The sequence below is a fragment of the Telopea speciosissima genome, chromosome 11 (assembly GCF_018873765.1).
Source record: "Telopea speciosissima isolate NSW1024214 ecotype Mountain lineage chromosome 11, Tspe_v1, whole genome shotgun sequence".
Lineage (NCBI taxonomy): Eukaryota > Viridiplantae > Streptophyta > Magnoliopsida > Proteales > Proteaceae > Telopea > Telopea speciosissima.
In genome coordinates this window covers 12,423,909-12,709,483 of record NC_057926.1, presented here as the reverse complement: position 1 = coordinate 12,709,483, position 285,575 = coordinate 12,423,909, and the positions used below count along the sequence as shown (strand labels likewise).

The 285,575-nt window shown below is 40.2% G+C and overlaps 4 protein-coding genes across 4 annotated transcripts; 1 reads left to right on the top strand and 3 right to left on the bottom strand.

Moving 5' to 3' along the window:
• Positions 1–43,944: 43,944 nt before the first annotated feature.
• Positions 43,945–46,984, bottom strand: LOC122646700 (CBL-interacting serine/threonine-protein kinase 21). The gene is made up of 14 exons (XM_043840300.1): positions 46,758–46,984; positions 46,508–46,570; positions 46,191–46,262; positions 45,997–46,104; positions 45,796–45,867; positions 45,648–45,701; positions 45,393–45,518; positions 45,231–45,320; positions 45,032–45,151; positions 44,847–44,951; positions 44,626–44,745; positions 44,486–44,551; positions 44,324–44,398; positions 43,945–44,235 (listed from the first exon to the last, which is right to left on the bottom strand). The coding sequence occupies exons 1-14, from the start codon at positions 46,917–46,919 to the stop codon at positions 44,074–44,076; spliced, it is 1,395 nt and encodes a 464-aa protein (XP_043696235.1). The 5' UTR covers positions 46,920–46,984; the 3' UTR covers positions 43,945–44,073.
• Positions 46,985–50,732: 3,748 nt separating this feature from the next.
• On the bottom strand, positions 50,733–205,299 carry LOC122646699 (CHD3-type chromatin-remodeling factor PICKLE). The gene is made up of 31 exons (XM_043840299.1): positions 205,236–205,299; positions 189,712–189,861; positions 179,844–179,981; positions 179,580–179,734; positions 178,844–179,005; positions 176,525–176,772; positions 176,306–176,401; positions 176,081–176,217; positions 175,769–175,984; positions 175,578–175,685; positions 174,067–174,117; positions 173,860–173,959; positions 151,738–151,880; positions 151,490–151,593; positions 150,729–150,867; positions 150,458–150,627; positions 150,300–150,366; positions 150,062–150,184; positions 144,840–144,949; positions 144,666–144,747; positions 123,353–123,550; positions 114,732–114,882; positions 114,523–114,628; positions 113,950–114,024; positions 93,189–93,250; positions 93,013–93,089; positions 71,026–71,156; positions 62,162–62,537; positions 57,883–58,012; positions 51,448–51,521; positions 50,733–51,282 (listed from the first exon to the last, which is right to left on the bottom strand). The coding sequence occupies exons 2-31, from the start codon at positions 189,856–189,858 to the stop codon at positions 50,770–50,772; spliced, it is 4,389 nt and encodes a 1,462-aa protein (XP_043696234.1). The 5' UTR covers positions 189,859–189,861; positions 205,236–205,299; the 3' UTR covers positions 50,733–50,769.
• A 24,128-nt stretch (positions 205,300–229,427) lies between these two features.
• LOC122645853 (FIP1[V]-like protein) lies at positions 229,428–270,446 on the top strand. The gene is made up of 9 exons (XM_043839246.1): positions 229,428–230,512; positions 237,532–237,785; positions 258,687–258,813; positions 258,892–258,960; positions 259,087–259,227; positions 259,549–259,650; positions 259,756–260,108; positions 261,673–263,392; positions 269,460–270,446. Exons 1-9 carry the CDS (start codon positions 229,472–229,474, stop codon positions 270,126–270,128), a joined length of 4,476 nt encoding a protein of 1,491 aa, XP_043695181.1. The 5' UTR covers positions 229,428–229,471; the 3' UTR covers positions 270,129–270,446.
• A 3,323-nt stretch (positions 270,447–273,769) lies between these two features.
• Positions 273,770–276,542, bottom strand: LOC122646828 (aquaporin NIP6-1). Its single transcript, XM_043840436.1, has 5 exons — positions 276,146–276,542; positions 275,819–276,043; positions 275,546–275,740; positions 275,292–275,353; positions 273,770–274,010 (listed from the first exon to the last, which is right to left on the bottom strand). Exons 1-5 carry the CDS (start codon positions 276,374–276,376, stop codon positions 273,812–273,814), a joined length of 912 nt encoding a protein of 303 aa, XP_043696371.1. The 5' UTR covers positions 276,377–276,542; the 3' UTR covers positions 273,770–273,811.
• Positions 276,543–285,575: the final 9,033 nt, after the last annotated feature.

Genomic DNA, 285,575 nt, shown 5'->3' with positions numbered 1-285,575 from the left:
GTGTTGATCGTTTATGAAATTTAATGTTGATAAAAGATGAAGAGTAGCCTGGCTTAGTGATTAATATGGATTTCAAACCCTAGATTTGCATTCCATGTTGCTGAAGCCCATAGGAACTCTACCACCAATTGATTACCTTTTGCTGGGGAAAGGTTCACTAGGTCGGTGAGTGAAGTATGAGGTTAAACAGGATTGATTTGACGGAAAAATGGCTAGTTGGAGGTTGATGAAAATAGTGCTTCAGCGTATGGAAACACAAAATGGAACAGAGCCGAGTGATTGGACGATGGGGCTCTGGATGCTTGATTTCCAAGAACTGAAATTGAAGTAGCAGCATTTGAAGAGCAGTAACAATGGAGGAAGTGGAAGATCTATTGAAAAGATTCTAGTAAATCTGTGTCCGAGATCTTCAGAAGAGGAAATGCACCCTTTTAAGATTAAAATTTCTTAAATTATTACTTAGGCTTTGCCATATTTTACGCTTGTGATATATTGGTAAATAAAAACAAAAGCACAAACACGACACACACACACACACAAAGTGTTCTAGCAATGTCCTTTCCATAATGGTTCTGAATTTTGGCAGTTTTTCTTGCTAGTGACATTAATGTTTTGATTTAGTGTCTTGAAATTGGAATGAACCATGGTAATCTTCTGAAGCAAAGAGGAATGATTTGGTACTACTAAATCATAACTTAAGTAATGGGTAGTTTTCTTTTTCCAATTAATCAAAACATTTTAAATATGTGGACCCATCTGGGAGTGAGGACCAAGGAACATGCCACCCTTGAGGGAGTGTTTGAAGTCTTGTTGAACAGGGTAGCAGTATAAGGCTCTATAAACTTTTTTTGGTGAAGAAAATGTAAGTTCATTCATTAAACATGATACATATATTAACAGTAAGGTCATATGAGGAGAAGCTGTTAAGTCTAGCATACCTGGATAGTCTATCAACAGGAGTAATATAAGATCTAGGTTGTTTTATAATTTTTACAGACCTTAGGGAAGAAATAAGGTGGGAGATATCAAATAACCAAGTGTAAAGATGGTACAGTTAGGGGTGCGCCACTGGTTTCTCAATCCAATCTGCCACCTCCTGGGAGTTAGTCCACACAATCACTTCTTCGCAGTCCAATGGAAGTGTCCTTTGGAGCCCTGCTTTGAGTCCCTGTAGCTCGGCCTCTTGGGCTGACCCTACACGACCATAATGCACAGAAGAAGCCCAAAATTTGCTGTTATGAATAACCAAAAAACCCCACCCCCTAGCATTGGTCATGGGACTGAAGCTACCATCAGAAATAATAATAGATGCAGTCTGTGTTCCTAGCCTCAAAAAGTCAGCTTCGGAGATATGTTGCGGGTTGGGGGAATGTGGGATGGATTGAGTGTGGGGAAAAATCATGTGTATCAGGGGGATAGAGGTGCAGGTCATTAGCCCAGCGTATAATATTATTCATGATGTTGTGTGGGTTAAGAGTTTTGGTGCCGAAGATAATTTGATTCCTATGGGTCCAGATAAAGTACAAAGTGATACAGATAATGCTTAAGGTGGGGGAGTTGTTAATGGTCATTGATATGCAACTATGGAACAAATTATGAAGTGCATCGATGGGGGTAGAGCCAGTAAATCCTTCTGTGCGTAGCCCTAAGGGACCCGCAGCCCAGATCCTTTTAGTTATGTCACACGAAAAGAAAAGATGCCAGGTTGTTTCTGGAGCAGCCAAGCAAAAAGGGCATCGATTGGTAGACTGATCGGCCTAGAAAAGCTTAGATCGTGTGGGGATACCATCAAGAAGTAGCTTCCAGGTAAAAAGGATAAATTTCGGGGGGATCTGTAGCTTCCACAACTTCCTCCAAAATGTATTAGGCAACGCAGCAGAGGCAATATGAGAGTGGTGAGATAAAAAAGCGGCAATTCTCTTTGTTGTTAGTTTCCCCGATTTGGACAATTGAGAGTGTAAGAAATCAGTGAAAGGATTGGTGGAGAGTTGGATGGAGAGGATAGATGAGCAAATTGGGAGGGGGGGAACAGGGAGGCAACCAGAGGTATGTTCCATTCCCTACCAATAAGGAGTTCATGCACAGTCTTAAAAAGGGGGTTAGGTGGGATAACCTGATTAGTGAAGTGAAATCATTAGTAGGAACCCAAGTGTCTTCCCAAAGAAGGATAGAGGACCCAGTACCAATTTTCCAACGGATCATTTTCCTCAATCGAGGGATTATGGCTTGAATACTGTTCCGAGTCCAAGACCCCCATTTGAAAGTGATTAAAGGGTCAAGCAGCGACTGATTAGCAAAGTATTTACTTTTGAGGACCTGAGCCCATAGTGAATTGGGCTCAATAAGGAGCTGCCAGCCAAGTTTTATAATCAAAGCCCGATTATGGTTCCAATGAGTACGTAGACCTAGCCCACCAGACTCTTTGGGTTTACAAATTGAGTCCCAAGCAATGAGGGATAAATGCTTTTTAGCGGGTGACCCGGTATACCAAAAATTGGAACAAATAGAGTCAAGTTTGGTACAAAGGGATTTCGGGAAAAGAAAACAAGACATATGGTACGTGGGGATGGAATGGAGCATTGCCTTAATGAGTGTCAGTCTCCCTGCTTGTGAAAGGAACTTTGCCTTCCATGACGATAGTTTGGAATGGATTCTCAAAAGAACAGGAGAAAGTGTCGAAGTTTTGGAGCGGGCAGGGAATAAGGTGGTGCCCAAGTATTTGGAATTTAAGCCCATCTCCTTCATATCAAGGGCTTCACAGATTTCCCTTTTGACCCCTGCCGGTGTGTTTTTGCTGAACATGATACTGCTCTTAGAGAGGTTAAGCTGTTGTCCAGAAAGGGTTTCAAAAAGGTTTAAAACAGCTTTAATGGTGTGAATATCAGACAAGGTTGCCCGACAAAAACGGAAGGTGTCGTCCATAAAAAATAGGTGAGTGATTTCTGGGCCATGCCTCAGAGAGTTTGATTCCCTTAAACAAGTTCATCTGCCTGTAAGTGTGCAGTACCCTGGAAAGACATTCCATGGTGAGGAGGAATAGATAAGGGCTTAGAGGACAACCCTGTCATAGACCACGAGTGGGTTCAAAGAAGTCAAAGGCACTTCCCTGTAGTTTGATGGAAAATGTGCATTGTAGGAGGGCAGAGATAAGTCTAAGCCAAGTGGGGCTGAAACCCAAAAATTTAAATAATGCCAGGAGAAATCCCCATTCAACCCTATCATAGGCCTTGGACATGTCAAGCTTTAAAGCAAGGAAGCCTGTTTTCCCCTTCCTTTTTTCCCTAAGATAGTGAAAGATTTCCTGGGCAATTATGGTATTATTAGTGATTTGTCGCCCTCAGACAAAGGCAGACTGGGTTGGGGAAATGAATAGGGGAAGAAGACTGCGTAACCTTGCAGCGAGAATCTTAGTAATGATCTTATATGAGACATTACACAGGCTGATTGGCCTATAATCCTCCACGTGAATAGAGGAAGAGGTTTTGGGGACTAAAGCTATAAGGGTATGATTGATGCCTTGTGGAAGAGTAGCCTCTATAAAGAAGGATTGAACAAAGTGGAGTCGGTCATAGTGGATCAAGTCCCAACAGGAGTGGTAGAATCCTGCAGATAACCCATCAAACCCTGGTGCTTTAAGAGCTCCTATACTAAACACTGCATTCTTGACTTCATCAAGAGAAGGTATGGAGGTTAGAGAGGTAAGGATTGGTGAGGGAGGCAAGGGTTCAAATAAGCATTCAACAAAAGATGGATCAAGGGGATTGGAGGTGGTCATAATAGATTGAAAATGGGAAGCAAAAAGCCGGGCCATTTCTGGGGGGTGGGAGATTATCTAGCCTTCTTGATCTTTTAGGTTGACAATTCGATTAGTCCTGAGATTTTGGTTTGCCATTACATGGTAGAATCTAGTGTTTCTATCACCATCAATTATGTATTTTTCCCTGGATTTTTTAAGCCAAAAAATTTCCTCAGCTTTAAGAATTCTGGTTAAATGAGAATAAGCATCATGGAGCTGTTTAGAGATATCTTGAGTGGGAGGGAGGTTTTCAAGATCAGAGATTCTGGAAGTGATATCAGATTTGAGGTTGTCAAGTCAACCAAATACTTCAGAGTTCCATTGTTTCATTAAGTGTGTCAAAGCATTTAGTTTTACCATAAAATTAGAAGAGTGACTGGTGCTCCATGCAGATGTGACAAAGCGAGTGAAATCAGGGTGAGAAATCCAAGCTGCTTGGAAATGAAAAAGTTTCTTAAAGGAGCGAAAGGGTGGAGTTGTATCTAAGAGGAGAGGGTTGTGGTCTGATCCCAAAGCAGGTAAAAGTTGAAGAGAAGCGAGGGGGAAGGAGGAGGTCCATGAAGGGTGCATCAGGCAGCGGTCCAGGTGCTCCAAGACACAGTTGGGTGGTTTGTGATTATTTCTCCAGGTGAACCATCTAGACAATGGTCTCAGTTCATCGAGGCAATGATAACAAATAAGAGAGGAAAGCTTGTCAGGAGAGGGGGAGGGTGCAGAAAAATTGGTTCCACCGAATTTATCCTCTTGAGAGAGGATCTCATTGAAATCTCCAATCAGGATAAAAGGGCAAGAAAGGGTGGCAATGAAAGAACTTAACAATGACTAGAAATTTTTGCGAAGTTGAGGTTGGGGAGGGGCATATAAACACACCACACACCAGGAAGTTGCAGTTAGCACATCAGAAACAAAAACAGCAGTGAATCTATCAAAGGAGAGGGTTTGAGTTACTATCACTGCACTAGAGGCCAGCACCCAAGGCCCTCCCCCAAAACCCCAAGATCCACAACCCCCCTGAAAGGTCAAAGTTTTGAAATTTTGAAGGGCCCTAGGAAGGACCCCTTCATCAAACTCTGCCATCTTAGTCTCACAAAGAAAGACAATATCCGGTCTATGTTTACCAACAAAATGTTTTAGATATGTACGGGTCGATTTAGATCTTAACCCCCGCACATTCCAACTACAAATTCTCATATTGAACAACCTTAAGGATTAAACTACTGAAGGAACAAGCAACAATACAATAAAATTGCAGTAAAGACACATAAAAAAGAGTTGAGAGCCTTATAGGGATTATAAGAAATTGCCGAAGTAGAAGGAGTGTTGGGATCTCCACGGGGCTGGCTATGGACTGTCTGGTTGCCATCTTTAGTCTCTGTAATTTGAATAGATCTCTTCTTCTGTGAAGAAACATGGAACTCCTTATCTGTTTTAAGTTCATAGAGCCAAGACCTCAGTTTTGTGGAAAGTTCCTTAGGAGAATCCACCAGCTTAACAATGTCAGAGGAAAAACTCTTAAGGATATCCAGCTCAGCCTGGTCCTCCAAACCAAGGCAATCAAAATCACCCTCCTGTCTCTTCCTTTTACCACAAGAATGTTCCCCCGAAATGGGTCTCTTTCCCTTTGCCTTGGATTTACTTCTTTTGCAACGACTGCGGCCTGAGCTAGAGGAGCTAGAGGTGGAGGTAGGCATGGAGGGAGAAGAAGAAATCTGGCCTTGTTCTTTGGGGGAATGAGAAGACACAGGTGAATAGGATCCTTTAGGTTCAGGGGTGGTGGTAGAAATCTTTTCAGGAGTTGGGTTGAGGACCACCGAAACAGAAGGTCGTTTATGCCATGTAGCCCGGTGTTTCTTGCAACAACTATGGCAGCATTTAAAAATCTTTATGACAATTGGCCGGTTGGAGGGAGGGTAGGGTTTGCAGTTGGTACAGGGATCTACTGGTTGAAAAAGGAAGGGGAACCGAGAGGGCTAGAGGCTGGAATGGAGGGGGTCAGAAGTGGAGAGCTTAGAGTACGCAGGTGGTTATGGGTGTGGTAGAGGAGATTTGTGAAGGAGAAGGGATTGGAAAGAAGGTTAGGGTTTCCAGAAAGGTTCGAAGGGAAAGGAGGAATATGTAGAGAAGTGGAGGGTGGAAGGGTCTCAGTAAAGGAGCTGAGATCAGAGGAGTTGGGTGGTTCATTATAAGGTGAAAAGTAGAAGTTGTTGGGCTAGTGGTGAAGAGATCCGAGAACACAGGGGGGGATAATTCAGTAATTAGAGAGGAGAGAGAGTTAGGGGATGAAGTGTCAAGCAGCGGGTCCACGACAGATGAGGCATCCCCTTCCAAGTGGCAAAAAGCAAAGAGCCAATGTGGTGCCAAAGTGTCAACATGCAAAGGGGAAGAAGGATTTGGAAAAGAGCAGGGCAGGGGTGGAAGATCAGCATAAACATCCACCGAAGAGGAGGGAGGAAGAGAAACATGTATGGGTGGTGGGTTGCTTCTATCAATTGCAAGTTCCGAGATGGCAGGGCCAGGAATGGAGGGTGGGGGAGGGTGGGGTGTTGCAGGCTCAGCCGATAAAGTGGGTGGGGAAGGGGAGGTTGGGTCAAACTCGGGTTTGGGCACAATGGCAGGCTTTGGGGGACTAATCAGATTGACATTAAGGGGAGGGGTCAAAATACTAGGTATTTCAGTAGCTGGATTTGCCAGAAAAAGTTCTAACAGCCGGCGGTCCTCCTTAGAGGGTGGGATGTTCTTGGAAGCTTTCCTTCCATAACAGTTCTTTGTTTTGTGCATCAGACGGCCGCACCATGAGCAGAGGAAAAAGACTTCAAAGGATAGATTCACCAAAAATGATTTACCAGATGGGTCCAGAACAAGTACCTCGTGAATGACTGGTTGGCGCTTAGGGAAGGAGACCTTGACTCTGGCCGTGAAGGGGGAAAGCTGGTTGGATTCCCATCCGAAATCAAAATCCAAAATGGGTCTAAGAGGTGAGATTGCAGTCTTGATGAGTTCTTCAGTGAAACAGGGTGGGGGAACCTTGAGAACTTGAACCCAGATCACTAAGTGCTCAAATTGATTTAAAAAAAGGGTAGACTTGAATTTAACCGTGAGCAGGTGAAGAACATGGCCTTCAAACCACTAGGGAGAAGCAGCATAAGTGCGATCGCGGGCAGCAATAGATTCAAACTCAACAGTAAAATGGCCTTGATCCTCTGTCCAGACGACAGACGCACCAGCAATGCCCCACGTATCGACCAAGAACTGCCCTAAAGAGTCTTCAGAAGGCCTGAAATTGCCGAGAACACTGCCATAAATTGGCGCGATGAGGTTACTTGAAGGCTTCTTCCTCTCAAATTTCAGGGTCTTTGGCGCTTGTGATGGGGTGCTTGAAGGCCCAGCGAGTAAAGACAAGTCCTTAACGTCTTCAGCTTTAATTGCACGAAGGCGATGTCTTGAGGAGGAAGGGGACCCAGGTACTGTCTCCCCCGAAACCAACTTCTTTCCTTTAAAACTCATAGCAGTGTAACTACCAATGAAAAGGTTGGAAACGCGAGAAAAGGGGAAGAAAGGTAGTCAAGAGGGGACAAAAGTAGCAATCTCACAAGTACCAACTCAAAAGGAAGAGAGAGTGATAGGAAATAAGTAATGGAAAGGCGGTTAAAAGGAAAGTGGAATAAAAAAAAGAATAAAGGAGGGGAGTTCCACAAATGGGCACACTTTGTAAATGTAGAAGCCACTCAATGAAAATCATAGCGGACTAGAAGACATGAGACCATCCAGCAAGGAAGAGGCACACCATCCAGCCACAGCCAGAGCCCGGGGATTAAAAGAAGAAAGGGAGGAGGGGTTGGAAGGGGGGGGGAGGAGAAAGTAAGACACTCTACATTTTGGCTCTTCGTTGAGAGTTTAGAATGCTCAAAATCAAGGTGTCGGTAACTATATATCATCACTCTTATTGAAGGTTGTTGTTACATTTTGGGTCTCACGCAACTTGGTTCTAAGGACGAATAATTATCACCTCCAATTCACAGGCTATAAACACTTATGATCACAAGATTTGATGGCTTAAGGGTCGACCATTGATTGCTAGGTTTTTTGTCTTGTTGAGCAGGGTAGCAGTAGAAGGCTCTAAACACACATGGATTCACATGATTTCTGAATTACAAGGCTCCTATATTATTATGATATTTTCTTCTGAATTAGTGTTGTTTTCTTCATGTTCCAATTAGTTTTTGTTGAATTTAGTTTGTTCTCTTCAACTTACATTGTCAAATTAGAACTTATTTGTTGAAATCGGAGAATATCTTCATTGTTAAAATACAATTTATCTTAATTTAGTTTTGTTTTCCTCATGTTTGTACACATATTAGGACTCTTGCAGGATTATACAATATTGTGTTGAAATGAACTTGAATGAAGTAGAGGATACATACAATGATTTTATAGATGTGGAAAATTGTGAGCCAGATAGAAATGAAGCAGGGTCAAGTGATGTCCCAAATGCTGAGAGTGATAGTGACAGTGACAATACATTGAATGGTGTTGGTCATGATGGTCATGATGTTAGAAGTTCAGAGGATGAAGATTGGGTTAATTCTAAAAGTGCAGATAGTGATGATAACAACACATTTTCTGACAGTGATTCAATTGATGAGTCTGACCAAGAAGAAGCAGCTGATTTGAGCTTTGATGGGGATGAGAGTATGCCAGTCATGAGTACCAATGTTAATGACTTGGAACCCACTATTGGCATGGTATTTCAGACTGAGGATGAGGCATATGAACATTATAACAATTATGCCAAAAAGATGGGGTTTTCAGTTAGGAAATACAGGGTTGATCGCTCAAAGTTAGATAAACACGTAGTATCAAGATACTATGTGTGTTCAAATCAAGGTGAGAAAATATTTGATAAACGGAGAAAGGTGGATTACTAGCCTCGTGTGACAAAGAAAACTAATTGTGGGGCTGTAATGAAGATTAAGAGTAACAACGGATTGTGGGTGGTGGATAAATTTGAAAAGGAACACAACCATATATTGGTGGACGGGAATGAATCTTTCAGACTTAGATCACATCAGAAAAAGCATAGAGGTACAGTTGACCTTGTAGAACGACTCCATAAGTGTGGGATACCAACTTCACTAATAATGAGAGTTGTAAAAGATTTTGCTGGTGGTGAGCAGTTTGCTGGTATAAGTGATGCATTTTGTTTGAATCTATTAAGGTCAAAGCGAAGGAAATGCATATGGTTAGATTGTGAAGAAACAATTAACTATTTGGAAAGTAAAAGGGCATCAGATCCAGGGTTTTTTTTATGATATCCGTGTCAATGTAGAGCAACAATTTACTGGGATTTTTTGGGTGGATAGAAGAGCACGGGAACAATACAAGATATTTGGTGATGTTATTGTCTTTAACACCACTTATAAAAAAAAATAAGTATAAGTTCCCATTTGCTCCTTTTACTGGTGTTAATCACCATATGCAGTCTACACTTTTGGGTTGTGGCCTAATAGCTGATGAGACAAAGGAATCATTTATATGGCTATTTAGGACATGGCTTCAAGCAATGCAAAATATACAGCCAAAAGCAATGTTTACTAATCAAGACCCTAGTATAATGAGAGCAATTAAGCATGTGTTTCCATTAACAGTCCATCGGCTATGTGGATGGCATTTAGAGAAATATAGGTTACAACACATGAGACCACTGTACAAGAAATTTCCTGATTTGACGCCAGTTTATAGGAGTTGTATTTATGGTTCTAATACAACACTTGAATTTGAGGAGAATTGGCAGAGCATGCTATAGAGGTTTAATTTAGAAGATCATTTATGGTTAAAGAAGCAGTTCAGGATACGTCAACACTGGGTGCCTTGTTACTATCGTGATACCTTTTTTGTTGGTATGAGTATGACAAAGAGGGGAGAGTCAATGAATAAGTATTTTAAGGGCTTCTTCACATCTGCAACACCTCTAAATGAATTTGTTGCTCAATATGAAGAGGCTGTCAAGAAAAGGACAGGAAAAGAAGCCAAGGAAGATACTATCTGCATCACCTCAGCCTCTACTTGTGCTACAACTCACAGAATCGAGCACCAAGCCGCTACTGTTTATACGGCAAAGGTGTTCAAGGTGTTTTCGGATGAGTGGTACGCATGTTTTGGTATGGAAGCAAATCAATGTGATGATGAAATTATAAAGAAGAGGTACAAGGTATTTAGGAGAGATGGGAATCGAGAGAATGATGTGCAATATGTGTTGGATAATCATGAAACTGATATCACAATTTGTGGATGCAACTTGTTCAATATCAAAGGTATATTGTGCAGACATATACTTAAGATATACATGATAACAGATAGATCACAGATTCCCTCGAGGTATATCATGCATAGGTGGACCAAAGCTGCTCGATTTAATAACATCTCATCTATATCTGCGTCCGGATCATCTCAAGGACAACCACAATAACCAGTATGGCTTTTACAAGACCTTGCTAATAAATTTGCCATAGAAGGAAGTCTTTCCCAAGAGATATTAGAAGTTGCTTTAAAAATAATGAATGAAGGTTTATTACAGGTCCAAAGATTGCAACCAACTATGCCTCCTACATATTCTATTGTGGGACCTTCAACCGTAGTCCGACCAAGAATAAATGATCCATTACGTACCTCGTTAACAAGGGGGAGACCGAGATTACGCCGATTACGTGGTGGCTTGGAAAACAACTGTTCAGAGAAGGGGTTACCATTGTTCTGCTTGTGGTGGTATAGGTCACAACACTCAGAATTGTCCTGTGGTAATGATTTCCTTGTTGTATGCAGACGTATATTGCTTTGAACTTTATATTTAAATAGTCAATAATATTATCCAAACTTTATATGTTTTTTATACAATGTATTTTTAGGTTACTATGCGAACCTTAGGGGATAATACACAAGACAGCAACATGACTTCACAAATAGATACATTGGGGGATAATACACAAGGAAGCAACCAAACTTTGCAAATAGAGACCAGAATGGATAATACACAAGGAAGGAACCGATCCGTGCAAATAGAAACCCAAGGGGATAATACACAATGAAGCAACCAATCATTGCAAATAGATTTGAATGGTAAAACATTTATGTTAGATATAATCTTGTTTTTTGTTATTTTGTTATTTTATTTTTTTTTGTTGAAACAACCTGGCTCCTTATTGACTAAACCTTTGATTGTCATGCAGAACCTACTATTGTTGAGTGATAGCTCAGGTATTGCATACCATATGTTCTTCCCAGACCTCCACAGCTCAGGTATTGCTTTATTAGTTTAATGATGTGCTGAGTTAGGGTATTAATTTTGAGACAGTCTTATCTGTGTTTAATTGCTTCATGAGCAGGCTCATGTTAATCTATTTCCCTCCAAGTCTTCCTCTCGTTATGCACCTGCTGCTTCAAACAGTGGACTTATTTCCAAGTCCAAAACCATTCTTGCAGACTGAAAGCACATCTCCAAATGTTGATCTGAGATAGGGTCATAAAATGGTTAGAATTGTTTAAATTGTGGTTCTGTTGGTAGATTTTAATATTGAACCGTGGAATGATGCTTGTGTGTTCATGTTTTTTGACTAATATTAAAATATGGTAGATTTTAATATTGAACTGTAGAATGATGATTTCTTGGTTGTCATGAATGATCCTGGTGCATCAGCTAAGTGAAACTAGATTTTGAGAAATTTACATTGGAAATGAGAAGAATGTGTAGCTAGAAATTTTATTTTTTTTCAATTGAAAAGAGTTGTAATACGTGGATGCTGGCTATGTAATGTACTCAAGAGCAGGTATATCCAAAATATTGGTACTATCCTGTGCAACTGTAGTAGGCTACCTTATGCCTTTGTTGTACTGCATTCCTAAGTGCTTTTGTACATATATTAAGACTCTTGCAAGATTTAAAACGAGAAATCCTGTTCCAGCAATTATTATATAATCAGATTTAGATATCAATGTAGAATGAGTCTTATTAGGTAGATAGAGTTCTTTTTAACAAGATTTAAAAGGAGAAATCCAGTTTTGCTTGCTTCTCAATGTTGAATCCTCTTTATTCTTCTTTCGCAGGATTTTTTCAAAATGGAAACTTTGAAGAAGGGCCAAACACTACGAACTTGAACAAAACAGTCATCAAGGAGAAACACTCAGTACCCATCATGGGAAATCAGTGGCCTTGTTGAGGTCCAAGGTTTCCTTTTTGGTAAAAGGTTGTTTTGATCTGTTTAGACAATATAATTATACTTGAATTTGACACCTAGATGTGCCCCCATTGAAGGGTGATGTGGGAATTCAGATGTATGAATATATTTGAGATGAACCCCCATTGAAGGGTGATGTGCAATTTCTATTTTCTTTCTTCTAGTGAGCTAATATTAGTGTTATAAGGAGAACCGATACATTTCCATGATATTTTAATTTTTTTTATAAAAACCCTTTGCTTCGTCTCCATATCTAACCAAAGCTGCAGGCTCTCACGCCAGGAAATTGCAATTCCCAGTGGCTCTTCATCACTTCTTCTGTTGTGGACTCAAACCATTGAGCCATTCTGGCCGCCCAAGGCATGGGCAAAGGACGATACTTCAAACGTTTATCAAGGAGAAGGTAATTTGAAAAATAATGGCTGCAACAACAAAACCTCTACACAACGAGCCTTCCTCGATGTTTACATTGACGAAGAAGTTGTGGGACGCATTGTAATTGAAATTTATGGGGCTGATGTACCACTAGGCACCACCGGGTTTTCCATACTTATAGGTGGAGCTGCAGGCACCATCAGGTTTTCCAAACTGGTAATTAAATCCCATCTACAAGCAAACCCTGAACTTTGTGTAAAAAAAAGTGCTATTGAGCCCTATGAATTCCTTTTAGAGATCGATGGAAAGAATCTAATCTTATTATATTTAACAACCTTCAATGATTTCACAATGTATACATGAACCCATTTACAAGAATTGTGTACTTGCATAAGCATGAACACACCATTCTCTTATTGGGTAACATAAGTTATAGAGATGTAACAGATATTAATGTAAATGTAAACATGTGAGGACTTTCTTTTTTCTTTCCTTTTTTTTTTTAACCTTTGTTGATAGGTAAATAAAATTAAGAATTTGTAAAAGCTGCTGCCATTAGGGCTGACAAACTATAGGATTTTGCTTCAAATCTGATCCGATAAGGGCTTTACCATTAAGGGATTCAGAACCACTAGTTGCTAGTTCAGTTTGATACTAAGAACAGTTAATGAATTAACTAAGAAAAGTCTGCTTCAAGTTCAATAAACACAACTATTTACAAATGTTCATTACATCAGACTTTGTGACCATAACCCAGAAACTTGGTGAATAAACAAGCTATTACTAACTCCATCCAGAAATGCATAATGATTTTAACTCATGTGTCCATTTGGCTTGTTCCACTCAAGCCACAAACTATGTACAATAAACAAAAACCATACCCAATACCTGATACATGAGTCCATATCATTATGCTTTAAGCTAACCCAAAATGTCCAAAATAAACAAACTGTTCAAAAAATCAAAGTGGATACCCAATACCAAACAATAAATCCTTCATCTGATTCTTCAGAAGTCAAAATAATGCAATCTGGTAAAATAATGTTGTCTACCATTATCGGATCATCAAAAGAAACACCAGTACCATTGGCAGCAACCACTGGTGGAGCCATTGGAGCTGCTGCATCGGGTGGAGCTGGTGGAGCAGGTACAGTTGGGGGGAGCCATTGGAGCTGGTGGAGTAGGTATAGTTGCTTGAGCTGCCAAAGCAATAATCTGCATTTGCTTATGAATACGCCATCTCTTGATAGCTGTAATAAGCACTAGATTAGGAAATTTACGCTTTCTCACCCTAACTTGAGGTGGCCTATTTTCTCTTCTCACGATTCTAGACCTTAATCTTGCCATTTTTGCACTGTAATCAACAACCTGTTTCTTAGACAAGATACAGGAACAATATAGATAGGTGCAACCATATTTACTAACAAATTGAATATTAGATTCAAACCATACTGCTACAAAGCCATATAATCAGAATCCTCCAAATCGAAATCCCAGCAATAGAAAACAAAGTTAATGAAGAGTTAAAGTACAGGAACAAGAATAAATTCAGGTACAACATAGTTAAAGTACCAGAACAAGAACAAATTCAGGTACAACATAGTTAAAGTACAATAACAAGATCAAATTCAGGTACAGCATGAACCTAACCGAAAGCATACGATTGGAGTAAGGAATCTCAAACCTGAAAAACAAAAAAAAAATAAAAAACAGCAAAGAATCAAAAAAGAAAAAAAAATCATAAATTATAAGTTGAAGGGTTAAATTCCAGATCTGATTTGGATTTAGTTTTCAGTTATTTGGTCTCTTTAGGACAACCAAACATGTTCTGCATACAGAGGAAGTCTTCTTTTTTCAGTTTGGGTCTATCTCCCATACAACAGAGAAGAAGATCTCATTAAAAAAAATTTTCACATGGGGACCATGACAAGGACAGGGGGTTTTAGTGATAAGAAGATCTCATCAAAAAAAAAAATCACATTACCGAAAGCAGCCATCATACCAACAGAGAAGAAGATCTCATTAAAAACTTAAAAAAAGAAGAGATGAAATAGATCACAATAATCCATGGAATGAGATTAAGTAACCCAAAAAACCCTAATCGATTGAGCATCCATTGAGATTAAGTAACAACATGAAGAGTTAAAGTACAAGAACAAGAACAAATACATACCAAATCACCATCGTTAACAAGCCAAAATAACCCTAACTGAAATCAGCCATCATACCAACAGAGAATAAGATCTCATCAAAAAAAAAAAAGAGATGAAATAGATTGCAATAATCCATGGAATGAGATTAAGTAACCCAATAACCAAGAACAAGAACAAATTCATACCAAATGCCCACAGCAATGGAATAACCCACAGCAATCGAAATAACCCTAAACTAACCGTAACCGACATCAGCCTCCTCCAAATTGAAATAACAGAAATAGAACCCACATCAATAGAAACCATAGTGACTCCTCCAAAATAACCCTAACCCTAATCAACCATCACACCAACAGAGAACAGAAAAGAAGACATCATCAAAAAAAAAAAAAAAAAAAAAAAACACAGAGAAGAGATGAAATATATCGCAATAATCTGTGAAATGAAACTGTGATCCATTATAACCAACAGTTACAGATTATGAAAGGCATATAAGTAATGCATGAAATAGACATTAAGGTTATATGAGTAACAAAGTGGAATTTTACCTTGATGTATGGACTCAGAACAAACAAAAAACGGAAATGGAAACCAGGTATATATATGAAGAGAACGAAGATGGCAGGAAAGAAGAGTATTGATTTTTCGATTCCCGCCTTTCCACAGATCTACAAGGGATTTTACCATTTGGTTCCATAAGGACGAGATAGAACCAGCTGTCATTTCAAAAAATCGATATCTCATTCCTTCGCCCAACAGAGAAGAAGATTTTCATGCCCTTTCTCACTGACTCTGTTTATCGCTCACTCTCTCTGTCTCTCTATCCCATTTGGAAATGGGATTTTCATACCCTGTGACAATCGTTGTGAACCCATTCTTCATTAAGCCACTATTTGGGCATCCGAATGACTGACGAGTGCCTCGCACATGACGTACACCGATTCATACCAGATCAAAGTCGTCTTCCTTCCACAGTTTTAGGGTTTCGAAAACCCAAACCCATAACCCTCTTCATCGCCGCCTCCTCCTGTACGAACAATTGCAGATAGACAGATAGGTGGTATGATAGTCCACTTGGTTTTAGGGTTTGAAAAAAGTGCATTAGGGTATAGGAAACCAAATGAAAATGGTTACTAAATCTCAGCCGTTAAGCACTAGAATCCTAATACCTTCCAACCTTAAGATTTGGTGGAGTTTCCTTAGTTGTTGAGAGTAAATCTCAACCGTTAAACCCAATAACCCTAATCTTAGCTTAAACCTTTCAGATCTGATCCGTTGATATTAAACCTCTTATTACAGCCATTGATTTAGGATTAAACCTCTTATTACAAGATTAGCTAGGAGTTGGACATTTTTGTCCCTAACATCGCACCTCTCTCTCTCTCTCTCTCTCTTTATTGGCGATCCCTTCCCTTCAAATTGGACATTTTTGTTCCTAACATCGCTACAAATAATTTTATAACCATAAAACCATAGTACCCAAAAATCCAAAATTCAAAATTACCCAAAACCTTTAGACCATACTACCCGAAACTCCCTAAATCCAAAATTCCAATTAACCCAATGTCCTAATACCCCAAAACCCAAAAAACCCAAAAACCCTTAATTCCAATTAACCCAACACCCTAATACTCAAAACCCCCTAAACCCCACATTCCAATTAACCCAAAACCTAATATGGGATCTTATACTTATATTTTTTTTATTAAAAAAAATCCTAATAAATAGAATTACTCAATTTTTATTTAAATATATTTAATTATTATTAATATTAATTAATTAAATAATATTAATAAAATAATTCAAAAAAACTTCTTTCTATTTCATTTTTCATTTGATTACATTTCAATTTATATTCTATTTAGATTTATATTTAATATTCTAATACTAATACAATATTTGAATTATTAGAATATAGGGTTTTTTTTTTCGAGTGCGTAGTCACAGCGCTAAGGGGCTATTTCTTTAACTCACCATTAAACACAACACGTTAATCTGAGCCGTTTATTTTTTGATCTTTTAATCGTAGCCGTTGAATAAAAAAAGCCTTCAACCTACTCACCGAGACAGCAGGTTTCTTCTTTCTCCTCTCTACAGCAGGTCTCGCCGCAGTCATCGTCTTTGGAAAGAGGGAGAGGGAGAGCAGGGCTTCTATCTTCTAACTCCAATCCTCCAAAATCAGAGCAGATTCCTCTACCTACCTCCAAAAACACCTGCCAGCTTCAAGGTTATCGCACCACACCTCCCATAATTAGGCCTATAAACGGAGCGGATTCGGCTCGGATACGGATCGGATGTAATCAGATTCAGATATTTCTTGGTCACATACGGATACCTCTAAACGGATTCAGATGGATTCGGATGCGGATCGAATTCGGATTTTCAACCATTCGTTTACACCTCTGCCTTGTGTAATCCGAACCTTCCTCCCCGTAGTGGATACGGATGCGGATCGAATTTGGATTTTCGGTTATCCATTTACAGCCCTACCCGTAATTTGAATATCCCCTTTCGGTGGAATAGGAAACCCTGAAATCAAAAGCCTTATCTTTTCTTCATCCTCTATATCTCTGTAATTCCAATTTCATATCTTGTACCCAACAACTAGGATACCTGAAATGGAATCTCTTCTCTTTAAATCTCTAAAACCTCCATGATCAAAGCAAATTAAAGAAAGAAAAACAAAAAACAAAAACGAAACAAATAGAAAACGAAACTAACTCATTGAAAGGGTTTATGACGAATCAAAACAATTCTATGGTCGATGGAATGAATCGTGAAAGCCGGAAAAATTCTTCAGATCTAGTCATACCATTACACATTATATTGAATATTGAAAAATTCCAATAAACTATTCATACCCCCCAAAACCCAAAAAACCCCCAAAACCCTTACACCCTAATACCCAATAACTACCATAAAACCCAAATAACCCCAAAACCCTAAAACCCTTAATAAATAACTATTATTTTATCTATAAAACTTGGGTTTATTAATTAATAAAACCCAAAGTCCAAAAACCCTTAAACCCTAATACCCAAAACCCCCTAAACCCCAAATCCCAATTAACCCAAAACCCAAATTCCAGTTAACCCAAAACCCCCTAAACCCCAAATTCCAATTAACCCAAAACCCTAATGCCCCAAAACCTAAGTTCCAATTAACCCAAAACCCTAGTACCCAAAAACCCAAAAAACCCCTAAAAACCCTTAAACCCTAACACCCAATAACCCTAATAACCCAAAACCTAATACCCAATAACTACCATATAACCCCAATACCCTAAAACCCTAAATTCCAAATAACCCAAAACCCTAAAACCCCATAAACCATATAACCCCAAAAAACCTTAAAACCCTAATTCCCAAAAACCCAAATAACCCTAATAACCCAAAACCATCATACCCAATAACCCAATACCCTAATTCCCAAAAACCACAAAATCTGTCCAACCCCAAAAATCATAAAACCCTAATACCCAATATCCCAATAACCCAAAACCCTATATACTCAATAACCCTTAAACCCTAAACCCTAGTACCCAAGAAAGTGTTTTAGAGACTTCTAATTGTTGAATTACCCAATTTCAGCGTCTCATTACCAATCTTTGCATTCGGAATTGACATTTATTTGGCCAAATTCAATCAGGTTCTCCAGAACAAATATTGAATAATCATATCCACAGTTCCCTGAGTCAATCGGATTATTATAGGCAAATACATGCAGCTGTCCATGTTCTATCATTATGAATGCTATGATTCACAAACTTCAGGTACCCATGAGCACATTAAGAACTTCTTCACCTATTTGCATATTAATTTTTGTTTTTTTAGAATGGGGACTCATTAGGAGTGTTATACACTCATTCCAGCCAATGAATTTCTCAGCACCAATTAGCTTCTAAGTTTTTTTTAATCGGTCATAGCAATTCATATTAAATTGGTTTAAACAATTGCATTTCAAAACCAAAATATTGATCAGACCCAAACCAACCAGTTTACTTCCAAACTGACAGCATTTCGACACATACAAGACAATATTGCATACCTGTAAATAACACAATAGTGATCTTAAAAAACAAAACAATAGAATGGAAATATCTAGAATCCAACTTGTATTTCTTTCCTCAATTCATCCATCATTAAAGAGCATCCTAGATCCAATGATCACCTAGACAACCTAGTTTACATCATCATCTCAAGATACAATAGTTTATGTTCCCAACTCATTAAAATGCCAATACATTATACAACAAATTAAAAAAAATGTCAAGTAATCAGTTCCAGGCCACCATCTCATTCTTCTGAAAATATATAACAGCACCATCTTCACTTGTTCTTATCTACTACTCATTTATGTTTTCCTCCTTGCGTTCAATTCCATCTCACTGAATGTATCAACTACTTCTTGTAACAATCTTGTTTGATTCTCTGAGCCTTTCAATACCCCTTTCAAATATCCTTTCATAAACACAGATTCAATCGAAGCAGCTTCTTCAGTTGTGGAGGTTTCTGCGCCCTCAAATGAAGTTGGGGTATGTTGGGTAGATGAGCACGATCTCTCATCTTCAATCCATTTGAACATTTCACACCCATTATGTTCAACCTGTTTTTCAATTCAAAAAACATTAGTCAAACCAAAACAATTAATTCCAACAATATTTGTTATAAAGAACATAACAATATGAAGGTTGGTATAGAAGTCATACCGAAGTTGATTTTGGGCAGCACCAGAATTTCCGATCTTTGTTCTTTTCAGTTTTTGAAGTTCTCACCTTACATTGTCCATTTCCACAGGCACATAATCTTAATTGGTCTACCCACAAGAAGAATGGACATCCACTAGGACAATTGTAGTATTCCCTACCATTATTTCTAGCTGACTTAGAAATATGTTTCTTACACGTCATTTTACATAGTTTGCAAGTAGCAACGGTAACCATTTTCTTAGAAGAAGACATCTGCTCAATTATACATAACAAAAAAAAAAAAAAAGAGTACAATAATATCAAGTAATCATGAGATGCTGCATACATACAAGCCTGAGTTCATCCTCGGAAATTAAAACATTCAGGTTAGTTGATTTCAAAAAAAACCAAATGTGTACCAAATCTTGTTTGTAATGCTATGCATTGTTTGGGAATCAATTTCCAAACACTGCCATACAATGTGTAGGAAATCTTGTTTGTAATTCATATGTTCAAGCAATGTTGTAGTATATTTAACATTAAAAATTGAATGGAATGATTAAGGGATCTACAATAACCTACTGGAAGTATAAACTCCCAACCTTCTGAATCAGAGATTGCATGGTCAGACATTGTTATGCAGCAGCCAATAAGTTTTAAACAAAAATAGGTAAGTAAGGTTAGCAATGTGAAGGTATCTACTGCTAACCTTCGCACACCATCCAAGGGCTTCTACAAAAATAGAATTTATACTATTTTCAGAGTCCTCTAATTAGGAGACCTTGATTTATCTCAAGGTTTTTTTCCATAGCCCAATTTTCATATATTATATATATATATAATACTGTAGTTCTAGTGACATGGTTTTTACTCTCCATATTTAACTACTTCATAATGGAAAATAGATGGAAGGATTGGATTTTCCGACATTCTACTCTTACTCATTGAGAGGTTGAAAGGAGAACTAGAATGGTTTAGATGGGGATTTGGTATCTCCATCTTTAGTTCCTCAATAATGGAAAATAGAAGAAGCTTGCAGCTTCCAACTTTGGTATTCTATTCTTCTGACTCATTGAGGGCCTGAAATGGGGATTTAGAATGGGCTCAATGGGGATATTTCCCATATCATTCTTTTAAGTTTTCACATTCTGGGACTATCTAAAAAGTAAAAAGTTGTCTGAGAGATCGACCAATTTAGTGTGCTGTTAAATGGATTACATCTCCGTCTCTAGATTGTTTACTTAGGTGATTTTGTACAAGGGCAGAACTTTTTCTTTTTAAAAGGCTGGAAGATCATTTTGTAAAAATAAAGGGCGTATCCAATGCACGAAGCTACAACCACTGCGGGGTCTGGGAAGGGTCATAATGTACGCAGCCTTACCCCTGCTTTCACAGAGAGGCTGTTTCTAGGCTCGAACCCGTAACCAGTGGTCACAAGCTAGAAGATCATTTTGTGATTTTGTAATATATATATATATATATATGTGTGTGTGTGTGTGTATATATATATGTGTGTGTGTGTGACCACACCAAGAAGCAGCCATCTGAACAAAATCAACCAAGGCATATGTGTGTGTGTGAAGCAGCCGTCTGAACAAAATCAACCAAGGCATATGTGTGTGTGTGTGTCTATTAAGCTTGTGAACTGATTTATCGGACCAGTCCAAGAAGCAGCTGTCTGAACAAAATCAACCAAGGCTTTCAATTTGAGGCCAATGAAGCAGAGTATAGAGTCCTTAGCTTTACCACCGTTGTCCCATTGAAGAGCCTCTATACTCTTTCCCCTGCTTCATTGGCTGGAGTAGATTTAGTCTTTAGTTTCTCTCTTCTGTTTAATCAAAGAGCTTGTATCCTCTTTCCACATGCTTCACATAATGACAAATGGGAAGAAATGCATAGCAACAACATATCAGATACCTTTCTTTCAAAAGAGGTGGCTGCTTTAAAAATTCAAATTGTTGTTTATTTAGTATGTATTTATTTGTTTGATTTCTCGTTTTTGTGTACCATAGGTATATTGACAATTCTATGTCACATTCTGGTCAAGTTAGTGTTTTATGTTCTGTTTGGCTTATATTTTATTTAAAAATATATGTCTGTGGACAGGTCCTGGGTTCGACTTCCCAAAGTAAGAATTAGTTTCTAAGTAGATGTAATTGGTTCCATTGAAGCTGTTTATTATCTTTCCTGTAGTCTCTCTCTCTCTCTCTCTCTCTCTCTCTAAATAGATCAACAAATAAACATATTCAACTGTTCAACTTGAGATTTAAAAATCTAAAATTGAGAAACTGGAAAAAATAAACAGAGAATAACACTTCAAAAGAGGAAACAAAGAAACTAAGAACAGAACTTCATATACCCAGATTTTACCGATGGAATATGGACGGAGGATCGTCGGAAAAACAGTACCGTTATACCACCAAAACCCTAAATTGCAAACTTCGTTCCACGATTCCAAAACCAGAGATCGCACCAAGCTTCATTCCACGATTCCAAAACTAGAGATGGCACCAACCTTCGTTCCATGATTCAACCAACCCTCTCATCCAGAACTTCGTTCAACGATTCCAAAATCAGAGATCTCCCCAGCCTTCGTTCAACGATTCAACTTTTCTTTTTTTCCCCAAAATGTCGATTTCACCGGTATAGGGTCTTTTTTGTCAAATAATAATTTTTCTATTCGGTAAATGGAACTTTATTTAGCCGGTTAACATTTCATTGATCTCAACGGTTAAGATTGAGTGGTTAAATCTCAACGGTTGAGATTTAACCGTTGCGCTTTAACGGTGAGTTTAACCTACTTTCCCACTCGTGCTGTGACTTTTTTCTCTTCATATATTTACCCTTGTCTTAAAGCTCTAGGCCTCTGATCATTTTATGCACCCATATTGCCCTGATGGCCTACCTGTGTGGAGAGTATAAACACCACATTTTTTCACCTTGGAAGCTTCCCGTTACGATGATAAGCATCCTCCAAGACATAGAGTCAATGTATTTGTAGATGTAGCGCAAGTGTGCACTGCCAGAATCAGTCCATAGATCGTTCAAACCACTACTGAATCCAAAACCAAAACGCCAACCTAAATAGCCCAAAACCTTTCTATCGACACCCAGACTAAGGCCGACATTGAAAGGTCCCAAGTCGGCATCAATCATACCTTCCATCGATATCGACCCACCCCCTTAAATGTCGAGCATACCCTTTCCATTGTCTATTTCACATCAACATTTTGAATATTAATGCCGACACCTGACGCATTTTTCACTGATGTCAACAGCTGTTCAACAACAGTAGCTCGATGTCTATCTACTCCCTTCTCAATGTCGACTCGACTCTAGTTTACTGTCGACCTTGTGCAAATCCGAGAGACCCAAACTTGTCATGTTTAGCTCCAATTTCACTTTCTTCATGCTCAAGCTTATATTTAGCAACTTGGATGCGAATTTTGGATCTCTTAGGCCCCAAGTAACTATTCCTTTGGAAATAAACCACTTGCCCACACCCCCATTGACTATTACATTGACCAAAGACCCACCGTCGATGCAAAGATACCCATGCTGATGCTTCACTAAAGATCCAGATCAAACCTAGCATCCTAGCATGAATTTTGGGGTGCACACACATCTTTACATCTATAAATACAATCCTTCTCACGAATTTTGGAGTGCACGAATGTTGGGATCTAGAACTGTACGTTTTCAGGTTTGGAGATGTGAAGATAACCCCCATAGATGAAGAATTTTGAGCTTGCATGCTCTCACTGCCGTCAGGAAGGCTTTTTCGTCCCTCTCTATGCAATAGCTATGAAGAAGTTCTGCAAGATTTCTTCGGATGGCCTAAGAGGGAAGTCAAGAAGGTCATGGAATATGGCAGAGTTGACATCATGAAAATAACAAGAATCTTTTCCAAGCAAGAAAATGTCGAAAAGACTCGACAAGAGAATAGGAGGAGAGCATATTTGTATTGCATGATTAGGAGATACTTGTTGCGCACCCCGAGGAAAGGTGTTCTCCTTGTAATGGCCGACGTTGTTCAGCAGCTTCTTGAAGGATGTGATATTACCCCTATAGTGCTAGCTGAGACTTTCAAAGGTCTGGACGACATGAGTGCTTCCCAAAAATATGGCACAGATTATTGTGCAAGATCCCCTGCAATTTTACAAATGTGGTTGCTGGAAAAGCTACAATTAGTCCAACCAATACCTGACGCCAAGCTACACTTGAAGCATTTCCGAATCCGAAGAGAAATGATAGAGTTTCATGCGATCAAGGATTGGAGGAAATATTTGGATGAGAAGATTCAGTGGAACTACCATTGGTGGAATACAGAAGCCCTGATCATCAAAATTTAGAATGGTGATTATGTGTGGTTGATGGGACTAAGTCATACCACCCTCTACCTGCCTCATCTCGTATCCATGCGATGTCATTTGGCCCCGAAAGAAGCAACGGTGAAAGTTCGACTACCAGAAGAACTAACACCGAAGAGCTACTCTGTACATAACACAAAATAAGAAATAAAAAAAATAATATACAACATCCAAACAACACTCTAAAATCTACACTCTAAGAATCCATACAAAAAAGAGTATGTTCAATAACTGGGGGGGGGGGGGGGGAGAAGACTAATTCTTGCTGCCAAAGGATGCGGCCTTGCTATCGGCCTCCGGGATGTGCTCATCGTCACCATCGTCATCATCATTGTCATCATCATCCTCATTGGCATCACCCTATACCGGGGATAGAAACCGAAAGAGTCCTGCACACACGAGCTCCCTCCAAAGGCACCTGTTCTCCTCAGCATACCGTCGGTTCCCCTCAGAACTCCGTCGATAGCGATGCTCGAAGTGGTCCGAAGATTCCCTCATCTCGTGGAGCTGATCACTTTGAAAGAGAAAAGGATTGAGATTACTTCACGGAAATGGAAGAGATTCCATAAGAAGGGAAAGCATCAAAAGATACAGAAGAGGAATTACTCACCAACCGCTGGATGTCACGTATCCTCTCCTAGAACTCGGCATCCACACTCGCCTGCATCCAGCGCATATCGGCGCATCTCTCAGCATTGATCTGTTATGATGACACCAAGCAAAAGTCAGCAAAGGTCAAGGAATTAATCATAAAGTAAATAGAAAGAGAAGGGACAACTTACCCCAGCAAAGGGAATCGGGAGCCCTAAGTCGTGATCGAGAGCCCCACAGGCAGGGAGGACGATCTGGAGACTGATATCAAACTTGGAAGGGATGGTCCATCCCCTGTACCCTGCGATGGGATCGCCCATCTGTGCAATAGGCAAGTCAGTGCCGGCGGCAAGGGAAGGGCGAGAGCTCACACTGCAGCCGCAAGAGGGAGGCAATCCGTACTCCCTAGGAATCAGGCGATAAAAAAATGAGAGACAAAAAAAATGTCGTCAAAATGAGATAAAGTTCAAGAGAATACCATAGGACCCTCCCGAGTCAAGCACACACAGACAGTCTCCCGATGAAAGAACTCCTGGTAATCCTGGTTTGCCACAACCAGCTCTACAGCTGCAATCCCAACCCTCAAGGCCTCGATGTCAGAGGATAAGAGAGGAGCACGTATATGAGCAGGGGGAGGCCGAGGAACTATCTGAGTAGGATGCCATTGGCGGGTCACCCTCTCCCCAAGATACTACTCCACCCCAGAAGGACCCTCAAAGGCTATACGCTTCTGGATAAGCCCACAAGCAAACTGGTACTCCTCCAACTCGTCGGGATACAAAATCTCCTCCTCATCGTAGGACTGCCAGCGGATCTGTTGACAGAATCGTTTCAGTTAAACAAGCAAAGAGGAATCAGTTCAGGAAGAACAAAAAGACTCAGAGAAGTTTCTTTGATCATTACCCGAGTAGCTGCCAAATCATTGAGCTAAAGATGTACTTGCAGCTCATCGATAGGAGAACACCTAGCCTTCCCCCAGTGAGTCACTGAGGGGATATAAGGAGCCGACTCGTTAGGGAGGACAGGGGCATGGATCCCTAGAACCTCAAAGCACCAGACCTGTCAAGGAAATAAGAGAGTAATATCAACAAACAAACAAAAATTGAAGGCTAAAAGGAAAAGAAAAGGGAGACCAGGGATCAAAACATACCCAAGGAACGTAGGCGCAATCGGTTAAGCCAGGAGCGCCGAAGGCAAGACAATCCAACATCCTCAGAAAGTGAGCATAAGCAGACCTGCCCTAGTCGAAGGACGCTGCCTCATAGAAATCCTCAAAGAAACAAGTAAGAATAGTGTCTGTGCGGCCTCGCCTATCACAGAAAAGAACATTAGAGATAAGATAAAGGAAAAATCTCCTAGCAGCCTGGTCCAATAACTCCCTGGGGGAATTGTCATCAATGACGTGGTCGTCCCACTCCTTCTTCAGGGAGGATAAGAAAATGACACGAGAGGTCACTGTGAAACCTAGGAGATCCCCAATATCCTTAAGGGACCTCGTCTCAAGGAAATGAGTCACAGAAATAGGTTTCCTAGTGAAGGGGATCCCTGTGATCATAAAGAAGTCTAGAGGAGTGATGGTTACCTCCCCAATAGGCATGTCAAATGTATGAGTCGACGGTCACCAGCGGTCAGCCAAAGTATGGACTACGGGAGTGTCTAGCTTGGGCAAAACTACCTGAGCAGTACGCCCCAAGCCAGTCAAGTCCACCCTCTCCCTCATAGCAGGATGAAGGCGCGAGTACCATGACAAGACATCATTGGTACTACAGTACTTCTTATAACCAAGGGAGTAAAGCTCCTACAACATATTGGGCGGAAATTAAATATTGAACAAGAATATGCATGGCATAAAAAGAGAAGGAAAGGCAAGCACCACTTACCTTCTTGAGAGCCTGACCCCAGATGGTGCAACATTTGTGGAGTGCGGTGTCCACCAAAATATTGCTTGTGTACCACTCCGCCTTCAGGTCGTTGGACACCTTGGAGGAAGAAGATGACAGCCTACCTCATTTGGATGAAGACATAGCGAATGGCTCACAAGAGAGATGGAAAAACAAAGAAGAAAGAGAAAAATGAGAAAAAACAAGAGAGAGAGGGGAGAGCCCAAGAAGGGAAGGAACTAGCCAAGGGAGAGGGGGAGGTGAGAAATGAGGTTCATCCCCCCCCCCCCCATTTTATAAAAATTTGGACTTGACGGTCCTGCAGGCTGTGGGTGAGCGCTTGGCGGCGTCGTAACCAAGGCTGTGGCCCCGTGTGGCACCATCGTGCAGGCCCACAGCCTCGTGTGGCACCATCGTGCCGGCCCGCGACCCTTCATAGCAACGCTGCACAATACTGGCAGTGCTGCGACCAAATTTTTTTTTTTTTTTTGGATTGTAAGCCCACCTCACCATACACTTTGAAAAACCGGTTGCGATGCCATCTTGTCGTATGTTTTCTAAGAATTGATCATGATGCCATCTCATCGTGCGTTTTCCAAAAATTGGTCGCGATGCCATCTCATCGTACGTTTTCTGAAAATGGGTCACGATGCCAACTCATCATATGTTTTTCCCCAGTGGTCATGATGCCATCTCATCGTATGTTTTCTAAAAATTGGTCATGATGCCACCTCATCGTACATTTTTTCCCAAGTGGGTCGTGATGCCATCTCATCGTATGTTTTCTAAAAATTGGTCGCAATTCGTACATTTTTTCCCAAATTGATTGCGATGCCACCTCATCGTACATTTTTTCCCAAGTGGGTCACGATGCCACCTCATCATATGTTTTCTAAAAAGTGGTCGCGATGCCATCTCATCGTACTTTTTTCTAGGTTGGACGCGATGCCATCTCATCATACTTCTTTTCCCCAGTCGATTGCGATGTCGTCTCATCGTTCACATTTCAAATTTTGGTCGCGATGCCGTCTCATCGTTACACATTTCAAAATTCGATTACGATGTCGTTTAATTGTTGCACATTTCAAAATTCGATCACGATGCTGTCTCATCGTCACAGATTTCAAAATTCGGTCGCGATGCCGTCTCATTGTTGCATATTTCAAAATTAAGTCACGATGCCGTCTCATCGTTACACCTTTCAAAATTCGGTCGCGATGTCGTCTCATTATTACACCTTTCAAAATTCGATTGCGATGCCATCTCATCGTTACACATTTCAAAATTTAGTCGCAATGCCGTCTCATCGTTACACCTTTCAAAAGTTGGTCACGATGCCATCTCATTGTTGCACATTTCAAAATCCGATCGCGATGCCGTCTCATTGTTACACATTTCAAAATTCGGTCGCGATGCCGTCTCATCATTGCACATTTCAAAATCCAGTCACGACGCTGTCTCACCGTTTGGTCACGATGCCATCTCATCGTTCGGTCACGATGCCATCTCATCGTTTGGTCACAATGCCATCTCACCCTTTGGTCAGGATGCCATCTCATCATTCGATCACGATGCCATCTCATCGTCAAGTCACAATGCCACCTCATCATACATTTTTCCCCAGTGGTCACGATGCCATCTCATCGTATTTTTCTAAAAATTGGTCATAATGCCACCTCATCCTACACTTTTTTCCCAAGTGGATCGCGATGCCATCTCATCGCATGTTTTCTAAAAATTGGTTGCGATGCCACCTCATCGTACAATTTTTCCCAAGTGGGTCGCGATGCCATCTCATTGTATGGTTTTCAAAGGTGGTCGCGATGCCATCTCATCGTACTTCTTTTCCCCAGTCGGTCGCGATTCCGTTCATCGTCACATTTTAAATTTTGGTCGTGATGCCGTCTCATTGTTACACATTTCAAAATCCGATCGTGATGCCTTCTCATCGTTGCACAGTTCAAAATTCGGTCGTGATGCCATCTCATCGTCACACATTTCAAAATTCGGTCTTGATGCCGTCTCATCGTCACACATTTTAAAATTCGGTCACGATGCTGTCTTATTTGAGTTAAAATAATATCGCAAGCGTACGGGTCAATCGTAGCTACGGGTCGAACACGAGGAGATATATGCCACTCTATTTAACTAACTTAGAAGTAATGCAAAGTGAACCAAATTAAAGTGTTAAATTAAACTAATTAAATTAATAAAAATTAATGCATCCTAACTCATAAGCATCTAACAAAATTAAGGGATTAAATTGGCATCCTAACACATGAGCATCTAACCTATCAAACTAAAGCGAATTGAAAGGAATAACAAAAACGCAGCCACACTTCATAATCACATAAAAAGAAATAAGGGAATAAAAGTGCATCCACATACCACAACCATATAAAAAAAATAAAAGAAATAGAGGGAGAAGAAGAAGAAGAAGATAGAGAGAGATAGAGGAAAGGGAGAATGAGATACCTTGATGTGCTTGAATACTTGAATAAACTCACCATGGCTTCCTCTTCTAAATCTCCATGTCTTGTCATCAACATAGGAACTTAGACTAGGAAGCTTTAAACTAAAACTATTACAACCATTAAACTAGACTTATGAAATCAAAACTAAGAACTTGAAATCAAAACTAAGAACTTAAGCCAAAAATAGGAAAAGAAGAGAAAATTTCACTAAGTGAATGAAATAAAAATTACACTAAAAAACTGAATTAAAATTGAACTAGAAACTAACTAAAAACTGAACTAAAAAACTAACTTCCTACAACCCAAAGGGCAAGGGGTATTTATAGGGGAAGAGAGGAGAAGAGAGAAGGGGGAAGTGTAGGAGAAATATTCCCTAAGAAAAGAGAATATTCTCTTCTCCTTCCTCTTTTACAATGCCTTGAATCCTAAGAAAAAAAGAAAAAAAATAGAAAGAAGATGAAGAGAAGATTATTTACATAGACCTTCTATTTTTAGAAAAGTAAATTTCTAATTCTAACTTGTGCTTCCTTTTTTTTGTAGATATCTTCTCCAAGCAATAAAATCAAAGCATCTTTGATTTTTCAACCTTCCATAGATGAGAAAATATCTTTCAAAATAAATCTATCCCAAGTAGAGTTCCAGAAGTGCCCTTGAGAAGTTGGAGGAGAGAGAGAGTAAGGGTGATGACTAGGATTCCTTCAAGAATAAATAAAATACCCATTCTGTCCTACAAAAAACGTGGAGCATGGGGTGCTTATATAGGCCTCACCATTGTGTTCCTTGTGAAAAATCACCCAAAATAGACCCAAATTTCGTCCAATTTGAAGTTCGGGAGCCCAAGATATCTCAAGTTGAAGTTGGACTGTCCAGAGCCCTCCAAATGAAATCTTTTGGGTACAGGAAATATAACTTCTGGTTATTGCATTAAGACCCCTGGAATTCGAACTTTCGCTTTACTTTGTCCCTGACCGGCTGTCAATAATTATAAATAAACTCCTGTAGACCATTTTCGTGCTTCGTTACGGAAACGGCCGTAACTTCTTCGATTCAACTTGGAATCATGTGCCGTTCAAACCGTTGCGAAGCTGACTCGATGGGCTACGCATCCAAGCCATTAACACCTCTAAACTACTTAAAAACATTTTCTTAGCATCATCTCCTCCATTTTCACAAGAAATCATCTACAACCTGAAAAGCACAAGAAAGCAGCGAGTAACTCTGTCCAATGTGGTAAAATATATGTTTTATGCCCTAAGATTTCACACATAAATGTGCTCATCAGATTCCCCCACACTTGAACTTTACTTGTCCTCAAGTAAAGCAAAAGATAAACTAACCTAGAATGCAAAAAAAATCCTAACTCACTTTCGTAGGAATCACGGTTGCACTTAGCATGTGCAACAAGCCTTTCAACCCCTAGGTTACCCCTAGTGGACGAGTTGTGTCTCGTGGGTGTTTGCAGTGAATATACACCCAAAATTCAATAAATCAAAAAGAATGATGTAAATTTTTCTCATGGCATAAGTAAGATAAGGCACACAATCTCAAAGAAATACTCAACTAAAGATTAAGGAGTCAAAGGTTCCCCCACACTTGAATTTTATCACCCCACATTAATTCAAGTAATAAGCATGTATCAAGATTAAGGGTTCTCCTCATATTTTCTGAACACTACTCACCTTCAAGTAAACCACTCATAATATCAATGAAACCAAAGACTTAGGCTTTGAGTATTTTTGACCATACTTTCTTTTTCAGGCATTAAGGCAAAAACTTTTTTTTCTTTCTCAACAACAAACTCATTTTCTACTCCATTACTGTTCCCTGAATGACATGGTGGAGCATACACCAGACACCCAAATACTTGGTAGCTTCGCTTTTTGCATATATCCATAAGACAATGAGAAATTGATGCAAGAGTTTTTTTTTTTTTTTTTGAGTTTCCTTCCAAGGAATTTCGATCAAGTCACCCTGCTTCATGAGGCACAGTGCCCTGTCTAGTCCCAAGGAATTCCACTTTCTTTTCTGTTCCTTGTTTTTTTTTTTCTTTTTTTTTTTCAAATTCACTTCCACTTTCATGCTTTGCCTTGCCACAAACAAATTGGTCTCAACTACTAGCCAAAAGATCAAAGGGTCCATAAAACACATAGAGGAATCTAGCCATCAAATGAAATAACGCTCATATTTTCCAATTCAATCATTCTCACCGGATATAAACCAATTACTGTCATTGAAAAGGGATTTTTTATTATTTTGCATGCTAGGACACCTAATTCCCTCTTTCTCTCGCTTTGCAATCAAAGAGACATATGCACAAAACCAAACTATTGTCACAATCAAAATTCACCAATTAAGCCCAACATCCCCCCCACACTTAATTCATGCAGTGTCCTCAATGCATGCATAAAAGAAAAAATAAGGACAAAGGAGGAGATGAAGGGGCTTACCGGATATAATCAACAAAGAGGATCATGAAGAATCATGAGCTCTACAAAAAGTGCTAGGAGCAGCAACAGAAATCTCAATCCATGGCCAATAAATGGAGAAATAGCTTCAGACCCAGAAAACACTCGACCATGAATTTTAGTAAAGCGAGAAATAATATGGAAGTTAAGCACAACTGAGAAATATCCAATAGAAAAATCTATCCTCATAGGACAGTGGAAAATGAAGGCATTAAAACTCAGGCCATAAATCCGTCCCTCCTCTCCCCTCCTCTCCCGTTTGCAATGTAGAACACCTATCATTCTTTGAAAAACCAATAAAAAACGGATCACAATAAGCATAAAAAGGATTATGAATAACCTCATCTAAATAATCATAAAAAATTGGAGGTTAACTCAAATCAATCCTAGCAATACAACTATCCGCTCTTTGCATAACTTGGTTTGCCAAATAAGGATCATGGAAATATGCTTGAAAGGCATTATGACTGACATTGTCCTCCTCAATAAAATCGTCAAACCTAGGAGGTTTGGACAAATCAACATGTGAGACAATGAAATCCTCAAAATGACAATTATCTAAATTTTCCAAAGAGAGAGGGGGAGATCGAATTTCCTGGCTTTCTATGTTATCATGAAAATCTGATTCTAAATCAATAAATTCACTAGGCTCACTAAAATCAGAAATTTCAGGCAAAAGGTGGACTTCCCCAGGTAGCTCATCAAACCTCGCTTCACTAACATCTTTAGGAGACTCAATCTCAACAAATAAATTGTCATGAAAAGCATCTTGTTGGGAGTGACTCTCATTAACCTCAAATTGGGGTGGTGGACTTTCAATATCATTAAATTGGGGATGGAGTGGTTCATTCTGAATAGGAATCTGGTAACATAGACTAGGTTTAGGCTGACTAGGTAATGTACCCATTTTCTCCTCCTGCACCATGGTGATCAGTTGAGAGAGTTGCTTCTCCATGGTATTTTGGCTTGTTGTGAGAAGATCTATGTATTTCTCAAGTTCATTCAGTCTGGCCTCCTCACCCATGTTCTGAAATTCAGGGGGTTGGTGGTATGGTTCAAGGAGAGGTGGCCCACTGAGATTCAATGGAGGGTTGGGCATTGGAGGACCATACTGACCATGATATTGGAAATTGGGTGGTCCAGCTTGGTTATTCCATTGATCCCACGAGAAATAAGGATGATCACTCCACTCGTGATTGTAAGTGCCAAAAGAATTATATTGAAATTGAGGACTCACATTCTCATCACCATTGCTACCCCCATAAAGATTAGGGCATCCTTCCATAACATGGATAGTTTGGGGATGTGACCCATCAAAATTTTCCGAAAGCCCATAGTTGGGTTGGGGAGCAAAATTGTACTGGGGTGGTGCAAAATTGTTCTCTATCTCACTACTTTTGGCTTCCCTAACCTGTTTAAACATTTCCTCCAAAATCATGGTTGCCTTAGCATAGGTCCATCTTTCTCCCAAAGTCTTATAAGGAAGTGTATCTCCCATTATTCTAAATTAACCACCTATCCCAAATTGAGGTCTCCCATAAAAAAAAAGTTTAAAGAAAAATAAAAGACTAGAAAAAAAAAAATACTAAAAACAAGAGGGAGCCCAAGATAGATAGTGCATCTATCCCTCAGAAATCGAAACAATGGTTCCAAAGCTGTAAGGTTGCCATATAGGTTGACAACAAGGGAACCCGTATAGTCTTCACGAGCCACCTACGGGCGACTCCAAATGGATTCTGATGTAGGGTGGCGGACTACTATACGTTTATGTTTCCAACGCTCTCACTATGTCGCTTTCCTATTATCAAGAGTGGTCACCTCCAAAGATAAGTCACATGCTAATCCAAACCACCCAACGAATCAAGGGGCACCAAGATTGACTGGGTTTGGGCATATGAAGGACTTTAGATTGGACACACACTATTTGAAATAGAAGAGAAACAAGAAGAGGTTTTCAAAAACTTGTTTTTTTTTTTTTTTAAAAGAAAGAGGAGAAAGAGAAGAAACTAAAGCACTTCGAATTACTTAAAAATAAAAAAAAATAAAGTGGTCAATAATCTCCCCAGCAACGGCGCCAAAAACTTGTTTGAGTTAAAATAATACCGCAAGCGTACGGGTCAATCGTAGCTACGGGTCGAACACGAGGAGATATATGCCACTCTATTTAACTAACTTAGAAGTAATGCAAAGTGAACCAAATTAAAGTGTTAAATTAAACTAATTAAATTAATGAAAATTAATGCATCCTAACTCATAAGCATCTAACAAAATTAAGGGATTAAATTGGCGTCCTAACACATGAGCATCTAACCTATCAAACTAAAGCGAATTGAAAGGAATAACAAAAACGCAGCCACACTTCATAATCACATAAAAAGAAATAAGAGAATAAAAGTGCATCCACATACCACAACCATATAAAAAAAATAAAAGAAATAGAGGGAGAAGAAGAAGAAGAAGATAGAGAGAGATAGAGGAAAGGGAGAATGAGATTAAGGGTTTAGAGAATGAGATACCTTGATGTGCTTGAATACTTGAATAAACTCACCATGGCTTCCTCTTCTAAATCTCCATGTCTTGTCATCAACATAGGAACTTAGACTAGGAAGCTTTAAACTAAAACTATTACAACCATTAAACTAGACTTATGAAATCAAAACTAAGAACTTGAAATCAAAACTAAGAACTTAAGCCAAAAATAGGAAAAGAAGAGAAAATTTCACTAAGTGAATGAAATAAAAATTACACTAAAAAATTGAATTAAAATTGAACTATAAACTAACTAAAAACTGAACTAAAAAACTAACTTCCTACAACCCAAAGGGCAAGGGGTATTTATAGGGGAAGAGAGGAGAAGAGAGAAGGGGGAAGTGTAGGAGAAATATTCCCTAAGAAAAGAGAATATTCTCTTCTCCTTCCTCTTTTACAATGCCTTGAATCCTAAGAAAAAAAGAAAAAAATAGAAAGAAGAAGAAGAGAAGATTATTTACATAGACCTTCTATTTTTAGAAAAGTAAATTTCTAATTCTAACTTGTGCTTCCTTTTCTTTGTAGATATCTTCTCCAAGCAATAAAATCAAAGCATCTTTGATTTTTCAACCTTCCATAGATGAGAAAATATCTTTCAAAATAAATCTATCCCAAGTAGAGTTCCAGACGTGCCCTTGAGAAGTTGGAGGAGAGAGCGAGTAAGGGTGATGACTAGGATTCCTTCAAGAATAAATAAAATACCCATTCTGTCCTGCAAAAAACGTGGAGCATGGGGTGCTTATATAGGCCTCACCATTGTGTTCCTTGCGAAAAATCACCCAAAATAGACCCAAATTTCGTCCAATTTGGAGTTCGGGAGCCCAAGATATCTCAAGTTGAAGTTGGACTGTCCAGAGCCCTCCAAATGAAATCTTTCGGGTACAGGAAATATAACTTCTGGTTATTGCATTAAGGCCCCTGGAATCCGAACTTTCGCTTTACTTTGTCCCCGACCGACTGTCAATAATTATAAATAAACCCCTGTAGACCATTTTCGTGCTTCGTTACGGAAACGGCCGTAACTTCTTCGTTTCAACTTGGAATCATGTGCCGTTCAAACCGTTGCGAAGCTGACTCGATGGGCTACGCATCCAAGCCATTAACACCTCTAAACTACTTAAAAACATTTTCTTAGTATCATCTCCTCCATTTTCACAAGAAATCATCTATAACCTGAAAAGCACAAGAAAGCAGCGAGTAACTCTGTCCAATGTGGTAAAATGTATGCTTTATGCCCTAAGATTTCACACATAAATGTGCTCATCATGTCTCATCGTTGCACATTTCAAAATTCGGTCACGATGCCGTCTCATCGTTACACCTTTAAAAATTCGGTAGCGATGCTGTCTCATCGTTGCACATTTCAAAATCCGATTGCAATGCCGTCTCATTGTTATACATTTTAAAATTCGGTCGCTATGCCGTCTCATTGTTGCACATTTCAAAATTTGGTCGCGATGCCATCTCATTGTTACATCTTTCAAAATTCGGTTACGATGTCATCTCATCGTTACACCTTTCAAAATTCGATCGCGATGTCGTCTCATCGTTATACATTTCAAAATTCGATCGCGATGCCGTCTCATCGTTACACCTTTCAAAATTCGATCGCGATGTCGTCTCATTGTTGCACATTTCAAAATCCGATCGCAATGCCGTCTCATCATTACACATTTTAAAATTCGATCGGGATGACGTCTCATCGTTGCACATTTCAAAATCCAGTCGCGATACCATCTCATCGTGTGGTCACGATGCCATCTCATCATTCGATCATGATGCCATCTCATCGTTCGGTAATGATGCCACCTCATCATTTGGTCACGATGCCATCCCATCGTTTCACGATGCCATTTCATTGTTTGGTCACGATACCATCTCATCGTTCGGTTACTTGGCCATCTCATCGTTAGGTCACGATGCCATCTCATCCTTCGATCACGATGCCACCTCATCGTTTGGTCCGATGCCATCTCATTGTTTGGTCACGATACCATCTCATCATTTGGTCACGATGCCATCTCATCGTACGTCCCCAAGGAAAAATTTGGTCAGTATGCCTTTCAAATCGAGCATCACTCAAAGCCATTATCCTTTTTGATCTTTTGATCACCCATTTACCGAGATAGGTTTTGGTGTTTGGAACTACAAAAAGAAATTTCATCGAATGGTTTGCCGAGATAGGTTTTATCATTCATCGATCGATTTGCCGAGTTAGGTTTTATTGTTCAAAACACCATCACCTATGAACAAAGTGACGATTGTAGTTGCTCAAAAGATTTGTCGAATGGTTTACCGAGACGCGGTTTTATCGTTCAACTCTGCCATCTATGAGCAAAGTGGCGGTTATGCATGCTCTTAGTGACAAAATCAAGCGGTCTTTTGTCTTTGCCCTTCGGCTGTTGGCACAGGTCTCGGCCAGAAAGGGGCAAACTGTACATACTGAATTTTGCCACCCTCCCAGCGATGACGACAATCGGACGCGAAAGACTGGCAATGCCCTTTAAATACTCCTTTCCTTCGGGGTAGCTCGGACACCCCTTGTTCCATTTCGTTTTCACCCATGGTCCCCCTGCATTCCCGGAATGACCCCACACAACTCCCTCACTTGAAACCTTGACCCAGTTGCATTGTGCACGATCGCGACACTGCACAGCAGCATTGTACTCGGCTGCGGCACTGCCCGGTAGTGCCGCGCTTGGCCACGGTGCTACTTGGCAGTGGCGCCGCACGGTAGCGCCGCGCTCAGCCGCGGCAACACCGCAGCCAAGAATTTTCCCCCTCCGAGGCACCGCCAGGGTACCAAAAAAGAAAATTTTTTTTGTCCGGCGGTGCCACCAAATTTCCCGCGGCGCCGCTAGACAGATTTTTACCTATAAATAGCCCCCACCCATCATTTCAACAAGGTCTCAAGTTGAGGAAAGGAGGGACCCCTAGAGCTCCAATTTTCAGTTTTTCCTTTTTCCCTAGTTTCGGGGCCTTGCCTCTGTCCGATTTCGAGCCTAGTCCCTCTATCTAGAATCGGGTCCTCCACACCCGCCTTTCCTAACCCGATTTTATCCAAAACCCCGAAGCCTCCCATGGCCTAGTCACCTTGCCCGATGTCCTAATCCCTAGTTTTCAAAGTGTTTTTCAACGCCGTTATTCTGTCCAAGGTCATAGTATTCGATGCCCGTGCGCCATTACTCTGGCCGATATTTGAAGAAGCCTAGCTTTCGAAGCTCTTTGACGTCGTTGTTCTGTTTGAGGTCTCAGCACCTAACACCCGTACGTCGTTACGCTGCCTGACATTCGGGTAAGTACTCCCCAAATATTTTTTCGATGCCGTTATTCTGCCTAATATCCAGGTAACTACTTTTCGACCCAGTTACTCTATCCGGCGAAGGACAAAGCCAGTCTTTTGCCTCCACTTGAGCTGCGGGACGCGATTCGTCCCGTATAACTGTATTGGTTTAAACGCATACATGTATTTAATTCTTTCATCGCATTTTAATTCTGCAGCAATGTAGACTTTTAAATTATGATTGTGTAGTGCACAATAGTTAGTTTAATTAAGCAGTTTGTGCATCATTTTAACTGTTTATGTGGAAATAGGATATTATGAAGGAAGATTATTCAAAAACTAGCATCTAGTAGAAAGACCGATTTTACCGGGAGAGGTGGGTGCCTAACACCTTCCCACTCTCGTAACCTAACCACTTACCCTGAATCTCTGACCAGACCAAATGAAGTCCTGTAGCCCTTCACAGGGTTGCACCAATGGGTCCTAGGCCCAAATCCTAGGTGGCGACTCCATTTCATTTAATTGTATGACCCCCATCCCCTGATAAATCATAACCATTTGAAAAGACGCATTCCTTCTCTCGCTCCAACCAAGGACCATAAACCCCAAATCCTCCAAACATCTGCGGGAAAAACACTGCGCTGTTTCGGAAAGGAACGGATCCTCACAATAGCTTCCTTGAAGAACCAAAGAGAGGAGCTGTAACCTTCCTACATATGACAAAAATCTAGCTTTCCAACCTTCCAGCCTTCATTTCACCATGTCCAGAATTGGATTGCACTCCATCATAGATAATCTTCCTAAAATAAGATGAACACCAAGGTACCTAATAGGTAACTTAGTTTCCGTAAACCCCATCAATTCAAAAAGTTACAATTTGATAACTTGAGTAAGGCCCCCTAAAATAATAGAGGACTTAGCTCTATTGAGATGCAACACAGAGTAGGTAGCAAACTCAGTCAAAGCTCCCAAGCTAGCCATTACAAATTCACTAATGGCCTTCACAAAGATCATTAGGTCATTCGCAAAAAATAAGGTGGGATAAATGGAATGTTTTGCATCAAGGCAGCAACCGGATCTGGCCCTCAACTTCCAATCTTCTCATAATACCCGAGAAAGCTTCTATCGCTAGCGTGAACAAGTAGGGAGACAGGGGAATCCCCTTGTCTTATCCCTCTACCTCCTGTGAAATAACCTACTGGATTTTCATTGATGAGAATAGAAAACATAGGCGAGGAGACATAAGCCTTTACCCAACCAAGGAATTTAGCAGGGAATCCCATTCTCTCCATCACTTCAAAAAGGAATTTCCTACTCAGGAAATCATACGCCTTATGCAAATCAATCTTAAGGATAGCAAAGGGAGCAGCAGCCTTTTGATCAATACCCTTTACAACATCCTGACATACAAGAATATTATCCATAATCATACGCCCTTTGATGAAGGCCGATTGGTTTTGACTAACCACACACCCAATCACCTGTTAAATCCTATTGGAAATGATCTTTGTGATAATCTTGTACAGCAAATTACACAAAGCAATGGGCCTATAACCCACAAAAGTAGAAACATCTCCACTCTTTGGAATAAGACTCATAAATGTTGCATTTACTGATCTAGGCATTACTGAATTACCAAAAAACCAGATAACAGCCTTGGTCAATCCTCCCCAATAATATCCCACGACTGCTTATAAAACTTTGCCCCGAAACCATCCGGCCGTGGAGCTTTGGATTCCTTCATAGCAAAAACCACATCTTTAACTTCCTCTACAGACACCTTCTTCTCCAACTCAAGCTATTGATTTGCATTAAGAACATCTTGCAAAGGAATGGAACTAGGACAAAACCCGTTATCATATGCCCCAAAAAGACTTTTATAAAAATTAATAGCCTCCTCTTTGATTAATTTGGGATCATCTACAATGCTTCCATCTTGCCTTTGTATTTCCAGAATATGGGGTCCTTTATATCGACAATTCATAGCCTTATGAAAGAAGCTATTATTCCCATCCCCCAATTGAAGCCACTTCACCCTTGACTTTTCCTTCAAGAAGTTCTCCTCCATACTCAAAGCAGCCCACAACTTCCCCTTGGCTTCCTTCTCCAAAGAAACCAGATTCTGATCAAAGGGAGAAATAGCTAGTTCATGCTGGATATGCTGCAACTCCGACTCAGCTATTTTGACCGTTTGAAAAACATACCCAAACACCTCCTTATTCCAGCATTTGAATTCTTTTTTAACATTCTTCAGTTTGGAAGCAAAGTCCAAAAGAGGATTAGAACTATCATGGATCGGTTGGCTCCATCCCTTCATAACAACTTCATTATAATCCTTATGCAATGTCCAAGCCTCAAAGACTTAAATAGTTTGGGTCCAGAATTGTTATTCATCAAAATCTTCAACAAAATCGGACTGTGGTCTGACACCCCAGGACATAAAAACTTAGCCTCTGAATACTTCATTTTATCAATCCATTTATTGTTCACTAACACCCTGTCCAGTTTACAACAAATTCTATTGGCCCCACTCTGATTATTGTTCTAGGGATAGAGTTCCCCTTTCCATTATAAGTCCATTAGCCCCACATTAAAAATACAAGCATTAAACTCATCTAACACAGCCAGTCACACTGCATCCCCACCAATCTTCTCATTCTAATGACTAACAAAATTAAAATCTCCAACTAAGGTCCAAGGCTCATCAATACTAGTCGCAAGATGTGAGATATCCCTCCACAGTTCACTACGCCCCTCCAAAGAGTTAAAAGCATACACTACCCAACACAAAAACCTCAAGGATGCCGCAAGAATATCCACGTTCGTATGAATGAGCTACGGAGACACCTTAAGCAAATCCACCTTTAAACAGGATGGGTCCCATCCAATCCAAATTCTAGTAGAAAAAGTTTTATCACAGTTATGAATAAATTTCCACCCCAATCTAAAGCCCCGAAAAACTCGATCCAAATTCTCCTCCTTCACTTTTGTTTCCAGTAACATAGCCATCTTTACATTATTGTTAGCTAGCAACCTTTTAACACTCCTCTGTTTTTCAGGGGCATTTAATCCCCTCACATTCCAGCAGAGACAACACAACACTTTTAGAATGGGAACCACCTAGCTTCTTACCTCCAAGAGCCACCTCACCAGCCTCAAACAACTTCTTTTTTAAGTTAGAATTAACCTCAACTCTTTGGGGTTTAAAAGACGAAAAAACCCTCCTCTTACTCAAATCATGGCCAACAATTGCCTCACTACTAGAAAAAGGTTGTTTATTATTTTCCATGCTATTTAATTTTCCAAGAGAGTGAGACATACCTTTACTGGCCGTTCCCAAACAAGTCTGTTGAGAAGAGTCCCCCAAGACCACAACTCTCTCCAAATCCGTTCTCCCTATCTGGATTTGTCTCTCCAAAGAGTCCTGAGCACTTTGGAGTCCTTCCACCAAATCTGGCCGAAGAATATCCTCCTTGCTAGGCAAAGTCAACTTCTCACAAACTACCTTCTCCACCTTATCCAACTCTCCAATAATGTGAACACTTCTGGAGTTGCAAACCGTGAATTATCCTTATCCACCTTATGGACGCGGCTCCTGTCAATCCGGGTAGCATGCAGCACTGTGCAGCGCCAGAGGTGAGGCGGCGTGCATTTACCGCCTTACCTCTGCCCAAGCGCCTTGCCCAACCAGGGGTAAGGTGATCAATGTGCACCGCCTCATCTCTGCCGCTGCACATGCAGCACTGCTGCCCGGATTGAGGCTTCCCCGCATCGAGATGTTCCTCCCTGATCATGCACTAAAGAGCCCTCCTCACAATCAACCACCGAAAGAATATTGATATAAGAAAATTTTAAATCAGGGACACCTCCTTTAGCCGCATTTGAATTCAAATCCTCAATTGAACGCTCCTCATTTTCCTGAACACCTTCCACCATCTGCTCCTCCAACGTAGCAAGGACTCTAAAAGAGTTTCCTAAAGCAATAGCTTTCCCTTTCCCCTTTAAATGGGAATTCAAATTTTGAACATTCCCCTGCCATCTTCCTCCTCCAGCCAGCTTCTCACGCAAGGTTCCATCTCCGACCAGCTTCCCAGGCACAACTACCTGTTGTAAAGAACTTCTACCCACCTGCATCCCCTTAACTCTCCATTCCTTCCTCTGACTGCTGTCCCTCCCAGCCTTTGCTGTATGCCCATCTCCACACAGATTTGAAGAGTGCCCAAACACTATGCAATGTTGACATCAAGGAGGTTTCTATTCATAAACAACCCTTTGGAAAAAAGCTAAACCATTCTCATCATGAATTGAAATAGAAGAAGGAAACTCACAGGCAACATCCACTTCCACATAAACCCAAGCATAAGACAGGCACTTCTATGATTTTGTCATTTTATACATTATAATAGGTTTCTCAATAACACTACCAATCGAACTCAAAGCCTCTGCAAACCAATAATGAAAATGAAGATTAGGCAAACAAACCCAAACTGGAACTGAGAATAGATCAATCTTTTCAAGTTTCATATTTGGACTCCATGGGGTAAGAGGCCTCTTCTGCACAGTCCAAGGCCCTCCTTCTAGGACTTTCACTTTATCCTCCTCTAAACTGAATCTAAAAACAAAAATACCACTCTCCAACAGATTTACATCCACGTGCCCAACAACTTTCCATTGTTTTAATAGTAAATCCTTCATGAATTTGAAGCTTGGTCTCCTCCCAATAAAATGTCCCATTAAAGTATTCTTCCATTTAAGTAACTCCCCCTGTAACACTGCATTAGAGCATTGAGCAACGCATTTTCCATCAACCACTGAAGGCTTAATAAAATTTAACTCAAGACCTTCCCCATTAAAGGAAGGTGACCGGGTAGAAAACAGTGAAACCCAAGAACACTCCTTTCCCTCGCTTAACACCTGCAGCCTCTATGGATGCAGAACCATCCAAAGCCGAACCAGCAGCAATAGCACTTCCCTCTCCATTGACACCTTCAACTCTAGCCAAGCAAGCACCTCCTAAAACCATATCAGCATCACCCCATCCAATAGAACCAGAACTATCTCCTACATCACCCAAACCAACACCTTCATCCCCTCCAGCCGATGAGGATGAAGGCCTACTGGCCATACCCGAAGCTCTCCCTCCCTCCTCCATCATTGTATCCTCACCATCCCTCAAGATCAAAAGCCTATCTTTTTTCATTGAGTTTTGGTGTCATCTTGTTGATCTTATTGTGGGGATGAAATTAGAAGATGGGTGATGGCTTAGTAGTTTTTAGATGACCGTTAGGATGGTCTTTAATGGGTGGAAATCTCGCATCTTGGTCGGGGAAGAAAACCCCCTTCGAACCCTACCGGAATGCGAGCTGAAAATCAGCTCGAATCTGTTTTCTGGGCCCTACCAGCGAGTCCGATATTTCTACTGGCGAGTCGTTTGGCATAGCAGTGGTCACCATTAGCCTCTAGGACTTTAAAATCTGCAAAATAAAAACTTACAGTGACTAATGGATTGCATAGCGGTGAGTCCGTTAGCCCTACCGGCGTTCCGTTAGACGCCTGGGTTGGTGTGGTCTGGTCCTATGGCCTAGCGGCGAGTCCGATAGGCTACCAGCGAGTCTATTTGGCCCTTGAACGCCTTATAGCTTGTTCTTCCCTGGCCAAAATGATGAGGGATGTCATGGGAGACACCCATGGAGAATCTACACATTTCATTCTCCTTCTATGAACAAATGATCACAACGCAGATGGTGCATCGAGAACTATGTGAGTAGACCCTACCCTAAGATCCACTTTCTAATTGTGAGCGTATGTACTATATTTCTTTTTTTGGTAAACAGCGTATGTACTATATAACTACTATGAAATGAGTTGCCTAGAGTCATTTTCTTGTGATGCAAGTTTATATACGCCATCAATACGATGGCTGTCTTATGTTGAACTGAAACAAATATGTAATTGGAGTATGATGAATGATATGGATGATGTGTCTCTGTTTGCGAGTCCATCTCAATCGGAAAGTGAGTTTGGTTACATTGAAAATGCACACGATACGAGATATGGGATACCTCATCCAGTGGAGGAAGTTATGGGATGAGATGCTAATACGGGATATCTCATCCAGTGCGAGAAGTTACGGGACGAGATGATGTCCATGGTGTGCCTCATCCAGCGGGGGAAGTTATGAGATGGTGGGTACAATGGACTGAGGTCGCGTGATGGTCGGTAGGATTGGTGAAGGCCGTGATAGAGGTTATTGATGTACCTCACGGAGTTGAGGTTACTAATGTGTGTAGCCATGTGAGAATGGCAAGTGACATACTGTTGAATATTGTATGAGATTGAACTTAATGTAACTATTCTCCACCATGAATGTGTGGTGATGGAGCAATGTTTGTGTATCTTGGATTTGAAAAGGGTTTTAATTGTGTGAGTAAATTTAGCATGTGACCACCCCACCATGAGTGTGCAGTTTATTTAAGAAAGATAAAAATTTTTTTCGAAAGAAAAGGTTTTCCATGTGACAGTGATATTTCAAATGGTGGATTGAAGGAAAAGACAATATGGATTATTATCAATCATTCGGTATTTTTGGTTGCTGCTTGTGATTGGAAAGTGAGTCTTAGAGTAGGCCTTGCTCACTAGGCTATTTTGCTTACCTCTCAGGGATATATTTTTAGTATTTTACAGGACTACTTTGAGGATCTGCTGTAAGAGTATTTATGTAGTATCCCTTCATATGTTCTAATATAATTCTACTTGTATTAATACTCAGGCTGTGAGGGGCAATCTAGTAATTAACCCATCTGACTTAAATCCTAATTTTCCTATAAATACTAGCTGGAGGCAGTAGTCTGAATATTCCAAACTAGATACTCAGGGTGTAATGCTTTAAGCAACCTTGTGCTTAAACCCTAAACCCTAACATCTGCTATTGTGGGACTTTTGGGAGCACCAACTGTTAAGGCCAATATTATGGTTGTATAACGAGGTTTTATTTTATTTTTGCTAAATGTCAGCAAAAGATTAAACTATAAAATGGAGGATGCACAAAAGTTTAACGTCTAGGTATGCCTAGACGGGGAAATAAAATACATGATTGTCTTTGATGCTTTGATCTCTCTCTCGTTGCTCCAATGCTCTTATTTCAAGAATGGGTTGTTCCGCAATTCACTATACATCTCTGTTTTCCATGAACAATCCGGAATCACAAACAGCAAGGATTTTTTAAAAAGCGAGACTGGTTTGTCAGAAGGTATTGTAGCCACAAAGTTCTTTATCCGTTTTGCTCTCTTCCCTTTCGGAACTGCATTGGTTCTCTCTACCATCAACACTGACTGTACTGGGCCTATCTGATTCTGATCTAACATTGGGGTTCTCCATCAGCAGACTTGATAAGCTTTTGCAGAACTAGTGATTTTGGTCCAATTAACAGTTAGTGCAATATTACCACAAATTGGATCCACAAAACAGTCAGCTAGTGGAAGGGGCTTGTTACCTCATTGTACACTCCGAGCTCCCCTGCAGATTTTGATATTTCTATCACACAATGTGTGGGTGTCACTTCGATCACCTAATTTAACAATATTGTGTATCAGATCTTATAGTAGTGATACTCAACTGTTCTATGTTGCAGGAACAATATAAGGAATTTATTTACCTCAGCTGATAGGTTGAAATATGATCTAGAACACCTTGTCAGCTTTTGTTTCTGATGAATTTTCACCTGATATTCAAAGAACACAATGGCTTAAATATGAAAAAATCCTGTTCAATAAAGGGGAAAAGTGTGTACATTACCTTTGACATGTTCATCCTTTCAACTGAGAGACTTGCATCTTTTGCAGCAACTTCAATTTTCTCTATGGTCTCATTGATTGAATGTTTGGAACCAAGCCTTGTTCTCTGTTTGTCTTCAACCTTGAAGAGAGAAAATGCTCACAAAAAATTAGGAATTGAAGCATAATGTGTCTGTGTGGGGTTGTGAAGATTTTTTAGGTCTATCAGATTTTGGAAGTTACCTGCTCTTCAAAGAGACCTGACAAATCAAGGTCACTAGACATTGCTATAAGCTGGAAAGCATTGATGAAACTTGAGGATTTGGGCATCCCTGTCTCATTTTTTTCCTGCATTAAATTTGTGTCTGAATCAGATAATGAGTCTATATCATGTTGGATGGAACACAAAGAGATTCCAGTGCCCTTACCCCGATCCCATCAAATGCTGCATTAACATCATCCAAGTTGATTTCACATTCAATTCCTGCAGAAGGCTCATAACCTGTTTGGAACCATTCATCTTCTAGAATCTCTGCTATTGTCATCCGCTATATTAAAGAGGAAGTCATTTGCATGGTTCATGGCAACTGAACATGTTTTTTTATGCAGAAGGGTTCATTGATTTACCCTATTAGGCATTGGCTCAAGTATTCTGAAAAGTAGTTTCCTTTGGCTTGCTGTAAACCACTCTGGACATGTGTACTCTGCTCTGGATATCTTTGCACCAATAGATATATCAGCATTGTGGACATTTGCATACAAAGAAATTGAATCTCTTCAGACATTTACCTTTCGGTACAAATTCATCAGGTTACGGTCATCAAAGGGTAGATAACCAGCAAGTAATTCGAATAAGATTACTCCACATGACCAGATATCTATAGTTGCTCCATTGTACTTCTTGTTGGCAATTACCTTTCAAGAACAAAGTGAACACCAGTCTTAGAGTTGGGGGGAAAAAATTAGGATTTGACCTGCTTCTTCTGTGAACAGATTCTTCTTAAGAAAATTAATGATATTCTCAAGGCTGATATCTCTGCTTACCTCTGGAGCTACATAGCATGGAGAGCCACAAGCCGTTGATAGCAAATCGCCAGGCTGTTCAATTGGAATTGTTCAGTTCTTGCAAGTTTATGTCTTGAGTATTACTCTCATTATAAGATTATATGAAACTACAAATTTGTTCTCTCACCTTCCGCAATGCACTGAGTCCAAAGTCTGAGACTTTCAGATTTCCTTGTCCATCCAATAGCAGGTTTTCAGGCTGTTTAGATCATGCAAATATGAAACAATACTCAGGTTAGTTTTCATTATTTTCCTGATGAGTTTCAGAGACTTGCAGAGAATCATTGAAATATAGAGCAGATTCTGTAGTAGAGTTGAGATTTCTGACCTTCAGATCTCTGTGATATACACCCCTACTATGACAATAGTCCACTGCATCGATCAATTGCTGGAAGTATTGCCTAGCTTCCTTTTCACTGATTTTTTTGAGATATGACTGGCAGTGAAGTTAATGCAAACAGATCATTGACATGAAACCTAAAATGCAGTTATAAGATTTCAGAGGCTGAGGAAGGAACATACCAACTTGTCTGAGAGTTGGCCTCCCGAAACATATTCCATTATTATGAAGATCTTGGTCTTGGTGGCAGTAACCTGTAAATGAGAAATTTAAAAAAGATTATGAGAATATCCCTTGCCTTGCCTTGCCTTGGCTGTCCCTGTATTCAAAATTTCAACAACTCTTAAGGCAAACCTAGGTTTGATTTGCATTGTCTTGATACTGGGCTGGCATGTCAAGACCCACACTAAGAGTCTCATTAATGTTATGCATATATTTCGTGAACAATTGAGACCAGTTACTTGATGTACGTGTTTCAATTCAAAAACTCTAAACGAACCTCATAAATTCGGACAATGTTGGGGTGATGCAGCAGTTTCATTGTACTAATCTCTCTCTTTACCTGAAAGTGCCCAAGCTAGATTTGTCAGGACTGAGGATGACACCAAGAAATATGGGGAATCTAATAGTAATTATTCTCCAATTCCATTGATAGTTGAAGCTGGCCCATAGAAGCCAGATCCCAGGTGCTAGAAAGCCAAAACTTAGTGAAAGAGAGAACAAGATGGAGTAGTTAACTGGGAATTCACCTGTTCCATTAGCTTGTTATCCATGACCATCTGCTTATCAATGATCTTGACTGCAACATGCTGCTTGGTAACTGTGTCCAGAGCCAGCTTAACCTTAGCAAAGGTACCTTCACCAATGGTTCTTCCAAGCTGATATTTCCCAATAGTAGCTGTGAAACCCATCAACAGATTTCACTGCACAATCTACTTTCTTCTGCGCCCGCACCCCCTCTAATTCCTTTGCCTGTTCTTCCTTTTATTTTCTGCTTAATCCTGTAGAAAGCAGAACCGGGTTCTTCTTTTTATGTAGTGATATAGATTTGAGATTGATTTTGGTCCTTGCCTTTATCCTTCTTATTTAGTGGTATAGTTTTGACTTTTGAGATTGATTTTGGTCCTTGCCTTCGACCTTCATGTAAATATATGTTTCTCACCTCTGAAAACCAATTTTGATTTTGACTTCTCAAAATACATGTGACTAAAATTTTAGGTTTAGATTGAGCAATTCGATTCCTCTACTTCCGCCTGCCCCTATTGCCGTGTGCACCCCATACACGAGCAAGGCGGAATATATCGCTTTACCCCTGCCCGAGTGCCTTGCCCAAGCAGGGGTAAGGCAATACTTTCCGCCACGCTTGTGTGTGGGGGCGCACGGCAATACCGGGCAGACGGAAGTAGAATAGTCAGATCCTAGATTGAGTGGGCTTGTTTGATTATTCTTCACGAGGAGAGGAAGCATGAGTGCATGACAGTTAGTTGAGAAGAGAGGGAATGTGTTTTGAATGGAAGGTTTCACGAAACAGCTCCAACTCCCCACACCCCACCCTACCATTTTCCTTTGCCTCTCACGTGTTAAATGTGCATTTTGTGAAGTTTTCTAGTATACAACGGATTATCATATAAAAAAGAAGAAAAGGAATATTCTATATGGGTAGTTAAGAATTAAGACAATGTTTCCCAACCGTGAATACAAAAAAAGTATTTGATTAATGTAGCTCACGATCTCTTTATCCAATGATCGGAATGAATATATCATTTTTTTCATGTCTTGTGACATTTAGAAAAATAACAAACTTTTAATAAAATAATTCGTCAAATAAAAAATCCAAATGAGATCCTTGAGGCAAATCCCAATTAGGGAAGACCTTGGCAACATACAATATCTACTGATACAAAACAAATTTTGCTACTACCCAGGTGTGGATCAGGATCGACTACGGCCTACTGCCAGTAGCAGCCATAGCCACACATTAATGAGGCGCGGCGCAATGACCACCTTACCCCTGCTCGGGCAAGGTGCTCGAGCAGGGGTAAGGCGGTCATTGCACCGCGCCTCATTAGGGCACTGCTATGGTTGCTACGGTCAGGCACGCCGTAAATGATCCAAATTCCCCAGGTGCTACCCAGACTTGTAGTCAATGAAATGGAATAATTGACTTCCCCTTTGGATTCACAAATGCACTCCTAGCAGGTTTTAGTATTTTTTCAAATGCATTTTTAGATTTTTATACATAAAAAACCCTTTTAGATTCCGTTTCTCTGGCCTACAAATACCAATCTTTTCCTATATCTCACAAATGGAAATTAACCCATTTATATCATAAGATAAGTATTGCAGTGGATGAGTTGACCCAAAAGTCCAAAACAGTGAAAATGTCGGCCGATTGGACGATTCCCCTGTAATTTGAGGTTATGCATAAACAATGTTATGGCGTAAAATGTATAAAAAATAGATAAGTTGACTAAAAAGGTTAAATCACAGTATCATAATTCATAAACCCTCTGGAGAGAATCGACAAAATTAATTAGAAATTCGAAAGAAGCCCGCGTGACACATAGAATGATGTATAGGAGAGAATAAAAAGATAACTTAAATATTGTTATTGAAAATATAAGATGCACATTTTTTTTTTTGGTAAGAATAAAATATAATATGCACGTGTAGCTGGCCGGAAGTCGTTGGGATAAAGCTTCTGAATTGATTTATTTTTTCGAAAATCATTTATTCTAAAATAAAAGATAGAATAAGAGAGAGAGAAAAAAGAAAAAGAACTCAATAGTACGTAAATATCAAACATCTAATGATGAAAAATTAGTAACAATTTAAATGAACAAAGATAAGAAAAATTCACAACTCACTCGCAGTGGATTGTTATCCTCTCAGGGCAACTCACTCGCAGTGGATTGTATCCTCTCAAGTACAGCCCAGTGCATCTACATGGCGCATCGAGCGTTGCACAACATTTGAGAGGATAAGAATCCATCACTCTCCTTGTGTAGCGCACCATCCGATGCGCCATGGAGGTGCACTGCACTTGAGAGGATAGAAATTCCACTCATAGTACGCAATCAAAATTTTGAAATGTATTATAAACAAAAAAAAACAAAAAACTTAATCTGTTTTTCTAAAACTTCTTTATGCATGTTACGCTTTTAGGACAAGATTGTAAACAAAATATGAATCCCATGGATACAATTCGGGTAAGGCTGTTAATTGGGTACAGAACCGGGTATTTAGTTTGGATCTGGTTCGGTTCCAAACAGTGACAGTGGGATCTAGATTCAGACCAAGTCCCGGAACGGTTTTGGAATTGAATATTCTATCCGTTCCTGGACGGTTCCTGGTTCGGATCTGGTTACAATCCTATTCTTGCATTTGGTTCTTATCTGGTTATTACATCTGGTTACTATGTCCAATTTAAATTAGGTTATCCACTCAATTGACACCCTTAGTTTGCGGCAGATCCTTTGTTTGCAGTTTGCTTACCCCAGGGAAGATGAAGTGGTAAAGACTAAAGAGGAAGAAGTGAGAATTGAAGGGTTAAGTTAACCATGTAACCGTCAATTAGAGTCTTTTAAACCTAGCCCCATAACTTTGGGAGAAGGGGTGCCTACTCACAAAAGGGGTCACAGTGACCAGGCCTAACCATCCAATAGCTATTCCATCCCCATTGTCCATTGATCCCGCTCTGAATAATCCCCCTTTTCCTGGTTTATTGCCGATGTAATCATAGACGGCTTATTTTTTGTGAATTTTAGACCAAGCTTCTGATAAACTTTGGTTTTCGGCCAAGAAAGAATTACTTCTACCCAAGAAGGATCCATAACTTCTATTCTAGCAGTTTATGTACCTCCAGATGATTTGAAAGTCTACGATCAACGGCTTTCGCGCAAGTCGCTCAAGCGAAGAAAGCTTCAAGGGTGATCGAAGACCAGCTCAACCACAGGGTAGTCGTAGAGCAGCTAACGCGCTCATGGAGTTCATTCTTGGATAATCCTGGCTGCTTCTAAAATAAGGGGAAGGTGGTGGTGTTTTTTCTTTGCCAAGCCCAGCTAAGAGACTTTCAAAGCATGGTTAGGGCTAGCGAGCCTTGAGTAATTGCTGTCCAGACAACCCCCAGAGTACCCAATTCAATTCTCATTTAAGAATTGAAGGATTTTTTATTGGGAGAGTTTAAAGAAAAAGAAGGAATTTTAAATTTATCGTATTGTTTCATTTTTCCCTTATCTTATATTAATAACTCAATCAAAACACAATTATTTCCAAGAACGAAATGCTTGTTATGCTTAAATCTCATGGAAAAATGTACTAGCACTCATCATCTCCTCTTGATAATCTGATAAAGGCAATAGCTGCCTTTCCACCCTTGGCTTGGTAGTAAGGTCTCAGCCAACAGTAGATAGTAAAGACCAGGGATCAAGTCCTGGCTCATGTGTGGCTTGTCGTATAGGGGAAATTTTCATTGTACCTTAAAAAAAAAGTGATGCTCAAATTGAATAAATGCTACCACATTTTTACCTTTAATTTGTTTTACGAACTTGATGTAATATTACTAGACTGCCATGAAAAATGAGACAAATGAAAATCACTAATACGTGAAATGCTCATGCTGCTGCACTCACTGAAACAGCAGTAAATCAAATTACAACAATGGCAACAAAAATCTTAAGCTTTGGATCATTTACACAAATTTTCTTTCGGGGGTGAGTGTAACATTATGATCATTATCAGTACTGCTAATCCTGTATATACTCAGTCGTCCAAAATAATAACCCCATCAGATTTTCCATTTAGTTTTACATCAGCATCCTTTCTCACTGCCATTTCCACATCCCCTGTACCCTTTGGTGGACAAGTAGATTCCATTGGAGGTGTCAATATATCTCCAGATAAGGGAATTGTGTGTGGTGAAATATTGCTTTCTCTTTCTGAATTTATATGTGCACGAGACTCTGATTCTACTACAGAATCCTTAGGCTGTGGTTCCAAGATAGTAGCAGGTTTGCAATCATGTCCTTCCTTCATTGATGATGCATTGGATTTTGCAACATTGCTTTGAACTTCAGGCTGTACAGAGAGATTTGAATTTTCATTGAATTTTTCTGACGTAATGGGGTTTTGGTGCCAAGGAGCAAGAATTCGGTGTACGTCCTCATAAAGGGCTTCAAGTGGAAGTAGGTTCTTTCTCAATCTATAGCCTGCAGTTTTATCTCCAATGTACGCCTGGATGGACTCATTGACGTTATCTGAAAGTGCTCTGCATATCTGCTCAGAGAAATGGAGAGAAAGAAGTTAATTCCCATTGTGAGGCATAACGTAAATATTCATCTATAGAAGCACTGGATTTAATCCATGAGCCTGCATTGCCAAAACAAAACACTAACAAGTATAGTTGTTGAGTTCAATGCCCAAGTATTTCATTGGACATACCTCATTATAAAGGCGAGCCATATCCAAACGATCAGGTTTGTCATCACAAGCTGCTGCTGAGACCTCCTCTGGAGCTGCAATATAGATTCTGTGTAAGCTCACAAGTCGACAAAGTGAATCACTCATCTTACAAAGTAGCAACTTTTATTTCTCTGAGTGGGCAAGCATCTAATTGATTCATTTCTATAGGAATTAATCTATGTGAAGTAAACTTAAATATAGAGGTGTCAAATACAAAGAAGTGGAAAAACATATCCCCAAAAAAATGGTTAAAGAAAAGGTGGAAAGCAAAACCAATTCCATGCAGCATCTCATGCAACCAAGCAAAGCAATTAATTCTATATTTACAGAGTTTACATTCTTTTTTTTCCCCCATTCTTGGGGCAATCGCAAACAAAGGTGTCACAGAGACAGGGTGACCCTAAGTAGTGCCTGCGCCTACGCGACTAGGCATCACATATAAAATGGGGTTTTTCATTTAGTTTTACTTTCAAAGAGGGCCTCATGTGTGAAATACGAAATTTGATATTTTCCTTATAGCTACGAGTGTAAAACAGGAAAATACAACTTATAAAAAAAAAAAAAAAAAAAAACACTACAATAATAAAAGAAGACTGCAAATCCGTCTTCTTCATCCCACTTCCAGTCATCTTGATATCAGATAGACTCTTTGCATTTGGCCAGGCAGAGAATGGTCCTAGACAAATCGGGAGGCAACGGCTACTCCAGGTAGGTTCCCTTTTTCTTCTATTGTGATGGCACTTCTACTATGATGATGGTGAATTTTGGTTTCCATTCTCTTTCTGGTTTTTCTCTCCAAATAATCTATTTCCCTTCCTGTCCCCCCACCCCAAATTCCTTCCACATTTCCTCTTTCTTTCCTCCCTATTTTCTGTCTGGATACCTTGAACAATATGGCGACCAGTTGCCTAGGGGTACCTCCTTGTCACCCAACTATGATAAAAAAAATTTGTTCTTGCACTATTACTGCTCAACTCTTCATTCTAGTTCCTACTGTCTTCTTACTTATAATCTATGTAAGAACAGTAGGTCTAATTTATTAGTTTGAATGAAACTTGACCTCTTTAGTTCTTACCAATAATTTCAGAGAATCAAATTAGTGGGCGAGCCTTGGCACAACAATTAAGTTGAGCTATTGCAACTGTTCGTTGCAGGTTAAAAACTTGGAAACAGCCTCTCCTGCGAAACAGGGGGTAAGTCTGCATACATTTGCACCTCCCAGAATCCTGCAGTAGTGGGAACTTCGTGTACTGGAACGAAAGGCTCTCAACTCAACTCAGCCTTATCCCAACTAATTGGGGTAGGTTACATGGATCAATTGTCTCCAATCAGCTATATTCAAATCCATACTCATTACAAGTCCAAAGCTATGCATGTTTTTCCTCACAACTTCTCCTAGTCATTTTAGGCCTACCCTTGGCTCATTTAGCTCCTTCGATCTGGATCAAATCACCCCTGTACTGGAGCATAGCAGCAAAGGCTACATACAGAATTGTATACAAATAAAAGCTAGCATACATAAGCTTCACAATAGGATAGATCCATGTACATAACATTTAAGATTCCCCATCCACCCAACCCCCACACCTGATGCAGCCAATTCATCAGCCCAATAATTGGCAGATCTTGTATTACATTGGATGAAGATATTCCCGGATACAGAAAGAGATCCGATACAACTAATAAAGTGCAAACATCTCCATAGTGCTTCTGCTTGAGAACCAATTCATCTCATGGTCCAGGCCACATCTCCCTCTACAGTTAACTATGAATAACCCAAGGATCCAAAAATCTCAAGCAAGGTTTTAATCCTACCATATCGACTGATATGTATCGTATCTTCAAGTATCGATATGATACGGTACCGATTATAAAAAAAAGGGTGTACCCCCCCGTGCACGAGGCTCCCACCACTGCGGGGGCCTGAGGAGGGTCACAAGGTAAGCAGTCTTACCCCTAAACCGATGACCACTTGGTCACAATGGAGCAACCTTACCGTTGCACCAAGGCCTATAAAAAATTGGTATTGGCACATGTAAGAAATCTCATCCTTTACATATAATCAATTGAATGCACTTCTCTCGTCATACTTTTTTCTTTCAATACATGATATTTGCATATTCTAAGCACGTCCATATGTTTCTTGACAACTTCCATATGTATCTTTAGCATATCTTGCATCTCTCTGCGACGATGTGAACGTCTCTTAAAATCATCCTTCCAATACTGATACTTTAAACCTTGATCTCAAGGTTCTTAATGACAGAAGGTCACTCATATTTTAAACCTCAAATCACAAAAGAATCTCTAGAGACCTGATTTTGAGTCTCCAAAAAATCTCGTTTTTCAATAATAGAAATAAGAATTCCACCAACATCACAGCTCCATTGAAATCCCCATTCTTTGGGCTGCATGAGGATTTAGGTTTCGGCGGCCTCTTTGCTCCTGGTAGTTCCAGATCTAGGTTGATGCTGCATCAGGCTATCAGCTGCTGTTGCAGAAAGAGAGAAACTGGGGTTGTACTGGTTTGGGGTGCTTCCGCATCTATCAGCTTTGTGCCTAGATTTCTGGTTAGGGAAAACAACAAATTGGGAGCACAACAAAAGGGTAAGAAAGAGAAAAGACTGATGCAGTTCCATTAACATGGCTGGACCAGAATAACCCACTTTGGAGACCCAAGCTGAGACACAACCAGCCCAACCTGTTTTTTTGGTCCAAAGGGGCAGGCAGTTGACATAAAATATAATCTTTATATTGTTTTATCTTATTTGAGAGGGTAGATTATGTAGGGTTCTTTTGGCAGCTTCTTTATTTGAGACGTTGCCTAGTTTGTTTAGTTTCCATTTTAGCAGGTTTCTATGAATATGTTAGGTAGTTTTCTTTATATTTATGTAATATGATGGAGAATGGAGAATGGAGGATGAATGAAAATTTAAGTTGAATTAATTGGAGAGTGGCAGGGTTGCTGTACCATGTTTACGTAAGCTACTTGCACCATGTTTACGTGAGCTACTGTTGGCATATGATTTCTCTGTCTTCTATTCCTGGTTCTTCTTCTCATTGTACTTCATCCTTTATTCTTATTCAAACCCTCTTCTTTCCCCCATCTTTTAAGCACCGTGACCTACAGTCAGTCCTTACATAGACGGAAAAACTGGCTACGTCCATTGGGTTCCCATACCTTAACTTCCCTGTTATGAGTTGATTGCTGTCATCAAGCTCACTTTTCTTCTTCTGCCAGTGACCACTGTTCAGGTTTTTGTTTTATTGTTTGACACGGGCAGGTTTGTTGTTGCTTGAGATTCAAACAGCCATTGGTTGGGGTTCAAACCCATACCACATCCTGACATCTCCCTCACAGAAAAACCGAAACTGCAAAAACCCCATTTCTATGTTGCCAGCGGAAGTGTTAAGAACTTGGAAATGAAGGCGAGGTTGATGGAAGATTGTGAGTACCTGACTTCAAATTCGTAGTTGCAGCTCAAGTCCCCAACTCTCTGCTCGATTGTATTGCGGTGCTGGGGCCCCTGCTACTTGTTCAATATCTGAGGTAGAAGATGACATGCCTTTCTTTAACCCCCCCCCCCCTTCGATATGTTTGTTCATTATGTGTCATTGACCATAATACTCCCCCTAGTTCCCATCGAATTCTAGTCTTCCCATCTTAAAATAATTACTTTATTTCTTTAGTACTGAAATTGCCCTTCCATTTATTTCAAATTCCTCCAAGTTTATCCCTTGTCTTTATTTACTAATTACCAGTGTATCCCTTCCCCTATTTAACTACCAATGACACTTAAAGATTCTGTTTAATTATAATTCTGCCACTGCTTATAATTGGATTTATTTATTCGGGTGGGCCCATAAGTGATCCAAACCAGGTGTATTAGAACCTGGATCGTGGCAGACTGAAGATTCAAACTTAGAGGGATATCCTTTTTCCTCAATGGTTTCGAGCCTTCCAGAACTCTGTGGTATTGACATTGAGTTGGAGGAACGGTTTAACACTTGTACACTTGTACTTGTAACACTTTGACATTGTGTAATACTAAATAGTTTTTCTTCATTCCTAATGCATATTTTAGTTGTTTTCATTGAATTTTGTGTGTTCTAATACTAAATTATGAGTAGAATAGGTTATATTTAAGAAGTATACAGCAGCGTACGGCGTACACTACCAACCTAGCGTACGAAACTAAACTACCATTTTGGCTGTGTTTTTTTACAATCTAACGAATATATCAGTCTAATATATTTAGAGATGCTTAATTAGAGTTTACCTGAAGTTTCGGGCCTAAACATCGAAATGGCCGACTGAAACATGCAGTGTTTAAGTCGAATTTCGATCGAGACCGAAATCTCAACCTAGGAGACTGGAAAGCTGATGGAAATGTAGAGGTCAAGAATGGAGAAAATTGGGAAGACAAAAAACCTTATTCTTTCAGGACAATTTCAGTATCTTTTCACTCCTGAATACGAATGGTGTATTGAGCATGCAATTTAGTAACCACTATGTCGGAAATGGGAATCAAATCCATTCATTAATGTCTCTTAGCCTCCTAACCTTTGGCATGCAGTTCATATTTTCAAGTTCCTCATAAATTATAGATAAAAAAGGGCATACCCAGTGCACAGTCTGGAGAGTGTCATTATGTACGCAGCCTTACCCCCGCTTCACGGAGAGGCTGTTTCCCGACTCGAACCTGCGTCCACTAGGTTGCAATGGAGCAACCTTACCATTGCACCGAGGTCCGCCCTCTCAATAAAATTAGAGATAAATTATATAAATAGCCTGATCATTTGCTGCTTTGTTCCCAGTGATTAATAAGAAAGAGGTATGGGTTTTTTCCTCCCAGGATATGTAAGTAGTACTAAGTGATGCAGTTTTGTCACCAAACTGGGCTTGCTGTCTTAGGAATAAGTCTAGGGTTGGGTTATATACATGTTGGGCCTTTGATCCCATGGGTTTTCTATGTAATAGGTCACTTTTATGGGCTTGGGATTAGCTATTTTAATTCCTTAGTTTTATTTTTATGTAATTAGTGGTCATGTGATCACTTAAGTGGTCATGTGATCACTTAAGTGATCATGTGACTTAATTAAGTGGTCATGTGACTTGGTTAAGTGGTCATGTGATGTAAATGTTGGGTTGGATTAAGATTCTACAAGTCCAGCCATGTTTTGAGTCTATTTCTTTTGTTATTTCACTTTCCTAGTCAGTTTAGGTAACTTAATAGGTTAAGGATTGGGTTAGGCCTTTCCTTTTTAAGTGCAGGAGTCTATTTTTGACTGTTTTATATAAGGTTGTAAAGGGGGCAAGTATGATAGACGAATTTTAATATTAATGAAAACCTTTTTTCTGCTCTTCTTCTCCATTGAAGATTTTGTCTTGTGTGTGATCAAGATTAGTGGGATTGGTGTTTGATCCAATCGACACCTTGCGGTGTGAAGCCCGGGTGGTTCTATTGAAGCTACTTTCAAGTACTAATGCAAGATCTGATTTTTAATCAAGTTTCCATCTTTAAACAAGCTGCTGCCAAGGATTTTCTACAACAGTAAGTTTGAAGCATTCCCCTCCCCTACAATTCTTCTTCTAATCCTCTCACAGCCCAACCCTAAGTTTCCCCCTTTTTTGTTTTCAATTCTCAAAAACCCTATTTTCTGTCCAGACCATTCTAGCCATTAGAAACCCACCAAAATCTGACCGAATTCTCCATTCCCCTAGGAGAACTCGATCAAGGATTGGTCCCATTCTGACCACTCAAACCCTAGAAATCCCACTCATACCCCATTCAAAAAACCCAAACCCTAAACTACATACTTGCCTCCAATTCAAGTTTACATACCTAACTCCATTAAAACTTAACGAGACCTTCACTGATAGACTCCCCTGCATCAACTTGACCTAACCTTACCATTAAACCCTAGGTCCCATCAAACCCTAACCCTAATTTCAATATTTTCACCTATTTCGACCTAGCCGAATTACCCAGTTCATAGCAGATCCTGGTTATTGGCTTCTAGTTGGTCTCCTACCAATCTAGAACTACATTACTAAGAAGACCTAGCAAAGATTTGGAATTAAATCAATAGAGAAAACCCATTGAAAATTTTATTGTACGTAAGTCTTAAAATTTAATTTTTGTAGCCTTAAAAGTAACTATGCAGTTTCAGTTAGGACTGGCACCATCTAATGGGTACATGTATGAGGAAACAAACCAAAGTATGAGGGACCCTAGCATGACCAAGAAACTCGTGTACAGAAATAATTTTGCTTCAAACAACTATGGAGTCTGGAAAAACCGACTGACGAAGGTTATAAGAATAGGTAACTTTGTATCAGGATGTCCAGTAAAGGCTGAAAGAAAATGTGTTTAGCAAAGAAAACAACTTAAGTGGTATAAATTAACTTACCAATTGGTTCTATTGGAGGCAATTGCTCAACCATTTGGATGTCAACCTCTGTGGAGCCTGGACTTGGTATGTCTAGCTTTGATTCAATATCAGGCTCTTCATTAGAAGCATCACTCGGTTTGAGATCACCCTGAAATAACCAAGCATATTCTCAAACTGTGCAAGTGTCATTATGCAGAATAAGTAAAATATGGTCTTAATTTCTGACAATTGTCCTATGAAGTATCCCACCAATCATTATAACACTTCAAAGTTTTGCTAACATGTTGAGACCAAAACAGTATGCAGAATCTGAACCGGGAACTCATCATTAGATGAGACATGCCAAGAAACTTGCTAACAAAGAATGAGAGGATTCCAAAAAACAAAGACAGAAGAAGAAACTAGATAATGGTTCCCAAGGCCAAATGTCCATCAAAGCCCACAAAAGATACAGAAGGTCACCCATACCCAGTGGTGGCAGGAGGCAACCAAGGTACTAAAACTCAGGTCTCGGTACCAACTTGGCCCTTGGAAAAACCGAGTTGAGTCGAGATCTCACCGAGTTGGTGCATTTTTTTTTCGACTCGAAGCCTCAACTCGGTGGGTTTTAGACCTAGTTTGAGTCTGAAACTTGGTATTCAGCCTATTTTAGGCCATTTAAACACAAGTCCAAATATGAGTTTCAATTCGGACCATAGGTTGGTTGGCGATGACGTACTAAAATACCCTACACTACACATAATTTAGTAATAGAAAGCAAGCAAAACATTCAATTAATAGCTAAACAACTTAAATAAGAATTAGAAATGTTAAAGTGATACATCAAACTGTTTAACAGTGTTACAACTATCATCACATAAATGACTTTGAATCAAGTATTCAGTCCTCGCTAGTGTCACATAGTCTTCCCATGACATAGTGTTGCTGTAATGTTGCATATAGTGCTCCACAGCAAGCATATAAGAGTTATGTCGAGTTAGGTAAGTAAATACATAATAGATAGGTGATTTCCATGGGTCATCCCGAGATCTCGACCCGAGATCCGAGATCTTGCCGAGATATGTTGAGTTCTGTCGAGTTAAGTAAATACATAATAGAAGGGTCATTTCCATGGGTCAACCCGAGATCCGAGATCTCGCTGAGATATTGCACTTTTATGTACTATATGCCATCTCGTCTCGGTTTCTCAAAAAACCGAGAAACTCACCGAGATCTCGCCAAGTCGAGACGAGTTTTAGAACAATGGAGGCAACTGCTCCAAGATTCCCTATATGTGATTAATGAATGTAGTAAATAAAGCTATTGATTGGTAATTATTACTACCTACTTCCATCATATGGATAGTCTGTCACTAAAGGAACATAATAATTATCTACAGGTAGTGCAAACGATCACACACAAACACAGGTGCAGAGAGAGTGAGCAAGAGAAAGAGAACTACTTTCTATGCCTATTCTTGGTGGATTGGATATAAAAAGAGACATCAAGATGCTTTTTGCCAATTCGGGAATAGTGGATGTTGGGTAAATGGTGGTTTGCTTTGGAAATGAACACACTTTTCATACTATGGGGTGTTCAGAAAGGAAGAAATAGAAGAATCTTAGAAAACAAAGATAAGTTTCCAGAATCATTGCACATGGTGGATCTTATATATTGAAGATCTATGCTGCTCAGGAGTTCAGAGGGATACAAGTAATGAAGCAAGAAAAAGATGGAGGAAAACCATATTGGAAGACTGAAAATCCACTTTGCTCTACAAAACTCCTTTGGTATGTAGTGTGTTTTTTTTTAATCCGTACTGTGGTATGTAGTGTTAATGAATGTAAATCTGAAAATGGACCACATTGAAACAAAATTATTTCTATGGCAAATGCACCTTTAGTTTTCTTTTGTATGTGTTCTACATGGATATTTAAGGTCAGCAGCCGGCATATAAAGAACCTTTAATCCGACCTTTTATCATTTTGGGAGTGTTGGTTGTCTGAAAAAGGCAGATCATTATCTGCTCCATTTCCCCAAGTCCCTCTAATGGGGGGGGGGGGGGGGGGACGGAGATGACCACCCTACCCCTGCCCGGGTGGGGTCCCCCCCCCTATTAGAGGGACTTGGGGAACTGGACCGGGCAGGAAATGGAGCAGATAATTTTCCGAAAAAGGCTGCTACAAAGAAGGGCTGTCACAATATAGCTTTTATCTCATGGCTTGTTTGGGGCTTTTTCTCAAGGATAGACGTTGGAAGTGGAAGGGGAAGAAAAAGGGTGATGGGGGGGGGTCATTTCGTAGGAACTCTGATTTAGAAGGTTTGAGCAGCTTCTTTAAAGTTTAAATTGGGCGGTTCCGGAATCATGAAAGGAAGGCCACAATGAGTCAGATTTATGTCATCCAATTCGACTGATCTGATAACTGAGGTAGCTACTTTCTTGGATGTTGATGGAAGATTGAAGCCAGGAGGCATGGGCAGATTTATATTCAGGGGGTAAGTATTGAAGCAGCATAAAGGTGTTAAGATCTTCAGATGTGGAATTTAGGAGAGAACCAGAAGCCAGATACCAGCAGATTTGCTTGTTTTCCCCTCTCAAGTTTCTCTTGCTCTAATTCCTTCTCCCCTCATGTTGTTTTTGCCCAACGACCAATATCCTGGTCAGATTCAATGGGAGCTACTAATCTGATTAGACTACTTCAATCAATCTCTCTCTCTCAGGTAACATTTCGGTAGTTTAGATGGATTTCTTTGTTTCCTTTTGCTCCTAAGACAAAAATACCATGTTCGGGAGTTAGTGACTAAGAGAGGCTTTCATGAATGTATGTTTTAGATATGTTTAGCTCATGCAAACAGCCTCGTTTTGGCCGTCTTCTTCTTTCCTTTCTCATTAAATAACAAATGATCAGCTTCATTTAAAATAAATGGACAAGGGGAAGGCCAAAAATGAGCTCGTTTGGAGAAATGCCCAAGTGCTCAACTGCTCATACGACCATAGAAAATTCAGATTCAGGAATAAATTGGAATGCAAAGAAGTAGGTTTAATTTGGTTTGCAAATTTGAGGGACTTGACATAAGGTGGCTTGCAATAGGGTGTAGGCCAAAGCAGTTAACAGCCCGGGCCTGTTCCCAATTTGGTTTATATACAGTAGGACCATTATTGGGTAAGAGTTGGGTATGGTATCTCAAAAGCCTCAGGGTAGCTGCCCTGATCTGCCCCAGCCCCACCTTATCTTGTAAAATTAGTGAGTACCATGCATGTTTTGTGGGTTACATCAGTTTACATAAATTTTGCAATATTTAAAAAGAATCAGTGATGCAAATTCATCACCAAATAGGGCTTGTTCGCTTAGGAATAAGTCTAGGATTGGGTTATATACATGTTGGGTCTTTGATCCCATGGGATTTCTATGTAATAGGTAAATTTTATGGGTAATTAGGTTGCATATGGGATTAGTTGCTTTAGTTCCATACTTAGTTTTATTTTGGTACTTTTGTTCATAAATTAAACTGGTTCAACCAATGGTTCAATTTAAGTGATTTTAGTAGTTTTATTTTAAGTGTTTAGTGGGGCTGGATTAGGACTCTACTTTGAGTATATTTGAGTTTCCTAGTCAGTTACCTAATAGGTTAAGGATTGGGTTAAGCCTTTCCTTTTTATTGTAGGAGTATAATTTTGAGTCTTTTATATAAGGTTGTAAGGGGAGGAGCAAGTATTGAACATGAATTTTGATATCAATGAAAAGCGCAAGTATTGAACATGAATTTTGATATCAATGAAAAGCTTTTTCTGCTCTTCTTCTCCATTGAAGATTTTTGTCTTGTGTTTGATCAAGGCTGGTGGAATTGGTGTTTGATCCGATTGACACCTTGCGGTGGGAAGCCCGGGTGGTTCGTTGGTGGGATTGTTGTCTGATCCAATTGACTCATTGCAGTGTGAAGCCCGGCGGTCATTTCATGCACCCGTGTGTCTGGGCGCAGGGGCAGCGCACCGCACACGCCCAGGTTGCATTCTCTTTCCCCTCAAAAAAATACCAATGACCAAGAGCCATGTGAAGGAGAAAACTGAAAGGAAAAAATTGAAATCCAGAGAATAACAATCCCCCCCCTCCCCGGTAACCTATAGTCCGGCCGACAAGCAATAAAACAAAATATAAACAATATGCTACATGAAAATGGAAATTAGTCAGCCGCCAAGGAAAGATAAGATACATTTGATGAGGTGAGAAAAACGAAAGTAATGTAAAGTACACTACTAGAATAAAAGCCAGTAGCCAATATGTTACTTATATATCAGAATTATATGTATATAACTTACGAAGTACTCTTTCTGGTATTCTGCATTCAGTGCTTTCTCCAAGAGAAGCACCCTTTTCTTAATAAATTCAACCTGTCTTCTCTGCATCTCTCTGAAATGGTATACAATGGAAGAGGAATCCTGATATACTTGGGGCCGGGTTGCAGTTTCGGCAGAACCCTGTGCAGCATCAGATCCAGAATCACTTCCACCCACAGTACTGCTTAAATTCCCAGCAGATGTTCCATCAGATTGCGCAATATGTGCACTTTCATTCATTTGAACTCCTCCTGTGGCTGAGATGTTTATAAAGGGGAGACTCTGCTCCTGACAAATTACCTCCTGGAACTGCAGATCCCTATCATCAACAATTGCTTGCCATCTTCCATAACCGTGCCTTCGAATTCAACAAACATGCAAATAAGAAATCCAACTAAAACCATTGACAGAAAAGCATCTCAGCATATCAAAATCATAAATAACAAATGAGATGGCAGTAACTCCCAGTCTACATAAATAATTTAGACTTCATGATTGAAAAAATAGTTTATCATAGGGCCTCTTTGGTATCACTTTTCATTTTGTTTATGATCTATTTAAAAAAAATTCATTTATGAAAAGGCATTTTATAAAAAAATGAAAACTGTTTGGTAACTATTAGACACAAGAGAATAGAATGAAAAATCATTTGGGAAAACAATAATGTGTAAACAATTTTTAGTGGAGGTGAAGAACTTCCCCCATCACCCATCATCTTTTTCAAGTCTGAAACAGTGAAATGCATAGAGCAGACTTCTGTCCCACACCCCTTTGCAACCAACTCCACCCCACCCATGAAACCCTTCTGCTCGATCACCAAACCCTTCTCCCTCATGCGACTCCAATCCACGACCGGCGGAAACTCCCGCGACTCCACTGATCGATGGAGATTCCTGCGACACCACCGATTCCACAGGAAAGTTCTTCTCCTCCTCCTCTTTCCTTCTTCCCTTCTCTGTTTCCCTGTTTCGGTTTGTAAATGTCTTTTTTTCCCTTCTATTTTTCTTCTCCTCTTCCCCCCCCCTTTCTTTTCGTTCTATAATTCTGTATTTTTTTCTTCTATTTCTTCTTCTTCTTCTCCTCAAACCCTTCCCCCTCCTACAACTCCAATCCACGACAGGCCGCAACTCCCGCGACTCCACAGACCGACGGAGATTCCTGCGACACCACCGATTCCACAGGTAAGTTTTCTTCTTCTCCTCTTTCCTTCTTCTCTTCTCTGTTTCCCTGTTTCGGTTTTTAAAAATCTGTCTTTTTTTCCTTTTTTTTCCCAAACAGATGCTGACTTGTAGATAGGCCTGGCCAGACTAAATAAGGAATTTATGCAACTTGGCAGTGGCGAAATCATAGAACGGTGGAAAGGGGGGCACCGAATACATAGACGAGGTGGTCCCGAGAATGAAAGCCCATTCCCTCGTGCTCTGGAACTCCTTTACTTCAGTGGAACAAAAAAGGTTCCATCTTGTGAAACCATAGCGTAGGCGAAACCTGGCAGCCCGCCCAGAGTTTGACCTTCTCCTGTCCTGGAAGCAGCTATCTGCTCCCTTCCCCCAGCGAAGCCAAAAAACGTGAGCGCCTAGCCCAGCAAGAAAAGGCCTACCGCTATATAAAGACGATCTGTATCTCAACCTAAAGAAGCAAGGGCCCGACTATATACAATGGCTAGCGCGCCAGAACAAGGCGAGCCAAAGGCTCGCTTTCGCCCCGCAGAGAGTCAGGCGCGCGCCAGAACCAAGCTGAAAAACTACAGAGCGCGCGTTAGCGCAACGGTGCTCGTAGATCCGCTTTACTCCGCCCAAGTGCTTGCTGGAGGTTTTGGAAGAGTCGCCAAGGCCATTCACCAGTCTGGTGGACATAGTAAGCAACAAATCCGCCTCTGGCATGGAAGAACGGAAATCTGGAATTGGCCGTGTATTGCAGATCTGCAATGGATTTGTAGGACCAATAAATGTGCCACCTTGATGAGAAATACTGCATGTTTCGGATCCAGAGCAAGCGCTAGATGTTGATTTTTCTGAAAGGGTTTCAAAACGTTGATCATCTTCTTGCAAGGTAGAAGATCACACAGCAACAGGAGGTGCAACCTCGGATGAGACCACGGGGGTGGGCTTATTCCCAATACTTGAGTTGAAAAGCTTTGCGGCAGCTGTGGTTGTCACAGAGCTGACGCCAATGTTGTTGGTGGACTGCTAAAAACTTTGATTCGACGAAACTGATACAGGCGTTGTCCTGTCAACATTACGCACCATAAGAGGTGAAGGAGGAGGCCGGTGGGGTTGCAGTAGGAAGAAGAAGAAGAAGAAGAAGCAGAATAGGAGAGGAAGGTTGAGAGTCGATTTTCTAATTAAAGAATGAAATGACGCTTCTACCCTCGACTTTGGGGACTTATGAGCACATGCTCATTAAAATCCTGAAAAAATGACAAAACAATTTTTGGCCAAAATCCATAATGGACTCTTGAGTCCATTATTATTTTGCGGGTATTTTCTATTATTTTGATGTTTTGTAAATAGAAATAGGGTCCATAAATTGTACCAAACACTTGTAAAAACATTTTTGTGTCAGAAAATGAAAATGAAAAGTGATACCAAAGAGGCCCATAATGAGTAGAGAGTTCCTATTGCCATAATTACTACATTTCCTTTTAGAGTCAGGATCATATATTAGAAAGATATTTCAGTGAAGATTACATAAAAGAGGAATTAAGTTCAGATAATCTATGTTTAGAAGATTCATTTAAGGATAGAAGTAATAAAATATTACATCTATTTATAGAGCGTAATTATTGAAGTACTGAGTCAATGGTGAAAAAGACGGGCAACTAGCCCAGGGAAAGCACAAGGACAGAGTTCAGGGTATATAGTTTTGAAATTCACACCAAAAAAAAAAAAAAAAAAAAAATTTACAAAGACCATCCACTAAACACTAGTCATGGAGAACTAATAAGAACCATAATCAGCATATTTGCAATCCTTGCACTCTCCACTATTTGGCGCCCATAACCTAATCTTTGTACTTCAAAACTAGCTATATATGTGAGCCTGAGACTTGAGTCCTCAAATATTTTTGAGTTATCTTTCACTCCAAATCTTCCCAAGGCACCACAGCCAGGCAAATCCACCTGGTGCAACCTAGGGTTATGGGCCCACCAAAGTGAATAAAAACTCAAATTAAGCAATAGTGGTAACTCTCTAATTTTTTGGAAATTTCAGGAATCTTTTAAGGGTAAGAAAACAGAATATGGGGCCTAACAATAAAAAAATTTGAAGGCAAGGACCAATCTAGATTAAAAATTAGAATGGGGATAAATTAGAAACAGAAATCAGAAAGGAGAACCTACTGATAAATTAGGAAGAAACTGTTCTGATGTGTAAATATAAAAAATTGGTCTCCATGCGATGAAACGGGTTCTGTGATAGACCAGAATCTGTATCGATTGAGAGAACTCACTCATAAGAACTCCGATCAACATGAAATCTTAGGGTGTGATTCCCAACTCATAATCCTATTGAATGCAGCTAACGACCACCCAAAAGAACCATTGAGAATTATTATTATTAAACTCCTGAAGTTGTATCCGGCGGAAGACAAGGAACCAGATCTGAGTTTTGACTTGAAACTCTCAGTCATGGTTCAAGGTCTCGGTTTCAGACCTGGTTTCGGCCATAGTACTAAATCTCGTTTCGTTTCGGTGTTTCGGTCTAACCTAAATTTCCGAGATACCGAAATTTCGTCGAAATATGGTATTTTTCTGTGGGTGTAAAATGCCAAAAATGACCGAGATTTCCGAAATTTTCGAAACGAGATGACCGAAATTACCGAGATTTCTGAAATTTCCGAAACGAGTGATTGAAATTTCCGAAATTTCACCGAAATTTCCGAAATATTCGAAATATTGCATATTTTCATATCGGACTTGCGTTTCGTTTCGGGTAGGTTGAGATACTCGAAATATTCGATATCTCGACCGATATTTCGCGAGTTTTAGTACTATGGTTTCGGCCAGGCAGAAAACCGAGTAGGGCCGAGATCTCTGCAAGTCGGCGAGTTGGTGCATTTTTTTTTTTTTTAACTTGAAGCTAGGCTTTGTTGGGTTTTCGACCTAGTTAGGTCATGAAACTTGGTATACAACCTATTTTGGGCCATTTAAACAGAATGATACTATCAGATTTTGTAATTTCAAAGTCCAAATAGGAGTTTAACTTCGGACCCTAGGTTGGTAGGCTACGACGTACTAATAGGCCCTATTCTACACATAATTTAGTAGTAGAAAACATACAATTAATGTAAAATACCGAGATCTTGAGTCGTGGCTGTTTCCTTAAGTCGTCCTCTGTGTAGTTTTGGACCTTCAAAAAACCGAGATATCTTGGAGATCTCGGCGAGGCCTTGTTCCATGCTCTCAGTTCAGGCAGTCTGACGGTTCCAAACTTTGTAAACAGAGCTGTTTCAAGCAGAGAGACTATTTCCTAAAAATTGGAACTGATCAGTGGAGAATTCAAGGAGTCTGAACTCGAGACTTAAGGGTTCAAATACTTCCACAAACAGAGAAGAACCCAAACAGCAAGGAACTCCACGATAGAAGAGAAATACAATGGAAAGATGAACAAAAACAAAGGAAGAGGAAGATGCAAGAAGAAAATATATAGAGTTATGACGATCAGACCTGAGAAGAGAACAGTTCTAGGATTGAACAGAGGGGAAGAGGAAGAACCCAATTACGCAACCGCAACACACACCAACATATGTAATTTAAATAAGTTCACTCAATCCATCCCAATCTGATCTAGGGTTACATCTATAACAGACTCAAAAACTAACTATTCCTAAACGTAATCTATAGCTGAACACAGAATGCAAAATTAGTTTTGACTCTTACCTATCGATAGGTTAACTCTTAATTTACAAGAATAACCCCAAACAAATAAAAAATGCTCTAATTACCTTATTGGACAAGAAACAAGTTTAGTCCTGGACTCTTGGGCTTCCGACTGGTCCAAATTGGTGGAACCATGAAAGTGCACTGCATCACCAAAACAAAAATCCACTAATGCAGATTCATCACCAAATAGGGCTTGTTTCATTGGGAATAAGTCTAGGGTTGGGTTACATACATGTTGGGCCTTTGATCCCATGGGTTTCTAATGTAATAGGCCACTTTTATGGGTCTAAAATATGGGTATATAGGTTGCATAAGGGATTAGCCCAATACTTAGTTTATTTTTATGTTTTTCAATTGAACCGGTTCAAATTGTTTGCATCCAATTGGTTCAATTTAAGTGATCATGTGACTTTGTTAAGTGGTCATGTGACAACTTAAGTGGTCATGTGATGTAAGTTGGGCTGGATTAGGACTTTATAAGTCCAGCCATGTTTTGAGTCTATTTCTTTTAGTATTTTAGTTTCCTAGTTAGTTTAAGTTGCCTAATAGGTTAAGGATTGGGTTAGGCCATTCCTTTTTAGTGTCTAAGTCTATTTTTGAGTCTTTTATATAAGGTTGTAAGGGGGCCAAGTATGGAATACGAATTTGATTAATAAAAATTAGCTTTATGCTTGCTGCCATTGCTGCTGCTCTTTGTGAGTGTATATCCTTGTGGATCTCAAGGTGGAAGGGATTGGTGGATCTCCAATTGACTCCTTGCATCATGAAGATCGGGAGGGCTGCTACTTATCTCCTTGCATCGTGAAGATCGAGAGATCCCATTGTTCATCTTCAAAGCTGCTGCCATTGAAGACCTGCAACAAGTAAGAAATTCTGCAACTATTCTTCTTCCTTCTAGAAGGTCACATACAAGGTGATTTTCGTGAGAATTCTGCCCAGCCAAATCTAACCATTAGAACCTGCTAAAAATTTAATCGAGTCTTCCTCAAACCCTAAGAGAGACTCGATTCAAATTTCAGCACCATCCACCCAGCCGATTGTCTGAAATTACAGTTTTACCCCTCTCTCCTACTTCTACTAGGAAACCTCCATAACTTCGAATCCGTCCATCAGTTTCAAACCAAACTTTCAGCATACATCCCTTACATCATTGTTGACACTCTTTCCAAGTTTCAGCCCCAAACTCCCACTCTAACCCCTTCATCTCCTTGCTCCATTAAAACCCAAACCCAAAACCCTAAAATTCAATTCTGCCCAAAATTGCAGAATTTCAAAACTCATCCAAACCTTAACCTTTTTATACCATATTGACCCCCTAGACCCGCCCATTAATACCCTATAAACCCCTTTCCACAATATCCAACCCAAACCCTAGGAATTGACCTAAATCCTAGTGCTGTCCATTCGAACCAGCAGCCCCTTCTGTTATTTGATCCTGTTGTTTGGCTCCTAGTAGGTTTCCTACCTATCTAGGACTACATTATCCACACTCCTATTGAGTCCACAGCTGCTCCGAAAAACAAGCAACAAGGGCATTTCTCTTTGGACAAGCCCACTGCTAAACCTAAAAAGTACAGAGTCCAATCTGCCCAAACCAAAAAGCAAGCCAGGAATAATTGCATAACAATCAATGTCCCCACCTAAGCTACAACAGTTGAGACTTTGCCACCCTCTTGCATTAGATGATCAATGAGAAGGGTATTGTCGGGAGTTTAGTCCCACATCGACTAATAACTAGCCTTCAGCCCCCCTTATATACATGGGAGTCCCTCCACCTACTAGTTCGAACTCTTGGGATGGAGATTTTACATGGTATCAGAGCGGGTTTTTACCATATCCACGTGTCCGCAGTACGTACTGCCACACGTGTGGGGGAGTGTTGGGAGTTTAGTCCCCTTATACACATGGGAGTCCCTCCACCTACAAGTTGAAATTTTTGGGATGGAAACTTTACAGGTAGTCATTCCAATTACATTCTATAAGACTTTGCCTTACTATGTTTCTGACATGTGTATAGGCTAATTATTCTTACCTGGTTCCTACGAACCAACCAATTATTTTACTGACCACATTTACTAGTGACTGGGCCAACATCTTGGACTGGGGCTGTAAATTGGATAAAATCAACTAGGCAGCCCAAACTAATCATAGTCTTGGGCTGGAATATTAGGAGCTATAGGGTTGTCAGGACGTTGATCATTTAATCACTGTCGGATTGTATGCAGATCCACCCCAATATGAGAAATGAGAAAAATAAGGTATACAGGTAAATATATTTCTTTTTGAATTCTTTCTATTTGTACCATTTGAATTTCAATATACTTCGGTTAAACCTCAATCATCCTAGCCTACAGAACCTTAAGCCTCGTTTCCTTTTTCCATATGTCGTCTACCATGCTCATTTTGTACTTCAGCCCTATAAATCCTAATTCCCTATGCTTTTATTCAACATTTTAACCTCTCCCCCCCCCCTCCCCTTTTATTTCAATTATCTGCATCCAGATAAACCATAGTAGTCACGGCATCTAGGTGAACCAAGGCGACGTCTTTTACAAAAACTTCTGATTTCTATTGTTCAAGCCCCTTCCCCTTTTCCCAAGTCCCAACTGGTCAGGTGTTGGGTAGAGAAACACCTAAAATCAGACACGGACCTGAACCAGGAACCAACATATATAATAAGATCAGATTACCCAACCCAACCTGCATACACATATAATGGTTCCTTCAGTCCTGAGATATGGATCAGAATAATTGATATTAAGAGATACCTCATGGACCTGAAGCCAAACAATTAAAAACCAATATGATGCATTGAACTACTTTCCAAGATTTATTGCTATGAGTGCTTCCCTTTAATATTTAGATGAGATTCAGAAGGTTGATTCCTTTGTTGCTACATATTTGTCAGTGTAATACAAGAAATATCTAGGAAAGGGTACTGTTGCATTAAATCTTCAGCAAGGCTACTTTCCAAATATGTAGTTTATGATCTTAACAGAGATGACTTCTAAAGTTCTAATGCACTTTGTTCATTTAAAAGTATGTTTTAGCATTTCCAACAATAATCTGTAGGCTGGATTTTTTAACACTAAGATAGTAGCAGTTTAGCCATCCCAGTATACTCGTTGGAATCTGGTGGTAGAAAGAATACAGCTAAGACTAGTGAAATGACCCAGGTGACTATTATCCTTGGGGGGAAAGGATTATATTAATAGAAAGTACCTAAGTGAGTGTCCTGGACCTCTTTGGGTTTCATTTCGGCCAGGCTTGAAACCGAGACAACTAGGAGATTTCGATCAGTTTTGGCCGAGATTTAGTTCCATGTATAGTGCTGAGACCCAAAGGTCTTTTTAAGGAACTTGTATATGGAAGGGATTATTAAGTCACAGCATAATTATTTTTCTTTTTAAGAAATCAGAGATTTTATTGATGAAGAAAAGAAGGCCAAATGTACTCTACAGCTCATGCAGAGATCCTATGTACTGAACAGGCATGTATATCAAAGCTATGGTTTTGCAATATCCTGTTTTCTATACAACTACAAAGGTTTTTTGCATTATTTTATCTAACTCGTCTTTTTTAATTTCCTTCAATGACGTCTCTAATACACATCGGATAAAATTATCATATGAATACCAGAACTGGGTTCAATATCTGTCAATTAGTTTTGCCACACCACATACTGTTTCCATGTTTAGAATACCAAATTATACCTCTAAGCAAATAACAAGCATAACAGTACCAAGCAGAATGGGAACGCGTCGAGTCATATCAACTCATCTCAAATCAACAAAGCTTTTTTCCCATCTAAATGGAACATGATGAGCCATGTCAATGAAAGAATCATGTGTACCAATTGTTAAGAATGAAAATCTAGCATACATAAAGATAGAGCCTAACAAGAGAACAGAAAGAAAAAGCAAAGGCTCAAGAAATCAATATTTCAACAACTACAGGAGCATACTTTAAAACAGCACGCAATAACGCTAAATCATGTTCTTCCTTCCATGATTTCCCACTCCTCAATCCAGGGAAACGTGATGCAATGTCATCTGCAAAAAGAGGCGTACCAGGTTTTTCTGACAGAAGCTTAACCTATCATTCCAAAGGAGAAAAAATATGTAATCGTTGATTTACATCATGATACAAGTGTAGATTTAAAAATGAATCTGAGAATTAACATGAAAAATGTTACACATTAAGGAAGTCTGGATCACCAAAAAATGCATTATTTGTAAACATTGAATGTAAATTAGGATGGTGAAAATGAAAACTTTGGGCAACTGCCAAAAATGAAACCTAGATAGTTTGTTGGGTTTGCTGAGGAATTTCTCCAAGTAATTGTAAAATTCAAATACACTTGGTCCTCTTAAACCCAATCGTACTATTTTGGGCTCTGAACCTTGAGTCAGAATGAGTCCCAATATGCCTTGGCTGTTATGTTATTTCTTGCTCTTTTATTCTTTACATGGTATCAGAGCAAGATTCTTAGTTACTGCTACACATTCACAAATGATTTAATGTTCATCTCTTTTCTTCGATAATCAATATTTGATTGAATCAGTATATTAAGGTTTGTGCTTCTTCAGGTTTTCAGTTTGAAGGGGTGAAGCACCCTGATGCTACTATTTGGTTGCTTGTAGAGACTAGTTCATGATCAAACGTAAGAACTAGGTCTCTCTTTTGGTGGTTGTAGATTTTGTATCGGTTCAGGTCTCTTTGAGTGCACTTTTCAGAATCGAGTGTATTGATTTTTTGTGGTTGTGGTATTTTCTTCCTCAATCAATTTAGTAAGAGTTTAATAATCATTTTGTGGGATCCCTTTTCAGTTGGGATTGATTTCCTTTGAGATATCCCTTTTTTTATGGATAGTTTTCTTTGGGATACCCTTTTCAGTTTGGGATCAATTTTCTATGGGATCCCTTTTTCAGTTGGGATCGATTTTCTTTGGTTTGATGGCTGATTCAAGAACACTGTGACTGAGGTGGTGTCTTCGTCTTCTCAAAGGATCACTGAGAAGAAATTAGGAGCTACTAATTTTCAGCAATGGAAGAATGGAGAACCAGATTGTTGATCTGACAACACACATCAACATTGTGAAGGAGTTGTCCGAGTATTTGAATGTTTTGTATTATGGACAAAACAATTTATCTCGGATTTATGAGTTGTCTCAGGAGTTCTATCGGGTTGATAAAAATGATCGTCCTTTGACCCAATATTTTGCTGATTTTAAGAGGATGTATGAAGAGTTGAATTCACTACTTCCTATTTGTTCTGATGTGACTCAGATGTAGAACCAGTGGGAGCAACTCGCAGTTATGGGTTTATTGGGTAGTCTTGGTAAGGAATATCACTCTGTTCGTTCCAGTATTCTTGGTGGAGATAAGGTAGCTTCTTTTGTAAACACTTTCTCACGGGTTCTTCGGGTAGCCCGTGAAAACTCTCACGATTCTACACCAGTTGATAGTTCAGCTCTTGCAACTTATACTCCTAATCATGGGAATGGCAATGGAAGTAGTAATGGTGGTACTCGTAGTCATGAGCATGGTAGTGGTTCTGGTAAAAATTTCAAACCTGATGCACATGCTACTTCAGATAGTTCGAGTTCTGTGAAGACATGTCACCATTGTGACCAACCGGGTCATATCCAACGAATTTGTTGAAAACTTCATGGCAAACCATCTCAGCAACAATTTTCCAATTCAGCTGCTAGTATTGAACCTGCTGCTCCACTATCTTCACAGTCTGAAGGTAGGATGGTAAAAATGTATGATGAAAAATTATGTAAGGTATACTAAGTTTCAGATCTCTTAGCTTTCCCAACCCTCCACTGCTATTTTTTCCAGGCAGATAATGCCACTGCATGTTTCTCCTCTTCTTCTCGTCCCTGGATCATTGATTCAGGTGCATCTGATCATATGTCAGGGATTTTAGGTAACTTTTCTTCTTTTCACACTTCCAATTCCAGTGTTACATTAGCCAATGGTTCTTTAGCAAAGGTTACTGGCACTAGAACTGTTCATCCCTGCTCTTCTTTTTCATTATCTTCTATTCTTCATTTACCTGATTTTCCCTTTAATCTCTTGTCTATCAGTAAACTTTACTAAGGCATATAACTGTTCGGTAACCTTATATCTTGATTCGTGTCTGTTTCAGGATCTTACGACGAAGAAGATGATTGGTAGAAGCGTGAAAAAGGGGGGCTGTATCTACTTGAGGACTCTTCTTCTGTTGCATGCTCAAGTGTTTTGTATCCGCATCAAATTCACTGTCGTTTGGATCATCTGTCTTTACAAAGTCTAAAGAAATTTGATTCTTATTTTAGTTCTCTTTCTAGTTTAGAATATGAGTCATGTCCGTTAGGGAAGCCCCATCGATGTTGTTTTGAAGGCACTTAAAATTTTTTGGGCCGATGCTGTTTTGACTGCATGCTATCTTGTTTCCGTCAGTACCACTATTTGTTCTACCACCACGTATTTTTGGTTTTGTGTTTTATTTGTGATCATCGTCCAGGTTTATCAAAATTGGATCCTAAAGCTATCAAGTGTATTTTTCTAGGATATTCACGTACCCAAAAAGGCTATCGATGTTTCTCTCTCGCATTACAAAAATATTTTGTCACAACTGATGCCTTTTTCTTTGAGTCCATGTCTTATCCAGATGAGTCCTTTGTTTTATCTAAATAGGATGATGATCTTCCTATATCTATTGTTTAACACTCTTTCACAGATTCACTTGGTTATTGCACCATCTCCTCCACCAGCACCACCGCCTCCGCCACCTATTTGGGTTATCTATTCGCTGTCCTCGGGTTGATGCTGCACCCCCGGTTTCTTTGCCACCACCTTCATCGACTTCCTCTGCATATCTTGGTCCCGAGCCAAGTATTTCACCATCTGATCTTGATGTTCCCACTGTTCATTGTAAGGGTGTTCGGAGCTGTACCCAACATCCCTTGTTCAATTTTGTGTCTCATTCTCGTTTGTCTTCCTCATTTCATCGATTCTTTTCTGCTAATATCATTTCTCAGTAATCTACATCAAGTGGTGGAGGGGTAAATCTCATCTTAGGACGAGACCCCGGAACATTACTACTCTTAATGAGGCAGATCTGCCAACCATCTCTTTCTGAGCCCACCATTGTTAGTCTGATGAGGAGTTATGGAGGGGCATTCGAACGACATGAACCGCTTAGTTTCCCGGTGTCTTTGACACGGGGAGGCCTTCCTTGCATCCCAACATTTCACCGGCAAGGAGTTCGTGCGAAGATCTGCCAAGATATCGGCGGCATCGCTCACACGTTCCTCTATAGAAATAGGAGGACCCGGGGTAGCTTGCTACCATGATATCCTCCATCACCTGATTGGTGATGAATTGAATTAGATCAGGAAATGGGGTTAGCCCCTCTTGCAAACAGATAGATAACACCTCCAGGGAGATGGAGGTCTTTATAGACAAAAACAACGCATTTATAAGATGAATTAAATATTCCATAATTCACAAATTGGATATTTTCAAGGGCTTTACTAACTGACAAAGAAAAGCAAAATCCCAGTGTCGGGGGGGGGGGGGGGGAATTGGGGCCGGTGCCTTTCTTTTACAACCTAAACTCCTATTTGTCAGCCGTGGGGAACTACTGCTCGGTCGGGAGGAGGAGAAAGGCTTGGGCCTACCTCGCGTAGTTTGTTACGTCAACTCCAAAAGGATAAGTTGCATTGGAATCGAGAAAGTTCTGTGGAGTTCATAATTGCATAAAAGGAGTCAAAGTAGTGGCTGCGGCGCGTCGAGGCACTTCTTCGACGGTCCCAGTCTGCCCGCCTGCCGGCCCATGAATTCTTCAGAGCGGGCCGGCAGGCGGGCGAGATAGAATGGGCGGGCACTACTAACCAAGCCACAAGTCTTTCTACTGTTGGCTGTCATCCTATTCCTATGTCTATTACAGAGCCATTGTCTAGTCCTGGCTAGAGGACAGCTATGCAGGAAGAATTGTTGGCTTTGGAGGAAAATCACATGTGAGATCTTGTGCCCTTACCAGTGGGTAAGTCTGCTATTAGTTGTCGTTGGGTCTATGTTGTTAAAGTAAACCCAGATGGTTCTCTTGCCCGTTTAAAGGCTCGGTTGGTGGCTAAGGGGTATATGCTCAGGCTTATGGAGTTGATTATCTGGATAATTTTTCCCCTCTTGCAGCTTCTCATCATTGTTGTTGTACCAATTGAATGTTAAAAACGCTTTCCTTCATGGTGATCTCCATGAGGAAGTCTATATGGAGCAACCACCATGTTTTGTTGCTTAGGGGGAGTCTGGTCTGGTGTGCAAGCTCAAGAAATTCTTATTTGGTTTGAAGCAGTCTCCTAGGGTATGGTTTGGAAGATTTAATGATGTTGTTCTTGAGTTTGGACTGTTACTATGTAAAAATGATCGCTTGGTGTTTTATTAACAGTCCAGTGCAGGGAGGATATTCCTAGTTGTATATGTAGACGATATTGTGATCATGGTACAAAAACTCGTTAAAACTCGATTGAGATTTCAAGAGTATCGAGTATCTCGGTCTGACTGAAATGAAACACCACTTCGAAATGAAAAAATACAATAACTCGGTCGAGATTTCGGACATTTCATGAAATTTCGGTACTTTGTAACATCTTGCCGATATTACCCAAGTTATAAAATGTCAAAATCTCGTGAGTCTCAGTCGAAATTTCAACCGAGAGCACACAAGGCTTGCTTTTTTCATTGTCTTCCACTCATTTCTTCCTCCTTCACTTCTCTTTGGTGATTTTTGAACCAGCCTTCGAATCTTCGCCGCATCTACGCCAGAAGCACTTGGAGAACACAGGATCGAACCTTCGCTCAAGGCTCCATCGAACTATGAGTGGGGTTTAACTTGGATGGCGGAGTAATTATTATTAGTAGACATTTGAGTCACTTGATGACTACTTGACTTATATTGGGAATTTGGGATATTGATGTTATTGACTTAGTGTACTTAATATTATGACTTATAAGTCATTGAATTTATGTTTCTAAGTGGATTTACTTGTTTAAATTGCTTATTAGTTATTATGTCCTCTAGTACTTAAAGTCTTAAACAATGTGTATGTGTAATGTAAGTGTAATTAACTAAGTTATACATTAGGATTCGACTGTATACTGCCAATCAATGGTGCAAATCCAAAACACAATTTTGGGTTACTATTTTTGCAATTTGAACATTTACATGTGTTTATATAGCCTAAAATAGGGGTTCCATGAAGTTTCAGGCCTTAACTTGGCCTAAAACCCACCGAAATGACCTGCCAAAACCTTGTAGAAAAAAACACAATATTTCGACCAAAATATTCGAAATTTTGGATATTTCGGTCTGACAGAAATACCAAAACGAAATGAGATTTTAAACATTGATTGTGATTACTGGAGATGATGTTAAGGGTATTAAGCACTTGAAGGTTCACTTATAGCAGAAATTTCAATCAAAGGATTTGGGAAGGTTAAAATATTTTTTGGGTGTTGAAGTGGCCCAGTCTAGAAGAGGTATCTCGCTTTCCCAGTGAAAGTAATGTAGTCTTAGATAGGTAGGAGACCTACTAGGAGCCAAACAACAGGATCAAATAACAAAAGGGGCTGCAGGTTCGAGTGGGCAGATTTGGGTATTTTATATCAAATCTAGGTTAAAAATAGGGTGAAGGGTGAATGTAATATATGAAAATAATAGGCAAGTCTAAAGGAAACTAATGGTATGGGTTTTAAATAGGTTTAAACAGAAAATTAAAATTCTGAAATTCCAGGGTTGGGGTTTGGGTTTTGGGTTTTAGAATGTAGGTTGAAATTAGGGTTTAGGATTGGATTTTTGGAGCGAGCTTTGGGTCGAGTATAGGGGACAGTAGGAGGGAGGTTCGACCAGGTTTTAGGCTGATTCTGATGGTTGAATTGGACTTTGCGGAATTTAGGGTTTTTTGGGTTTTGTGGGAGATGACAGAATTTAGGGTTTTGATGGATGGAAGGGACTCAAAGCTGGATCGAGTGGAAGGATTTGTTCAGTGGATCTGTGGTTAAAATTTGAAAGAAAACTGATCAGGGAATTGGGCAGAATAGGGTTAAGGGTGATTAGGGTTTATGGGATTCAAACCAAAATTAAAGGGGGATTAATTGGGGGGAAGGATTAGAGGATTAGAAGAAGAATTTAGGTGTCAAACTTACTGGAGATTCCACTGGCAGCAAGCTTCGACTGGATGAAGGATAGAACCACCTTCAAATGAGGACCCTCCCGGCCGTCACGGCGCAAGGAGTCAATTGGATTCCACCAATCCCTTCTTCCTTGATAGAACCATGGTACTAAATCTCGTTTCGTTTCGGTGTTTCGGTCTGACCGAAATTTCAGAGATACCGAAATTTCGTCGAAATCTTGGTCGAAATATGGTATTTTTCTGTGGGTGTAAAATGCCAAAAATGTCCGAGATTTCCGAAATTTTCGAAACGAGATGACCGAAATTACCAAGATTTTCGAAATTTCCGAAACGAGATGACCGAAATTTCCGAAATTTCATCGAAATTTCATCGAAATTTCCGAACTTTCCGAACTTTCCGAAATATTGCATTTTTTCATTTCGGACTTGCATTTCGTTTCGGACAGGTCGAGATACTCGAAATATTCGATATCTCGACCGAAATTTCGCGAGTTTTAGTACTATGGATAGAACCACAAGGCAACACTCCAAAGGAGCAGCAGCAGCAGCAATCGGCAGCCAACAAATCTGGTTTTATTTTTCAAATATTCTGTGGGGAGCCTCCACGATTTATTTTATTTATGATAGAAGAAAGCAAAAGGCCAATTCCTTATACAACTTAAACACCTGCTCACTTAAAATCGTGGAAAGGAACCTAATTAAACAACTTAAAAATTTAAAAGAGTTTAAAGACATATTTACCCCTAAAACTTAAAATAAAAGAATCTAACTTAAAACAACTGATATAAAGAAAATTCCCTACTAGCCAATAGGATTTAAGAACCTATTAGCCAATAGGAGCACTTCACTTAAATTAGACCAATTGAACCAATTAGATGCAACCAATTTAAACCTAACCTATGGCTCCCTAATTAAATCCTAAGTTCAGGACTTCTTCTTCTTCTTCTTCTTCCTACTTGGTGTTGCATCAGAAAGTATGTTCTAGATTTGCTTACAGAGACAGGAATGTTAGGGTCAAAACCTCTGGATACTCCCATGGACCCCAATGCGAAGCTTACAGCTGATAAAGGTGATATTCTAGATGACCTTGAGAAGTATCGGAGACTTGTTGGAAAATTAAACTATTTGACTGTCACACGATCTCATATTGCCTTCCCAGTCAGTGTTGTGAGTCAGTTTCTATCCTCTCCTAGGACACCTAATTGGGATGTTGTTATTCGTATCTTAAGAAGGTTCCAGGCCGTGGTCTATTGTCAGGTATTTACAGCGGGCACTCGCAGCTCCAACTTTACGATTTCCTCTTCCTCCTCAATGTAAATACAAAGTTACAATATCTTAAACTTCCACTAATTAGAAGTTTGTTAATATTTCTAATTGATTAATTGTTTTAACATTATATATTATGCAAGTATTACATAGTGGCATTTGGTTATCCATCTGCAACTAGTTTTTTTACTCTACTTAAGGGGGGAAAGCTATCATCTACAAGATTATAGGGGCAAGGGCAGACAAGCAAGGACTGTTGTGGAACTATTCAACCATAGACACTCATCGATAACAAATGTTAAAAAACAGAGTTTTGGGGCGTTGAAAAGAATTGTTTTCCTTTATTGAGAAAACACTGCCTTGTTTTCCACTAAGGACTCAAAGTTACATCGTCATTGCTTGTTGTGCCCTTTACAACTACAATCGGGAGGAATAACATCACGCGAAAATTGCACATTATGGACAACAAGACTTGGTAGAGGAATTGAGTGATGAGAATGAGGAGGATACCCCAGCAAATGCAATAGTAGATAGTAGCAGCAAACAAGATAGGGAAAGAGAGATGGATAGTATTAGGAAGAACATTGCAAACCAGCTGGCTAGGCATTGAAAATGGAGGAAATTTGATTCTTGTTCTGTAATATTAATTTAAAGTTTAAGAACTTTCTTTGGATATGATAATTGTATGTTGACATTTTGACATGTTTTTTATTCGTTCAAAAACTCAATTTATATTGTAGAAAAATGACTGACATATGTCACATGTGTACCTATGGTCAAGGCCCAATGGTCTTGAAAATGGTGTATACGAAAAGAACTATGGATGTTGGTTTTATAAATCTACTAGTAATGATGATCATCCAAACTCAATTTATATTGTAAAATGACTGACATATGTCATATGTGTACCTATGGTCAAGGCCCAATGGTCTTGAAAATGGTGTATATGAAAAGAACTATGGACGTTGGTTTTATAAATCTACTAGCAATGATGATCAGCCAAACTCATTCATACGGGTTGATGAACACAATCCCGATGGATTTATCTTATATTTGATTGCACAACATTCACACTGATATGGCTTCTAATCTTATCTGTCGCTGTTATTTACCTATTTTTAGTAGGGTAATTTGATGTTGAAGAACTTTTTCCTTTTGGTGAATTTGAAATTTAAGAACTTGATTTGTATTAGAACAACAGAACTCAACTTCGATGGACTTTTATGTAGTTTAGAATATGAGTCATGTCAGTTTGGGGGTATTAGTGCTCCACACTTAACCACAATTGCAATTCGAGTGTTATCCCTAACGGCATCCTCTGGTGGCAGCAAACGTAACTGGTGTACATTTGGGTTGATACATACCAAACCCCACAATCGTCTCAGTTATTCAAAGTTGGAGAAGCTAGTGTATGTCTCTTACAACATGAAGCTGAAGCTTAAATATTTAGAGTTGGAAAGAGAAGGGGATGAAGTAGATGTCAACCCAATCGACATCAACCACCTACTAGATGATGAAGATCCAGTTAGAGCATGGATAGAAGACACCAATAAGGTATTGGTAATGGACCAGTTAAGTGAGGATCGCCAGACAACCAAACCTAATCCAATCATAGAGAACATCATTCGACAGATTGATGATGATGAAACACGGGCACCATCAGAAGATCTTTATCCTAATGTTGAAGAGGATTACAGTAGTCCTGAAGAAGGTTTAATTAGGAGGACGAGGTCAGGTCATCCGTATGGAGGAACTCAACAAGATGTTGATGATGATGATGATGAAGGCGACGATGGTGATGGTGATGGTGGTGGTGGTGCTGCTGCTGCTGATGATGATGATGGTAGTGATGGCCATGGTAGTAGTAGTGGTGTTGGTGGTAGTGGTGGTGGTACTGGAGGTAGTGGTGGTGTTGGTGGTAGTGGCTGTGGTGGTGGTGGCCATGGGGCTTCACAACATTATGCTAGGATGCAGTTCACATGTGAGGCAAGATACACACTTGCTACCCAAGATACTCCTCTTGGTGGTTGCCATCAGACTTACAATCGGAAGGGCAAGGCTGGCAAGCATTCCCACAAAGGCCACAATCCATATGATAGTGATGTGCTTATGAGTGGCATGGAGTCACTTAGCATTAGTTCTTATCATGCTGTTGCTTCATCAGGCCATGGGCATTATGCATCAGGTTCTTCTTCGAGCTATGGGCATGGGGCTTCTGTAGGGTATGGAAGTTATGGATATGGAGAGGCACAACCACAAACTAGTGCTTTCACAATATTAGCCACTGTGTAGCAGTACACACGATTCTACTATAAGTGGGAGAGTCACTACCATCATTATTTCGACTGGGCTCAGTATTGTGCTTATGTTCAGTCAGTACACAACATCATCCTAGTCGCTCCTAATCTTGAAGACCCTTACAGACATGACTTTGATCCACCCTGACATTCTTCATGGCAATAGAGTGACTCTACATGTAAGAAATCTGATCTTTTAATCTTTTATAACAATTTCAAAGTGCCGCACTAGTTATACATTATTCATAATTCTTAGTGTATATGCATGATATATGACATAAATTGCTTGTTTGTATTGCTTTTGTGCCCAAAAGTGTATTTCCATGTGTATTTTGATCGTGCGTTTCTGCACCGATCGATACGTATCTCCAATATGATATGATACGATACGTCTCTTAAAATCACCTAATCGATACGATACCCGATACCGATAGTTTAAACCTTGAACAGAAGACAATAATCCCAAGATGAAACCCTGAAACTCTCAGTTGTAACAGAGAACCAGAACTGAAATTCATAGTTGTCAAGGCGCCCCGCCTAGGCGTCCAAGCGGATTTCTAGGTGCTTAGGCAGCTGTCGCCTTATTGTAGGACGCCTTGCATTGGGGTAATTGGCATGGAAGCAGGTTTTGGCACTTATTTATGCCTAATACCATTTAAGTAAATGTTTTTATATTTGATATTTCATTTACTTTAGATATTATTTATAAATAATCAAATACCCCCTATTTGAATCCAATAAAAATAGTTAAAAAATTAAATTCCAAAAGGATAAAATGTCAACCCCCCAGTTCAAGAACAAAAATTGGACTTTTGGCGATAGGTGAAATTTTCAACTTTGTAATGGTCGAGTTTTTCTCAAATCTAAAAATTCCATAAATCTTAATATGGAAAAACATTGCTAAAAACCAAAAGTGTGGTAAAATATTCATTTGTTTTGATATCTAAAAAATATTTTCATGTAAAGCGATTTTGACAACATTCATGCACACCAAATAAGGTTTGACTTGAACATAACTCCTTCAATACAAATCAAATTTAAACAATCTTGGATTTGTTGGAAAGTTGGTTTTGTGTTCTACCTAATACAAAAAGTCCCATGTAAAAATAAAATCATTTGACTTAGATTCTAGGTTTAGGAAATAAGAAGGGAGAAGAAAGAAGTTGGAGGAGGAAGAAGATAGCAAGAGAAGAGAGAAGAGAATATTAGGCTGTAATCGACTGTGTTGGAGAGGCTTCTCCATACGCCATATATTCATTCAATCATAACTAATAGAGAATTACATCCACCTCCCTAGGGAGGTATAAGGGAAATAAAGAAGAAAAACAGAATTACATAATAAGGCAACTAGTAATAGAACTAGTTCCTAAACTACCCCTATTACATGACTCCTAACAATTTGATCAATCAAATTTCTTAGAGAACAAGAACATTTATCTAAATCGAGAGCAAGTTAATTACTTATTGATAACATCATATTTTCTAAGAACAATATAAGCCAAATGTGAGACTAAGTATACTTGAAAATGACCAATTTCAAGAACAAATAAACCAAATGTGTGTCTTGATTGTTTCACACATATAACTGATATATTAAGAAAATAATATTGGAACGCGATTTAGGCCGCCTAGGAACCGCTTAGGCGTCGCCTAAGCGCTTAGGGAGGACCTCAAACGCATTGGATCGCCTAGCGCCTTGACAACTATGCTGAAATTACAAGCTAAATCCCAAAATATTAAGTAAAGGAGAAACGGCAGGAATAGCCCAAAACCACCACAGATGGGAAAGTTCCGTCGAGGGTAGGTGATGGGGATACCTTTACTACTTCAAAAACTTAGCCATAGTTTATGGCTAGATTAAAAGTAATGGCTATGAAACAAAATTAGAAACTCAACACAGATTTCGTTAGTTACTAACACGGGTTTCTAACCATTAGATGAACCTGAAACCACAGTCGAAGGGATGGAGGGTAATGGTCAACAAACATACTAGAAACAGGCCTTCGATTGATGGTTGGATGAAGGAATACATCAACTCAAAGTTTCTGCAAGAATCTCTAGATCCAAAAGATGCCACAAGTTGTATGTGAATCTTCTAAACAAGTTTCTGTTGGAATCAATGGAGCAGCCTCTTATGGATAACACAGCAACAGTAGCAGTGCCAAAGGAGTCTCAGTTCCTCTCAGTAGATCACTGGTTGCAGGTTTGATGAAAATAGAAACAAAGAGAGAGAGGATATGATTAAGGCCTCTCACCTATGGCCTTGGTTAGTCTCTCACTAACCTTGGTCTCACACCATAGCTGAATCACAAAGCACAAGCACAAGCTTTTTTTTTTCTTTTTCAAATCTCTAATCGTGGGGGCTGTAGACATGGTTCGAGGTCTCATGAGATCCCGACTAGATCTTGGCAATTGCCTCGTTTTCGAAAAGAGTCGAGTCGAGACAAGGTGTGAAATGAGAATACATTTTGTCGGCGAAATTTCTGTATCTCGCCGAAGTGTCACAAAGTCCGTTATATAAATACCATGTTTCGACTTTTCTCGGTTAAAATTTGGACCTATTCTCAATAAACTTGATTGGTTTCGCCAGTTTGTAAAGAAAACAACTGCTAATCACTTATTTGCTCCAAATCATAGCCAATAAAAAAACTTAAAACACTTGGATTTGATGCTCAAGAAAAACATTTGAAGGAGATTTGCTGCCCAACAACCTTCCTTGGAGGAGATTTGAACTTGAAGGCCCAGCAATCGTTCAATATTAGGATGAGCATATAGGGCTACAGGTGACTTGGTACTTGGTAGCTTGTATTGTTAAATCTTGACTCAAAATATATTTGATTCTATTTAACAAACAATATTAATATATGATTTAAGAAATAGTTTATAATTTGATGCCTTTTCATTCCTATTGCTTATTTAAATTGTTCTACTTGATATATATATATATATATATATATATATATATATACACACACACACACGCACTGTGTCCTAAGTCAAACAACCAAAAACTAAGGGTTCCACCATGTTTACAGGGCCTAAAATAGGCAGTCGTGCAAGTTCCATGACCTAATTAGGTCATATGGCCACCGAAACCTAGGGCCAAAATATGACATAAAAAATGCACCAACTCAACCACGATCTCGCCGAGATACCGAGACCTTGCACCTTGGCCATAGAGCAGCCCCTATTTTATTGACAATCCAAAGTAAAACCTCCCTTGCGTGGAGGAAAAGATCCTTTACAAAATACAATCAATAAAAATAGAAACTACCCAAGCTTGCTTCCAAATTTCTGGTCACACCAAAATAGAAACAATTGTAAAAATATCTTCTTGAAGCCTCCCACGTAAGCCACTTAAAAGGTCCCTTCATGGGCCCAACTGGCCCATTAGTTGGGCCTTAAAACTCAAAACCCCAAGACCCATTAATGCTGGCCACACTGGCGGCTGGTCCCATGGCTGGCCCATATGTGGACCAAAATTGCGCTGGCTCGATAGGAGCAGGATTTGGCTGTTGTGGCCTCTCATCAAGCCCCATCGTACTGAGTCACATTGTATGAGCTTCAGCATGTTTGGAGGGAGCAAAACCAACCAGCAGATAACATTGCATTATTGGTACTGGTTCCATTGAAATCATCATTTACCCTCAGGTTTTTTTCTGAGGAGCTATGTAATTTTGTAAAGGATGATTCGGACATGTGTATTAACTACAGATTAGCATTGCTTGCTCTGATACCAACTGTCAGAGACAAATATTTAGTGGAATCAATCTGCCTGTGTGGGGCCTTAGCAAATGGAAAGGCGTACCCAGTGCACGAGGCTCCTGCCACTGTGGGGTCTGGGGAGGGTCATAATGTACGCAGCCTTAGCCAATGCTTGACTAATACAAGCCTAAGGCCATTCAAGCCATCTTTTTATTTTTTTGGATGAAAAAGTAATTTATAAACAAAGAAAGAAAAAACAGGGACTCCCAAGAAAGGGGAAAACAAAAAGAAAAAGAAAGGAGAAAAAACCCTCACCCTAAAGGAGGGAGGGAGGGGGAATACAAAGAAATGGGGATTGCCCAGGAAGCTACAATTAGCTTATTTATTAGTAATCAATAGATAGTGAAGGCTCGAGTGCATCAAATCGGTTCTCCAATCTTCCTACATCTATTGGTCTGGCATTTTCGGCCTCCCTAAAGTCACCATCAAGGCTATGGAAACCATCTTCTGTGCCTTCCTCTGGAAAGGAAAAGAAACCACCAAATTCCTTCACCCCATCAGCTGGAAATCAATCTGCCTTCCCAAGTCTAAAGGCGGGCTTGGCATCCGCCATATCCGCGACTCTAATACAGCGGGTATTCTCAAGCTCATTTGGAAGATCTCTTCCAAACATGACTCCATTTGGGTTCAGTGGGTTTACTCCCATCTTCTCAAATCTGACTCCATCTGAACTGCCCCCACCCCCTCGGACTATTCTTGGGTCTGGTGCAAAATCCTCTCTCTTCGGCCCTTAGCCCTCAGCGCCACTGCTTCATCTATTACTGATGGCTCTTCCATCTCCCTTTGGCTTGACCCCTGGCACCCCATGGGAGTCCTCTATAACTCCTTTGGGCCTCGCTCTATTTACTCTTCTGGTATTCCCAAGTCTGCCCCCCTCTCTTCCATCATCTCTTTGGGTTCTTGGTCCCCTCCCTCGCCCCTCCCCCCAATCCTCAACCTGATCTGGCATTCCCTTCCCCCCTTCCCCTCTCCTTCGCCTCCTGCTGACAGGATCATTTGGCTCCCCTCTTCGAATGGCCTTTTTAGCTTTAAATCTTCCTGGAATCTAGTAAGGCCTCACGCCCCTACTGCTATCTGGCATCAGCTTGTCTAGTTCAAAGGCCATATCCTTGCCATAGCTTACTAGCCTGGAGAGCCCTGAACCTTTGCCTACCGACCCAAGCTTTTCTCCTGCACCGGAGAATCCATGTCCCTACCTCTTGCATCTTTTGCTGGAATGGATCCGAAGACATTGATCACCTTTTCTTTGATTGCCCCTTCACCTCTACCATCTGGAAAAAATCCCTCTCTTCCATCTGGCCTCGCAGCAAAACCCCCCTCCCCTTTGCCAGAGAGTGACTCTGGATGGTCATGACCTTCTCAAGAAGCTCTATCTGTGACACTATAGGGAAACTTGTGTTTGGTGCTACCCTCTATCACATCTGGATGGAGAGGAACTTCAGGAGATGGACCTCCAAATCTAGATCTTTCAATCTGATTTGGAAAGCCATCTCTTCGGATGTCTCCTCTAAAATCCAGCTGCTCCCTCACAAGAGGTTTTTGGACTCCCCAAGGAACAGGCATATTGTAAATTCCTGGGGTTTAGATAGTGCTCTTTTGCTGCCCCCTTCCCCCTCCTAGTTGGGCTCGGGGTTTTTCCCTCTCCCCCTCTCCCCCTCCCCCCTTTTTCCCCCTTGTATATTCCCCTCTTTCTTTCTTGCCCTCCTTGGGCTTTGGTAATATAATTTTTTATTCACCAAAAAAAAAAATAGATAGTGAAGGGGTAATGCAGGAAATTTGGGGGCTGCTCCTACTAGCCCAATTAGATACTCCAAGGGATGCCATCTCAGGCCCAAGCCCAAGCCCAAGCTCTACCAGCCCTGCATTTAGTATATTTATGTTTTTTAGAGTTTTTAGGGAATGATTATGATGCTCCGCATTTGTGTATCATTTAATATTATTATTTGTTGTTGTGCTGGCAGTTTTATGCTAGGCAATGAAAGGGATTCTCGACGAATATCGATGTATTGATGCTTATATGTGATTTACATTGATGTTATGATGCTAATTATGATTTATTAAAATTTTAATTGTATTTTATTGGGATTTAATTGAGGTTTATTAGAAGGTTTTGGTTTAATGGGAATTGATTTGTTTTTGTCCAATTGGTGTTGGTTTGTTGGTTTGGTTATGGGTTTAACCCATGGTTTGAGTTAAAGAAGGATTGCTTGAGGTCTTATTTAATTACAAGAGTGCCATTTGAATTTATACCTAAGGCTAAGTGTTGAATTTAATTTGAGAACTTCATTTCTTTGCAAGAAAACTAGTTCTCTAAACTGATTCTATAAGCCTAATCAAACTAACCCATAAGCCTTCATATATATAGATGTAAAATCACTTTAAAATCTCAGTTCTACAACTACCCTGCTACTGAATTCATTCCTTAAGAGAGGAGAAGAGGAACTGAGATAGAATGAAGAGAAATTGAAGAAGGGTTGGAGAAGAAGGAGAATTGAAGAGGAGAAGAAGAAGAGTTGGAGAAAAGGAAGGGAACGATACCTGTAACCTTGTTGTCAAGTTGGGATGCAAAAATCACCCAATTCTGGGCATTTTCGGGCACTGTTACCAGGGCCGGAAGGTCAGGACTGGTCATCTGGGTCCCTAGAATCTTTATCATCCGGCAGGTCTTCCAGGCCTTGGATTTCCCCTATTTTGCTTGCACTTTAATCCAAAACCCTATGATTGGTTTAATTAACACTTAGTACAACTAAACTGAGTAATTTTTCCCCCTAATTGTATATCTTTGCATGTTAGATATGGAGTTTATTTATGGTCCCGTTTGCTGTGTAGGACCCTTAGAAGGTTTACTTTGATCGGTCGATCGAAACGCGAAAGAGTTGGTAAGGAAACATTGCTAATTGATGGATAACACTAGATATGATAATATGAAAATAATTGCTTTTGTAATAATGTTATATGATGTAGAACTTATAACCATACATTGAGATATTTCTATATGCTCGAATAATATATGTTTATCATCATGCATTTGTGAACGATTATGATATTGTTAAATGCTTTATATGAATAATGATTGTGAATGAATAAAAAAGATTGAAATGGAAATTAAAGACATGTGTCGATGGGCACAGCCAACATATGACCTGGCACTAACGTGTGCCCATGTAATGTAGCTCTAAATAGGAGAAGGATCCTATTAGAGGCCAAGCAACAGAACCTCAAAGGGGGCTGCTGGTTCGAATGGGCAGAATTAGGGTTTTTAGGCCAATTTCTAGGGTTAGGCTTGGGGGAATAGGGTAATTCTTATATTGTTTTAATGGGCAGGTTTTAAGGAGTCTAATAATGTAGGTTTGGATGATGTTTAACTAAAAAATTGAATTTCAGAAAATTAGGGTTAGGGTTTCGGGTTTGGGGTTTTAGAATCTAGGTCAAAATCAGGGTTTTTTAATGGGAGTTTAGGGCTAGGGTTGGGATCGAATTTTCCAGGTAGAGAGGGGAAGGTTCGATCCAAATATGGGAGGTTTTTTATGGCTGGAAGTACTGATTCTGGAATTTTGGGTTTTTTTGGGTATCACAGAGACGAGGCAAACTAGGGTTGGAGTGGGAGGATGGGGCTGCAAGTTGGATCGAGTGGAGGGGATGTGGTACGGAGGCTGTGGTTTGAATTTGAAATAATTCTGAAGGTCAAATATGGCTGGGCAGCAAGATCTAGGGTTTAATGGAATTAGGTTTAATGAAATTCAAACACAAAAATAAAGGGGATCGATTGGGGGGGGGGAATTAGTGGATTAGAAGAAGAAATTGGTGAACAAGTTGCAGCAGAAATCCACTGGCAGCAGCTTGAACAGGATTGAAGGATAGAACCACCTTCAGAGAAGAACCTCCCAGCCGTCACAGCGTAAATAGTCACAAGAGATCCACCTATCCTTCTTCCTTGATAGAACCACAAGGCAAACACTCCAAAGAGCAATAGCAGCAACAATCGGCAGCCAACTATTCTGTTTTTTTTCAAATATTCAACTGTGGGAGCCTCCCACGATTTAATCTTTTATAATAAAAGGCCATAGGCCAAATCCTAAAGCTATTACAACTTTACAACTCTTCCCTCTTCATAAATCGTGGAGAGGTATAATTATACTTAAAACAATTTAAAACACTTAAACTAAGAAAATTCCTAAGTGACCAATAAGATATAAGACTCTATCAGCCAATAGGAACATTTCACTTAAATTGGACCAGTGGTTCAACCGGTTCAATTTAAAACATGAAAATTAAACTAAGTATTGGGCTAATCCCATATGCAACCTATGTATCCCTAGTTTAGGCTCATTAAAGTGGCCTATTACATAAAAAACCCTTGGAAACAAAGCCCAACATGTATATATATATATATCCCAACTCTAGACTTATTTCTAAAGAAATAAGCCCATTTCAATGATGAATCTACATCACCATGAGGACAGGCGTTGAGGCTTTCGACTGGAAAGTGATAAGGCTGAATTGTCTAGGCTAATAAGCAAACCAGCAAGATATACCAGGCCTCGTGCCTACGGATTGAAGCCACTTCGATGGTATTGACTAAAGCTATATTGAGCGTAAGGAATGCTGAAGCTTAAAACTAAGACTGAAATGAAATGATTTCGATTGTATGGTTGATATATGTGACTCATGTGAGCATGATTGACAATGTTATTCCTTACTGGGCGTTTAGCTCATTCCTCGAATGAACATCTTTTTACAGATGAAACAGACAAGGGCAAGGGCACAGCCATTGTTGAAAGAAGTGAAGACTGAGGATCTTTGACAGCTTTTGGAGTCTTATACTTTAGGGCATATGAAACTCTCTTTTATTGTATATATTCATTTTGAGAAGGAGGGTCTTGTACCCAATATAATGTAAATATTCTAATGTTCTGTCACTCTCTTAGGAGAGCATGAATTTATAGATTAGCGCCATCAATACCCTATATTAAGATTTAGATTGTTGTCTTCCTCTTAATGTTTCTCTTTTATTTTTACACTTTGATTTTACTGATTGTTTAATCAAATGGTTTCCTGTGAGGTCCCGGTTGGACTCTGGTGTCGTGGGCCCCACTAGGTCCTCAGATCGGGGTCGTTACAGTTATTGCTGCAGAAGTAGATATTAGGGGGTAGTTATTACTGGAAAAGTAGTTGTTAGGGAGTTATTTTCTTCTTTTTTTTTCTTTGATCTTGAATTTTAAAAAACAGTATTTTGACAAGGAAGACAATGAATGAATGAATAAGGAACAGAATTGAAGAATGAATTGAAGCCTAAGGCTGTGTGCGTGCGCACTCCTTCCCCCCCCCCCCCCCTCTTCTTCTTCTTCTACTGTTCCTTCTCATGGTTTCTTCTCTTCCCCCCCCCCCCCCGCTGCAATTCTGATTTCTTCCTCCCCACCCTCTCTCTCTCTCTCTCGGATTCTTCTCCCTTTCAGTCTCTCTTCCCCTTCTCTTATCTTTCTTCTCCTATCTAACTTCTCTTATCTTGTTCCCTTCCCTGTTCTGGAGGCCAGAACTCCAAAATACCCATATACAACTACCTTATCCTCTTTACCGTAACATCCATTGAACCCCTTTACCCCCATGATTGCAACAACCAATTGTTCCATCTTATCCCAAGTTGGAATGACGAACAACACCGGAGATGCTGCAACAGTAATGGTGTATGACTTCAACATTCCACTCAACTTTATTGAGAGGAGGACGTTCGGTTTCAAGATTTTATTCCCTCTTCTTGTGAATTACCGGAGCTTTTGAATAGAATGGATGGGCATCACATGGACTGGTTTCCCGGATTTATCCAAACTTGAGGTCGAGTTTTTTTTTAAAGCAAGGGAGAGTTGATGCAGGAAATTTGGGGGCTGCTCCTACTAGCCCAATTAGATACTCCAAGGGATACCATCTCAGGCCCAAGCCCAAGCTCTACCAGCCCTGCATTTAGTATATTTATGCTTTATCTTTTATTTTTTTTTAGAGTTTTTAGGGAGTTATTGCTGTAGAAGTAGTTACTAGGGGGTAGTTATAGCTGGAAAAGTAGTTGTTATGGAGTTATTTTCTTCTTTCTTTCTTTTTTTTATCTTGAATTTTAAAAGACTGTATTTTGACAAGGAAGACAATGAATGAATGAATGAGGAACAGAATTGAAGCCTAAGGCTGTGTGCGTGCGCACTCCTTTCCTCCCCCACTCTCTCTTATTCTTCTACAGTTCCTCTCATGGTTTCTTCTCTTCCTCCCCCCTCCCCCTGCAATTCTGATTTCTTCCTGGATTCTCTTTCTTCCTTTCTCCTCCCCCATCAAGGGGCAGATGATATTTTGCATCAACATTCAAGCCATCTTGACATTCACCCAAACTGATCTCACAACAATCGATGGGACAACGCTTACACAGAAGCCAATAATGCTATGTTGAGGCTTGCTCGACCTAGCCCACACAGATGCTTTACTGCTAACCCAACAGACCCTCGTTGTTGTAGCCCTTCATTAGTGCCACTCAACTCAAGGCTACCACCAAGCCGACCATCATCCCGTGCCCAAGGTGTAGTAAATTAGTAATAGCCCCACTCGTATGTCACAATGCATATCGAAAGCTTGCAAGACCTACGACATACTCACCCATGTTCATAGTCACTATCGCACATAGTAACCAACACCAACACAAACACGTCCAAGGCACGCCAACCTCAAAGCAATGCCCAAGATAGGCACACCTGCACATGAGGCACAGAATAGCCCACTCGCTCAAGCTTGTGTGCCACTGACGCCCGATTCTTGCAATTGCAGTCAGTCTCACTACCTCTTTAGTTGTCGCCCCTATCTCTAATGCCTTTTTTTGAGAAAAGGTTCCATACGGAGAAGAATAACCAACTTCCTTCTAGTGGAGAGAGGCTCGGGACACCCTTTACAGAGTCCTGAGCCGAACGCTTTGTAGTTCTTACCACCGGAGGGAAGTCCTCTAACTAATCCCCTGAAGGGGAAGCCCCTGAGGGAACTACTTTCTTATAGCTGCTACAACACTTCTTGTTTGCACTTTACTCTTCAGTGGATTCAAGTAGCTTATGGAAAAAAAGGTCTTTCCCTCGAAGCTTTTGTGGCTAAGGGTGGGGGTGGAGTGTGGTGGAGCGATTAGTATAGTTGGTGCTAGTTGCATCACAATACCAAGCCTCTGTCTCCCTGTTAGCACACCATGCTAGCACTATCCGCTGAACAAGATCCCTGTAAGTAACCAAACCTACAGAGGAAACACTCGTCGCCCACTTCGACTCTAAGTGGCAGCCCATGGAATATTTGTGGTCTGATGCATTGCGGCCAGGCCAACCCCATACACAATGCCTTGCCTGTGACAACTATTATGCCCACCAAGCCTTTCTTGTAGCATGCCATGATGCCTTGACCAATGCAATGGCACCAAGGAGGTTGAGGCACACCACCCTTCCTTCAGGTAGCTCTTATGGCTTTAGCACTTTTCCAGAAGTAGACATGGATTCCCTCAAATTTCATGTTGTATTTTGGAATGTCACTAGGCAATGGCATCTCCTCTATGCACTCACATGCCCTACTTTGTGCCCCACTAACAGTCATAATCAAGAAACCTTGCACACACACGCGTGCCTCCTATGCCATGGCCATGACAATAGTCTACCTGATTCAAAATTTGAGATTTAGACCATCATCTCCCCCACCACTTTTCAATGCTTACTCAAAACCATTTACCAACTAAGCAATGGTACTCCAGCTTACTTTAATAAGCTCAAAGACTCTTACCCCTCTATTACATTGAGATAAGGCTATTCATCAGCAGGATAAGTCTAGGAAAGTTATAGCCTGGAGCTACTACCTTTCTAATCTTTATGATGGGAAGTTTAATAGCAAATACCCTCGGCATCACCCTTGATAATGTGAGTCCTCTCCCCCACCCCCCAAAAAAAAAAACCACTCATCATTCACAATACCGCCCTTGATTTCTATTCACCCTCCCAGGAAAAAAGGTATTTAGAAGACCAAGATATGTGTTAAATATACGCTACAGATGGATAGACAGACAACAAACAGAAAGAGAGAGAGATTGTATAAACCAAATTCACCTATTTCTAGTCCAATGACATCTCGTCAACCACTTAAAAAGAAAAAATAACATGTCATAAAGAGAGGGAGAGTTAATCATCTCGCTAGAGTATGAGAATTCTATATCAACAAGAATGTTCATTTTTTCGTTGCACAACTTGCACTTTTTGATTGTTACCAATTAGGCAATTACAAGTAGCAATTTGCCAACAGCATTATGGTTACACTCAGAATCGGATGATATTCCAATTAGCAAGATATAAAAGACAAGCTTGAGAATACTTGTTACAGAACTCAATAAAGAAATGAGTAATCTCAATGATTAATGACTATCTTGGTCATAGTGTACCCAACATACCTTGTCCCTTATTAAGGTCAGCACTGCAATCCTAACAAGTACATCTTGTATCCTCAGTCCCTCTTTCGGAACACCATCTAAGCAAGAAATCATCAAATTAGTGAGATTACTAGATTGTATATCAAGAAACAACGATAGAGAAGATCAAGGAACAAAAATGTGCAACGAACAATTACCCGAAAAGGTTGGTGAATTAGTTATATCTTCAGCAATGTGAGACAAGAAAAGAGTTCCATATCTGAATAAGGATGAACAAAAATCAGTAGACCAAGACCAACTTAACTACTGTCTGAATGACACAGGTCCTACTAACAATCTAACAGCTAAAATCTAAGTTGTTAAACGAAGCATAAAATTTGGTACAACAATGGAAGAATATTAAACCTGAAGAATAGCCAGTTCGTACATAAATAGATTAGTTCAAAATGCAGCCAAATATGAACTAAACCAAGAATGACGAAATAAAATTTCAGTAAAATTTGACAACTTTTGCACAATTGCTCATTTTATGTAGTCACGAAATATTCAAACACCCAGCACTTCTTTTGGAAGGACAAATAAACCCATACATCCCTGGTGATTCCTGTGCTTTCAAAATTTTACTTCTCTTAACACTTCTTTCTTCTCAAAATCACTCCCCCACCCCCACCCCCCAAAAGGAAAAAACTAAAAAAAAAAAAAAAAAAAAACTCTGATAACAGTTGATAGTCATACCATCTAAGGAAGGCCTTGCAATTAACTCCAAAATGTACAAATTACTGTAGAAATCCCTGAAACCTTCCTCAATACCAAACAGCTCTCGAATTGATTATTTAACACCCTAAACTCCATGCAGCTATTAGATATCTTGTGCAGAAGAAGGATGCTAAGGCCCGTCTCATTCAGTGAGTCTTGTTGCTTCAGGAGTTTGATCTCCAGATGGGAGATAAGAAAGGCACTAAAAATTTAGCTGCAGATCATTTATCCCGGCTGCCCAATTCTTTGATTGTTGATTCCCGAGTCAATGAGAGCTTCCCTGATGAACAAATGTTGGCGGTCTCTAGTGAACCGTGGTTCGCTGGTATTGTCAATTTTTTATTTTTTTTGGGTGAATAAAAAATCCATTACCAAAGGAAGAAAAAAGAAAGAACAGGAGGCCCCAAGAGGGGAAAAGAAAGAAAAAAGGACGCCCAACCCCAGCTTAGCTGGAGTGGTCCAAAGCAACAAAAGAAACATTATGAAGGCCCCAGGAATCAACAATAAGCCTGTTCCCAGGGGTATCTAAGCACCGGGAAGAAGCCACAGAGGATATCTTTGCAGAGATCTCGAAGGAGATGAAATCCCAAATCTGCCTGTAAGATCTAGAAGTGGAGGTCCATTTCCTGACATTGTGCTCCATCCAAATGTGGTCTAGGGTTGCACAAAAAGCCAATCTGCCCACACAATCACATAGGGAAGAGACTGCAAAGTACTTGGCAATCCATTGCCATTCTCTGGGAAAGGGCCGGATACGTCTCTGAGTAGGCCAGCACTTGAAGAGGATGCCTTTCCAGATAGCTTTGGTGGTGGGGCACTCAAAGAAAAGGTGATTCAGATCTTTATCATTGTTCCAACAAAGACAACAAGTAGGAGACACAAGGATCTGCCGGCTGCGAAGAACAGCCTGAGTTGGGAGGCAATTGTTGAAGATTCTCCAGGCAGTGAAGCTGTGCCGAGGGATGTGGTGTTTGAACCAAATGAGCTTGTACCAGGGGACCACCGGGGCTTTTAAGCGAATGTAGTTCCAGGCCACTTTGGAAGAAAACACACATGGCTTGTCTGTTGACCAAGTAACGCAATCTCCCCTTGTCCTCTGCCTTCTGGAAATAGATGGGAGATCATTCCAAAAAGTGGCAAAAGCAGGGGTAGGGGGGGGAGTCCAGCCGTCTAAATCAAGGATGCCTGCCACCAAGGAGAGCCTATGGAGACCTGAGGCATAGATGGTTCTCGGGGTGACCAAGTGAAGAAGAATTCCCCTCGAGTGCCAATTGTCCAGCCAAAGAAAAGTAGAGCCTCCATCTCCAATCTGGGAGCGAATGGCCTTGTGAACCAGCTGGCGGCAGGAGAGGATTTTGCGCCAGACCCAAGAGGCTTCAGAAGAAAGAGTGGCAATCCAAATGGAGTTCTGGCGCAAAGGCCCGGAGTAGATCCAATCCACCCAAATGCTTTTCTTCTTTGAGGCAACCTTCCAGAGAAGCTTAATGATGCCGGCTGTATTAACTTCTTTGATCCTTCTAATGCCTAACCCTCCTTCTTTCTTTAGAAGGCACATTGCCGCCCAGCTGAGAGGATGAAGGTACCGAGAGGAATCTGAACCCTTCCAGAGAACAGAAGCCATGAGAGCTTCTAAGGACTTGATAATGGACTGGGGAAGGGCAAAGGAGCTCGACCAGTAGATGTGTGAAGCCTCCAGAACTGATCTATAAGAACCAATCTTCCTGCATAGGAGAGAAGCTTGCCTTTCCAAAGCTGAAGTCTTTTCCGGATCAGATCTAGCATGGGGCTGCAGTGATGGGCAGTGAGCCTAGCTGGAATGAGGGGGAGCCCTAAGTAATTGACCGGCAGCCTGCCTTCAGAGAAGCCAGCTTGATTAAGGAAGGCAGCTTTCCTAGACTTAGGAATCCCAGCAAAAAAGATCAGAGACTTAGCGGGGTTGATGCGGAGACCTGAGAGCTCTTTGAAGTGCTGCAGACATAATAGGATAGACTCCAGGGAGGAGATGGAAGCCTTTGAAAAAATCATCAGGTCATTAGAAAAGGCCAGATGAGTAAACTTGAGGGCTTTACACTTGGGCATAAGGGCAATATAAGCTACCGATCAGTACTAATTGAATTTCTCTGGAGAAGATTTCCAAGGCTAAAGTGAACAAGTATGGGGAGAGAGGGCAGTCTTGTCTGATCCCCTCAGAAGCTCCAAAAAATCCGGTTGGGCTGCCATTCACCAAAACTAAGAATTTTGGAGAGGAGATACAGGCATAAATCCAGTTAGTGACGATCGTAGGAAACCCCATCTTAGTCATGACCTGAGAGATGAAGTCCCACCTCAAAGAATCAAAAGCCTTGTGGATGTCAATCTTCAGAAGGAGAGAGCGAGAGTGATTTTTCCTGTCAAATCCTCGAACAATGTCATGACAAAGAAGAATGTTGTCGGCATAGTTATCATGGCGACGCCATGGCGTCCTGGCGCTGGAGAGGGTTGCATGGCGACCCTCTTTGATTTCTTCTTCCTACCTCTCTTTCCCTCTTCGATTTCTTCTTCCTGTCTTCGATTTCTTCTTCCCTCTTCGATTTCTTCTTTCCCTCTTCAATTTCTTTCGATTTCTTCTTTCCCTCTTCGATTTCTTCTTCGATTTCTTCTTCCTGTCTTCTTTCCCTCTTCGATTTCTTTCGATTTCTTCTTTCCCTCTTCGATTTCTTCTTCGATTTCTGAATTTTCTTCTTAAAACTTGAGAAACAATAGAGAAAAAATAAAACATGGCTTGAGTATACATCTATTAACACATTAAAAATAGAGAAAATAAAAAATAAACCATGGTCGACATGCTCGCCATGGCAACGCCATGGCGGGCGACATGTCGATATATCGACGTGACACCCCTCCACCGACTTGGATCGCCGTGACGCCGTGACAACTATGGTTGTCGGAGATGTTCCTGCCAGGGATGAACGCAGTTTGGTTGTCACTAACCAGAAGATCAACAACATTTTTGAGCCTACTAGCAAGGATCTTGGCAATAAACTTGTAGAGCAGGTTGCACAGAGCGATAGGCCTGAAGTCAGACATGGCAGTAGCACCTTCCTTTTTCAGGATGAGACATAAAAAGGTGTGATTTGCTCCTTTGATTTGAGCAGGATTGAAGAAAAAGCTTCTAATGGCTGCAATGAGATCGTGCTTGATAATATCCCAGGCAGTAGTGAAGAAACCCATGCTAAACCCGTCTGGGCCCGGAGCTCCATTGGCTTTGAGGGAATGAATAGCTCCGACAATTTCCCCTTCATTGGGGACGGAACTCAAGGAAGCATTGCAGGCTGGGTCAATGAACTTGTTTATCAGGTGGTTTGGAATGAGCTCAGAGACCCCTTGAGTTTCGGAGAAGATGGCTTTGAAGTGCTGAACAGCCAGGTCTTTAATGTCTTTGACAGTGTTGACAGCAGAGCCATCCGGATGGGTCAGCTGCACAATGGAATTATCATTGACTCTAGCTTTCACCGACCTGTGGAAGTAGGCTGTATTAGAGTCCCCCAAATCAAGCCACTTGATTCTAGATTTTTGTTTGAGGAAGCTTTCTTCTCTAGCCAGTAAAGAGGACAGCTGCCCAGAAACCTCTTTCTCTTCAAAAGCAAGTAACTCATTTAGAGAATCAGATTGCAGCCGAGTCTGAATTGAAGCAAGTTGTTCTTTACACTCAGCTTGGATAGAAATGTTGCCGAAGGTGTTGTTGTTCCAAACTTTGAGAGCAGCTTTAACATTCTTAAGCTTCTTGGAGAAGGCTAGGAGGGGGGTGGAGAATGAAAAAACAGGCTTATTCCAAGCCTCTTGGATTAAAGGCAAAAAGGTTTCATGAGTGGACCACATATCAAAATACTTGAAGGGTTTGGGACCAAAGGAGGTGAAGGGCTGAATCTCAATAGAGATGGGGGAGTGATCAGAGATGCCCGGATTATCAAAAGTAGCATGGGAGGTGGGGAAGGAGGATAACCATTCTTCATTGGCGAGAACTCTATCCAGTTTGCAAGCTATACGGTTAGGACCTGCCCTTTTATTGCTCCAAGTAAGGGGGAAGCCAGACCACCTGAGATCATTGACACCTATATCTTCCAGACAATCATTAAAAGAGTTCAAAGCTTCCAAGTCCGGCTGCTCACCTCCCTGCTTCTCATGACTGTACCTAATGCAGTTGAAGTCGCCACCAAGCCCCCATGGATGGGAACCAACTTGAGAGGCCAAGGACCTGAGTTCAGTCCAAAGAGAATGCCTTTGAAGGGGACAATTCAGAGCATAAACCACAGTGAAATGGAAAGAGAAATGTCCCAGACTGTCCGAGAAACTAGTGTGCATAAACTGAGAAGAGCAAGAAGAGAGAGGAATAGAAATTTTTTTCGGGTCCCAAAGGATCCAAATGCGAGCATTGGAGTGGAGGTAGTTGGAAAGGAAAGACCAGCCCGGAGCAATGGAGGAACTAACCTTTAGAGAGTTGGGCTCTTTGATATGGGTTTCCAACAGGCAGCAAAAATTGGCATGAGAAGAGCGAATGCGAGAGCGCACAGCAGACTGCTTCGCGGGAGCATTAAGCCCACGGGTGTTTCAAATAAATCCACAAATCATTTGGGGAGGGGGAGAAGAGGCAGAGAAGACTCAAGGTATCGAGTCAGGGCAGCTTGGGATCGAGTTTCACTATGGTGGCGGCGCTTGTAGGAGCTACCCAAAGGGGGAGCAGGCGAAACAAGGGAAGAAAGTTTGCGGGGGGGCTGAGAGTTGGAAAGAACAGAATTGCCGGGCAAAGAAGGAGACGGGTCAAGCTGGATGTTGGGGAGCACTGTCAGGTGTGGGAGACCCGACCCAATATCACTGCCCTTTAAAGTAGCAAAAGGGCCAGGGCCAGGTCCAGTCAAGCTAGGACCAGAAGAGGACAGGTTCAAAAGCGGCTCGTTAATTACGCCCAAAAGAGATTTTGAAGGGGAGGGACCCACTAGGATAGATGCCTCAGCAACAGGGGGACTACTAAAAGTCGACAACGAAGAGTTTAACGCAGTGTCGAGAGAGGGGGAAGAAGCGGGGTGCAGAGCGAAGGAAACTGAGGGGAAAGCTGCAGCCTCACCCAGACTTCTCAGATCCGTCTTCGCCAGAGCATTGGGAGCATCGCCAGAGCTGGGAATGGAAAGATCTGCTGAGGGGGAAGCCGACATGCGAGATCTACTGCGAGGGAGAACATCGAACTGGAGAGTCTCAGGGCAGGTGGGCATGTCAGAGTCCTCTTCAGTTGACAGGGGACTGAACCTGTTTTGCCCATCGGTCCAAGCAGGGAGTTTCGTCAGAGACTGGTCCTTACGGGGCACCTGCAATTTCTTCCACTCTCTCTGGTTCCGGCGCCGAGTCCTGGTATGGGATCTCCCACGAGACGAAGGTCTGCCGTCGAGAGGAATCTCCCAGCCGGAGCTTATAGGAGGCAAGGCATCTCCAACCACAATCGTACCAGTGGGCTGACAATGAACTCTAGTTTCGCCGATATCCTGATTCTCAACCGCAGAGGGCTGAGCCTTCAAAGCACAAAGATGGGAGTCGTGGCTAAACACTTTGCAGACCAGGCAGTGCGGAGGTTTCCAATCGTAGTGAACCTCCTGCTCAAACGAGTAATCCTCTCCCCCGCTCACGATAATGAAGGAAGGCAGAGTATCTTCAACGGAAACCTCGACACAAATCCTTGCGTAGGCCAGCCGATCCTTGCGCAAAGTGCGTACATCAGAGAACAACGGCTTTCCCAAGACAGATCTGATAGAACAGAGGCCATCCGAGCACCAATAGTGTAAAGGCAAACCAGGGAGAGTAATGCACAGGGGAATCGAGGAGAGGTCCACCCGATGGAGCTGGAGCTTCGTGTGCCATTGGCGGAGAAAGATCGGCTTCTTTCCCACCATCCAAGGACCACCCTCAAGGGCACAGGTCTTGTCAAGAGGGGAGGAGAACTTAAAGATGAAGAATCCATTGTCCATCAAGAAGGTATCCAAGGAGCCCTGAAGACGCCATTGTTTGGAGAGAGATTGCTTGACAATGTGGAAAGGGGGTCTGGGACCCAGGAAATTGCCAACAAGGCAGTCTTCCCACAGCTTAGCTTCAAATTCCAGGAGGTCAGCAGGACACACAGCAATCTTGGAGGAGCCAACAGTTGAAGGGGGAACAAAGTGCAGAGGCAAGCCATCAGCTCGAGGGGCAGTACCAGCAACAAGCTGTGAGCTCCAGGAATCAGGACGTGAATCAGCAGGAGGGGTAGAGGAGGGGAGGGGGGAAGGTAAAGGGGCAGGAGAGGAAGGAAGCGGAGCAAGGGGTGGGGGGGACGACATTTCCTCTTTCAATTTCCTTCTAACTTTAATTTCACTAATCTAGTAGTTTATTGGCATGCGGTGCATCAAAAAAGATGTTGGGTCTATTGTCAATTATTTAGCTACAGGTGTGACACCTGATAATTGGTCCACCCAGGACAAGTATAGGTTCCATTCCCAAGTCAAGCATTTTTTCTGGGATGACCCTTACTTATTTAAGACATGTCTGGATCAGATTTTCCAGCGTTGTGTTCCTGATCATGAGCACCTTTCTATCTTATCTTTTTACCATGATCAGGCATGTGGAGGCCACTTCGGTCCACAAAAAACCGCCACGAAAGTTCTATTCAATGTGGTTTCTATTGGCCGACTCTTTTTCAAGATGCCTTTACTTATTGTAAGGATTGTATAGCATGTCAGTCTTTAGGTCGTGTGACCAAGAGGAACATGATGCCCCTCAACCCAATTTTGGTAGTTGAAATTTTCGATGAGTGGGGCATCGACTTCATGGGACCATTCCCTAATTCTTTTGGGAATTTGTATATCCTGTTGGTCGTTGATTATGTGTCTAAATGGATAGAGGCCATAGCTTGAAAATCCAATGACCACAAAGTAGTGGTCAAGTTTCTTAAAGAGCATATCTTCTCCCGCTTTGGTACACCACGTGCTTTAATTAGTGATAGGGGTAAACATTTTTGCAGTAGACCCTCCGAAGCCCTCATGAAGAAATATGGGATCACCCATAAGTTGGCTACCCCTTATCACCCCCAAACTAGTGGCCAAGTGGAAGTATCTAATAGGCAAATTAAGCAGATCTTAGAGAAAACCGTCAACCCCAACCACAAGGATTGGTCTAACCAATTGGTAGATGCCTTGTGGGCCCATTGGACCGCTTACAAGACCGATCTTGGTCAATCTCCCTACCGTCTAGTGTATGGGAAAGCGTGTCATCTACCGGTTGAATTGGAACACCAAGCATTTTGGGTCATCCAAAAAATGAATTTTGATCTGTCTGATGCAGGTATACATCGTAGACTCCAACTATCTGAGTTGGAGGAACTTAGAAATGATGCCTATGACAATGCTTGGATTTACGAGGCGAAGACTAAAGCCTACCATGACAAACATATTCTCCGAAAATCACTTCAAGTAGGTGATAAAGTCTTGCTTTACAATTCCCGATTACACCTTTTCCCTGGTAAGTTAAGATCCCGTTGAGATGGTCCTTATGTTGTACATAACGTTTTCTCCCATGGTGCAGTAGAAATTTTGAATCCAGGGAATGGTGACATTTTCAAGGTCAACGGTCAACGCCTAGAGCTATTCATTGAGTTGCCTACTACAACAATGGAAGAGGTAATGGATCTCCATGAGGACACTGCATAGTTTTAGTATGGGGGGGGGGGGGAGATAGGTTCTTGAGCTGAATTATGTTGTGATCCTGACTTAGGCGTAGGTGAGTTTATAGCCATCTTAAAATTTTTTGGAACGATTTTATTTTCTTTTTATTTTTCATTGAGAGAGAGATGACTTTGGTAACCTATGTTTTTAAGTAATAAAGCTCTGGTTTCCAGAAGTGGAATTGATATATATCTCAAGGTAGGGGCCAAATCAGAAGCATAACACTATTTTTTCTGAAAATGTCGATCTTATGAGTTTTTCTTGTCTACTTGAGTTTTAGTTAGGAGCTGAGACAGAGATTTGACATTAAAGTGTTATTATTCCTGAAAGAAGTTCTTGGAGAAAAAAATTAAAAATTTAATTAAAAAAATTCTGGTTTATTGGTTGTATTAGACTGGGTGCTCCGCCTCATGAAGCGAGATTCCTAGGCTCGAAATACCTTTCAGCCATGGATTAAAAGAAGAAAGTGATTGAAGTTTGAATTCAGACTGCATCAATGTCTAAGTCACATATGTATGCAACAAGAGAATTCTGACATTGCTTAGTAACTTGGGTGTTTGGTGCAAGCCCTGCATGTCATTCAAGCCAACTGTAGTAAAGGGATAATTGAGTTCAATTCTAAAGAAAGAAAGAAGAACATTTGAATTTATGCCTTTGTCTCAGTTCTCTGTTTAAGCTCCGAGCTGATTCTTTTGTATCCTTGAGGGCATACTTTGATTTGATCCCTAGGGTTGATAGTGTGAAAAATATGAGGACCACCTCAATTTAGATGTGTGATAGTTCCATGGATTGGAGTGGATAATAAAGTTCAAGTATGGGGGTCCCTTAGGAATCTCAATCTCATAAGTTTTTATCATCGCTTTTCTTTTTCCAATTTTAAGTGGAGATGGACTTCTCCTTTGCCCTTGTCAGGATTACAACTATTTCATGGTTTTGAATTTTGTGTATACATTCACTACAAACACTCACGAGACACAACTCATCAACTAGGTTAACCTAGGGGTTTAAAGGCTTGTTGCACATGCTAATTGTAACCGTGATTCCTACGAAAGTGAGTTAGGGTTTTCTTTTCATTTCTCTTTCTTTTCATTAGGTTAGTTTTCTTTTTGTTTGCTAGAGGACTAGCAAAGTTCAAGTAGGGGGTATTTGATGAACATACTTATATGTGAATTTAAGCCTTTATATTCATGTATTTTCATGCTTGAACAAAACTACTCGAGGAGTTTTTATGTGTTTTCAGGTTTTAGGTCCATGCTTGCAAGAGAAGCCCAAATTATGCTAAAAAGCCTTTGGGGAGCTGAAATGCAAGGAATCAAGTTTTAATGAAGCCCATGTCCATAGCCCCAAGAATCAATTTCATATATGAGTTGGACCATTGGGCCATGAAGACCCAAGCAAGCAAATTCAAAAATTGCAAGGGGTATTTTTGTCCAAGTGTATTATTGCTGACATCTAGCATTTTCAGTTTTGGAGTAGAACCCAAGTCAAAGCAAGCTACTCAAATATTGGAAGATTGGAAAGATGATCTTGGTGATTTTATTGAGATCTTCAATGTTTGGAGAATTGTGGATCCAATCTCCACCTCCCTCTCTATTTTTGGAACAAAACCTCAATCTTTGTCTCCCTTTCTTCTTTAAAAAATAAAAATTAAAAAAAAATCAAATATTGACCAAGGGAATCTCTCCCTTGGCTGGCCGAATTTGGCAAGAGGGATTGGGGGTTGTGGTTATAAATAGGGGGGTCTTCTCCCCCTTGGGAGGCATCCATTCTCTCTTGAGTCTTTTGTTTTAGCATTCTTTCTCTTGTTTTTCCCTTTCTAGTTTCTTTGTCTAAGCTTAGAAATTTGATGCAATTTTGTCTTTTTCATTCCTAGAACTACTGTAATTTAGGACTTTTAATCCCCATCCCTTTCTTACATTGGTGTAATTCAAAGTGTTGATTCAAGTTTAAGACTGGAAATTCATCTTCAATGGTTCAAGTTCAAGTTCTACACAAGCTAAGTTCTTTAATCTTTTGATTTTATTTTTATAGTTTAGTTTTAATGTTCTCTTCATCAATCCCCTCTCCTTCCATCGATTTTCCCATGGCCAACTAAACCCTCAACTCTTGGGGTAGGATGAAGCCATGAGGGAAGGATGAGTTGATGATTTCATGCTTATGTATAAATGGACATGTTCATTGTTTGGGCTTACAATTGTTGACCGCCGCATTGTGCACGTCATCCTAATGGACTATATGCAATATTGCCGCCGTAGCCATTGTGACACCATTCATGTTCATGATTTTTAAGATCCAATTGTGTATTGAATGTGTACTACTCATAGGATATGTTAGCCCTTTTCGCCGCATCTCCTATAGACCTAGACCATGATATATGCAATGCTTTGATGTGTTGGTCATTGACTTCCCCTAACCTTATGGTGGATTCTTGCCCCAAGAGCCCATCTCAATTTCAATCTACCCATCTCATTCTCTTACTTTTTATGTTAATTCTGTTTACCCTAGTTTAGCCTAGTTTCTTAATTTGATAATTGATCTTGGTATTTTTCTTAGTTTAAGTTTAAAGATATAAATTGCTTGTTGAGTACACTTTGCCTATATTGAGAGTAAAGATTTAAGCAACCCGACCTCCCTGAGTTCGACCCGTAGCTACAGCTGATACTGTGCGCTTGCGGTTATTTTTCTTATCAAACAGTGGGAATTGTAGCAACTAGATGTGACGAATGCCTTCCTCCATGGAGAGCTTGAAGAGGAAATACATATGGATATTCCACCTGGTTTCTCATGTGATAAGACCAGCGGCAAGCTATGTAAATTGAAGCGTGCTTTATACGGGTTGAAGCAGTCACCCCGTGCATGGTTTGGAAGGCTCCACAAGGCTATGGTTTATGTAGGATATAAGAGCAGAGTAATGCTGACCACACTCTGTTTATAAAAAGGACTGGTGAAAAAATAACCATTCTCTTAGTCTATATGGATGACATTGTTGTAACCGGAAATGATAGTGATGAGATCAGCAAGTTGAAGACTTACCTTGGTCATGAATTTGAAATAAAAGATCTAGGGAAGTTAAAGTATTTTCTAGGGATAGAAGTTACTCGATCCTCTGGAGGCATCTTTCTCTCTCAAAGAAAATATATCCTAGATTTATTGTTTGAGACTAGGATGTTAGGGTGTCATCCTTCTGATATACCTATGGAAGCTATTACACGGCTCAAGGTAAAGGAAGGTGAAACGATTGACAAAGCTCATTATCAAAGGCTAGTGGGAAAACTTATTTAGCTATTATCTCATACACGGCCAGACATAGCCATTGCCGTGAGTATGGTAAGCTAGTTCATGCATGATCCTTATTCCTCTCACATGGATGTTGTTCTTTGAATTCTCCGGTGCTTGAAGTCAGCCCCAGGAAAAGGAATTCTCTTGTCACCTCATGGCCATCTTCGAGTTGAAGCTTATACTGATGCCGATTGGGCTGGATCCTCTGATAGAAAGTCCATCTCTGGCTATTGCTCATTTATTGGTGGGAATCTTGTCACATGGCGTAGTAAAAAGCAGAACGTAGTGGCAAGGTCTAATGCTAAAGCAGAATTTTGTGCCATGGCACAGGGTATCTGCGAATTGTTGTGGCTTAAAGGTTTATTGCAAGATCTTGGTGCTCTTGTCCATCTTCCCATGATGTTGTATTGTGACAATAAGACTGCCATTAGCATTGCTCACAATCCTATTCAACATGATCGTACCAAACATGTGGATGTTGATAGGCACTTTATCAAAGAATAGCTGGAAGAAGGGCTAGTTTGTGTTCCTTTTGTGAAGTCAGCTGACAAATTAGCCGATGTGTTCACTAAGGGGTTAAGTGGGAAAGTCTTTCATCCTATTTTAGTCAAGTTGGGCATGTTTAATATTTATGCTCCAACTTGAGGGGGAGTGTTAAAATAATGTATGTTTTAAAGCTCTACACGATAGGGGTAGTTTTGACCTTTTTCCCCCTTTCCCCCTCCTAGCCAGTTCCTAGTTAGGATTACTAATTAGAATCAGCTAGGGCAGTTCTCCTAGTTCAAGTCTGATTAGTTGTAACTTGATTCATAGTTCAAGTTTGATTAGATGTAACTCTCATTAATATAAATAAAAGGGCTTGGTGATCTCTGGAATCACTCAAGCATTCAGTTCTCAAGGCTGTTTACAATTACCAAAGGAAAGAAAAAGAGGAGGGGGGGGAGGAGAGGGAGCGTACAACGGCACAAAGCCACAAACAAATTACAAGGCCCTACCTAAGAGAAGGCTAGCCCAATAAAAATCAAAAGCCCACATGGACATAAACACAGAGAAGGAAGCCCAAGAAAATACAAAAGCCCATAGAGCAACGAAGCCCAATATAAAGAGAAGGGCAGCCAAGTCAATTCCAGGTAGGGAACCACAAACCCTAAATAAACTATCTTAGCAGCACATTGACCAGCCACCAAGACAAGAATCAGAGCATCACGGGCAAACAAACAGCCGTAGCAGAGGGGCGCTGGGAGCAGGCCAAGCAGAGGTGGCAGCCACATCGAAGAGGCACCGGCCTTGTAGAGGGCACCGACGAAGCGGCTGCTGGCCGAGCATAGCTTGCAGAGGGTAGACTTTGCAGCTGGCAGTAACACAGCGTTAGCCGAGTGAGCTAGGTGGATCAGATAGAAAACTGACCAAGAGGGGTTTGCGGCCAAGCAGCTGCAGTCCAAACAGGCTGGCGACGAAGCGACAACTGAGAGCGCCGGCGATGCAAGACGACTAACAAGGGAGAAGGTGAACGAGACTGGCGGCAAAGTGACGGGCCAGAAAGCCAAGCGAGGAAGGCAGCCAACGATGGAGGCGACCCAGCAAAGTGAGCGGTTGTCAGAGATGAAAGCCAATCAAAGCATTGTGACTAGGCAGGAGAGTCCCCAATGAGCCTGGATACAGACCTAGCAGGAGGGCGACTTGCGAGGCAGCAAACCAGGCAAGGCAGACGACCACGAAAATGACAAACCAGGAGGGCTGTCAACAAGCATGACTACAGACTAAGCAAGGATGATGGCCACTAGCACGCACTACACTGGTCCAAACAAGAAGACCAACCTCCAAATCCCGAAGAAGAAGAGGAGAAAGAGGAGGAAGAGAGGGATGGAGAGAAGTAGAAGGAGCAGGGGGAAGAAGGAGCCAGACATCACTGCCAGACCCCAAAACTTGATGAACAAGAAGAAAAAGAAAAAAGAGGAGGAAGAAAGGTAGGGCGAGAGGGGGGAGAATGAGAGAAGGAGAAGGGAGGAAGAAGGGGGAGAGGAGCAGCCTGGCCGTGAGGCCGGGCTGCTCCTCAGCGGCAACGTTGGGTTTTGCTTTCTGTCACTAGGGTTTTTCTTCTCTGGCACTGGGTTTTTTTTATATGAGAATGCTTTTCTTCTTAATCATTCGTAATTTAGGGATGATAAGGATCAAACAGCCATTAAGTTAAGAAAGATAACTTTAAGACATGGCAATGGACTAAGGATGTAGAGGATCTAAAAAGGTATAAATTGGACAAAACTGAAGCTAAGTTGATTGTGGGAAAAGCAAAGGCGAAAAAATAATGATGATCTTTATAACAATCTAAGCATAAAGGAAAGGAGAAAACCAATCTACAAGATAGCTAAAATGAGGGAACGGAAGAGTAGATTTCGACCACGTCAGATGAATTAAAAGTAAAGATGGTATTGTACCAATAGAGGGCAGGCCTTGGTGCAATGGTAAAGTTGCTCCATTGCGATCTAGTGGTTGTGGGTTCGAGTCTGGAAACAGCTTCTCTGCGAAGCGGGGGCAAGGCTGCGTACATTAAGACCCTCCCCAGACCTTGCAGTGGTGGGAGCCTTGTGCGGGTACACCCTTTATGGTAATGTACCAATAAGGAATGAGGACATTAAGGAAAGGTGGAAATATTATTTCTATAGCCTACTAAATGAATTCATTTCAAGTAATAGTATCCTAGAAGGCTGCATTACCCATCATGACACCAATTGTTGTAGATATATGTTAACAAAACCAGAATGCTGAGAATGCTTGAATGATCGATAGTGACCAGTCAAGCCCTTTATATATATGAAGGTAAATAATGAAAAATGACAACAATACCCCTGCCATAGTCGACATAACTAGGCAGCAAGTAAAACAGCTTAAAACATAAAATAAATAGACCCAAAAGACCAGAATACCCCCACGGTATTCTGGTTTACATTATTCAACACTCCCCCTCAAGTTGGAGCAAGGATGTCGATCATGCCCAACTTGACTAGATTAGGATGAAAAGTCTTTCCAGGCAGGCCCTTGGTAAAGATGTCAGCAAGCTGATCAGACGAAGTCACAAAGGGAATACAAATCTACCCATCTTCTAACTTCTCCTTGATAAAATGCCTATCCACTTCAACATGCTTGGTACAGTCATGCTGTATCAGGTTGTGTGCTATGCTGATTGCCGCCTTGTTATCACAGTATAGTAGCATAGGAAGTCGAATAGGAATACCCAGGTCTTGTAGCAGCCCTTTAAGCCAAAGTAACTCACAAATCCCTTGTGCCATAGCTCAAAACTCAGCATCGGCACTAGAACGAGCAACTACATTTTGCTTCTTGCTACGCTAGGTGACAAGATTTCCACCTACAAAGGAGCAATACCCAGAAATAGATTTCCGATCTGCTGAACCAGCCCAATCAGCATCAGTGTATGCTTCTATCCGTAGGTGACCATGTGAAGACAAAAGAATGCCTTTTTCAGGGGCTGACTTCAAATAGTGAAGAATGCAAAGCACAGCCTCCATATGAGAGGTGTAGGGATCATGCATAAACTGACTTACAGCACTCACAGCAACAGCAATGTTTGGACGAGTGTGTGAAAGGTAAATCAGCTTCCCAACAAGTCTTTGGTACCGGCCTTTATCAATAGGCTCACCCACTTTTTCCTTGAGTTGAACCGTGGGATCCATAGGAGTATCTGAAGGGTGGCAACCTAGCAAACCAGTTTCGGCCAACAAGTCTAGGACACACTTCCTTTGGGAGAGAAATATTCCCTTCGAAGATCTGGCCACTTCAATCCTAAGAAAATAACTCAGTTTCCCTAGATCCTTAATCTCAAATTCTTGGCCAAGAAAGGTCTTCAACCATCTGATCTCATCACCATCATTACCCGTAACCACTATGTCATCAACATAGACTATAAGAACAGTGAGTTTTTCACCAACTCTCTTGATAAAGAGAGTGTGATCAGCATTACTCTGCTTATAGCCCACAGAAATCATGGCCTTATGGAATCAACCAAACCACGCCCTGGGTGACTGTTTCAGCCCATACAGTGCCCGCTTCAGCTTGCACACTTTTCCTTTATTTCTGTCACAAGAGAACCCTGGTGGGATGTCCATATATACCTCTTCCTCCAATGCTTCATTTAGGAAGGCATTTTTTACATCTAGCTGCTGCAGATCCCAACCAAGGTTGACTGCACATGATAACAACACACGAACTGTATTCAACTTTGCAACAGGTGCAAATGTCTCTTGATAATCAATGTCATATGTCTGAGTAAAGCCCTTGGCCACTAGTCGTGCCTTATACCTATCCATAGTGCCATCCACCTTCTGTTTCACCACAAACACCCATTTACATCCAACGGTTTTCTTCCCAGGTGGAAGGACCACAAGCTCCCATGTGTCATTTTTCTTTAAAGCTTCCATTTCTTCCATCATGGCTGCCTTCCACTTTCCATCTGATAGAGTTTCCTGCCAATTGTTAGGGACATCGACAGAAGAAAGGGAAGAAATAAAAGCACCAAATGATGGGGAAAGGGAGTCATATGAAACAACATGAGATATGGGATGCTGAGTACAAGACCTGACACCTTTGCGAAGGGCAATAGGTAACTCAGGAGAAGGAACATTACCAGTTGGAGAGGCAAGTTCTAGATCCAGGTTCGGCAATTGGATGGGCATGGGAGCAACAGTTGATTGAACCTGCTTATGTTTCCTTACATAGGTCTTTGTATTACTTGCATCAATCCACCTCTGAAATTCACTAATGGTTCTCTGGACAGGAGTCTGGGCTGGAGTAGTTTGCTCCCCCTGAATGGAGTTGTCTCCCCTTGCACAGGAACCTCTCCCCCGGACTCAGGGGGAGGACAAGGAGTAGGCTGAGGAGGAGGAAGAGAAGTAGGTTGTACAGGTTCAGATTCATTATAAACATACTGGAGAGGAGGAGGAGAGTCCATAGTCAACACATCTTCACTAACACTCTCCCCTTGAAGAGGTGGGGACACATAGTAGGATACACTCTCATGAAACACAACATCCATGCTGACAAAAGTCCTGCGGGATGGAGGGTGATAGCACTTGTACCCCTTCTGAGTAGCAGAGTACCCTAAGAAAATGCATCGAAGGCTGCGTGGGTCACGTTCCATAGCAAACGCAGCCAAAAACCTTAGGGGGAACAACAAAGGAGGAAGAGCCAAGTAACAGCTCAGCAGGGGGCCTGGAATTAAGGACCCAACTGGGTAGCCTATTAATCAAATAGGCTGCAGTAAGGACAGCATCCCCCCAATAAGTGGAAGGGACATGATGGGCAAAAAAAGGGCCCGAGCAACCTCCAAGAGGTGGCTGTTCTTCCTCTCAGCCACACCATTTTGGGCTGGAGTATCAACACAGCTGGTCTGATGGAAGATACCATGGGCAGCCAAGTATTGTTGGAACTGACCTTCCAAATATTCTCGCCCATTATCACTCCGTAAGATCTGAACAGTGGCATTATATTGAGTCTTAACCAGCTGGTGGAAGTGCTGAAAGCACGAAAAAACTTCACTTTTGGTGTGCATAAGGTAGACCCAAGTGAACCTAGAGTAGCAATCAATAAAGGTAACATACCACCGATGACCCGAACTAGACACTTTTCTACTAGGACCCCACACATCAGAATGAACAACATGAAATAAAGAAGAAGATCTTTTATTAGAAACTGGATAATTTGAACGTGTCTGTTTGGCCAAGACACAAGGCTTACGAAAGAAATCTCCTTTATTACAAGTAGTACTTAATGCTGGAAATAAAGTAGATAGGGTACCTAAAGGGGGATGTCCTAGTCTAGAGTGTCATATGTGTAATTCAGAGGAAAAGGATGCTGGTGAACACAGCCTAGAAGGTAAAGCCTGAGTAGGTGCAGGATCTCCATCAAGCAGGTACAATCCGCCATGCACTTTACCCGATCCAATCGTCTTCCCCGAGTCCGATTCCTGAAAAACACAATGAGTAGGAAAGATGGTCACTTTACAGTTCAAAGATTTGGTGATAATGCTAATGGAGAGAAGGTTAGTGGTAAACTTGCGAATATGCAAAACTGAAGTTAATGTCAAGGAAGGAGAACAACCAATGGATCCTTTCCCAGATATGGAGGAGAGGGACCCATCAGCAATTTTAACTTTGTCCTTACCAGAAGCAGGAAAATATGTGGTAAAAAGACTGGAGGAACCTGTCATGTGATCAGTAGCTCCGGAATCAATTATCCAAGGAGCGGAAACTACTGATGCACAATGACCAGCAAAGGAAATACCTATACGGGCAAAGAAGGAACCTGAATTGGCAGCAGATGTAGTGGAGGCAGCAGATGTATTTAACAGGCGCCGGAGAGCTTGAAGTTCTTCCTGGGAGAAGCCGATGTCAGTAGTGGGAGCTGGAGCTACACTTTCAGTGTGATTGGCTTTGTTTTTAGGCTTGGAACAACCCCGTTTACTCTCAAAATCAGTAGGCTTCCCATGAAGTTTCCAACACTGAGCCTTAGTGTGATAGGGTTTGTGGCAATGTTCACACTTCACAGGCTCCTTAGTAGTAGCAGCAGTAGCAACAATATCAGCAGAAGTGTCAGTAGTGGCAGTCTGTAATGCTGATCTTTCAACCTTAGGAGTAATCATCATAGCAGCCCTCCTTGTCTCTTCACTGTGTACATAGGAAAAAGTTTCCTCTACAGTAGGAAAAGGAACCCGACCAAGGACCTGTAACCTAATAGGATCATAGTCATCATTGACTCCAGCCAGAAAGTCATACACCCGAAACTGATCGACATAGGTGTGGTAGGCAGTGATGTCAGCAGTAGTGGTAGGCTGAAATCGAGCATAGTGATCCAATCGCCGCCATAAACACTTCAGGGCAGCATAGTACTTGGTAACAGTCATCTCCTTCTGAGTAGTATTTTGGAGAGTTTTCCAGATCTCATAAACTTGGACACCACCCCCTGACCGACCATAAGTGCCTTTGACAGCTGTCCATATCTGAGTAGCAGTGTCAAGGAGAATATACTGACTAGAGATGTCAGTGGTCATGGAGTTTGTAATAAAAGACATCACCATTGCATCATTGGCAGCCCACTTATTATGAGTAGCCCCTGCTTCAGTTGGTTGAGTGGTAGTGCCAGTGAGATGGCCAATGAGTCCCCTACCAGCCACGGTCAGGGATAATGATCTGGCCCAGATTAAGTAGTTTGTGCCATCAAGTTTAATTGCAGCAGCATAGGGAAGAAATTCAGTCTTATTCTGATCTCCTCCAGAAGTAGCTGAAGTAATCTCTGAGTCACCCATAGTGCAGCCAGGAAGAAAATCGATCCTTGAACTTGTAAAAAATCAGATCTTCAAAAAAAACAGCAGCAGGTAGGGCTGAAATAGAGGTCGAGTGCAGCAGTAAACCAAGGGAATAAACCCCTAAAAAATATTTCCAATCGACAGCCCAGAAAGCCAAGATCGATATAAGTGTCAGGGTTTTGAAAAACCCTGACAGTTGAGATCGATAAAGGGAAAAGAAGGGCTGGATCTTGGAGTCTTCTGTTTCTGAAAGTTGCAGATGTAATAGCTGTTGTCCAGAGGCCTGCAGGTGGAGCTCGAAGGTGAAGAATCAACTTTCCATAGCACTGATGTCGATCTTCAAAAAAACTGAAGCAGTCCAAATCGCAGAGAGAGAACAGCAGCAATCGTGAATCTGAATTAGGGCATAAAGAGATGAGGTGTGATGGAGGTCAGCACTTAAACCATTATAGGATCACCTCAGCAGTGCTGCCCTTGAAGAATGGAAGGAACCAAGGGAGAAAAAAAGGAGGAGAGAGAAGAGATCGATAGAGAACTGGAAAGAGAAGAAGAATGGAGGGGGAAGGTTTTGAAATAACCTAGATCAGAGAAGATGGCTCTGATACCATGTTAACAAAACCAGAATGCTGAGAATGCTTGAATGATCGATAGTGATCAGAAAAAGTCCTTTATATATATGAAGGTAAATAATGAAAAAGGACAAAAATACCCCTGCCATAGTCGACATAACTAGGCAGCAAGTAAAACAGCTTAAAACATAAAATAAATAGACCCAAAAGACCAGAATACCCCCACGGTGTTCTGGTTTACATTATTCAACAATATATATACAAAAAATTAGGTTGCCTAAAGTAAAAGAAACTTCAAGGAAGATGACAATAGGCAAGGCACCTAGTCCAGATGGGGCCCTAATAGAAGCGTGGAAGAGTTTAGGAATCCGTGGTTTATCTTGGCTAACGAAGTTGTTTAATAATAATATGTGCACAAGGAAAAATCCAGATGAATGGAGGAGAAGCATTGTGGTTCCGATTTATAAATGTAAAGGAGATTTTCAAAGCTGCAATAAATATAGAGGACCGTCACACGATCGGCTATGATGAATGGTGTGGTATGTTGGGCTGTTAAGAAGCATCATAAAGTCAGTGTAGCTGAAATGAGAATGCTGATATGGATAGGTGGAAAAACAATGAAGGATAAAGTAAGGAATTATCAAATTAGAGTTGATTTGGGAGTAGCTCTGATACATAATAAGCTACGAGATAGTCATTTGAGGTGGCATGGCCATGTTCACCAGAGGCCTTCAGATGCTCCAGTATGTAGAAGTGATTTGATTCAGATTGAAGGAGCTAAAAGAGCCAGGGGCAGACCTAAAATGACTTTGGTTGAAGTGGTGAAGAAAAATATGAATAGCCTAGACCTAGTATCAAGAATAACCTTGAATAGAGCTGATTGGAGGAAAAGAATCTATGTGGCCAACCCCATTTAGTTGGGATAAGGCTGAGTTGTTGTTCTTGTTGTTGTTGCACTGATTTGCTTATAGACTTCTAGAAGGAAAAAAAAAAAACAAACAAATATAGTCCAGGAAACATATCAAAGCCAACAGAAATCCACATATAAATGGTTTCTCCTTGCACTCCCAAATAGTCAGTCAGGACTACATTCAGTTATCCAACACAATAGCACTAATAAAATTTCTATTTATAGGATTTGTTCAAGTACAGTTCAGTTACCAAACACATATTTAAACTTAGCTACTTCCCAACCAGTTTTAAGGATGTAAATCTTAATAGTGACCATCATATCTTTTTAGATACTGCATATCCATAAAACTTAGAATAGAAATCAAAGTCAATTTTTTTTTATGAAAGCAAAGTCAATATTGCATACTCCTTAATTTCCTCAAAGGTCTTCTGCTTTAACCGAGGAGTAAATTCACTCCAATCATATTCCCCTACTCCAAACCTGCCAAAAAAACAAAACAGGATTGACAAAGTGCAGAACATGCAAAAGGATAAAAATAATCGAAGCATAAAATAAAATAAAGCTCAATAATTTGCAGCTCGCAATGTTAACTTATAATGTTTTCCAAGAACTAGTGCCATTCAGACTTCACATATTCCCACAAATTTAGGAACCGGAGGCTGGCATGCCAACTCTAGGAAAGCCATAGTGAATGCAACCAAAATAGATGAACATAGAACCATTACCTTCTTTTGTCATAAAGGCAAGTCTGATAGAACTAGAGACATTGGTCGTCTTGATCCAGGAAAAGAAATAAAAAAAGAAAAAAATACTATATGATTGTTATTAAGAGTTAGCAATAGACAACATTGGGTTAACACAGCATCCAAGGGCAGATCCTCACACGCTAAGTTGGGAACAATCAGACCTCTAAGCACAGCACTCACAAGCAGATCAAAACAAAATTTGAACTGAAAGGTAACATATATACTAACAAACCTCATTAATATCTGCACAAATGCAGCCCTTTGGTTTTGATTGAATCCAAGAACTCTAAACGATTTTCCTTCACCTTCCATCAGAGGAAGTGGTTCCATGCTATCCACTGAAAAGATTTTCAATTCAAAACTATGCTGAGATCAGAATATGTGTGTGTAAAATCCTTGTCAGCAATATTCAACTATAGGTCTGGAAGACAGTAATTATACCACGGGCTTTCTTCTTGTGAGGCTTTCTTCCAGATGCCGTTCCAGATGCAATCATTTCAGCATCAGTCCATTCAGCTTCATTGCTATCATCCTCACCATCAGAACTCACATCTTCCAAACCAGCAAGATCATCTTCTTCAACAGATACCATCTACAACAAACCCAAGAACATGTACATGAGATATAAGTAAAACTACATCTATATGGTGGGTTCCCTAGACCAAACAAACAAGCCTGACTTGTCCAAAACAATAAATCTTCAAGGAACTGAACCATAGATGCTAGGAGAAGAGACAAACCCACAACAGAACACAAGACAGTTAAAATCACACAGCAACCTATGTATTTAATTGCAAAAGATAGTGTACATATCATTCTAATTAGAATAATGTCATAATTATTTAAGGTACGTTTACAATATGTTCCACTACAAAATATGTATTTGGTTGCCACCTATTATACATCTCATTCTATGTTCAAGAATGTAATGTTCATTTGACCTGAATGGAAGTTTAATTATGAAATTTTTTATTAAGAATAAAGAGAGAAAGGAGTATGTGACAGTTTCAGACCTAGAACAACCAGCGATATCAACTAGAAAAAGAAGGAAATGAGGAAACAAGAGAGTGGAAGTAAGAATAGAGACAAAATACAGTTACCAATTGGAGGGAATAGCTGACTCAAACGGTAGCAGCAATGTTATATTAATAATGACAGCAAACATAAGCAAGAGATATAACAACACAAGTTTTTCTGTCCCTTCTCCTAATCATTTTACAATGAAAAGAAGGAATACACCGTGGAAGGCCAGTTCTTGTCAAAGAGGCAGGAAACGGAACCAGATCATGCCTCTAATAATCCCCTCCATATGCCCTCATAAGGCTTTGTCCTCTTCAGTATAAAAAATGGAAATACAGCGTAGTCCTAGACATAGTACTAAATCTCGCGAAATCTCGGTCAAGATTTCGACCGAGACTTCACAAGCTCTTCATTTTGTGGTTTTTGCTCATTTCTTCTTCATTCTTTCACTTCTCATTGCTCATTCTTGTACCGGCCTTCGAATCTTCACCGCATCTACGCCGGAACCACTTGGAGAACACAAGATTCAAACTTCTTAGCATATCTGTGAAGCCTTTCCACTATTCCAGGTAAAACCATATTCTCAAAATTTGTTTTTTTTTCTGGAAAATGCATGATCAATACATGTTTGTTTGTGATGAAATTAATATATGTTAGATACCGAAGGCCGATCTACAACTTCGGTGTCGAAATTTTTTTTTGGTATATATATTATTTTTTTATTTTTCTGTTTCAAAATTTTGATTTTCTTACAACAAAAATCTAAAAAATAATAGGGGTTATGTACATTGTATGGTGATCAATTAAATATATGTTAGACACCATTGGCCGATCTACGGCCTCACGGTGTCGAAAATATTTTTCTGCCAATAATTAATTATTTTAATTTTCGAAAATTATAAAATTATTTAAAAAATTCAAAGAAAAATGAAAAAAATATGAGGTTTTTATTTTAAAATTAATGAAAAATATAAAAGTAAATTGTACATGTTTTTTAATTGCTGCCCATTTGCATATCATTTCGGTTTTGTTGTGCTAGGCCAATAATTATTTGAAAAACATTTTAGAAAACTATTTTTAAATATGAGAAAAATATGAGGGTTAGGGGAAAAGTACTAAATAGCTATAAGTAAATTCTACATGTTTTTTTATTGCTGCCCATTTGCATATAATTTCGGTTTTGTTATGCTAGGCCAATATTTATTTGAAAAATATTTTAAAATTTTGTTTTTAAATATGAAAAAAATATGAGGGTCAGGGGAAAAATACTAAAAAGTTATATACTTGTCTTAGTGCTCTTAAACTAAAAGAATTGATGTGCTTCAGTGATTAATGAATTGTCTTTTATTCATGCAACAGTAAACTAGTCCAATTATGGCGGACCGTGGTAAACAACAGAGCCAGAGGCAGGCGGCCCAAGCCCAGGGAGAGGAGAACACCCAGAAGTACTAGGTGTGACATTGCATGGTTGCACGGCACTCCAATTGATGGGGATAAAAGAAAAACACAATGCAACTACTGTCACCAGAAATTTTTGGGAGGTGGTGCCACTAGACTCGAACAACATTTAGCTGGGAATTCTCCTGAAGTGGTCTCATGTCATATGGTCCCTGTTGAGGTATCTAGGGCTGTCATTGAGTACATAAACGGAGGGAGTAAGAGGAAGGCTCAGAGGGAGGAGGCAAGGGTAAACCTTGAGGATGCAGTGAGGTGTACAGCGGGAGGCTATGACGATGTTGATCATGGTGATGATGATGACAGTGATGATCCTGTCTATGTTCCTGATGATATCGAGACTGAGCGAGAGACTAGGGATTAGAGACGAGCATAGATGATGAGCAGAGCCACTTATCATGAGGACCAGGAGAGACAGAGAGTAGGTGGTAGTGGAGGAGCTGGTACCTCTAGAGCTGGTGCTAGTGGTAGTGGAGGAGCAGGTACATCTTGAGCAGGTGGTAGGCAGCCTGGGTTGCCTAATCCCTTTAGGAGATCAAGAGTACGAGGGCAGCTCCGCCTCCACCACCTCCAGTAGTACCACCACGAGATGACCCAGCACTTCACCAAGCACCTAGTGTTTATAGAAAGAAAGGCAATAAGCAACCAAAAAACAAGGGAGCATGGAAAAATCTAAAGAGGATGGTGAAGGAATCTATAGCTAAGTAGATGTTATACAATACCATCCCAGCAAACACAGCACAAGGCTCCTTTTATCAGACTATGATAGATTCCATTGCTGAGGCTGCCCAGGGTATAAGGGGCCCACCCCACATGAGATCATGAATGTGTATTTGCCCCAACAGAAGAGAGAGCTTCAAGACTATATCAATGAAATGAGGGGGATGTGGGAGAGCTATGGGGTGACTATAATGTGTGATGGTTGTACTGGTCCTACAAGAAAGTCTATCATCAACTTTATGGTGTATTGTGAGGGGAAGACAATCTTTCTGAAGTCTGTTGATGCATCCAAGGAGAAAAAAGATGCAAAGTATATCTAAAAACTGTTGAAGGAAGTGGTAAATGATGTAGGAGTGGGGAACATTGTCCAAATTGTAACAGACAACGAAAGCAACTACAAGAGTACCGGTGAGAAGTTGATGCAAAACAGCAAGTACCGGTTGTTTTAGACTCCATGTGCTGCCCATTGTATAGACCTCATATTGAAGGATATGGGAAAGATCAAATTGGTACAACATGTTGTGGAAAAGGCCAGGCAAATGACCAACTTTGTCTACAACCATGGGTTTACATTAAACCTCTTGAGGGAGAAGTGTGGGGGTGCCTTAGTGAGGCCGGGCATAACTAGATTCGCCACCAACTACATTGCACTCAAGAGTATACAGACCAAGAAGTCCGGACTTAGATCTATGTTTGCTTCTGAAGACTGGTTTAACTCGAATGGGTCCAATACCCATGGTGGTAGGGAAGCACAAGCTACCATTTCATCAGATGACTTTTGGTCAAAGTTGCATAAAGTGGTACAACTTTTGGAACCAGTGATCAAGGTTTTGCATATAGTTGATTCTGCTCTCAAGGGACCAACCATGCCACATCTATATGCTGTCATAGACTTGATGGATGAAGGTGTTTACAATGGGAATCCACAAGGTAGCAAACACTTTCTCAAAATTATCAAAGAGCGCTAGGAAAATCAACTTATGCATCCACTGCATAAGGCTGAGGCTGGTGAGTGTAGTTTGTTTTTTATGCAATTACATCCTTTAAAGTTAATTTGAAAGATATATTATTACCTATTAAGGCATTAACGATATGTAATGTCAATTTCAGCATATTATTTGAACCCCAAGTACCAATACAATCATAGGCTTGGGTTCAATAGTAGTCTTATTGAAGCAGTAAAACAAGTAGTTGCCAAGTTGGAGCCGAATAGTAAATTACAAGCTATATAAGTTATAATTCATTTGGAATTACTCAATTCAATACCAAATAGTAATGAGTCATTACTAATTTTAAATATTTTCCAAATGATTATAGTTGAAGACTTTTAGGGATGCATTGGGAAGTTTTTGAACCGATGCTGTAGAGCAAGGCCGGACACGCGGTGATGCCGGTACTCATTAGTCATTACTCAATTCAATATCTTATTCTTTAAATTATGTATGTATTAAAACTTTTGAAATGAATATAACATGTCTCTTTTGTTGTAATGCAACTGAATGGTGGGTATTGTATAGGGGTTCAACTAAGAATTTAATAAAAATAACAATCAAGGTTCTCTCCCAGACATGTTCCGCATCTGGCTGTGAACGGAATTGTAGTACATTTTCTCTCATCCACTCAAAGAAGAGAAATAGATTGGGTTCTAAAGATATATCTGACTTGGTGTATGTGCATTACAATTTGAGGTTGAAGATGCAACACATACGCATGGGACAAGAGGGTATCAGGGAAAATATCGATCTAGCCGCCATTTTCCAGGTGGAGTCAGATGATGAAGATCCTATTGTGGATTGGGTGAGGGATAGAGGTGAGCCAATGTTAGATCAACCTGGAGGTAGGCTTGACCCCATAATAGCCGAACATATAGAAGCTGATGTGGATGAGTTCATGGCTGAAGAGGGTGAGGTACACGCACAGGACGCGTCACCCACAAGGTTCTAAGACTCGGGTCTCAGTGGCATCTCGGCCAAGCCAGAAACCGAGTCGAGTCGAGTCGAGATCTCGGGGAGTTGCTGCATTTTTTTTTTTTTTGACTCGGACCCCCAACTCGGTGGGTTTTACACATATTTTGGGTCTGAAACTTGGCATCCAGCCTATTTCAGGCCATTTAAACACAATGGCATGCCAAGATTTGCCAAAAAACAAGTCCAAATATGAGTTTTACTTTGGAATCCTACAAATAGGTAATGATTCTTGGACTGTTGGAGTTGAATCTTCACTTTAGCACTTGAATCTCACTTCAAACAATGCAATCCACCCAAGATTTGAAAGAAAGAGGAAGAAATTTGAGGGAGAGAGTTGTTTGAGTGTTTTCCCCTTTGTTTAAAGAGCTATGGACAGAACTATTGACATTTCCGAGTTCTGTCCATTGCCCTCTTTTATTAAAAATGGGCACATGGGTCAAATGGGCAATTAAAATGGGTAAAAAACCATGTTCTAACCCGATACCGAGATCTCGGCGAGATATTGAACTTTTAAAACTAAAAAAAAAATTGGAAAAAATGTGTACCGAGACAACACCGAGATCTCGCCGAGAAAGTGTAATTTTAGAATGCGTATGGCATCTCGTCTCGGGATCTCATGAAACCGAGAAACTCGGCGAGATCTCGCGAGTTCTCGAACCATGGTCACCCATACTCTTCCAGCCTACTGGTAGCAATGTTGATGAGGAGGAAGAAGATTGGTCCGTGTCCTCCGGTGGCGGTGGTGGGACTCGGACTCAGACTTAGACTCAGACTCGTAGAGATGATGATGGTGTTGATGGTAGTGATGATGGAGATGGTGATGGTAGAGATGGTGATGATGGAGCTGATGATGGTGGTGATGGTGGTCAAGCATATGAGGGAACTCGAGTCCCGTATGTGATAGAAGAGCAGCAAGAAGCACTCCGATTCACCGGAGAAACACAATTTGATCATGCCACACAAGATACAGACCACGGTGCCGTGCCCCCACACCGACAACACCGGCCACCTCGACCTACTCGAGATAGCGTCATGGCCAGTCCCGTCCTCATGGTACTAGTAGGCAGGCTGATCTTATGGACATTGATACCTTATCTGGCTCTGTTGGTGGATTGAGTATGGGCGATAGGGACAGCAAATTGAGTGGGCATTTCCGTGCCCCATCTTTTCATATAGAGAGCAGTCCATCTCCAGCACAATCAGAGTATAGTTCATCTCATTCACATCCATATGGCAAAGGGCAGTTGACTTGGGGGCAGGAGCATATATCTTCTCCATCCATTCCCAGTTTTGAGTATGACTCCCACTCACAGAGACGCAGTGGATCGTCTTTTGTGGATGACATCTTTTCCTACCCAACCCACCAATCGTACAGCCCGTACCCATACACGCTCCCAGAGGCGTCATATCATAGTGGATCAGTGGGTAGTACTTCTTCACAGTTTGGTGACCCATATCCTAGGATAGGTTACCTTCAGCATGTTGATGATGCAGTTTACATGGTCACTGTGGATGACTACACTTGTTTCTTTACCCAGACTATAACGTGGCATTCATTTATCCTACAGTCGGAGAACAATACATGTCGGCTCCATCAGACTATGAGTGGGGTTGATCTTGGACGGCGGAGTAGTTATTATTAAAAAAATTTGTAAACATTTGAGTCACTTGATGACTACTTGACTTGTATTGGACTATTGGGGATATTATCATTTTGATATCATCTTCTCAAGTTGTTAACTTGTTACTGACTTAATGTACTTAATATTCTGACTTAAGTTATGACTTATGAATTATTCACTTTATGTTTCCAACTTCCAAGTCAATTTACTTGTTTAAATTACTTATTAATCATTAATTTATTATGGCTTCTAGTACTTAAAGTCTTAAACAATGTGTATATGTAATTAACTAAGTTATACATTAGGATTCGACCGTACATTGCCAATCAATGGTGCAAATCCAAAACACCACTTTAGGTGACTATTTTTGCAATTTGAACATTTAAATGTGTTTACATAGCCTAAAATAGGGTTTCCATGAAGTTTCAGGCCTTAACTTGGCCTAAAACCCACCAAAATGACCTACCGAAACATACCAGAAAAAATGCAAAATTTCGAACGAAATATCCGGTTATTTTGGATATTTCGGTCAACCCGAAACACCGAAATAAAACGAGTTTTCGAACTATGGTCGTAGATCACTCATCTTTAACAAGGGAATCCCTGCGAAATAAAAGCTTCGAACAGCTCTTTGGAATTTCCAGGGGGAGAGGAGGCCATTGGCAGTTTCCAGAACTACCCTTTCTTTAATTCATCCTCATTACCTCTAGTATAGTTTACTTCGCAATTAAACCAATATATAAGTAAACTAACCACGACATACACAAGTGAGGTAATGTACAAGCCTAAACCAGTGTTTTTTTCCAAAGAATTTAGGCTCCATATGGGAGTAATCCTAAGCTCACAATGGTCACCTCAATAAAGCTTTCGCCAAAAAATCCAAACCCCATACATAAACCTGGAAGACCAGCTCTGCCCCACTGGCAAGAACATCACAAAACATATAAACATGAAGCTGAAACACTAGCCAGGTTGTTTCTCCAAGTACCAATATTTAATGCATGCAACACAGAATTTACAGAACCCTTCAATGTAGCTTATGGCATTTCCCTTCACAAAACCAAGGTGTGCATATGGAAAACATACATATGATCTGACATGTGTTACTACTTACTTCTAAGAGGTAGATACACCAGTAACGAGACCAAGGGAGGGACAAACGCATGCCAAATACAGAACTGATACACCATATGTGTTTAATACCTGCATCTATTACCCTAGATTTTGTTATAGTTAGTCATGGCGCCACGGCCGGCCCTCGTGGTCACCAGGCTAAATATGCCTCCATTCCATGTATTTATTCTAATTCCAAGTATATTTTCCCATTCTTTTTTTCTTCTTTTTTCCTCCTCCCTCTTTCGCTTTTCTCCTTCTTCCTGTTTACCCCCTTTCCTCCCTTATTTTCCGCATCTCTGGAGTAAAACTGGTCTGGGCACTTAGGCAGATAAGATGCCCAGTCGCCTTGAACACATTGGGGTGCCTTGTTGCCTGGGAGGTAGGTTCCTAGCAACACCTTGACAACTATGGATTTAATAGATCATAATTTCTAAGAGTTACATAGGTAAGCATGCATCTCAAGAAGAGAAAAATTTACAGAGCAACTAAATCAGAGGATTTGGAAACACTTTAAAGGTTTTTCTCTTTCCCTTTCAACTTTAGCATGAATGTTGAAAAATCTAAAAGACGCCGTCTTTAGGCATATGCCCACACGTTTGATGCAAGAGCATCAGTTGTTAGAGATATTTTAGTTTTCATAGGGGTATATTTGCCTTTTACTGAATGAAGGGCTTAGCTCGAACAGTATCAAGCTTGATTCAAAAATACCATCCTTGGTCACTCTGTCAGTGATAGAGCAGCCTTTGAGGCAAGATCAGAACAAGGAACTTTGGGGCGGCGCTAGAGTCCTATAGTCTTTTGTTTCTTTTTGAAATCGATCACTCTGCTCCCTTACTTACCATACTGCTTTCCAATCCGAGAGTGCAACAGTGCCATGAAACAAGAATGATCAAGTACAACAGGACAATCCTATAAAAGGTAAAGTGAAGGCTCATGACTTTGGGATAACAACAAAAAAGCAAAAAGCAGGAATAAAGTTGCAATACTGCGGAGCAAATTGCCCCAAAAGAAACCACTCCCATCACAAATAACGGTCAACTTTCAAGAAACAATAATATAGGATTGGCAGAAGTATGGCATCAAAGCAGCTAAATTGAATCACTAAATGGCACTAAATTAATTTAATTCCATATTAAAATGATATAATAGCAGAAGACAGTACTTGTTTTCGGCTTCTCTTTCCCTTGCCCAAAGAAGTAAACTCTTCAATTTTATGCATTTCATATCTGTCCCTAAGCAATTCATCCCAGAAATTAGTTCTTTCTGCATTGTTGAGAGTAGTTTTATTGGCCACGGATGCCCTTTGAGCTTCTTCTTCCACTGCAACTTCTGCCTCGTCTATGTATTCAAAATTCGCTACCTAAAAGATGCTCCACAACATTAAATGCATTAAAATAGGAAGCAATAGATAAGATAATAAAACCAAAGATCATACCTAAGTCAGCCGTCAAGCATAATAAATAAAAAAATTGCTATTCTCTAACAACACCATGAGAAAAACCAGAGGTCTCCAGATTCAATAAATAAAGTCTTGGATCAACTTCATGCTTTACATCTTCAGATTTAATCAAGACATAGGAGGCAAAGGGAAGAAAAAACATATTACAACTTAAAACAAAAATTTATGCAATAACAAAGACAGCACTTGTAGCGTTAGGATCAAGAAATCAAGTAATCAACTGCTTCAGTTGAAAAGTCATTGAACAGCATTTATAATTAGTAACTTCTTCTTCTCGGTAATACACCATTTGTGTCCAGGTTTTATTCAGATAATTGCTCTTTCATTCTGAATTTAAAGACATGTTGCATTGTTTTAGATTTTATCTAGATATCCATGAATCACAAAATTGCTGAAAAATCGATCAAGTATTAATTAGCCAGACTGGTGGAGGGGGCTGGTTAGGGGAGAAGGGAAAAGGGATTTCAGAGTTGCAGGGGAGAGAGGGGATCACAAATTCACACACTTACGTATGGCAAGCCCAACCAGATTTCTATTCAATATTCACCGTTGTTCAACGTTGGGTTACAATGCTTAAATAAACAAAATCAAAGAGTCCTATTAGGAATATGAAACTGAAACCTATGTCTTAAATACGCAACTCAAAACAAAAAAAAAAGAGTTAAATAAATAAACTACTTCCAAGTTGGACCAGTTCTTGGTTTGGGCCTCCAAAGTTGGTCTTGTTTGTCTAACCAGGCTAGACCAACAGCATCAATTCTCCTTCTCTGAAAAGAATTCAACTCCGTCGAGTTTGGAAAAGGACCAAGGAGGCTGTCTGAGGCAACATGCTGGAGGAGGAACGACCCAGCTACTTTCTTGAGTTTAATGTTAGGGAGGTCATTAGTAGGAAGAAACTTTGTGGTTTTGTTGTCGTGATTGAAAGAGTAGGTATTCGCATACCCACAATGTTGTGCCTTCTTATCAAACAATCACGGTCGACAAAGAAGAATATGACACACCTTCAAAGAGAGGACGTCACACTATACTATGTCCACGAATCCACGAATAGAGTAGGTAAGCAAACACTTATCAATAATCTTGAGATTAGTGTTGTTCACTCATGCAACCTTGTAAGGATTTGGATGTGGCTCTGTCTGCAATCCCAGCTTACGAACAACTTCTTCAGAGACGACATTAGTGCAACTACCTCCATAGATCCTTAGTGAACTTCTAAGTGGTCAAAACAGGACGAAGAACATAACAAGGATGTCGCTCCACATCACCTATCATTGTCGTTGACTTCACTTGGCTCATGCTCCGCCTCTAAATCAACTGTCTCAAAACAGGGGTGCTCTTCTGGAACTTATATAGTATAAAAGAATCCTTATCTATATAAGCCAACAAACGGTTGGGGCATTGAGCACTGATATGTCTGTATTCTTTAAACATAAACCAATGAATGGCAGTCTTTGACATCACAGGACGAGTCTGCCAGAACCACGCCGAGGCAGAGAGTATGGTCGGCTAGATTGTGATGCCATATCAGAATCATGCCTAGGTAGAGAATATGGGTGGTTAGGTCGTGAAGATGCCATAGATACACAGTAGCATGTGGTCTGCTAAATGACTTTTCCTGAGAAGAAGACTGTTGGTGACTGGAAATGTTACCCCTAGGAAAAGTGTGTATAAAAGTCCTTTGAGTGTATGGCCACTTAAACTTTCTTCTACCTAATATGCCACATGTACAACATCCTCCATTGTAAGCAGACAATTGGATGTGAGTGCAGCTCTAATCTGAGGGTAAAAACCATTGCAAAATTGTGCCACCAATAGCTCTTCATCCCACTCAAAATCAAATCAAGTGGCGAAATAGTAAAATCTAGCAACAAACTCTTCAACTTTAATATTTTCTTGTTTTAACTGTGCAAACCTGGAATTTAAAGGTAGAATCTTATCATGGGATGTTGAAAGTCTGGAAGACATGATAGACTTGGCATCTACCAATGGAGAACCAAAGAGAGTACTGTGGAGAAAATGGCGAAAGCTTGGGGAAGAGGGATAGCCAGCAGCAGTCTTCGCAATTTCGAAGGCTTAGGAACAGGGTTTTAAGTATCGATCTGTATCGCATCGTATCTGCCGATACGTACCGGTATCGGTAGGTGTCGATACGATACTAAACGATATGTGTCGATAAGAAACGATACGATATGCTCGATACAATCGATACGTACTTTTATTTACCCTTTTTTTGGATTTAAAATGTATTGATATGTATTGGTCAATACATGTCGATACGTATCGATACATACGACTTAGAGTTCACTTTTTTGCCAAAACACACAAACCAAAGACTTCAGAGGCGGAAAAAACACCCTCAAGCCACTTGGAAAAGCTTGAAAACTTGGATTTAAACTCCATTTTTCACCCAAATCAAGTTAGGGCTTCCATTCAAGCATAGTTATCAAGGCGAGAAGGTGACCATGGAATTTTAGAGGGTCAAAAATCAAGGCGACACCACCATGTCGGCAAGGCGCATGACTAGGTGCCCAAGGCGACGCCTTGATAACTATGCATTGAAGAGTGAAAAACGACTCAATCTGTGGTTGAACAACATCATTTGTATCATCCAACAAGCTAAAATCAAAGATTAAAGGGGATTTTGTAGGGAAAGGTATGTTTTTTCAAAAAACTTGATTTTTTCTTCATATCTTGCTTTTTAGTTCTATTTTTTGCTATAAATCCATGCATTTAGGTTCAACTAAGCCATGAGATGCATGCATGATAAATATTTGCAAGGATTTGAACTCAAATCCACTATTTTTCACCCAAAAATGAAAATGTCTTACATAAAGTATCTTTTTTATTTCTTCCAAAAATCAATACCTACGCATGTGGGAAAAATATATGTACTACATATACATTAGATCTATCACCTTCAATGTAGCATTAGTTTTTACTTAATAATTTTTTTTTTCTTTTTCTTTTTTTGCTCTTTTCTGGAATTAAAAAATAATCAAAAAATTGAAAAAAAGAAAGGATTTTTTCATCTTTACTCTTTCATTGTAGTTTGATTAAATCATGCAATGTTCTGAAATGCACGACAAACCTTAGATTGATGTTATTTTTATCATAACTTACTATATTATTTCATTTTTTTATTTCTGAAAATTTGAAATTTTGAAAATAATTGTGGAAAATAAAAAAATTGATTAAAGTTGGTTTAATATACTTTGATAAACTTGCAATGCATGAAATGCATCATATACTTTACTTGATCTATTGGTGTTATGTTTTTAATATACTTTAACGGTTATGTAGTTATCTTTGGTATTTAGGAAGATGCCGCGACAACCAGACATTGGTTGGTCTTATTGTACGAAAATAAACAGCAGCAGATTGCATACAATGTGCAACTTCTGTGACACTCAGCATCTTGGAGGTGGGATAACTTGGCAAAAACAACACATGGTAGGAGGATATGGAAATGTTCCCAAGTGTACAAAATGCCCTGTAGAGTTAAGCAGGGCAATGCAAAAACACCTTAGAGATGCTAAAAATAACTCCACTCAAGCACGAGAGGATGAGGATGTGTTGGTAGAAATTTTGATGGAAGATTTCGAAGATTATGAAGGATCTATTATAGAAGCATAGGACCCAGAGTTAGCATGGGCAATGCAACTGTCACGACATGAAGCAAGAGAAACAGTGGAGAGATGAGCAATTGAGAAGAAGTTAAATCAGCTCGACCACAACGTCAGGGCCCTAAAGAAGTTGGTTGGCTCCTCTTGTCGTCCACATGTTAAGTAAGGGTAAGAAGCCTGTTGGCCTTAGTAGAGCAAATAATGTTAAGGGAATGTTTAACCGGTTTGCTAAGAGTGGTAAGGGTAAGAGGAAGAAGAGCCCAAATATCCGAGACCTGGATCCTAATGTCTACAAAGCGAGAGATGAAGGCTAACAGAGGATTAATGAAAGCTCTCAGCCCAAAACATTGAGCAAAATGATAGGTAAAGCATTCTCCAGATGGTTTCACAGTTCCATGATTCCACCTCACAAGGCCAAATATCCCCACATCAAGGCTATGGTAAATGAGATTCAATGTTTTAGGAAAAATGTCAAGCCACCCACGGCTTATGAGATTGTTGTGCCTTACTTGGATGATATTGTGAAAAAGGTGCATGTGTATATTGCGAGGTTCAAAGAGAAGTGGCATTTATATGAAGTAGCCATCATGTGTGATGCATGGAGTGGACCAACAAGATTGTCCATCAACAACTTCTTTATATATTGTGACGGTCGGGCGGTCTACCATAAGTTGGTCAATGCATCTAATAAAATTAAAGATGCCCATTACTTGAATAAGTTAATGGGTGATGTTGTTGAGGTAGGAGAAGATAATGTCGTCCATATAGTAACTGACAATGCAACAAATTTCAAAAAGGCTGGTCACTTACTTATGTTGAAGATGAAGTATCTATTTTGGACACCGTGTGCAGCTCATTATATAGATTTGATTTTCAAGGACATAAGAGAATTGCCAAAGGTCCAACTAATGGTTGGTTGTTGATGTAAGGAAGATCACCAACTTTATTTATAATCACAGTTGGGTTCTGGCATTGATGAGGAAGCATAAAAAAGGGGATTTAGTGAGGCCTGGAACCACAAGATTCGCAGCAAACTATATTGTAATTGATAGCCTCTGTTCCCGAAAGGTGGTCTGCTTAAGATGTTCACCTCTTCTGACTGGTTGACTAACAATTATGTAAGGTCTGAATTTGGGAGATATATTCAAGACCTTGTCACCTCCTCAAAGTTTTGGGAAATGATACGCCGACTCGATGGTATTATGATGCCACTCTTTTGTCTTCTTAGAGAGGTTGATGGGGAAAAGGATCAGACCATGGGTAAGATAATGGAAGTCATGGAAATAGTTAAGAAGAAGATACATGATGATAACCCAACATCAAACAAGAGGTATTTGAAAATTATAGACGAGCGATGAGAAATGATGTTGATTCAAGATGTTCATCAGGCAAGTAATCTTAACTGAGACGATTGCATGTAGAGTCATTCTAAATATTTCTTACATGAGTTTGATCCACCCCAACATTCTTCATGGCTATAGAGTGACTCTACATGTAAGAAATCTCATCTTTTGTTTTCGTTCCTTGCTACTTGCTTTCTTTGAAAGGTTGGGGTTTTCTGTGACTTTTTTTTATCTCAATTATCGGCAAAATAGGTGTCTGCCGGTAACCAAGCAAGCAAGAAGAACAGAGCTAGAGTTAACGGGAAGGGAAGGGAGCGATCAATGGGGAGGATGGGGATCTTCAACTCTGAAACCAAATTGGTGGGGGGCTGGTTAGGGGAGAAGGAGTAAGGGATTTCAGAGTTGCAGGGGAGATAGGGCATCACGCATTCACACTCACACAGGGCAAGCCCAACCAGATTTCTATTTCAATATTCATTGTTGTTCAATGTTGGGTTACAATGCTTAAATAAACAAAATCAAAGAGCCCTATTAGGAATATGAAACTGAAACATATGTCCTACATACGCAACTCAAAACAAATAAAACAGTTAAATACTAAACTATTTCCAAATTGGACCGGTTCTTGGTTTGGTGGGTCTTGTTTGTCGAGCCAGGCTAGAGCAACTGCATCACAGACTTTCTCTAAAAAATGAAACGGGGCACAAAAACTAATCTGCCAACATTTGAAACATAATCGTTACTCTTGAAAAACAAGTACCCAGGTAGTAAATAGAGGAACCAATAAGAACTATAGAATCTGCCACTGTATGTAAGCACCCAGAGAAAAGAAGAAGAACCTCCACCTGATATTTAGTGACCTAGACAAAACTACAATGGTTTCACTCGACAAATAAGCCAGTAGAAAATGGGAAAGACAAGAATGGTTTCCAAAAATATAATATGACAGATAAAGAGAAAGAAAAGACTCTAAGCAGGAGTCTCAACTTTATTGTGCAGAGTAATAGGGTAATAAATTGTATGGCAACTGGTAAAGAGACCAAATGACTATTCAATTGAAGCTGATTAGAGCTGCAACAGGAAAGGCTCATGGTGTTGCCTCCAAGCTGCTGTTAATACTGAAGTTCCTACAATTTCTGTATGAACCACCCTAGATGATAACAATAACATCTATGAGGTTAATACTGCAGTTCCTACAATTTCTGTCGTCACGGAAGAACCAGTCCTTAATGTTTCAAATGTCGAGGCTTACATTGAAGAATTTGAAGCAAGTAAAGTTGAGACAATGGACGATATGAAATTTGGTATTGCAAATGACAAGGTGGTTGAAGAAACCATTTAAGGGACTGTGAGCAACAAAGAAGAACTTAAAGAGTTAGAGTTTGAAACAGAGCAGGTCGAAGGCACAACTGTAGAAGACCCCATGGACATGACTGCTGATTTCGAAGTTGAGCACATAGAGTTCGTCATGCCACCAGAATTTTTTGAAGAAAAAGTTTCATGCCTTGAAGATTACATTCCTCACATCCACGAGCTGCCTGAGTAATATTATGGGTTGAAGACAGATGTTCATCACCCAAAGCTGATTCCTCCTTTTGCAAAATTCAAGGACGAATTTTTTTCAAGCAGGGGAGATTTGATGTAAATAAGTCACTTAGAGGGCTTATTTTATTGAAAATAGGCTTTGGATTGGGTTATGTAGGTGTTGAGCTTTTCATCCAATTAGAATGTTTGTCATGGGGTCCTTTAAGCCCCATTATGAGGTCCTTTTTGGTCTTTTTACTTCTTCCCTATATCTATGTATTATATCTTTTTGGCTCTCCTATTGAATATACTGAATTCCTACAGCTGCAACTCTCCTCTCTCCTTTTCTCCTTTTCTTCCTCTTCTCTTCTCTGATTTTCACAGGTAACACGGTATCAGAGCATAACTCCTAGGCCTGGTACAAATCTGTGCAAGTCCTTCTCTTTTTCTTTTGTTTTCTTTCCTTTTCTCTTCTACAATATCTGGTTAACACCACCAGAGGCTCACGATCTTAGAAAAGGGTGATTTTTCTCCCCTACGATTATTTTTGGGTGTTGGTTGATTGCAGTTTGGGTGTCTAAGATGTAAATCTGCTATTTCATAATTAAAAGCAGATTTTGAATTATTCGTGGTGATGTTGGTAGTTGGTTGAGTGGCAATTGAGTACCACATTGCCGGACTGATGTTTTGGGGAGGCTTGATTGATGTTTGAGCAGCAGTTCTTGAAGCCGTGGGTGATGCTTGTGGATTTGGTTGATGGCAGTACCTATTGGAGCAGTAGTTCTTGAAGGCGTGGGTGATGTTTGTTGATTTGATTGGTGGGAACATCTATTGAAGTTGTGTTTGGTGTTTGATTGATTCGATTGGTGGCAACATCTATTGAAGTTGTGTTTAGTGTTTGTTGATTCCTGAAATTTTGGGTACTTTTATTTGGAAAAGATAACATGGGTGATGAAGATAAAAGTAGTGCAGTGGTTACTGAGGTGACGTCCTCTTCTTCCAATCGAATCACAGAGAAGAAACTTGAAGGTATTACTAATTTTCGGCAATGGAGGAAAATTTTGAAGATTGTTTTGACTGGGCAAAATCAGCAGCTACACTTGACAGGACCCAAACCAGCGGATGATTCAACTTGGGAAACTGTCGATGCCAGAATTCTTGGACAGAAGTTGAACTCAATGGAGAATCTTGTTGTGGATTTGGTTATTCATATTGACACTGTGAAAGATTTATGGGACTACTTGGGAGTTCTTTATTCTGGTCAAAATAATTTGTCAAGGATTTAAGAATTATCACAGGAGTTTTACAGAACTGAGAGAAAGGGGAGTTCTATCACCCAATATTTCGCTGACTTTAAGCGAATGTATGAAGAATTGAATGCCCTTCTTCCTATTTCTTCGGATGTGAAGCAGATGCAAGTTCAAAGAGAGCAATTGGCTGTTATGGGTTTTTTGGGAGGACTCGGGCAGGAGTATGAATCTGTCCGATTACAAATCCTTGGTAGTGAAAATATTGCCTCACTCACAGATACATTTGCTCGTGTTCTTCGAGTATCTCGTGAGAGTTCTCGTGACTCCACACCAGCAGTTGACAGTTCAGTTTGGGTTTCACAAATTGGAGCTAGTGGAGGTAGCCGTGGAGATGGTTTGCTGTCCAGACATGTCACCACTGTGGTCAACTTGGCCATATTCAGAGATTTTGTTGAGAGCTTCATGGGAAGTCTGGACAGCAACAATTTGCTAATTCCGCTGCTAGTAGTGATTCAGCCCCTCAGTCTCAACCTTCTGAGGGTAAGGTGATTGTTATGTCTGACGAAGAGTATGCACGGTCCAACCAGATTCAGATTTCACAGCCAACTTCTTCCACTGCTTCTTTGATTAAGACAGGTAATGCCACTGCATTCCTTTCCGCTGCTTTCAGTCCCTGGATCATTGATTCAGGGGCATCGGACCACATGTTAAGAACGTCAAATATCTTTTTGTTTAGAAGAATCGTGGGCTAGAAAGAGAGAATGAGAGAATGGAATAACTTAGATTCATTGATAGGTAAGCCCCTCTATCTATAATAGAGGGAAAAGTTACAAAGGGACTAAAATAGGCGATGTGGGACTAAAACCCACATAGCCGACTTAAACTTAATAACATAAGACTAAAATTACCCCAAAAGGACCAGAATACCGTGGCGGTATTCTGGATTACATATTTCAACACTCCCCCTCAAGCTGGATTATACAAATAAGTAAAGAAAGAAGATCCAACTTGAACTAAAAAGAAAAAAAGAACTCCATAATAATGCAAACACTCCCCCTCAAGTTGGCGCATACAAGGTACCAATGCCCAACTTGAACAAAATAGAAAGAAACTAAGTTCCAGCAGAATCAAGATTGACAGATGAATGCAGCTCCCAAATAAACCTTCAAGAACTTGAAAAATAGCTCTTCAAAACTTGGGCAGACTTGATCAGCAAACCGGGACTGGAATGTCTTCCAAAAAAGGCAGCTTTCACCAATCTTCTTTTGCTATCCAGTGATGAATCTCTAAATGATAATCTTTAAAATAAGTAACTAGGGTAGTGAGCAGATGAATCAAGCAGTAGAAAAAATCAACCCAACTGTAGAACCTCATATAGGCAGGCAATAACCAAACATCTTCAATACTTTAACACCAATCTCCCCCTTACGGCAAACTCAACCCAAATAATGAAGGATACCCAATAGCAATGGTGGAAACACTGATCTTCTATGCTTTGCACCAAGTGTTCCTGCAAGTTCTGCTTTCTGCAATGGCTACAGGTATACTGTACATAATCCCCCCCCCCTCACGTGTAGTAGTACACGTGGACAGAAAATGGAGACGATGTAAGAAACAGTGCAAAAGTATAATATTCCAGAATTTTCCAAAAGGTGCTAAGGGTAATGGAAAGAGAAGAAATGGCAATTTAGAGAATACCATAAACTTCCAAGGTGGTTATGGGTATATGCCAAAGGTATGATATGGGAGGCGGTGAAGTGAAAATGCCAGTGGGATAATGAATTATGGAGAAAAACAATGCAACATAGAAATTGTCTACCATCTTCAAACTATCAAACAAACACTTTTGTTGGAAACTCCTGCAGGGGAGAAACACCTGACTCCAATAGTCAAATCTGATAAGTATACAGATCTGATTTGGAGTAAAGAAAGGCTCCAATCTTCAAGGCTTAATCAATCTTCAAACAAGGAAGAACAAGTGTGCAAAACTCCAATTTATAAACTCTCACACGCTAAATAGAACTGACGAAGATATCTGGACAGAATTGATGTAATAAGCATTCAACAAAAACTTGGATCAGATCTGAATTAGCGAATAATGCAAGGATCAAGCTCCAAAAGTAAGCTGGATATGAACCAATAGAAGAGCTTCACACAATTGAATAGGTTCGTAGTTGCAACCAATAACCTTGGAACACACTTTTGTAATCCCAAATAAGCTGATCACCAGGGTAGTAGATTCGAGTCTTCGACAATGAAAGAAATTCGATCTCCAATAGAAGGATACTCAGTCTCAATAATAGGGCAGCAGTAGATCACATAAAGGTAGCAATATCATGTCATCCAATCATGCTTACAGAAGCCCATCAATAGAACCAGCAAATATAAGATAATAACTCAGCAGATCCAATAGGTAGTTGAAGCAGCCAGCCACATATGAATCAGTAAAATAGGTTGATAATTGGAAAAATCGACCCATAAGATGAACCTCAATTTTTTCAATAATAAATCCATGATTGATGCGGAAACTTAGGTCGAATACTCCTCTGATGGTGATTAAAGTCCCCTCAAAAAATCAGCAAGATAGGACATCCCTTCCCCTGAGATCGATTAAAGTTAGGGTTTTGTAAACAACCCTCAAAGTTGAGATCAATTGTAGGGAAGGGGGATTCAAAAAAAAGTTGATGATGTATTTGAATAGATGCTGTCCTCTACGGCTTGAATGGATTTCCAATACGAATAACCAATCTCTATTTATGTTTGAGACTTAATCTTCAAGAGGGAGAAACACCAAAAATTGCAGAAAAAATAGGGCAGCAGTTATCTTGTGTAATAGAACTTCTTCAAGCCATGAATAGTTGAAGTAGAATGTCCCTCTTGATGGTAGAAACACCTCCAAAAAACTCCAGCAGCAGCAAGCAACCCTAAACCCAAAATCGATATGTGTCAGGGTTTTGTAAAACCCTAAAAAGGAGGATCAATTGGGGTTAGGGGTCTTCAAACACATGGAAAGAGGCTAATACTGAGTTCGAGTAGTCCTTGTAGTTGGAGCAATCAGCCCTCCAAAATTAGCAAAAACTAAAACCTGAAGGTCAGGGTTTTTAGTAGGTAACCAAATTAGCAGGATAAGGAAGTTTTGCTGAAGAAACAAATCCAGCCATCAGAAAGGGTCCAAACTTAGGCCGAGTAGGGCTTGTAGTAGTAGGGAATCACCCCCCAAAATTCAGCTACATCGGAAAAGGGAAACCCTAAAATCGATTGGAGTCAGGGTTTTTCAAAACCCTGACAAGTTGAGATCGATTAGGGTAGGGGCTGGAATGGTTAATAAGAGATGGAGAAAAAGAAAAAAGGGAAGTAGGACATTGGAATAGGATAGTAAGGTGCTGGAAAAGATAGCAAAGGGAGCTCCAATGATGGAAGGTCAGCCTTCCATGATGATAAGGTTCTGATCTCCAAAGAATTCTGGGAAACTCCAAATTGCAGAGATGGTTCCAACAGTTTTTAATAGAAAAAACATAGATATAATGGAGGAGGGCAACAAATAAATCATTGGACATTGTATTTGCCTCATTAGTGCTGCCCCCTTACAAGGATGAGAAGAAAAAAAAAACAGAAGAAGGAGAAGCCGAGAAAGAGAGAAGGGAGACATCGATTGAAGAGATGGACTAGGGTTTTTTCTCTTTTTCTAACCTAGATTAGACCTGCTTTGATACCATGTTAGAAGAATCGTGGGTTAGAAAGAGAGAACGAGAGAATGGAATAACTTAGATTCATTGATAGGTAAGCCCCTCTATTTATAATAGAGGGGAAAGTTACAAAGGGACTAAAATAGGCGATGTGGGACTAAAACCCACATAGCCGACTTAAACATAATAACATACGACTAAAATTACCGCAAAATGACCAAAATACCCCCACAGTATTCTAGATTACATATTTCAACACTTTTCCCCTTTGTCTCCATCATCATCCAGTGTTACCTTAGCCGATGGATCTTCAGCAAAGGTTGAGGGCACTAGTACTGTTCATCCTAACTCTTCATTGTCCCTATCTTCCGTTCTCTACCTTCCGAATTTTTCATTTAATCTTATGTCAGTAAGTAAATTAACCAATACTTTTAACTGTTCAGTCACATTTTATCCCGATTCTTATGTTTTTCAGGATCTTGCTACGAAGAAGACAATTGGTAGAGGACGTGAGTCGGGGGGGCTGTATCTACTTGATGGCTCTCAGTCTGTTGCTTGTTCCAGTGTTGCTTCACATCATCAGATTCATTGTCGGCTTGGTCATCCTTCCTTGGAAAGCCTTAAGAAGTTAGATTCTAGTTTTCGTTCTCTTTCTAGTCTTGAGTGTGAGTCTTGTCAGTTTGGGAAACTCCACCGTGTGAGTTATCCCCTTAGAGTCAATAAGTGTTCTATTTCTCCTTTTTCTTTGGTTCATTCTGATGTGTGGGGTCCGTGTCCTGTCGTAGCACATTTTGGTTTTAAATACTTTGTTACATTTGTTGATGACTATTCAAGGATGACTTAGTTATATTTAATGAAAAATAGATCTGAATTATTTTCTATATGTTGTGAAAACCGCAACAAATTTAAATTTTTTTTGAACTTGTGTGATTTCAGGTTCCAGCTCCGAGTCTATGGTGGCTTCGATGCTATGGGCTGCATCGGTCGAGGATACAGATGAATCTCTCGACACACCTATGGAGGATTCCAGGGATTCTTCCCAACTTGCACTTCTGGAGTCAGAGGACTCCGATGGAACCCCGCACCTGAGCTACCTGTGCCTGATCTGCTGCCTAGATAGCATGCAGAACCTTTCCATTAATTAAACTCATTGTAAGTATGATTTAATTGTATTTTATAATGCTTCGTACGACCGATTAGGGTTATAGGGGTATTTTGGTCAATCTACCTCTGTGGGACCCACATCCCCAGTGGGGAATCCTATTTCCAACATTTACCCGAACCCGGATTACCCCTGATGTCATATGACATCATTATTTAATTAGAATTAACCAATAGGTATAAAAATTCTATTAAAAATCTGATTTAGGAATTAGTTTTTAGAAACCGATTTTGGCTTTACTAAACCAAACATGCCTTGGTAGAACCACTATACATATAAACTAATTTCACTATTCACTCATTCCTAAACTAAGAGAACCGAAATCAGACTTAGAGCTTGGAGAAGAAAGTAGAGAAAAGAGAAGAAGAAGAAGAAGGGAAAAGAGGAACTTACCTTAGGAATTTGATCTTGGCTTTGAATTGGAAGCTTGGAAACCTCCATTAGAGACCTTGAAGCATAAAATCAGGGCTGCATCTCCTGTCCCTGCTGTTGCACATAGGTAGGCCTCAAATCCTTGCTGCTCCCATCTACTTCTTCCCTAATCTCTTCTCTAAATTCTCTCTAATTGCAGCCTAAGGTATTGGCTGCCATTAATGCTTGTAAACTAAGCTTTGATTATGAAATTATGCCCAAATAATTACTGTTTTGAACCAAATTTCAGTTCATACATGGCAGTGACTTGTAAACAGCCCCATAGGAACCCAATCCCTAGCTGAATTGTTCAATTTATGAACCCTAAACCAATCAATTTGGGTTTAATTGCTAAAAATCCCAATTGGATCTTAAATTATGAAATTGAACCTCCAATTGTATGGACCCACTTTAGATTAGGGTTAAATTACCAAATTGGGCCCATGCATGTGAAGATCCATGCATTAGGAACTAAACCCCCAAATCTGCCATTTGAATCGGATGCAGAACCAGGGTTTGAACCGGTCGACCGGTTCACCTGACCCCTAAATCCGATTCAACATTTTATGACCAAATTGCCCTTCAATGCTTGGGTATTGACCTGAACTCATCCCTGACCCCAATACTTGATGTTTTCCAATGTTTTAGGACTGTGTATGGGTTGTTTACCCCTGTGTTTGTCTGTATTGCTGGAATCTTTGGAGGGTAACTGACTTAGTCTAGTCTACAACTTCAGATAAGGGAATATGAATTAATTTCAGTGTGTTTAATCTCTTAATTTCTTTTTGTTCAGTGTGCCATGTCATGCATCACTATTATTGTTCAGATCATGTAGTTTATTAGCTTTATAATTCCGCATTAGACTGCATGTGATTAGGTTGCATCGCATACTGCATTGCAATGATATTACTTGATACTGTACAATGATGTTAATGTTGCACTGCTTACTATAAAAATTGAACTGTACATACATATGCCATCATGATTAGACTGCATTGGGCTAGGGTGCTCATAACCCAGAGCTACGACCCTTACCAACAGGGGTTGAGGTGTTGAATAACCCGTGATAGGTCCGAAGGGTAATACCGGGATGCCATTCACTGTCCCCATGTTAGCGATCCGCTCCGCTGTGGGATTAACAATAGGGTTAGTCTTTGGGGGTCTACTAGGGTCCGATGGTTCATGCCGGAACTGGTGGGTCTTCACCATAGTAGAATGCTTTCGCTCGAGTGACCGATGGCTGATTATGATATTCCAGGACCGAAGCTAGTATGCTGCTACAGTAGTACTTATACCTCATGCGACTTAGAATCCATGTTAGGAGCATGCTTACTTAGGACATTCATCATGACTGTTGTGATATGTTTGCATGCATTTCCTTACTGGGTTAGTGGCGCTCACCCCTTATGATCACCTTATTTTTCAGATGACATGTCTGCTACTGTTGCTTCTGGTGCTTCTGTGGGAGTCTCCTCTACACAGGACTCACCTCCAGCTCTCGGAGTTGACACTCCCCTCTTGGTGGAGCACGATGCTCCGTGCTCTTACGACGACTGTGCCTTCTCTTGAGCCGCCTGGCTGACAGGCTACTTCTTTCCTTTCTCTTTTTGTGTAACCCTTTTGTATAGACTATTGTACACAAGTCTTTTTAGGTTTTTGGGTTACTTTTGTGAACTTACCATGTAACTCAATTTCACTTAATATATATACTGCTGTTATCACTAGATCTTCTTTATTTGCTGCCTTATTCTTCTATTAAATTGTTTCCGCTGCATTTAATTCTGTAATTGTGAATGAGACTTGCGAATAGAGTACAGCACTTGCGATCCTGGTGGGTTGGTTGGATGTCAGAGACATCCAGTCACACTTGGCCCTTATAAACCGGGCCGAGGTGTGACATATTTTGTGTGTTTGCTTCTGAAATTCGAACTCGGTTTGGTGTGAATGTGAAAATTCTTCATAGTGATAATGCCAAAGAGTACTTTTCTGCTCCTTTTTCTACATTTATGGTACAGCATGGTATGGTTCACCAGTCTTCCTGTTCTGACACACCACAACAAAACAGTGTGGCAGAAAGGAAAAATCGTCACCTAATGGAGGTGACTCGTTCCCTGTTGTTTGAAATGAAGGTTCCCAAACATTTTTGGGCTGATGTCGTACTAACTGCATGCTACCTTATTAATCATATGCCTTCATCCGTTTTCCGAGCGAAATCCCTCATTCCTTATTGTTTCCAACTGAACCATTGTTTGTTTTGCCGCCTCGTATTTTTGGTTGTGCGTGCTTTATTCGTAATCATACACATGGACTGTCTAAGTTGGATCCTAAAACCATTAAGTGTATGTTTCTTGGTTATTCTCGTACCCAAAAGGGGGATCATTGTTTTTCTCCATCCATGCGGAATATTTTATTACAGCTGATGTCTCCTCCTTCAAATCCATGCCATATCATGTTGATCCAGTAAATGCCTTTGAGTTGGATGATGATTTCCCGGTTTATGTCATTCAATCTTCTATTCCAACACCACCAGCTCCTGCACAGGGATTGCCGCCAACCAAGGTTTATGTCCGCTGCCCACAAGTAGCTGCTGCCCCTCGTGTTCTCGCCGACTCTATCACGTCTTCTTCTGCTGCAGGTCCTACCACGGCTACCCCTTCAGTTGAGCCTATTGTTTCTAACCTTGACATTCCAATTGCTAAACGAAAAGGTACCCATAGTTGTACTCAACATCCTATTTCTAGATTTGTTTCTTATTCTTCTTTGTCTTCTCCATTTCGTTCCTTTTTATCTATTGTTGAGCCCCACCCCCTTCCTAAGTCTGTGATAGAGGCATTATCTAGTCCTTGCTAGAGGACTTCAATGGAGGAAGAATTACTGGCATTAAAGGTGAATAATACTTGGGATATTGTACCGCTGCCCCAAGGGAAAACTGCCATCGGTTATCAATGGATATATGCAGTGAATGTTAATCCTGATGGTTCTCTTGCTCGTTTGAAGGCGAGACTTGTAGCTAAGGATTATGCACAGGTGTATGGTATAGACTACTTAGATACCTTTTCACCTGTGGCCAAACTTGCTTCTGCTCGTATTCTGATATCACTTGCAGCCACATATCACTGGCCTTTATTTCAGTTTGATGTTAAGAATTAATTTTTACATGGGACTCTACAGAAGGAGGTTTATATGGAGCAACCACCAGGGTTTGTTGCTCAAGGGGAGTCTGGAATGGTGTGTAGATTAAAAAAATCATTGTATGGGCTGAAAGCCTAAAACAGTCTCCTCGTGCATGGTTTAGCCGATTTACTGAAGTTGTTCTGGCCTTTGGCATGTCCAGGTGTGGAAGTGATCACTCATTCTTTTATAGACAGTCAAATGCAGGGAGGATTTTTCTGATTGTGTACGTTGATGATATTATCATCACTGATGATGATGCAGTTGGTATAACAGAGTTGAAGTTATACCTTTAACAAAAATTTCAGACTAAAGACTTGGGGAAGTTAAAATATTTTTTGGGAATTGAAGTGGCACAGTCTTGGATAGGAGTTTTTCTATCACAGCGAAAGTATGTGTTGGACTTACTTACTGAAACAGGTATGCTCGGGTCTAAGCCTATTGACTCACCCATGGACCAGAATGTGAAACTTGTTGCTGAAGGGGGAGATGCTCTTGATGATCATGAGAAATATAGAAGATTGGTGTGTAAGCTGAATTACTTAACGGTTACTTGACCTGACATTGCTTTTCCAGTGAGTGTGGTGAGTCAATTCCTTTCCTCTCCTCGGACATCTCATTGGGATGCAGTTGTACGTATTTTAAGGTATCTCAAAAAGGCTCCAGGTAGAGGAATTGTGTATCAAGATCATGGACATAATAGAGTTGTAGGGTTTTCAGATGCTGATTGGGCAGGATCTCCAACTGACAGGAGGTCGACTACTAGGTACTGCACATTTGTTGGAGGAAATCTGGTTTCACGGAAGAAAAAGAAGCAGAGTGTTGTGGCTCGTTCCAGTGCTGAGTCAGAATACAGAGCCATGGCACAAGTAACATGTGAATTAACGTGGCTACAACAACTATTGTCTGAGTTGGGGTTCAAGATTTCAACTCCCATGCAGTTATGGTGGGATAATCAAGCATCAATTCATATTGCTTCCAAGTTCCAATCCTGTGTTCCATCAGAGGACGAAGCACATTGAAATTGACTGCCATTTTGTTCGGGAAAAGATGTAGAGTGGATTGATTCTTCCAAACCGTATCAGAATTAGAGAGCAGCTTGCAGATGTATTTACTAAGTCATTGGGCAATGGGAGGATAGAGAATATTTGTAACAAGCTGGGCATGATTGATATATAAGCTCCAGCTTGAGGGGGAGTGTTAGAATGCTTGTCGTGGGGTCCAAACAGGATCTCGTGACTAGCGCTAATCACGAGATTCCTTTAAGCCCCAATATGAGGTCCTTTTTGGTCTTTTTACTTCTTCCCTATACCTATGTATTATATCTTTTTGGCTCTCCTATTGAATATACTGAATTCTTACGGCTACAACTCCCCTCTCCCCTTTTCTCCTTCTCTTCCTCTTCTCTTCTTTGATTTTCACAGGTAACAAATCCCATGGGTTTATTTTGTAATTGGTCAATTTAATGAGCATAAAATACGGGTAGAAAATAGGAAACGGGATTTACTTCCTTAGTTTAATTAGAGTCCTATTTTGAGTTTGTTTTCTTTATTATTTCACTTAGTCAATTTAGGTTACCTTATTAGTTAAGGATAGGGTTAGGCCTTTCCTTTTTAGTGTCAAAGTCTATTTTTGAGTCTTCTATATAAGTTTGTAAGGTAGGCCAGCATGGTACACGAATTTGATTAATGAAAAATTGGCTTTAGCCTTTGTTAAAAATCCTGAGATAGGTTGGATGAGATGCCCAGGGTGGGCTGAGAAAGCCATCCCCTTCCCCAACCCCCTCCATCGATCTCCAATCAAGCTCCATTAAAGTTTCAATTCTGCCATAGCTGATCCATTGAAGAAATATATTCAGTTGTTGGAATTTCTCTGCAAGGTTCAAGATATTTTCGAACAAGAAGTCTGTCTGAAATTGAAATTCTGCAATTATTCTTCTTCCCTTCAAGAAGGTCACATGCAAGGTGATTTTCGCGAGAATTCTGCCCAGCCAAATCTAACCGTTAGAACCTGCTGAAATTTTGTTTGAATCTTCCTCAAATTCTAAGAGAGACTTGATTCAAATTTCATTATCATCCAACCAGCTAATTGTCTAAAATTACCCTTTACCCCTAAATCCTATTTCTACTAGGATTCCTCAATAATTTCAGATTTAGTCGTCTAATTTAACTATAACTTTCAGCATCTCTTCTCTCCCACATAATCCACACTCTCCTAACTTAACCCTAACATCTAACCCTAGGTCCCAGTAAACCCTAACCCTAATTTCACAATTTCACATAATTTGACCTAGCCGATTTTCCCAATCCATAGCAGATCCTGGTTATTGGTTCTAGTTGGTCTCCTACCAATCTAGAATTACATTACTCCCACCAATTCTACTGTAGAGAAGTTGGATTTAACAGCCTGTAGCTGGTTTGATCTGCTTTACAAAGTTGGTTTAAACTAAGTAAAACCAGGAATAGAGTATATACGCAAAGCACTGGGTTGGGAATTAGCCATAAAGATGTGTTGACCTCTAGTTTGTATGGAGAAAGAAGAACATGTTGCTCTCTTTCCCCTCATGTTTGTTTCATAGTTCAAAAACTCGGGTTCCAGTCTCGTTTTGGCCTGACCGAATGACTGAAATTTTGCCGAAACAGTGCATTTTTCGGATACAATGTAGACATGACCGAAATTACTGAAATTTTGACCGAAACAGTCTCAAAGGTTTCGCCTCCTGTTTCATCTCGACCATGTTGCAATTGGCGAAATTTCGCCGAGATTTCTGCGAGCTTTTTAGCTATGAAGTGGAATTTGCTGACAAACTATTTCGTTATCTCCCTTTTGCAAACAAGTCTGGCAACATTTTCCGCAGGTGTTTCAGATATCATGTGTTTCTGGAAGATGCTTACAAAAATTTGGTTGTGGCATTAGAAAGTTTTTGACAAGAAGTTTCTATTGGGAAAAGTCTTTTATCATCCTTCTAGTGTCCATGGGAAGAGGGAAATACAAGACTTTTCCAAGATGCCAATCCTGATGGGGGTGGAAGTTGAGAAAATTAAATGCTACACTCTACATTCTATGGAAGTGTGGAACTACACTAAGCTCATTAAGACTATTAAGGTTTTAAAGACCCTGGATGTCTCTTTTCAGCAAAGACCAAGGAGTGCCAATGAAGCGGTCTTTGGGAATGTCCTTTAAATTTCACTCTTTCATCCTAAATTGTATGACCATGTATCCCCAATATACCACTATGTACCAAACAACCGGGAGAACAGATAAACATACAAGCAAATTAAGAGATATTGGAGATTGAAGAAAGCTGAAAAGGATATTGCTTAACATGCTGACAAAGAACTAAAAGAAGCAGGTCATGCCAAGTATTGTAATTTGAAGGCACATGTAGAGAAGATAACATTTCACAAAATATAAATTGAACACCAGAACATATTAGGGCAAGAGTTCTTTGTGGGGGAATGTGGTCCCTGCATGAGTGGGGGGCCAATGGGAGCGCATGCGGCGGCATCAAAAGGTTGGTCATTACCACCTTTCATGAGAGGTGGGGTGGTCATTCCGCGCCCCCCCCCCCCCCAAAAAAAAAGTGTGTCAGGGTGCAGGGGGTACACTCCCACACAGAACATTTCTTCTTATCTTAAATAACTAGTAATGATCCACTTCAATTAGCTGAAAGCACCCTAATGCAGAATTGATCTCAAACCATTAAAGCTGCACCCTAATGCAGAATTGATCTCTTTATTTACATATGAAGAAGAAACAAGAAATGATACGACCTTGGATTCACCACCAAAAGGCCTGCGGGAATGGAATCACCATAAAACCAAGCTACTGAATCACCACAGTAGGGTATGATTGGAATCAGAACCAAAAGGGCTGGAACTGCATCACCACTACACCAAAAGAGTTGAAGCCAAAACTCACTTTTATTCCATTGTGAATGGGCTGCTGCTGCGAACAGCCCCATATGTATAGACTTGTTTAAACTCAATTATAAAATTCATTCCTCCCCCCGTATAAGAGGAAGTTTCCTAATCTAGGAATCCTGGAAATAAGCTCTATACAGGAAAGGATTTTGTAAGATTAAACCAATCCAGATTACATTACTAAATAACGAATAAAATAATAACGAAAAAAACAATCTAAAAAGGCTCCTCCACATCTTGCCTTGCTGGCCAGATTCCTCGCTTTTATGAAATAGAAACTGCACATCCTAAATCTTATCCCAATGACCCCCACCAGATATTATCTTCAAAGAAAAAAAACTCTTGTACATAAAAGTACAAAAGAGAACTCTCCACACGCCAGCTCTCATTGACTGGTGATAAACTCTTGCCTAGATCAGATTCCCGCAGCCATCAAATCTTTATTTAACTAGGCCCCACTAGAAGACCTTCACGCAAAGACTGTTTGCGGACTGAAGAGTTAGTTTCCTACAACATAGGAAACCTGAAATGCCAGCTCTATGGGAGAGAATAAATAGGAGCTCCAATACCAGCTTGGGCCCACACATACTAGAATTAGGAATTTCAAAATCCCCGTACATGAACACTGCATTTTGGTAAAAAACTGGTTCAGTATTCAACCAAACTGGACCACATAAAACCTCCTCTTACTCCCTACAATCTGCATCACACTGCGGCAACAACAAGCCATTATTTGCCTCACCCAAGAAGCATGTAGTGAAACATATTAAAGGAAGAATGCTTAGATGCATATATGGTCTAGATAAATAAGAATAGTGGAAAAGGATTCATGAGCCATATCCCAAAGTATCAGAATCACAAGAAGACAGGAAATAAGGAATAAACCTTTAGAGAACATAGAATGATAAAAGACAGAGCAAAACCTTAAAAGCTTTCAGAAATCCATCTTCTTCTTCATCATCCATGGTTGTCTCTTCACCACCAACTTGATCACGATCAAGTAATCTGATAAACAGTACACACAAAAATAAAGTACTAAAGTATAAATAACTCAAATTTTTTTAAGAGAATAAACCTGAAAGCACTAAAAATATTACCTATCTATAGCAGCATCATCATAGTGAATCTGACGTGCTTTTCCAGCTTCATCACCCTCATCAGCAAATAGCTCTATTGAACCATATCTTATTATGTCATCTAACTCTTCCTAGAGGTAAAATTCATACTGCTTATTAGAATTTCATTACATATCTAATTGAACTTAAAAGTAATTTAATAATGTGTTCTTCAAATCCACATCAATACAATCCAAACCATTAATATATGATTTTCCATTCAAGAGGAGGAATGTAAAGAAATTAAAGTAAACAAAGAGCATCAGAGATATATCTAACAAAATTGAGTGCATACAGTGGAAATGACTTCATAGTGCAAGGTAAATAATTCATAGCAAGTAGAAGCAGTATACACTTTGGACATGATCTCATGACATGAGAATCCAATACACTTCTTACCTCATCATAATGCATAATGGTAGACAATCAACCATTTCTCAAGCAATTTACTATTTTATTGCACACATTCATCTTCTTAAAACCATTCAATGAATTGAGCTTAAAGTCGCATTCCTTAACAGGCCTGGTGTACTGTTAAAGGGGATTTGACAAACACATTCCTGGAATTTTACAAGAAAGCTTACTGGGAATTAGGAAGCAACATGAATATTATTATCCTCATCCCACAGAAAAGGTACCAACCCAGCTTCATGTCAGAACCTACAAGATTCTGTTTAAAATGTTACCCTGGAATTGAACTTCGCATTTCAACCGCGATGAGGTTCATGAACCCATAGACAAATTAGTAGACAGCATGACACAGTACAAAATCACAGTGATAAGAAAAATAAAACAAACAGAAAAGAATATAAGGGACTCAAATAACTTGACAACCAGCACTTGGATGTGGTTGAAAATCAAATCGAATTGGGTAGATATGCTGCTGAATAAATGCTCGAACAATGGGACTGATAAAACAGAAATTAGAAAGTATAGGATGGAAGCTGTAAGCCTGTAACTTGAGATCTGGAATTCTAATAAACAACAAACTGTGGTCGAATGGATCCCTACTAGGGGTGAACAACAACAACAACTCAGCCTCATCCCAACAAAATGGGATCAGCTACATGGATCCTTGCCCTCCAATCAGCTCTATTCGAGGTCATACTTGATACAAAGCCTAAGCTATGCATGTCTTTACTCACCACTTCTCCTAAGGTCATTTTAGGTCTTCCCCTGGATCTTTTAGTTCCTTCAATCTGATCACTCCTCTGTGCTGGAGCATCCAAAGGCCACCGTTGAACATGGCCATGCCACGTCAAACGACCTTCCTGTAGCTTATCATGTATCGGAGCTACTCCCAAACCAGCTCTAATATGATCATTCCTTACTTTATTCTTCCTAGTTTTGCTACTCATCCATCTCAACATCCTCATCTCTGCCACACTGAGTTTATCTATATGATGCTTCTTAACTGCCCAACGTTCCGCACCATACATCATAGTCGGTCGTATGACTGTCCTATAAAATTTTCCTTTAAGTTTTACAGGAATATGCCGGTCATATGACTGCCCTACTAGGGGTGAACAACTCCTCAAAATATGGGATTCAACTGATGGATAGATGGGCAGTAACAATAAGACAAACAGCAACCAAAATAAAGAGAAAACAGAAATCGTAGAAAGGAAAAACTGGGTAGAAAATCTGTAGGAAAGTGATTAACAAATATAAATAAATATAAAGAATAATCTATAAAAAATAAAGGAAGAAAAAACCTAATGATAGCCACGGTAGGAGGAGTAATGGTTTCTAGAATCGACAGAACAGTAAAGTATGTGAAGAAAGAGAATTGAAGAAATGTGGGGATATGACTTGGTATCACCACCAAGATCATCTAAAGCCCGTTGTCCGATGGCTACACATGGGCTCTTTATGGGCTTAAGTTATGACCAGCGTATGGGCCTGACTATATTAAGTCTTAAGGCTTAATGTGGGCTGGTTATAACTATAGTTAGTGGACCTAATTATGGGCTTGACTGGGCTGGCCTTTCTTCCTCCTTGAGTACACCATTACTTTGCATCAAACTGACTTGGCTGGGTTAAGGTTTTGAGAAAGAAGAAGAAACAGAGAAAAGAAGAGGAGAGAGGATGGAAATCCTGAGAGCTTCATGTCGCCCTCATACATACTTTTTTATATAAATTAAAGATCCTACATACTTGAAACAACCCATAGCAATATTTTGACTTGAGCTTAAGTCAAAAAATTAAATGGCAAAATTACTTGTGTGTAAAACACTACTAAACTAGAAACTAAATGAAGTAGCTATACAAATCCTCCTGATAAAACAAGAAATGCGGTATTGCTCCTTCAACTTGTATACACTAAGATTTATAAATTGAAGTCTCCCACATACTTGCATATTAGAAAACTTCACCTCAACTTGGTTCACGGTATCATGGTATCATGCAATCTTAACTTGCTTACTATTGGAATTGTCCACTACCTAAATTCTTAAACCCTTGGCAAGAAGATCTATAAGCTAATCACTCTGCCATACATAAGGAGGATCTAGAAGGCCAAGTATCAATTTTTCCTTGATGAAATGGTGATCAACCTAAACACCCTTCATCGTCTCATGCTCTACTCAATAATGAGTGACACTGATGGCAAGCAAAATAAAACTCTTTCAGAAAAATCTTCAACCACAAAACTGGCACAGTATGTGACATGGACCTGAACTCACCCTCAATTCTTGACCTTGAAACACATAATTATAACAAAAAAAGAAAAAACATGCAGTAGCCTAAAATTGATTTTTCTTTTTATTTTCAAAAACCGGTCTGGCCTAGAGGGCAGGTAAGCCTCAACTTTCAAGAGATGGAGGGAGATTTAGCTTTGGAAACAAAGTGGATGTCATTGAATGGAAGAACTGCAGACCTGATCCAGAGAGCAACATCCTTGTACAATCAAGGGAACATCTCATTCTCATGGGAACCATGATTTACCAACTCCTCACTGATGTGTGGGTTTGATTTTTGAGGATGATATGTCTATTGCTTGGGGTCGGGGTCCTCTTCGTATTGCAGGACAAGTTTCGAGTTTTCAGCAATGGAAGGAGGATTTTAATGTAAATGATTGGAGTAACTTCTTAAAAGTGGTTTGGATCCGATTTCCGGATATGCAGTAGGAGTATTGGCATGAGGAGATTCTCTTTCCATTAGAGAAGGCAGCAGGGAGGCCGATGGCCCTTGATCGACGTACGCAGAGTTTGGCTTTTCAGCAGTTTGCTCACGTGTGCATGGAGTTTGATGACTCTTCCCCTCGGGTGGATGTTGTGCAGGTGGAGAGGGAACAAGAAGGGAGTTCTGATCCTCATTTCTTCAACCCATATATTGTGTATGAGGAACCTTAGAATAGGTGTGCCCGGCGCAGACGCTTTGGACATGCAAGTGAGTGATTCATGCAGGGTGCTGTGGTTGGAGGGTGTAACTGTGGAAGTTGATCGCGGGTGGTGTTAGGCCGGAAAGAAGGGAGGTTGTGTTGCAAGGGAGTTCTGGGGGTTCAATTGAGAAGGAGGTGCATTGGGTTCTGCTGCTTATAAACCCTAATGCTTAATTAAGTTGTTTTACACCTCTACTTTAATTATGTGTTCTAAATATTGTGTGGAACAGCCTAAGGTAGAGCTCACCTATGCCGTAGACTACCAACCTAGAGTCCAAAGTCAAAGTACCATTTTGGGTTTGAGTTTGTAAAAACTAATGTTTCCATTGTGTTTAGAAGGCCTAAAATATGGTGGATGTCAAGTTTCAGGAGCTATCTTGGCCATATGGCCACCGAAACCCACCACCGAGTCAAAACGGGAAAAAATACACCAACTCGCCGAGATCTAGCAGAACTCGGTTTCGTGGCCTGGCGAAACCAGGGGCGAAACCGAGACCTAAAACCTTCGAATTTTATTCAGAATGTCAGGGATAGTAAACATCCTCACCTTTGGGTAATGTGGAAGAATTTTTGTTCGAAATCCTCTGTTATATGTTGGTCGGATCAATATATTATTTTTTCTATGGTGTTAGAGGTGGGGGGGGGAATGTTTTTTACTGCTGTTCATGCAAGTTGGGAGATTTCAATGCAAAGTTGCCTTCTAATGAGAAGAGGGGGCCAGGAGCCTTTAACTTGGATCGGCAGGGGAGTTTGCGGATATGGTTGATGTGCGTTCTCTAATACAATTAAGTTCTTGAGGATGCAAATTCACATGGAATAATCATCGTAGGGTGGGGAATGTGGCGGCAGTTATGGATAGTGGTTTTTGCAACGGGGCTTGGTTGAATTTTTTCCATAGATGTTTTCAAAAGGTTACTTCCACGGACTGGTTCAGATCATGCCTCAATTCTAATCTGTTCAGAAGTGATTCCAAGAGCCATAAATACTCTTTTCCGGTTCAAAACATTCTGGTTAGAGCATGAAGGTTTTAGCAGTGATGTCTTGAGATCCTGGGAGGTTCCAATTATGGGAACTCCTATTTTTTTGGTGGGACCTGGAAATTTGTTGACACTCAACTCTTGTAACGTGTCCCACACTTCGTCTCCTAACAAAAGCTCCTCTTAGTCACTGTTTCATCTCTTCAGACATTAAATTAAAAGAAATACCACCAACTTTGGATCTGCAATTGGCAGATTCTGGATACCAGATCTGAGGAAAATTACCAATACTCTTCCGCAAAGTGTTGTCGTCAATGAATCACTCCCCATCCTCCATAATGTAGTCCTAGATAAATAGGAGATCCACTAGGAGCCAGCACAGCCAGGATCTGTAAGCTGCTGAATCGATGGGGGGCAGATTTGAAGTTTTAGATAAATTTTAGGATTAGGGACATTCTTATATGGTAAAGCTAGGCAGGTGTGGGGGAGTCTAATGAAATAGGTTTTACAAGTTTTGGATGATTAGAAGTAGGTTAGATGGATTTGGGCAGCAACTAGGGTTAGGGTTTTGAAAGGTAGAAGATGATGGAATCTAGGGAAATTACTGCTGCAAAGGAAAGATGTGAAACAGAAAGTTAGTGGGGGGGGGGGGGGGAAGATGAGGGAATCTGCAGAATGCTTTTCTATTTTTTGGAATATCATTATTAATCATCGAACAGAGATCATATATTTTCTAATTTTACTCTGACGAGGGCATGCATTTATAGTTTCTAGATTGCCTTGAAAAGCTCCATCTAATTGAAGAAAAAACAATGTATCTCTTGCAATAAACAGAAAAAGCATACCTGATTGATGTTCTGTGCCTTAAGCCGGCCAACAACAAGATGCTCTAAAACCATTTTTTTCTTGGTCATCTGCATCATCCGTTCTTCAATGGTACCACGTGTTATGAGCCTATAAATCATTACCTACAAAATGTGATTAAAACCACTTAAAGATGGCTCAGATGTCAAACATAAAAACCATTTAACCAACAACCCGTTAATTGTCTTCCTTGCCACTAATTACAGAATAAAATTTTACCTTATTGGTCTGACCAAGCCGATGAGCTCTAGCCATTGCTTGTAAATCAGCATGGGGGTTCCAATCACTGTGCAGGGAAAAGCTAGGTTATAGAATGCAGAACACGGAATATGGGAAAAGAAAATTGATACCACTAATTAAAGAAACCAAAAATGTACCTGTCATAAATTATAACAGTGTCGGCAGTTGCAAGATTAATACCCAAACCCCCAGCTCTTGTAGACAGCAGAAAACAAAATCGCGAAGAATTCTTGGCATTGAACCTATCTATGCGAATTTGTCTATCAGCTCCACCAACTCTTCCATCAATCCGTTCATATTGCCATTTCTTACAAACAAGTGCAATAGAGCATTAGACCAAAGTTCTTAGGGCATAACTGCAATGCTGTCCACCATGTGAAAGAAACCAAACTTGCATCAGAAACATACCTTATACGTACAATAATCTTCTAGCAAGTCCAGCATGTGCTGAAATTGTGTATAAATAAGGACTCTATGCCTTTGTTCTTTGAGCTTCACCATCATCTTGTCCAGTAACTGTAATTTTCCAGAAGAATCTAGCAGCTGCCTGGCGATAGAAAGAAAAGAAACACCGTACAAAAAGAAAAATTCAACAACAACAATAACAACCACTCAGCCTTATCCCAACTAAATGGGGTCAGCTACAAAATGAAAAATTCACTAACAGAAGTTCTAGATCCTGTAATCAGAACTTCACTAAACAATAAATGGAAGTAAGAGAGAGAGGAGAAAAAGGAGATCGAAAGGGAGAGTGCAGACCCCACTCAACCTTCCAACCTTTATTCAATAATCAATATTTATATTAATGAGACAATTACATAAATTCCCCTATCATGGATAGATACACGCTCACACACTACACTTTCACAGAACGATCTCTATAGGGGGGAAAATAAAAGAAAGAAATTTGAGTACCAACTATCAATCATCTAAATAACTTAAAGATTCTTCTCCAAATGCACAGAAAATTACTTTACACGCAAGAATCAAATAGTTAATGATCTCATTCTAGCTCTACAGTTATTTAATTATCCATATTACAATGAGACATGCAAAACAAATCAATTGTTCCTCAATAGATTAGAAGCATGATGATTAAAACCACAAATCCATATAGATCACGAAAAGATGAAGTCAATGTTATCATAAACCAAATAATATGAAATTACCGGTAAGCCTCATCCGAATCCTCTATTTCTGGTTCAACTCCTTCTAACATGTAAGCATGACAGCAAAGCTTGCGAAGTTCCATAACAACATTGATTAGCGAAATCTGGATCAACATAAAGGAAAAACACTCAATTGTGTCAGAAAGCTTGCACGATTTCATTAGCACATTTGCTATGGAATATTGGACGGTCTGAGCAACACTTATCCGTGTTAGAACACAAGAGTCATTAAAATAAGCCAGTAGTACCTGTGCACCACCCTTTCGAGTTAGTATCTGATAGTTACGAGTAAGAATTGCCTTGTAGTATTCTTTCTGCTTGCTACTTAATTCAACTCGTAAAATAAGTTCCTTTTTGGGGGGAAGATCCTTCATGACATCCTTCTTGACTCCTACAGTTGCACTAATAGTAATCAATTAGTCTTCCACCAATCTCAAGAAACTTGAGTAGTTAATAATTAATAATGGGGGAGAGAGAAAGAGAGTTTTGATCCTTTATGATAACCACCACCAAAAAGCCATAGCCAAAAAATAAAAAAAATATACTTACAAACAAAACATTACACTGATAGCTCAATGAAAATGAAGGAAGCAACTTGGCAGGGTGGCCATTCAAACCACAGATTACCTTAACTGTAAAAAGGCACTGTTCCTCCAAACCAGACCTTTGGTTTGAACTACCTAACCAAGCTCAGTTAAGAGTTAAATTTCACAAACTTTGGTGCCAAACCATCAATTTTTTTATATAATATTATAAGAACATCTAATTATTTACCATAGTTGTCAAGGCGGCAAGGCGATCCAAGGCGGTGGAGAGGTGTCTAAGCGCTTAGGTGACAAAGCGCCCGCCAAGGCGTTGTCTAGGCGACCAAGGCGCCCTCAAGTGTTACTTTTTATTTCCCCCCTTTCTAAAATTATTTAGTGTGCTACAATATTTTAGTATGCTACAATTTATACCTTATATAATCAAAAATCAACATTAAGCATCCTCAAGTCATCAAAAATTAACATTAAGCCACATCAAGTCATCAAAAAATAACATTAAGTCACATCAAGTCATCAGAACTATGATCTTATCTATAAGTAATTAAATTGCTCTCGATTTGGCGAGATGTTCTTGTTCTCTAAGAAGTTTGACTAGTCAAATGATTTTAGTTTTACATGAGACTTTTTGTATTAGTTAGAGCACAAAACCAGCTTTCCAACAAATCCAAAAGTGCTTAAATCTGATTTATATTGAAGAAGTTATGTTCCGGTCAAACCTTATTTGGTATCCGCGAATGCGGTCAAAATCACTCATAAAAAATAAAAAAAATTATATATCAAAACAAATGAATATTTTACCGCACTTTTGGTTTTTAGCAATGTTTTACCATATTAAGATTTATAGAATTTTTAGATTTGAGAAAAACCCCAGCATTTGAAAGTTGAAAATTTCACCTACCGCCGACAATCCAGTTTTTGCTCTTGAACTGGGGGGTTGACTTTTTATCCTTTTGGAATTTAATTTTTTAAATATTTTTATTGGATTCAAATAGGGAGGTATTTGCTTATTTAAGATTAATATCTTAAAACATTTACTTAAATGATATTTGGCATAAATAAGGGTCAATACCGGAACCCTGTACCACTAAAAACCAGTGCAAGGCGCCCTGCAATAAGGCGGTTGTCACCAAGGCCCCAACAAAACCGCCTGGACGCCTAGGCGACGCCTTGACAACTTATGTTATTTACACAACGTAAAAATCGTAAACCAGAGGACTTCTGATCACCCTTCCCTTATGTTCAGAGTGGTTTTCAACTCTCAAGGTAAGCGCCCATTCCAATTTGAGAAGTTGTAGCTTGATACACCAGAAGTCGGGGGAGACATCTAAAACCATAGCGATGGTTACCTCTACACGAATATCAAAAGTTAAGGCTCCCAAAAGGAAGCTTACTAAAGGAACAAGTCAAAGAATGGCAGCATGAAACAGGAGAAGCTGCAACATTTAATCTTGATCTTGACAGGGAGGAGGAAGAAGCATTCTAGCTAAAACTGACAAGAGTGCTTGTTTGGAAGCTAAGGAGCTATGTAAAACTCTCACAGAAGGGAAGAAATTTATTGGAGTCATAAAGAGCTGGCTCAAGGTGATAACACCAAACATTTCCATAAAGTTGTTATTAAATACCATATAGATAGGGGAAGCTTAGTACATTGTCTAAGTATGGTTCTACCAGAGATATAAGTCCCAGCTCCACCATTGCACCCAGTCGACCATGATCATCAACATTGGCTCCTCTAACCAGCCCAGACCATAGTTGTCAAGGCGTCACCTAGGCGCCGCTTAGGTGTCCAGGTGGATTTCTAGGGGCCTAGGCGGCTGCCGCCCTATTGTAGGACGCCTAACATTGGTTTAATTGGCATCGAACCAGGTTCTGGCACTTATTTATGCCAAAGTAAATGGTTTTATATTTTTTATTTATCGAACTAGGTTCTGGCACTTATTTATGCCAAAGTAAATGGTTTTATATTTTTTATTTCATTTACTTAAGATATTATTCATAAATAAGAAATTACCCCCTATTTGAATCCAAAAGAATAGTTAAAAAAATCAAATTCCAAAAGGATAAAAAGTCACCCCCCCAGTTCAAGAGCAAAAATTGGATTTTTGGCGGTAGGTGAAATTTTTAACTTTCTAATGTTGGGGTTTTTCTCAAATCTAAAATTACCATAAATCTTAATATGGTAAAACATTGCAAAAAAAAAAAGTGCGGTAAAATATTCATTTGTTTTGATATCTAATAAAATATTTTTATCCAGAACGATTTTGGCAACATTCGTGCACACCAAATAAGGTTTGACTGGAACATAACTCCTTCAATATAAATCAGATTTGAGCAATCTTGGATTTGTTGGAAAGCTGGTTTTGTGCTCTACCTAATACAAAAAGTCTCATGTAAAAATAAAATCATTTGATCACTCAAATTTCTTAGAGAACAAGAACATTTCTCTAAATCGAGAGCAGGTTAATTACTTATTGATAACATCATATTTTCTAAGAACAGTATTAACCAAATGTGAGACTAGGTATACCTGAAAATGACCAATTCCAAGAACATATAAAACAAATGTGTGTTTTGATTGTTTCACACACATAACCGATATATTAAAAAAATAATACTGGAGCGCAATTTAGGCCGCTTAGGAACCGCCTAAGCGCTTAGGGAGGACCTCGAATGCCCTGGATCCCTAACACCTTGACAACTATGGTCCATAGTACTGTAAGGAGTTAAAAATTCACTAAAAGGAGAGTAAAATTAGGATGTTGGGTGTAGAAATTTTCCGCCTCTCTTTTTTTACCAGCTTATGATGAATAGCTATAGGGTACTCATCAAACAGATTTGGAAACACTGAAGAATCTGCCTCCATAACAGTGCCTTCTACCTCATCTCAGCGGGAACACCACTCTCCCAGTGATCGCAGAGATCAAATGGGAATGTCCAAAGTTCCACCCCTCTGTAGTCAAATTTGGACTACAAACAATTCAGGGAGAGAGGAAGAGTGCTTTTGTCAAATAGTTCGTTCGATTTCAACGTAACCAGGGATTTGTCAGATTTGATTTTGATTGGCACAAGGAACCGCTCTCCCCATCACCGAAGGCACAGAAAAAAAAAAAAAAGAGTAAAGAATAAAAAAAAGGGTCAGAGTTTTGTTGCAACGATTCCTCTCCCCATCACCGAAGGCGCAGCGACCTCTGATATATCGATGAAGGTACAGGTAGCATCCAACTCCCTCACCCAGTGAACTCCCTCCCCATCCCCCAATGCTCTCACCCACAGAGATCTCCCCACCCTAGACTCTATCTGCCCAATGTTCGACTCTCTCGCCCCAGTGATCTCTCTCCCCATCCCCCGACTCTCTTGCTTCCCTTCCACATCACAGCAAGTGCAGTGATCCCTCCCCCAACCCCATTACCGAAAGTATAGCAACCACCCCTAACCTCATTACCGAAGGCACAAACAAACAAACAAAAAAAACCGTGAACCAACCATGCAACGGTAGGATTTCCGACTGCCTTACCCATCCTTGATCATCTCCCACCCCCAATCCCAACCCTACGCTCATCCCTCCCGGCCCCAGCCCCAACCTTACTCCCTCTTTCCATCCCTAACCTCGCAATCCCAAGAACGCCTGTGGCCTAAGGCCAGCACAGCCTCAAGGCTCTACTGTCCACGGCAGTATTTGTAGGCGTTCGGATACATCACTGCAGTAAGATTCTATAGGCACATCTTGGTGGAGATTGGCCAGTTTCCCCTTGTCTCTCTGGTAAAATCTTCCTCGGCTCAGTTTGGTAGGAACCCTGGTTCAATTGTTGTTGCTAGTTGTGTATGTATCCCCACCCCCCCTCCTTCCTTCTTGTTTGTTGTGTATGTTGTACCTCCTTTAATGTGTCGCTGCTTGCATCTAGCTGCTTATGGAGTTACATGTGGGAAGTCTTGAGATAATTATTCCTTTTTAATGAACTCTCACTACTTTTCTTTGCCTAATCCGTTTTGCTTTGTTTGATCCACTGTATCATAGGTCTCAAAGTACATATATTAAACTAATGTAGTCCTAGATTTGAATTATCAAACTACGAGCCAATAACCAGGATCTGAACTGAATATATAGTTCGGTTCAAAATAGGTGATTTTGCTCAAATTACGGTTAGGGTTTAGTGGGGTCTAAGGTTTGATGGTTGGGTTAGGTCAAGTTGATGTTGGGGAGTCTTCCACTAAAGGTTACGTTAAGAATTAATGGATGGAAGGGTGCCGGAATGAATCGGCAGCAAGGGAATATGGTTAGAGTTAGGGTTTGGGTTTTATAAAGAGAGAGATTTGGAATTTCTAGGGTTTGGTTGTTTAGAGGATTAGAAGAAGAATGGCTAGGGTTAGGGATGATTCAAACTTACTGTTGTTAAAGAAGTACTAGGGCAGCAGTTTGTTTGATTGAAGTTCCTTGAAGAACACCAATGGAGAACATGGAGAGCTTGAACGAACCACCCGGGCTTCACACTGCACGGTGTCGATTGGATCAAACACCAATCCAACCAGCCTTGATCAAACCATAGTTATCAAGGCGTCGCCATGGCGTCCAGGCGGTTTCACAAGGCCAAGGCGATAGGACGCCTTATGGTACGTCGCAAAATCGAGCGCCAGGGTCTCCAAGGAGTCGCCTTAGGACGCCTATGCTTCTGGGCGGTCGCCTGATGTCTTTTTTCAAAAAATATTTCTGTTTTTGAATTTTTTTTATGTAATTTAAGATATTCTGATTGACATAATTTCATTGCTGTTATGGTTTTGGTTTCATGCTCTAAGAAGCATGGAATCATATGCTAAAAAAAGAAGAAAAAAAAAAAAACCTAAATCGATTGAACTCACCATCTCACGACTCTCACCCCTAACCCATTTGACCAAAAAGGCAAAAAAGAAGAGGACTGAGAAAGAGAAGCAGCAGTGACTTCCGACACCGACTCTGTCAGACCTCACTCCTCAGTCCCTCTCAGTCTCAGTGCCCATCCTCCACCGGCGTCCGGCGAGATCTCCAGCGGCAGCCTTGTAAGTATTGTTCTTTTTTTTTTTCCTTTTTCCCTTCTAAAATCTAAACCCCTTCTAAGTTCTAACCTCTACTGTTCTTCTTCTTCTTCTCTTCTCCAGCCTCAACCTCCACCGGTGACATCTCCAACTTCCACCGGCGTCCAGCAACATCTCCAGCCTTAAAGGTAAGTCCGTAAGTCATCTCCTGCTTTTCTTCTTCTTCTCTTCTATTTTTCGTTTTTTTTTCTTATGCTGCTGCTGTTCCATGTCCCCCTTCTCCCTGGCAGTGGTGATTTACTCCATCTTCCTCCGCCTCTTCTGACTCCGATTAATATTCCTCCGGCTACCCCAACTCCAGCAAGCAGCAAGGTGAGTAAATAGTGTTTTTTCTGTGTTTTTTTTTTTTCTTTTTTCCTTTTAAACTCTAAACCTCTATCTTCTATTCTTCTAAAGTCTAAAGACTCTAAACCCTTTCTCTAACCATCTCCAGCTTCCACCCCCAGTCCAACAGTCCCCCACCGGCGACATCTCCAGCTTCCACGGTAAGAGTTGTGCCATTTTTTTTTTCTTTTCTTCTTCTAAAATCTAAAGTCTAAACCCTGTTCTTCTAAGTTCTAACCTTCTGTGACTCTGTGTTTCTTCCTTTTGGCAGCATTGGCCTCTTACATCTTCCGGCACCGATTGTCTTCCTTTACTCCAGCATTCCAGAAGCATCTTCCAGCCAGCAGTAACAGTAAGTGTCTGTTTTTCTTCCGGTCTCAGTTCTTCACTTCTTCTCTTCCTCATTAGTCTAACTCTAAATCTCTAATCTGTGATCACTTCCAAATTTCATTTTTTCCTGATTTTCTTTTCATTTTTTATGCTTCAATGCTTAGAGTTTCAAATTTCAGCAATGGACTAGCAAACAGCCAAACACTTCAATTCTCTATTTTTATTCTCTCTTCTTCAGTTCTTCTCCTCTTCCACTTCGGTTCTTTTTTCAATTTTTTTTTAAAGCTTCCATGATTGATTGATTCTATCATTGGCTCATTGCTGAATGCTGATTTACTGATTTTAGTATTTTACTCTATTGTGAATCTGTGATAGTTTGATTACACTTTCTTTTGTTATGTTGTTTTTTTCTTTACTTTTTAAGTTTTTATACACTTCAATTCTCTATATTTTTTATTTTTTTCTATTTTTTGTCATTGTAGACAACTAAACATCAGACAAAGGGAGTACAATGGCCAATGTTGATGGTAGTAGTGGGGCTGAAAATATAAGTACAGCGGGGTCAGGGATTGATCTAAGCAAGGATCCAAAAAGAAAGGCTAAGTCTAATGATCCGGGGTGAAAGTATGGATACTGGCCTAATTTAGAAGACAAAAATTGTGTCAAGTGTATCCTTTGTGGGGTGGACACCAAGGGAGGAATAAAAAGATTGAAGCAACACTTGATTGGTGGCTATGGAGATGTAGCCAAGTGCTCAAAGACAACTGCAGAAATTGCTAAAGAGATGAGAAAAGCGATCTTGAAAAACAAGAAGAGGAGGATGGAAAATTTGGATGATTTGGATGTCGGCGGTGGAGATTCACCTGTTAAAGGGTCGAAGAAGGGCATATAGAGTCCGATTTGGGGGGTGGGGGCTCAAGCCTTATTCCAAGCTCTGGAACAACTTCAAACAAAAAAAGTTGTCATTCAGACGATAGTCAAACAACAAGTAAGGGGTCCCATGGATGCTCATGTAAAGAAGCGGACTCCTGAAGTGGTTGTTGCAGAGAGGCACGGTAAAAGTCCCCAACAGACTACAATGGAGAACCATATGAGATCAGAGGAGGAAAGAGATAAACTTCATTCTTACTTTGCAAGGTGGGCTTTTGAAAGCGGCGTTCCATTCAATTCATTGAAGCTAAGGAGCTTCGAGGAGTTGGTTAAGGCAATTGGACAATATGGGTCAGGTTTCAAGCCCCCTTCATTTCATGGTTATAGGGTTCCTCTATTGAAGTCTGAGAAGGAGAAAGTTGATGAAATAAAAAAGAAACATAAAATCTCTTGGAGAAAAGGGTGCACTCTCATGTCTGATGGGTGGACAGACAGGAAAGCAGGCACTTGATTAATTTTCTTGTCAACTGTACGGAAGGAACTTTTTTTTTGGGGTCTGTGGATGCATCAAGTCAAATACAAGATGCAAAAATGTTATTTGACCTCCTTGATAGTAAGATTGAGGAGATTGGAGAGGAGAATGTGGTTCAAGTGGTCACTGATAATGCTTCCAATTATGTTGCTGCTGGAAGGTTATTAATGGAGAAAAGAAAGAAGTTGTTTTGGACTCCATGTGCAGCTCATTGCCTAGACCTTATGATGGAGGAGATGGGCAATATAAAAATATACAACTCTGTGATTTTGACGGGAAGAAAAATTACTACCTTCATCTATAGGCATGCTCGCCTTCTTGAAGCTATGAGGGTACAAACATAAGGAGCAGACTTAGTAAGGGCTGGAGTAACCAGATTTGCATCTTCATTTTTAACACTTCAGAGCTTATTGAAGCATAAGGATGCTTTGAGGAGATTATTTCTTTCTGACCATTGGGAGCATTCTAAGTTGTCACATACAGAGGCAGGGAAGCAAATTGTTGAAATAGTTATTTCCACACCTTTCTGGAATGGTGTGCAGGATTGTTTGAGAGCATCATTGCCTTTTCTTCAAGTATTGAGGATAGTAGATGGAGATGAGAGGCCTGCATTGCCTGAAGTATATATTGCAATGGAAGAAGATTGTAAAGATTATTGATAGGCGTTGGACAAGTCAGATGGAGTGACCAATATATTTGGCAGCATTTCTCCTCAATCCTAGCAAGTACTTTAAAGCAATTGAGATGGAATCAGATGAATCTTTAGCCAACTCTTTGATGCATAAAGCAAATGATGCCTTTAATGATATTCTAGCAAGGATGGTGCCTGATACAACCTTGCAAGACAAGATCAGTGAACAATCTGCTGCTTATACTGGAACTAGAGGATCTTTTGCAAAGGAGATGGCTATTAGATAAAGGGACAAGTTGAATCCAAGTAAGTATTTTTCCTTTTAATTTATATTGTTTAGTTGTTTCACTTGTTTGTACTTTGTATTGTACGTTGATTTTAATTTAAACTATATTTTTTCTTATATATATTATATATATTTATAGTTGTTTGGTGGGAAAAACATGGAAGCTCTACACCTGAGCTTACAAAGCTTGCAAGGCGCTTACTTGGTCTTTGTTGTTCATCTTCTGGTTGTGAGCGCAATTGGAGCATATTTGAGTTTGTAAGTAACTGAGTATTTCAGTACTTAGTTAATATTATTTTTATTTTTTGTTTTTTGTGTGGTTTTATGAAAGAATGACTTAAAGAATAAAAAGTAATATTTTCATATTGTTTATTTGTTCTTCAGATTCACACCAAGAAGAGGAATAGGTTAGAGCATCAACGTTTAAATGATCTTGTCTACATCCAGTATAACCATCGTCTTCAAGTAAGGTTCCAAGAAAGAAAGGAACAAAGCACAAATTATGATCCACAGGAGCTTGATGAGCTAGATTGGAGTAGTAAGTGGATAACTGGGGCATCAGATGATGAATTAGTTCATCCTGGGGATGATCTCACTTGGAGAACTATATCAGCAATAACTAGGGCATCTTCCTCGTTTTATGGCACCAATAGAGCTAGGAGGTCTGGACCATCAACCAGTGGAGTAGTTCCACCCGTTGCCTCTTCTTATTCACGGCGTGGTAGGGGAAGGGTTGAGGAGTTTTCAAATGAAGAACTGGAATTCGGGTTGGAGTTGAATGAACAAGATCTACGTGATGATGAAGATGTTGAGGATGATTTTGGTATAGAAAGTAATGATGTGGACAAGCAATAGAAGGAAGAAGATTTAAATATACTTAATTGGGATTAAAATTTGAAGTTGTGAAGTACTTACCGAACAATTTGTTTTGGATTTTGGATGGTTTTGTTTTTTAGACTTTTCTTCACTTTAAGTATTTGAATGTTTAAGCTTTAATGATTACTTAATTTTGGCATTTTACTATTTTAGGTTATGTTATGTTTTCTTTTATTGAGTATTGACTAACAGGGTCACATAAGTAGAAATATAGTGGATAACCTTAGGGCCTGCTGCCTAGGCACTCATTTTGGCATCACAGAGGTAAGTATACTAATTTACCAACCCTTTATTCTTCATATTTAATAATTTATAATATTGTTTCATATTTATATTTCATATGCTATATTGCATTATTGCTATGATAATATGATGAACTTAGTTTGTTAATTTATTTTTTGATGAATATCTTGCATTGGTTTGACTCTTTAATATTTATTTGGCAAAGAAGTAGAATTATATAATATTTAATATGCAATTTGTGCCAAATAAAATGGTTATATAATAAAACAGAACACCAGAACGCCTTGTACACCAAGGCGCCGCCTTGCGGTCGCCCTATCGCCAAGGCGCTTAGGAAGGCCCTCAAACGCCGTGGTTGCCTTGCCGCCTTGACAACTATGGATCAAACACAAGACAAAAATCTTCAATGGAGAAAAAGAGCAGCAAAAAAGCTTGTCATAATCAAAATTTGTGTCTATGAAAAAGACTCAAAAATAGACTCCACTAAAATGGAAAGGCCTAACCCAATCCTTAACCTAATAGGTAACCTAAACTGACTAGGAAACTGAAATACTAAAGGAAATAGACTCAAAATATGGCTGGACTAATAGAGTCCTAATCCAACCAACTGACATAATAATTAAATAGTCACATGACCACTTAACCAAGTCACATGGTCACTTAAGTGATCACATGACCACAAACCAAATAAAAGAAATCTACTAACTAACCCCGTGTATAACCTTATTACCCATAGTTTAGACCCATAAAAGTAGCCTATTACATTGAAAAACTCATAGGATCAAAGGCCCAAAATGTATATAATCCAACCCTAGACTTATTCCGAAGCAAAGAAGCCCAGTTTGATGATAAATCTTCAGCATAAACTTTCATGTGGATACGTATCCTATATGTTTGCCTGAGTTGTCAGACCTTTTCTGATTTCCTGGCAACTATGCACCATGTTATGTGCCCTATATCAAGTGTAGAGATTGTTTGTTTAATGCATTAGGTACCTAGTTCATTATATTCTATCCTCTGTATATTTATATTTATATTTTTGTACGGTAGGTATGCAGCCTGCACCTTATTATATTCAGCCAATCACCTTTTGCATGGATCCTACTTCATGAGTACATCACTATTTTAGTATCATGTCCTATCGACCTTTTTCCTAGGGCATCCACTATAAGCGACACGGCCAGATGTGATGACAAATAGGCAAGGGCTCTCGCACAGTGGACAAGTGCAAGTTAAGAATCCAGTCCAAAAGCGTAGGATTAGATTAGCATCTTAGAACAGCAGATTCTTAACGGGTAAGACTCTAGAGTTGATAGATGTTATGAGGAGAAGAAGGATTAATATTGTATGTATTCAAGAGATAAGATGGAGGGGTAAAAAGGCTGAGGTGTACGATGACTTTAAATTTTGTATACAAGAGATTAAAGTAATAGAGGTGCAGTGGCGATAGTAGTGGGCAAAGATCTAAAGAATGATGTGGTGAATGTTAACAGAGTTGGAAATAGGATTATATCTATCAAGCTTCTGTTGGAGAAAGAGATTGTCAGTATAACTAGCACCTAAACACCACAAGTAGGATTGGATGAAAGTAGTAAGATACAATTTTGAGAATGGATGGATTAGTACAAGGTTTTAGCCAGGGAGAAAAGATTATTATAGAGGGTGACCTGAATGGACATGTTGGGAGAGATCGTAGAGGCTATGAAGGTGTACATGGAGGCTATGGGTTTGGAGAAAGGAATGAGGAGGGAGTCTCAATTTTAGACTTTGCAGTAGCTTATGATTTATCTATTATGAACATTTTTTTCAAAGACGGAGCATTTAGTTACGTACAAAAGTGGGCATCATATCAGCCAAACAGATTTCTTTCTAACAAGAAGGTCTGACAAATTGTTTTGTAAGAGCTATAAGGTTATTATACCTGGGGAGCGCCGAACCACTCAACATAGAATGGTGTTCCTAGATATGTGCCTAATTACGCAAAAAAGTAAGATAAGAGAACCTATTTGCCCTAAGATAAAGGTGGTAGAGACTAGAGATTAAACGGGGAGTCCTTGAATTCATTTATTGATAAAATGGTTAAACAAGGAAAGTGGGACTTTGTGGGAGATACTAATACGATATGGGATGAGATGACAGCTTATATTAAGAAGGTTGCTGAAGAGGTTCTAAGGGAATCAAAAGGTATAAGTCATGCCCTTAGGGTGACTTGGTGGTGGGATTATGAGGTCCAAGCAGCCATTTAAGACTAAGAAAACTAGTTTTAAGACATGGCAAAGGACTAAAGAGATGGAGGAATCTAGAAAGATATATATTTGCCAGAAACGAAACTCAGAAGATTGTGGGAAGAGCAAGGGCAAAGAAATATGAAGATCTTTATAATAATCTAAACATAAAGGAAGGGGGGAAAGCTATATATAAGATGGCTAAAATAAGAGAAAGGAAGAGCATAGATCTCAACCATGTTAAATGTATTAAAAGCGAGGATGGTGGAGTACTAATAAGGGATGAGGACATTGAGGAGAGGTGGAAAGAGTACTTTATGGCCTCTTAATGAAACTTCTCGTAGTAAGGCTCCAGGAGGATACATTACTCATCTTAACACCGCATGACGTAAATATATACGCAAAATTAGGATGTCTACCTATAAAGGTGTGGACTATGGAAGAGCGTAGAAATTTGTGGTTTATCTTGGCTAACCAAATTGTTTAATAAGATTATGACCACAAAGAAAATTTCAAATGAACGAAGGAGAAGCATTGCAGTTCCCCCCGATTTACAAAAATAAAGTTGATATTCAGAGCTGCAATAACTATGGAGGCATAAAATTAATGAGTCACAGGTTGAAGTTACGGGAAGGGTTATTGAAACCCACTTGAGAAAGGAAACTACTACTTTGGAGAACCAATTTGGTTTTATGCCAGGAAGATCCACGATGGAAGCTATTTTCTTACTTAGGAAACTTATGGAAAGATGTAGAGAATGCAAGAGAGATCTCCATTAGGTCTTTATTGACCTAGAAAAAACCTACAACAGAGTCCCAAGAGAGTTTAATGTAGCTCTAGATAGGAGCATAGTACTAAATCTCACGAAATCTCGGTCGAGATCTCGAATATTTCGAGTATCTCGACCTGACCGAAACATAACACAAGCTTGAATCAAAAAAATGCAAAAACTCTGTCGAAATTTTGACCATCTCACGATATCTCGAGACAAAATCAAAATCTCGCGAGATATCGAGATTCTTTTTTCAAAAGTAGCTTTATAAATACCAAAACTCGTTAGTCTCGGTCGAAATTTCGGTCGAGACTTAACATGCTCTGGTTTTCTTGGGTTTTTTTCTCCTCGTTAGTCTCGGTCGTTTCTTCTCCCATACTATGACGTGGCATTCATTTGTCCTACAGTCGGAGAACAATGCACGTAGGCTCCATCGGACTATGAGTGGGGTCGATCCTGGACGTCGGAGTAATTATTATTAGAATATTTATAAACATTTGAGTCACTAGATGACTACTTGACTTGTATTGGACTATTGGGGATATTGTCATATTGATATCATCTTCTTAACTTGTTATTTACTTATTGTACATAATATTATGACTTAAGTTATGACTTATGAGTCATTCACTTTATGTTTCCAACTTCCAAGTCAATTTACTTGTTTAAATTGCTTATTAATCATTAATTTATTATGTCCTCTAGTACTTAAGTCTTAAACAATGTGTATGTGTAATTAACTAAGTTATACATTAGGATTCGACCGTACATTGCCAATCAATGGTGCAAATTCAAAACACCACTTTGGGTGACTATTTTTGCAATTCGAACATTTAAATGTGTTTATATAGCCTAAAATAGGGTTTCCATGAAGTTTCAGACCTTAACTTGGCCTAAAACCCACCAAAATGGCCTACTGAAACATAATAGAAAAATGCAAAATTTCGACCGATATATCCGATACTTCGGATATTTCGGTCAGCCTGAAACACCGAAACGAAACAAATTTTCGAACTATGGATAGGAGAAGATCCTACTAGCGGCCAAGCAACAGGATCAAAAGGAGGTTGCTGGTTCGAATGGGTAGAATTGGATAATTTAGGGCAGAATTAGGGTTAGGTCAATGAGAATGGAGCTAAATCTTATATGGTAATGATAGGCAGGTTTTAGGGAGGTTAATAAGCTAGGTTTGATTAGATTCAGAAAAGGATTTGAAATTTCAGAAATTAGGGTTAGGGTTTCGGGTTTTTGAGAAATAGGAAAACAATCAGAACTAGGGTTTAAAAGGGGATTTTGGGGCAAGGCTTTGGATCGAATGTAGAGGACAGTGGGAGGCAGGTTCGAACCAAATTTGGTTGGATTTGAGTGGTTGGAAGTAATGGTTCTGGAATTTAGGGTTTTTGGGGAATTAATGAATGACGGGGAATTAGGGTTTTGAGCGGAGACTGGGACTAGGGTTCTGATCGAGTGGAATGGTTAATGAGTAGGAGCTTTGGTTGAAACTTGATGGTAAACTAACAGGGGAATTGGCCTGGACAGAATTATGAATGCTAGGGTGATGCAGACCCTAGGCTCCTTGAATTGAAGAAGCCACCCTAAGCCTAGGGTTTTAGTAGGAGTCTTAGTTTAGTTTATTTCAGTTCTATACTTAGTTTTTATTTTGTGTTTTTAATTGAACCGGTTTAAATTGGTTGCACCCAATTGGTTCAATTGGTCTAATTTAAGTGAAATGCTCCTATTGGCTAAGAGGTGCTCATATCCTATTGGCTAGTAGGGAATCTTCTTTTATTCAAAGTAGTTTAAGTTGTTTTAAGTCATTAGGGTCAATTGAGTCTTTTATACCTTTTAAATTGTTTTAAATCACTTATTGTACCTCTCCACAATTTTGGATGGAGATTAGAGTTGTAATAGTTTTAGGAATTAGGCCTTTGGCCTCCTCTTTAATAATAGATCGTGGGAGAGGCTCCCCCACCAATTCATGTTTTAAAAAATCGAGCTTTTTGCTGTTGGCCTTTGCTGCTGCTGCTTCTCTCTTCAGAGACTGTCTTGTGAGTCATATCAAGACCCCTTGTGAGTCATATCAAGGGTGAGGGCTGGTGGATTCCTCCTTCTTCTTCTTCAATCAAGTTTCTCCAAGTTATTGTTGTTGCAGATCTGCAAATCCAGCAAGTGTTTACAGTTTCTGCAAGTTTCCTTCTTCTTCTCCATCCAACCTAACCCTGATCGATCCCCCTTAAACCTTAATTATTTTAAACCCCAGTTATCCTGTCCAGCCCCTTCCCACCATCAGATCTGTTCCAATTTTACACCATAGTTCCAGCAGGCCATTTCCTTCACTCGATCCCCATTCTGCCCCCATTCCAACAGCTAACCCTAATCCCCCTCTTCCCCATTAAAACCTAAAACCTCTAAAATCTGTCCAGATCTAACCTACCATCCAAACCACACCAAACTTCAACCGAACCACCCTCTCCATACCAGTGACACTCGACCAGAACCCTTGACCTAATTCCCCCTAAAAACCCTAAATCTCATCATCCCCTTCATTCCCAAAACCCGAAACCCTAAACCTAAAATTTCTGAAATTTAAAAACTTATTCAAATCTAACCAAACCTAGTTCATTAAGACCTTAAAAACCTGCCTAGTGTAATCCTATAAACTATATATCCATTACCTTACCCTAACCTTAGAATTTTGACCTAAAACTACACTTCTGTCTTATTGTAACTGCTGAACCAGCAGCCCCCTTAGTTCCTTGGTATTGGTCCTGGTTTAACTGGCTTCTAGTAGGGCTTTACCCTATCTAGAACTAAATCATAGGGTTTATGGGAATCGATGGGAATTAATGGAAGCTTAGGGTTATGATGGGATTCAAATAAAACAAAGAGGATCGATGGGGGTTGGGATTGGAGGGATAGAAGAAGAAACTTGAAATTGCAGCAAGTCTTCAAAGGAGGCAGCAGCTCTGTGATAGAAGGATAGAACCACCTTCCAGCTGTAGAAGATCCTCCCAACCGTCACGGCATAAGGAGTCGATCGGATTCCACCAAACCCTTTCCACCTTGATAGAACCACAAGGGTGCACACTCACAAGGAGCAAAGGAACAGCAACAATGGCAGCCAACAATTCTGTTTTTTCAAATATTCAACTGTGGGGGAGCCTCCCACGATTTAACTTTATTTATAATAAGGCCAATGGTCAAATCCTAGTACAAACTAAATCCTTCCTTCATAAATCGTGGAAGGGAATGGCTACAATTAAAAGCTAATAACTTAAAACAGTAAAAAGACCTAATTGTCCCTAACAACTTAAAATAAAAGTAACTAAAATCACTTAAATTGAACCAATTGGATGCAACCAATTTGAACCGGTTTAATTAAAAAACATAAAAATATACTAAGTATTGGGCTAATCCCTTATGCAATCTATGTACCCCTAGTTTAGGCCTATTAAAGTGGCCTATTACATAGAAAACCCTTGGGATCAAAGGCCCGACATATATATATCCCAACCCTAGACTTCTTTCTAAAGAAATAAGCCCATTCGATGATGAATCTGCATCAAAGTTAATCTGGAATATACTAAAAAAGAGAAGGGTGTCATGTAAATATGTGGACATAATTAAAGATATGTATAATAGTATAGTGACTAGCATCAGAACTATGGGGGGTCAAGGTAGTGAATTCTCAATTACAATTTGATTACATCAAGGATCAACCTTAGGCCCTTAGTGATTTGCACTTATCATGGATGACTTAACCAAAGGCATACAAGGTGAGGTTCCTTGGTGTATACTGTTTGCGGATGATATAGTTTTGGTGGATGAGACAAAAGCAGGGATTAACGACAAGTTGGAACTATGGAGATCATCCTTGGAATCAAAAGATCTGAAAATAAGTAGAACTAAGAGGGAATTTATGATGTGTAACTTTAGCCACACTAGGACTAATAATGAGGAGGTGAATATTGGTGAGAGGGAAATTCCAAAGTGTTTGTTTTAGATATCTGGGCTCAATCGTAAATAAAGAAGGTGACATAAAGGATGATGTTGCCCAGAGGATCAAAATAGGGAGGATGAAGTGGAGAGGTGCGTCCTGAGTGTCATGTGATCGGTGTATTCCTTTAGAACTTTTTAAGGAAAATTTTTTAGAACTGTCATTCGACCAACTATGATGTATGGTGCAGAATGTTGGATAGTTAGAGAGGTATCATATAAATAATCTATGTGTAGTGAAGATAAGGTTTTTGAGATGGAAGTGTAGGAAAACTAGGAAGGATAAAATAAGGAATGACCATATTAGAGCTGAGTTAGGATTAGCTCCAATTCATGATAAGCTTAGAGGGAGTCGTTTGAGGTGGCATGGCCATGTTCAATGGAGGTCTTGGGATGCTCCAGTATGGAGGAGTGATTTGATTAATATTAAGGGAAAAAAAAAGAGCCAGGGGCAGGCCTAAAATAATCATAAGAGAAGGGGTGAGCAAAGACATGCTTAGCTTATGCTTCGTATCATGTATGACTCCAAATAGAGCTGATTAGAGAGCAAGTATCTATGTGGCCGAACCCATTTAGTTGGGATAAGTTGATTTAAGGCCATGTTGTTGTCATTGTTGTTGTTGTACTTTGGAGTTTTCTTTATAGAGTTTCTTTCAATCTTTCTTTACATGATGTTGCATTAGAATATATGTTTCACCACAGGGTAGTATCATATAATGCAGCAGAGCATTAGAGTGGCAGGATAAATATGAGACTTGGGAAACCAGAGCCCAAAATTCTAATATAAAACCCAAAGCGATGGGCTCAGTTTTGGGTCCATATAAAAGCCATCTCTGGTAGTTAGCATCTGTTGGGATTTCTTATTTCTTTTTTTTTTTTTGAGTGAATAAATAATTCATTACCAAAAACCCGAAAACGGGGAGGAATAAGGGAGAGAGAGGAATACATAGGGAAGCAAGGGAGGGAACTATACAAAACCTCAATCCCTAGGAAGGGTCAGGAAGTTGAAGAAGAGATACAGGTAATCCCTAGGAGACAACAATTTGCCTGTTCCTTTGGGAGTCAACAATAGATCTGTAGGGTAACATGTGAAGCCTGGAGCTAACATCGAAGAAGATGGCTTTCCAAATCATATCAAGAGAGCGGGAGCTGGAAATCCATTTTTGAAGATTCCGCTCTATCCAGATGTGAGAGATAACGGCACCGAACACAAGCTAACCTACAATATCACAAACAGCACTACCGAAGAACGACATATCCATCCAAAGCCACTCCTTACAAAAGGGTAAAGGTCTTCCACTACGGGGCCAAGGCTTTTTGCCAAACTGAGCAGGAAAAGGGGCAAAAAAAGAAAAGGTGGTTGATGTCCTCAATACCATTCCAACAAAGGATACAGGAGGGGGAGATATAGAGATGGCTATGTAGGAGGAAAGCTTGGGTGGGAAGGCATTGGTTAAAGACTCTCCAAACGATGAAACTGTGGTGGGAGATATGCCCTTTGAACAACACAAGGTTATGCCAAGGAACATAGGGGACGTGGGGTCCAACAAAATTCCAAGCGGAACGGGAGCTGAAAAAAAGCCATTATGGGAGGTGAGCTATAGGATCTTATCACAAGGGGGGGATTGGGAGGAGGCAAAGGGGGGGAGCCGGGAGGGAGGAGAGGCCCAGACCAGGGACAGACTAGGGAGGGAGGGGAGAGTGGAGGACCAAGAACCATAGGTGATAATGGAGGAAACCGGGGCAAATTTAGAGATACCAGAAGCATAGTTATCAAGGCAGGAAGGCAACCATAGCGTTTTAGAGGGTCAAAAATCAAGGCAACACCACCATGGAGGCAAGGCGCCCGCCATGGCGACCAAGGCGTCCAAGGCAACCAAGGAGCATGGACGTCAAGGCAACGCCTTGATAACTATGACCAGAAGAGTACACCGAGCAAGCACCCACTATAGAAAAGAGGGCACCTAAGAGATGCTAGTGATCAAGCAAGAGGGACGTAGATGTCCCATCAGTGATCATAGAGATGGTAGCTCTGAGAGCTAGAGGCCGAAGGTGGAGGATTATGTACCAGACCCAAGAGGAGCCAGCAAGATAGGGGACTATTCAAATGGAATCTTTTGAGCAAGGCACACAATAAGGATTCCTTGGTTTTGGTGGTGGAATTAGGAAGACCATAGATGACACACCAGTAGATGTAAGAGGATTGGAGAACTGAACTAATCAACTCAACCCTCCCAGCATAGGAAAGAAATTTTCCTTTCAAGAGTTGAAGCCTTTTACGAATAAGGTCCAGCACAGGGGTGCAATAATGACTAGTCAACCTAGCGGGGATCAAGGGAAGACCAAGGTACTTAACTGGGAGAGTACCAAGGGAGAAACCCGTAAGGCGGAGGAGGGTAGCCTTATCAGCATCTGAGATACCGAAGAGAAAGATGTGGGATTTCAGCAAGTTGATTCGGAGGCCGGAGAGACATTCAAATTGGTGAAAGGAGTACATAATGGACGAGATAGAAGAGGGGGAGGCCATGGGGGAGATCATGAAATCATCAACAAAGGCAAAATGGGTGAGATTGAGGGCTTTACATTTGGGAATGGGGGAGATAAGGAGTTGATCAGACTTGGACTGAATACTTCTAGAAAGAACCTCTAGGGCAAGGGAGAAGAGGAAAGGGGAAAGAGGGCAACCTTGATGAATACCAACTTTAAAGGAGGAAAACCATGCAAGGGATCCATTGACAAGGACCGAGAACTGGGGGAGGAAATGTCAATGTTCACGAGGGCAACCAAGGAGTGGGAATTACGGTCAAAACCACGGACTATTTCTGTGCAGAGAAGGATGTTGTCCAAAATGCTTCTGCCCAAAATGAAAGCCGATTGGTTAGGGCTAACAAGAAAAGGAACCACCAACTAAAGGCGGTTAGCCAAAATTTTGGCAATGAATTTGTAGAGGAGAATGCAAAGGGAAATTGGTCTAAAATAAGAGAAAGAGGAAGCCCCGTCATTTTCAGGGATGAGGTAGAGAAAAGTGTGGTTGACCTGAAGGATCTGGCTAGTATTGAAGAAGATGTTGCAGATAGCTTGATCAGGTCCTCTTTAATGATATCCCAACTAGTAGAGAAGAACCCCATACTGAATCCATTAGGGCCAGGGGCACGATTGAATTTATGGGAGAGGACCACTTTGAGGATTTCTTCCTTGGAGGGAATAGATTGAAGCCATTCAATAAGAGAGGGGGGAACAAACTTATTAAGAAGCTCAGAAGGGACTTATTTAATTATCAAGGTCATTCTTGTAATTTTATCGTTTAAATTTGGTAGCCATTATCTGAGTCATGGGGCCTAAGTATGTCTATTGCAAGTCAGACTTACTGTTAGAAGTTATTATTTCTTTGGTCTCATTGATTTCAAAAGTAAGAGTCCGAGTTTCTGTCTTGTTAGTTGCTATTTTCATAATGTTGGAGCCTTATAAATAAGTAATCACCCCATCAATGGAATGAATGGAAAATACATTTTTAAAACAGTTTGTACTCTCTCCCCCTTACCATTGATCTCTCTCTTCTCTCTCTTGTCTATTCTCTCTCCCCCCTTTAATCTAACCTCTTCCCACCCCTGCAGCACCTTGCGGCCTCCTAACTTTTCTCCTTTTTCTCCTCTCTTTCTTCCATCGATCTCCCTATTTTTCTCTCTTATTCCAGCAATTGATAGGATACCTTTCTATTCCTTGTTCGACTATTGCAGGAGCTTATAACAGAGAACTCAGCGGCTTCTCTATACTGTTGCAGGTCAGTCACTGTCTCCCATATTCTGTTGGTAAGTTATTCCATTTCAGATCCTTTTTCTCTGATATCACTTCCAATATTCTGTTCTGGTTGCTTGCTACTCTAGTGTGACATCAGTTATTGTTACATGCCTAATTACTGAATCTGTCCTTGGTTATATTCTTTCTAATATTCTGGTTCTAGCAATCTGCTACTAGGATTTTTTCTTATTGCTATCAGTCCAGTCTTTTAATTCTGTCTTCTTTCATAGGCTGCTGAAGCCCTGCAATTTATTGTTAAGATTCTTCTTTCGCTATTAGTTCTTGGACCAAGTTATTCTGTCCAAAATTCTTAATTGAACATCCTCAGACATGAACATGTTGGCAGCCTATCTAGCCCTGATTTCTAATTTGGAAAATGGAGTTTCAAGGGCTGCATTATCCCATCCTCTACTGTTCTTGGCTCCGCCTCTTTCTTTTAATAATACATATTTATAAATACAAAGTAACTCCCCCGATGTTTTATACTGCCAGTCCCAAGCCCGTATGAAGGACAGTTGGTGTGTCAGGTCGGCAACGGGCATCGTAACAAAACTTTAGCCAAACCTTTTTCCATGGATCCCAGATTTTATATTTTCAACCTTATGCTAGGATGTTCCTTGGAAACAACATGCTACACTAAGACCCAGGGGTAGTGAATAGCGAGCAAGGAAGGGTTATTGATGTAGATCCAAAGTACAAACAATGGTATATCCCTGTAGGGGGAAGAGACAGCGAGCAAAGCCCTAATTCCAGCCCAGCTTTAAAGCAATGAAGACCAGTATTAAAGGCCCATCAAGATCCAGCTTTAAAGGGCCATCGATTCCAGCTTCTAAAAGCCTGTTGCGATTTATGTTTATGGGCCAGTTCTGGGCGCATTAAGAGCCTTTTTAAGTCTTATATTTTTGCCTTCAAGTGCGTTGCTGTTACAGTATAAAAAGTATTTATTTTTAGAGTTTCTATTATTGTACTAGTTGCTTCATTATTTAATAAGAAAGAGGACTGGAGAGGGCCACGATTTTCTTTGGAAAAAACCCTATTGCTGCTGCTGCAATGTATGAGACAAGTGCTGTGAGATTTGTCAAATCTGGAGTAAAGCTGAAGCAACCAGTGGGAAACTGGTTGCGTTTGGGGTGAGAGGCCCAACCTATCAGCATCGTATAGCATACCACATACACTACCAACCTAGTGTCCAAAGCTAAACTACCATTTTGTACGTGTTTGTATGTGGTTTTTCACAATCTAAGGGTTCCACCATGCTTAAAGGACCTAAAATAGGGTTTTCTAGAAGTTTTGGGAACTAATTTGGCCATTTGAGCCTTGAAATCATCAATCGAAACCAGCAACCAAAACTTTCCAGATTTTGACCGAAATTCCGCAGCTGCACAAAATATTTCGGTTTCAAGCCTTGTTGAAACCAAGAAACCTCGAATCTTGTCGCGGATAGAAAAATGTACTTCTAGATAGGCAGACTTTATTAATGAGTTTAACCACCTAAACAATGGGAAAACACCCTTTCGCACATCCAATGAGCCTGAACTCCAAGGCAAACTGGTCAGACTAAGGCATGGTGAGGTCTCTTATTAAGTCAATTGGTCCTGAAGTAGTTTCTCTGTCTTTCCTGTTCCATGCAAGGTAGGCCTTTGGTTTCAATGTTTCCTGTCCTCACTTTTCCTTCATTTGCTTTCAGTTAAAAAAATAATTAACTTCAAAGGGGTCCATCCAATCATTGTCACATGCTATGGAGCACACATTCGACCATCATTTGGCACATGAGCCGACCAATCTTTTTAAGCATCGTGATCATAACAAAAAGCAAACTTTGATGATACAATAAATTGGGATAAAAGCCTGAATGGTAAAGAATGAAGTTCTTACTTCTAAGAAGATGTGGAGCCAGCATTTTATGAAGCCTGGCAATTTGCTCCTCTTGATTGATATCCTTGAATTCCTCTTGAAATTCCTCCAAACTTCCAAACTGCAAGCATTTAACATAAGAAATTGATCGTAAAACCTACAGAGTAATCTCAAAGAACCATCTGTCTTCCTATTCATAACCTGAATGGAAGCTGCAGTAATACTGACCTTTCCATCATCAAGGAAGTGCATGAGCATGAATAACTCATCCAGATTATTCTGAAGAATGAATTAAATCAATAAGTATGTATAAAAATTTCAACAAAAAAAAAAATGAATAAGACAGCAAGTCGATAACTAAAACACAAGAAAATAAGTACAAAGTTTCAAGACTAGGTAAGCTCAATACTGAAGAAGCAGCAGATGGAACACCCATTTTACTTCTAACAATTGCACTTTGCTTTTCTCTTTTTATTTGTCTTTAGGGAAGGGGGTCATACATTTTCTTGGACATGTAATTGGTCTCTTTGGTGCTGGTCTTTGTGTTGCCAGGGTGCCTTTTGGGGGTTTTTCTTTCTGCTCTGATGCTCTCTTTCTGATGCCCATTTTGGGGGGGGGGGCTGCTGTTTCCTTGTATATCACAATGTTCCTTCTCTTAATGGAATTTCGTTTTTCTTTGGTTGCTTATCAGCAAAATACTGAAATGCTTTAACCACCAGCATCGGAATCTCCGGCTTGAGAAGGGAACTGGAAGACGGGAAGAGAAGATCTTTTCCAGGTTACCCTGAATCAGTTAGTCAGTCATTCGTGAATAGTCGCGCCCTTTCCTTTCTCACGCCGATCAGGGTCCCTACATGACCTGACGCAAATGTAGCCCTTCTTCAAAAGAAAACCTTTTCGACTATTGCTCTTGCTTTGAGCCCAATTGCCCACTCTTCCTTCCCCACCCCATTTCTGGAGTGGGCCTCATTCTTATTTATGATATACCACCGCAAAAATGGACCCCTGATATTTTGCCGCTGACGCCCCTTACCTTTACTTACTCGTTTAGGGAGGGGGGTCGCGCAGCCAAAGCCAGGCGAGCAAGCAGCGATGAGGCAAGTTTTCAACCATGCCCTCCCACAGGCCCCCCATGAAAGTTCAGATTTACTTGCTTTGTGTCCCAACAATTACAAGAAACATATGCCATTCGTTGGGCTAACTACCACAGTAACTTTTGGTTGATTATAAAGGACATGTGGCAACAATGATGGCATCAAATGTAGAAGTTACAAAAACAAAAAAATAATCATTAGCATTTGCAGAGTATCATTCCATTTACTCTTGTTTTGTAAGTCAGCAATCTTTAATTTGCACAGATTAAGTTCAGGCAAAGCTGTAGGAACAATTAATTCATTAGGGAAAGAGAACACTACCCGGTTACATGCGACACGCTGCTCCTGCATCCAGACACAGGGTCACGCGAAATGACCATAGCACCCTCAGAAATTTCTGCCTTTGTATTGGGGTGCGGTGGTCATTTCTCGTGGTCCTGTGTCTGGGTATAGGAGCCACACGCCATTCTTTATCCCAATTCATTATTATAAGCATTTCAATCAACAGGATATCAAATAAAATAGGTAGGGCTATAACGGATAGGAAGAATACACTAAAAGTCGGCTATAACGGATAGGAAGAATATACTAAAAGTCAAAGAAATAATATACATAAAGACAGACAGTAGTTGATAGGGATTCAACCTGAAGCGGCGTTCCAGTTAAAAGAACACGATGTCGACTGGAGTACTGTTTCAACAAAAGAAACAACTTTGAATCTTTATTCTTTAGACGATGTCCCTCGTCCACAATCTGCAGAAAGATATGCCAGCATCAATATGGTTTAAATATTTCATTGGCAACTGAAAATGTCTTAATGGATAATAGGATATTACCATACAATCCCACTTTATTGGTTTCAAAGATGCCGTATCAATGTTAATCATTTCATATGATGTTAAGAGGACATCAAATTTTATTCTTTCTTGCTTGTTTTCGCCACTAGCTTGGTTAGTCTTTTTTTTCTTGTGCTTCTTAAATTCGCTTTTTGAAAAGAAAAATTCATATTCCCTGATAACAGCACGAGCTTGGGCAGAACCAACATACATCACCTGCAGCAAGATTACTTTCAGTCTGAACCACATTTTTAACAAAAGACAAGCAGGAAATGGAAGGTACAACTACACTGAGAAGTTCAATGAACATACAACATTCAATTGAGGTGCCCAAGTCGCAAATTCACGTTCCCAGTTGCGCAATGTTGAAAGAGGGGCCACTACTATATGAGGAGATACATTTTCCTCCACAAGAGATGCTAGAAAAGCAATACTCTGTATAGTTTTCCCTGTTCCCAGAGAGTGAACCCTTAGATGTGCCATCTGATGGTAATCAAGAAATTCAGTGTTCAATGTAATTGGACATGAAGAACTCACCAAGACCCATTTCATCAGCAAGGATCACATGAGTTTGTTTTGACCATGAGAAGCGCAAGAAATTCAGCCCTTCAAGCTGATATGGGTGAAGTGAGCCTTCAAGTACACCGGAGAATAAGTAGATGATGATCAACGAAAATTATGACATCAAAAAAGAAGAATATTCCAGTTATGAAACAGCAAGTTACAAATCAAGTTCAAATGAATTGCACAACATACCTCCAGAAAGAAATTCAGGGCTATGTTCATAGTGCTGAAATTCTTTCTGCTTCTTTTTGTAATCCTTCATATCACGAATAGAATTCTTCTGCTTATTGGAATATGATCTGAGACGCCTCGACTGAATTCTATTGAATCTTTCGATTTCAGGTTTAAATGCAGAAATGTCTGACTCAAGTTCCCAATAACATTCATCATATGAAAGCTCTTTCCATTTTACAAGGTACTCCCTCTCACTTTCATTCTCTCTGTAAAAAATTAACATGTAACATCAAGCATCACCCAGAAGACTTTTTTTAATTAAGACAAAAAAAATTAAATCAATCAGGGTAAAAATTGACTGAAAGAAGGTGTGAGCAAGGTTTAAAGTATCGCACCATATTGTATCGTATCGGCCGATACATACCAGTATTGCAGGGTACTGATACAATACAGTGAGATGCATATCTTTTTTTTTTTTTGAGAAGTATCACGTATCGATAAGTATTGCATTCTATCGGCCGATACGGTGCGATAATACCAAGACTCATCAATACGTCAAGTTGAGGGGTTGGAAAAGAAATTAAAAGTATCAGTATGTATCGCTGATGTATAGGCCGATACGGTGTGATACGATGCAAGACATTGCAATATGTTACAATACAGGCCATTAAAAGCTTCTGTTCACATTCCAGAACTCAGAAACGAGTTCTGAAGACAGAAATAACCACCTGGGAGTCCCATTCCTTGCTCTCAACCTCTTTTTTTCCCCCTTTTTGACTTGGGGTTTACATTGAAGCATAAAAAAGGAATCAGATTCAACCAACAAACCTTTCTTTCAATCATTCAAGTGGCTGAAATTAGAGATTGAAGGAGAAGTTCTCAGAAAAGGTAGGTTTTCAAAGAACTTTTTTTTGTTAAATCACTAAGAGAACTTGTCTCGTTATACAATAAACTATTACTACTTGTAAGAAACCCATTCTTTATAATAATTTCAATGGAATGCACTTGTCTCATTATACGTTCTCCATTTTAGTGTTTAAGCATGCTACATGTTATGTATTGCTTATTTATAATAGTTTTGGCTCCAAAAGTGTATTTCAATGCATATCTTGACCATTTTCACGTGTATCTTTAACGTATAAGTATCTTGCGTATCTCCGATATGATACGATACAATACGTCTCTTAAAATAACCCCACCAATACAATACGCAATACCAATACTTCGATCCTTCGGTGTGAGCAAACAAATATCAGATAGCTACAAAAATTACAGATAAATAGTCTCAATCTGCTCCTCAATGGTTTGTTGTGTATGTATCTAACCTTGAGGCCAAAGATTCAAGGCTTGGTAGAAGCAAGGTCAATCTGCTCCAAGATGGATATTCCATTACCTAAAAAGCTTGAAAAGGTATATATTCGAGTCTCTCCGTATAAATGAACAAAGCATATCTCATGGAAACATTAAATGCAGAAAGAGTCATCCAACCCATGTCATTCAGGAAATGGACCAGAGAAAATAAAACTACAATGAAAGAATATCAAACAGTACATATGGCATTAGATCTTATAGCTTTAGCCTCTCAATTTCAACTTTAGTTTCGATGGAAAGTTTGAAGTGCAAATGAGATGATGGATGATTTAGCGAAGCAAGGGGTTGTTCAGCCTAGATTGTGTTTTTGGGAAGCCATTCCTTTGTGACTTAATGGGGATTGTTGGGTTTTTAGTCCCATGCAGCACTGAGCTGAAGATTGTATCTCCTATTGTTGTCTTGTACTATAATCTTTTTATACCAATAAATTGCTACTTATCAACAACCAAAAACTATGGAGAGCAAACAAATTTAGGTCCAATACTCACCTTTCTATCGATGAGTAAAGAGGATGTTCTCTAAACCAAAATCCATCCAAGAGGACAACTTCCAACTAAAAATGAAAAGAAAATTTTCAAACTATGTCTCCACGCCCAAAAACTCAACTTTATTGCTCAAAAAGTGGTACGAGTCTCTATTGAGTAAACTGTATGCGTATCATGCAAATTTCTGGAAATAACTCAAAGTTCAAGGCTAGTGAAGTCAGGGAAAGTAGATAAAGGGGGATTTAGTCACATTACTTTTTTTCATGAATGAATTGGTGCATTCATCCACCAACAATAAACTAAGATAAATTCAAATAAGAAAATAAGGGAGACATTCAAATCAAAAGATGCACTACACGAGAACACTAAAAGATGAAATTATGCATTTTCCACTGTTAACAGTATGCCTCAAGAGCCTCAAGTAATAACAACAAAACCTAATTTTACGATAAAATGGTATAAAAATGTCAGATGGTAGAACCTGCTAGCAAGAATCCGATCAACGGTTGTCCATTCAGGTCGAATGGCAACAAAATCATCCTCAGAGTTATTAATTGATGACATTTGACGATGGAAGTTGTTCACTTTGTTCTTTAGACGAGGATGTGACTTGAAAGCTTTTAGAAATTCCTTCTCCGGCACCCTAAGGAAAGCAGTAAGTGGCTAGTGAGTGGGGATTGTCAAACGCGACATATTACAAGGCTAATTAACAAATATCTGATACAAAATCAGCTGATGGTACTTGAATACGAATTCAGATAATGCTTTATTCTTTATATTTTACAAGACAAATAGGGCCATTACCCATTGCTGGTCCCACGGCCCCCACCTATGCAAGGGTCCTGGGAGGGGTGAATTTGGAGTCGGTCCTAACCTTTGCCATTTTTGCACAGCGTGGCCGACCTCAAGACTCAAACCCGGGCATTTACCCTGGCAGCTCGAACCTTCTACCACTGCTCTAAGCAATGGCCCTTATATTTTAGAAGACAAGTAAACATGTCATTTTGTTTCCTTAATATTTTAAAAAAATAATACATGCTACTAAAAAAATAAATGGATTCAACTTGGAATCTGACCCTTTACAATCCTACCCAAACCCCACCCCACCCAAAAAAAAAATGAAGAGGGGTGCTGGCAACTAAATAGAGCAGTCTTTGTCAAATTAACATAACTCCCCATTGAAAACTAAAAGGAAAAATAAATAGATCAGGAACTACCATGTACAATGTAGATACGATAATCCCTTCCACTTTACAAGGTACTGTTTGACAAATATTTGCTTTGAACCAAGCTTAGAAGCATCAGAATCATCAGCTACAGTAGGCCGCATTTCACAGTCCAGTATCTTGTCAATGTCATTCAGAGGGCTTACCTGTAACATCAAGGAATATTAATTTCAGCAGTGCAAAACATCACGTTCACGACCATTGACCAGTATCAATCAAATCCAAAATGATCAAATCTATATATTGCTAACATACACATTCAGGGCAGCTCCAGCTGTTGGGAAGAGGAGATTTGAGAGGTGGAAGTAAGCACTTGGGATGGTAAGCATAGCTGCATGTCTCACAGTTTAGAAGACTTCCACTTCCTCCACACGCTTGGCAGGAGTCATCTTTCTACAAAAATGACACAAAGTTGAAGAAGAATTAAAACTTGGTTGTATTAAAAATAGGGAGAAATTTAGAGAAATCATTTTAACACAAAGAATCAAACTCAGTAAAGCAACTGCAAAGAAACAAATCTGAATCAAGGAACAGATAGTGTATCAAGAAACATAAAGGGTAAAAGAATTAAAAAGCGTTTAAATTTAAAGAATAAAAAAAAATGGAGAGATAGGTAGGCACTAAAATGAAAGTTGTTGGGAGTTGGAACCACTGCCTCAGGAGCCACCTTAGTGACTGCATAAATCTTTCCATGATCCATGTAAATACCAAAATTTTAACATCAAGATATTCCCCATCAAACAAGAAGTTAGGATTATTCCTCTAATCACCAATCGCTAAGAATGACTAGTTGCTTCTCAATGGAGAATCGCATGTAACATGTACTCCCATATAACTGTATAAACATTTCATTACATTCTCAATTCACCGTCATAATTTGAAAACTCGCCGAAATTTCGGAAATTTTGGAGATTTCGAAGTGGCCGAGTCGAATTACCATACGAATCAGAGAATCGACAATGCTTCGGTCAAAATTTCAGTGTTGCGCCGAAATTTCAACCATATAGTGTATTGTTTCGGCGATACGGTTCAATAAGGTATTGTAAATACACTGTTTCGAATGCCTGGTGGAAATTTCAACCGAACTCAAGCTATTTTGCTAGTTCGCCCCTTTTCTAAATTGGAAGAAGGAAAACCCACATCTTGGCCTCACCTCTACACAGTACACACTGCTGGAATACAGTACAGGGAGTTGCCACATCACTCCAACGACATCATTTGCTGCATATTGGTGAAGATTTAGCCACATTCAACAGTTCAAGGTATGAACCTTCTTCCCACAAATGAATTTTTGCAAAAAAATATGATAAATATTCAAAAGTTGGTGATGAAATTTTTATATGTCAGACACCAAAGCCCGATCTGGCCTCATGGTGTCAGATTTTTTTTTGTTTATATATATATTCTATTTTCTGGTTTCAAACAATGGATTTTCCTACCCAAAAAAAAAGTGAAAAATTAGGGTTAATATCAACTGAATGGGGCTCAATTTTCTAAATGTTAAACACAATTGGCCGATCTACAGCCTTACAAAATTAGGTTGTTTTTTCTTCTGGTAATTTATTTTTTAATTTTTTAAATTAAGAAAATATTTTTAATTTCAAAAAAAAATATGGAAAATAAGGAAAAAATATTCTATTTTGGTTTGAAAAATAAATAAAAATTATGAAAGTAATTTCAGCATGTTTTAAAGTATCTTGTTAAAACAGCTTGGTGCATGCTTTTTGCTAACGATATTGTGTTGGTAGAAGAGACAAAAGCAGAGAGTAAAGCCAAGTTGGAGTTATGGAGATCAACCTTGGAATCAAAAAATCTTAAGTAAAACAAAGATTGAGTATATGATGTGTAACTTTAGTCACAGGTGACGATTAAGGAGGTGGTCAATAATGACGAGAGGGAGATTCCTCAAAGCGATTATTTTAGATATCTAGTGTAACGTTCTAAACCTGGATAGGGTACTAGGCACTACTCTCGCGAGCGTCAACCCAGAAGGTCAAAGATAAATCATTGTAACAGTAATAGAAAATATCCCAGATTCACATATAAAACAGTGGAAGCATACAAGTTAAGTTATATTACAAGAGTTATTTGCACACTTGTGGCAAGTATTTACATTTATGTACATACAAAAAAAAATGTTTTCAATATTCTAAATATCACTATACAACATCATCATTCCAACATTCTAAATATAACTTTACAACATCACCAGATGTCTTTTAGGCCCTCAAACTCTAACCCTAAACATATTCTGGGGCTGTACAAGCCCCCTCTCCTGTCTTCTCATCTGAAAAATATCAACATATAAAGGGGTAAGCTGAAAACCCAGTGAGGTGAACACGTTACTATACATGCAAGTGTACATATGACTAATAAATAGAACATTTGCATAATTAAATAAACATAAAGTTTCTTTCCTTTTCATTTGGACCAAGTTCGGCCATCATCACCATACAGACTTTGATCCTCACCCTAACCAGTTATTGAAGTGTCAAGGAGAACCGAGTTCCCACCCTAGTCGGCTACTAAAGCACTAGGGAGGATTCCATCTCTTATAAGTTCGTGCTCCCCACCCTGGCCAGTCGTTAAGGCCCCGGGGAAGACCTCCATCACGGCCATTTATCCCAACGTCGAGGAGGATCTCATCTTTGTAAGTACTTGCCACCAATGTACAAATAACTCTTGTAATATAACTTAACTTGCATGACTTCCGGTGTGTTAAACGTGAATCTAGGATATTTTCTATTATTGTTACAATGATTATCTATGACCTTCTGGGTCGATACTCGCAAGAGCAGTGCCTAATACCCTGTCCGGATTTAGCCGTTTAGGATGTTACATCTGGGCTCTGGGCTCTATCGTAAATGAAGAAGGTGATAAGGAAGATGATATTGCCCAGAGAATTAAAATAAGATGGATGAAGTAGAGAGGAGCGCCAAGATATTGTGTGATCAATGTATTCCTTTAAATCTTAAGGAAAATTCTATAAAACAGTTGTATGTCCGGCTATGATGAACGGGGCAGAATGTTGGGCAGTTAAGAAGCATCATATAGATAAACTAAGATTAGCAGAGATGAGGACGTTGAGATGGATGTGCAGCATAACTAAGAAAAATAAAGTAAGATTAGGCCTATGCAAATGTTTTGTGATAATCACGCCGAGGTGGAGAATATGGACGATTAGGCCGTGAAAATGCTATAGATGAATTAGTAGCATGTGGTTTGTTGAATGACTTCTTTGGGGGGAAAAGACTGTTGTCGATTGTAACTATTACCCCTAGGAAAAGTGTCTGGAAATTCCTTCGAGTGTAAGACCGTTTCAGATTTTCTTCTACCTGATATGCAACCTATATTGCATCTCCCATTGTAGGTAGTCGACTGGATGCGAGTGCAGCACTGATCTAAGGGTGCAAACCATTGCGGAGCTGTGCCACCAATACTTCTTCATTGCACTCAAAATCGGATGAGTGGCGTAATAATATAATCTGGCAACAAACTCCTCAACTGTTAGGTTGTCCTACTTTAGTTGTGCAAACCTGAGGTGCATGCGCTGCTTGTAGATAGTAGGCAAGAATCTTTCGTTTATGACTTCATGCATTTCCGCCCAAGTAGTAACTAAACCAATTCCTCGGGTCTGATTCTATTGTTGTTGCTTCATCCACCAAACTCGAGCTGTGCCTTTTAGTTTAAATTCTGCAAATAAAACTTTCTTGGCCATAATCAAACCATACCATCTGAAAAAGGTCTCCAAACTGTGAATCCAGTCAAGGTACTGTTCTGGATTATTATCTCCATAAAAATCAAGAACACCCAGTTTTGCTGCTCTTTCAACTCCATAATCATCATATCGACCAACTCCATAAGGTGGGGGGTTGGTGGTGGTGGTGGTGGCGGTGCATCATTAGGCGGGTCCTGTGGGACGAAATTGGAAGAATCCCCAGATATCATTGGACTCTTTCCTTTATCAAAAGCTTTCAGTTGATCAATAGAAGCTTGCATAGATTCCATCATTGTCTTATGGAATTGACAGCAGCAGTGAGAGTACCAAATTTTGCATCGGTTTCAGCCTTACAAGAATTGAACTGTTGGAGAATTGAACTGTTGGCTACCATGGTTATGCTAAAGAAAAAAACTCTCAAAGACAAGGACTGAATGGCAAAACATTAAGTAAAATGGAAATTCCCAATAGAGTGGCGGTATCATAATATTGGAAATGTAAGAAACCCACTAGAGTATATTACTTACAGGGGAACAGAAGTAAACTTGGAAGCAAGTGAAAAACCAGCGAGGATGCTTATGAAAAAAAAAAGGAACTTCGACTTTGATAAGTAATCACGCAAAATCCTAATCGATGTGCGATTACAGGGTGCGGAAGAGATCAGCCCACCTGAGATGGAAGTTCAAACCAGCAGCAGTGGAGTCTCTTGAAACCAGGTAGGCTTTATTCTTCTTTTTATTTGATTCTCTGCTTCTTGCTCTCGCTTCTCTTCTTCTATCTGTTTTTGTTTTTCTTTTGGTTCTGACCTGTCTTTTTCTTGCTCTCTCTTCTTCAATTCACTTTTTTTTTTTTTGGTTTGATGCTTCTCTCTCTCTCTGCTTTTCTTTTTCTTCTCACTTTTTTTTCCTGTACCCTCTGTCTCTCTCATCTCTTCTTCTATCTCTTTTTTTTTTAATTCTGGTTTCTGACTGAACCCTAGAGAGGGTTTCAATTGAGGTCAGTGGGGCTGTGGGTATTTTGCTGTGGGAATAGAAATATAGAATGGGGTTAGGGCTGCAGTGGAAGTCGATGGGGGTTTGGATAGGTTTCAGCGGGAAAACAAAGAGATGGGGCTGGCGGTGATAATGCAGGGGGCCTTGGGTGTTAATGCGGCTGCTCTGTTTTTTAACAGAATCGGTTTTTTTTTTAACTGCTGGTATATATGGCAGAATGATTATGGAAAAAAAGAGGTTAGGAAGGAGAATGAGATGAGAGATATTGATAGAGAAGGGAATGAGAGAGGCTGGCAGGGAAGGAGATGGATCCTTTGTCTCTGATACCAAATTGGTGGAGGGCCGGATAGAAGAAGAGATTAGTTGCAGGGGAAGGGGAAAGAGATCACACTCAAAGAGTAAACTAGACAAACTTTTATTCAATTCACTTCAATCCATTGTTGGGTTACATGCACGTATATAAAGAAATTAACATGAATCCCAGTTAAACTATGAAATGAAAATAATGACTTACAATTCAAAATATAACTCTATCCAACTCCTACATAGGCAACCCAAAACAAATAAAATACTGAAATAAATAAATTACTAAATAAACTAATAACTTCCAACACTTGTTGAACCAAAAAAAAACCATTGGACCAGTTCTGTTTGGATTTGGGTCTCCAAATCCTATCATGCTGGTCCAACCAGCCAGGTGCTACTACATCAACTGGGCAACAAGCTCATAAGCCTACTCTCCTCTTATGGCAAGGTCTGAGATTTCAACAAGATTATAGCAATTTTGACAAATTTTGTCAATTTCAACCAAAATTTTGAGATTTCAATAATTTTTGTTCACTCATTTCGGCAAAATATTGTTTTCTTTCAAGAGATTCCATTTCAAGGTTCACCGAAACCAAAGTATTTTTCCAAATTCCGATTGAAATTTCAATGGATGCTTTGTGCTGGAATAGACGAACAATATGGAAGTAAGAAGTTAGGTGGCTTCTGTTATAGCTCAGTATCAGTCCCTTGTCGAGAGGGAGAATATTACCAATTACAAAAAACCAATTCCTCCTATGGTGCAGACATTTGTTTGGGTGCTTGCTCCTGATAACGTGCTCACCATTAATGGACACTCTGAGACCAAGGAATCCATGTAACAAACAAATTTATGATGTGTTAGAAGTACATCAAATCCCTATTATTGTACAACTGTCTAGTTGCCTTGAATACCTACCTGGTCATATTTTATAGGCCGGTTTTGGTTGTGACTCGAATCTGAAGGGGATAATGACACCTTCAGCGATATTTGAAATTTTTAGCGGTCTACTGATCTATCGAAAAACCGGCAAAATATTTGTCCATTCCAATGTCCAGTGTTGAAATCTGGTAAAATTGGCAATATTTTGAACGTTTGAAAGAGATTGGTATAACAATGCCAAATCCCTACGGTAAAAAACACCCAAACAGGTGAAATCTTGAACATCAACCACATGTTCGGGATATCTTCATTGAATAGGAACCTTGTCTAAAAATAAAATACCATGCAAAATTGGAAGGGGGTTTCCTAAGCTCTAGAGGCATATTCATGAATATAACCTCATCACTAAGTTTGGACCATTTGTCACTTGTTGATGCTGGGACTGAGTCTACACTGTTATAATATTAATTAATGCAGGAAAGACAAGAAAATATTTAAATATAAATAGAGATTTACCAACGAGTTGCATAGATATACCAAAATAACTTGAGAATTTCTCATGATTGTATAGCATCCAGATTGATATTGTACAAACTACTGTTTTGGATGCTCTCAGTAGTCAGTACATTAATCCAATTTATTTTTTTTTAAAAAAAGAAAACAAAACAAACACTGTTTAATGATCTTAACGATCCAACATGTTGAAGTACTGTTCACGTGACACTGTTCACATGAACAGTGATTAATTGAAATGTGTATCTTCTATTTTCCTAGTCCTAGTTGGAGTCCTAGTTTCTAATTAAGTCAAGTCCTAATTCTACTGTGAGTTGTTAGTTCTAGTTTTATTTCATGGTTCTTTTCCTATTGTAACTTGGAATCCTATAATGATTAGGAATTCCTAATCTGATTAGGAGTTCCCCTTTCTATTGTAATTTGAGATTATAAATACAAGCATTATGAGGGAGACTGATCAATTTAACAGTTCTCTCCTCTTCCTCATCTTCTTCTCTTTCTCTCTTCTTCCTTCATTCTTAGTTCTGGTTTTTTTCATCTATACTCTGTTACACGGTATCAGAGCATCACCTTTAGACTGGAAGTGATCTGCGATTCTGGTTTGAGGGTCTTCTAAAGCCTTTTCTCTTCAAGGGGGGCAGCACCAACTGCGGCATATCGCTATGGATTAAACCCTAGATGGAGTATTCAAGTGAAAACTAGGGTTTCTACTAATACTATCTACCTGAGTTCTTACATCGATTGGAGATCCTTAAGTTGAAGCTGCCTTTGTTGAAGACTTCTTCTACATATAATACTGATCCAAATCTGTGGATCTTCTCTACTATTGAAGACTGCAGATTCAACTTAATTTTTTCTCTCTACTACTTCCTGCAGTAATCCATTGAGGGTTTTCATATCAGGTGCTATTTTATCTCCAATTGATCCATTAATCTGGGAAATCTGATTTCTCTTACAGATTCACCCTGCAGTTCATCTTCTCTATTGCTTCCTTTTGGGTTTTCAAACCTTATTTACTGCTACTACTTTTGGGTTTTCAAACACCTATTTACTGCTGCTACTTCTGGGTTTACAAACCCTACTGCAGCTGATTGGTTCCTGCTACTCTTCTCAGATTTTCAAACCCTAATCAGAACCTGAGTAAGAACTGTTTGTGATTACTGCTACAGCTACTGCTGGTTGGAATATTACTGCTGTTTTTTTTTTGGGTTTCTCTGTTAAACCTAACCAGGTTCTGTTCAAGAGCCGATTACTTTGCTGCTGCTATTACTTTTTGGACTTGATGGCAGATCCTAAACCACCATCGGACAATGTCCAAGTACAGATTACCACCATTAAACTATCTGGAGTTTCAAATTATTTATTATGGGCCCAGGCAGTACAAGCTTACATACATGCCAAGGGCAAACTGAAAAGCATTTATGTGCATGACATTATTATATATGGTGGTAATGATGCTTCTGATATTGCCCAAGTTAAAGCATATCTTCATCAACACTTTCAGATGAAGGACTTGGGAGTTCTCAAGTATTTTCTTGGTATTGAGATTTTGCGAAGCAAGAAAGGTATTAGCCTATCTCAAAGAAAATATGTTCTTGACCTTCTGACCGACAGTGAAATGCTTGCTTCCAAACCAGCAGATACTCCCATGGATCCCCATCAGAAACTTGGGTCCATTGAGGGTGAGGATTTTTCAGATGTTCATCAATATAGAAAATTAGTTAGCAAACTCATTTACCTTACAGTCACTCGTCCAGATATATCCTTTGCTGTTGGGGTTATTAGTCAATTTATGCAGTATCTAAAGAAAATTCATAGGGATGCTGCTTGCTGTGTATTGCGCTATAGTGCTCCTAGTAAAGGTCTTATTTATCGACCTAATTGGAATGCTAATCTGGTTGGGTTTTCTGATGCTAATTGGGCAGGTGCTGATGGTGATAGGCGTACTACTACTGGCTTTTATACCTTCGTGGGTGGTAATTTGGTCACATGGAAAAGCAAGAAACAAACAACTGTTGCTCGATCAAGTGCTGAAGCAGAATATCGAGCAATGGCCATACTACAGCTGAATTGATGTGTGTAAAATCCTTGCTCCAAGAATTGGGATTTCCCATCACTCAACCTATGCAAATGTTTTGTGATAATCAAGCCACCATCTATATTGCAAGTAATCATGTATTTCATAAAAGGACCAAACACATTGAGGTTGATTGTCACTTTGTTCGGGATGTTGTTATGAATAAGTTAATTGCTACTCCGTTTGTCTCTACTACCAATCAACTTGGTGATATGTTTACAAAGACTCTATTTGGACCTACTTTTCGTCGAAGATGTACCAAGCTGGGTCTAGGTGATTTGTACGCTTCAGCTTGAGGGGGAGTGTTGAAGTACTGTCACGTGACACTATTCACGTGAACAGTGATTTGGTTGATATGTCTATCTTCTATTTTCCTAGTCCTAGTTGGAGTCCTAGTTTCTAATTATGTCAAGTCCTGATTCTACTGTGAGTTGTTAGTCTTAGTTTCAGTTTGAGTTGCTAGTTCTAGTTTTATTTCATGGTTCTTTTCCTATTGTAACTTGGAATCCTATCATGATTAGGAATTCCTAATCTGATTAGGAGTTCCCCTTTCTATTGTAATTTGAGATTATAACAAGCATTATGACGGAAACTGATCAATTTAACAGTTCTCTCCTCTTCCTCATCTTCTTCTCTTTCTCTCTTCTTCCTTCATTCTCGGTTCTGGTTTTCTTCATCTATACTCAGTTACACAACATAAAGCCTTTGTTTTGACAGCATCCCACACCACAACAGATAATTAGTACTATTGAGACCCACATGAGTTTCGGACTGCCACAAAGAAAATAGGTGGTTTCAAATCCAGACAATCATCAACCCACAAGTGACACATCCCTGGGACACTGGAAGGAACCTCCACCATCAGTCCATAATCATCTGTCTTTGTACTTTTTTTTTCTGGTTGTTGTTGGGGGAGGGGGGGGACAGATTACACATATCAGGCACATGCCTCACATCTAAAGTGTAAAATTCAAATACCCCAAGGGCTCACTCATTTTCCACTTGGCCTCTGAACATTCATATGTTACTACTCCCCTCCCTCCCCCCCCCCCCAAAAAAAAAAAAAGTGAACATAAAGTACAGAGAGGCAGCCCCAATGGCATGGCTCAACAGATGGATTATATAGCTTAAGAGGAAAGATAAGGTAGAGGAATTTGAAGCTCAAACATGTTAAATTGAGAGAGAGAGAGAGAGAAGAAGGAAACACAATCATATTTACAAACAGAGGGTAACAACCAAAACCAACATTCCTCTTGCGATGGGTATAATCAGTGTCAGTGTGAAACAATAGGTACTAGACCATCCCAGCCCAGCCAGTCAAACAGGTTACCGCTGTACAAGGCCCCTCTTAAACAGGTACGAGCCCACATTTATTCAACGAAGGGGAAAAATGTTGTCAACACAACCAAGCTCACAGAAACCATTTGACAGATTGTTCAACCATCCAGTTTATTAACTGTAAGCTCTTTCAGGTGTCACGGTTTGATGACATCACGAGTTCACGACTCAATGGTCGAAAGCAATGAAAATGGAACCCCACACCAGACCAGATTGAGGACCAGTCATTATCTGATAAAATGGTGCATAGGACCAAAAAATACAAAACCTACAATATTATTCGAAATAAAGATACACACCACATCAGTCCTGATTATCTTTTCAGGCTTTTGCTGGCCACGCCCTGATTCTCCATGTACAATATCCGCATCATCATCCGATTCATCTAAATTATATAAAGGCTTTCTATCTGACCTTATGCGAAGCCTTTCAACCAAACTACTCATATCCTGCAAATTGGAAGCAGAATTCAGCTTTCTTGCAAGTTGTAACCTTAAGTAGATGAAAAGATCACTGGAGACAAAATAACTAGAGAGATTCATATAATGGAGGTTAAATCTATAAAATAGAGATTAGATAGTATTACGCAAAGATGCAAAAAAAAGGATGGCGTGCAACCAGCTTACAATAAATCAGCCTCTATTGAAAATGAAAGGCTAGGCAGCATCCTCGTGACATTTCATGAGTTTATGTTCATTTATGTTTATTGCTTTCGTTTTTCATGAATATGATTATATCATATCCTAAACTATGTTTATTATGTGATGATTTTCTCATATTAGGTCATTTTAGTATTAAATCATTTTGCATTGATATAGATTCTAAGTTGCATATAAGCATAATTATATAAAATTATCATTGCTATATCACATATATTGCACAACTAAGGAGCCTAGGCACCCCCCCCCCCCTCCAACACCTTGTGTTGCATTAGTCACCTTGACAACTATGCTTTGAACAAATTTATTATAAAATCCAAAAGAAAAAAAAAAAACAGAGGATACTCAAGACACACTAAACATGAACTAGCCATACATATTATAGTGAACTTTTAATTATTTTCTCAATATTTTTAGATTCCCTTGAAATCTCAAACAGCGTTTTCATATCTCACTATTTGATCAGACTGATAAGACTTCTAGTAGATGTTTAATCCTATACTGCAGCATATAGAATGGATTAGGTTTACCAAATACAAACAGAGCCTCCCAAATTGCTGAAAATAAAGATTATAAGTCAATTGTCAAGTTTGATTCATGAAATTGAACATTAAATTATACTATGGTTTCACAAAGAAGGGGGAAAAAATGTTATCATATATCACTGCTCAATAGAATAAAAAAAAATAAGACGGATACAGAGAGGATCACAGAATTAGGGGATATAGACCACAAATAGGAGAATATTATTACTTTGGCCTGAGATTTCAGAACAAGCTGGAAACCTGGTCGAGTGGTCTATTCAAGAAAAACAACACAGACCTGCAAAACTTGGTGGAATTATGATTACAGCTCAAGAAGTTATGGAGAAATCTTAGTGCTACTTGGAAAACTAATGAAATAACTAGAACAGCAATATCAATCGGAATTCTAAGTTACAACAACAGAACTTCCGATAATAGGATATCAGACACTCTTCAAAGTTGATTCAAACAAATTTCAGATTTTCAGACTAGAAGATTAGAGCAATAAAAAAAAAAAGAATTATGAGTATGATTTGCATAATAGAAGAGAGGACCTCGGATAGAACCTATTGGAGGGCAAGGATACATGTAGCAGACTCCATTTAGCTGAGATTCTCATGACTTGCTGGGTTGTGCCTCTTTCATTTTACTTCAATTTTTCATTTTATTTTCCCTCTTTCATTTGTCATTTTCCTTTTTCATTTCTCATCTCATTTCCCATCCCTCATTTCCCATCTCTTCATGTCCCTTTTTTTTGTTCAGACCTGAGTTTTCCCTACTTTGTTTTGTTTGGATTTATGTAGCAAACCCCATTAAGTTGGGATAAGGCTGAGTGATGCAGATACATCACTAAAAGAGCCTTATTTTAATGGGAATAAGTCTAGGGTTGGGGAGAGTTGATGCAGATACATCACCAAAAGAGGCTTGTTTTAATAGGAATAAATCTAGGGTTGGCTTAGGTTATATACATGTTGGGCCTTAGATCCCATGGATATTCTATGTAATAATAGGCCACTTTTATGAACCTAAAATATGGGTAATTAGGTTGCATACAGGATTAGTTATTTTAGTTCCATACTTAGATTTATTTTGATGTTTTTGTTCATAAATTGAACCGGTTCAACCAATGGTTCAATTTAACTGATTTTAGTAGTTTTCTTTTTAAGTGTTTAGTGGGGCTGGATTAGGACCATAGTTCGAAATTTAGTCTCGTCTCGCCATTTCGGGCTGGTCGAAATTTCCAAAATATTCCGAAAATTTCGACGAAATATAGTATTTTTTTTCTGCCATATATCGGCACTCCATCTCAGTAGGTTTTTGGCCATATTAAGGCCTGATACTTCATGTACACCCTTATTTAAGCTAAGTAAACACATTTAAACCTTCATAATGCAAAAAAATGAACTCAAAGTGGTGTTTCGGGTTTTCACCCTTGATTGACAGTATACGGTAGGACCCTAATATATAAATAGTAAAATACACATTGTTTAAGTACTAAAAGACATAATAAGAAATTTAACCAAAGTAATGAAACAAAAATAAAGTCAAATGTAGCCTTTACTTTAATACAACTCATAAAGTCATAAGTGCATAAGTTCACAAGTCATAACTCATAAACTCCATAATAGTCAATAGTTCAATACTCAATACACAAAGTCACAACTCACAAGACTCACAACTTTCATAAAATCAATCCTAGTAATAATTGCTATGCCTTCCTGGATCGACCCCACTCATGCTCTGCTGGAGTCGACGTCCATTGCTCTCTGTCTAAAGGACATACGTGGACCACGGTAGAGTTTGGGAAAGAAACGTCTATAATAATATCATCACCATCCAACAAGTATTGAACATAGTATTTTCAAAAAAAAATAGTTTTAGAGAAAGAAAAAAATTACCTTAAACAGTGAAAAAGCCTTCACAAATGTGCTAGGAGGTGTTTCCGACATGTTTCCGACGACTATCCGTCGAAAATGATGAAAAACAAGTTGGAAGAGGCTTGGAAGACAACAAAAAAAAAAGGAACAAAAGTCTCTGCAAGGTCTCGATTGAAATTTCAACCGAGATATACGAGATTCTGCTTTTATAGTCAAAGGGTTAAAGAGTCACGTGATGGGTTTGTAACATTTCGGCGATACTTCGGTGACATACCAAAATATATCGAAATGTCACGAAATTTCGACAAAATTTTAACTTTTTTCATTTCGTAGGCCCATCTCGTCTCGATAGTGTCGAGACTCAAGATTTTCGAAATATACCGATATATTGGCGATATATCGCAAAATTTTGAACCATGATTAAAACTCTCTCTTTTGAGTCTATTTCAGTTTCCTAATCTGTTTAAGTTACCTACTAGGTTAAGGATTGGGTTAGGCCTTTCCTTTTTAGTGTAGGAGTCTATTTTGTAGTCTTTTATATAAAGTTGTAATGGGGCAAGTATTGAACACGAATTTTGATAATGAAAAAGCTTGTTGCTGCTCTCTTCCATTGAAGAATCGTCTTGTCTTTGATCAAGGTTGGTGGGATTGGTGTTTGATCCAGTCGACACCTTGTGGTGGGAAGGCCGGGAGGTTTGTTGCAGGAATCGGTGTTTGATCCGATTGACACCTTGCGGTGGGAAACCCAGGTGGTTTGTTTTGGTTCTCTTTTGAAGCTTTACTTTCAAGTTTTGATTTTTATTCAAGTTTTCACCATCAAACAAGCTGCTGCCAAGGAAATTCTGCAACAGTGAGTTTGAATCATCCCCATCCCCAATAATTCTTCTTCTAATCCTCTCACAGCCCAAACCCTAAGATTCCCCCTTTTGTTTTCAATTTTCCCAATACCTAAATTCTGCCCAAACCAAACCAGCCATCCAAATGACACCAAACTTTGATCGAAGTCTCCTCTCATACCAAGGAAAACTCGATCCAAGTGGTTCCTTCATCTGACCATCATAAACCCTAAAAATCCATGTTTTTCTTCTTTTCAAAAACCCAAAACTCTAACCTGCACCTTGCTGTCGATTCATTCCAGCTCACTTTCCTCCATTAAAACTAAACGTAACCTTCACTGATAGACTCCCCTACATCAACTTGACCTAACACTACCATCAAACCCTAACCCTAATTTGACCAAAAACCCAATTTTTGGCCTACCCGATTACTGTTAATAGCACATCCTGGTTGTTTGGCTCCTAGTTTGACTTTTAAAATCTAGGACTACATTACTGAGTTTTTTGTTGTTGGACAGCATATAGTTTAAGTTTTTCTGCAACTTGGCAAGTATAACCAGTCTACTGAGTTACCTCCATCAGAGTTCAAAATTTTGGCAGAAATTTGAATAAGTTTGCTGGACTTTGCCTTTTTTAAGGCGTAAAGTACAAAATGAGTATATGAATCTATACATATATCAACAAAAAAATCCTGACATCAAAAAATTCTTTATTAAAATTTAAATACCAAAAAAGAATTTTGATTTCCGCAAAGCTAAGACACATAAATTATGTATCTTTTAATATCACCGTCTGTTTTGCTCATTCGAGATACAAAGACAACAACTCCACTTTGAACCTGTTAAGTCGTGGGTGTTTAATGTACACCACGACAGGGGGACTCCCTCTATCATGGGTCCACTGGTTTATTTTCTAATTGTTCTAGGAGAATTAGATTGAGGATATGTTGCTTGCTATTCACTTTCCTACTCTGATTAGGAAAGTCTCAGACTCTCTCTCAGCCTTCTAGGCTGTTCTCTTGTAATTTGTTGATCTATAAATACAGCGCCCTTCCTTCTTCCTTCCATCGGTTACTGGTTTCTGAGTTTTGTTGTTGTCACAGAACGTTTTTGATTGGCAATTTCATTTGATAGTAAATGAAAATAGTAGGTTTGCATATAAACTGCTCTAGAAAATGATGAGTACACCTCTCTATTACATAAATGAATTTTGTTCATTACAGATTAAAAATTAAAAACGAATCAAGAACAAAGTATAAGGCAAACTAGTCACACAATTCTGACATGTTCAGGAGCAATTTTCTCCATTTTGTCAGAAGGATAGAAGATCCATTTGTGTGTAACTTTATAGATATCAAATATTAACAAATAACAGATAATTGGGTAAGAGATCTTCCTTTCACAATTGAGTTCTTTGTATGGACAGCATATCTAAAGCCTGAAACATCGGATCCCTTATTGGTTCAGTATCCTAATGCTTTTGCTTCTGAGCGCATAATTGTGTCATTTCCTCTGAGGGATGCAATAAAGTGATGAATTCTCTTGCTGCTCATGGTTGCCCCCAAGGAAATGAAAGACCTCTTATGGTATTGGAAAATGAGAGTGATGCAGAGCCGAAAGTGTACTCAAGAAAGAAGAAGAAGGCTGCTGCCTAGCTTGGCAACCAGCCACTTTGGGCTGCTTAGGATTTGGGTTATTGGGTTCCTTATGTCTTTTATTTTGAGTCTTGTATAAACCGGTTGGTTCAGTTGGTCTAGTTTAAGTTGTGGTCCCATATTTTAGTTAGACCAAGTCTTTTAATTTTATTTAAGTTGTTGTTAGGTCAGTTCACATCAGCAGCATCAGCCTTGAAGTAAAGGGTCAAGGTTGGAAGTTTCTAATTTTGAGACTTTCCAATTTTGATTCCTTGCTATTTTTCTCTTATTGCAATCTATAAAAGCAACCCAAAGAGGCCATGACAGTCCACGATTTTACTCTCAACTACTTCTGTTATGCATGTTTGCTTTTGTTGAAGTTTTCCTTAGTGTTTAAACCATGGAGGAAAGAGCTGGTGTTTGATCCAATTGACTCCTTGCGGTGGGAAGCCCAAGAGGTTGCTTGCTTTTCTTCATCCCATTCAAGTTCTCAAGCCATTAGAAGCCTCATCCCTTCAACCATGGTTCAAGATTTCGCGATATTTCGGCGATATATCGGTTAATTTCGGAAATTTCGACATGTCCAAGACGAAATGGAAAGGCGAAATGAAAAAGTATAAGATTTCGTCGAAATTTCGGGCCATTTTGGCATATTTCGGCGATATACCAAAATATAGCCGAAATGTTACAACCCTCCCCACGTGACTCATCAAAGGCCCCTTATAAAAGCCATATTTCGTTGCTAATGGTTGAAATATCAACCGAGAGCTGGGCACAGGCTCTTTTGGGGGGTTTTTTCTTGTTTTCCACTCTTCCAACTTGTTCTTCATCTTTTTCGACGGATCATCGCCAGAAACACCTCCTAGCAAGATTGTGAAGGATTTTTCACTATTTAAGGTAATTTTTTTCCCTCTAAAACTATTTTTTTGAAAATACTATGTTCAAGAGTTGTTGGATGGTGATGATATTAATATATTTTAGACATTGGAGGCCAATCGCCCAATCTACAATCTCACTGTGTCGAATTTTTTTTTACATATGTATTTTTTATTTTTTATTTTCTTATTTTAAAAATTCATTTTCTTACAACAAAAATAGGAAAAAATTAGGGGTAATACAAATTGGATGGGGATTAATTAAACATATATTAGACACCAATGACTGATCTACGACTTCAAAGTGCCGAAAATATTTTTCTGCCCATAAATAATTATTTTTATTTCCGAAAATTACGAAAAATATTAAAAAAATCAAAAAAAAAAATTCAATAAGGAAAAATATTAGGTTTGGGTTTCAAAAATTATGAAAAAATATGAAAGGAATTTCTACATGTTTTTAAGTGCATTAGATATATATTATGTTTAATCATTTCGGTTTTGCTGTGTTAGGTCAATTTTTATATGAAAATTATTTATAAAAAATTGTTTTTAATTATGAGAAAAATATAAGGGTTAGGGGAAAAATATTAAATAGCTATACAATTGTTTTAGTATTCTCAAAGTATCAATTGAAGTGCTTCTACATTAAATTTTTAATTATTGGTTTTACTTACATTGCAGTAAACAAGTATTATTATGGCAGATCGTGAAAGACAACGTGCGAAAGGAAAGCAGAAGGTAGGGGAAAGTAGTCAACAGAGGGAGCAGATGGAGCAGAGGCCAGCCAGGCAGCCTAGGGGTGACATTGCATGGTTACATGGCACTCCAATTGATGGGGATAAGAGAAAATCACAATGTAACTATTGTCATATGAAGTTTTTGGGAGGTGGGTCCAGTAGACTTAAACAACATCTGACTGGAGGATCTAAAGATGTTGTAGGTTGCCATATGGTCCCAACTCAAGTAGCTAGGGAAGTTGGTTACAGTTTGAGGGGAAAGAATAAGACGAATGCTGACAAGCAGAGGGTAAAGGGAACAACTTGAGGAGGCAGTGAGGAGTTCAATAGGAGAAGGAGAAGGAGAATACCATAATAATGATGGTGATGACTCTGATGATGATGACAGTGATGATCCCATCTATGTGCATGATGATATATAAACATCACAGGAGGCTAGGGACTTTCGACGGTCTATTTCGAGGAGTAAAGTTAGTTTTTAAAATCATCAGCAAAGACAGAGAGTAGGGAGTAGTGGAAGAGCTGGCACATTTAGAGGTTCTAGAGTTGGTGGGTTATTGAATCCTTTTAAAAAATCACAAAGTATGAAGGCAGCTCCAACACCCTATCAGTACCAGTACCACCATCAGCATCAGATCCTAAACTACATAGGAAGAAGGGAAGCACTCAACCAAAAATCAAAAGAGTATGGAAGAATATGAAGGGGTTAGTGAAAGAATCAATAGCTAAGTGGATGCTATACCATACCATCCCAGCAAACACCGCAGGCCCCAATTATGATACCATGATTGATACAATTACAAAGGTTGGCCCAGGGTTCAAGGGGTCCACCTCATATGAGGTAATGAATGTTTATTTACCTCAACAAAAGTCTGAGATTGATGAGTACATTGGTCAAATGAAGAGTATGTGGGAGACATATGGAGTGATTATAATGGCAGATGGTTGGACTGGGCCTACAAGAAAGGCCATCATCAATTTTATGGTCTATTGTGATGGGAGGACAATTTTCCTCAAATCTGTGGATGCATCCAAAGAGATAAAGGATGCAAAATACATTTACAGACGTTGAAGGAAGTGATTAAAAAAGATGTAAGAATAGAGAACGTTGTCCAGATTGTAATGGATAACGAAAGCAACTTCAAGAAGGCCGGAGAGAAGATGATGAATAACAGTAAGTACCGGCTCTTCTGGACTCTTTGTGTGGCCCACTGCATTGATCTAATGCTGAAGGATATGGGAAAGTTAAAGTTGGTGAAGACTGTGGTCGAAAGTGCAAGACAAGTCACCAACTTTGTATACAACCACTACTTTGCACTAAATCTATTGAGGGAAAAATGTGGGGGTGACTTAGTGAGGCCGGGAATCACTAGATTCGCCACAAACTACATTGCCCTAAAAAGCTTTAAAACAAAAAAGGCCGGGCTGAGATCTATGTTTGCTTCTGAGGAGTGGTTTGGATGAAAGGGTTCCAATACCGCAAGTGGGAGAGAAGCACAGGCAACCATGCCCTCTGAGGAATTATAGACAAAGCTAATCAAAGTGGTGAAAGTTTTGGAACCAGTAGTTAAAGTTCTACATATAGCGGACTCCGCTCTCAAGGGCCCCACCATGCCAGTCCTATAAGCTGCCATTGACTTGATGAAGGATAGTGTCTACAATGTGGCTCCTCTTAGTAGCAAGCACTTCTTGGATATTATCAATGCTCGCAGGGAGAATCAACTTATGCATCCACTGCATAAGGCTGGTGAGTAATTTTGTTTATGTAACTAATTCATATCTTAGTAAATATTACTAATTACCTATGCATTTGACAATATCTCATTTCTATATGTCAATTTTTAGCATACTACTTGAACCCCAAGTATCAATATAATAGTAGGCTTGGGTTGGACACTCAACTTATTGATGCTGTGAAACAAGTAGTAAAAACATTGGAGCCAGATGATAGACTATAATCTATATGCAACAATGATGTGAGTCTTATAATTCATTTGGAATATAAGTAGTAAGTAGTAATTACTAATTAGTAATGAGTCATTACTAATTTTCCAGATGGGTATCGATGAAGATTTTTACAGATGCAATGGAGAGTTTTAAAACCGATGTTGCAGTACAAGGCAAAGCACGCGGTGATGCTAGTACTCAATTCAATATCTTATTCTTTTAAATTACATATGTATTGTGTATTGAAAGTTGAAAGTTGTGAAAATTTTGACACGTCTTTTTTGTTGTTAACTTGAAATGCAGCTGAATGGTGGATATTGTATGGGGAATCGGTTGAGAATTTAAGGAGAATAGCAATCAAGGTCCTTACCCAAACATGTTCCGCATCTAGCTGTAAGAGGAACTAGAGTACATTTTCGCTCATCCACTCCAAGAGACACAACAGACTGGATTCCGAACGTCTATCTAACTTAGTGTATGTGCACTACAACTTGAGGCTGAAACTGCAACACATACGCATAGGACATGAGGGACAAAGGGGCACTAGTGACCCCGCCGACATCTTTCAAGTTGACTCAGACAATGAGGACCCTATTGTGGATTGGGTGAGGGATAGAGGTGAGCCGATGTTGGATCAGGAGGGAGGTAGGCCAAACCTTGTGATAGCTTTTGAGATGGATGCTGATGTGGATGACTATATAGCTAGCGAGGGTCAAATACACGCACGGGAAGCATCATCCATACCATTCCAGTCCACTGGTGGCAATGCTGATGAGGATGATGACTAGTCCAGGTCCTCAGGTGGTATTGGTAGGACTCAGACTCAAACTGGAATTGATAGAAGTGATGGTGATGGTAATGATGATGGCAGTGATGATGATGATGATGGTTGTGGTGGTGGTGGTGGTGAAGCATTTGATGGAATGCGAGAGCATTATGTGGTAGACCAGTAGACGGCGCCTATAGAGCTTGTTCGATTCATCGGAGGAAGACAATTTGATCATGCCACACAAGATACAGACCATGGTGCACGTGAGGCCGCACCTACACTTGCACCCTCACATACCCCTTTATCATACACCGGGAAGCGTAGGGGTCGGCAGACACAGGCTGCTGATTATATGGATATTAATGAGTTATCTAGCTCTGTTGGCGGAGTATGAGTGATAGGGAGCGAGGATCGAGTGGGCATTGGCGTGCCTCATCTTTTGACGCACATACCACTCCATCGTCATTGGATTATAGTGCATCACAACCTTAAGGTGGATATAGATATGGATATGGGCAGTTCATGGGGACTATGACTCCCAGTCCCAATACCAGCCCCAAAGACGTACTAGATCATCTTTTATGGACGACATCTTTTCATACCCTAGCTACCCAACTCAACACCATACATCTTGCCGCAAACATCATCATCATCCGGATCGGTGGGTAGTCATGGTTCTTCTTCACGGTCACAGATTGGTCACCAATATCCTAGGATAGGTTACCTTCAGTATGTTAATAACTCCATTTACATGGCAATTATGGATAACTACACGCGTTTCTTCTCCGAAACTATACCGTGGTCCACGTATGTCCTTCAGACAGAGAGCAATGGACTTCAACTCCAGCAGAGCATGAGTGGGGTCAATCTAGAAAGGCATAGCAATTATTATTAGGATTTGTTTCATGAAAACTGTGAGTCTTGTGTGTTGTGAGTCGTGACTTATGAGTTGTGAACTTGTGACTTTGTGTATTGACTATTGAGTATTGAACTAATGACTTTATGCACTTATGAATTTTTGAGTTTAAAGTTTAAACTAAAGGCTACATTTGACTTTATTTTTTATTCATTACTTTGTTTCAATTTGTTATTATGTCTTTGAGTACTTATACAATGTGTATTTAACTATTTATACATCAGGGTCTGACCGTATACTGTCAATCAAGGGTGCAAACCCAAAACACCACTTTGAGTTCACTTTTTTGCAATATGAAGGTTTAGATGTGTTTATTTAGCTTAAATAAGGATGTACATGAAGTATCAGGCCTTAATATGACCAAAAACCCACCAAGATGGAGTGCCGAAATATGGCAGAAAAAATACCATACTTCGGCGAAATTTCGGTATATTTCGGATATCTCGACTAACCCGAAATGGTGAGATATCGCGAGATTTTAAACTATGCCTTCAACTGAGCTGCTCTGTTGCTGCCCAATCTACTGTTCTAAGGTTACTTTATATTTTTTAGCCTAACTTTGTAATTACTTTCCCTCAACCCCCTGCCCAATCTAGCCATTACTTTTCTTCAACCTTTTGAGCACACCTTCCCCCTTCTAAGACCCCCACTTGATCCAAGTTTCAGCTTCATCTGCCCAGCAGATTAGCTGATATTGGATTTCTCTCCAATTCTACCAAAACCCAATTCTCTGGCCTTTTGGTGAAATCGGTAGAGGGGAAACCTGCTGCTGATTTGATTTTTGTTTAAACCCTTGAGTTCCCTACTGTTTCAGACCTATTCCATCACCCTAACTTAACCCTAGACCTATTCCTTAATCCATCCTATCATCCCAGCCCTATTTCCATCGACCTAGACCACCACCACCCCTGAATTAAGATCCTATTCTGGGACTGATTAAAGCTTTCAATTCTGTCCCACGTTAAAGAGGAATGTCTAATCAAGGAAAAAGGATATGGATGTTGATTGCAGCAACTGTTTTTGGGTGCATATGGCCAGCCAAGGCAGCCAAGCCATAAAACATTTGGAAACTACATCATTCCTGCTTTGTGGGTAGCAGCAAAAAAACGTGATGAAGTAGTTATTTTTAGGCTTCTAAACTTACACAATAAAGAATTTCAAAATGTCACTACTCAGTACAACTGATATGAGAACCATTAAGCCATAATACATGGTGTGATCCTGGTTTCCAGAAACCCTATTTAGGTTCACTATGGGCCCACCAAATTGAATAATAGCCAAAAGTAGGAAGAAAATGGAGATTCTGTAAATAACTTCAAGTTTACAATGGGGAGTGGCAAGACTGTAAATAATCAGAATGTTGAAGGGCTTGGTAATTAAAGAGGAGGATACAAAAAGGATTTAGATATAATAACCAGGGATTGACTTGGAATGGAGTTTAAATAAGGGACAAAAAAAGATTAATAAAGTAGGGAAGGGCAGTTTCGGAAAACAACTTTAAAGGGGTGATGTCGTTGGGGTTGTCTTTAACCTCCCATAAACAGAACCAGCGGTGGAACCAGATGGTCTCGATGGAGACAATACTCTCTCCTGGTCTCGGATTAAGTCAAATCTTTAGACAAGGGAACCCTCACACTATTCTCTTGATTACAACTCAAAACCAACCCCCAACAAGTAGCTGAGAAGTTAATAATCCAGAACTGAAACCATGGTTCGAGAACTCGTCGGCGAGATCTCGCCGAGTTTCTCGGTTTCGTGAGATCTCGAGACGAGATGCCATACGCATTCTAAAATTACACTTTCTCGGCGAGATCTCGCCTCGGCATTGTCTCGGTACACATTTTTTCCAGTTTTATTTTAGTTTTAAAAGTTCAATATCTCGCCGAGATCTCGGTATCGGGTTAGAACATGGTATTTTACCCATTTGACCCATGTGCCCATTTTATTAAAAGAGGGCAATGGACAGAACTCGGAAATCTCAATAGTTGTGTCCATAACTCTCTAAACAAAGGGGAAAACACTCAAACAGCTCTTTCCCTCAAATTTCTTCCTCTTTCTTTCAAATCTTGGGTGGATTGCATTGTTTGAAGTGAGATTCAAGTGCTAAAGTGAAGATTCAACTCCAACAGTCCAAGAATCATCACCTATTTGTAGGATTCCAAAGTAAAACTCATATTTGGATTTGTTTTTTGGCAAATCTGGGCATGCCATTGTGTTTAAATGGCCTGAAATAGGCTGGATACCAAGTTTCAGACCCAAAATATGTGTAATACCCACCGAGTTGGGGGTCCGAGTCAAAAAAAAAAAAAATGCAGCAACTCGGCGAAATCTCGGCTCGACTCGGTTTCTAGCTTGGCCGAGATGCCACCGAGACCCGAATCTTAGAACCTTGACTGAAACCTTACCTAGCGGGAATCATTTGTTCAATCCACCATTCCAGTAAGCTTTGGGTATCCAAACTCAACAACACGGGTCGCCCCTTGGGTAAGTAATAACATTCCAAATATTAAGGTGAACAAACTACAGATAAAGGGATTCAAAGGAAGATTAGGTGGCTGTGTTTTACACTAGAAAGGTTACAGAAGCTTAGAAACCTAACAACATAGAAGAAACGAGGACTGAAAGGAAGAAAAACAAAGATGGAAGGAACAATAAAAGAGAAGAGAGAGCACCTGATGATAGAAGTTGAGAAATCGGAAGGAGAGCAGAGGAGAAAAGAAGAGAGAAGAATAATGTCATGGCTGGTCAGTCACAATTTCACACACCACAGTTGCACCACAGTAGCAACTCAGAATAACTCTTTCCAATTCATTGAAATCTGTTCTCTCCATCGTATTATATCAATATAAAGCATACTACCTTACATAATAATTGAAAACCAACTAAAATGGAAACTAAACAATGTAAGCAACATCTCAAATAAAAAAACTACCAAAATAATTCTTATTTAATCTACCCACCCAAATAAAATAAAAGTAAATTTAAAGATTGCATCCTATGTAAATTACCAGCCCCCATTGACCAAAAAACCAGGTTGGGCCGGTAGCGTCTCGGCTTAGGGGCCGTTTCGGTCCAGCCATGCTAAGTCAACTGCATCTATCCTTACATGGTATTGACATGGCCTCGTAAAGTATACAACCGCCTCCTGTCACTTCCCTCTTTGGGATAATTTTACTACTTTCAACCAATCCAAAAGCTTCAATTCATCTTTCCTCATTGTTGGCAGCCTAATTCAAGATCTTCCAAGGAACAAAGATCCCTGTACAGCCTCAGCTTGCTTTTTTTGGCCATTTAGACCATGTCCCCATATGGGGCTGTTTCGGTCCATCCAGGCTAACTCAACTGCATCAATCCTTACATGGTAATGACATGGCCTCATAAAGTATACAACCACCTCATTTCACCTTCCCTCTTTGGGATAATCTTACAAGCCTTTTTACTAGCAATCAATGCACTTATCTACTATTTTCAACCAATCCAAAAGCTTCACTTCATTTTTCCTCATTGTTGACAGCCTAATTCAAGATCTTCATAGGAACAAAGATCCCTGTACAGCCTCAGCCTGCTTTATTTGGCCATGTAGACCAATCTGAATATTAAACATGTGATTGATGTAGGGTATCTACCTATCTTTTCAACAGCTCATATTGCACATGCCGGATGTAAGTCCTGTAGCCATCCAATGATTTACACTGAACCAATGCCACCCAATAGAAAATTAAATAACAGAGCTAGATCTATTACACACCACACATAGGAATAGAGGAAGAGCATATCCATGAACCAATACCACTTAACCCAATCAAATCGACATTGATTCATTCAAACCATTGCATGGGAAGCTCATTAGAAGGGTGCTATACTCTTAAGCAATCAATTAATTGCTTTCTTATATTTTTATTATTAATAATTAATAAAATGCCTTATTATTCATTCCTAACCATGTTTTCAAGTTGTCTGATAATCCTTCACTCCCTAAAATGGCTTTTAAATTCTTTCTTTCACATATGTATTTTGTTCAACGGCAATTAGGACAAATTAATGCCTATCAGCACCGTGCTTATTTTTTTGAATCGTGAGAATTTGAAATTTGAACCGACTCTGCTACTGTCAACTGATTTCCGTTTCTGTAACTTTTATCTGATTTCAGTAGAAGGATTTCAAATATAAATAAGAGTAAATTCAGAAAAACAGTGTTTATTTGCATGTAGAGGGTGGACCTTGGTGCAACGGTAAGGTTGCTCCATTGTGACCAAGTGATCACGGGTTCGAGTCTCTGGAAACAGCCTCTTCGCGAAGCGGGGGTAAGGCTGCGTACATTATGACCCTCCCAGACCCCACAGTGACAGGCCTCGTGCACTGGGTACACCCTTTAGTGTTCATTTGCATGTAGTGAGCAAATGCAAGGTAACGTAGGTGGTACGAATTTCATAAACTGGTTGAAGTTTCTTTCTCATGGAGAAAAAAAAAATACAAGGAAACAACGTGTTGTCTAAGATTTTCGTCAACACCAACTTGATTCCTTCCACATGCTGAAATATAATCTCAAATACCTGACTGAATTTACAAAGTCCCCTGATGAATCAGATATCTTTTGAGAGGGTATAAAAAAAGCTTTTCATTTTAACAAAGAAATGCACACCTCTGAAACACATGTTCGAAAAAAAGGTTTAGAAATGTTTCGTCCTCCTTTGTTTCACTTTGAGAGCCCAGCAACCGAACATTCGCGTCCCCTCTCCGTTACCTACCTCGCATGAACTTTCTATTGCATTACTAATAGGAGTGCTAACCCTACCTCACATTAAGTTTCTTCTGAACTACTAATAAGAGTGCTAACTCATATTATGCTACCGGAAGACAATGGGATGATCAATTATGCATACTAAATACTCCAGAGAACCCCCAAAAACAACAAAAAATAGCGTAAAGCATCGTGAAATTCATCTTCCGCTTCCGGTAGCGATCAACTATGATCCGAAGTGAAATGATTAGAATTTAAAAGAGAAAAAAACCAGATGTGGGGGGCGAGGAGGGAAGAGAAATTCACCTGTTCCGGTTCAGTTGCTCCAAATTCAACGCGCACCTTCTCTGGATTGAGCGACAAAATGAAAGAAGAGAAGATTCACCTGTTCTTGTTCCCACTTCCTGGAGTTACCTTTTTTTTTTTTTTTTTGGTAGACTGGAGTTATCGGTTTCGTAGGGTTTTGCTCTTTTCGTCGTATTGAACTGCTAATGAATAATGACGGATGTTGGACCTATGTGGGACCTATATGTAGCCATACGGCTATCGGATTTAATGGCGCGGATATGTTTCCGCATTTTTCCTGGTTTTTTTTTTTTTTTTTTTTTGGGAAAAAAAAACGCTAAACGGTCGCCTGGACACAAGACCTTACAAAATCACCGTTCAACCTTCAATGAACGAAAAAATCACATTCTTAAAAAGCGTTTCTAGTCTTTTTACCTTTTCTATTTTTTTTAGCAAAAACATAGTGAAAACTGTATGGTATGTCCGATTTGATTTTTTGTTTTTTTTAAATGATCGAGCACAGCAAACTTTTGAGTCCCATTTGAAAAACACCAAAATCATGTCTCACATTAGAGAAACATTTCTACCAATTTTTGAAGAAACATATCACTTAAGTTAACGAGGTTAATCTTGGAATTTCAAATAAAAACATAACGTATGTGATGTTTTACCTTAATACCTCACAATCTCTCTTCACTCGCAAGAATACCTCTACAACTCTCCGGCTTTGGCTAGAAATCTGGTGCTCTCTTTGCGGTAAACCTCTGCAACTCTCCGGCTTTTGGCTCGAACTCTGGGGCTCTCTTCGCGGTAAACCTCTGCAACTCTCTGTGGCATTGGCTCGAACTTTGGTACTCTCTTCATGGTAAACCTTTGCAACTTTCTGTTGCACTCGACCTCTGTTGCGCTTCCTTTTTCGCACTCCCTCTGCTTACCCTAGGTATGTTTCTCGATTTGAATGTCATCTTGATTTAGGGTTTGTTCTTCTACATGTTTGTTTGCTTTTTTACTTCTATATAGACCTCTTTAATTTCATATCCTTATGATAACTTGTGGTGTTTCTCAATTTGAATGTCATTTTGCTTACCTTGTAGTAGTTGTGTGTTCAATAATTGAAATTTATCTCTCTGATTAAGAGGATCCATGTTTTTTGGAAACCAACCTTTTTTCCCCTCTAAATTTTAATAAATATATATTTTTTTTGTCACTCAAATGAGGCTAAATATGACTTAAGAGGGTGGTGATCTTGATTATTGAATGAGGTTGGAAGTAAATTTCGGTTGTTTATGGTAGAGTAATGATATTGACTCGAAATCTATAGAACATGAAGATAAGTACTTTTTGCGTCTAAAAACCTTTACCCTCGGTCCGCCCACGGATGAGCCTGTAAAAACCGAGTTTGCACAAAAGAGCCAGTGTGACTCCGGCTAAGGATTCTCCAATGCCTAAGTCAGGTCTCCAAAGCAACAGTGTTTCAACTTAGTACAAAGTGAGATCCCCGTTTGTGATCTATACCTGAGTATTTATAGAGTTTGGGTAGGGTGGTGGAGAAGAGCCCTCGTATGGGAAGAATCCTATTTTTGGTAGGTATCTTCTAGGCAGAGTCATATTCAGATGGGGCTCTTCACTTGGTAAGAGTCCATATTTGGATGTGACGCGATCTCATTATGAGATAATGGATGACTCAGCGTATCTTGCGATCGTCGGGATGTGTTGATGTGGTTCCGTGATTTAGGCAAGTCACAGTTGTCGTCCCACAAGAGGATTCGGTGACCAATGGCCGATACTGTATTAGTCGGCTCGACAGATAACCCCAAGGTGTCGACAAGGTGGATGACGCCAAGGTGTCGGCCTAGTAGATGATGCCAAGGTGCCGACCAGGTGGATGATGCCAAGGTGCTGCAAGGTGCTAGCCGAGTGGATGATGCCAAGGTGTCAACTGGGTGGATGACGCCAAGGTGTCTGCCGGGTGGATGATGCCAAGGTGTCTGCCGGGTGGATGACACCAAGGTGTCGGCCGGGTGGATGACACCAAGGTGTCGGCCGGGTGGATGACACCAAGGTGTCGGCCGGGTGAATGATGCCAAGACATCGGCCGAGTTGATGACGCCAAGGTGTCGGCCGGGTGGATGACACCAAGACGTAGGTCTAATATTTTCTAGGACACGTGTCTTCTTCTGATTGGAGGCTATTTTATGGCTCATCACTTGCCCCCCACTCATCAAGGCTCGGCTGCCCTTGGTGAGTATTTCCTCGAGTATCTCGATCGTCCCGTCTACGCCGAGGCTGACCATACCGAGTTTGGAGAATGGTACGGGTGATTGATTAGACATAAAATGTTGTCAGTTCCACGTCACTCGGTGCCATCATAATGCTCGGGCAGACCAATCGTCATATGATCTGGACCATTGGATCTGCTCGGCTTTTCCTCAACCGTTGGATTATGATGCATCGGTTGCCCCCTAGTCACTATAAATAGGTGAGTACTGTTCTTCATTTGCACTTACTTCCAACTCCAGAGCATTCGGATAACCCAGAGCCCTTGGACTTTCCAATGCTCAGCTTTCTAGCACTCGGCCTTTTGTGGTGTCAGATTTCCAAGTTCTTGCTCTCTCGGCGTCGGTGCGTGTCTGAGCATTTCTTCCCTGTAGCTTGTCATGACCCAGCTCTTCCTCAACCTCAGCGTCCAGTAAGTCTTCTAACCCTTAGTTATGTTAGTCGGTAGTGGGTTAGAAGAGGAGGTTCTGGCCGAGCTGGGAGATGTTGTACAGCTGAGTCGAGAATTCGACATGTTGTCGTCGATAATAGATCTTCTTGATTCGGGCTCGGACGAGGCCAGGTTCGTGGCCTCCCGACCGATCGATACAACCGAGATTCCTCTGCCTCAAGAGTCCGACCATCTCGCCCAGCCTATCCCCAAGGGTCATGAAGGGGATTCGGGGTCATCGGGGTCATTTTTAGAAGATGAGTCCTCAGATGGGGAGGGAGATGGATCGACAAGTTCGTCTTCCCAAGCTCCCGAACCAACTACAGGCAGGGTCGGGATAGTTTAAAGTACTGTGACCGAGGCCGACCTTGTGGAGATTTGGGCAAGGTACGGGGTTTCTGAGGACATCCGACTCCGAGCCCCTAGTGCTCAGGAGATTGCTTGCTTCATCCGACCCGGCGAGGTGGCTCTCTACCAAGTTGCCTCCAAGTACGGGTTCCATTTTCCGATCCTTCACCTGATGAATGAGATCTTGGACCAGTGGCACTTGTCACCTAGTCAGCTGACCCCTAATGCTTGGCTCATCCTCTATGGCTTTCACATTTGCTTCAGCCGGATGGGTCGGGCAGCCACCATTGCTCTCTTTGCCCAACTCTACTACTTGAGGAAATTCAAGGAGGGCAGGTGGTATTATTTCTCCCGTCGACCCCAGAGGAGTAAGGCATTGAATACCTATAAGTTTCTGGACCGAGTGTCGAGCTTCAACAAGCATTGGAAGCCTCGGTTCTTCTTTGCATTTATGCCCAACTGTCCTTTTAGGACCAAGTGGAAGGAGATTGATCTGAAATATGTCAATCTCAAGCCAACCCTGAATGACTATAATCAGGCTTCGTTCGATTAGATCCTTTAGGGTTAGCCCTTTGACGTTATGCAAGTCCAAAAGGAGAAGTAAGGATGTCAAAACCAAATCGAAACCATTTACCGAAACCAAACGAACCGTTTAAACCGAAACCGGCATACCATTTAGCTAAATGGTCCAATTATGGTTTTAGAAATGACACCATTTATTTAATCGATTCGGTTCAGTTTAGTCCGATTAATCCAACCGTTTCAAACCATTTAATCCAATTAAAACCGATTATGACCAAGCCGTCTAATCGTTTAAAAACCTTAGTTTCAGGGGATCTATTGATTCGTACTGTTACGTGTTTCTGGGTTTCTGTATTTTGAAGCTCTAACCATGGCTTCCATTGTTCCTATTTCATTCTTAATTTTTATTTGTGTCTTCCTTAATGTATAAATATTACAAGTTCTAGGAAAGTTGTAGATTTTAAAGAAGCTACAAGGAAATATGGAGATTAAAAGAGATGCACTAGGTGGAATTTCTTATTGGAAAGATTAATAGCAAGTCCATTTTCTATTAAAAAATGTAGTAGGTAACCAGTGTGAATTAGATTTAGTAAATGGTTTATGAAACTATTTAGTAACCGTCTAACTGAAACCGTCTAAAACCGTTTAAAAACCATTAACCGAAACTATTTAAAAACCGTTTACCAAATGGTCCAGGTTTTGATTATGAGACCGTTTAGTTAAATGATCAGGTTACGGTTTCTACCTTCAAGCAGCCAAAACAGAATCGAACCAAACCGTTTAACACCCTTAAGGAGAAGTTTCTCTGACTGTGGAATCTGACCACCGATAAGTGGTCGGTGCCGACACCTCGTTCTCTAAAAGTCTTTTATTTTCTTTTTGTTTTTTCTCTGACCTCTTCTTCATCCTATGTAGTGGCAGCCAATCCCCTCACCCCCGAAACTGCTCGCATTAAGGCCGAGCTTATGGAAGAGCGAAAGAGGAAGAAAGCAGCCAAAAAGTCTAAGGCCAAGGCGTCAGCGGCTAAGCAGACCAGAAAAAAAGGTCTCGTCCTCGGCATTGAGGTCGAGCACACCAAAGCCTCGACCTCCACCCAAAAGAAGAGGGGGCTGGAAGAGACGAATATGAGGGACAATAAGCATCTCAAGAACCAGATCTCCATCTATATGAAGGGTCCCGCTCCCCCTGGTGTTCCTTTGACCTCGGGTTTACGGTTGAGGGAGATGGTCGAGGGTACTTCCTCCGACGTACCCTTGGGGAAGATCTCACCGAGCAACCAACCCATGAGGCCCATCTGGCGGCTATAAAATGGGGACTTAGCTCTCTGCTCGATGTCCTGAACCAAAGAGTGGTTGGATGCGGGTCAGCTTCCAGTTGACCGCGCCACCCTGCAAGACATTTCCGAGGTTGAGTTGTCAGCCACCATTTTAAGGGACATAGCGGTGGTAGGTTTTTCTTCCTGTAAAACTTTCATTCACTTTTTTCGAGTTCGAAGACTAACCCTACTTTCCCCTTTGTAAAGTTTTTCTAAGGCCACCGAGGTGGCCCTTCGCTTTGAGACTCTGGCTTCCGAGGCCACCTCTCTTGAGGCCCAAACTAAGAGGGCTGGGGAGGAGGCCAAGAAGGCCATCCAGGTGCGCCGGGATGAGGAGAAAAAGAGGAAGAAGGTCGAGTCTGCCTTGGAGTCTTCGAGGACGGAGGTGAAGGCCCTGAACGAGGAGAATACAAGGCTGGAGGCAGCCCTCCGAAGCTTGAGGAAGAAGGTCAAGGCTGATCTCCAAGCTGTTTGGAAGGCTACTGTGGAGGAATATCTGGGGTCGAAAGACTTCAGAGAGCTGCTCCACCAAATGAACAAGCCTTCCTACACCTCCGGCTTTAAGGACGGTCAGGCAAAGGTCCTCATCGAACTCCGAGAGCCCCACCCCAATTTGGACCTCTCTCAGTTCCAACATCGCTGATGACAGCATAGAGGTGGAGCAAATCCTGGTGTCGACCACCGAGCTTCCAGTCGACGACCTTCCAGCTGACGACCCCTCGAAGGACTCACCAATTTCTTGAAGATCTCTCTTCTCTTTTTGCTTTTGTTTGGACGATCCCCCGTGTTTGGGCCCTCTTTTTTCTTCTTTTTTTTATTTTTATTGCCTCACAAGTACGAGGCTTTTTATAATATGGGCGACCTATCGGCCTTTCATTAATGAAATGTCCCTTTATTCTAAGTGTTTGGCTTCTGTTTTTCTTTCTAGGAATATAACATAGCTATGTTGCTGACCATTGTGAAGATCCATTCTCGAAATCACGCGTTCCAACGCTTGGTTAAGAGGGTTTGGGTTCTGCTCCTCGGTTGGAGAGAGAAGGAATGCGTCTTCTCGAAGATTATGATTTATTAGAGATGTAAACGAATAGTCAAAAATCCGTATTTGATTCAGGTTCGTATTCGTTTATGAGGATTCGTATTCGAAAATTCACTATTCGGAAACTACCCGAATTCTTCCGAAACTAATCAAACACAAATATGGTAATCCATGTTTCCGACCGATTATTATCCGATTCGTTTAGCTATCCGATGGTATTAAAATATCCGAAATAAAATATTCGTATCCATCTATCCGATTAAGTTGCCTTCTTGAATTTTGTATTTTATTTATATTTATAACTTATTAGCTAGTAAGTTATAAAATATGATTGTTTTATATATATTACTATTTGACTACGATAGATGTTATCATGTATCAATTAGAAAAACATATAAAAACAAAACAAAAAGTAGAAATACATAAAAAATGTAAATAAGACCAAAAAAAGGAATTAGGAAAGCCAAAAGTTTAGATGGAAAGCCAAAAGTCTCGATGGAAACTTGAAAAGCCAAAAACCTCTTTGAAAACTGAAATCTCGGATTCTCGGTCTCTCAACTCTCAACTCTCAAGACTCTCAAGTATAACCCTAAAGCTCAACGTTCTCTTTGCCTTCCATTCATTGTGACTAAAAATCTATAATCCCTCTCTCTCTGGTTTCATATACATATTGTTTCATGCCTTCTTGCGCACATCTTTGTTGTTAGAAGAGACATCGTTCTGCATGCGCAATCACCAGTAGCAACTGTCAAAGGTAAGTCTCTCTCTCTCTCTCTCTCTCTCTCTCTCTATTGTTTCATATGCATCGTTTTCTTCTTTATAGCATTACCCCTGATGCCATTTCTACCATTCTAATTCCTAGCGAATCCATCTCTTGGATCATCCTCTAAAGTCCCAGAACTCATTGTTCAGGTTGTCGATCTCAAGTCTGTCGGCAATAGATTTATGTGAGTTTCTATCTTTCAGATTTTTTTATTTATTTATTTTTTTAAACTGTATGAATCTGGTTGTTGTATGTTGGATTTGTTATTAGTCTTGTCTACAGTATCACCTATTGCTTTATATTTGTTGGGTTGTTCCATATTCGGATACTGCAGGTTTGGTTGGGTTTTAGATCAAGCTTTTCTGTTTTATTATATTCCTTGCATTTTATGTATTATGTGATACATGATTTCAAATCGATTTGAAAAACGGAGTGTAATGAAGTCATTTCTAAGAAGAAATAAAGCTAATTAAATAGAAAACAGTAAACGGACAATCGGATGGTAATCGGATAGAAACATTCGGATATTTGGTATCTGTTGCTAAACGAATCGAACCGGATAATATCCGGAATCCATTTAACAAGTCGAATTTGAATTTGGTATTGTGTTATTATATTCGATGGATATTCGGATCGAATTCGGATAGCGGAATTGTAAACGAATTCGAATTCGGATAATACCCAATCCGATTCGAATTCGATCCATTTACATCTCTATGATTTATCGAGGGATGGGGGCCATCAAGTAAAATGGAGTCGCCACCTAGGATTAGGGCATAGGACCCATTGGTGTATCCCTGTGAAGGGCTACAAGACTTTGTTTGGTCTAGTCAGAGATTCGGGGCAAGTGGTTAGGTTATGAGAGAGGGAAGGTGTTAGGTACCCACCACGCCCGGGTAAACCGATCTTTCTACTAGATGTTGGTTTTTTAATAGTCTCCCTTTATAAATGTTCTATTCCTACATGTATAGCTAAAATGATGCCCAAACTGCTTAAAGTTAGACTAATGTAAAATTAACTATCATACACTACACAAGAGTAATTTAAAAGTCTACATTGTTACGAAATTAAAACATAATGAAAGAGATGTGTACCTATATGCTTTCAAACAATATAACTTTACAGGATGGATCGTGTCCCCCAGCTCAGGTTGCGGCAAAAGACTAGCTTTGCCCTTCGTTAGACAAAGTAACGGCTTATGGATGCTGGGTAATAGGACCTCAGACAGAGTAATGGCGTTGGAAAATATTTGGAAAGTAATCACCCAGATGTGGGGCAGAGTAACGGCTCATAAGTGTCGGGCACAAGAACCTTGGAAAGAGTAACGACGTCGGAAAGCCTTGCAAAGTAATCTCCCGGATGTCGGGCAGAGTAATGGCTCACAAGTGTTAGGCACTAGGACCTTAGATAGAATAACGGCATCAGAAAGCTTCAGAAACTAGGCATTAGGACGTCAGACTAGGTGAGTAGGCCATGGGAGACTTCGGGGGTTTGGGCGGAAATGGGTTAGGGAAGGCGGATTCTAGTGATCCGGATTTTGGACAGAGGGACGAAGCTCGAAATCGGATTGGGGAAAGGCCCTGGAACAAGGGAACAAGAAAAAAAGAAAAACTGGAGCTTTGGGGGTGCACCCTCTCCTACAACTTGAACTTGTCGAAATTAGAGGTAAAGGGGGTATTTATAGGCAAAAATCACGTCTGACGGCGCCGCGGTGAAATCTACGACACCGAGGGGGAAAAAAATTGAAAAAAAAAGTTTTTGGGATCCTTACGACGCCACAGGGTGATTTCCCTGTGGGGTGCGGTGCTGCTGTATGGCTACACGCAATGCTGCCATGCGGTGCCGCACCAAGGATACTAGGGGGCTGTGGTTGCCTTCAAGGTGGAACAGGGGTTGTTTGGGTTACTCTGAAGAAAAATGGGTTTAGAGGGCATTACCAGTCTTTCACGTCCAGTTGTCGTCATCGCTGGGGGGTGACAAAATTCAGCGTCTATAGTTTGCCCCTCTTCGGTCGAGACCTGTGACAATAGTCGAAGGGTAAAGACAAAAGACCGCTTGATTTTGTCACCATGAGCATGTACTGCCATTACTTTGCTTAAAGGTGGAGGAGTTGAATGATAAAAACTGCGTCTCGGTAAACCATTCTATAAATCTTTTGAGCAACTACTAATGTTACTTTGCTCATAGGTGACGGTATTCTCTCGGCAAACTTTTCAGTAAGCCTCCTTGGGTTGAGCAACTACTCCATTACTTTGCTAAAAGGTAATGGAGGTCCCTTAGTAAACCTTTCGGTAAACTCCCTCGGATTAAGCAACTACTATCGCCACTTTGCTCATAGGTATGAGGATCCGTTGCCGGAACCGCGCGTCCTAAATGCTTGGTTCAGAGGGGTTGGGTTGTGCTCCTCGGTTGGAGAGAGAGAAGGAATGCGTCTTCTCAATGATTATGATTTGTCGAGGGATGGGGGTCATACAATTAAATGAAATGGAGTCGCCACCTAGGATTAGGGCCAAGGACCCATTGGTGTAGCCCTGTGAAAGGCTACAGGAATTCGTTTGGTCTGGTCAGAGATTCGGAGTAAGTGGTCAGGTTACGAGAGTGGGAAGATGTTAGGTACCCACCTCGCCAGGGTAAATCGGTCTTTCTACTAGATGCTGATTTTCGAATATTCTTCCTTCATAAATATCCTATTTCCATATGTATAGCTAAAATGATGCACAAACTGCTTAATTAAATTAACTACTGTACACTACATGGGCATGACAAAATGAGAATGTTTGCACTTCTTAACTTTCCAACATTCCACTCCATACATCATAGCTGGTCGTATGACTGTCCTATAAAATTTTCCTTTAAGCTTTAAAGGAATATGCTAATCGCACAAGACTCTGAACACACCTCTCCACTTCTTCCGTCCTATTTTAATTCTTTGTGAAAGATCATCCTCTATATTACCATCTTGTTTTATGATTGAGCCAAGATACCTAAAATAATCACTTTGCGAAATCTTCCTCTCATCAATTTTCACTACCTCATTATTCGTCCTAGTGTAACCAAAGTTACACAACATATACTCCATCTTTGTTCCACTTACTTAAAACCTTTTGATTCCAAAGTGGATCTCCACAACTTTAACTTGGCATTAAACCATGTCTTTGTCTCATCCACCAAAATAATATCCTGAACAAGCGTACACCAAGGAACCTCATCCTTGATATGAGCAAACAAATAAGGGCTTAAAATTGATCCTTGATTTAACACAATTGTAATTGGGAATTAACTACCTTGGCCCCCATATTTCTTACATTTTGTCACCACACCATCATACATATCTTTAACTATGTCCACATATATACTTGAAACACTTTTCTTCTCTAGTACTTGCTAGATTGACTCTCTAAGGACTTTGTCATAAGCTTTTTCTAGGTCAATAAAAACCATATGAAAATATTTTTTGCAATCTCTAAATCTTTCCATAAGCCTCTTAATAAGGTAAATAGCTTCCTTTGTGGATCTTCCTGACATAAAACCAGATTGATTCTCCGTAATAGTAGTTTCTTATCGCAAGTCGATTTCAATAATCCTCTCCCATAATTTCGTAGTATAACTCATTAGTTTTATACCCCTATAGTTATTACAGCTCTAAATATCACCTTTAGTTTTGTAAATTGAAATCACAATGCTTCTCTTCATTCATCTGGCATTTTCCTTGTGGTCATAATCTTATTAAACAACTTGGTTAGCCAAGATAAATCACAAATTCCTGAGCTCTTCCACACTTCTATTGAGATCTCATATGGGCTTTGTGGCCTGCCTACTTTCATCCTCCTTAAAGCTTCTTTTACTTTAGAGACTATAATTCTTCATATATATCTACTACATATGGTGTCTTGATGGATAATGCAGTCTTCCAGAACATTATTATTTGGTCTTGATTTTGTAGGCTACAAAATTAACATTCCCATCTCTTCTTAATGTCATCTCTTATTAGTACTCCACCATCTTAACTTTTAATACATCTAACTTGGTCATGATCTCCACTCTTCCTTTCCCTCACTTTAGGTTAAATTTACTTACCATTTTTTGGTGCTTGCCATGTCAGTATGTTTTAGACATAGAATATTTTATTCCAAATTAGAATGCCAAGTGTGGAAGACTAGTTTTTAAACCAAGCAAGTTGATGTGCCTAAGACCTTCCCCGACCGCCACCTGAGCATTTTCCCTAAATCTCATGGATCAAGACCAGTTTTTTGGCACATGATTTAGCTTAGCTTCACCATGATCTGATCTTGCCGATGATTCACGGAGAAATCAAATCAACTAAATTTCAGCAAAAGCATGAAATAGGAGCACTACTATGGTTCCATTTTAAGGGAGGTGAAGCAAGAGTTTAAAGGGGGTGGGGGCAAGGGTTGCAGAGAGTGGGCATGAGTTGCAGAGGGGTTGGCTCGTGGTAGAGGGGCTGGTGGGATGAGAGTTGGTGGCGGGACCATAGTTAGTGAATCCGCGTATTACACGCGGATCCAAATGTTTAATTAAAAAACGTACCATATTCCGTATAAGTCATCGGATACAGATATATATGCGGATTTTAAGGGTTGAAGTATAATACACGTATAAAACATATATTATACAGTTTTATACGTTAATTGTTTTTTAAAAAAAAATTTAAGTCTAAAACCAATAACCAACCTAACTCCTTTTTCGGCAGACTTCGTGAAGGAGGGTTTTTGTAGCGATGGCGGAGAGACAGAGAGAGATAGAAAGAGATCCGATAGACTCTATGAAGGAGGGGATTTGCAACTGCAGTCACTAGAGAGAAATCTGGCGGGCTCGATGAAGGAGGCGGGGATTTGCAATGGCATCGATAGTTGCAAGAAAGAGAGAGAAGAGGCTATTGTCGATGTTGTTGGATGAACTCCACCAAAACTTGAGCTGCAGAAGCCAGAGTTTTGGAAAAATAGCTATCCAACGCAAGGCTCAAGAGGCTTTTGCCATTTTGGAATTTGGATTGTGAATAAAGAAGTTGATGCAACTTCTCAAAATAAAGTCTCTGCAATTTTGAAATTTTGATTTTGAATAAAAATGTTGATGTGACTTGTTGAAATAAAGTGTGTGGCTTTGGCCTTTGTGTTCGAATGAAATGAGAGGTTTTTCTATTAGTTTTTTGGGTAAAATACAATGAAATGAGCTCTCATTTGGGTAGGTTTTGACACTTTTGGGGTCCTCTCCCATGTGTGTGTTTGTATAACTATTTTTTTATGCATTGTTATTTGTATTGAATTGATTTCAATGTTCAAAAAGAAGTTTTTTAAACTCTCTTTTGACTTGAAATCCAAATTATACATGTATTACATGTAAATATATAGCCGTATTTTTTATCTAGAGAAAGTGTATTAAACACGTACCGCATCATTACCGTATGCGTTTTATTCCTCCGGATTTTTAGAAAGTATTATTACTATCTACAACAACAACAACAACAACCACAACCATAACCTTATCCCAACTAAATGGGGTCGACTACATGAGTCTGAAGAGGTAATGACAGTAATAGAAATAATAGGAGTAGAATAGAGTAAAAAAGTAATAAAAGTAAAAAGGAGTAAAAGGAATTAAAAAAGATAAAGTAAAATTACTAGGGGAGAAGTCTGAGCAGTAGTCAAAGCAGCATCCCAGGAATATCCCCCGAAAAGGAGTCAGCTACACAGGTCCTCGTCCTCCAAACAACTCATACTAGGGTCGAGCCCTACCACATGCATATCCTTTCTTACCACTTCCCCAATAGTCATTTTAAGCCTTCCCCTACCTCTTTTAGCTCCTCCAAACTGAATCTGGTCACTCTTCCTTACTGGTGCATCCATGGGTCTCTGTTGGACATGACCATACCACCTCAAGCGGCTCTCATGATGTTCGTCCTGGATTGGTGCAACTCCTAATTCGGTTCGAATACAATCATTCCTTGCTCTATCTCTCCTGGTCTTGCCACAGATCCTCCTCAATATCTTCATTTTTGCTACACTCATTTTATCCATATTACTCTTCTTACCAGCCCAACACTCCGCCCCATAAATCATCGTTGGTCTTATTACTGTCTTGTAGAATTTCCCCTTAAGCTTATTAAGCATGCGTTTGTCGCATAAAACTCCTGGTCCACCTTTCCACTTCATCCATTCTACTTTAATTCTGTGGGAAACATCATCTTCTATATCACCCTCTTTGTTAATGGTTGACCCTAGGTATCTAAAGCATTCACTTTGTGGTAGCTCTCACTTCTCGAGTTTCATCGCTTCATCGCCTCTCCTGGTTTGATTGAAGTTACACATAATGTATTCTATCTTTGTTCTGCTTATCTTAAAACCTCTTGATTCCAAACATGATCTCCATAACTCCAGCTTCGAGTTAATCTCTTCCACTATTTCGTCTTTCAAAATAATATCATCAGCGAAAAGCATACACCAAGGGACCTCATCTTGGATGTGCCTGATCAAATCATCCATGATGAGTGCAAACAAATAAGGGCTTAGAGCTTATCCTTGGTGTAAACCAATTATAATTGAGAATTCATTACTTTGGCTCTCTGCAGTTCTGACACTTGTCACCACAAGCTCATACATGTCCTTAATTATATCCACATAATTACTTGAGCTTCTTCTCTTCCCTAAGATATGCCAAATGAGCTCTTTAGGAACTCTATCATAGGCCTTTTCTAGATCGATAAAAACCATATAGAGATTCCTTTTGTAAGCTCTAAAAATTTCCATAAGCCTCCTTAGAAGGTAAATAGCTTCTGTTGTGGATCTCCCTAGCATAAAACCAAATTGGTTCTCTATTATATCAGTTACTCTTCTTAGGTGGGCCTCAATGATTTTCTCTCATAGTTTCATGGTATGACTCATAAGTTTAATGCCTCTATAGTTATTGCAGTTTTGGATATCACCTTTGTTCTTATAAATTGGAACTACAGTGCTTCTCCTCCAATCATCTTGCATTTTTCTTGTACTTAAAATATTGTTAAACAACTTGGTTAGCCAAGATACCCCCGTACTCCTAAGCTCTTCCATACTTCAATTGGGATCTCATATGGTCTCGATGTTTTGCCAATCTTCATCTTTCATAGGGCCTCTTTAACTTTGGCCTCGCCAATTTGTTATAGAAGTCCATGACGTGTGTTGGCTTCAAAACTATTCCTCTCCACTTTCGAATCCATCCTATCATTCAAGGTAAAGGTAGCTCCATTTAGTAGATTATAAAACTAATCACCCCATCTCTCCAAAATGTTAGCATCTCGTACTAGTACTCTACCATCTTCACTCTTAATGCATCTAACATGGTCCAAATCTCAGCTCTTTCTTTCTCTTATTTTAGCTATCTGATAGATCACATTTTCCCCTTCCTTTGTATTAAGTTTTCATAAAGGTCATCATATTTCTTCGCTCTTGCTTTCCGTTTTCATAAAGGTCATCATATTTCTTCGCTCTTGCTTTCCCCAAATTCTTCCGAGTTTCTTTTTTGGTCGCATAATATCTCACTTTATCCTCTGCCTTATTAGTCCTTTGCCAGGTCTTAAAATGATCTTTCTTAGTCTTAATGGCTGCTTGGACCTCGCCATTCCACTACCAAGTCTCTCTAGGGCCCAAACGCGTACCCTTGGAAACACCTAGGACTTCCTTAGCTACCTTCTTAATACAAGTCGTCATTTCAATCCACATCTCATCGGTATCTCCCTCAAAATCCCACCTTCCTTGCAGAGCCACTTTATTGGTAAATGACTCTAGGAGAGATCCTTGTAGTTGCCCCCATCTTATCTTAGGACAAACCGGTTTCTCCTTCTCACGTTGCTTCGTACCGAGGTACATATCCAAGACCACCAGTCTATGTTGGGTCGTTAAGCTCTCTCTTGGTATTACCTTACAATCCTTACATAATAGTCTATCAGACCTTCTAGTTATGAAGAAATCTATTTGGCTTGCATGTTGTCCACTCTTGTAGGTAACTAAATGTTCATCTCTCTTTTTAAATAAGGTATTTGCAATGCACAGATCAAACACTATTGCAAAGTCTAGCACTGAGATCCCCTCTTCACTCCCCTCCTCAACTCCATATCCTCTGTGAACCTCATCATAACCTCTACGATCTCTGCCCACATGTCTGTTAATGTCACCTCTAATAATAATTTTCTCTCCCTGACCAAAACCTTGTGTTAAACCATCGATGTGTTCCCAGAATTGTAATTTAACACTCTCATCTAATCCTGCTTGGGGTGCGTACGCGCTAACTATGTTGATAACCTCATCGTCTAGCACCAACTTGATAGATAGGATCCTATCTCCAAATCTTTTAAAATCCACTACTTCGTTCTTAAGGTCTTTGTCCACAACTATGCCCATCCACCTCTCCCACTTTCGTCTCCCAAGTACCATAGTTTGAAGTCATCTAACGCCTTGGCTTTTTGACCCTTCCATCTTGTTTCTTGAATACATGCAACATTAGTCCTTCTTCTCCGTATAACATCTATCAGCTCCAAACTCTTACCCTTCAAAGATCCGATGTTCTAGGATGCAAATCTAATCCTACACTTACAAACAAGGTTAGTATTAAAGGACATGGAATACGGAAATGTGATGAATAATAAAATATATATATATATAAATACTCAAAATAAAACAATAGGATCCATGCAAAAGGGATTCGCTGGGTATAGTAAAGTGTTGGTTGCCTACCTGATGCACAAATATAGGATAAATACTATAGAATATATAGAAGTAATATTAAAAGTATGTCAGTTTAATTACCGTGTGTATCCGTACCCATGCAATTGCCGTTCCCGAACTTACTAACTATGGGCGGGGCAAAGGGTGGGTGGAGATGTATGAGACAGGCTACGGGAGTAGGGTGCTAGTTGAGGGAAGGGGAGGGGAGGGGAGGGGAAAAATTTTTTGAGTAAGTGAATTTGAGTAAATATAGCGAAAGTATAGGAAAATGATAGAAATTTAACAGCCAAATGCAAGGAACCTATGTGCTAATACCTTGATTTACAAGAAGTCGGTTGTAAATTTTTTAAAATAAATCCACACTAAGGCCATCTTTGGTATAGATTTTATTTTTGATTTTTGCCTTAAAAACATTTTTGGTTGCATTTGGTATCGTTTATGGAGTCTATTTCTATTTTAAAAAGATTGAAAAAAACCAAAAACCAAAAATAGGTCCTGACCCATTTATGTGTTTTGGCCAAAAATCCCCTTTGGTCATTTTTGCGGGTACTTTAAGCATGTGCTCATAAGTCTAAAAATCAAAGGGTAGGAGTGTCATTTCTCGTTTAATTAGAAGATGGATCCTTCTTCTTTTTTCTTCTTGTTCTTCTTCCTCCTACTGCAACACCATCGGCCACTTCTCCATCATCTTATTTTTTCAGCACTCCACCTGCCCCCTCATCTTGTTCTTCATGCGACCCAACCCGCATTTCCTCCTCTTGAAATTGCAAGTAAGAAGAGTAACTGACTTGGATCTCATCAACGATGTAACCATCTATGGAGCCAAAAGCGAAGAAAGATGAAGTGTAAATGATCTTCTCAACTGTGGCCATCTCTTTACATGCTTGCAATACGTTCTTGAGACCCTCAACGTTGAACTAATAACAGATTTCATTTAATTCTAAGTAGAGTTTAATAGAAAGGGATTGAAGAGGGGGTGGATAATGTTATAATATCAAGGGGATCTGTGGAGCCACGTGGTGGGGAACCTGAAGACGATGGTATAAGGCATGAAGCATCTTCCACGATTCAGCCCATGCGATGGAGCACAAGGCCACGTACAAGGCCTGCTAAACTTAGAGATTACGTGTGAGGTTGTGATAGGGTAATGAGTAATGATAATATGGATTAGGGACCACCTAGAAGGTTCAAGCAGTGTATTTAATGGGATCTGGGATCATTAATGAAGCACCATATAACTATTTCCCCACTGTCTCTTCTCTTTCTCTTATCTCTCTCAACCCTTCTCCGCAATTCTAAGGAGGTAGCTCCCTCGAAGCAGCAACTCAACCCCCTATATCCTTACATTGGTGCTTTCATCCCCTTCCGCCATGGCTGAGGGCAAGAGATTCTAGATTTTGGAGGATGCTGTTCAATCCCTCCGTGACTCATCGTCAGCTCAAGACGGTCGGTCAGACTCCCTTTAATCCAACCTTTCGGACCAGTACACAGCCATTTCAAACATTGTTCTTCAGCTCACAGCAATGGATGGTCGCTTGGTGCAGGCCCTACGCAACCCACCCCCTTCCCCTGAATCATCCCCTCATTCCCAGCCACCCCTGCTCCTATTCAAACTTGCACCATGCGCCTGGATTTTCCCAGATTCGCTGGCACCGATCCCTTAGGCTGGATCTTTAAGGCTGAGCACTTCTTCGAGTATCACGGCACCTCTGATGCCCAACGTCTTTTGATATCCTCATTCCACATGGATGGGCTAACCCTCCAGTTGTTTCAATGGATGTACCATGTAGCTCTGTTCACTGACTGGCTGGCCTTCACCTGTGCTTTGGAGACTCGTTTTGGTCCTACTGAGTTCGAGGACCCTCACGGAGCCTTGACGAAACTGACTCAGACTTCGTCGGTGGACGACTACCAAACTCGATTCGAACTGTTAGCGAATCGAACCAATAATCTTCTGGCAGCCTTCCTCACCAGTTGTTTTATTTCTGGGCTTCGTCGTGATATTCGAACGAAGGTAATGGCCTTTCGCCCCTATTCCATGACCCAGGCAGTGGGCTTAGCGTGCCTCCAGGAATCCAAGTTTCTCGAGTTCCGCCATCCAGTCTCTCGTTCTCCACCATCGTCATCTACTCGTTCCTTACCACCTTTGCTTCCGGCCCCGACCACTCCATCCACTCCCCCACGAATTCTGATTCACCGTCTATCACCTCAAGAAATGCAGGCCCGCCGTGACAAAGGGTTATGTTACAACTGTGACGAGCGCTATACTCCAAGCCATTGCTGCAAGTCGCGGCAATTATTCTTGCTGGAGTTTGACGATTCTTCTCCCCACATTGAACAGCTCGACGATGACCCCCTACCGGTGGACCCCGCCCTGTCGGATTCGCTAACCCCGTTTGACCCCATCACATCCACTGAGATCTCCCTTCACACACTAGCAGGTCACTTTTCCCATACCACTCTACTGTTGTCGGGTTATATTTCAGGCGAGCCTGTCCAGATCCTTGTGGATACAGGCAGCACACATAACTTCGTGCAGAGCTGGCTAGCTCAACACCTCCGTTTACCTGTGGAATCGACATCGAACCTCCCTGTGATGGTTGGGAATGGTGAGCGCATCGCCAGTGAAGCGCTTGTGAGCAACCTTGCGGTTTGGCTGGACTCCCACATTATTGTGATCGATGCCTTGGTTCTACCATTAGTGGGAGCTGATCTCATTCTCGGTGTACAGTGGCTTGCTCAAGTGGGACCTGTGGTGTTTGACTATGGTAAATTATTGGTCACGTTCTCGGTGAATGGTCAGGCTATCACTCTGTTGGGTACTCCGGCCACATCCCCGGCGTCACTACAGTTCTATCACGTGCGTCGCCTGTTGGACACCGACGCTTGTGCTGCATTTTTTCATATTGAGCTTCAATCCCAGCCTCTAGTGGTGCCATCTTGCAGCAATAAAGACTTGCAGGACCTTCTTCAGACATTTGCCCCTGTTTTTGCTGTGCCTCAGGGCCTCCCACCCATGCGAGAGGTGGACCATTCCATTCATCTTCACCCTGGTTCCCAACCCATTAATGTCAGGCCCTAAAGGTACCCCCATTTTCAGAAAACTGAGATTGAACGGCAAGTGCATGAGATGCTACAGTCCGGCATCATCCGTCCGAGCATTAGTCCATTTTCATCACCGGTTCTGTTGGTTAAAAAAAAAGATGGCACGTGGCTTTTCTGTGTCGATTACAGAGCCTTGAACGCTACCACGGTCCGTGATCGATTTCCCATTCCTACTGTGGATGAATTATTGGACGAATTACATGGGGCGCAGTTCTTCTCCAAGCTTGATTTACGTTTCGACTATCACCAGATCCGGGTTCGTGCCGCTGATGTTCATAAGACAGCTTTCCGCACCAACGATGGCCACTACGAGTTCCTCGTCATGCCGTTTGGTCTCACGAATGCCCCATCCTCGTTTCAGGCGACTACGAATGAAGTGTTCCGCCCTTTTCTTTGACGTTTTGTGCTTAAGTTTTTTGATGATATACTCGTTTACGGTCCCACTTGAACCACTCACTTGGAGCATCTAACCAAAGTTCTGCAGGTGTTGCATCATCATTCCTTTTATGCTAAACATTCTAAATGTTTATTTGGGCAGACTTCCATCGATTATTTGGGCCACGTGGTTTCAGCTACTGGTGTCGCCATGGACCCGGATAAGGTTTCGACAGTTCTCCATTGGCCTGTTTCACAATCCTTAAAGGAGCTCCATGGATTTCTTGGTCTGACAGGTTATTACAGGCGCTTCTTTCGCCAATATGCTCACATCACTGCTCCTTTGACAGATTTGTTGAAAAAAGGAGCGTTCGCGTGGAATATGGCTGCCCAATCCACTTATGAAAAGCTGTAATAGCTTATGACATCGCCATCGGTGTTAGAACTGCCCAATTTTTCAATACCCTTTGCATTGGAAACAGACGCTTCTGGCGTTGGAATTGGAGCTGTTCTCTCTCAAGGGGGTCACCCCATAGCTTTTTTCAATAAGAAACTCTCTCCACATATGCAAGCTGCCTCCACCTATGTGAGAGAGATGTACGCTGTGACAGAGCCCGTGATGCGCTGGAGACAATACCTGCTGGGCCAAAAATTTATCATTTGCACAGATCAACAAAGCCTCAGAGCTATGATGTCCCAAACAGTCCAAACCCCCGAGTAACAGGGTTGGTTGGCCAAACTCCTAGGATTCGTGTTTGAGATCATCTATCGCTTAGGAAAGACCAATGCTCCAGCGGATACACTCTCTCACCCACCCAGCCCTCCCCCTACTCTATTGGCACACTCTATTTTACAATTACCATTCTTGGATCAGCTACTGCAGGAGGTGGAATCCAGTCATGAGTTTCAGCAAATTCAGCAAGGCATATTGACAGATCCCCAAGCTTTTAAAGGATATTCTACCAGGGATGTGCTTGTCTTCCATAACAATCATTTGGTTGTACCTTCGTTGTCCCTAGTGCGTGACGCCCTGCTAACTGAATTTCACTCCTCCTTAATTGGGGCCCACGCAGGCTACTTACGCACATACCACTGTATTGTTGCAACATTTTTCTGGCACACTGTTCATGTTGATGTCAAGCGCTTCATCGGACACTGCCATGTTTGCCAACAGACTAAGGCTCTTACCACGTCCCCCGCCGGTCTCCTCCATCCTCTACCCATTCTGAGCCAAGTGTGGGAAGATATCTCTCTCGATTTTTTTACGGGCCTCCCAAGCTCTAATGGCAAAACTGCTATTTAAGTAGTCGTCGACAGACTTACTAAGTATGCCCATTTTTGCGCCTTGGTTGGAAACTTCACTAGTCAGAAGGTCGGCAAGGTTTTTGCTCAAGAGATACTTAAACTCCATGGAGTTCCACGCAACATCATCAGTGATCGTGACCCCATATTCATCAGTCAATTTTGGCAGGAATTGTTTCGCCTCCAGGGGACGACACTAGCCATGAGCAGCGCCTATCACCCTCAGACTGACGGTCAGACTGAGGCGCTCAATAAGTGTATGGAAATGTACTTGCACAGTTTTGTGATGGATGAGCCATCAATGTGGGTGAAGATCCTCCATTGGGCATAATACTGGTATAATACGGCTTTCCACACCACCATGGGTATGACACCATTTAAGCCTTGTATGGCAAACTGCCCCCAACTCCGGTCCGTTATATCCCTGATGCACAGTCAAATGAAGCTGTAAATCAGGACCTCATCGCGAGAGACCTCATTCTGAAGGAATTGAAGATGAATCTCGCCCGTGCTCAGCACCGAATGAAGTTGCAGGCCGATAAGCACCGCAGGGATGTTCAATTTGCAGTCGACGATTGGGTTTTTGTTCGGTTACAGCCCTATTGTCAATCTTCTCTGGCTCAGCGCCTTAATCAAAAGCTTGGACGCAGGTTCTTTGGCCCTTTCAGAATTACCCAGCGGGTTGGGGAGGTGGCGTATAAACTGGACTTACCGGCAGCGGCAAAAATACACCCAATCTTCCATGTTTCCTTACTTAAAAATTGCATCGATGAACCAATGGCTCAAGCACAGTCTGTGCCGCTTCCAGCCATGGGTGGTGATGGCCCCCCTTCACTGATGACTGTGTTGAATCACCGTCGTATTCGCCGGCAAGGTCAATGGATTTCCCAGGTGCTCATCCAATGGACTGACTTACCCTTAGAGGATGCTTCGTGGGAGGACGTCCGCTTGCTTCGCCAACTATTCCCATAACTGAACCTTGAGGACAAGGTTCTTATTGAAGCAGTGGGTAATGTTATAATATCAAGGGGATCTGTGGAGCCACATGGTGGGGAACCTGAAGACGATGGTATAAGGCGTGAAGCATCTTCCACGATTCAGCCTATGCGAAGGAGCACAAGGCCACGTACAAGGCCTGCTAAACTAGCAGATTACGTGTAAGGTTGTGATAGGGTAATGAGTAATGGTAATATGGATTAGGGACCACCTAGAAGGTACAAGCAGTGTATTTAATGGGATCTGGGATCAGTAATGAAGCATGATATAACTATTTCCCCTCTGTCTCTTCTCTTTCTCTTATCTCTCTCAACCCTTCTTTGCAATTCTAAGGAGGTAGCTCCCTCGAAGCAGCAACTCAACCCCCTATATCCTTACAGATAAGGTATATACAGAGAAGAATCTTGAAGGGTCAAGAAGCCATGGTTCGACGATGGCAACAACGAGGAAGACAACTTGGCAGCCTGCGGAGGCCCTGAGTAGAGATGGGTAGCCGTTGACATGGCCGTAAGCAAGCTGAAGGGTTCCTTCCTCGCCTCCATTATCGCCATTAGGAGGAAGGGAGGAGAGGTCATTGGTTGGCCGTACGAATGCCTACACAGTGTGACCTTCCTTTAATAATCTACTGCACAGTTTCTCCTCTAAGTAACCAGTTGCTCCTGTGACCAACCCCTTCATTTCTTTTCCAAATTTCCTCCTCCAGACTCCAGAGACGAATCCTACTTAGTTACTACTCTCCCAGACCACTTAATTGAATCAATCTTAAACACTAAATTTTGGATTTCCTTCGCTCTAAAGAGACTATTTTTGAAGGTTGAAGCAACCCCAATGAAGCAACAAACAATTTAGCAATGGAGGTGTGGAATACAAGGGAGAATGGTGATCAGTGATCAAGATATCAATAAAACAATAACCAAATTGAACAAATGCTTGGTCAATTGATTGTCGTCTTCAGTCTTCACGGTCTTTCATCTCCAGATTCTCGATCGCAAATAACCGGTTAGATGACTTAGGAGTAAAGACGACTTTGTATATTTCAGTATTTTTATTTAACAGTAGGAATGTATGCGCTGCTGTAAGTACCCTGGTCCTCGGGACGAGGGTTCCTCAGCCCTTATATATGGTGACATGGGTTTGATATATATATATATATATATATATATATATATATGGATATGGATAATATTATCAATGTATAATATTGATAAATAGGGGATTGGGATCATGCATTAAACTATGTTAAGATAATGTGAAGTCGCCACCTAGGGTTAGGGCCTAGGACCCATTAAGTGTAGCCCTATCCGTTGTGAATGGGATCGGGCTACTTGACTCCATATGATATGACCAGAGGTTTGGGTAAGGGGTCAGGTTACGAGTGTGAGAAGGTGTTAGGCACCCAGCTCGCTCGGCCGAAGCCGGTCTCTCTGTATTATATGCTACATAAGGACGAATGTTCTCTCTCTTTTATCACGGGGATGGGGGATATTATGAACTACATTCAGATGTTATGAATCGAACTAAAAACATAATAAACTACATTACATTTATGAAAAATATAGACTAAAATGATGGAATACGAAAGGACTACATCGTATCAACAAGAATACAGTTATTATACCTGTATGGTTGTATTCCCCTGGCTCAGGGGAGATAGACGAATGGACTGACGCCGATTTCTTTATGGGCAGAGTAACGGCTCTTTCAAGTGATTTGGAGAGGAGTAAACAGACAAAATAATGTCTGTAATAAAAGGGTTTTGATTGTTAGCCGCACACTGACGGGATAACAATGCCTAGGAGCAAAAGCGCCCTATACTCAGAGGGATAATCGAAGGATCTATCCGCAACCAAGAAAACTTTAATCACTCACACTCTCATGAGAGAAGATGGAGAAATGAGGGTGAAAAGGGAGAAAAAGAGGGTAGGAATTACTTGGGGAGGGTCTCTCCACCCAAAAATTCCTTGAAAAATGTGGGAGAGGACCCTCCTATTTATAGGGAGGGACCCCCTCTCTCTCTCCTGACCAAATAAGTCCTCCACGGCTCCATAGGGGACTTTTCCACGACGCTGTGGGTGACGTCAGCAAGCTGATGTCACACCCCCTTATGGCACCATGAAAATCCGATACACATCCCCACGGTGCCGTGGGAAGGAGCCCACGATGCCGTGGGAAGGAGTCCACGGCACCGTGGGGGCGTAGTTCCATTTTTCCTTGTTTTTTGGTCTAAAATGAGCCATTTTGTGCTCAGCATGGTTCTTGGTCTTATGGATCAGGTATCTTGGGTCTAGAAAGAGGAAGAGTGCGTCGTCCATCGTCCATGTCCCGTTGTCATCATCGCCAATTAGGGGGTGACAAAAATCAGTGTCTAGAGCTGCAGTTTTCTTCCTTCAGTTAACAAATCTCATGATATCAGATCATTACTTCCGTCATTCTGTCAATGCATTGAAGGTATTTCCTCTCTCTCGATCTCTCTGATGGTTTTAAATAAATTAAGAGTTTGTTGTTGTATGCTTGATCTTGATGTTTTTCGTTGTGATTCAATTTGTAGATCATGCTATCGTTGCTAATTTTACTTGAAGATCTTCTTGATTTTAAGGAAGGAGAGTTGAGACACTTATAAGGAAGGTGGGCGAAGGGAACAACTCTGAACCCATTTTTTCAAAAAACATTTTGCACATAGGGATATCAAACCCATTTCTCCATTTTATGTCTATTGGTTACCCAACCTTTTTTATGTTTTGATAAAAAAATGGTTTTCGTTAATGATTTATTTTAAATTGGCAAGAATCAAAGATAAAAACCATTTTGCTCATAGGGGTGTGTGAGTGTGTTGTGTGTTGTGTATATCGTCCATTCCACCGTCCTAAAAGTCGGTTAACCTTTTGAGCTTGATGTGTGATTTGTGTAATTACACTTTCATTAAAAAAAAAAAAAAAAAAACTATACCAAAGATGGCCTAGTCTGTGACCCCCAAATCCTCTACAGTGTTTCAACCCCAAAAAAATAAAAAAATAAAAAATCATCCTCTACAGTTTTACTCTGTCCTCCTCTCGTTGCTCTGGCTCTCGTCTTTGATGGAAGACGACGATGAGTTTGGAGATCTCTACACAGACGTTCTCCGCCCTTTCTCTTCATCCAAACCTACTCCTTCTCCAGTGTTCTCTGTAGTATCTGGATCTTCTGCAAATCCTTCATCCGATCCTAACATCCATAGCGACGACGAAGAAATTCTCTATGGAGCGCCCAATCCTAGTACCTCTGCCCATACTCAAACCTTAACTTTTAGCGCTAAGAAGGAAAAGAGATCCTGTACTACTGCGGAGAGAGACGATGCCAATTCGAATTGGAACGATAGTAATAGGGGGAATGAGCTGGAAGAGAAGGAAGAAGGAAAAAATAAAGAACCATCTAGGATTTTTGACGATGGAATATCGAAATCTCCAAAGGTACACGTATCGAGATATTTGGAGAACGGAGCCATGGAATCACAACAAACAGAAGATCTTAGGGTTTCAGAAACTTCAGAAGCTTTTGAGAAATCTGGGATTGATAATGCTCAAGGTGAAGAAGGGAGTGAGATAGACAGGGGCTTGATGAAGGATGATGGGGTGGTCCAAGAGGAAAAGGCGGTGGGCAAGGGGGGTATTGATGTTGGCGTCGATGGTATGGACCCAAAGCCGACAATCCCTGGACTCTCCGGTGGTTCTTTTATTCCTGGCGTTTATGATAACTCAGGAAATGGGGTAAGTGCGAAAGCTGCTGCTAGAATGGAGGATAGCGGAGGCATTGGCGATGATTGGGACAGCGATAGCGAGGACGATCTGCAGATTGTACTGAATGATAACACAGGGCCTCTTGCCATGGACAGGAAGGACGGAATGGGAAGCGAGGATGAGGATGGAGACGGGGAAGATTTGGTTATTGTTGCTGATGGTGACCAGCATCATCAGCCCATGGAAGAGCAGGAATGGGGCGATGATTCTGCGCAGGCTCCGGATGGAGAGAGGAAGGAAGGCGGCGATACTGTTAAATTGAATGGAGGAATGGTTAATGCTTTGGGAGCTAAGATTGGGTATAACAATAATGGTTATCATCCACATCATTCTCAGTTTAAGGTTAGTTTCCTGATAAGTGTTGCCTGAAAAAGAAGTGTTTGATGTACAACGTGCTTTGTTAACCCATTCTTTGTGGGTTGTAGAATTGTATTTCAACAAATCGTCATTGTGTTAGAATGCTCAGCTGCTTAATTGTAACAGGTATACACTGTTTTACTGAAAGATGCTATTGAATAAAAGTTGTTACTTCAATTTTACTTTAATTTGTCTTAGTTACTGGTTTCTTGTATAAACATGTGCAATAATGCCAGTCGATGACAGTAAAAAAATAATGCAGATGAGAAAGAGGAATCATATACAATGCAACGGATGGATCGCTCTATGGTGGTAGAGTTCTTTCCCACAGTCCAAATAACAGCAAATTGATTTGATGTCTTCATAAAAGTAAAGTACGATGGAGATGCAGCAATGGGAAATCATAACTGGAGTCTGAGGGCCTGACCCAAAATTTTACTTCAAAACTGGAATCAACACTCGCATGTCTCTGTGTAAAATGAAAACAACAGGTTGGGGGGGGGGGTTGTTGATTTTCCTTCGTATATAGTTATATATCAAGCTGACTGCGAACAGTGCGAAGGCTACTTGCTACTCACCCAGAAATTTTTTTCCTACAACTTAATTTTTGGGGCCGAATTGGTTAAGGCTGTCCTTGGCTCCATTCATAATAATCTAAGTCAAAATGAGTGTGGAAGTCGCTGCTTTATACAACCACACTCTCTCATGCTCTCTTGGTCTTAAATTGAATAGAAAATCGAGTTCAAAATTTTCCTCCACCTATGGAGGACGGTTCACCCACCATCCTAGGGTTCACAAACCCCTATTAGGGTTTTAGTATCTTCCAAAATACCATCCCAATACCCATTCCTCCTAGGGTTCACAAACCCCTATTAGGGTTTTAGTATGTTCCAAAATACCATCCCAATACCCATTCCCGCCCCTTGGTGAATGGGGTGGAGGGAAACTCGGTCCTTTTTTTTTAATCCATTGCTTCTGTCATACAGTGAGTGACATTCACATACTGCCAAACAAAATAATAATAATAATGGAAAATTACACTGCCACCCCGTGAGGTTTGTACTAAATACAGTGCGACCCTCTGTGTTTTCAAAATATACACCCTGACCCCTTGAGTTTAGGGTAATTGTTACACTCAGCCCCACTCCGTTAGAGCATTCCCGTTAGTTGCTGACGTGTTGGCCATTGATGCATTAAAATGACAAATATATCCTTAATGAGGGTGTGAGCTTACCATTTTGCCCATAGGGCAGCCCAAACTTCACACCCCCTTCCCCTGTTAGTCGAATCCGACGCGGGTTTAAAGTTTTGGCGATCTGCTTCAGGCCATCTTCAAGCCCATCACCGATGACCTGCCTCAAGTTCTTGCTGTGGCGGTCTGCTGAGGCCATCATCGACGACGGGGTGCACAGCTGGGCGGCGATTGCAGCGGTTGATTATTGCAAAGGTTGGGGATCGCAAAGGGCACTGGTGGCTGTAGAGGTGGCCAGTGGAGACGGATGGGAGTCTCGGTTGAGAACGAGAAGAAGAAGAAGAAGAGGAAGAAGAAAGAAGAAGAAAAGAAGAATGGATAAACCGAAACCTGCTATTCTTATCTCATCAGTTTTATAACTTTATTTTTTTGTTTGGTGAAAAGAAAGTTCGTTCTTTCTGATAAAGCCTCTTTCACAACTACAACACTTCCGTGTGATGTTTGATCGACCTGTGTCGCTGGAACTTAGTTTTCTAGTTTGTCTTCTTTCATCGAGCTCTGGTAGAACATATCCACCATTCTAGTCTTATTCTTCGTCATCTTCTATAGGAATTTAATTATGGGATTATGTTTGTTTTTTCATTCCAAGCTTTCATCTGAAGCACCCTTTCTGTTAAATGGGATTTCAGTACTGTTCACCAGATGGTTGCCCTGTAATTTCAATGAAGGAAATCAATTTAAAAAAAAACGTTTTAGGAATAGAATTAGTTACGTAGTATTTGAAAAACCAGGTCAAAATGAAGTAATTCAACGCTTTCCTTGTGAGGATAAAAACCCTAATTGAATACAGAGATAGAACAAATAAGGTACCTTATTTAAAGTCTGATTTTTCTGGGTTATAATCACCAACCACAAAACCTCTCTGTCATCCAACGAGCCAATTTAAGGAGTTTCTTCCACCAACAAGGGAAACTTTTCTTGACACTATTAACCTTGAATTGGCCCAAATCATTTTCTTTAATTCTGTTAATCTCTTCAAGCCTAAAGCCCTTTGATTTAGTCCCTCCATGACTAAAACCATTTACAGTGTCCAACGCCTTCATACACATAACTAGAAAACCTGTTACCTATATCAGGAGGCTCTAAGAGTCGTACCAAAAAGAAACAAAAAGTGCAATTTCGAAGGAAATGGAACCCAACTCAAAGCTACAACAGATTGAAAGATTAGCACGAATCAGAAGGAGAGAGACATGAAGAATTTGGAATAATAATGTGAACAAATTTTGTTGCAGAGTTTTAAATTTTTTTATTCAAATGTACCCTAGATTGTAAGGAGTGGGAGGAAGGTTGCAGCGGTGGTGGGGCGGTGGTTGAGAAGAGGAAGAAAGAAGAAGAGGAAGAAATAGTGGTGGGTCCCATTTTTTTATGTTAGAAAAAAAACATAGGGGGTCGCACTGTATTTAGTACAAACCTCAGGGGGTGGCAGTGTAATTTTCCCTAATAAGAATAAAAATAATATTAATAATGTAGGAAATATATCATCCAAATCATACATTAAAATACATGTAACAAGGGGTTTAGATTACTTATCTGTTTTGTAGACAAATCAAGGTTGATGTCGGCAACTCAAGCACCAAATATAACGTCACGAACCTGGAAATTATGTTGAGAAACTTAATAGTCTGAGTCGTATCAATAGACATTGCCCTTAAGACTGTAGACGCCCCCTATGGTGCAAACCGGGTTCTTGCGAATCAGCCTCCAAGATAAAACAGCCTTGGCCCTTCCAGTAGTCGTTGCACTTGCTTACTGGGCCCCGTCGAGACACGTTCGGGTTGTGCTCAGTCAATAATAGGAATGGAATAACAGGACCTCTCAAAGCAATAAAAACTAGAAAGAAAACCTTCAGAGAAACTGAATACAAGAGAGAGTGTGTAACAACACTTGTAATTCACTTACAAAGTGTCCAAAAACATCCTCTATATATAGAGGTGAAGGACCCCTTGGAGACACCCTTCCCAAGGGATGTGTCTTTTCAAGAGACACAATGAAAAAAGTCGACATCAAACCCCTTGGAGACACCCTTCCCCGTCGAGACACGTTCGGGTTGTGCTCAGTCAATAACATGACCTCTCAAAGCAATAAAAACTAGAAAGAAAACCTTGAGAGGAACTGAATAAAAGAGAGAGTGTGTAACAACACTTGTAATTCACTTACAAAGTGTCCAAAAACATCCTTTATGTATAGAGGTGAAGGATCCCTTGGAGACACCCTTCCCAAGGGATGAGACACAACGAAAAAAAGTCGACATCAGACACCTTGGAGACACCCTTCCTAAGGGATGTGTCCCTTCAAGAGACACAACGAAAAAAGTCAACATCAGTCAAAATCGATCAATGTTGAACAGAACCGGAAACACACTGAGGTCTTTTGAAACTTCATTTTATAAAATACAACAACAACTAAGTGCTATAGAAGAAAAAAGTTAGAAATGCTGCTGAGGAAAGGTCTAAACTTAAATTCCAATAGGGAAGGTGGCAATGGACATTTTGTTTCACAAGTGCCAAGACAACCAAAGTGGAGAAAAGTGTTGGCCTACTTACTCCAACTCTATATTACAAGTTTTTTTCATCATCCTACTTCATTTTCTTAGGATGGCCAGATCATTAACAATGTTCCTCGGTAGAATATTAGCTGATTGGTAGAGCTCTCTACCGTAATTTTAACTTTTAAGAGAGATACCCTATATGAATAATGTCACATAGTGTCTAAAACATCATTTCCAAACCTTGAGTAACTGAAAAACATGGTTACATTTAAATTTGGTGAATAAAAAAATAATTCAATTCAATAATCTTCCAAAGTATTTGTTTCGCTAATTCCCTAAAAGAAAAGGAAAAAGTATTTGGTTTGCAATGCTTTGTTCTGTTTTACGAACAGTCAATGGTTGTTGAAGAATTACTTTTGGCTCTCTCAAGTGATGACATAGATAAACACTTAACATCTAAACAAGAGAATGATTATTGACCTTAGTCCTCATGCCATTATTGTTTTATTTAAGTGGGTCACGTTAATAGTAGTACTTTGTCGGTGTCCGCATCATTGGAAATAGTAATAGGCTTCCTTGTTCTAGGTTATGCTGATTTCTATTTTCATTGTGTTCAATATTTTTTGTAACCATGATGTCATTTGTGTTTGTAAGGTGCTCTGATTATTGACCTTAGTCCTCATGCCATTATTGTTTTATTTAAGTGGGTCACGTTAATACTAGTACTTTGTTGGTTTCCGCATCATTGGAAATATTAATAGGCTTCCTTGTTCTAGGTTATGCTGATTTCTATTTTCATTGTGTTCAATATTTTTTGTAACCATGATGTCATTTGTGTTTGTAAGGTGCTTTAGTGAAAGACTTCTTAGAGGCACATAGTAACATTTCTAAACTTTCTGCTTTCCTCGCACTCCTACATTTTATGTCCCTAATGCAATATCGATCTTGAACCAGGGAAGAACCAGTGGGAGATTAATCACAACAAGATTGCAATATGGAACTAACATAAATCGATAATGGAACTTTTTTTCAACTCTCTTGTTTTTATTATTATTTTTTTGCATACAAAGAAGAAACAAGATAGGATATGACCAAGGTTTCACCACCTGGCCTGTGGGAATGGAATCACCCCCATACACAACCTACTAAATCACCACATTAGGTTCTGATTGAGATCACCACCAAGAGGGCTGGAACTGCATCACCACAGTTCAAAAGGACAGCATTACCACTGCATCAACAAAGCTGAAGCCAAAACTCACTTCCCCCCCCCCCCCCTAATTTTAGAGGGTCTAACTCCCTTATCCATTATTTATAACTTCATAGAAACCAACAAAATAGGAAACCTCTAGTATGGTAGGAGGATCCCTTGCAACTAAGTCTTCTTTCAAAATAGGAACTACTTAGAACATTACAGATTAGAAACTATGGCTGGATTGTAGCATATCCATCTAACCCTATTAAATAGAAAGTAAGAAGCCACAAAGTGAAACCCACAATTCAAACTCTTCTATACTTCTAGAATGTCTTCCAAATTTCCTCTAGATCTTTTAGAATATCCTTCAAATCTCCTCTAGTTCTTCTAAAATATCCTCAAAATCTCCTCCCAATGATCTGCATCCGTCCCACTGTTTGCATTTCACATCACCAAGTAGGTTGGATGTCTTCCATGCTCCAGAACTTATTTGTCTAGTTCTCGATTCTCTTTTTGTACCAGTTGACTTTGCTCAATGCCTATTTAATGTAGGACAACACATGAAGAAGAAGAGGCCAAAACACTGTTCACATACTGTTTACATGAACAGTGTCACAGCCCCTTATTTTGCCTTGGTGAGAATATTATTAGAAGATTCTGTGGGGCCAAGATCAGATTGCATGGTGCTTTATGCGTGGGGATTTAGAAGTTTAGTTTAGTTTCTAATTTCAGATTTAGAAAGTACGCTTACGTTTCTATTTTGAACCTTACAACTTAGAGTTTCTATTTTAGTTGCATTACTTGTAACCCAAGTCTCAGCCTTATAAGGGACTTTCTTTTTAGTTTCTATTTTGGAGCTCAATCCTTGGGCCTTTATATATTGTAACCTGCCCATAGAGGCACCCCACGAGTTGAATAGTTGAATGAAATTTGCTTTGAAGCATGAAGATTCTGTATCCTTTATGTGGATGAAGGGCTGAGAGGCCTGGCTGGTGAGAGCCAAAGCCCCTAGGGCTGAGACTGAAACATCTTTATCCCTCCTTTATCCTATTTTCTTCCTTTTCCTCCTGCCCTACTCGAGCTCTGTTGGTGACTGCTGCTGTGGAGTCTTCAACTGCTCTGCTGCTACACTTGTGTCAACATTGTTTCACTGCTGCTGCATCTGTGAAGGACCAGAGATCAACCCAAATCACTGATGGAGTTGCAGTTGTTGATCATCACCAGAGAAGATCGAACCACACTCCTGCAGACCTGTTTTCTGTCCTGCTTCCTGCAACAATCGATCCAGCTTTTCTCAGAAGCCTGAGCCCTGATCCAGTAGAACTTTGGAGGGTTGAATCAACCACACAAGAGGCCCACTTGATCCCAATTCCAGCCCAATTTGCTGACTGGTTTGGCCTGCAGAGCCTAACCTTCTATTTTGGTGCTATCCCCATATCTCCCAACTCCCCCATCAGAATTGAGTGAAACTTTCAGCAGTGCTTCTCCTCCATACAAGCACCAATCAACCCAAGTTTGATTAAATTCTGCCAGCTGGTTTGATCTCTACCTCCTAAGTTACTAATTCTGGTTTTATTGTTATAATGATGTTCTGCTGCAACCTGTCATCGATCATACTGTGGAGTGGTTCTTAATTGACCCCCTTCTACATTTCTATTATTTACAATTGGTGGCAACTGGCCTGAAAATCCACGTGTTTGTTCTTCATAAATTCACCTACATTCCATCTCCAACGCATTTGTTCTGTTTGCAAACCAACCTTATCATTGGGATAAATTGTGTACTTCTTATTAAGGGTTAAAAGATAGTTGTTCCATCTAAGATGGAGGAAAACTACCAGTGTTACTTTCATTTTGATCTGCAGTTATGGATGTTCATATTTGTTGTCAGAAGGAGGTTCTACGTTTCTCCCTTTTCTCCCTCCCTTCTGTTTAGGTCTTGCAATTAGATTTCTATTTTGCAAACAATAGTCCCAACTGAAATCATTGTGTTGTAACTATATTCGTTAGAACTATTCTATTTCTTCACTTGGATGAAGTTCTAATCTGATTTTTTTTGGGGGCTTTTAGTATATAAGATCTGGTGCTGCAGTCATGCCTGAAGGATCTGCTGCTGGTCCTGGAGGTGTCTCTGGTCAAGTTCATCCACCTGTCAACATGGGTCCTATTGCTGTTCGTGGCAGAGGTGATTGGAGACCCAGTGGATTTAAGGCAGCTCCTACCATGCAGAAAATTTTTCACTCAGGATTTGGACCTGCTTGGGCCAACAATTCAGTCGGACGTAGTTATGGCGGTGGATTGGAGTTCACACTTCCTTCTCACAAGTAAACTAACTCCCTACAGTTGCATAAGCTCATTTCATCTTGGATTAACAATTTGATTGTTGATCACAATAAGTACTTTCTTCCGAACAGTTGCATAAGATTATTTCATCTTGCACTAACAATTTTTTGATAAGTTTCTACCCAAAAAAAAAAAAGACCAGATAGATTCCTTTCCTATCTGCATGTTGTGTATTAGATAGGGTCCAATGTACAAAATCTCTCTTTTTACCTTGTCTTTAGCTGGAGAATCTGCCAATGTCTTGCTCAATCTTGCTTCTAAATGAATGAAAAATTTCTTTTGAAAGCATAAAGGCTTAGCTTTTTTAACTAGGCTTTATAGGAATTGATGCAGCAGTTGAAGCCCTTAATTGGTTGGATTGATATGATCCACTATGGAGGCCTAAGCTCAAGCATGGAAGGGCTATAAGGAGTTGGTGACAGCTCAGGGGTGGATTGGGCCAAAAATATACATTTGGTTCAAGATGCCAACTCTGGATCAATATGATGGGACCTTGGACCTAGAAGACCATCTGGAAAGCTTCAAATCTGTGATGCTCTTTCTAGCAGAGGAGCATCAGATGCCATCATGCACAGAGCCTTCACGTCAACCTTAAAAGGAGCTGCAAGGATTTGGTTTGCTCGTCTGAAGCCAAAGCTCGTTTCTAGTTTTATTGAACTCAATAAAGCCTTTGTGGCCCACTTCATGAGTAGTAGGGTCCATAGAAAGACCGCTGCCAACCTCATGGCCATAAAGCAGCGTCCGGATGAAACTCTCAGGGCTTTCCTTACGCGCTTCAACAAGGAGGCTTTGGAAATAAGGGATTTAGATCCCATGGTGAAGTTCCAGGCCTTACACAGTGGCGTCAGAGACATAAGCTGAGGGAGTCCCTGGCAAAAAAAGAGAAGCCTTGACATGTATGAGATCTCATTGCCCGCTATGAAAAATATATCAATATAGCGGAGGTGATGGCAGCAGATCAAGAACAAGAGAAGAAGCCCGAAAAGAAGCATGATTGGGAAGAAAGAGATAGAAGAGTTGATAGGAAGAGGAAGAGAGAGGACCAAACATCAGACTCAAGGCAAAGACCCTCCGGGACAGAGCCAACTTACACCTCCCTAACGCACAACAGAGCTTATGTCCTTAATCAGATAAAAGACAGAGTATGTGAATTGGCCAAAAAATATGCAAGCCCTGGAAGAAGAGCAAGACAAGTGAAAATACTGCAAATTCCACAAGGGTGAAGGCCATTAAACAAATGACTGCACACAGCTAAAGCTGGAGAGACTGAGGCATGAAACCCGTGCCGTAGGGCAAAAGGAGAGGGGGCATTCCTCAAGGAGTGCAGCGGGGAAAGAAGAGCCGCGTTCCTGCACTGAAAAGCATGACCCCCATGAGGTGAACGCGCCTACGGGAGAAATAATCACCATCAGTGGTGGACCTGGCGTAGGAGGAGAATCTTCCAATTCAAGGAAGGCGTATGCACAACGTGTATATCAGTCTGATACAAGCTGTGAACCTCCTCCTGAATATAAAATTACTTTCTCAAAAGAGGATATGGAGGGAATCCAAAGGCCTCATGATGATGTAATGGTCATCAGTTTGACCATAGCCAACTCCACCGTGCACAAAATACTCATGGACAACGGGAGGTCGGCGGACATCTTGTACCACGAGGTGTTTGAGAAGATGGGGCTGAGCAATAGCATGCTGAAAAAAGTTGATTCCCCTTGTAAGGATTTTCTGGATCACCCATCTAAGTCGAAGGATCCCTTGAATTGCCCATCACAGCTGGAACAGCCCTACTCCAATCCACTGTCATGCTCAACTTCCTAGTGGTATACATCAATTCCACCTATAATGGAAAACTAAGTCGACCAGGCCTCAACACTTGCAAGCCATAGTATCCACTCCTCATTTGAAGATGAAGTTCCCCACTGAGGGGGAATAGGAGAATGCGTGGGGAACCAAACTGCGTCACAATGCTGCTATGACACTTATCTCCGAGGAAGGGAGAAGGCACTGGTATCAAGGTCTATAATACTTGAAGACCTCAGAGATGACATCGAGCAGGTGAGAGGAGAGCCTGTAGAAGAGTTAGAAGCCGTGGAGATAGTACCTGGGGATTCTGAAAGAACTGTGCAGATAGGGACAGCGTTGGAAGGTGTTCATTGAGAGAAGATCATCTAATTCTTGAGGGACAATGCTAACATAATCGCATGGTCGACTGCAGACATGTTCGGGAGAGACAGGAGCGTAGCCGAGCATAAGCTGAATGTGAATTCTAACCACAAGCCAGTCATACAGAAGATGCGCACATTCATACCAGAGAGGCAAAAGAATATCGAAGAAGAGGTGAATAAACTGCTCGAGGCAGGATTTATTGAAGAAATTATGTTCCCTAATTGACTTTCAAATGTTGTAATGGTGCCCAAGCCTAACGGCAAGTAGTGGATGTGCATTGAGAAATATGAAGTCTATATGGATGACATGCTATGCAAAAGCCTTCAGGCAAAAAACCACATAGCAAACCTCGAAGAAACCTTCCAGGAGTTGAGAAAATACAAGATGAGGCTGAACCCTACCAAGTGTGTGTTCGGAGTCACCTCGGGCAAGTTTCTCGGGTTTATGGTGTCCAAACGTGGCATCAAAGCCAATCCTGCCAAAATACAAGCCATAACAGTCATGACTCCACCGAGGAACAGAAAAGAAGTTCTAGAATTGACTGGGCGCATAGTTGCTCTTGGCAAATTCATATCAAGCTCGGGCGATAGATGTTTACCATTCTTCAAATCTTTGAAGGGAGCAAAAAACTTTGAATGGGCAGAGGCATGCCAAACGGCTTTTGACCGGTTGAAAGAATACCTAGCTAGGCCACCATTGCTCATCAAACCAAGCCAAACCAAACTAGGGAGATGAGCTACAGTTATACTTAGCAGTAACCCCGGTGGCAATTAGCGCTGTATGGGTAAAAGAGGAAGGACAAGTGCAGAGGCCTATCTACTACTTTAGCAAGGTGCTCTTGGATGCAGAAATCAAATATCTCAACATAGAGAAACTAGCCTACGCTCTAGTCATGGCAGCTCGGAAGCTCATACCATACTTCCAGGCACATGCTATCAAGGTAATGACCGACCATCCCTTGAGGAAGATACTGCAAAAGCCGGAGGCCTCGGAATGGTTGTCCGATGGTTGGTAGAGTTGGGAGAGTTCAAAATCCAGTACCATTCAAGAACAACTATCAAAGCACATGCACTGGTAGACTTTGTGGTTGAATGCACTTTACCTGAAGAACCATCCCCGACAGGAGTAGAGGAAGAGAACAGGCAAGCCTAGATCTTATTTGTTGATTGATTCTCCAATAGCACAGGCTGTGGAGCAAGTCTTATTTTAACCAGCCTTGAAGGGTTTACTGTGCAATATGCGCTAAGGTTCAAGTTCCAAGCCTTGAACAATGAAGCTAAAGTTGAAGCACTGCTAGCAGGGCTCAGCCTTGCCAAGGCGATGATGGTTCAAAGATTACTCATCCACAGTGATTCCCAGCTCGTGGTCATACAGGTTAAAGGACAGTATGAGGCAAAAGAGCCCAGGATGGTGAAATACTTGAGCCAGGTGCGTAACATGTTATCACAATTCTTATATTTCCAAATTCAACAGGTGCCCCGAGCAGAGAATGTGTCGGCTGACACACTATCAAAGTTGGCTACATCAGACTTACAAGACTTTGGAAGGACGGTGTACATAGATATCTTAAAGGAGCCGAGCATAGAGCACACCGAGCAAGCTATGCAAATTGATCTAGAGCCGAGCTGGATGGAACCAATACTACCGTATCTCTAGAATTAAAGAGACAAGAATCAGTTGCTCAGGCTATTGAGACAAGCACATCTCCTCAGATTCATCCAAGCTGCAGTAAGTTCAATGATATCATCTTGTTTCTGGAAGCCCAAGTGAAAGAGTCCACGTTTATCATTGATGAACTGAAAGCTTAAGTAGTCAGAAGAGATGAAGGATGCAGCAACCTTGAGGAAGAGACCATTGTTCTAAGAACACAGCTGTCAGAGCTTAAGAAGGTCAGCACCTCGCATGTGACAGATGAGAGATGTGAGATCCATATTGTAGAAGCACTTGAAGCTCAACTCAGAAAGAAGAGTGAGGACTACTGCTAGTTGGAAGATGAAATCCCACATTAAGGTGTCAGAATTAAATCAACAGTTTTATAATCTTCGTATACTTGAAGAGAGACCTAGTGTGGTAGATATGACAAAAAACTATCAGAGACATGGTATAATCAATACGGGGTCAGTCACAGAAAAGGGAGAGTCTTCCAGAACAGCAGTGAACAATTCTGAGACAACTCACAGGCAAAATCAGCAGAAATTTCAGTCTGAGGCAAAGAGTGAAGAGAAGGCACAGAGGCAGCAGACAAGACATGCTGAGAACAGAGGAAGTGGACAGCAGGGTAGAGTTGATGGTAGTGAAAAATTCAGCAGAGTCTACCATCAGAGACCAGTTGAACATGGCAGCTTCAGAAGGTTCATCCACCAGAGGCCTAGGTAGATGGTTCCACCCACTTGGCACAGACAGCAGCCCAGATCTACTTAGGAGTTTAGAGTGCAAGTACAGAGTGGGGTCAAGAAGATTTAGCATAAAAAATTATTTCTTACCTCTGTTGAAGCATTCTATAGAGTGCCACAGATGTTAAAAGTTTGGGCACTTTGCTAAAGACTGTAGGACTTCTGTCTCAGAATCACATGGGAAATGTCAATCCTTTGGAACCAAGCACACAGGAAAGGTTCCTAATGAGCAAAGGAAGAAACAGGCCAAAAGGAAGCAGCCCAAGAAGAAGTCACAGCCTAAACATAAATCTCAAGTTGCATTTGTGTAGTGTATGCAAAGAAAAAGCTAATCAGAAGACACAAACACCGGTTGATACTCAAGCAGAAGGCCAAGACATCAGTGAACAAAGTCTGGAAAGAAAAGAATAGATCAATGGTAGCTGTCACTTCATTGGTAGTGCAGGCAGACTTCAGGAAGATAGATACAGCAGTAGGTAAGGCAACAAAGAAGTCTATAGTGTCTTTGCTTGGACAGAGACACAAGAAGCGATTAGTGATTGAGAAGAAAGGCAGATAGAGCAAGAGAACTTCTGAGATGCATACACCGTTAAAGCATAAGCAGAAGTCTCAAGAAGCTTAGAAGAGAGAGCATGGAGAGAGAAAGTCACAGTAGAGTAGATAGCAGTTATCACTACCCTTTCAATGCCCAAGTTGAGTATTGTGGTGGACACACCACCCAAGCACTGAGGTGTGCTCCGGCACACATTTATAGTGGGAGCTCACTAAATATTAAATTAGTGGCCCCAGTGGACTGTGGTAATAGCAGTGGGAGTCCCAGGTGAAAAGTGCTTGTAGTCATCATTGCACACAATTTGTAGTCCCTTTGTGATTTTTGCATTTGGTCGAGTTATCATCATATGAGAAGAGTTATGGTTACACAGAGGAGATAGCAGTTATGATGAGATGTGCAGTGATGAGATTGGTAGTGGTGTGTTACAGCCAGGTCTATCTTTTTGCTCCAGTATGATTTATGACAGAAAAATTGCCAGTCTCCTGTTCAGATGTCAAAGTACCATCCTTTGGTGCAAAAAGAATACTATCCTACAGGGGCATTTTGGCATTCTCGACAGGGGGAGTAATAATATGTTTATTTACTGGATGCAAAGGGCAGAAATGGTAAGCAGCTGGTAATATGAGCAGTTATGTGATGCTGATGGAAGCAAATGGAGAAATTCTACTTGAGGCAACCGTTGTCCATGATGAGAAGTGTTGTGGTGGATATGAGGAGAAAAAGTATATAGGCCGCATTTGTTTCCATTTGGTCTGATGTGGACCTCGTTGTCACTATTTAGTGTTGTTGTCAGTAGATTGATGTTGAGAGATTAGAATTATGAAAAGGGAATGCTTGGATGTCTAAGACAAACCCCAAGCTCTATATTTATAATAATCCAAAACATTACATGGACAGAATTGCCCTTACATACTAGAATGAATAATAAAGAGCAATAAAGAGGTAAATAAAGACCAGAATACCCCACGGTATTCTGGTGTACATAATTCAACACTCCCCCTCAAGTTGGAGCAATTATATCAATCATGCCCAACTTGACTAGAATAGGATAGAATAGCTTCCCAGACAATCCCTTGATAAAAATATCAGCAACCTGATCAGTAGACTTCACAAAGGGAACACTAATCAACCCTTCTTCCAATTTCTCCTTGATGAAATGCCTGTCCACTTCAACATGTTTGGTGCGATCATGCTGTACCGGGTTATGTGCAATGCTGATTGTAGCTTTGTTGTCACAGTACAACATCATAGGAAGATGAACAGGAACACCAAGGTCTTGTAGCAAGCCTTTCAGCCAAAGTAACTCACAAATGCCATGTGCCATAGCACGAAATTCTGCTTCAGCACTAGAACGAGCAACCACATTTTGCTTCTTGCTACGCCAAGTGACAAGATTGACTCCTACAAAAGAGCAATACTCAGAGATAGACTTCCGATCAGTAGAACCAGCCTAATCAGCATCGGTATATGCCTCTATCCATAGGTGACCATTAGGAGATAGAAGAATGCCTTTTCCAGGAGCTGACTTCAAGTAGTGAAGAATCCGAAGAACAGCCACCATATGAGAAGAATAGGGGTCATGCATGAACTGACTCACAGTACTCATAGCAACAGCAATGTCTGGACGTGTATGTGAGAGATAAATTAGCTTCCCCACTAGTCTTTGGTACCGGCCTTGATCAACAGGTTCACCCTCCTTTTCTTTGAGATGGACAGTAGCCTCCGTAGGAGTATCGGACGGGTGACACCCTAACAAACCAGTTTCAGCCAATAAGTCTAGGACATACTTCCTTTGGGAGAGAAAGATGCCTTTAGAAGATCTGGCAACTTCAATCCCAAGAAAGTACCGTAGCTTCCCTAGATCTTTAATCTCAAACTCCTGGCCAAGAAACTACTTCAACCGGTTGATTTCATTACCATCATTGCCAGTAACCACAATGTCATCCACATAGACTATAAGAACAGTGAGTTTTTCACCAGCCCTCTTTATAAAGAGAGTGTGATCAGCATTACTTTGCTTATAGTCCACAGAGATCATGGCCTTGTGAAATCGCCCAAACCATGCTCGAGGTGACTGCTTCAGCCCGTAAAATGCTTGCTTCAGTTTGCACACTTTACCTTTATTGCTGTCACAAGAAAACCCTGGTGAAATATCCATGTACTCCTCCTCACCAAGTTCTCCATTTAGGAAGGCATTGTTCACATCCAGCTGTTGTAGATCCCATCCAAGATTGACTGCACAAGATAGCAAAACCCGAACTGTATTCAACTTTGCAACAGGAGCAGAGGTCTCCTGGTAGTCGATCCCATATGTCTGTGTGAAGCCTTTTGGAACTCGACGTGCCTTATATCGATCCACAGACCCATCAGCCTTTTGTTTGACCACAAACACCCACTTACATCCCACTGGTCTTTTTCTTGGAGGAAGGGCTACAAGATCCCAAGTATTATTTTTCTTCAAACCGTTCATTTCTTCCAACATTGCTGCCTTCCACTTTCCATCTGTGTAAGCTTCCTGCCAATTTTTAGGAATGGAAACAGAAGAAAGAGAGGACACAAATGCATGAAAAGATGGAGAAAGAGAACTATAAGAAACAAAGTGAGAAATAGGATGTTGGGTGCGAGTTCTAGTACCCTTGCGATGAGCAATAGGTAGTTTAGAAGGAGAGGTCTTACCAGGAGAAGGAGGAGGATCTGGTTCTTGAGCCGGCAACTGGATAGGTATTGGTGCCATAGTGGATTGATGTTGCCCTCTTTTGGTACATCCCTTTGTATAGGTGATAATGTTAGAGTTGTCAATTCTCTTCTGAAATGCATTGATGGTTTTCTGGACTGGAGTCAGCTCCCCCTGACTAGGAACATTACCACCATTATTCCCTACGAGCTCCCCCTGTAAAGGATTCCCTTCGGATGAAGGGGCAACAATCACTAGAAATGGGGCAGCAACTAAAGGAGATGAAGGAGGAGATGAAGGGACATCCAATAGAGGAAACACATCTTCACTAGAGTTCTCCCCCTGAAGAGGTGGTGAAGAATAATATGAAAGACCCTCATGAAAAACGACATCCATACTGACTAGAGTACGACGGGAAGGTGGATGGTAATACTTATAACCCTTCTGGGTTAGAGAATAACCCAAAAAGATGCACCTCAACCCACGAGGTCTAAGTTTGCCTGGAGATCGTGTATCCCTCGCATAACACACACAACCAAATACCTTGGGGGGGAACCACAAAGGAGGAATGTCCATGTAAAATCTCAGCAGGACTGTGGGAGTCAAGGACACGAGAAGGTAACCGGTTAATGAGATAGGTTGCAGTGAGGACATCCTCCCCCTAATATTGGGACGGAACATGTCGAGCAAACATCAAAGCTCGGGCCACTTCTAATAAATAACGGTTATTCCTTTTAGCCACACCATTTTGGGTTGGGGTATCAACACAATTGGTCTGGTGAATGATCCCATGATCAACAAAATACTTTTGAAATTGTTTTTCTGTATACTCGGATTCCGTTATCACTTCTCAAAATTTTGAGAGTAGCCTGGAACTGAGTTTGAACCATTTTATGAAAATGCTGAAAAAATGAAAACACCTGGTTTTTGGTATGCATAAGGTAAACCCATGTATGTCTAGAGTGACAATCGACAAAGGAAACAAACCAACGATTACCAGAAAGGGAAGTCTTACGACTCGGGCCCCAAACATTAGAATGGACCAAATGGAAAAGTGAAGAACTCCTTTTATTAGAAATGGAATAACTTGAACGTGTTTGTTTGGTCAGAACACAAGCCTCACAAAAAAAATCGGTCTTATCACAGTTTTTGACCAAAGTAGAAAATAAAGATGCTAAAATTCCTAACGGAGGATGACCTAGTCTAAAATGCTACTGGTAAATTTCAGAAGAGACTAAGGAGTTCTGATAGGGAGATGGTAATGGGGGTGGAGTGAGACGACTATCATCAAGCAGGTACAAGCCACCATGCACTTTACCCAATCCAATTGTCTTCCTAGATGCTAGATCCTGAAAAACACAATGGGATGGAAAAAAAAGTTACTTTGCAATTAAGGTCACGAGTAATATTACTAATAGAAAGAAGGTTAGTAGTAAAGTTAGGAATATGCAAAACAGAAGACAAAAGAAGAGAGGAAGTGCAGTTGATAATTCATTTTCCTGAGATGGAAGAAAGGGAACCATCAGCTACTTTGACTTTGGCTTTCCCAGTAGTGGGAGAATAATGGTGGAAAAGACTAGAGGACCCGGTCATGTGATCGGTAGCTCCAGAATCAATGATCCAAGGATGAGAAGCTATTGAAGCACAATGACTACCAAATGAAATACCTGACCGAGCAATGTTTGAACCTGAAGGGGTAGGTGAATTGGCAGTAGCTGATGTAGTAGAGGCAGCAGCAACGGAAGACTTGAGCACACGTAAGAATGCCTGTAGATCCTCCTGAGATAAGCCAGTGTCAGTAGCATGGTACAAAATTTCGCGATATATCGGTGAAATATCAGTAAATTTTGGATATTTCGAGTGGGCCGAGACGAAATGGAGTACCGAAATGAAAAAGGTAAATATTTCGTCGATATCTCGTGATATTTCGACGAAATTTCGTGGCTTCACGAGATATCGTCGAAATAATGGTTTTTGACTTAAATTGTCACGTGACACTTGCATATAATTTAAAATTTTGTAAGGTGAAGTTTTGTCCATTTTTCTTCTTCTTCTACTCTTCCAAGCCATAGTCCAAGATTTATGGAGTTTATGAGAATATGATTTATGAATTATGTCTTATGAGTTTTAATTAGTTTGTTTAAATTTCTTTTATGTCTTTGACTGCCTAATCAATGTGTATTTAACTATTTATACATTAGGGTCGGCGACTGTATACTGTCAATCAATGGTGCAAGCCCAAAACACCACTTTGAGTTCATTTTTTTGCAATATGAAGGTTTAAATGTGTTTATTTAGCTTAAATAAGGGTGTCCATGAAGTATCAGGCCTTGATATGGCCAAAAACCCACCAAGATGGATTGCCGAAATATTGCAAAAAAAAAAGCAATATTTCAGCGAAATTTTGGAATATTTCGGATATTTCGGTTATCTCGGTAGGCCCGAAATACCGATATATCACGAAATCTTAAGCCTTGGTCAGTAGTAGGGGCTGTAGCAACAGACTCAGAGTGATGGGCTTTCTTGTTTGGTTTCTTCTTGGCAGCCCGTTTGGCTTCAAAGTCAGCTGGTTTCCCATGAAGTTTCTAACATTTGTCCTTGGTGTGGTAGGGCCTATTACAATGCTCACAAGTGACAATGCCCTTGGTAGAACCATCACCAGAAGGGGAAGAACCAGCAGTCATAGGAACAATCGTGAAAGCAGTCTGGACTCTGGAGAGCTGATCTCTTAGTAGATGGAGGATGGAGCATGGCAGCCCTACGATTCTCTTCAGAGGAGACCAAGGCATAGGACTGTTCAAGTGTGGGAAAAGGAGAGTGGCCCAACACTTGAACTCTAATCTGATCATAATCCACATTTAATCCAGCCAAGAAGTCATATACCCGTATCTTGTCAACATGCTTCTTGTAAGAGGCAATATCACCAGGAGTGGAAGGATGGAAGTCAGAAAAATGGTCCAACTGTTGCCAAAGGCTGCGAAGAATAGCATAGTACTTGGAGATAGTAAATTCCCCCTGAGTGGTATGAAGGACCTTCTTCCGGAGTTCATAAACCTGGGCATCATTGCCAAGCTGTCCATATGTTTCCTTGCAGGCAGACCATAACTGGGCAGCATTATCAAGAAGGAGAAATCCACCCGCAAGGTCTGATTGCATGGAGCCAATCAGATAAGACATGAGAATACCATTATTGGAGATCCACCTAGTCAGAGAAGGGCCAGCTTCAGTTGGCATAACAGTAGTGCCATCAATATGGCCAGTAAGCCCACGGCCAGCAATGGCAAAGTAGGCAGAGCGAGACCATACCGGGTAATGTTCCCATCCAGTTCGATAGGATTAGGAAGAAGGTCACGGGGTTCATTCATACTGTACATATCAGCAGCAGAAGTGCTAGTAGAGACTTCAGAGTCACCCATTATGCAGCAGAAAAAAACAAATCGCAGAGACGGGCTGTGTTGATGAGAAACCCAATAAAAACTCCAAGATAATGGCTGAAAATTGGAGGGGAGACCTCTTTAAATGTAGGAAGAGATGTCTCAAAAAACCAGCAGCATTTGACAGAGAAATCCTTGATATCGACTTTTTCAGGGTTTTTTTCAAAACCCTGATTGTGGTGAAATCGATGGAGGGCTGATTGCAGACAAAAGAACATTGGATAGAGCTGAAACTTGGATCGAGTGTGCTTCTAATAGGACTGAAGTACTCCTCCAAAAACCAGCCCCGATGGAAACCTGAAATGTCTAGGTCGATATTTGTCAGGGTTTTGAGAAAACCTTGATTTGATGAAAAGAAATCGATCTAGGAGGTCTTCAATCTTGTTGTAGATAGGAACTGATCCAAAGAAGTAAACACTGCCACAGTTCTTGAGTCTTCAATGAGGTAGACTGGTCCCTTGGAAAGAAGTGGAAGCAATCCAAAAAAAACTGAAGAAGCAAATATCGCAGGCAGCAACTGGAGTTGGAGCTTGTCCCTATCGATAAAAAAACCTTATCATAGGATTAGGTAAAGGAGGGCAGCAACTGGATCTGTCGATCACCTCATTAGTGCTGCCCTAGTGGGAGAATGATGGAGAGAGAAGATCAAAGCAGAAGAGGGGGGTGGGAAGAAGAGATCGAGAGTGAAAGGGAGAAGGGGGGAAATCGAGAATGGAAAAAAACTCCCTAATTGAAACCTGCTTTGATACCATGTTGAGAGGTTAGAATTAGGAAAAGTGAATGCTTGGATGTCTAAGACAGACCCCAAGCTCTATATTTATAATAATCCAAAACATTACATGGACAGAATTGCCCTTACATACTAGAATGAATAATGAAGAGCAATAAAGAGGTAAATAAAGAGGTAAAAAGACCAGAATACCCCCACGGTATTCTGGTGTACATAATTCAGCAATTGATGATTGACTTCAACAGTTTGTCTAAGGAGGGATCCAACAAAGGGGGAGAATAGCTCTGAGTGAAGGCAAATCAGTCTCAACTGCCAAGAGAATGGGTGATCAACTGAGTTTTCAACTCATAGGATCAGTAAGATGCAATGGGCATCTTCTGGGGTCTCTCTTCTGTCTCTTTTGTTGGTCCTGTCCCTCTTAGCTGAGGCTTGGCTTGCTGATTTTTTGTTTTGTTGTTCCCCCTCGGGGGTTCTTGTAATTCTTTTCTCCCTTTGGTAATGAATTCTTTTATTCACCAAAAAAAAAAAAATGCCATGGACACCCCTTTATGGTTTGAGAAGTCGCACGCGATATAATAGGAAAGATGTGGTGGGCACTCCTATAGTTGATTATTTCCCAAAAAGGGGGAGCTTGTCTTAAGAAGAAAAGTCATGCTTAGGGAAAGTTTTGGAGATATCACATCTGAACTTAGTGGGAGGTTGTTGTTAAATGGGGAAAAGAGCCACATCATTAGCAACAGTTCTCAAAGGAGAGAGATGTAATATTCAGGGGGAGTCTTATTACTCTTATATGTGCCCTTTGGACTTCTTGTCAAAGGGGGAGAGGGTGACATATGTAAGAGCCCAAATGTGAAGTAGAATGTTCTCTGTTTGTATGTTGAGGCAGTCGAGTGCAGATATGGTGATTGCATTTGTGTGTGTTGCTAACAATTCTAGAGGAGGGAGATGTTGGAGCTGTGTCCAAGGTTTAAAATATCGGTATCGGGTATCGTATCGGTCGGGCGATTTTAAGAGATGTATCGTATCGTATCGGAGATATGTATCGATCGGTGCAAAAACGCATGAAAATGATCAAATCTTTGCAAATGTATACAAAGAATGCATCACTAACTTAGTTTAACCTATTCTCTTTGAATCATAGCGAAAAAAAGACCTAAAATCAAAGATTTGAACAAAAAAATCAAGTTTTTTTCAAAAAACCTACCTTTCCCTTCAAGAACACCTTTTGATTTCGAATACGGGTTGTTGGATGCAGCAAAGGCTGTGATTCCACCTCCTTTAGAATCGTTTTTGACCAAGGAATTGAAGTCCTAAAAAATCAGGTCGAAAAAATGGGTTTGAACCTTGATTTTTGGGTTTTTCCCTTGGCTGGACAGGACTTTTTTCCGCCTGGAAGCTCTCTTATCGTGTTCTGGTGGAAAAAATGAAAAAAACCCATGTGCTGCTTAAGTGTGTCAAGACGTACCGATACGTTAAAAAATAATAAAAAAAATGAAAAAAAAATTCTCGGCTGTATCGATACGTATTGACCGTATCGTATCGTATCGATAGACTGATACATATCGATACAGTCGAGACATTTTATTTATTAAAAAATAGAGACGTATCGGTATGTATCATATCCACACCGACCGATATACGATACGATATGGACCGATACTTTAAACACTAGCTGTGGCATATTGATGTTGCCATTGTTGTCAACACGGTCAATTGGTCAAGTCACCCATACAGTGGTTCTAGTGTTGCTGTAGAAGGTCATTGGCAGATAACATGTGTGGAAGAGCAGAGAATTGAGTGTATGGACTGACACGGTGAGTGGTAGTACGCCAACATGGCTGAGGTAGGCAGAGATGCTAACATGCACATGGATGATGTGTCATGTGAAACTGAGAAGAGATGGTCTTACATGGTTAAGCCAGGTTGACAGATTAGTCATGCATAGGCAACATGCAATATGGCAGTGGCAATGTAGTGAGATAGTACAATCATCAAAGGCATCACGTATAGTTGTCAATGTCAGATGAGATGGTTCAGATGGCACAGTTGGCATAGCCACAAAGTTGGTTGATTGCTGTGAGTTGAGCTAGTACAATTGGCAAGGCATCGACATAATTTGTAGTTGGCTTGCAGTTGGCAGTAGAGCTGATACAATTTGCATCATCATCATGGGTTGGAACTTGGAAGTGGCGAAATGTATTTGGCATGATGAGGAGGCAGATTCATGTCCTAGTGTTCATGAGTTGCCTAAGGTGAAGGATGCTGTTATATGCTGAAAACTGCATGTTAATGTTGTAGCAGTAATTTCGCCGATTTTTTGAGCTGTCCTTGAGTTGGAATTTGGAGGAACTCATAACATAAGAAATTAAGATGTTTATATTTCCAACAAAATTTGTACGAGGTCGATCCGATAATGGAGTGGGAAGTTATGGCATGAGCATCAAGCATGGCACACAAGTTAAAGATAGCAGTTTCAGCACATTAGTCAGGTTCAAGCCCCGTTTTGGGATCCAAATTTGAAGAAGGCTATTTATGTGAAAGTTGTAGATTTTTTAGTCTACTTTTAGATGCGAAAAGAATCAGCCCAATTGGAGTTATATAGAGGGAGTTTGCCTTCCGGACTGAACACAGGTCATTCCACCAGATTTGCACCGGTCTAAACCAAGTGGTTGAACCACGCACATGATTAGGGTTATTGCGAGCCTATTTAAGGAAGCTTTTGGACTTCATTGTTAGTTCTTTCTTGCACAAAAAGAGAAATATTTCAAGGGAATGGGGGGAAAGTGAAGGGAGAGCCTCCAAGAAGACCTTTGAAGATCAGGTCACGCCGGTAATCTCTTACTCCATTGAAAGGATTCTTCAAGTGCATTAAGCTCCATCAAAGGTCTTTGGGTTGAAAGAAGAAATTCTGGAGAAGAAGAAGAACATACCTAAGGTTTGTATGAAGAGAAGGATTTGGAAGGAAGAGGGATATCATCGGTGATTGGAGACGCCCAATGTACATCATCTCTAGAGGTTACTCAATGACATAGGTAACCCTTATGACAAATCCCCATCTATTGTATTTGATTGTAGGTTAGGTGTTTGGGAAATTGCCTGAGTTAGCACTTGTATGTATTGGGAGGGATTTGCTTTAGTATTGAACTTGTAATTGGGGCAAACATAGTTGTCACGGCGCCTAGGCGACCCAAGGCGTTCGAGAGGGTAAAAAAAGCAAGTCGACACCAAGTAGGCGAGGAAGGTGTCCAAGGCGCCTGGACGCCTAGGCGTCGCCTTGACAACTATGGGGGCAAATCATATAAGCCCATTTTATATCTATTTTTGGGTATCCAGTTGGGGGGGGGGGGGGTTGGACAGAGAGGGTTTGTTGCTCCTTGGCAGTTGTGATTGCCTAATGGCGGGTGTTGTAGCACCTTCACAATTGTGGCTGTGTAAAGTTAGGTTGTAGCCCTTAGGGTTCCTTGTGGGTGAAGAACCATTGTATCAGGGGTCGGTGTGACTAAAATTGTGATTAAGTATTGAGCAATATATGAAGCCCAATAAGGGCATTGTTTTGGGGATGTAGGCACATTGCCGAACCATGTAAGACTTGTGTTGTGGGGTGTGCCCGATTGAGGTTCCCATTTTACAACTACCAATCTTTGATCGGGTGTTTTTGTTTGCTACACAGACGCTTCACACAATGAGTTCTCATGCAAGGTCAGTCTATTGCCTTTTATAGTAAGAAGCTAAATGATGACAAGAGGCGATATTCTACCTATGATCTTGAGCAAGGTTCAAGATCTCGGGTTTCAACCTGGTTTCGACCAGGCTGAAACTGAGATATGGTCAAAACCTACCGAAACCAAGTCGAAACCTGGTACTTTTTCCTAGCCTATTCGAGACAGTGGTTTCGCGGCCTAGAAATGGTTTTTTGGGTCTGATTTTTGTATATAACCTATTTTTGACATTTTGAACACAATGCATGAGCTATTTTCACAAAAAAAAAAAAAAAAAAAAGAAGGCAAAAATGGTACTTGTGGTTTTTGACCCAAGTTTGATAATGTACACAGTGTACTGAGAATCATAGTTGTCAAGACAGACACTTATTTATGTCAAATAGCATTTAAGTAAATGAATTTTGTATTTCAGTTACTTAAGATATTTTATTCATAAATAAGCAAATACCTCCTATTTGAATTCAATAAAAATAGTTAAAAATTCAGATTCCTAAAGGATAAAAAACCAACCCTCAAGTTCAAGAACAAAAACTGGATTTTCGGTGGTAGGTGAAAATTTCAACTTTCTAATGTTGGGTTTTTTGTCAAATCTATAAATTCGATAAATCTTAATATGGTAAAACATTGCTAAACACCAAAAGTGCGGTAAAATATTCATTTGTTTTGATGTCTACAAAATTATTTCCATTCAGAGCCATTTTGACAGCATTCACGCACACCAAATCAACTTTGACCGAAACATAACTCCTTCAATATAAATCAAATTTAAGCAATCTTGGATTTGTTGGAAAGCTTTGTGGAATATCTTATCAAGGCAATTGTATTTGTTGCGGTAGATAGCTCTTCAAGCACTTGAACCCGCTTGGATCACATCTAGACAAATAGAAGCAGGGCAACGAGCAATGAAACGATATGCACGTTGTGGTTGCTTCCGCGCCCTAGCTGATCTACGACCAAAGAAGCATCACATCTAGACAAATAGAAGCAGGGCGACGAGCAATGACATGATATGCGCGTCGTGGTCGCTTCCGCGCCCTAGCTGATCTACGACCAAAGAAGCAACGGCTAGCTGATCTACAACCAAACAAGCAACTTCGCTCGAGCCGTTGTGCGTTAGCACGCGCAGGAAAAAAATGTATGCGCCCCTAACAGAGTCAAGGCAACGGTGGTCTACGATCAGCCGTTGTTTGGTTGCATGGGCGGTTAGCGCATCTGGCTTCTTGCTTGCTGCTGATCGTAGACCACCCTGTTGTTTTCTTCGCTAGTTATGGCATGTTGTTTGTTGATATTGATTGAGGAGTTTGATGGAGTTTAGCTTACTGAATCCATAAACCGTCAAAGTTACCGTCACTGGTACTTTGTCTCTATAGGTAAGGTTTCGGTGGGCTTGCGTAATGTAGTTGTAGTTAAGGCTGCATTGAAATAGCGTAACAAAGCTTTCCAACAAATCCAAGATTGCTTAAATCTGATTTATATTGTAGGAATTATGTTCTGGTCAAAGTTAATTTGGTGTGGACGAATGCTGTCAAGATGGCTTTGAATGGAAATAATTTTTTAGACATCAAAACAAATGAATATTTTACCGAACTTTTGGTTTTTAGCAATGTCCACATCCTCTACTTCCAATGCTTGTACTTCTATCCTACTTCTATGAGCTCCCAATGTGCCACTTGGCTTGACATACATCTAACGGTTGAGATTAAAAAAATTCAAAATTTTTTGAAACCCTCATGCCATCCTGTTTGAACCACTTTAGACCCCAAAACAAACCCACCCACCAGTTCAAACTCACCCAACCCAAACCCATCAACACATCTGAGAACCCAACGTCCCAACCTCTCCAACGAACAGACCTTCCCTTCTTCTTCTGTACTTCCACCAGAACTGCCGACGACGATACACCGGCTCAGATGTTGGGTGTATACCCAGAAGCTTAAACTTAGAGTTTTGAGGTTGAATTGAGGGGACCCAGCTCATTAAAAGTTGGAAGAAAAAGAAGAAGACCCCTTAGATTGAAAATAAAACTTCTGGGTTTCTATCGTGGGAACGAAATAGTTAAAGGGTTTGAAGAAATTAAGCTTTTATGGGTTTTGAAGTGAAGTTTGTGGGTTTGTGGTTGAAGGTTCTTAGTTGCAGAAACCATTAGAGAGGGAGAGGAAAATGGGGGGTTGTGGAAGAAATGGAGCAGTGAGACAGTATATAAGATCTAAGGTGCCTCCAAGAAGATTAACGATCCCCTTTTCATCTTTTCTTTTTATTTCTTTCCTCCTCTGCTTTCATATACAGAGAACCAGTTTTGGTGCCGAAAATTTCCATTGAGAAAGTGGATTTTGTAGATTAAAGTTTTAACAGGAATGGAAAATGGCAGATCTGTTTTCTGTGTAAATCTCTTTTCTTTTCTATTGGCATCAGGGAGGAAAGTGCAAGAACAACTTATAAATGGATCTCCTCATTAATGTCCCTCATTTCTGCAATTCTGCATATAAGCATGGGGTTCAACATTTGGTGAGTTATACGCTATTGTTGACAATTAAAAACTAATTTTGGTTTTTTAGGAGCAATTGATCATGGAATTTGAGACGTAACAGCTTAGATTGAATCACAAAACAGATTCAGGTATTACTCCCCATTTACTCTCTCTCTCTCTAACATCGAACCCCTCTGAACATCTCACTTACAGGGAACCCCTCTGACCATCGAACCTCTCTGCCCTCTGAGCCGGTGTATCGTCGACAGTTCTGTTGGAAGTAGAGATTGGAAGTAGAGAAGAAGGGAGCGATGGTTTTGGATTTGGGAATTTTCTAAACGATCTGAAACCCTTAGGTAGATGAGAGGTTTGGGTTTAGTTTGAGTGAAATGGGTTTGGGTTGATGAGTCGAACCGGTGGGTGGGTTTGTTTTGGGGTCTAAAGTGGTTCAAAAAGGATGTCATGAGGTTTTCAAAAAATTTTGAATTTTTTTAATCTCAACCATTAGATGCATGTCAGGCCAGGTGGCACAGTAAGAACTCATGGAAGTAGGATGGAAGTACAATCTTTGGAAGTAGAGGATGTGGATCCTCATTAGAAAGTTGAAAATTTCACCTACCATCGAAAATCCAGTTTTTGTTTTTGAACTGGGAGGTTGACTTTTTATCCTTTAGGAGTTTGATTTTTAACTATTTTTATTGGATTCAAATAGGGGGGTACTTTCTTACTTATGAATAATATTTTGAGTAAATGTATTTACTTAAATGATATTAGGCATAAATAAGTGCCCGTCTTGGTTTCTGGCATGCATAAGTATCTGCACTGGTTTCGAGCCAGGTTTCCCCAAGTTTCGATGGGCATAAGTGTCGAAACTTGCGAAATTATCAACATCTCGGTCTAAACTAGTCGAAACCAGTCAAAATCATGCATTTTTTCAAGTACCTGGCCAACTCTTCTCGGAAACCTGCGAAACCGAGATTTAGTTCCATGAACTGGAGCTCTATGCTGTTTTACATGTGTTAAAGCATTTGAGGCATTATCTCATCGGCAAGGAGTTTATTCTTTTCACTAACCACGAGGCACTTAAGCATCTTCATTCCAAGAAGTCAATGAGCAATCACCACCCCAAGTCGGTTGCGTATCTTTATGAGTTTATCTTTGTAGTGAAGTATAAGGCTGGGAAAGAGAACATTGTTGCAGATGCTTTGAGCAAAAAGTGTCAACTCTTTAGATTTTCTCAGCCCATGCAAATTACATCAAGGATGAGTATGTGCCAGAAAAGGATTTCTCACCCATATACTAAACACTAAAGCGAGGTTGGAGGACATTTTAGCAAAGACAAGACCCTTCTATAGGTCACTGATGGATATTATTGGTTTTGACTATTTTATAAGGTATACTTCTACATATTGTCTATTATAATTGGATGATTTTTTTTTTGTTAATAAAAAATGAAGACATTGGGAGGAGGCTGGCTGGTTGGAGAGGCTGTTATATGTCTGTAGGAGGGAAGCTAGTTCTTTTTCCTATTGTGTTCTTGAATCTGCCAATATTTTCTCAGTACTAGTGGCTGATTGCTTTAAGTTCCTTGAGATAGAGAGTTTTGTGGAATGACTTGGGTGGCTTCTAGAAAATCATTTGGTGGATTGGAAATGCATTTGTATGCCTGAGAGTGATGGTGGTCTTGGCTACTCTAATCATGTCATCCTTGTATATTCTGCGGTGACTGGTGATGTGGGAGATGGTTTCACAACAGACTGTCTTAAGTACTTTGTGCTTGTACAGTTTTTCTGTCTCTCTTCTTCCGTTCTTCCAGGAAAATAGATCCTGTTATTGATTATAAGAAGACCACCTTATTAAAATATTTGGTTATGGGCATAAAATTGTTCGTGATCACCTACTGTCCATAATGAGGTTATTCTTATATGGAGCCAAGGTTTGATCCTTGTGAATCAGTCTTATTGTTCTATCTATGTCTGTAAGATGTATATCTATATAGCCATAAAGTCAAAACCTTTCCTGAGGTTGTATGGGCACTATAGGAAGACGACTTCCCTAAATTACCGTGAGTTCTCTTTCATAATTTTCTTGTCTCAATTTGTTCTCAAGTTAAGTTGGGTTTTTGGGGGTTGGAGGGATGCTTGGGGAGAAGAACACAGCAGTAAAAAGCTCATTCAAATCCTATATAGGTGTCTTTAAAAGTTCCTTGGTGCTATGAAATGCTTTCTAGTAGTTTTCAAGGTGACGCCTTGGTCGCCTTGTAGGTGTCACCTTGCGTCCAGACCCTTGGGTCTCCTAGACGCCATAGCAACCATGTTTTTTTACCAAGTATTTGATAATCAGATAGTTGCATGAATGGTAGAAGATTTTTGATATTTTCTAGTCCAGGTGCTACTGTGCTAGTTCTTTTTCTCTGTTTCTTTTTTCACACCTTTTCTTTAACCTTTTGGGGGACCTGGTCACTCTGAACAAGTCTTAGTGCTTGGAAATTATTCTATGGAAGCATCTTGGTGGTGCACTGTCTGCTAGTATAATGATTGGCCTTTGGTCTTTTTAAATGCAATTGACACTTTCTCTGAAGCCCTTATACATTCAATTTCTATGACTCCTTTTCTTTACAGGTGTACGCACAGTAATTGTGAATGCTGTTATTTATGTTGCTTTATTCCCCTAGTATGTTATAACTTAAAATTCCCCCAAGTTTCTGTTTAGTGTAAACAATTTACAATCTCACCTCAATCATTTTCAGGACAGTATTTGGTATTGACATTGATAGTTTTGAGGAAAAACCATGGAGACACCCTGGTGTTGATGCAGCTGACTTTTTCAACTTTGGGTTGGATGAGGAGAAATGGAAGGGCTATTCCAGACAATTGGCAAGTATCACACTCTTCTTGTATATTATAAGAGATATTTTCACATCAACTAGGGAGGATTAATTTTGGATCATACAGGAACAACTCCGCCTGGAGGCAACCATGCAAAGCAAAATCCGTGTCTATGAAAGTGGGAGATCAGAGCAGGTAGTGACTAGTGAGCTCCTTCTTGAGTCTGAAAGTGTTCAGCTGATTTTTTCTTCATGAACTTTTAATGCAAATAAGTTATTATCAGAAACAAGGGTGAAGTGAAATAGCTTGGTCATGTTTCAGGACTACGACCCTGACCTGCCACCAGAACTTACAGTGATTCATGATGCTTCAGCTGAAAATGCACTTCCGGGAAAGATAGAAGGTGGACAAAGTGACTTAATAGGCCAAGGAAAAGGAGCAGCACATGTGCGCCCACCAATAGTATGGCCAAGCTGTTTATTTTCAAAATCTCAATGCAGATGTGTCAAACAGCATTGCTAATTTTCAATGTTAGCTTAGCTCTTATTTTTTTCCCCTTCCCTTTTAATATTCTACTGTGTGGATCATTTTTCTTCTGTTGTTTCTTCTTTCTAAACTTGCTTTTCTCCTGTATTGCTCAATTTCCCATAATGGACCCAATGACAGTTTCCATCTCTCTCTCTCTCTCTCTCTCACACACACACACACACACACATATGAAGACACAAACACACCGAGTCCTGGTTCTATGGATTTATTCATATTGTTTGTTCTTAAAACCAGCCAACTGGGAGGGCAATACAAGTAGAAGGTGGCTATGGTGAGCGTCTTCCTTCCATAGATACTAGGCCACCACGAATCCGTGATTCAGATGCAGTTATTGAGGTAATAGAACTTCTCTTTCCCCTTTCATATGCTGATCCTAGAATTCCTTGCATATCTATGTAGAGCTTTTGAATTTACACTTATCTAAGCTATCTTGGAAAACAGATTGTTTTACAGGATTCCAATGATGATGATCTCATCACTGATAATGGCACACTAGAGCGACTGGAAAATGATTCCCAAGGACAGCATCACAATGGAGGGACTCATGAAGTTGAAGATATGGGGCAGACTGACAGAGACTATTCTGACGATCGTTTTCCACAAACTTCTAACGGCTATAAGAGTGAGATTGTGGGTAGAAGAACACCATTTATGGGTCCTGTTCACAACAACATACATGAAGGAGATGGAATCTTACCCTTACCTCAAGAAGCCTCCATTCAAAACCATTCTGATTCTAAAGGGCAGTCTCATATATACCCTGGCAAGATGCATGGTACACCTCATGAAGAGAGGTACTGCAGAAGTGTTTGAGAATTTATATGCTTCTCATTTATGTTTAGATACTGGTCGATTTAATAAATATTTTGAGCTATCAAATGTTTGTTTGTAGTTTCCACCATAAGCTCCTGCAAGCTAGGAATTGAATTTGATGTCCAGAGAGTTTGCTTAATCTTCTTTCTATTGTTTTTCACTTCACTCCCTTTTTTTTTTTCTTGATTGAGAGGGATGGAGGACCATTCTTGACATCTAATAAAGCACACCTTAGTTAGCGATATCCATAAAGTGAATTGACTGTTACTTTAAAGTTAGGAAATGAATATGAGGCAGTCAGAAGCTTGAAATGTGAGAATTTGCACAGGGAGCCGGTGTCCTCACGAGTAAGGTTTTAAGTATCCTACAGTATAACCGATAGATGTTGTATCCTTAAGGTACCAATATGATACCTTAAAAAATGTTGCAATTGTATCGGGTCATACGCTCGATGCATCTCTTATAAACTACAGAACATGACCCATGATTGCAAAATTCTTACTGAGAGCCCCTGTAAGGCATTCTAATAAAAACGTTTTTTTTGGCAAAATAAACTTGATTCCTTACTTCTACTGGCAAAAGCGACTCTAATAGTGTTGATTTGATCATCATCATTTGAGGATTAAACAGCCTACAATCAAGGCTCGAAACCAGATTTGTGCAAGAACATTTATATATCAAAACTTTGATTTTTTTTTGGTTTTTTTGCAATGGATGACTAGATTAGGGAAAAACAACTTGAATGATCGCATTGAACTCTTTTTTTTTTGCAATTATGTGTGCATCTAAACCCTAAATCTTTCCGAAACTTAAATTGACATCTTTTTTGGTATTAGTACATGTAAGAAGCATCATCCTTTATACATAATCAATTTAATGCACTTGTCTCGTTGTAGTTATTTGTAGTGTTTATGCTTCAAAATTGTATTTTGCATGTATCCTAAGCATTTCCGTATGTTTCTTGACCATTTCCATGCGTATCTTTAGTATATTTTGCATTTGTCTGATCTGATAAGATATCTCTTAAAATCACCCTTCCGATATGAGAACCCGATACCGATACTAATGTTTTTGAATCCTTTAGAAATTAGAATATTTGAACATCCACCTATAGAAATTTCTTGTTTTTGAACTTAATCTGCTTCACCATTCATCGTGGTGAATTGTGGAGGAAAGCCAGATACAACCTTAAGGGGATGCTGACTGGTTCTCCTCTGATACACACGACAATCATACACTAAATAAGGAAGAAGGAGGGGTGATGAGGAAAAAGCCTTAACCCCTTGAAAATAAAAATGGTTTAGTATGTATGTAACCCAATTTTATTCATGAATATAGTTGACATTACCAATTGAGGCACCATGCACCCTAAACTGGAAATGGTGTTCAAAACCCTTTTCCCCATTCCAATTTTTTTGGGAGCAGTTTTTATGATTTAGATTTATGACCTTTATTCACCAAACCATTATGTTATTATCTAGAACATCCACATGGACATTGTTTCTTATGAACTTACTGGCAACTTGAACTTTCTCTCAACCTCAGGTGGCCACCAGATGCGGCACATTATAGATACCACCCTGGAACTGCTGAGCATGGACATGACTTGGTACTGAGTCCAAGCGAACAAGTGAGCAGATTCCATGATAGTCAGAAGGAGAAATCAGGGGCAATTATCGATCACAAGCAGATTCCACTGTCTTCCTCTACCACAGAAATGGCTGCTAAGGAGCCAAATGTGGGACATAAAGATGGCGTTCACGATGATCTTGTGATGGGAAACGGAAGCACTGAAGTGAAAGGGGAGGACATGGTGGCCAATTCAGTAATCTCAAGTGATACTGCCGAAGATGGGGACCTGGTAATTTCTGTTAAGAAACAAAATCTAAGTTCCCGTGTTGAACAGACTGTAGTTCAAGATATTGGTGATGCTGACGACTTAAGGGCCACACGTAGTAGTGATAACAGCAAAGCAAGTTCAGGAAGCAGCAGAGTGTACCAGAAGCAACGTGAGAGTGGTGAGGAAGAGGTTGTTCAAGAGGGTCGGTCTAGGCACATGGGAGACATGAAAAGGCACCGCGATGATGAAGAACATAGTTTCCGAAGGAGAGATAATTATAGCCGTGATGGCAGACATGAGAAGGACCAAAACTGCATGGCTGCAAAAGGGAGGGAAGATCCATATAATTCTTATGCTCGTAGAGACTGGGATCTTAGGTCAGCTCATTATTCACATATAAAGTCTGAGGGTGTTGAGAAGCCAAAGGAGAGGGATAATTCTGCTGTAGCTTGGCAAAGACGAGATGAGGAGACACATGGGAGATGGGGGAAAGATGAAGAGACAAGGAGGCATGAGCGTGTTGAGGAAATAGGATCTAAACACAGAAGCAAGGTACGGGAGAGTGAGAGGAATGACAAAGATGAGCATCTTCACTCCAGAAAGCGATTGGACAATGGTGATTGGAAGGGTCATCTCGATAAAGATGTGGGACCAAGACACAGGGAAAGAGATGATAATTTGATAAGTTGGCCTGAGAATATGGATGTTCCTCATTCCAAGAGGAGGAAGGATGAAGAGCATCAGAGGAGAGAACAGGCTGAGAAGGAAGAAGCCTTGCATGGCTACAGAGCTAGGGAAGAGACCAGACAAAGAAAGCGGGAGAGTGATGATGTTCTGGACCAAAGGAGGAGGGATGATCAAATAAGAGGAAGAGATCGATCTGATGATCACCGTGCTTCTAGGCACAAAGATGAGAGCTGGCGACAGAGGGAGAGAGATGATCGGCAGAGGCTCAAGCAATCCCATGAAGATTCCGTAACAAAGCGGGATAGCGAGGAAGCCAGGGGATCATCAAGGAGTCGCCGAGGTCTAGAAGAAAAACTTTGGACTGTGAACCTGGGGGCTAAGGATGAATGTAAAGGTCTAGGATCTGATAAGGACCGCCAGTTGAAAGATAAAAGGCGAGACAGTGAGCAAACTAAGAAAAGAGACAGAATGGAGGATGAAACTCCTTTGCAGCATATGGGACGTGAAGTTGTCCATGGATGTGATAATCAAAGCAATAAGGAGGAGAGAAGCTCAAGGCATGCAAGGTCAAGCAGCCATAATGATCACCCAGTAAATGCTTCTGATAGACATTGGATGCACAAGGAAAGATATAAAGAGAATATGAGGAAAAGGAAAGAATCTGAAGTAGGAGATCAGAACACCCTGGGACCTGTGAAGCGGAAACAAGAAAATAGCACTACTCACTGGAATGAAAAGGTACAATCCATTTTCTTATATGCAAAGTATCTTGAAGATTAGGAAAACAAGACTTCAACAAAATAGAGCAGAAAATGATTTGAACTTGGAAAAAGGTTAGTCCTTGCAGTGAAAATAATGAACCTTAGAATTAATTTGAAACAGTGCCCCAGCTTTTTTGTTTTCCTGATTCCATAGAAAGCTCTATTTAATAATCAACCATAAAGGATAGAGGGGTGACCTACATAGGTGTATACCATACAGGTCTCTTGCATTGGAATTTGTCCCCCTTATTATTGTTCTTAACCAAAGAGATGAAATGTGTTTAACTACAACTATTAAAGGGGCAGGATTGCTAACAGAAAAATTTTAAGGGCTTGATTCTCCAGAAAAGTTGTTCATCATCCAGGTGGCATCCATACTGTAATTCTGATCTTGATTAATAGGGGTAACTTTGAAGTCCATATCCCTTATGGACAGGAAATTCCACCCAGAGCAAAACAAGTATTAGTGGCCCTAAGGTCAAGTTGAGTAAGCCTATTTCACATTTTCATGCTGCTATCTTATAATGGTTTAACTACATGCTGTTACCTCAGTTATCCAGCTGATAAAGAATGCAACTATGTGGATCTAACCCACTGGTTTTCATTAACTCACAAATGGCATTGGCTTAAAACCTGTTGTGGCAGTTTAAACTTGGTCAAGACATTCTAATGTTTCCTCTTTTTCTCTGTCGGTTTTTTTTTTTTTGGGGGGGGGGGGGGGAGGGGTGTGCCAACCAAGAATTGAAGGCCATAACTGCTGGTTTCAGTTCAGCCTAATAGCAAAGGTAATGCAGGAGTATGATCATCACCATTGGATGTGGTTTTATTTTATTTTGGGCCTGTTTTGATAGTATATAGTTTTGGGCTTTTTGTTTTAGATTTTTTTATTTGTTATGGGCTTCAATTATCAGACCCAAATTTTAGATACAAAGGGGTACGCGAAATTAATGTTTTTATTAGGTAGTTAGCATTAGTAGTGGGACCCATTAGCTATTAGTTAGGAACTTATCTTGTTAGTTTAAGTTTATCCTATTTGTGGGACTTTTTTTTTTTGATGAAATCCTATTTGTGGGACTTAGTTTGGAGGAGATGAGGTTAGTTTTGAGTTAGCTTAGGACTCTTTCTAAAGAGTAAGTATGGAAAAGGTTCTTTATCTATTTAATTTGTTATTTATTTATTATTTAATTGTTTCAGTCACGTAGGAAGCGTAGGTTAGTTAGAGTTATATATTTTTTTTCTTTTTTCTGTTTTATTAATACATGTAAGAGGCTAGACCTCAACCTCATTTTGGAATTATAGAACAGAGTTTGTTTGTTTTTGAAATGCAAGTTGCATTCTCTTTCCTTTCTTCTCTCTTCTTCCATCAGTCTAAATCCACCACCAGCAAACCATCAAATTGATTTGCATCAACTTGGTATCACAGCCAAACCTGGCCATTAATAATGGTTGTCAAGGAGTTGCCTAGGCGTCCAGGCGCCTTGACAACTATGGTCGCCTACGCGGGCGCCTTGTGTCCAGGACCCCGCCAACGTCTTGGGTCGCCTAGACTTTTTGACAACTATGCCATTAATACCTAGGATTCTACCCCCTTGTTTGCTATCCGGCATCAACTTTTACTCGTGCAAGAGAACTTATGAACGGTTGAGGCGAATATCGAAAAAACTCTGATAATATAAAGAAATTAAGAATTAATTGCTGATCACATCCGATCATATGGGATCTTCATTCGATAAATTGATCTCAGTTATTGAGCAATAGGTGGAAGAGCAAGAAGGCGAGTCTCTGACAATGGAAGAAAAAAGTGGCTCCAGTTATCATTGAAGTTGAATTTGTGCTTTCGCATTGCAACTTCAACAATAGATTCCTTACTACAGAGATTTTGTACCATTGGATTATGGTATGATCAATGATTTCATAGGTTCAAGAAGGATGGCTGATCATGCGTTGAAGATCCTCCTGTAATTCAAAACTCGTCCTCGTGTTTTTTCAAACTAGGGGAGAATGATGCATGAGCATGATTACCACCACTAGATGTGGTTTGTTCTTTTATTTTGGGCCTTTTTGATACTATTGGGTATGGGATTTTGTTTTAAGTGTTTTTATTTGTAATGGGCACAATTATGACGCCCAAATTTTATGTCCAAAGGGGGTACACGGTAGTTAGTTTTAGTAGTGGGGCCCATTAGCTATTAGTTAGGAGTTACTTTGTTAGATAAAATTTAGGACCAAGTTTTCCTTAAGCCACGGTGAATGGAAATCCGTTCACCGTAGGGCTTCAGATGCGCACGGGAGGGTATTTTGGGGAACATACTAAACCCTATAGGGGTTTTTTGAACCCTAGGATGGGGTGGTGAACCGTTACTGCGTGGTGAAGGAAAACTTTCCCGTAAAATTTATTCTATTTTTGGGACTTAGTTTGGAGGAGATGAGTTTTGTTTTGCGTTAGCTTAGGACTCTTTTTAAAGAGTTTGCGTATGGAAGGGGTTCTTTATCTATTTAAGTTGTTATTTTTTTTATTATCTAATTGATTGGGTCAAGTAGGAAAGCTTAGGTTATTTAGACTTCTATTTTGTCCTTTTTCTGTTTATAAATACATGTAAGATAAGAGCCTAGACCTCAACCATGATTTGGAATTGTGAAATAGAGTTGTTTATTTTCGAAAAACGAGTTGCGTGCTCTCTCCTCTCTCTCTCTCTCCCCCATGATTTCTCTTTCCTTTTTTCTCTCCTCTTCCATCAATCTAAACCCTTACTCTCCATTTCCAGATCCATTATTTCTTGTTATTTCCCCCTCCAGAGTGCGACACGTGGCAGTCTTAAATCTAACGGCCCTAAATCATTCTCTTACTTTTGAGTAATGAACTAACTATGGTTATCCCAACCCAGAGCCTAACCTGGGTCAAGTTTAACCAAACCAACATTAAACCCATGGTTAACTCAAACCAAAAGCCCAATCCTAATATCAGGATTCACATCCTCTACTTCCATTATGTTCAAACCCTTCTTCCCAAATGAACACCGCCGTTGCTGCTCTCTTCTCCCATGAACATCATCTTCGCCGTTGCTGCTCAAAACGATTCCAGTGAGATCGTAGAGTTCGGCCGACGTTTCAAAGCCTTTCTTCTCCTCTTCTATGGCACCGTCTCAAACTATTCAAAGTCATTCTTCTCCTCTTCAAGCTCTATAGAGCCTCTTCTATGAACCAAGCTACTCGATCTGGGCCTTTCTTCTACCTGTTTTTGGTTGAATATTACCCTATGATTCCATCATTCCAGCGTTGGACTGTAATCATGCCCTAGGCACCCACCGCCAACCATTGCAGCTTCACAACCTTCACCATGAGTATATCGTCTCATGTCATTGGACTAGCATCTGCTATTATTTAAGAAGAAGAAAGAAAACATTAAAATCTCACACTTAATGGCCTTTGTCAATGAACTTGACAAGCCTATTCACGATTAAATGGGATTTTGATCCCGTTTCTCCATTCAACTCTGTTTTTTTGCCAATAACTGAATATGGAAAGGTTTTGCTCGCAAATAATTGCTTATAGACGATAGAGGGTTATCCTTGCATAAAAATATCACGATGAGGCCTTTTAAACTTTATAACAGTGGGGTATCAAGAACTTTGTAATGATGCAGCTATAATGGAAAATTCCCAGAACTGAATCTAATCAAACCATTGAAGTTTGAGTAGAGGCCAATTAGTTTATTTAGGTTGGATCCAGTCCGGCTGCTTGGTGGAAGAAGAGGAAAAGGGAGCGAAGAGGAGAAGGGCGCGATGGATTTACACTGAACTTGCAAGTGATCAAAATCAAAGTACCCATTTCGTTCCTTCATCTTCTTAAGATTTTTTTTTAATTATTTTCTTCCATGAAATCTGAAAGTAAACAAATACTAAGGAACAGGAACTAATCTGTTACTGGAACTTAGCTTTTTACTCTGTAATTCGTGTAATATATTCTTTCATCTTCAGATTCAAGGGGGTTGCTTTCTTTTTTTTTTTTTGTTTTTTTTTCTGAGATCAGTGTATCAGGTCTCTGATACAGCTTGGTTTGTTTCAGATTTGTTCTAAATCAGATGAATAAGAAGGCTCTTTAGCTACTACTGGAACTAACCCATCTCTGTATTTTCACTGAAACGATCTGAAAGAAGACGAAGAGAGACAAAGAAGAGAACCAGAACTGACAGATAAAGAAGAAGAGGAAGAAAAGATGAGTTGGGTTCTAGTTTTCTTGGTGGGAAGTCTTTGTGATGGTACTGGGAAAGAAAGGAAAATTGCATGCGTTAGATCCACATGGGCCATGGCCATGAACGATGGAGTTGGAGTTGCTCTGAGTTTTTCTCTGAGTATTGCAGCTCCTCGGTTGGGCTTCCGGCGGCAGCTTCTTTCGTCTCTCAATGAGAGCAATAGAAGAGAGAGAGAGGCGGTGAGAACTTAGGGTTGAAGATTTGGTTGAGAGCGGCAAGAAGAGGTGGGCTTCCGGCGAAGTTGCAGCTCCTCGGTTGGGCTTCCGGCGGCAGCTTCTTTCGCCTCCCAATGAGGGCAATAGAAGAGAGAGAGAGAGGCGATGAGAACTTAGGGTTGAAGATTCGGTTTGAGTTAACCATGGCTCTAACATTGGTTTGGTTAAACTTGACCCAGGTTAAACTATGGGTTGGGGTAACCATAGTTAGTTCATTACTCAAAAGTAAGAGAATGATTTAGGGCCGTTAGATTTAAGACCGCCACGTGTCGCACTCTGGAGGGGGAAATAACAAGAAATAATGGATCTGGAAATGGAGAGGAGTAAAATCCCCACCAGCAGACAATCTATTTTGATCTGCATCAAAGAGATTTTGTTTGAGTAATCTAAAACTGATTACACATGACACGATCTTGGTTTTCATAATTTATTGTAACTGCTGTATAATCAGTAGTTGAGCTTCGATTATAGTACTATTACTGTCCTAATGGAGAAAACGTATTGCTGGGTTCTGAGGTATTAGTTCAAGTTATAGTACAAGCAACAGCAATAATAATACACTCGACTTTTTGGTCCCAATCAATTTTCGCCTGACAGTGCTGGGATACTGCTTTTGTCTCAAGATCTAATGTTTTGTTTCGGTAATCTTCAGTTGGAGCATTCATATAATAGCATCCTGTTCAGAGCAAATCTGCGGAAGGAGAATTCCTCTAACGCAAAATCACAGCAAATTTCTCCGGCTGGATTTCGTTAGCTTCACTGCTGGCCCAAACCAAGGGGACCTTTATGCTCCCAATTTCACTTCCTGTGAGGATGGATGTCTAGCCAACCCAAGTTGCCTTGCCTATTCAGTCAAATTCAATGGATATCACTACTATGTCCACCATGAACGCCTCTTGCATGGCTACTGGTCTACATGGTCGAGGCTCGCAACGTTTCTTCGAATCTCCAATTCAGAAACAAATATATCCAACTTCTTCACGGGTATGACAACCAAGGTGAACACAATCTGCCCTACTCTTATTAGTCTTCCTCTACCACCTAATCACTCTAAAACCACAACTAGGAACATTGCCATTCTCTCCACCATCTTCTCTATGGAGTTCATCGTTCTTTTCCTCTCTGTTTGGGCTTTTCTTAAGAAATACCTCAAATACCAAGACATGGCATGGACGCTGGGCCTTGAACTCCTAGCCTCTGGAGGCCCAAAAAGATTCAGTCATGCAGAGCTCAAAGCTGCCACAAATAACTTCTCCACCATTATTGGGCAAGGCGGATTTGGGATCGTTTATAAAGACAAAGAATCCGCAAAAAATATGGACAGATACAGAAAAACCCAAATAATACGGCCAACTTATAAGATACGTGGAATATTTCAAATATTTGAAAAATACATGTAATTCAGTACATACATGAATTACTCACAAATGGTACAAAAATTTACTTGTTCCTGACTAAGTGAACACCATCTTGAGTAACTAGAAAGGAAAAATGTACGCTCCCTCCCATTTTGAAATAGAAGCTTCCCTTTACTGCAGATGAAAGCTTTCTTATCATGAAATTTTGCTTTTGTTCAGGTGACCATGAAAGGAAGTGAGCAAGAACGTGGTAATGTGCTAACATTAGGTCCCTCTGAATCTAATGATCCTGCAAAGTCAAGGTCCTCCAATGTGTTTTCCAAAAAGACTCGTCATGAGGATGAAATTCCACAACAACGTCACTCTTCAAGAAAACATAGAGAAGATGCTCCCTCAGATGATGAGCAACAAACCTCGAGGAAATGTCGGTCCAAATTGGAGCATTGGCCAAGCCAGAAAGAAAGGGATCATAATACCAGTTCTCAGACAGCTTTGTTAAAGTCTATAGAGGCTAACATGAATGGCCCATCTTCCTTTGCCAGCGAACAGCCAGATGAATCATCCAAGACAGCTAAGACTGTCAATAACCAGTATTCCCTTGGGGATGAGAGAAATACTGGTGGTTTGGAGGATAAGGATTCTGAAATTAGTCTTACACCTGGCAACCAACCCGAGGCAGAAAAAATTGGAGGTGACTGCCATCTGGACACAGTAGCAAAACTAAAAAAGCGGAGTGAGCAATTCAACCTTCCAATGCCTAGTGAAAAGGATGGCATTTCAAACAAGATGGAAAGTGAACAACTGTCTGCAACCCAGACCAAGACTGCTGAAAATACAGAAGTCAGACCAGAGCGACCAGCTCGGAAACGCAGGTGGATCAGTAACTAAGGAGAGCTCAATGCTATTTTCTGATTATGAATTTTGCAGATCTCTGTTGGGTGGATTCCTTTGACTTAGGAACCTGATGTTCTTTTCTCTCTGCAAATTTAAGAATGCCCTCTAAGCATTCCAACAGTTACCACGGTTTCAATGTGTACCGTTAGTTCATTCAGCTGAGCATTAGTTTTTTTTTTGTCCTGTTCGTAATTTCCATTATGTATGTTTCATCATAGTGTATGTATACTAAAATTTGTAACATTGTACTGGTGGTTGGTGGTGGCCACGGAACCCCTTTTTCTGCATTGAATACTGTTGTTTTGTGAACCAGAGACATGGTGTCTATGATGCCTTGCGAATCATGTTCTAGGCCTGGCCTCTATTATTAACAGGGCCTTCACTATCAGAAAGTTGGTGCTGTTGGATGGGAAAACACAAGTCTTGCTGGCTCTTGACGGATGTGGCTTTGCCGATCAAGTCAATTCACTTTTTCGCATGGAAGAAAAACTTGACCGAAACATGTTGAAAACATCAAGTTAACTTGGTTTCGCAGGTGTCCGAGATGAGTTGAAGGGGGATTTTATAAAATCCCTGGATTCGATCGGGTTTCGATGGTTTGGACTGGTTTGGACCATATTTTAGTGATTTCGACACACATACCCATCGAAACTAGGGGAAACTTGGCTCGAAACTAGGACAGACATGTATTTATGACAAAAACTGCCAGAAACCAAGACAGACTCATTTAAGTAAATGAAATACGTAAATGTTTTTGTATTTGTATTTCATTTACTTAAGATATTATTCATAAATAGGCAAATAATTCAAATTTGAATCCAATAAAAATAGTTAAAACATCAAATTCCAAAAGGAAAAAAAGTCACCTCCCAATTCAAGAACAAAAACTGGATTTTCAATGGTAGGTGCAATTTTCAATTTTCTAATGTTGGGGTTTTTCTCAAATCTAAAAATTCTATAAATCATAATATGGTAAAACATTGTTAAAAACCAAAAGTGCGGTAAAATATTCATTTGTTTTGATGTCCAAATTTTTTTTCTTCATTTAGAGCGATTTTGATAGCATTCGCGCACACCAAATTAAGTCTGATTGGTACATAATTCTTTCAATATAGATCAAATTTAAACAATCTTGGATTTGTTGGAAAGCTATCAAAACAAATCTTTCTAACAAATCCAAGAGTACTTAAATCTCATTTATATTGAAAGAGTTATGTTCCGGTCAAACCTTATTCGATACCATGTCCAAGAACAATATACAGTATCAAACTTGGATCAAAACCACAAGTAATATTTTTAGTGTTCTCTATGTGAAGCTATTGCATGGATTGAGTTTAAAATGTCAAAAATAGGCAACACAATAAGAATTATGGTGAAAAAACAACTTCTGGACCTTGAAACCAAGGTTCGAATAAGCCTGGAGAAAATTCCAAGTTTCGACTAAGATATGGTCGAAACTGAGATGAACTCGTTTTTTGGCTAGTCGAAACCTAGTCGAACCTGAGTTATAGAACCTTGTTTCTTGGTGATCCCATGTCTACGCTACAACCAAACAAACTTTTGGGCTCAATATGAATTGTGAAGGTTACTGTCTGCGTAGGGAAGGAATGAGAGAAAAGTCTTGGCTACAATATGGAGCTTCTGGAGAGAACTTCTATGCATCACAATGTCTATAAGGCTGAAAAATGCTGATCTGAAATTTAAGGATGGATAATGCATAGTTATGTTCTTTCCATCCCCTTCCCCCCACCCTCCCAAAAAAAAAAAACCATATGTCAGCCATTGGCAAGCCCAAAGCAGGCATTTGGGAAGGGAATTTTATTGGTGTTGAAGGGATATACAAGAAAAAAGGAACACAATACTATTCGAATCCGAAATAATTTTTACCTAGAGCAGCATAGCCCTTCGTCACTTCTGCTTGGCCGTGGGGCTTAAATATAACAAACTTCTCTCTCGCATATGCATTGAAGGTGATGACCTTTCCCATGGAAGATGGTGACCCAATCGTCTTGTTGACGAAGAAAAGGAGTATGCTAGTTACAGCTTACATCCAGGACGCCTACATCCTCGGATCTCCCTACATGCATCAGCATGCCCATGACATATGTTAATTTCCCATGCGATTCTGGTTAGCAAGTAGGCTTATGTTTGTGAGGTTGGTTGTCATGGTTAATTTTTCATTGCGATTCTGATTAGCAAGTAGGCTTGTGTTTGTGATTGACAGAAAGTTGTATGCCGTATATTGAGATGTATCTCTGTTATTATTCGACATGAATCAATTTGTTGACTGAGTCAAGGTTTTAAAGTGGTAATTTGCAATGTGACTCACAGGTCAAGCCAGTAGGGAGATGTGTATAATTAATGTAGCCCAAGTGGGAGATTGTAAGATCTTTCTAATATTATATTGGGCTTAATTAATTATACCTTATTCTATTGGTGTGGGTCCATGGGCATAAAACCCGACTTGTGACCAGTTTAACGTTAATGGGGGTATACTAGTCTTTTTCATTGTGAAGGTCGATTGGATTAGGGTTGTATTTATTATAAATATATGGTTAGGGTCCCTGTAGTCACTTGATCTCATTCTCTGTTCTTCCCACTAAGAATGTGAGAGGTGTGTGTAAGGCAAGGAGACTGGAGAAGATCCTAATCAAAGTTTTATTTGCGAAGGATGACAATAAAAGAATTATGGTTTATTCTACATCGTTCTTCTCCAACATACGTGGGTGCAAGATACTTCTAATCCCTGTTTTCTCGTTCTTTTATTCAATCGTGTTCTAATTCACTGTATGGAGATGGATTAGAATTTTTACAAAACCCAAAGAATTTCTAAAGGCTGGGAGCTGAGGTTAGTTGCTCGGGCTGGCCCATGTCTAGGCTAAAAACACACACAATGTAAGGGAAGACAATTTTGTTCATGAAAAGATTGGAACAAAACATTTTATCAAAAATGATACAAATAAAACAAAATAGATCTCAATTTAGGGAGAAAGTTCTATGTGAGAGAGTGTTCTCCCTATGCTCAGACATAAACGAACTGATATGACGACCCCACCTCATAAAAAGTGATAATGATCATCCTGTTGATGCTGTTGCGCGCTTCTATTGGCCCATGCACATGCAGGGGCCACGCTACCCACAGAGAACTCTTTGCCCCTCAATTTATTATCTAGTCACATGCAATTAACGGTAAATGCATGTTACACTTGTCTTTGTCTTTGACTGAAACAGAGCATTAAAAAAACTGAAAAACCATGTTTAAATTAGTGCTGACTCCAAGATTCTTAATTTTTTCACAAACAAAGAGAAAAACTGGGGTAAAAAAACAAAGGGAAAACCTTATCACTTCTTTATTCTATCATTTCACAACATTGGCCTACTGATCAATTTACATATATATGCTAGTTAACTCTCACTAGAGGACAGTACTTACTCATATCTCCAATGAACCATGACAAGAGTCAACTTCTAAGCTTCTTTCCCATCACTTTCTTTTTCCTTTTCTTGGGATCTTTAATTATTTTTTTTAAGCAAGTGGACATGAATCCATGAACCATCATCATCTCCCATTGATCTTCTTTCTTTATGATCATATTGATGAGCTCACCTCGGGATACTTGTGCTATGTATTTTTCCCTAGAAAGCTGAATTACTTTATTTCTGGTGGGGAAGTTCTATCACTTTCTCAGGCTACGAACTGCCGACGGCTTCTCTGCATCGTGTGCTTCTGGGAGTTTAACGACAGAATAAACTCCAGCTCCACTGAGTGCACCAAGGATAGGGGCAGTGAGGTAGACCCAGATGGCCTTGTAGTTGTTAGCAGCTATGGCTGGACCCAGAGTTCTCACAGGATTCATGGATGCTCCACTGCTCTCCCTATACCATTATTAACAATACAGAGGGAGTCATTCAATGAGGAAATATGCTTTTGGAAATAAATGAAGAAAAAATAAATAAAAAAGGGATGCAATGGGTCCTAGTTGTGCTTCCATTTCCCCAGTGAGATCATATTGTGAGATTCTCCTTTATGATTAAGGTGATAGTTTTGTTATGGGACAAATGCTCTTATATATAATAGGTAGGAAATAGGGAAAAGATTTTACTACTTTATTGTAATGGACGGATAGGATTTAAACTTTCAAAATTGTAAGAAATGATGTGATAGGTCCCAGGACCTTGTGCACATGGTGGGTTCCGTTCATGTGCTTTCATTATCAAAAATGTCTGATTGGTGGGTCCTTCTGACATCTCTTCAACTGGATGATCAACATTAATACTTTGTGGCTCCTTTTTTGGATTATTAGCCGCCCACCATCCTAGCATGTACTTGAACTATACATCCAACTTGGTCCATTAATATTTCTTCAAAAAAACTTGGTACATTAATATATTGGACCCCTAGAATGTACCCCGAGTATCACAAAGTATAACACTTTATTATTTGCCATTTGATAGAATATGAGTTATTTTACTAAAATAAAAAATAAATAAAATGAAAAAGCAATACATGAATTAATGCATGTATATTTCAATATCTAAATTATAATCCAAAATAAATAAAGAAAGTTGTTAAAATTATGTTTCAAAGTTTTAGTAAAATTATCAAAATACTATCAAGATGAAAATAAAATACAAAATAACATCTTTTATAATTTTAGCTACTTCTACTCATTTTAAGCTAAAATTGATGCCAATAAAATGCTTGCCCTTGGATTAACCCATGGATTGTCATGTGATAAATAGTAAAGCGTTATACTTCATTAGGCATAGTGACTAGAAAGGTAACCCGTACTAGAATCTATGTATTTGGAGTCAATGTTTTCTATTGGAAAATGTGGCCCCTGTGCGCATAGGGACCAATGAAAGCATATGCATTGGCATCATGAGGGTAGGAATATTTCAGCCTCTCTTGAGGGGCGGGGAGATCATTTCACCCCTACAGAGAACTTTCTTCCATTTATCTTTTTTTTTTGGTAGAACTTTCTTCCATTTATCAGTTGGTCTTTTTGTAAGTTTGGGGGTTTTTAAATGTAGGCCAAATTGTATGATGCAGGAGTGAGGGTTTGATTTTATTGTGGGCTTCAATTTGCTAGGCTTGATAAAGAAAGGAAACAAACTATGAAGCTACAAGGGTAAAATAGGAAAACTGCGTTATACCCTGCGATGAGTATGTTGAGCGTGACAGTGGCTCCAACCGCGATTCCTGCGAGCTCCCCAACCTGCATAGAACATTAAAAGATGCCAATGTTTTGAATTATTTGGAATTACCAGAAAGACCCTAACTATATGGAAAAGGACCTTTAGACGAGGTGGGAGACAGCAATACATAGCTCATGTGTTCTCTTTACACATGAATTTTCTATTGATTTAAGAAAGAAAAAAACCAAAAAAAAAAAAAGGTGTACACTTACAGCTCTTGTGTCGGTGGCTACTGCAGTGACAACGAACATCAGATTGAAGGAGATGATGAACTCCAAAGCAAAGGCCTGACCATAACTACCTGAGGGAACGGTAACTCCACCACTCATGAAAGGATGGAAGATCCCCTTCAGTGCAAATGCAGCGCAGATTGAAGCCATCACCTGTGCTCCAATGTACACAGGTACCTATGTCAAGTAGAGATCATTGTTAGAAGGTTTTTAGACAGATTAGAATCAATCAAGAAGTACAAGAACTGCTCTAACCTGTTTCCATGGGAAGTGTTTGAGAGCTGCAAAGGCAATGGTGACTGCTGGGTTGAGATGGGCTCCTGAGATATGACCAGTTGATAGTATAACTATCATTACAGCGAGGCCAGTAGAGGCAGCAAGGCCGATAAGCGTTTCCGAGCCTTTTGTTTTTTGGTTTACAATCCCAGTAGCTGTCCCCGCAAAGATGAGTATAAGGGTGCCTATGAACTCTGCTCCTACCTTTTCAAGAAATGTTAAGAGAGGGGTCAGTCTTCAGTCCTGACATTTTGACATAATAGATCTGTTAAAGATGAGTAAGAATCTGATTTGAGGAATGTGTACCTTTCTTGCAAGAGAGACTGGTGGAGGAGGTAATGAACAAGCCATTGGACCCAAGTTGCCTTCTTCCAGTGCCCATTCTTCTACACTGAAGCACTTGCAGCTATTAAGGAGGGAGGATTTTCTGCCATTACCACTTCTTTCTGACCTGAACCCACCAAAGAGAGGAGCTCCAGGTGTCCCTGGGGTTACAGGAGTAGAAGGGGCTGATGGAACATCCTCTGTGTCTACCATCTCGAGTCCAGAGTTTCCAGACCAGAACAAAGAAAACTGAAGAAAGAAACTACAGAAATTAACTTGGGTTGTTCTACTCTTTATCTTTCTGGCCTTCTATGATTTATGAAGGTAAATTGGGGCTTTATATAATAGTAAGGTGTTGACTTGAGAATCCAGAAATAGCAGAGAGAGACAAGTGGGGTCAGGAGGCAGGAGGAAAGTTTACGAAAAGGCTCCTGTCCTGCAGTGGCGGGAGCTGGAGCGTTCAGCCTAGCAAAACCACCTAAAAACAGGGGTTGGGGTGGTCATTTCACATGTGGGGCCCAGGTGAGATCCACTTGTGAAATGACCACCCCACCCCCTGTTTTTAAGTGGTTTTGCTGGGCTGGACGCTCCAGCTCCCGCCACTGCAGGACAGGGGTCAAATCCAAAAGTTTAGTGGCTAGTAGGGGTGTCAATACCCAACCCGAACCAGCTCGAACGAGCCCGGACCACACCGGACTGAACTCTTAATGGTTCGGGTTCGGTTTGTGGATCCAACGAGGTATACGGTTTGGTTTGGTTTGGGCTAGCCCGACGGTGCATCGGTAGCCCGAACTGCACCGAAACCGAACATTTCTTAATGGTTTGGTTTCGGTTTTTATAAAAGTCACACCAAAACTGAAAAGCCCGAATCGGCCCGTTGACATCCCTAGTGGCTAGAATTGAAATACGGAGAGGGGTACTTTTGGAATTTAGTGGTGTTTTTCTCCTTCTACTTCACCTTTTAGTTTTGAAAGCGGCTTGCTTGAGCTTCAGATATGAATTATGGTTTCCTGTCTCTACTAATGAATTACTCAGTGCCTTCCGTGCCTTCCTTCATTGAGTAGTAGGCCAGATCACAAAATAAAAAGAGAAGAGTGGAAGAGAGAGGCAGAGAGAACGGAGATCATGGCCATATTTTGCAAATGAAGGTTCACTCAGCCATATTATATATTTTCCCTTTGTTTTTAGAAATTTTTTTTTTTTTTTTTTTTGGAGGAGGGAGGAGTATACTGCCCACTCTCAGACACAGAGGGGACGAAATAAGCACCCCACCTCATTATGCCAATGCGTGCAATATCATTGGCCTCCCGCACACACAGGGGCCACACTCCCTTACAGAGAACATTGACCCCTTATGGGAAAAAGAACTCTATGGGAGTAAATGTGGCCCTAGCACCCAAATATAGAGGGAGCTAAATGACTGCTCTGCCCCCATGAAATGTAATATTGATACCATTATTGATGTTTCCGCACATGTTCCCATTGGTTTACATGTGCAAATTTTTATCCTCTCAATTTGCCTGCTCATACTTGACGTCAAGTACATCTAATAGAAGGAGGTGGATCTCGCGTGGACCCTATCTCGGGCAGTGTGTTTGGGCAGAGGGTAGGATAATCATTTCTACCCCTCTGTTAGATGTACTTGACGTCAAATACAGACAGGTAAATTGAGAGGATAAAAATCCTCCGCATGCACATGGGACCACGCTCCCTTGAAGGAAACATTTTCCTTTTTTTTTTTGAAGGACCAGACATTTGTTACTTTGAGAATCTTTAATAATATTTTTGATAAAATATTGTTTAAAATGCACCCTTGGTATTTGGGCCAATATACAATATCGTGATAATTACTTGAAGGAAGAATCCTCATAGTTAACTACGGGTTGTAACATCAAAAACAAAAAAAAAAAAACCTAAGGGTTGATGTTGAGTAGCTTTCTTACGTTCTAAAGGGTTATTTATTTGAAAAAGTGACACAGATTCTCTTTGTCATTGATATTGAGTAGCTTTCTTACCTTCTTCACTCTTATTTTCTATTTTTTGGGGTGGTTGGTGAAAAGCAAGTTGATTGGCTGATTCACAAAATCCTTTTTTTTTTCTTTTTTTTTCTTTTCCCCCTTGAACCTGGGTCTAAAATAACTTTTGTGATTATCAAACAATAAGCTTGCTTTAATCATATAGGGCTATTATAAATAAAAATTTCATATTAGTCCATTATTTATCCTGTCATGCGCACTTGGGTCCTCATCAAAGTTTTTGTGGGGGAATCCATCACTGTCTAAAGTGTGATGTGCAAAGATGGGTTGTAGTGTCTTTGCACACCCTGGTGTGGTCCCATCTCTTCTAGGTGGAAAGGTAACCCATAACTACTAGGTACAGAGATGATGGTATCAGCCACTAATGTAAGGGATTTTACTCCTCTTAAGTTTCAGATCCATTATTTCTTGTTATTTCTCTCTCCAGAGTGTGACACGTGGTGAACTTGAATCTAATGGTCTTAAATCGTTTTCTTTTTGAGTAATGAACTAATTATGGTTATCCCAACCCAGAGTCTAACTCGGATCAAGTTTAATCAAACCAGTGTTAGACCCATGATTAACTCAAACCATTCAACCCTAATCTCATCCCCTCTCCCTCTCTCTTCTATCGCCCTCATTGAGAGACGAAAAAAGCTGCCGCTGGAAGCCCAACCGAGGAGTTGCAACTTCGCGGGAAGCCCACCTCTTCTTACCGCTGCGACTTCAGGCGACGGATCTGAAAATGGGGAGCAGTAAAATGGGCACAGCACATGCCAGTTGCCTCTTTCTTTCTTTCTCTGCGACTCTTCTAACTCTCCAATTCCTAAAATACACTCGCAGGGACCAAATAAGCCCTAAATTCTCTCTCTCGCTCTCTCCTTCTCTTTCTTACTCTCTTTTGAGCCTCTGGGTATCAAATCAATCTCTATAAGAATCAAGAAATCAATATTGGTAAGAAAAGCAATTCGTATTTCTCTTTTTTTTTTTTTTCCAGTTTCCTGAGATGCTTTTCTTGTTCTTCAAATAAAACTAGGCGGAATTTCACCCACCTTCGAAAGAGCTTCGATCGTAATCCCGTCATCTTTAGGATCGTTGATTGGGTTTTTCCGTCTTTGATTTGATTTTACCTTCTACCAGAAGATAAAGAGTCAGTAGCAGTGGGAACGGATGAAAAACGAGGAGCAACCTCGGTCACTGTTTGGGATTTCTCTCTCTGATAAACCCAAGTGGAAGCAATTCCTCCTCTGTTGTTCAGGTTTTTTCTTCGGTTACCTCGTTAATGGCATCTGCGAGGTTTGTTCCACATGCAATGATTTCAATATTTCTTCGGTTACCTCGTTAAGGTCGCTCGAGATCAATCAACATATTGTTGCTATTTAACTGTTCTTCGCCCGTTTTTCTTCCACATTTTGCATCTGATTTTATGGAAACTTGCTTTTTGTTGGAGGCTTCCAATTGCTTCGTTTTATTTTCTTGCATGAATGATATACGCAATTTTGTACCTATATTCGCTTTTTCGGGTTCTCAACTTTGGGGTGGAGCTGTTGGAATTTCGAGTTAAATGTGTATTTCCTTCGCATTGTTCCATTAACCATGGATCCTCTGTTTTTAGATCTTTCGAAAGAATTTTATTAAAAGTAAGATTTCGTAGTGATATCATTCATGTGTATATTTTTGCTGCTAATTTATCTAATTAATTCCGTGTCTGTTTCAAGAATACGTCTACAACCGTCTCCAGTTCAGTTATGGTTGTTACTTCACCTTTGTACAAGGCTTCGTTTATCTGGCATTGTTATACTTAGAGGGATTCAACACCAAACAGATGGTGTGGAAGACTTATGTGAAGCTCTCAGCGGTTCTAATGGAATATTTACCAATGCTTACACCATGGAACACAGAATTGCACAAATCACACAATATCCTTCTCCTTCACCTAAATGACATATAATAGTGCATTTAAAAAAATTAGAGAGAAGTAGCATAAAAAAAAAAATTGCATCACACCATTCTTCAGAATATTGGATTAAACGAACATGATTTATGGAGGTATGTGAGTCTTTAGCTCAAAATGGAAGAGCAATTGAGGTTATACCCAGTAGATGGTGGTTTGACTCCCCCAAGACTCCTAATTTCTTTACGAGGGGATACAATGTCTTTCCTTCATGTCAAATACTCTACATATCCTTGTTGATTAATTCATCTAACGTTTGGTTTGAGAGTCGATCAAGGAAGTCAATCATGTTGGGTAATTTTTTATTGACAAAAATCAAATCAAAGGAGATATTGGCCAGAACAGCATTATTGCCAGCTCTGGAGCCAGTTCTATTTTTTTTTCTCTCTGATCTAGTATTAGTTGGAGATGAAATCAGGACCATTTGTTGCAAGAACTTCTGCCCATAGCTGGCAATACTTCTATGTTCTTTGCAGCTCCAAACTCTATAAGCTATTTTGCCAGCAGACCTGAAGATAGACTGCTGTTTTCATGAGTAGGTTATCCTTGTTAGTAGATGATTCTATTGATTGAGCTATGATATTTGAACATTGAAGGTTGTAGTAGCTTTGTGATTCTGCCTGAAAATGGTTATCTGGTTGGAAAGTCTCTGTTTATGGTATTTTCTTTGTTAACTGAAAGAACAATAGAAATAAAATAGTAACTAGGATAGCTGGCACAATCATGTTAAAAATCCTGATGGATTCGAACCATCATAACCTGTTTAATTCCTAGGTGCTCTCCCATTTTGAGCCAAGGATTCACCTTAAAAAAAACATGTCAGAACAAACAAAAGGATTTTGATTTGGTTTGAAGATGGAAAAGAACAAGAGATTCTTTCATTTGAACAACTCTCAAAAAATGATAAATTTCAACTCAGTTTATCAATAAGAACCATGAATCCATTTATGTTTTCCGAACTAGAGATATGATGATAATTTACATACACAGATTAGCTGTATGTCGGTACTTCACCCGATGAAACATGACTTTTTTTGCTTCTACGACTGTCACTCCAACCTCCGGAACTAGTCTTCAAAACCTAAAGTTCCTTACTAATTATCAAAAATACCATGTCTCTTTAGGTTCAATCAGGCTTCAAAAGTCTCCGCACCTCCAAACTCTGTCTAGCCAAGTAACTAACATATTCATAACTATGTAGGGAACCTTTCATTTCCTTTGCCTTTATGAATTTTACATAAAGATATCCCCAATAAACCAGACCCTAAGATGTTCCCTAAAGGAATCCTGATGGTTGCTACAAAGAGCAAGGAAAAAGGAAGAAAATGGGATTTAGCAAATTTATAAGAGAAAAAAAAATCACACAGAAAAGCCATATGGAAATCCAACCATCACATGTTCTCTTAGGACCAAAATTATACTCAATCAGGACATCTTTTCCAGCCTTCACTCAGCAGTTTTACATTGCCCTGGATGTTCTTTAAAATCATGCGACTCTTGAAGACATCAACTAGTTGAAATGCTTAACTACTTAATAGCATATAATAAAGTGTATGACCAAATGATTGGACAATACCCAAACAGATAAGGACCTAAAGTAGTTTGAAGATACCAATGTGTTCAATGGTAAGGCTCTGGTTCTTCATCCCCCAGAGCCGGAAATTGGGAGATAAAGTGAATGTCAAAAAGATTACTTATCACACTATGGTTCCATCATCAGAAACACAAAAACTAATATATGAATGCTCAGGGGTATAGGCTGTGTTACTGTGAATGCTCTTATCTGACATTTCTTATCAGTTTAACATGTGTCATAGAAACATAACAAGATAAAGTTTAAGGAACAAAAGAAAAGTTACCACCAATACTATAAAGAATTTTGTATGATCTAAAAATAAAAGGACAGACGGGGGAACACAAAGAATATAGAAATTCTAATTTAAGAATTCTACTCATGGGAAGTAAGAAAGAAGACAAATAAATTACACATCTGGATCCAATGTTACTATAGCCAAAGATTGGACAAACAAAAACAGGGCATGCAAACCATAAAAATGACTCCACTTCATATGAAGTCACAACTGAATCAACATGTGGGCACAGAGATTTCAGATTTATTATGGAGGTAAATCTGTAAAACCAGGGACTGTATGATAGTTCAAATCCCAGATTCATATTAATCGACAGAAAATCAATGTCGTATGCTCTCAATTGCAGATTCTTCAGAACAGTAAATAGTTTATGTCGAATACAGAGTTCAAGTCAATAAAGATCAAATCACCTTCAATAGATCTCTGATTTTTAAAAGTTGTGTTCATTAAAAAAAAATAACATCGCCTTAAGTTACCTGAAGAAACAGAGGGCGCCATTGCCTAAAGTCGCAGCGGCAAGAAGAGGTGGGGTTCCGGCGAAGTTGCAGCTCCTCGGTTGGGCATCCGGCGGCAGCTTCTTTCGTCTCTCAATGAGGGCAATAGAAGAGAGAGGGAGAGGCGATGAGATTAGGGTTGAATGGTTTGAGTTAACCATGGGTCTAACATTGGTTTGGTTAAACTTGACCCGGGTTAGACTCTGGGTTAGGGTAACCATAGTTAGTTCATTACTCAAAATAAGAGAATGATTTAGGACCGTTAGATTTAAGTTCACCACGTGTCGCACTCTGGAGGGAAAATAACAAGAAATAATAGATCTGAAAATTGAGAGGAGTGAAATCCCTAATGTAAGTAGTTTAAACTAGTGGAACTTCAGCTTTCTTTCGTTCTATGCTCGACGCTACCAGTGGAGGACTATTGCTAATGGGCTTTGAGCTTGATGTAGCAGTCAAGGTCATCTTCCGACCTTTTATATGCTTTAGTTCCTATCCACTTTGATAGCCTGGAAGTGGATCCACTCACTAAAAAGGAAAAATGTACAGTCCACTATAAAATCTATGGATTTGTACATCTATTTATCCCACATGGAAAGGTAATGTGACAATTTGTTCTGTTGGATATTTACACCTAGATTGATGACATGTCAAATTTAAAATTAAATTCAATCATATACCCTTTAGTATATTGATAAGGAAATTCTTAGTATTTCAAGTATTGGTATTCTAGATTGGAGAAAGTTTTCATGCACTCACAGTGAAGTTTTTCTCACTGTTGTGATCTCATAATTACTCTTCCCCTACTGAAGATACCCTATTTTCTTGTCCTAAGGATGTTTAGGGCAAGGATGTTTAGGGCAATGATAAGATGACCATTCTAGGACGTAGGGAAACCTACATTTTCCCTACCTTTTATAATTTTGGACACTTGGGGCAATTTGTAAGTTGTGTCGTCATTGTTGGCAACAATATATTGGTTGAGGTGATTGAATGGTACTTGCGGGGTTCAACCTCATTTGGAAGTAGCCTAAGGGCATTTTGGTAAATGTGCTCAAATTCTGGTGATGTGGTAGACATGTCAAGGACATGTTTGGATGTGCCTGGTACAGTGTTGCATGATTTGGTATGTGTTCATGCATGATTGCATGATGGTATGCTTGGTAGTGATGTTGAACTCATGTAGAATGCATATGGATGATGTGATGGTATAATGCAAGCATACAAGTGAGTATAATATGGATGGAGTCATGGCATGGTGTGGAAGTGTGCATGCATGGATTTAGGTGGATAAATCATGATGATGTGTTATGTATGAGATCAAACACTCTTTGAAGCACTAAAACTCAGCATGAAAATCAATCCCTCAAACTCTCACAGCATTCTCTATGCAAAATCGCCTTCTTCTCCTTGATCTCCTTCCTCTCTATATAAACCTCAGCAGCTTATAACTCTACTATGAGATCTCTTCAAGTCAAAGCACAAGATTTAGGGGGTATAATGGTAATTCATTCTTGTTCAAGTGAGTTTCCCAACATGCCCTCACCAGATTTCATAATCCACTTTCTAATCCACCAATAAAATTTCATGCAAGGTTCACCAACCTTATTTCTTTCCATTATTGCCCTTGGGTCCAACTTCAAATAAAAATTAAACCATATAACTTAAAGCAATCCAATATGAACCAAAAGTGAACCAGACCAATGTAAAGCCATAAATTGAACCAAATCCACTGAATTAAAACATAGTGTCTCAATTTAAACCATATAAGTTCCAATTATTCACATTAATTAAACCATATAGTCAAAGAACCATGGTCTCTTCCAGTCAAGGTCGGCTCCTGCCCGATCTTGTTGGTACACCTGCTATTACCACATTAAAAATAAAATGAGGGGTATTACATCTTCCCCTCCTTATAAGAATTTCATCCCTGAAATTGACATACTTTACTCCTAAAAAAGATGGGGATACTTGGATCACATCTCGTCCTTGTGTTCCCAATATGCTTATTGCTTACTATGATTTCTCTATAATATTAATTAGTGAAGGAGTTAGTTTTGGGTTTAATGACTTCGATGGACCATGGACTGGGCTTATTGGTTCAGTAAGGGTCTATGTGAGATAATGACTGAGTTGAATTGAGTCAGGGTTGGACCCTGGTTGGACAATTCGGTCTACTTTGAGGCCTAATATAAGGCATGTCTTAAGTGAATTGAGAACTATTCACCCATTCTATTGAAAGAAAGAGAGGAGAAGGAAAGAAAGGGCAAGGGAAAAGAGAAAGACATGAGGAGGAAGAAAATGGTGAGATCCAAGTTGAACCCACCAACCGAAGATTTCTAGGCAAGGATGGAGTCGGAGAGAAGGTGGAGACTGAAGGGGAAGCCAACATCCTCCATCCGCTTTCAAGCAACACCAAAGCTGAACTCCAACAAACCATTTAGTCTTCAACTTAGGTGCTAGCCCTAGTTCACAAAGGTTACATGAGACTCATGGAGTAACAGTACAACTTGTGATGATGCCCTTTGAGTGAATGGAAGAAGGATACCAAGCTCAAGCTTGGTGTGGTGTGTAAATGAGGTTTATGGTTAAAACCCTAGACCAAAAACCCAAATCTTCTTATGCATGTTCATTATGGATCAATGTGGGTGGGGTTTCATGTCCATATAATACTTAGAAGGTGTGTATGAGACCCTAGGTGAGAAACCCCACGAAGAGACCCCATTTTTACTTGATTCCTTATTGTCCCAAGCTAATCTAGGTTGTTATCGGTGAGCCTAGCAGAGTGCCGGTGATTTTTTTTTTCATGATAGAGGACAAAAGCTCCTAGTGTGGATGCCAGCGAGCCCGGCATAAATGCTTTCAATCTGCAGGCAAGTGTAGACACCTCATTTTGTCCTTCCTCCCATAGGTTTCCTGTGACAATGATGAGCATCTTCCAAGGCATAGAGTCGATGTATCTGTAGAAGTAGCGCAAGTGTGCACTGCTCAAAGCCATCCACAAATCATTCACCCTCAATACCCTTAGAGGAAAAAAACCATAAATTCTTAGTAGACCCAAAACCAGAATCCTAGAGCATT

Bases quoted from the DNA above. Each gene is read 5' to 3' on its own strand.
- LOC122645853 (XM_043839246.1), top strand. From the start codon at position 229,472: ATGGAAGACGACGATGAGTTTGGAGATCTCTACACAGACGTTCTCCGC. The intron at 230,513-237,531 runs GTTAGTTTCCTG...GGGGGCTTTTAG, and splicing joins CACATCATTCTCAGTTTAAG to TATATAAGATCTGGTGCTGC. The intron at 263,393-269,459 runs GTACAATCCATT...GCTTTTGTTCAG, and splicing joins CTACTCACTGGAATGAAAAG to GTGACCATGAAAGGAAGTGA.
- LOC122646700 (XM_043840300.1), bottom strand. From the start codon at position 46,919: ATGGGTTTCACAGCTACTATTGGGAAATATCAGCTTGGAAGAACCATT. The intron at 46,105-46,190 runs GTATGTTCCTTC...CTTCACTGCCAG, and splicing joins GCCAACTCTCAGACAAGTTG to TCATATCTCAAAAAAATCAG. The intron at 44,552-44,625 runs GTAATGTACACA...TTTGAATATCAG, and splicing joins AAAGGATGAACATGTCAAAG to GTGAAAATTCATCAGAAACA.
- LOC122646699 (XM_043840299.1), bottom strand. From the start codon at position 189,858: ATGAGTAGTTTGGTTGAAAGGCTTCGCATAAGGTCAGATAGAAAGCCT. The intron at 151,881-173,859 runs GTAAGAACTTCA...GTGCAACTGTAG, and splicing joins GGCTCCACATCTTCTTAGAA to GAGTCAAGAAGGATGTCATG. The intron at 51,522-57,882 runs GTAAGTTAATTT...TCTATATTGCAG, and splicing joins GCCTCCAATAGAACCAATTG to CTCCAGAGGAGGTCTCAGCA.
- LOC122646828 (XM_043840436.1), bottom strand. From the start codon at position 276,376: ATGGTAGACACAGAGGATGTTCCATCAGCCCCTTCTACTCCTGTAACC. The intron at 275,741-275,818 runs GTTAGAGCAGTT...TACTTGACATAG, and splicing joins AACACTTCCCATGGAAACAG to GTACCTGTGTACATTGGAGC. The intron at 275,354-275,545 runs GTAAGTGTACAC...TGTTCTATGCAG, and splicing joins TAGCCACCGACACAAGAGCT to GTTGGGGAGCTCGCAGGAAT.